The sequence below is a fragment of the Rhinichthys klamathensis genome, unplaced genomic scaffold, assembly GCF_029890125.1.
Source record: "Rhinichthys klamathensis goyatoka isolate OS25496 unplaced genomic scaffold, OSU_Roscu_1.1 h1tg000103l_1, whole genome shotgun sequence".
Taxonomy (NCBI): Eukaryota; Metazoa; Chordata; class Actinopteri; order Cypriniformes; family Leuciscidae; genus Rhinichthys; species Rhinichthys klamathensis.
Genome location: NW_026606642.1, coordinates 4,553,165 through 4,827,380, shown reverse-complemented (window position 1 = coordinate 4,827,380; position 274,216 = coordinate 4,553,165). Strand labels below are relative to the sequence as shown.

At 40.5% G+C, this 274,216-nt stretch overlaps 4 protein-coding genes and 1 long non-coding RNA gene across 6 annotated transcripts; 4 read left to right on the top strand and 1 right to left on the bottom strand.

The window, feature by feature from the left end:
* Window positions 1-43,183: 43,183 nt before the first annotated feature.
* Window positions 43,184-55,295, top strand: LOC130087025 (uncharacterized). The gene is made up of 7 exons (XM_056253226.1): window positions 43,184-43,285; window positions 44,376-44,452; window positions 49,657-49,757; window positions 50,129-50,455; window positions 50,666-51,007; window positions 51,312-51,448; window positions 55,191-55,295. The coding sequence occupies exons 1-7, from the start codon at window positions 43,184-43,186 to the stop codon at window positions 55,293-55,295; spliced, it is 1,191 nt and encodes a 396-aa protein (XP_056109201.1).
* Window positions 55,296-80,173: 24,878 nt separating this feature from the next.
* On the top strand, window positions 80,174-81,171 carry LOC130086933 (ribonuclease-like 3). Its single transcript, XM_056253176.1, has 2 exons — window positions 80,174-80,253; window positions 80,501-81,171. The coding sequence occupies exon 2, from the start codon at window positions 80,504-80,506 to the stop codon at window positions 80,933-80,935; it is 432 nt and encodes a 143-aa protein (XP_056109151.1). The 5' UTR covers window positions 80,174-80,253; window positions 80,501-80,503; the 3' UTR covers window positions 80,936-81,171.
* LOC130086932 (ribonuclease-like 3) lies at window positions 80,174-234,054 on the top strand. 2 transcript variants are annotated; one of them, XM_056253174.1, is made up of 2 exons: window positions 80,174-80,253; window positions 233,554-234,009. In XM_056253174.1, the coding sequence occupies exon 2, from the start codon at window positions 233,560-233,562 to the stop codon at window positions 233,992-233,994; it is 435 nt and encodes a 144-aa protein (XP_056109149.1). In that variant the 5' UTR covers window positions 80,174-80,253; window positions 233,554-233,559; the 3' UTR covers window positions 233,995-234,009. The 2 variants fall into 2 exon arrangements, with proteins under 2 accessions (XP_056109149.1, XP_056109150.1); XM_056253175.1 differs by lacking the exon at window positions 80,174-80,253 and adding an exon at window positions 232,470-232,529 and having other exon boundaries at window positions 233,554-234,054.
* Window positions 81,382-161,618, bottom strand: LOC130086963 (uncharacterized). The gene is made up of 2 exons (XR_008807298.1): window positions 161,580-161,618; window positions 81,382-81,540 (listed from the first exon to the last, which is right to left on the bottom strand). It is a non-coding gene; the product is annotated as an uncharacterized LOC130086963 (long non-coding RNA).
* Window positions 234,055-273,119: 39,065 nt separating the features above from the next.
* Window positions 273,120-274,173, top strand: LOC130087024 (ribonuclease-like 3). The gene is made up of 2 exons (XM_056253225.1): window positions 273,120-273,255; window positions 273,727-274,173. The coding sequence occupies exon 2, from the start codon at window positions 273,730-273,732 to the stop codon at window positions 274,171-274,173; it is 444 nt and encodes a 147-aa protein (XP_056109200.1). The 5' UTR covers window positions 273,120-273,255; window positions 273,727-273,729.
* The last annotated feature ends 43 nt before the right edge of the window (window positions 274,174-274,216 follow it).

The following is a 274,216-nucleotide window of genomic DNA, read 5'->3' as shown; positions in this document are numbered from 1 at the left end:
ACAGAACCGTTTTAAAGATAAATATCAATTAACTTTTTTTCTCTGTATACTTCATGATATTGGTTCACAGATGTTGCTATTTGCACAAGTCTGTTCCATCAAAACTTCCTCTTCCACAACCTCCTTCTTTGCTGACACCACAATATTGTGCAGCATTGCTTTCGTAGTCGTCACTGCAACACTTTTGGGTCCAACGATACCTTAACTGACTTCCATAGGTTCAGAAGTCAGTTAAGTTATCCATACGCCAATACATCATGATGAAACATTTACCCATATAACGTACAAATAAGGGCGATGAAATTCCCGTCAACCAGTTAAATTGGCCAAGGTCATGTTTGTACTGTCCAGTGTTTAAAGGTCACGTGAGTTACTGATACTGATGGACAACAGTGAATGAAGGAACCAAATGTAATGATTACTTGATGACCACTGGATGGCGCTGTGCACTGGGGTGTTTGTGTAGATCACCTGTTCATGTCATGTGATATGTAAATTCCCCGTGGGTTGTATTAGTGAAGGAACAGGCGTCAGGAACATATCGTTCTTACAATAGATCCACATGCTTTTAAATTGTAAGCGTTTAAAATATTTTTCCTTATACAGAAACCTGTTTATAAGTAACAAGCCTTTCCTTATGGTTATTTGTAAATTAAATGTGGGGAGAGACACCCAAGATATGAATACAGAGGAATTCAGGGACATTAAATATTTTTTCTCATATATCTTCATACTTTGCTATTGTTTCGATTCGATTGCGTGTCTTTCTTATCTTATGCAGTTGTTTAAACTCTGACGTTGTTTCAAGTGCAAAACATTATTTATTAAAAAATAATAAAAAATAATTTCTTTTAAGTTTAACAATGTAATGTTAATTGTCACGGTGTGGGTTTTGTGTTTTGTTCCTTGTTCTTGTCTGTCATGTGTTTCCCTGTCTTCATGTTCAGCTGTTCCCCGTTTTGTTGATTAGTCTCCCCATGTGTTTCTGATTAGCCACGCCCCCTTGTTATCTTGTTTAGCTTGTTTGCCTGTGTATTTATACCCATGTTCTTCAGTTGGTGTTTGTCGGTCGTTGTTTGATGTTGTTGCTTATAGCGGTTTCCATGTTCCTGTTTTTGTTCTGAGTTCCTTGTTCTGTCTGGATTTCCTGTTTATTTAATTAATAAAGTGCTTGCAATTGGATTCACTCTCAGCATTCCTGCCTCAACGTAACATTAATGATAGAACAATGTATAATGATATCTTTCAGTGGTGTGCTCTTCTTCGTGCAAGTCTCTGTTAGTGTGCTCACTGCAATTTATGAAACATGTGCTACAAGTATTTGACTTGTAAACTATCAGAATACCTATCAGTTCGCCTGTAATATAGTTGCAGTACAATCAAAAAACGTAGTTGTAAACTAGTTGTGTAATCAAAAATGCCTACCCTTAAAGTAACTGTTAGGTTTTACAATACTTACTACAAAAATATACTTGAACTTTACTTAAGGATACTTAATAAAGTGAATCTTTTTTTGTAAGGGGAGAGTGTGAGGGAGAAATGATTAAACAATTGTTTTTGGCACATAAAATACCAACCCGTTCTCATCTCAGAGTGTCATATAAGGCCGTTTTGTCACGTCGTCCTTCGGCGTTTTCTGCCCACGCATATAGCACCCTTTTACAGATGACTTGCACATGGCTTTCAACCAACTTCAATGTAAAACCATCCGCAATGTTATTATACGCTCAGGGCTTCGCCAGTCATCAATTCACCTCAACATTGACCGACTGCACAGACTAAAGACGTTTTCAGCAACAACAACAACTTATGTTTGCTCTATGATTAGGATTGCCTACACCTAACATAGGAGGTCACTGTTTTCAATTATTTATCTTTCAAGAGGAGTCTATTTGCCATTGTCAACACCAGTGGCGGTTCTAGGATTTTTCTGTAACAGGGGCCATTAAGGGACATTCAAGGGCCAAGTTTTTTTCATCATTTCAAAGCGGTCATAATCTCAGGTCACATAAATGGCTTCAGTTCAAAGTGCCTGCTATCAGAACAGAGGCTGGAAAGCTAAGCCTGTTTTATTATGGCCCTTGGTCTTGGAACGATTTGCAGACCAAACTTAAAGGGATAGTTCACTTTGAAATTAATTTTTGATATGTTTTAGCTTACCTCAAGGGCATCCAAGATGTAGGTGTCTTTGTGTCCACAGTATTTTCAATTTTGATATTTTTAGGTCAAACCGTTCTTGTCTGTCAGTCATATAATGCAGGTATATGGGGTCCTCCTCAAAGAGCATGCACAGAGAAGTCCAAATTAAACATGATTTAATGACTCGTAAATGTAACATTGATGGCCTAAGACACGAAACGAGCGGTTTGTGTGAGAAAACGAACAGTATTTATATCTTTTTTACCTCTTGTAAACACAGCCACGTGCAAGTTATCAGAGGTCGCCGGCGCTTCGGTCTTTTCCGGAAAGCACCGGAAGTGATCTCTCGAGCGTGTACGTCACTCATTGTTTACACAGAACAGAGATTGTAGGTAAGACGGCTAATTAAAGTTCGTTTTCTCACACAAACCGCTCGTTTCGTGTCTTAGGCCATCAATGTGTACTTACATTTACGAGTCATTAAATCATGTTTAATTTGGACTTCTCTGTGCATGCTCTTTGAGGTGGACCCCATAGACCTGCATTATGACTGACAGACAAGAACGGTTTGACCTAAAAATATCAAAATTGAAAATACTGTGGACACAAAGACACCTACATCTTGGATGCCTTTGAGGTAAGCTAAAACATATCAACAATTAATTTCAAAGTGAACTATCCCTTTAAGTGTTTGCTGCCAAAAAGCAATTTTTTTTGTTTCATCTGACCATAGAACGTTTGAAAAGTAACTGACACTACAGGAACTTCAAATGGGACGGGTTCTATGGTCAGATGAAACAAAAAAATTAGCTTTTTTGGCAGCAAACACTTAAGATGGGTTAGGTTCATACAGGTATAAAAAGTACCCCATGTGTAGAATGAAATACTCTGCTGTATCTTTAATGTTGTGGGCCTAATTTTCTGCCAGAGGTCCTGGACTTCTTGTTCAGATACATGGCATCATGGATTCGTTTAAATACCAACAGATAAAAAATCAAAACCTGACAGCCTCTGCTAGAAATCTTATAATGGGCCGTGGTTGGATCTTCCAACAGGACAGTGATCCAAAAACAAGCAACAAAATCAAAACAAAAATGTGTCACTGAGCACAAAACCAAGCATCTGCAATGGCCATCCCAGTCCCTGACCTGAACCCATAGAAAATGAGTGGGGTGAACTGAAGAGAAGAAGCATCAACATGGATCTGGGAATCTGAAGGATCTGGAGAGATTCTGTATGCAGGAATGGTCTCTGATCTCTTGTCAGGTGTTCTCTAAACTCATCAGGCATTATAGGAGAAGACTCAGAGCTGGTATCTTGGAAAAAGGAGGTTGCAAAAAGTATTTAATAAAAGGGGGCAAATAATTGTTCTCAACGTGTTTTGGAGAAAAACATTTATTTCATAATGTGATTTTCCCCCAACTTTCAATTCTTTTACTTCAATGAAAGGTTAGATTTTTTCAAATTTTTTAAATAAAATATCAAAAGGATTAACAATGCAGATTTATTTTTTACAGCCATCTCTGATCATATTTACAAAGGGGGCAAACACTTTTTCACACCACTGTAGTAGGCTACAACTGTTTATTTGTTATTTGTTAACACTGTTTATCAGTTAAAAACACTGATAAACTGTGTTAACAAATAAACATTTGCAATAAATAAATGCATTTAAAAAAAATTACTTTGTATTTGTATGTTTGTTCACTTTTTTTCTGAAGGTTCTAACATAACGGTTTGCCATTCGTGCACGCAGATCACATCCCACATAGCAAATAGACTTGGCCCAAATGTGGCCTCAACATGGCACTGCTGGCGTGTTGCCGGCACTGGCATGCATCATGTCAGCCAATTGTGGGCCAAGTGTGGCAATGATGGCACTGCGTGCATGACGGCAGACAACTTTTGGGCCGATTGTGGATTGGAGGTGTGTGGCCCAGATCATGTCAGCCAGGTGTGGGCCAAATGTGGCAATGATATGGCACTGCATGATGGCACACAACATTTGGGCCGATTGTGCATGGGAGCTGTGTGGCCCAGATCAGTGTAGCGATTATGGGCCATACTCTTTGTACTGGACAATTATAAGCCTGCTATATTTTCAAGGCAAGATTATCACCCCCCCCCCCCCCCCTCCCTTTCTGAAAAAGATGTAAAACATTTTTAATAATTAATAATAATATTATTAATTGACTTATAAATGAGTCAGTAAAAAAAAATGTATGTCCAATTGTTTAAAAAATGATTAATAATGAATAAATATAGTATTTCGTTTTCAGCAATGTTCACAAAATTCAGTAATCATTAAAAAAAATACATTTACTAACATGATAATTTAGTTTTTTTAAGTAGGCTATTATTTATTTGAATTTGTTTTTATAAATTTGTAATAAAAAAAATATTAATCCACATCCAAGTCTAAGTTTTCCATAGTTTTTATTTTAAGTACCACAAAATCATGTTAAAAATGTTTTTTTTTCTGTTCTAATATCTATTATTTATTTTTTTGCTTTTGGCGCGATCTCCACGGTAACAGCAGCTTTTCTGGTTGGTTCACGTGATGCGTCATTTGAAATTTCTCCCGCTGAAGGTTGAAGACATGTCAGACAACCGCTGTACAGGGTAAGTGAAGCGTTCACTCTTTTTTGGCGCTTTTTTAATACCTGATTTCAAACTCAGATGCCATTTGTCTCTTTATTGAAGTGCACTTTTGCCTATATGGTAGCTGATTCAGCTGCCCCTAAACATGAGAATGCCAATACAGACGCGAATGCGTTGGATAGACCGGCCTGCTTCATGTTAGATTACTTTTGTTTTAGCTAAACATTCTTAAAACAATAAGAAAGCCGTTTTATTTATTCTTTTAGCATTTTGCATCAGTCATGTTGAATTAAATCTGGATTAATCGTTGTTTCACATGAAAAGGACATGCTCCATGTTTTTTATTTGTGTTCACAGAGGCCTGCTTATTTCTTTTTGCTAGTCATGTAACGTTATTGCTCGTAGTCATTTCATTCCCATGTGTGCCATATTCGTAGGCGATTGAGAGAAAATTATACTGTACTATTAAAATATCTACATTGAAAGAATGAAATTCATCACATACTTTTTTTGTTGTTGTCTAAAACAATAGTTTCAAACTCAACCTGGGTAATATTTAGAGGTCACATCTAAATGCAATAAACAATTGGTCACTTATGGCAAAACTGAACCAGGAGCTAAACCTAGTACCATTGATGCATGGCAATGTTTTTCTTCCAACATATTGGGCTATATAAAGGAATGACTATATAAAGATATATTTTTTCCCCTCCTTTAATATTGTTTAATTATTGATGATATGTCTGTTGCTCCCCCTTCCCTGTCTGTTTGTTTGAGTTGATGTTATTTTATTTCTAAAGACAATAAGGAGTTGATCACATCACAAAAAAAAAAAAACTGATCTAGGAGAAGTGGCTAGTATTATCCTATGAAATTAAAGGGAATGTAATAATTATGGTTAAAATAATTAAATATAAAATATTTAGATGCGGATATAAATTGATTGATAAAAACAATGACATTAAAATTACTTAGAAAGATGGGAAACTCTGGCCTAAAGGCACTCACTTTCCATGATCTAACAAAATGATTAATACAAATGAGTTTTAGAGCTACATTAGTATCCTATATTGGTAAATCTGGAATAGTTGAGGCATATTCAATGTTAATCTTTGTTTTTTTTTTGTTTTTTTTACAGGACTGTGCTTGGGCAAGAAAACTTGACAGACTGTTGGTATGGCTGGCAATTGGAGTTACAATGAGAGGAGCAATGTGAGAGGAAGGGCTTTTACAGGTTGTAATAAGATGTTACACTTGGAATGTACAAAATAAAATAGCCTTCACATTGTTACAAAATTCTATGTGTAAGATTTAATTTTTGTATTATTGTTAAATAAAATTTAAATTGAATAAAATATAGAATTTTTCTGTGACTTATTTGCTCACATGGTTTGGGTAAGATTGGGCTTTGGGTTATGGCTCAGTTTTGGGGTTTGAAAGGTTGGTGTTGAAATGGTTAACTTAGAATTGGTACCAATAATAAAACCTGTTTTGGCCCAGTTCAGGGCTAGTTAAGGGTGATTAACTGGCTGAGATTCGGGCCAGTTATGGCCCATGTGTGAGCCTTATCTTTAATCCAGTTCTGGGCCACATCAGGGCCGTCATTCTTTGCGGTACTTGGGCCGAGGTCTGGGTTCACATGGTTTGGGTTCGATTAGGCTGGGTTATGGCTCAGTTTTGGGGTTTCTGGTTAAAGGGTGGTGTTGATATGGTTAACTTATGGCTGAGAATTGGTACCAATAATAAAACCTGTTTTGGCCCAGTTCAGGGCCAGTTAAGGGTGATTAACTGGCTGAGATTCGGGCCAGTTATGGCCCATGTGTGACCCGTGTCTTTAATCCAGTTCTGGGCCACTTCAGCGCCGTCATTCTTTGCGATACTTGGGCCGAGGGAAAAGCGATTGTGTGGGCCGGAGCTGGGCCAGAAAAAAATTGCTATGTGGGATGTGGGATGTGGTCCAACATCCAACGAGAACTTTGTGCGCATCCATTTTTATTAATACAACCCGTTTTGTCTTGAGAAGGAGAGCCAAGAATTTCTGCATAAAATCAATGTTTCTAATGTTTTAACATATTGTAATTATTAAAATTTCATTATAAAATATTGCAATGGTTGTATTTAAAATAGCCTATACTGTCTGTTGCTATTCATATCAGTCCAAAATGATTTCTACTGTAAGAAGCTGAAGAGTTCACACATCATCAGAGTGAATTTGGAGTGTGTCACATTCATTATGAGTGAAATAGAGGAGGGTAACAGAATTCGGTGACCTTTAAAATAGCCTTATCATATTTGGTGACCCTACTGTATGTCTGCTTCTGTTCATGTCAGCCCAAAATGATTTCTACTGTAAGAAGCTGAAGAGTTCACACATCATCAGAGTGAATTTGGAGTGTGTCACATTCATTATGAGTGAAATAGAGGAGGGTAACAGAATTCGGTGACCATTAAAATAGCCTTATCATATTTGGTGACCCTACTGTATCTCTGCTTCTGTTCATGTCAGCCCAAAATGATTTCTACAGTAAGAAGCAGAAGAGTTCACACATCATCAGAGTGAATTTGGAGTGTGTCACATTCATTATGAGTGAAATAGAGGAGGGTAACAGAATTCGGTGACCTTTAAAATAGCCTTACCATATTTGGTGACCCTACTGTATGTCTGCTTCTGTTCATGTCAGCCCAAAATGGTTTCTACAGTAAGAAGCAGAAGAGTTCACACATCATCAGAGTGAATTTGGAGTGTGTCACATTCATTATGAGTGAAATAGAGGAGGGTAACAGAATTCGGTGACCTTTAAAATAGCCTTACCATATTTGGTGACCCTACTGTATGTCTGCTTCTGTTCATGTCAGCCCAAAATGGTTTCTACAGTAAGAAGCAGAAGAGTTCACACATCATCAGAGTGAATTTGGAGTGTGTCACATTCATTATGAGTGAAATAGAGGAGGGTAACAGAATTCGGTGACCATTAAAATAGCCTTATCATATTTGGTGACCCTACTGTATGTCTGCGACATACAATTCGGTGACCTTTACAACTTGTTACAGCAATTTTTAGTGATTTTTTTGTATTATTATTCTGTGCATTAATATAATAATTTACACAAAAATAATCTTTTTGTGCCATACATGTCTTTCATTGACTACTGGTTCCACAAATTAAATATATATCCTAATAAATAATATCCAATATAACATATTATTCTGAATAGCAAAACACACTGAGAAAAAAACTTTTCCTAAACGTGCACGGACGTCAGGGCCGTTCTCTTCTCGCGTGAGAACATAAACATTAATGAACACGGAACACTCTGAAAAAAAAACAACAACACATTGAGCTCAATCTGGGCAAGCAAATAATAATTTATTGTGTAAATAACCATCATTTCTAAACAAACGTTTCGTAAATACCTTACCTTTGGCTTATAGTCAGAAGTTACGCTGTTTGCGTAGATCACGCAGCACAGTGATAACCGCGCCCACCACGGTCAAAGACTATGACGGTCACAGATTCTGGTGTAACACCGGCCGTCGCCATCTTGGCAGCGCGTCACCTCTCGTCACTCCCGGATAAAATAAAATGGGCAAAGAGGCGGGACGTGGGTGGAGCTGAGGTGCTAATGCTACTGGCCTTGCGCTAAAGTGACAGCTGATTGAAGAAGTAAAGCCAATAGTTAAAGTTCATGTTTTTGCCCTTCGAAATAGGCCTACTACTTATAGTTAAAAGATGTAACTAAAAGTGAGACTATGTGTATCGATCCGTGATGCATTATTATTCTGCTAGTTAAAAATGTATTATCATGCAGTAACTTACAAAATTGCTCTGAGCTTGTGCGTGTGACAGTGATTCATGCGCATACATGTCAGTCAGCATGGCATCGGACGTCAAGTTCGTAAAGAGCTTTATTCAGTCCATTTTAAAATCTGATTTTGGCCGCCTCTCAATTTCTCAAATGGGTTAAACCAAAGATATTACCTCAGAAGTTCAAGTGAATGCACTAGAAATCCACGCTCATTCAAGGGTGTGCGTCTATTGCATGAACAGAGAGAAAGCACTGTCACTTGCAGGATTTCATCTGACGGTACTTTTTATTTAACACTAAAAAGTTAAATAAGTGTAGTGTTTGGAGTTTCCTAACTGTTCCAGCAAACTTTTATTTGTTCTATAATTATATTGGTTAAATAGAATTCAAAACAATTACTTACATAATCAATATAATCTTTATTTTGTTCTGCAAGACAGGGAAAATATGTATTTTTATTAATAGGCTAATTCATATTTTGAGTTTGTTCTTGAGGTCCTCGGTAATGGACCGGTCGCGCCTGCTCTCTCTCAGAAGCCTGTGACTGGAGAGAGTCTCAGGTATGTCTGTGCAGTGCTCTGCATTTAAGAGCGAAAACATGCTGTATTAAGTGAGGTTTAAAGTTGATATTTATGATAGAAATGTCATAAAACGGGAACAAGTTTATACATGCATTTTTCTGCCTAGAGTTCAATGTATTTTTGTAGTTTTATAAACGCACATGTTTGTTTTATATTGCCGCCTGCACGCCAAATTAGAGTGCAGGTTTTTCCCTGTTAATAATTTTCTCCACATATAATTTTGGTGGATTGAGTCTGTGGAAATGTTGTTTAGTATATTAAATGTGTGTAGCTTTCATTTGGATGTTAAAATGTATGTTTATAGATCTTTCCGCCCCTCCCGGTTTTCGAGATCTCCACCCAGAACCGCTTCTCCCCTCTTCGTGAAACGGAACGCGATGCTGTGATCATCGGTGATTCCACGGTCCGACACGTCCACGCTACGTCAGGTAAAAGTAAGGTGCACAGTCATTGCTTTCCTGGTGCTCGTGTTCTCGATATCACTGCGCGGGTAACTGATATATCTTGAACGGTGACGAGCGCGTCGGAGCTGTTGTGCTGCACGCGGGAGTTAACGACATTAGGCTGCGACAGACGGAGGTTCTGAAGAAAGACTTCAGGAACCTTATCGATACGGTACGCAGCACATCGCCTGAAACATCGATTATTGTGTCTGGACCACTTCCTACGTACCGAAAAGGGCATGAAAAGTTCAGTAGATTATTCGCGCTAAGTGAATGGTTATTGTCATGGTGCAATGAGCAGAAACTGCTCTTTGTAAATAATTGGAATCTGTTTTGGGAGCGACCGAGGCTTTTCCGCGCTGATGGTTTACACCCAAGTAGAATCGGGGCAGATCTTCTGTCGGATAACATCTCCAAGATGTTAAATACCGTTTGACTAGTAACCAAAAATCCAAATCACAGTCTCTACTGCACCAATTTAATTGATATCAAAACTAGTGTAGAACATTGCATAGAAACTGTGTCTATTGCTCGTTTACTGAGATCAAATAATAAATCTACGCGGGATCAAGAAAAAATCTAATTGTTATTAAAACAAAAAATCTCGCTATTAGTGAACAAAAACAATTCCTAAAGCTAGGTCTTCTAAACATTAGATCGCTCACACATAAGGCGGTTATTGTAAATGAAATAGTCACAGATAATAATTTCGATGTTCTGTGCCTTACTGAAACCTGGCTTAAACCAAATGATTATTTCGGTCTAAATGAGTCTACTCCGCCAGGATACTGTTATAAGCATGAGCCCCGTCTGATCGGTCGCGGCGGTGGTGTTGCAACAATCTACAGAGATATCCTTAATGTTACTCAGAAAACTCGTCATAGGTTTAACTCGTTTGAAGTACTTGTGCTAAATGTTACGCTCTTAGATGTAAGAAAAAATGCACTATTATCTCTAGCCTTGGCTACCGTATATAGACCTCCAGGGCCTTACGCCGATTTCCTAAAAGAGTTTGCTGACTTTCTCTCAGATCTATTGGTCAACGTCGATAAAGCATTAATTGTTGGAGATTTTAACATACACGTAGATAATTCAAATGATGCGTTAGGGGCTGCGTTTACAGATTTATTAAACTCCTTCGGGGTCAAGCAAAACGTCACCGGACCAACTCATCGTCTTAATCATACACTCGATTTAATTATATCATATGGAACCGATCCAACCGATATATAGATATCATTCCACAAAGTGATGATGTCACCGACCATTGTATGGTAACTTGCATATTACGTACTGCTGTAATATGTCATGCTGCGCCACATTATCGACCAGGCAGAACATTATCGACCAGGCAGAACATTATCGACCCCCCCCCCCTAATTTAGAGGTCTTTTGCGTGGAAAGACAGTATGTCACGTTATAAAAAGGCCCTTAAAACGGCCAGGGCTGAGCACCTCAGCAAACTAATAGAAAACAACCGAAATAATCCAAGGTTTTTATTTAATACCGTGGCTAGACTAACAAATAAACAGACGTCGCCTGAACAAAATACCTCGTTACAGTTTAGTAGTAATGATTTCATGAACTTCTTCACCGAGAAAATTGAAAGCATCAGAACTACAATCGTAAACGCTCAATCTTTGCTCGCGCCTTGTAATTCAGCCGCAATTTTCACGCCGCAAGAACAATTACAATGCTTTACGACCATAGAACAAAAAGAGTTAAATAAACGTATCACTTCATCTAAAACAACAACATGCTTATTAGATCCTGTACCAACTAAACTATTGAAAGAAGTGTTACCTATAGTGGAAGAACCTCTTCTCAATATTATTAACTCATCTTTATCTTTAGGTCATGTTCCAAGAACGTTCAAGCTGGCGGTTATAAAACCTCTTATTAAGAAACCACAATTAGATCCAAATAACCTAGCAAATTACAGACCCATCCCAAATCTTACATTTATGTAAAAAATATTAGAAAAAATTGTGTCCGCTCAACTGGGCTCTTTCTTGCAAGAAAATGACATCTATGAAAAGTTTCAGTCTGGATTCAGGCCACATCATATCACTGAAACTGCGCTTGTTAGAATTATAAATGATCTACTTTTAGCTTCGGACCAAGGCTGTATTTCAGTACTAGTTTTACTTGATCTTAGTGCTGCGTTTGATACTATAGATCACACAATACTCTTAGATCGACTACAAAATTACATTGGTGTTCAAGGACAAGCATTAAGCTGGTTCAGGTCATATTTATCTGACCGCTACCATTTCGTCTACCTAAATGGAGAAAAATCGATCGTAACTTCGGCAAACTATGGAGTGCCGCAGGGATCTGTGTTAGGCCCGTTATTATTCTCAATATATATGCTGCCACTTGGTAATATTCTAAGGAAACATGGAATTAGTTTCCATTGTTATGCTGATGACACTCAAATATATATTTCATCACGGCCAGATGAATACGCTAAATTATCCAAATTGACAGATTGTGTTAAAGATATAAAAGATTGGATGACGCGTAATTTTCTTTTATTAAATCCAGACAAGACAGAGGTAATACTTATCGGTTCTAAAAACCGTCCACAAAACCTTTTACAGCACGACTTTAACATAGTAGGATGCCCTGTTACTTTATCCGCTACAGTAAAAGACCTGGGTGTTACATTAGACTGCAACCTGTCTTTTGAAAAGCATATTTCATATGTTACAAAAACAGCCTTTTTCCACCTTAGAAACATTGCTAAGCTACGTAATATGCTATCAGTCTCTGATGCAGAAAAGTTAGTTCATGCATTCATGACCTCGAGACTAGATTACTGTAATGCTTTATTAGCTGGTTGTCCTACATCTTCAATAAACAAGCTACAGTTAGTCCAAAATGCAGCCGCTAGAGTTCTTACTAGATCAAGAAAATATGATCATATAACACCGATTTTATCATCACTTCATTGGATACCTATAAAGTTCCGTATTAATTACAAGGTATTGCTTTTGACCTATAAAGCTCTAAATGGTTTAGCTCCAGTCTATTTAACGGATCTTCTATCGCCCTACATTCCATCGCGCTCTTTAAGATCACTAAATTCGAGGCTTCTGGTCATTCCTAGGATATCCAGATCCACCAAAGGAGGGAGAGCATTTTCACATTTAGCTCCGAAGCTCTGGAATAGCCTTCCTGATATTGTTCGTTGCTCAGACTCGCTCTCCCAGTTTAAAACTAGACTAAAGACGCATCTATTTAGCCAGGCATTCATATAAAATTTTATCTTACAGTTACTGTAAATTCGGCCTCTAGTTCATAAATGCCAGAGGAGAACTGGCCCCGACTGAGCCTGGGTTCTCCCAAGGTTTTTTTTTCTCCGTCGGGTCATCTGATAGATTTCTAGGACACCATTAGGTCACTTGACAGAGTTTTTCGGTTCCTTGCCACTGTTGCCTTTGGCTTGCTCAGTTTGGGGATATTCAAATTAAATGACCCATCATACCATTGATCAGCTCTACCAAACTTGGATGTCTTTTGGCGCTTTTCCACTGCATGGTACGGCTCGGTACGGTTCGACTCGGCGCGGAACGGTTCGGCTCGCTTCGCTTTTCCACTGCGTGGTACGACTCGGCTCGGTACGGCACGGCTCGGTTCGCTTTAGCTCGGTTGCTTTTCCACTGCAGTAGTACCGCTTCAAAGTGGGTGGGACTGATCGTTATAGTTGCGCAGCCCCTCGGCAACCAACGAGATGAACGTCGACAGGTCGACTGCACCTCGTCCACTGACCACGATTCAGCCATTTATTTTTTTGAAGTTTTCTTCATCTTTTTTTACTTTAAAAACAGGTGCTACAGCGTTGGCTGTTGTCTACTGGCTATTTAAATCTAGCGGGTTTAGTGTCTCGTGTCGTAAATACAATGACGCTGGTAGTGACGATTCTGTCTGTCTGACCAATCAGTGATCTGCAGTGTTTCACGTCACATTATAGTACCGGTACGGTACGCTTGGAACCTCAACAGACCAGGTACCATTTAAAGCGAGCCGTACCGTACCGTACCATGCAGTGGAAAAGCACCACAAGTGAGCCGTACCGAACCGAACCGTACCGTACCATGCAGTGGAAAAGCGCCAAAGCGTGCCATACCGAACCGAACCGTACCGTACCATGCAGTGGAAAAGCGCCAAAGCGTGCCGTACCGAACCGTACCGTACCGTACCATGCAGTGGAAAAGCGCCATTTTATTCCAGTAACAAACAAGCACTGTTAGGTTGTTTTGATTGATACTGTGAAGCAGCTTTGATACAATTTGTATTGTGAAAAGCGCTATATAAATATATTTGACTTGACTTGAGACGAGTTTAAGGGTATAGAGAGTTTTATTGAGGATTACAGACAAGTGGAAAACACATTGTTGTCTTTCTTCCCTCGTCTGTTTTTGCTCATTCACTACTCACATTAAAAAGTTTTTAATGCTCTACAAGTGTTAACAGAATGATAAAAAAAATCAGTAGACTAGCTGAATCTGCACATGAAAAGCACAATTACACACAGAGACACGCATGAAGAAGTGCAGAATATAACATCAAATTAGAAAAATATTATAAAGATATTTTAACATTGTGCTCATTTAAGGTAAATGATGAGAGACAGTGAAGATATTCTCGTTCATATCAGAGTCTCATAAAGACAGAGGGTACATTTTCTATTTGTATTTTGTATTTATTCATCTATTTTTTTGTTTTTTTGGCTTCATGATTGACTCACTTTTTTCTCCTTTTGCACTTGAAAAACAAAGAAAGATGGGAAAGGAGAAATGAACAAATGAAGAGCAAATAAAGCTCTGTGATGCTCAATTCAGACTGTCACTTTCATAATGTACAGGCCAGCGGTGGTCACACTGCAACTGTATATAACGGGCAGAGAACAACCTCCCTGTATAGACACAGTTTGGGTATTTATTCCTATATAGTAAATTACACTTGACCAAAGGAAAAGGCTGGTCGCTCCAAAACCAGCCAGTTCCTCCGCGACAAACTGGCTTAATATGATCTGCATCTGCTTGTATGAAGGTGTTGACACGTTTGCAGTCATCGTTAGTTCCAGTGATGTGTCTCTCTTCCATTACATGGGTACACATATACTCATGCACATCAGGACCCACATGCTGATTGAGGAACTTCTCATAACCGTCTGGTTGAGCATGAGTGGAGAACGACACACACAAGACCAGCAGCAGAATCACAGCAGACTGATGAATCTCCATGACCTGATGAACAACACACACATCAACACACCTTTACTGACATTTGACTTAAAGGAGAACTCTGGTCAATTTTAACATTGAGCTCATTTTTTAGTAAATTTGGAGTGCTGTCAATACAGAGAACAACGACAAAAATCGGTGTTGCTTACATCGTGTTATCCTCTTTTTAAAATTGGCACCCTGTTGACTTCAATGGGGCAAGATTTAAACTTAACCAGTTCTTAGTCTTAACATCCTTGATGTGTCACTACAAGTGCCCATCCATGTTAGATGATTCCTTCAGAGTGAACACGAGTGAATCTGACTGCATTAGATGTGAAAGATATGAATAAAAATGATGTTATAACAGCCAGCGAACATACCTGTATTTACATCCTGTTTTCGGCCGAAGTCCAAAGTAGTCGATTGTCAAGTTCACGCGCATAGGTTTAGTTACCAATGATCACGCGCGTGAACTCGACAATCGACTACTTTGGACTTCGGCCGAAAACAGGATGTAAATACAGACCTGTTCGCTGGCTGTTATAACATCATTTTTATTCATATCTTTCACATCTAATGCAGTCAGATTCACTCGTGTTCACTCTGAAGGAATCATCTAACATGGCTGGGCACTTGTAGTGACACATCAAGGATGTTAAGACTAAGAACTGGTTAAGTTTAAATCTTGCCCCATTGAAGTCAACAGGGTGCCAATTTTAAAAAGAGGATAACACGGTGTAGGCAACACCGATTTTTGTCGTTGTTCTCTGTATTGACAGCACTCCAAATTTACTAAAAAATGAGCTCAATGTTAAAATTGACCGGAGTTCTCCTTTAATAAAAGCAGTTTAGGTGTGATCAATTAAGAAAATACTGATGAGACCCTTCCTTTATTTTTACTTGCACATATCTTAGTTACTTTAACCCAACTGTGCACTTTTCCGTACACACACGGTTGCAGTCTTGTATTTGTGTATAAGACAAATTTCTTGTATATATTATAGTTGCTGAGTAAAGTTATTAAGCTCTTACCTTGTTGTTGTGGATAAGTGAATATTGTGTTGTCTTCTTTTTTTCCTGAAGGCTTTACGGTAATGAACAGCACGATAATGAACAAACCTTAGCAAATACTGATGAAACTTGCTCCAAACACGAGTTTAGACTCCACTGGTGTCCGTCAGTATCGCTGGAGTTTTTATTGCAAACCTCATGTGACCTTTAAACACTGGACAGTGCAAACATGACCTTGGCCAATTTAACTTGTTGACAGGAATTTCATCACCCTTATTTGTTATTTGCAAATATTCAAAAAGGAAAACATTAATGATGTTTCAAAGTCCAGTTTCTACACTCCAGAGCTACTTTATCTAGATTTGTAAATGATCTAAAATATTGTGTTGATTTGATTGTTTTACTCTAAATCGGTGGTTGTCAGATCAAGTAGCACATTCACGTATCCACTCACCACCAGTGGCGGTTCTACATTGAATTACACCCAGGGCGAGACCCCCTTCAAGTGAAAGTGGCCGAGAGCTACTTATGTAGTAACACAATACTTAAATCTCTTAAATAATGTCTCATAACTCTCATATTAACAACTATCCAAACTGTTTTAGACAAACATTTTGTAGGCCTGTGTCATGCACCCTTAAATGTCAGAGAAAAGAACAGAATCAGAGATTTTTTTTATAGAAAATTGTACTTTGCATATTATAGGCTACTGTAAAAACACATAATTATAGCTGATTTTAGTTAATCATAACTAGAGATGAAATGGTATGAAAATTTCATTTCATGAATATAGTGACCAAAATGATCACGGTTAAACACAGAATCTTGTTCAAAAAGTAGGCCTATACACAATGAAATCAATTCACCAAGTTAATAACATTAAAGATGATGGCCAGATTTTAAAGGAGTGTCTTTTATGTTATCTACTAACATGTACACGTTCAAATAAAGTTTTGACAAAAAAGGTTTTATAAAAAGATAAACCTCACATAGTTCAGCCTTTAAATCATTTTTATAAAAAGAATGATTTAAAAAAAGATAAATTACTGACATTTACAATGCACATTAGCTTATCTTTTATTATTAATACTCAAATTCGGTCCGATTTTCCCATGGCGTCTGTCGTTGCTATGCAACCATGCATGCGCTCTCCACAACGACAAAGAAAGTAGCTAATGGATTTCCACCACAGAAAAACGCTTGCTGTAACGTTAGCTCTGCTACAAGATTTATTTACGGAGAAGAGAAAAACACCAACGTGTTTGGGTGCACCCCCATACTGAAAAGTAAAAAAAAATTAATCTCTCTGCCCCTGGAAAAAATGAGCGCGTCGCTTCAATTATGAGCGCGCTTCCCGTGCGCCTACATTTGAAATAACTCGAGCGCGCAAAAGACGCGATATGTGAACGGCCCCTTGGTGAGTTACCTCCAGTCAGGAGACCCCCTTGACATAGCTTCTGTGCACGGCACCTTCTCAGCAAGCAGGGGCGCCATTGCCAATAATTGAATTGAAATGATAGAAAATAGAAAACCGCTTCGCGGCGCAGAGGATTTTTATTTTTATTTTACTGCTCGTGCCGCCCCCCATGTGACATGAGAAAATGCCGCCCCGGGCGACTGCCCGGTTCGCCCGTGCCTAAAACCGCTACTGCTCACCACACCAGCTCTGTCACCTCTACTGCACTATACTTCCCAGCATTCCCACCTGCACACCATCAGCCATCACCTAATTACATCAGCACCTCATCATCAACACTCCCAAAGAGACACTTCTCCTGCACTCCCTTGTCTGGTCTCGTCTCTATGTACACCTTAAGAACAATTACCTGTACCTTATCTGTGTTGTGGAAACATTACCTGTCTTCTGTGGTCTGCCATCAGTCCTGCGTCTGGAACCGTCATCTGCAAATAGACATTCGTTCACAGCAAGCTAAGTCATCCTTCATCTGTTCTTCATCCATCATACTACCAGTCTGCATTCCTGTTATGTCCAATAAACTCTGTTTGAAATCTTACCTGTCTGCATCCTTCTGTTCTGTGACACACGTGATCACATCGTGTATTCTTGCTGTGGACAGTCAATGTAAGGAAGTGGGCAATGACTTAAAGGAGAACTCCGGTCAATTTTAACATTGAGCTCATTTTTTTGTACATTTGGAGTGCTGTCAGTACAGAGAACAACGACAAAAATCGGTGTTGCCTACACCGTGTTATCCTCTTTTTAAAATTTGCACCCTGTAGACTTCAATGGGGCAAGTTTTAAACCTGCTTTTAGCCTCTTAACATCCTTGATTTGTCATTACAAGTGCACAGCCATGTGATTATATTCAGAGTGAACAAGGTGAATCTGACTGCAGTAGATGTGAAAGATATGTCGAGTTCACGCACGCGATCATTGCTAACTAAGCAAGGTAATGATCGCGTGAACTCGACAATCGACTACTTTGGACTTTGACCGAAACCGGGAAGTAAATACAGTATGTAAGCTGGCTGAAGGGGTGTAACGATACACAAACCTGACGGTTCGGTTCGTCCCACGGTTTTGAGGTCTCGGTTCGGTTCGGTTCATTTCGGTGGGGTGGGGGGGTTTAGAAAGCTAAAATTGCTTTTATTTTTTATTAAACAGTGCTTTAATGAACTAATTGTGTCCTTGTCTTTAAATTAATTCAATTACAAGTAAACGTTTCTCAAGGATAACAAAATTATCTGCTAATGCTTTTAACTATATGAGCCCTTACTTGCACATTACTATAACATTAAAGCTTAACAACAGAGCCTAGACGTTTAGCCTAAATTCAGTTGATATTTATTTTTAGATATAATAATAGCCTAATCAACACTCAAATAACAAATTGTATGAAAACATGTAAACTGCACTTAAGGCAATTTTTGCAGTAACATGTTTTTACTCTAATTTGTTATTGTTATATAATAATTTACACAGTTGCTGTTATTTTCATGACAACTATTTTAAACATACATTAAATAATCAATATATCATAAACAGGTTAAGTAAAATATAATATATAGGCTAATATATTGCATTTATTTAGTGAAAGAGTTAGCAAACCAACAAGCTGTGGACACTGAATGACTTGCCTGAGGTAAATATAAAGCTATGTGAAAAACTAAGCGTTTTATTGACGTATTTCCATTGTTGAAACACTGATTGAGTGTTTACACGAGTTATGATGCCTTTCAGTAAGTATACTGTATCTTTTAACATACCTTCGTGTGTCCATTCATGTTTATTCTGTAACTGAGGAACAGATGATCCCGTTTACTCCCGCTCCGCGCTGCCGCATGCGCCTACAGTTATCTGTCACGCCACATCTAAGAGCGCCAAAATGGCATTTATTGTTTGAATTTCGTGATCAAATAGACATAATTTGAACGATTGCACCTTGCTTATTATCAAAAGTAACAAAACACTGAGCTTATTGCGATTATATGTGGTTAATGGTGGTTAGGCAACAGCGCTGTATTCGTTACAGAAAAACCACATGATTTGCCCATGTTTTCCACATGTGATCACATGTGGTGACATGTGATCACATGTGGTGACATGTGATCACATGTAACAAACATGTTACCACATGTTTGTTACATGTGGAAAATGTTTCCAGATGTTGTAACATGTGAAGCACATGTAGAAAACATGGTACCACATGATATACCATGTCAAACACATGTGGAAAATGTTTCCACACGTTGTAATATGGGATAACATGTGGAGCACACGTGGAAAACATGTTACCACATGTCACAAATACCGGCTCATTTTCAAAGTTTCAGCATTACAATTTCAACAAGTGAACTAACTTGAGTACTGACGACACAAGGGTATGACAATCTTTGATAAATGATAAATACATATGGAATCTGTTTAAAGGCAATACATACGCACACCACAAAGGTGGGTATAGGCTTTTTTTTCTATTAACTTTTTATTGATTTGGTATAGGTTTGTAAAATTCTCTTATTTTGACAGAATGTGAAGCCGGACTAGCAAAGTATGAAGAAATGACACCAGATGCAGTCTTTAAAGCAATGCAGTGTGTATTGAAAAATTATTATTCACAGGATTGCAACACCACATATTATGGCACAAACTAAAATTACCTCAAGAAACGATCACACAATTCCATAAGAAGTTCATACTTTTTACATATACATTGTACACATGCTAGGACAGTAGACTCTCATAATGGCATCTGTGCCATACAGTACTTTTAATTTTTTTATTAGGCTATTTGATCAAACATTGATCAATATGTGGAAATAAAGATGATGAAAATGGGCACCAGGAGGAACCACCCATATATAGAAAATGTGTTAAATTCATTTAAACAAGATGGGCACATGGTCCTGAAGCAGTGGATCGGAAAATAATAATTACCAAATTGCATGGATAAACTTGGACATCACTCAACAACATGTGCACAAAAGTTCATAAAAGCTGGCACAAAAAAAAAAATTATATGTTGGCTTTAATTAACTTTTTTATGTTAACAGGTTCCATAAATTAACTTTTTTATGTCAACAGGTTGCACATAACTGGGTTACGTTAAACAAACATAATTTGTTCATATAACTTCAACATCACTCAAATAAATGATATGTTGGCTTTAATTAACTTTTTTATGTCAACAGGTTGCACATAACTGGGTTACGTTAAGCGACCCAATTAAACTCTGAGCAGAGTGTTAAATGAACACTGAAGCAGTGTTAAAGTTAATGAGATAATTAAGTGAATAATTGAGTGATGATTGAGCATTATTGAAGACACCTGATGTTAACAAGCAGAATCACTGAAGGAGAAAACCGGAATTTTAAGTCACCATTATGGAGATCAGTGTTTGTTAGTTGGGCTCTTGACCATTAAATGTGACCCGCTCTGGCGAAATGAGTCGGAAGTCGCAACGTTACATTTTAAGATATGGGCCGATTATGTGGAAAAACAATGAAATAATAGATTTTTTTTTGTTGCTAATTTCAAAGAACAGACATTCAAAAATAATCTCCCAAAGTTTCGTAGTCCAGATAATTGAGTAAAGGTATTTAAATGACTATTAAAGTTTACAAAATTTGACTAAATTCGCTGGAAATGAACATTGCTTTTCCTCTCGTCACCTCTGAGCATTTCCCGGGTATCCCCTGTTAAACTCAAAGCGTTGAACTCACTGGAGGCTTCTAACCTAAGCTGTGTGAGTGTGTTTATCTGCAAGGAGAATCCATTTAGGGCTGCAATGATACGTGATATAAAACAGAAATCGCGATCAGATCCACAAACCTGTCGCGGTGTGAGAAGGCAGAATCGCGACACCTTCCCAGAGTTATCCTTCCCGTCCAGATCCAATGCTACCACATCTTTAAATTAGTAATAGTATTATTTTAATGTAGCGGGTAGGACGTAGGCAGCGGTAATTGCCCTTGATTGAATCAGGTGGTGGCCCTTTGGCGCTGCACCTTTAAATCCAGCAAGCTGGCGGTTTCTCTGATTAGTGTTTTGCTACAGACTCTTGGTTCCTTGGATTCTTGGTTGGTTGTACGAATTGATCTTGACCTGGTGTTTGTGCGGCTATTCAGTGCCGTGGTTACATCCAGCTCCCTGTCTTCACGAGCCCTCACCGGCTGTGAATTGTGTCTGCCGTGGTTACATCCAGCTTCCTCTCTTCACGAGCCCTCACCGGCTGTGAATTGTGTCTGCCGTGGTTACATCCAGCTTCCTGTCTTCACGAGCCCTCACCGGCTGCGAATTGTGTCTGCGTGTTTCAACGAAGATTTATTGGTTTAGAGTGTGACCACCACAAGTTTGCCGAGTGCTGGTTGTTGTGCTGAGAATTTTGATCTGGGAATGTACGAGTAAAAAAACCAGACGGAGTAAAACGATCGCTACAGTATTACAACTAAACAAGCTTTTGGCTCGACGCTGTAGTCTGCATTCATACAGGAGGACCATTATATGCCATCCTGGGCACTGTTTTTCCTGTGCCCTGTTTTTAAGTATCCAGTTGTGTGTGTGTGTGTGTGTGTGTGTGTGGGAGGGAGGTCCACTGTATTGTCCATCAGTCTCCCCCTTGTGTGTTGTTGTATGTTTCCGGTGGGTGTATGTAATGTTCGTATCTTAGGCCATTGGGTTGGTGCAATATCTTGGGGGGGGTAACAAATTTGTTGTGTGGTCACTAGTTTGCTGAATGTACATTACTTTTTGTGCATGTGATTTGTGATGTGCCCTATTTGTTCTGCGTTTGTTTGAGTCTTGCTGAATTTGAGTGCTATTTATTCAAACACTTTGAGTGTGCACTTTGTTGTCCCCGGCCCTGAATTTGTTACCCGGAGGCCTAATGTTTGCTTCATGTGTGTCTAATTTGAGTGAAAAAAAATAAACTGTTTTCTATTTTTATAATACTCCAGTCCCTCTCTCTCCTTTCATTTCCCTTTATTGGGATAGCCTGCTGGTAAACATCTAAAATTCAGACTGTTGGTTATTAATTTGTGACTGGTGTGAAAAGGCCCCCCTAGGGGTTACATTAAGTTAACATTATAAAATACTTAGACCTAACTATGAGGATAAATTGCCCAATTTTAAATAATTTCAGCGTTATGAACGTGACATTTGCAGTCAAAACTTGAAATATAAATTCTCAGAAAACACATTTTAATACCAATATATTGATACTTTTGTTTATCCATAACCTACTCCCTTAATAAAGGAGTCCAGACATTAGAAAAATAGTCTACACATGCATTTTATATTTAATATGAGGGAAATAGGCCACAAATAGGACACAAAACATCTTTAACTTTTAGGTGGCAAAATATTTTTTTTATATAGGCCTAATGTGAATTAATATTCTGTGAATTACACTGCACAAACCAAAAGTAATACTACCCACCGGATGAAGAAGGGTTGGCTCTCCCCAGAACATAAAATATTTATTTTATTTTCCGTGTTCGCATTTATGGGGACAAAACAATGTTAGGCTACGGACGTGACAGTTCTCTGGAAGCGGCACTAAAACTTTCACAGAGACGTCAAACAGAAAGCAAAGCCTTTCTTTAAAGTGAATTTCGTTTTGTATTAATTGCATCTTAATTTTAATAAATGTTTCATAAATGTTTCATTACCTGGATTTAATAAATAAGAAGTAAATATTGCAGACAATAGATAATCACGACACGGAGGCGCCTGCGCGTGAACTGGAGCTCGTCTCATAAATGAACCGAAACCCAGCGTATAAGGTATAGCCTACTTGCCTCTGCAGACCTGATAAATATATTGAAATGTCTACTTTTAAACAGAACAATTCAAAACGAAAGAAACAGACTGCTTTCTGCTTAGGGCCTATGTAATTCGTATGAAAACGCGTCACCACCGCATCAGCACCGAAAACATGGAGACTTTTTTAGACAATAATCGCACAAACTATTTGATATTCTATAATTAAATACTCAGTGACTCATCCCAACCAACTATTAAAAAAATGTTTACTTGTAAGCGTCTTTTTACATGTTACGTGTCATGTGACTAAATTTCCATGTGACGCGAGCCAAACACGCTGGTGTTCACTACACAGGTTTTTCAAATGTTATTTAATAGAAAAAAAAATTCTCTCAAAATCTCTCTTTTTTCACCCCCAAGGCCTTCCCCCGTGATAGAATCGTGGGTCAAAAATCGTGCTATGAACCGAATCGTGGGTTTGGTGTATCGTTACAGCCCTACAATGTGTTTGATTTATTTTAACCCTAGGCCTATTTAACTGTTGGTATCTCCGTTATGAATTTGTTACACTGTTATTGTCAACTAGTCTACACAAAGATATGATTGCATAGGCTAGCATTATTTGGTCTCTGTTTCCTTGTCTCTGCCTCTCTCACTTTCTCTCACACACACACACACACACACACACACACACACACACACACACACACACACACACACACACACACACACACACACGCACACACACACATTTCTAGCCTAGGCCTTATGGGGCCCTCACACACACACACATTTCTAGTCTAGGCTTTATGGGGCCCTCCCCTCAAATTAATGAATTCACAGTTAGGCTCAAACACACACACATTTCTAGCCTAGGCCTTATGGGGCCCACACACACACACATTTCTAGTCTAGGCTTTATGGGGCCCTCACGTATGGATCTCACTCTTAGTGATTTTACATCATTGGGACAACACCTGTCAATATTTAAACTAGTGTAATTGCAGGTGTAATTCAACACTTCTCAAGCTGCTGCATGTTCAGAATGAGTATTTTGGATGTAATGCATTGCAACATCTTATTTGTGACTGTGACACTTGCTGTTACCTCTAGAAAAGATGAGTGTATGCTCTTATATTTCAGCTGTGCTAGATGAGAAACTGTTTTCACATGAGCTAACTTTTGTTAACTTTGGTTTCTGTTGTTTTTTGTCTGATTTCCAGGAGCCAAAGCAGCAGACTTCTGTTCTAGAGACCAACACATCCCTAACAGATCACTCTTCCCATGATGACTCCAACAAAGATGCTGTCGTCACACAGGTAAAGGAGTAATGTCCACTCTGTCATCACAATCTAGTCTAGTCTCGCCCTCGTGCTGCATGTCAAGCGCTCACACACACACACGTTTCTAGTCTAGGCCTTATGGGGCCCTCACGCACACACATTTCTAGCCTAGGCCTTATGGGGCCCTCACACACACACACACATTTCTATCCTTGGCCTTATGGGTCCCTCACACACACACACATTTCTAGTCTTGCCTTTATGGGGCTCTCCCCTCAAATGCTTGCTCCAATGTCAACCTAGATACACCTAGATGTACCATACCTAGATACGTTTTCTATTATTAGTAGCGTGTCCACATGTTTGTGCTAATATTAACTCTTAATGTGTATTTATTTTGTTTAATTATATTTAGGTATTTACCATCAAAGGGTTTTCCCTAGTGAACTATCCCGACAGTGATGAGACGGATGAGGAGTATATTAAAGACAATCCTCCAACTCCACACTGTGATGTTGTTCGAAAGAAGACAAGGAATGGAAACATTCAGGTATGTACTACTGTACTTTAAAATGCTGCTGTTTCTATAAATGGTTCAAACGTACTTCCCCGTGACTAATTTTTATATAATGTAAGCCAAAATGTATTACATCTTGAAATTGAAACTCCTTTTTTGCAGGGGGTTGGAGTAGCAGCTGATTTTTCTGATCCTCTGATTGACTCAAATGAGAGTATAATAGATGAAACTGATGAGGATTCTAGTCTGCAGTCAGACAATGAAGTTGTTCCAAAAAATATTTTGGTATGTCTCTGACACTCTGGGCACATTTCTACCAAAATATTTCCCCTGTATTAGATTTCCATAGAATGTGAACAAAAATGCATAATCATACATTACATAATTCCCTTTTTGCAGATGGATAGAGTACCAGATTTTTCTGTTCCTCTTAATGAGTCAAGTGATGACAGCATGGATGAGCCTTCCACTTCTATGTCTGAAATGGCTTCACAAAGGTCGAGGAGAAACTGTCACCGCCCTGTAAGCCTAATTTTTTCATACATTATATCACTTAATGGTTAGTGCTAACTAACGCAGTGTGGGCGGCGTCAGATGTTTAACGATATACCGCTGATCATGTACTTCAAAACAATTTTAACCCCAAGCGAAATATAAGAACTTCGCAGTGAGTATATCGGGGCCTTTACTCTCCTCACGTAATAAGTGAAAACTTTGTTCATATTGGAACTCGATCTAACAGCTTTGTGTAACGATAAAGGTAAACATTAATAAAATACATTTTTAAAAGATATATATTTTTATAGCCTGTGATGCGACTAGAGAGGAGTCAAATGCGCATCTCCAGAAACTTGAGCCTTAAGTAGTTTAGTCAAACTATAGTTCTAGTAACTTTAATTATTTCACTCATTAACCTGATGCCAGTCAATTGTTTCTCCAAATAATATTGATAGTGGTGTGCCTTTTTATGCTTTTCTCTATATTCTCTTGTTTTTAGGCTCTTGGTCTAATCGTAATCAACAGTACATTTCTAATTTCATTTACTTGGATTAAACTTACTCTACATTTTACTTAACGCCCCTATAGAATGTATGTCATCCCAATATGCAACGGTCAGTTTATCATACTAAAGCAGGGCAAACTTTTTTTCTCTGGGGGCCACATTATCGTTCCTGACTGTGATGGGGGGCTGGGGCCGGGTCAGCTATATAACATAGAATTGTATGACCCAGACAAAAATGACCACCAGCAGGCCTCATTGTGTAGTAAAGATTACTAGCCTGGCACATATTCTTTGAAAACCGCCACACTTTCTTTACATATAGGCTAATACAAACTGCACGGTCCTTACACTGAACAAAAAAATAATCGTTGGTCCACTGTTCTTTGAAAACTCTGCATTCTCTATCAACTTTTCGTTTAACGCTAGACATTTTGCTGTCCTGAACACTGACAGTACTCTGCGCGTGCGTTGTCTGTCACTGCTTGATCTCGAGCATGTCGGGTGACGAAAATCCGGCAAATATAGTTTATTTAAACTAAACATAATTTTTTAACTGAAAAAATCAACAAAATACCAGATGCAGACATGTTATTATTTTCCAAAAAGCTGTTTAACAAAATAGGCCATGGCGACTTTTGGGGATTGCCTCATAGGGCCGGTTCAAGTAGTGGGGGGCAGAGGGGCTGGTGGGGCCAGTCAAAGGGGGGTGGCAGGCCTGAGTCGGCCCGCGGGCCTTAGTTTGGTGACCCATGTACTAAAGGATTAAAATGTAAGAATTCTCAAATTACTCTATCCCATTCCAGATGTGCATGACTTTTATTGCTCACATGAGTACAGTTTAAGAAAATAAACTTTTAGATATTGAGACATGGAATGGAAGCCGATGGTAACCAACATTTTCAAGACTTGATTAATGATAATCCATGTCGTTACAATTGAAAGAAAACGCTCTGTTTTATAAATCCATGTTAAAGACGTTTCTTACAGTAGTCCATAACTGCTGGTCAAAACGGGTTGTGTATTTATTTCAGTCATGTTATGAAAGGTCACTGAACAATAGTCATGCATATCTGGGATGAAGGTGAGCAAATTTCTTTTTTGTCTTCTTTTTTGGGGGGACTAATCCTTTTTAACTTTTCTTTTTTTAAAGATTCAAAGGAGTCTTGTAGAATCCGATGACTCATGTTGCGATAGTGAAGATGAGTATATTCCAAATCCCAGGGAGGAAAGCAATGACAGTGACTGCAGCTTGGAGTTATCCCTGAAAAATAAAAGGAAGAATGTCAAAATGTCATCCATTAGTCAGTGCAGAAACAAGTCTTCAAGTCAGTGCAGAAACAAGTCTTCAAGTCAGAGCCGATTTAAGTCCAGTCAGAGCAGAAGATTTGAAACAAGTCATGACTCGGTACAAAGATTTCCTGATAGCCTAGAAGGAAGACACAAGGAGACGAGTGTTTCAATGACACCTGAAGAAGAGCCATCGGTCTTTGTTAATCCAGTTTTAAAGAAGGCGGATGGTTCCAGAAGATATAATAAAAAACATCACTGCTTGTATTGTGGACAGGTAGTTCAGAAAATGTCAAGACATTTGTCACGTAGACACAGCGGTGTGGTTGAGGTCGCAAAGGCATTAAGCTTGCCAAAGAATTCAAAAGAAAGGCGACGACAGTTGGATTTTCTCAGAAACAAGGGAAACTTTGAACACAACACTCAAGTTTTGGAGAGTCGCAAAGGCAAACTCATCCCATGGAAGCAGACAAAGAAAATGACAGATGGACAAGAATTCATGCACTGCGTTTATTGCTATGGAATGTTCCGAAAAAGAGTGATGTGGCGTCATTTTCAGGTCTGTAATTTCAAGCCTCAGGGTAAGACATCTAAACGAGGTAAAACAAGAGTTCAAGCTTTGTGTGCATTTGCTGAACCTGCTCCAATTGGATTTAGCGACGCGTACTGGAAGTTCTTAAGTGGTATGAATCAGGATGAGGTTGCAGTTGCTATTAAGGAAGACCGCTGCATTCTTGAGTATGGTTACAGACAGTTCAGAAAGAATGAGTATGTAATAAGCCAGCACCAATATATTCGACAAAAACTGAGAGAGCTTGGCAGACTGGTACTGGAAGCAAAAAAGTTGACACATGTGAAGTCTATCAAAGAACTCATAAAGCCTGAAAAGTACACCCATGTTGTCTCGGCTGCAAGATGCCTAGCTGGATTCAATGGTGAAACTGGCAAATATAAACGTCCGTCTCTTGCTCGCAAAGTTGGACATGACTTGCATGCTTTAGCCATGTTCATCAAATCTGAAGGATTGAAGATGAAAGATCAACAGACTACCAAAGATGCTGAGGAATTTGCACTGCTATACCAAGAAAGTTGGAAATTTGACATTGCAAGCCAAGCGTTAACTCAGCTTAACCAGACAAAGTGGAATTCTCCTCAGATTCTACCATTCACACAAGATGTCCACAGACTTCATTGCTATTTGTCTGAGAAACAGCAGAAGCAATTGAATGCCCTGCAAGAAGAGCCTTCTCCCTTGAACTGGAAGGACCTTGCTAAAGTCACCCTGGCGCAAGTTATCCTCTTCAACCGACGAAGAGCAGGAGAAGTATCCCGAATGTCCTTGTCGGCGTTCCTGTCAAAGGATACATCAGAGACACACGAAGATGTTAACCTAGCCCTTACAGCACTCGAGCAGAAGCTTTGCAAACATTTTGTTCGGATTGCCATAGTAGGAAAGAGAGGGAGGAAAGTCCCTGTTCTCCTTACCCCGGTCATGAGAGAATCGCTCGATACTCTGACTGAAAAGCGAGAAGAATGTGGAGTACTGAGTGAAAACGGATACTTGTTTGCATTGCCGCTCTCTGTCCATTACTTGAGGGGTTCCGATTGCATTAGGCAGTTTGTGAACGAATGTGATGACATCAAACACCCCAAAGCACTAACCTCAACAAAACTAAGGAAACACATTGCTACTCTGTCGACTGTTCTGAATCTCAAGACTACAGAACTTGACCAATTGGCAGATTTCCTTGGGCATAACATCGAGGTCCACAGAAAGCACTACCGCCTTCCAGAGGGCACCCTCCAGCTAGCTAAAATAAGCAAAGTTCTTCTAGCGCTGGAACAGGGACGGCTAGGAGAATACAAGGGGAAGAATCTGGATGAAATTCAGCTTGATGTGACTGGTATTAAGTCTTTTTTTATTATTAAAGGGATACTCCACCGTTTTTTCATATTAAACTGTTATTCACTTAACTAAGACGAGTTGATACATACCTCTCTCATCTCAGTGCGTGCACTTAATTGCTCTGGCGCGCGGTGACACTTTGATAGCGCTTAGCCCAGTATATTCAATGGTATCTAACAGCGATGAATTTAGAAGTGACCAGAAACATCAATGTTTTCCCTATTTAAAAACAGTTACACGAGTAGTTGTACTACTCGTGTAACTGTCGCTAGCACTTATCACTAGCACACCTACGTCGCATCTGAACGCGTTGTTTGTGTTTGTGCTCCCTCGATTTGATTCATAATCTGTGAATTTTCTCTTTAAACTCACTTAAAACGAACATTTTCTACTTTTCCTCACTGAGAAGCACTGCTGCTCAAAACCTCATAGTTACAACGCGGACTGTTGAGCAGACGCGTCTCAAGCCGATTTGTGACCCAACACCGGTTCGTTACACCTGTGGGTTACGGCTGAGCGCGTCTTCTGTACACTCACTTAAAAACTAACATCTTCTCGCCTATCGTGCGTCTACATTACACCCGTACAACTAAAAAGACGGATTATATCCAAGACTTCAGTCATAAATTAGTGTTAATATTGATAGCATTACTGGTAGCGTCGTGGCTAACTTACTGTCCATCTGTTAAAATGGCGAATATATTTTAGATGTATGTTGTTTACCTTTTGGTGCAGGCGAGGACACATTCGAGCTGCACGCGGTGCAGTCTGAGCTGGAAGCTGTAGAGAAGCAGATCCGTGACCTTTTAGAGAGACAAGCCGAGCTGAGAGACCGGTGTTTAGCTCTTGAAACATCACGCGCCGATGCACACAAATCAGTGATTAACGTTAGTAACCCGCTGTCCCCGACCGTCTACTCCAGGGGTCACCAAACTTTTGTTCTCTGGGGGCCACATTATCGTTCCTGACTGTGATGGGGGGGCTGGGGCCGGGTCAGCTATATAACATAGAATTGTATGACCCAGACAAAAATGACCACCAGCAGGCCTCATTGTGTAGTAAAGATTACTAGCCTGGCACATAATCTTTGAAAACCGCCACACTTTCTTTACATATAGGCTAATACAAACTGCACGGTCCTTAAACTGAACAAAAAAATAATCATTGGTCCACTGTTCTTTGAAAACTCTGCATTCTCTATCAACTTTTCGTTTAACGCTAGACATTTTGCTGTCCTGAACACTGACAGTACTCTGCGCGTGCGTTGTCTGTCACTGCTTGATCTCGAGCATGTCGGGTGACAAATCCGACAAATATAGTTAATTTAAACTAAACATAATTTTTTAACTGAAAAAATCAACAAAATACCAGATGCAGACATGTTATTATTTTCCAAAAAGCTATTTAATAAAATAGGCCATGGCGACTTTTGGGGATTGCCTCATAGGGCCGGTTCAAGTAGTGGGGGGCAGAGGGGCTGGTGGGGCCAGTCAAAGGGGGGTGGCAGGCCTGAGTCGGCCCGCGGGCCTTAGTTTGGTGACCCATGGTCTACTCCGTGGTCTACTTTCTCAGCATTGGTCCCGAGTGCCCAGTTCACGATCAGCCATGGTCTTAAAGCTAGGTCTTCTAAATATTAGATCACTCACACCTAAGGCAGTTATTGTAAATGAAATAGTCACAGATAATAACTTCGATGTATTTTGCCTTACTGAAACCTGGCTTAAACCAAATGATTATTTCGGTCTAAATGAGTCTACTCCGCCAGGATACTGTTATAAGCATGAGCCCCGTCTGATCGGTCGTGGCGGCGGTGTTGCAACAATCTACAGAGATATCCTTAATGTTACTCAGAAAACAGGTGACAGATTTAATTCGTTTGAAGTACTTGTATTAAATGTTACGCTCTCAGATATAAGAAGAAAATCCCTATTATCTCTAGCCAGGGCCTTACGCTGATTTCCTAAAAGAGTTGGCAAATTTTCTCAGATCTATTGGTCAACGTCGATAAAGCATTAATTGTTGGAGATTTTAACATACACGTAGATAATTCAAATGATGCGTTAGGGGCTGCGTTTACAGATTTACTAAACTCCTTTGGGGTCAAGCAAGCGTCTTAGTTAAGGGAATAACAGTTTAATATGAAAAAACGGTTAAGTATCCCTTTAAGGAAAGTTAAAAAGCAAAGCATTGTCCATCTATAAATCGTTCTCTTTTAGAATAGCAGATAGTATTTGATAAGTAATAGAATAGAATTGATTATAACAGAGTAGAAGTATTTGACCTCAACATACTGAAGAAGAGGGCAGGTTTTATTGTTATAATTTGACTAACTTGATAATTTTAGTCTATTCAGCTATTTATGTAGTCATTTTGTATACTATTGACAGATTGATTGCAGTTTCAGGTTTACAGCTCATTCATATTCTATTACTTGCTGTTTTAGAGACTGTTGACATGGATGGGTGTTCACAAGAGGAAGGTATGTTTGTATGATTTTAAAAAAAATTGGTTATGAAAGATTTCTCATTTAAATTAGATTTTAAACCTTTTAGTTTTAATTAATAGTTGACATGTTTTAGACATGCTGCCTGTTGCATGTGAGTAATGATTGTGTGGCAAAGTAAGCTACACCACAGGTATAGTTATCCAAAGGTAGTTGATCTCCACAACAATTGTGTCCTTTTAGCAAGAGGATTCATCCCATTGCTCCAGGGCTATTGCCACTGTAATGTGTTCTGTAAGTTGCTTTGGGGAGAAAGTATCTGCCAAGGGCATACATTTAAATTGTGCTCCCAGTGTGAATGCAAGTCTAATTTAAACCGGCTCTCTCTACCACTGTATTGTAGAATTATGGAAACCATGTGTAATTTGTTGTTCAACTCGATTTGTTTATTTGTATAGCGCTTTTCACAATACATATCATCTGCAAGACTCGTGCCATATACTGAATATTTATAAACTTGTACTGTTGATCATTGCTTTTGGTCACCATGACACAAATGTTATGCATAATTGATCCTTAGTTTATATTTTGATTTGTCTTTTTCTTAAACTTTTTTTTTTTTTTTGCACTCAGATGACTTTATTCCAGACGTACAGGAGCCTGAAGGCGAGGACAGTGTGGCATCCACACAAGAACCTACATCCACACAAGAACCTACATCCACACAAGAACCTACATCCACGCTGCATTCCCAATACCAGAGAAAGTCGTCAAAAAAGAGAGGTGAGCTTAGAAATGTGAAGTGGATTGATTTGTCCCGTTCGTCTTGAAGACACAAAGCTTTCTTCTGAATTAAAATATTTTATCAAATCTTTACTTTTGATCACTGCACATTGATAGCTGTCACAATAGATTTCTTTACACGGTCTAATATTCTGATTATAGTTGATTTACAACCTCAAACCTGAATGAGTTTGTTTCTTCTGCTGAACACAGAAGACATTTTAAAGAATGTGGGTAACCAGACAGTTGATGTCACCAATGACTTCTATAGTATTTTTTCCTACTATGAACGTCAATGGTGCCGTCAACTCTCTGGTTACCCACATTCTTTAAAATGTTCAGCAGAAGAAAGAAACTCATACAGGTTTGGAACAACATTATGGTGAGTAAATGATGACAGAATTTTTGGGTTAAACCTTTTCATTATATGATCCAAAGAAAAATTTAACTCTATAACACTTTGCTTGGATTTCATAAAGTGTGGGATGCACAAAGGGAAGATTTTGCGTTTACACAAGTTTTAATATATTCATCTGCATATCATTTCCATATGCATATTCTCATCGATGTGAGACTGCTGTTTAACAGGACAATACATAAAATATGAGATAGAGACTGTAAAAATCGAGTATCTTTGTTGTACGGACATTTTTATTTTAAAAGCAAGGCAAAGTATATTTGCCAAAATTGTATAAAATACTTTAAGTAGACGGTCTACTAATTCTGTAATGAGAGTTAGTTGACATGTACAGTAGGTGCAATATTACTCCGTTAACAGAATGTCTAAAGGGGACCATCAAAATAAAGAGCTACCATGCCTTTTACTGGATTGCACTGATTTATTATTATTAGTCAAATGTTTTATTCAGAAACAAACTAAAAGAGTACTTTTAGCCTCTGAACAAGTCAATATGGCAATGAATGACCTGTGTGATCAATACAATAGTCTTTCAGTTCAGATTAAGGTTTAAAAATCCTAATCTTACGACATTTAACCTAAACTTAATAACATGTTCTTTTTATGTTTACTTAGGTAAAGAAACTGCTGTCAAAAGAAGCTGGACAACAGATGAATGTGCGGCAGTAGAAAGGCACCTAAGGAAATTCATTGTGAGGAGCCAAGTTCCAGGGAAAAAGGACTGTCAGCGCTGTGTTGATGCAGAAGCTCAAGCTTTAGGAAATCGAGACTGGAAGGCTGTCAAATACTTCATCAAAAATCGTATTTCTGCCATAAGAAGGAAAGTACAGTGAAATACAGGTAGCTCAACGTATTGGATGCCTTCCCACTAGCATTCACATCGGGATATACATTCTAAGTGTTTTCAACAGTTTACATTTAGTTTTTTTCATTGTATTATCCTCTTAAAGGGTTAGTTGTCATTTACTCTTCTTTGTTATTTCAAACACATAAGAAATTAGTTCATCTTTGGAACACAAAATATGTTTTGAATGAAACCTGAGAGATTTCTGTTCCCTCCATTGTTTGCATTGCCGCTCTCTGTCCATTACTTGAGGGGTTCCGATTGCATTAGGCAGTTTGTGAATGAATGTGATGACATCAAACACCCCAAAGCGCTAACCTCAACAAAACTAAGGAAACGCATTGCTATCTGTTCATCCTAAACTTTCAAGCTTCAGAGCATTTATAACGTAGAAGTAATCCATGTGGTTTAATCCCTGTTTTATGATGTGAATGCTCTCACTTAATCCACCCACTTAACATTATCCAACAATTGCAATAACTGTGAACTGGACTTTGCATTGATGCAGCACACACAATTATACACATTTTCTGGTTAATAGTGATTCTTTGCCTCGTATGCCCTTTTACTTGTTTGTTATATGTTGCTCTGTCCTGTTTTTGTGCTATTGTTGATCTCACTTAATCAATCTATTATTCATATTCTCCACCAATGCAATAACTGTGAACTGGACTTTGCATCGCTGCAGCGCACACAATTATTCTCATTTTTCCTGGTTACTAATAATTCTTCGCCTCATGCGATTTTTTGTTTGTTTGTTATTTGTCACATTGATAACTTTTTCTTTATGATTGTTTTGAAGTTTGAAAGTTTAGGATTAACGGTTTTTAAATGGAAAGATGGAAATCTCTCAGGTTTCATTCAAATATCTTCAGTTGTGTTCTGAAGATGAACAAGTTTCTTATGGGTTTAGAAGGCCTTGATGCTGGGTGAATGAAGGCAGAATGTTCATTTTTGGGGGAACTAATAACCCTTTAAAGTTCTTTGTTGATACTTTGTTATACTATAACATATAAAAGGGTTAGATCCAGCCAATTGTCTTTTAAGTGTTTTAATTTATAGCAACAAAAAAAGACTGTTGGATTGTAATTCCTTGAGTTGCTTATAGCATGTTTATTGCTGTTACATTTATTTTGGTCAATGTTATTAAAATGTTGTCTAACATCTTTTTGAAAAAAAAAAACATTGTGTAATACCAAATATATGTTCATTGAGGACAAATCATGTTTTAAAGTTGTTGTTGTTTTTTAATCCAGTGTTTTGTGTAAAAACCACAGGGTCTTAAAGTCTTTATTCATCAGATGAATAGGGAGTTTTCATGTGAAGTCCTCAATTTAAAGGAGTATATTATCTTTAAGCTGCAGTGAACATGACTGGCTAGGAACACAACTTCACTAGAAATAGAGGAAAAATAACCATGGGACAAACAAGATCCCCTTCAGCAAAACCACACAGTTTATTCAATGACCAATACAATGCAGACAAAGTACAGTTGGTGTCCTGCAGACTGAAGAAGTTCAGGCTGTGACCAAAATTTGAGGGCTCATTGATTTAGAAAAGTCTCTGGATTGGCTTTTTTATGCCATGTTAATGGCTAAGCTAATATAGACATGTGCAGATTAATTTAGAGGATATACATTATAATCTATAAAAGTTTAAATGGTAATCAAGGGCAAATAATGGAAGTAGTTGATGTTTTACAGATAGTGACTTTGGTCCTTGCTAAGATATAAAGATTAGAAATGTGTGTGTATCTATGAAAGCGGACCCCACAACTCCTAAATGTTTAATCTAGGCCCCACAAGTGACACAAAAACGCATGTGCAAACAATTTTGTTTGAATTTTGTTATATTGAAGTGATATTTCTTATTAGGAATTTTTTGTTATCTTGCTTGATTTTTTACAAGTCTGTAGCACCACTGGAAATGGTGGACCCCACAATTTGGCAAAAAACGGTGGACCCCCTTATGGTAGGAATACGAGTGTGTGTGTGTGTGTGTGTGTGTGTGTGTGTGTGTGTGTGTGTGTGTTAGTGTGTGTGTTAGTGTGTGTGTGTGTGTGTTAGTGTGTGTGTGTGTGTGTGTGTGTTAGTGTGTGTGTGTGTTAGTGTGTGTGTGTGTTAGTGTGTGTGTGTGTGTGTGTGTTAGTGTGTGTGTGTGTTAGTGTGTGTGTGTGTTAGTGTGTGTGTGTGTTAGTGTGTGTGTTAGTGTGTGTGTGTGTTAGTGTGTGTGTGTTAGTGTGTGTGTGTTAGTCTTCTTGGTTACAGGTTAAGGAACCACTGGTATTATTGGAGATTGACTGAGTTGTTCGGGACATGTTGGCGCCCAGAAACCCAAAACTGCGACCTGGAATGTCACGACGTGCCTAACTTCAGGGTCCGAGTGTCAGCTGCATAATCCATGGAGATATGCTTCAGTCTATCTGTATATGTGTGGAAAATTACTATGTTTATCTATTTCTTAGGACGTAGCTTAGACCTTAGTGTAGGGTATAACTGCTGTGATCTTTGTAACTGTAAGCGGGACGGCCTACAAACTCCTGTGTGAATCTTGAAGCTGATGAAACTGCAAACTATCTTCATTAAATTTTTTCTTTAATTTATTATAATTCTGACTCCAGGTCTACTTTCATCATATCTGGTCCTGGGTCTCTGACGGGGCGACTTTTTACCGCTCCCTTTCACTATATAATAAAATGATCACATACATGGGCTTTTTTTATTAATTTGATGTTCACAAGGTGGCAAAAGAAAGTAGGCCTATAAAGTGGCTGACGAGAGATGTCAGCGAAGGTTGGCTGTTTTTATGGTGCACAACTTATAGTAGGTGACAGTCGGATACACGTGGATTATGACAGTGACAAGATACAGTTGGGTTAGATGGGCCTACTTTCTTCCACCATCTCAAAAACATCCAAATGTAGACATAAATACAGTATCCATAAATAAATGTGAAAATAAATAAATAAGTAAATAAGTAAATGAATAAAATAAATATATTAGAAAAAAAAGTTATACATAAATAAGGAAATAAAAGTATAAATGCTCATTTATTTTTGATAGTTTTTTGTATGTTTCTTAACATATTTATTTGCGTATTTATTTATATATTTTATTTATTTATTCGTATATTTATTTATTAGCTTTGGCATTCCAGTTGGGTACACTCCAGACAATGCACTTTACGGTTAGGCCAACGTAACATGAAAATACAATAAGATACACGGTACAAAATAGGCAACAGAATGTAACACAATAATTAAAAATATAAATAAATGATTAATATTTTTAACAAAAAATGTATCCAAAAAATACTGTATTTAGCTATACATAAAACTTTTATTTTTGGGGGGGAATTCTATTCGTGAACCACTAAATTTATGCTAACACAGAAAACAGAATTTCAGACGTTACAATAACAACACATGAGAGTGTAAAAAGCATGAAACTATAGTTAAAACATATTGTCAGAGAATTAATGTGAACTATGAGGTGTGAGTCAGGGCCCGTATGAGCTCTAACATTTATTCCAGTATTCCACGGTATATGGTCATAGTTTTTTAGGGACATTTTCATACACAGCCTCCTTCTTTGATTTCTGCAAGAAAAAATGCAGTCATATTTAAAAAACAAACAAACAAACAAACAAAAGTAACTCTCTCTCTCTCTCTCTCTCTCTCTCTCTCTCTCTCTCTCTCTGGCACCCTTTAGCGTCAATATGAGACGCCGATATATATAGGTCAGAAGGCGCCTCCTAGCGGTCTAACCCTAACCCTACACCATACCTAAACCTACCCATCTCTCTGCGTGTTATATTGACGCTAAAGGGTTCCATGGGCGTTGGATTTAGACTATGGAGCGAATTATGTGCCAAAACCTCACACACACACAAAATGTGTTTTACTCACACCCAATGATTCACAAACAAACTCAGTGTGGTTTGTAAATACAAAACATCACTCACAAACTAATGCATATTGTTCTGCAAATAAAAAACGTACATATCAAACAAATACAGTATGTTTTACATATACATAGAAACGTATTTCTTCAATGACAAAAATATCCTCCAAGTACAAACTAAAATCTTTCAAGTACAAAACAAAATTCTCCAAGTACGAGACAAAAACCTTCAAGTACAAAGCAAAATTCTACAAGTACGAAACAAAAACCTTCAAGTACAAAGCAAAATTCTACAAGCACGAAACAAAAACCTTCAAGTACAAAGCAAAATTCTACAAGCACGAAACAAAAACCTTCAAGTACAAAGCAAAATTCTACAAGTACGGAAAAACTGTCACGTGACTTTTGGCACTATTTTTCCGCGTCCAGGCAGATTTTCTTCATAAATATATCCAGGGCAGGCGGATTTTCTCACAAATGCAGTTGAGCAACTTCCTCTTCTAGTTGAGCAACTTCCTCTTCTCGAACAGTAGATGGCGCTAAGATAGGGGATCAATTTCGCGCTAGTCTCTCGGGAGAAACACTGATGTGAAACGCGTGCTTGCCTTTGCCCATGGGAAAATGAGCGGTGAACAGGTGTGTTTCTGTCTTAGGCCCTGTCCACACGGACACGGGTATTTTTATAACCGTGACTTTTTTTACGCAGTTCGGCCGTTCGTCCACACGGAAACGCACTGAAACCGAACATTTTTGAAAACCCCTGCCAGGGTGAGGATTTTCAGAAACGCCGGTTACATGTTGTCGTGTAGACAGTGAAACCGGGGTTTTTGCCTTGCGACGTCAGAGTGTGCGCCGTTATCCGCTGTGTTTGACGTCAGATTGTGCGCCGCTGACGGCTTCTGATTGGCCAACGTGGCTTTACGGTTAGGGTTATATCGCCGCCTGCTGGTGTGGCATGCTCTTGACGGCGCTTGATAGCGTGTTTTTGCGTTTTCATGTAGACGGAGATTTTTTTAAAAACGCATAAGGAAAAACTCCGGTTATAAAAATACCCGTGTCCGTGTGGACATGGCCTTACTTTATCTATAATTAACCTTATTGAGGTTTTGGTAAATGTTTATTATATAGACAGAAATCCACATTAGCACTTAGTAGCACTCCACTCTAGGATAAGGGAATCTATAAGCTGAAAGCTCTGCCATGTTGCTTTTTAGGCTACATTTTTGTAAAAACGTTTCATTTACTGAATGAGTCTATTTCTTTCGTTCTCCATAAATTAATGAGAACATTTCATTTAATTGAAAGGAGGGTCCCACTTATTCATTAATTTAGTTGGAATTCAGTCATCTTAACTGTTAATGTAATACAATAATGAATGAACAAAACAAACAATATAGGCTACAATTGTTTCTTAACTTCCCTGTGACGTCTTGCCCAAATTATTATTTTGGACAGACAAAAGAAACCCTCCTTAATTTATGGAGAACGAAAGAAATAGATTCGTTCAGTGTAATTACTAATTTAGTCATTTCACACGCGTCTTATGTAGATTATTATTTTTTAATTTTTTTTTATTATTTTATTTTTTGCGGTGGTGACGCGTGTAGGCTAACATGTAGGGTGGCACTGCCAATATAGCACCTTAAAGCTGTCACAAAGAACCGGCAAAAGATTATGAATATGTAAAATATAGCAAGGAGATAGTGTATTTGTCAGTGTGACAATGCTGACTCGCGATCTTCGCAGTGAACGCGCCAGGATTAGCCTACTTAAGCAGAGAGCAGTCTCTTAGTAAGCAGGATTAGATGGCCGCATTCTTACACTTATAAAAGGCAATTCAATGCGGACGTAATCCCTCAGATTGAGTAATGCAACGGAAAACGTTACAAATTACATTTTTGGGCATGTATTCTGTAACGAAATACGTTTTCCCAACACTGCCTACAGCTGAGGAAAATGAGCGGTGAACAGGTGTGTTTCTTTATCTAATTAACCTTATTGAGGCTTTCTTTTGCAAAATGTTTATTACATATAGACAAAAATCCATATTACCGCTAGTAGCACTTCACTCTCTCTAGGATAGGGGAATCTAAGCTGAAAGCTCTATCATATGTTGCTTTAAAAAAAATAAAAAAAATAATAATCTACATAAGACGTGTGTGAAATGACTAAATTAGTGATTACACTGAACGAATCTATTTCTCTCGTTCTCCATAAATTAAGGAGGGTTTCTTTTGTCTGTCCAAAATAATAATTTGGGCAATACGTCACAGGGAAGTTAAGAAACAATTGTAGCCTATATTGTTTGTTTTGTTCATTCATTATTTTATTAGCCTACGTTAACAGTTAAGCTGACTGAATTCCAACTAAATTAATGAATAAGTGGGACCCTCCTTTCAATTAAATGAAATGTTCTCATTAATTTATGGAGAACGAAAGAAATAGACTCATTCAGTAAATGAAACGTTTTTACAAAAATGTAGCCTAAAAAGCAACATGGCAGAGCTTTCAGCTTATAGATTCCCTTATCCTAGAGTGGAGTGCTACTAAGTGCTAATGTGGATTTCTGTCTATATAATAAACATTTACCAAAACCTCAATAAGGTTAATTATAGATAAAGTAAGACAGAAACACACCTGTTCAGCTCTCATTTTCCCATGGGCAAAGGCAAGCACGCGTTTCACACATAGACATTATAAGAAGTGGACAGAGCCATCTCATTGGAACTCAGTTGAGACGGTTGAAGCCCATTTTTAGCGATTTTTTAGCACTTCCGCTCCTGACGCGCAGACTCAAACCGACTCAAACTAAGCTTGATGACGTGAGCACCCCGTCTGACAGATGTAAATATTCTAGTAGCTGTGCGTGAAAACTGCCAACGTTGATCTTGCAGAGACGGCGAGCTTGAGCAAAGAGTTCTTTGGCGTGAGTGAGCAGGAGTAAGTAATTTGTATAGTATCTATTTTAAAATGTAACGCCAGTACGCCATATTAAGTTAATGCATTGATTGCCTGTGAGCTTCTCCTACTGTCTGTACGGTAATTTCTCTAAATGAATGGGAGTCAATGGGAATGCTAACGCAAGTGAAGTTCTGCTACAAGATGGCGGCTCCCGCGAGGCTTCAACTTCCGGTCGATGGATTACCCCCTTGGTTTCACATCAGTGTTTCTCCCGAGAGACTAGCGCGAAATTGATCCCCTATCTTAGCGCCATCTACTGTTCGAGAAGAGGAAGTTGCTCAACTAGAAGAGGAAGTTGCTCAACTGCATTTGTGAGAAAATCCGCCTGCCCTGGATATATTTGTGAAGAAAATCTGCCTGGACGCGGAAAAATAGTGCCAAAAGTCACATGACAGTTTTTCCGTACTTGTAGAATTTTGCTTTGTACTTGAAGGTTTTTGTTTCGTGCTTGTAGAATTTTGCTTTGTACTTGAAGGTTTTTGTTTCGTGCTTGTAGAATTTTGCTTTGTACTTGAAGGTTTTTGTTTCGTACTTGTAGAATTTTGCTTTGTACTTGAAGGTTTTTGTCTCGTACTTGGAGAATTTTGTTTTGTACTTGAAAGATTTTAGTTTGTACTTGGAGGATATTTTTGTCATTGAAGAAATACGTTTCTATGTATATGTAAAACATACTGTATTTGTTTGATATGTACGTTTTTTATTTGCAGAACAATATGCATTAGTTTGTGAGTGATGTTTTGTATTTACAAACCACACTGAGTTTGTTTGTGAATCATTGGGTGTGAGTAAAACACGTTTTGTGTGTGTGTGAGATTTTGGCACATAATTCGCTCCATATTAGACGCTTTGTCAAAGTGTCAGAATATGACGCCTTGGGATGAGGATGCGTTGGGCGAGCAGGAGCAGCACACACACGTTTTGCTTTCACACTGCAGCGTTTTGCACGTGCAGCTGAACCCAGGCTTTTGAGGTTGTGGTCAAACAAGTAGGTTACTTTGACAGATCGTGTAGCCTATAAATTTTAAAATAAATAAATATTGATAGGTAGCTGATTGATACCTGATTATATGCACTATAGCTATTATCTGCATATGTACAATACACATTGTATGTGAGCGCAAAAACTTTTTTTGCGATAAACGATACCAGTTTTTGCGAAATTGACTTGTTTCCATTGTGCGTAGGCTATTTTCAATTCACAGGAGGGTGAAGCTGACTGTGGGCTGCTGCTGCTGCTGCACTCGGGGTCTTCCACGGGCACGGATGAAAGCAGTGGTGTAGTCTAGTTTTTTGTACTGTGATATACCAGCTCATTCACAGAAACACGCAGAACATTCAGAGTTTATTTCAATAGTCTTTTTGAGCTTTAATATTCATAGACACTTAGTAGGCTACATATCGAGATTTAAATCATTGTTTCATTACTTTTGATTTATTCATTCAAAAATGGCCAAATTGCGTTACGTTCCGCTTTACAGTAGGCTAAAGGCTTGTTCGACTTGAACCAGCGCTGCACAGACCGATCGACGGCTGACTTGAAGCAGTGCATGCCGGTTAAAAATGGTCACTACGGGAACCAGTTCGTGTCCGACTTCACGTCTCCGTTTGCAGCTCCTCCTCGCCTGCACGCGGCTAATCTCGCCGATCGCTTACATCCAGCCGCAGCCGATGTCGAACACACCTTAAGTTACATTTGTTGCTGGATTCCGCGATTCGATCCCTGTCGCTGTGCAAACACAGACGGCACGGCGGGCGGGGTGAATTTATGAATGAAAGTTCTTTCACAAAACGATGTTGTTACGAATCCTCCCGCTTTTTAAAGTGGGTATACGGAGATCTTTGACATTTCCTAGTGGGCATACGGAAATCCTTGACATTTAGTGGGTATACGGCGTATAGGCCTACCTGCGTATCACGTAGACTACACCACTGGATGAAAGTGAACCAAATTAGTTTGTTAGTTTAGGAATCTTTTGCATCCCTTTTCTGCCTTTCGAGTTTGTTTTTCCTTTTTTGTGCACCACTATCACTTTTTTTCATCATTTTTGAACTCTTTTTTTATACCCATGTTCTACATGAAAGCATAACGAAAAGAGGCGTTTTCTGCTTCATTTTGTGTAATTTGTTTGATTATCGACCGGAGTGATTCGTTGCTGGCATTCCACAACCACAAACCAACTTATTTATTATGCCTCTTAAGAGTTTTCTGATTTCCCCTATGCGGGGCGTTATAGCGCACAAAAAGTATTCTTGTCGCTTTATAAACTGAAGATTGAGCCATTGTAGTCACTTGGACTATTTTAACAATGTCTTTATTAACTTTTCAGGGCCGGCAGATGCAATTACATAGCAGCCTGGAGGAGTGAGACAGCTCTCAGATTTCATCATATCTTAATTTCTGTTCCGAAGATGAACGAAAGTCTTACAGGGTTGGAACAACATGAGGGAGAGTAATAACTGACAGAACGTTCATGTTTGGGTGAACTATCCCTTTAAGGCATATTATTCACAAAAGCTTGAATCAGACTGATTGCAACAACTTCTTGCAACACAGTCATAATGATCTTACCATTTTTTGTGTTTTTTGTTGACAGGATGCTGAATTATTTCTGTCTTCCTCCCGGGTCTGAGCTGCATTAACAATAATTACAGATACAGTATGTTAAAACAACAATGTTTTTTAATCCTGTGTTAAAATTTGTACCTTTAAAAAAGAGAAATATTTTGCCTTATACATTCATTGGTTACTCCCCTGACCTGTTTTTCTACATTTCCAGCAAAACCAGAAGATCCCAATGACTGCAACAACAATCATCAGAGATCCAGCAGAGGTCAACACTATCAGAGACACTGACACTGGAGGAGGAGAAGGAGAAGGAGAGAGTGTGTCCAGCTCTGTAATAAATAAAGAAGTGAATGCATCAGTCTGATCTACAACAGAAGACAGAGATCAGGGGCCTCATTTATAAAACTGTGCGTAGGATTTGCGTCAGAAGTGGCGTATTGATGAAACATAGGACGTGCGTATGTACAGAAATATTCGGATTTATAAAAACGTATGCACGCAGATCCTACGGTTTTCCCTTAATAAATCACAATCAATTCTAAATGTAGCGCAGCTTTTGCGGCTTCATGTCACACCCATAATTGCCCATAAATAGTCCGTGAAATGCCCAGAAGTTAACATTCATTGATTGCGAAATCATGGCGCAAACAGAGAGGAAAACCAAAAAACGTAACTTCACTCAATGTGAAGTAGAAATTATCGTTGGCAAGGTGGAAAATGGGAGTAAAATGTTATTTGGAGGGCACTGTGTGGATATTAATGCCAAAAAAGCCACTTGAGTGGAAAAAGGTTGCATTACGCATTACGTCATTACGCATTGCGAAGGCATCATGGCATTTTATTACCATCCATTTGATTGCATCTGACAAGCTATGTGTTATGAGGATGAATTGCATTACATGCAATATTATTGCATAACATATTTCACTTTTATTTTTGCAAATATGTGTTAATTTGTATTTCTGTTGTAATCTTCGTTTGATTTTGTTTGTTTTACACTGCAGATCGATCAAACGGGTGTTCGTGTAGGCTGTTAATTGTAAGACTTGCTTTGTGAAGTCTTCATGTTATTTATGAGAGGCAGTAGGCCTATTTCCATTTCTTTTACACAACGGTCTACAGTTTCAAACACTTTCACACACTTTCACGTGTTTCTTCCATCTGCCGACGGTGTCGCCATTTCTCATTTCACCCATTTTTGTGTGTACGCCTGTGTCAGAGCTTGCGTGAAGGACCGCACATTTTCCCGTCAAGTTTGCTTTTTATGAATACCAATTATTGCGTAGAGAGCGGCGTACGCCTTCTTTTGTGCGTACGCAACGTTTATAAATGAGGCCCCTGGTCAGTAAACACACACACACACACATATATCATCAGTGTTGTGTACCTGCACATGTGTGACAGAGTGTGTTGATGTCCAGATGTGTGGTCTGGTTGCTGATGGGATTGTTCAGCACACAGCTGTAGGTGTTTTTATCCTGATATTCCACCTCCAGAGGTAGAGAGAGACTGATGCTGAGATCACACACACTGATGCTGGACAATACACTCATTCCTGCGTACCAGGAGAGAGTCGCATCACACACACTCAACACTGATGAACACACCAGTGAACATGATGATGATGAACAGTGTGAAGAGTTACTGCTGATGACAGGAACAGGCAGACGAGCTAGAAAACAAATATAAAAATAAAAATAAATCTGGATAGATCTAGTCAACAAAATCGTGTTTTTGGATCAATGTGTTGAATGTGTGTTTACTGTAATGACAGTATCTCTATTATCTCAAACTACAAAATTATTAAACATTTAATATCACGTTAAGAATTAGGTTGAGTCATGTTTTTATCAATTACGAAATATTTCCAAGGTGAGCCAGTTTTTAAGTTTTAAAGATATAGAGAAGCTTATCCTTGCCTTTAATTAATCTCGTCTGGATTACTGCAACGCCCGGTTTTCTATTTTAAATCAACACACTTGATCACGGCTTCAATTAATACAAAATGCTGCTGCCAGATTACTGACACAAACTAGATCATATTAATCAAGTTTTAGCTTCACTACATTGGTTACTACCAATTCATTGTAGGATTATTTTCAAAATATTAATATTGACTTATGCTTACAATGAAAAGTCAATGGGGTCCATCTGTAAATGTTCAAAAACTGTTACAAAAATAGAGACAAAATACGTAAGCCAAGAGTGTTAAGTTAACTAGTTTAGAGTAAAAATATAATTGTATCTAATTGTATAACTTTGTAATTTCCATTACAATGTAACTTCTTAAACCCTTAATTAAAAAAAAAAAAATTAAATTAAGCAATTGCATTGACGCAAGCGCTTCACCTTGAGTTTGTCTTAATACAATAAATAATTTTTATGATAATATTTTTGGTATCAACAATGCTGTTGATTGAACATAATTTGAACTGAATATTCCTTTGGAAAACAAGAATAATTGAAGGGCTCGGCAAATGATCTCTACTCACCATTTACAGAAACATTGAATGTTTTTGATGTCATTTTCACTCCATTTATTTTTAGTCTATAATCTCCAGCATGTTCAGTTCTGGTGTTTGTGATGGTCAGAGATCCAGTTTGATTGTCCAGTTTCAGTCTGTCTCTGAATCTCCCATCAGGAACATCATCATATGTGGACAAGATTTGCTTCTTTTTATTAAGTTTAGCTATGACAGCCTTTTTAGCTCCAAATGTCCACATTATGTAGTCGTCTTCACGTATGTGAGAATGAGGGTTTAGAGTGACAGAATCTCCCTCCATCACTGACACTGAATCACCAAACACACCTGATGAACAAACAGATTTACAGATTAACGCTCCTGATGGTCCAGATAACACTCCAGATAACGCTCCTAACTTACTAAAGAAAGGTGAGATATATAAACGTTATTAATGGTGTAATTACAACATGGAAAGTTGAGATTTTCTGGAACTTAAGATCATTTAAAACCGATGAAATGTGGCTTAGCTGTGAAGAATGTCACTGATATTTAGCAAAAAATATAAACATTTATAACTTACCTGTCAGAAGGCACCAGCACAAAAAGAACAAAGCAAGCGTGTGAAACATTCTCGCAATGTGACACTAGCAGCTCATCTTAGTCAAACTGAAACTTCTGTGGTCGGTTTTCTATAGAAACGTGTTTTGATCTGGGCAAACATATCTTACTTAAGAGGGGGGATGTATTTGTGTTTAGTTTGTAGATGAAGTGTTTCTTCTTGTCCTGCTTTTAAATAACTTAAGAGTTGATTCCCTCACAAAACAGCTTTAAAGTTAAAAAAAAAAAAACTGAATCCATAACCACCTCTTTTTGAAACGTCTTGTGGTACAGATGTATATAATACAAACTAAACCTCCAGTTGAGGAGCAGACGCTCTTTCCATTCTGGTGAAATTACAAAACAAAATGCCACAAACTTGTCCCTACTCTTGATAAACAATCACTGATGAACATCTTTGATTTTAAAGGTACACTATGTAACTTAATAATAATAATTATATATATATATATATATTTTTTACATTTTATACAGTGCTTTCCTGGGTACTCAAATACTAAAAACATATATATTTGGCCTAGCATACACATAACACATTATAGAATTCTATAATTTAATGTTAGGCTGCATAGTTTATATCAGCCGGAATCGGGAACACTTCCCGTAAATCCTGATGTACTTGGTACATCATAAGAAGGACGGCGTCTATGCTAATATTAGTCTCTCTGTTTATCCCGAGGTTTACCGCAGTCCGCCTTATCCAGGCCGTATCAGGATCTGATGAAGGACCAGCGCCTGGGCACGACGACAACACAGTCCTGAAGTGTCAATAGTCTCTCCACTGAAGGCCTCCTTCCCTTTACCTCTGTACTGATAAAATTGTCGGGACAATTTGGTTAGCGTGGCTACGTGGACGTGATAAATAATTCTATATTATACATTTTTAAGGCCAGACAAGTAATAAGGTACGCAAACACGTCAGTGTACGTCACACGTAGGCTCACTATTTGCCGACGCTGGTCATGTGTGATGCGTGTGATGTATAACAACAGAAGCTAAAGCAGTTACACTACGTGAACTGACTCGAGGCCCACAGAGAAAGAAATGAATAGGTGAATAAAGGTGAAATTTATGTTTTCGCTATTGCGAATTTGGCCCTTTTCTTTCATTTTTCTACCCATATTTATATATTTGTACTCCATATCCCACAATTCCAAGCAAACTACACTTCTAAATTTAGTGCACTACATTACCCATAAACCCCTTGGTCGAGGTCTATAAGACTCACTTCCTTCCTTTGTTTCTTTTGCATTGGTGAGGTGTGGTTGTTTGAATGGACACCCCACCATGTACTTTGAGTCCTTTGCTTAAGATGCGCTAAGTAAGTTTGTTTTGCCAATTGTGCTGTTTGAATTTGTTTATTCTAATTGTTTGGATTCAGTATGTATATATGTTGTTTATATTTGTATAGATGAATTATATGAGTTTGAGTTCCTTTATAGAATTGTTTAAGACCATCTTGTACATCCTGTTCATCCTGTCCATCTGTCTGAATTACCCAGGGCTTAATCATCCCGAACTTAAAATAAAAGAGAGCAAAGGACTGGTATTTGTCCCATGTTTTAATCAGACACATGTCATCAGGTTTCTGCAACTCCAAAGAAATTTGGATATTTTTAACAGCTGATATCCTACAGCGCATAAAAAGTATTCCCATCGCTTGATAAACTTAAGATTTAGCCACTATAGTCACTTGGACTATTTTAACGATTTCTTTCATAACTTTCCTGGCCCAGCAAGTTTCAATCCCATAGAAGCCTATGGAGGAGTGATCCAGCGCTCAGATTTAATCACAAATATCTTAATTTGTGTTCCGAAGATGAACAAAAGTCTTGAAACAACATGAGGTTGAGTAATTACTGACAGAATTTACATTTTTGGGAAAACTATCCATTTAAGAGTGTTTCTGTTACAACGGTGTCATGTTAGCGACTCCTAAGATAATAACTATGATCTTCACAATGGAAGTGAATCAATCAAAACTAACTTTAGCTGCAATAACTTTATTCTAGAGGTGCTGTAAAACTAAAACAATCTGTTTCTTTAATTTCCAGTTATGACTGTAAAGCTGCTTTGAAACAATACATATTGTTAAAAGCGCTATATAAATGAAGGTGACTTGACTATATGGGGATGATTAGGAGGAGGATGAAGGAGGCCAATGGGCAAATTTGGCAAGGATGCCCGGGTTCCACCCCTACTCTTTTTTTCGAAGGACATCCTGTGATTTTTTTTTAATGACCAGAGAGTCAGGACCTCGGTTTAACATCTCATCCGAAGGACGGTGCTTGTTACAGTATAGTGTCCCCGTCACTAATACTGGGGCATTAGGACCCAAATAGACCACAGGGTGAGCCGTACCCCCTTCTGGCCTCACTAACACCTCTTCCAGCAGCAACCTGGTTTTCCCAGGACGTTTCCCATCCTGGTACTGACCAGGCTCAACCCTGCTTAGCTTCAGTGGGCAACAGGGTGATATGGCTGCTTTTGCCCTTTGTTATAAAAACTCCTAGCCTGGTTAAAACCAGACCATTCTCAGTTGTAACTGAGTTATGGTCTGGCAAAGCGTAATAGACAAATCATTTCCAGAGGGGCGTCACCAACGGACGTCGCGGATAGTCCTAAACCCAATCAGAGCGATGAAGGAGATGAAGTATGCAGAGCGGCGGAGAAACATCTCCGAGTGTTGTTCTTTGCTCGGTTTTTAACAAAAAGGAAACGTTCAAATCGCTTAAAACAGACGCGATAGCTGATTCGAACGAGTGATGTTCGACGGCAGCATCCATCTTTGTAATGTAGGCTACAAAATCTGCTTCAAAATCCCAGCGCTGTCGTCATCGTGTCAAGCCCGCCCGGATTTCGACGGATTGGAAATGGGCTTGAATGAGCTCTTTGCCAGACTAACTTTCAGAGCAAATCTAAATTTGCCGGAAGTTGTCAGGGTTTTCCCAGGCTACAAAACTCCATGCATTTTGCAGAAAAACATTGTTTTGGTTGTGCTTGGGCACTGCGTGACTGTGAAACTGTACAAACATTTAGACCACTTAACTTATTGATTGCTATCAGGATGTGAAGAGAGTTTCGTCCAGCACAAACAAACAAAAAAGTTCTGGAACAAGGGATATAAAGGGCAATGAAATCGGAAAGTTGAGTTTTAATGTATATTCTTTACTTTTTCCCAGTAAATTACATATTTAAAACGTTGTGTTTTTTTTGTGTGTTTTTTTTTTTTTTGCTTCAGTTGCTTATTGAAAAAAAAAACTTTAAAAATATTTCTATTTACTGATGATCATGTTTTCCCTTATTGCTAGATTTGTTGTCTTCACTTGCAATTCCTTATTATTCTTTCATTCTTGCAGCATATTTATCAGCATATCTAATCAGAACTGTTTCTTCTGAGTTCAGTGCAAAAGTATCCAAAGCATGGAATTCATTGTTTCTATTGTTATTGTTATTGTTCTTGTTTGCATATGCTTGAGCACACCTGGTAAAGTTGTCAGTGACAACCAGTATGTGTTACAGTCCTGACTAGCTTCTGTTTCCTCGTTTGTGCTTTCCTGTTGCCCAGAGGCATTCGTCTTGTTTTTGTGTGTGCTCTCTTTGTGTGTTTGCTGGATAGTCAGGCTGTGGTTGATGTGGACGATGAATCGACTGATAAAAAGTTCCTTCTTCCCCAGTGTGGTTGTCGATTGAGGACTTTCCAACAGCAGGAGTTTTTGAGTATTCATTTATTATGTAGTCACATGACTAAACATGTTATTTACGGGGAGAACTAAAAATATTTTGAAGAAAGGCTCTTTATTGTGAGTCTTGATGCTGTGGAAAATAGCATAATTTTCTGAAATTTTTGTAAGGGTACTATTTATCTAATATACATTATGAGTCTATGAAAATGAGTATTGGACGTGTGTATAAGATCATACATGAGACTCGTATGTTTGTCTGATGAGTGAAAGTGTGAATCAATGTTTTTCTGCTGTTTCCATTACATTACAAATCCAGACATATTTCTCTGCTCATAATCTGTATGATACGTTAGAAAATAATAGTTGCATAGTTTTGTTTTTCTTATGTTAACTGTTTTTCTTCAGGAGCTTCTGGTGTTGATACTGACAGAGTGTCAGTGATGGAGGGAGATTCAGTCACTCTAAACACTGGTGTTCAAACAAACCAACAAGTAGATATTAGATGGTATTATAATGACATTTGCATCGCTCAAATCAATGGAGATCTTAATAAGACCTGTACAGATGTTAAGTGTAATGAAGATAATGAGATATTCAGAGACAGACTGAAGCTGGATCATCAGACTGGATCTCTGACCATCACAAACATCACAAACACAGACTCTGGAGAATATACACTACAGATCTTCAGCAGCGGCGACAGTGAAACGATCTTCAATGTTAATGTCCAAGGTGAGTCATTTAATAACGTTTAAATGCAGATTATATATTTTTAAAGCACATTGTTAATGTGTGTTTATAGGCACAGACCAAAATGTTTCTTTTCAGATCGAGATTCAAGAAAGGACTTATGCAAAGTCATGTTCACAGTTCTCTCATGTTGTGCAGTTTTTGTTTGTTTTCAGCAAAAGATCCTCCAGCATCTGTTGGTTTGTGTTTCAGGTGTTTCTGCTGCTGAAATAGATGAAGTGAAGAGAAACGAGGGAGAATCTGTTTCTTTTGATCCTCCTGTAGCAAGAAAACCAAATGATGTGATGCTGTGGTATTTTAATGACACTCACATCACTGAAATCACTGGAAATCTCAGTGATATCTGTACAGATGTTCAGTGTAATGAAGATAATGAGAGATTCAGAGACAGACTGAAGCTGGATCATCAGACTGGATCTCTGACCATCACACACACCAGAAACACAGACTCTGGAGAATATAAACTACTGATGATCTTCATCAACAGCAGCTTCAGCATCACTAGAGTGAAGAGATTCAATCTTACTGTCATTGGTGAGTAGATCACTTAATCGTTCAATGCATTTCCTTTTTGAGTAATACAAAAAACAGTTCAATATTTTTTAAATCAACTGTTGAGTTGATGTTTTTTTTTTTAGTTTTGCCCAAAAACAGTTTGACTAATGTTATTAACTTGATAACTTAAAAAAATGCATATTATTAGTTTTCCAGTGAACGCTGCTGTTTCCTTTTGATACAGCTGATGATCAATATAGAAGGGTCTAAAGTAAAAAAATAAATAAATAAAAAAAAATTCCTGGATGCATTATCATTCACAATAATGTCTGTTTCTCTGTAGATGTTCCAGATTCAGGTCGGTCTTCAGGAGCTGGAGCAGGAATAGTTGCGGTTGTTCTGCTGGTGTTTGTTGTTGTTGTTGCTGCTGGTGTGATTTACTACCGTCGCAGACAGAGACATATAGCAGTACCACAGAGTGTAAGTATTACATACAGCTGATTATTTAACAAGATATATGAGATTTAATGTGCAAAAACAAAGTTTTTTTTTTTCTGGATGTTATCTTTTTTTGCTCTTTACTTTTATTTTTAACAGCATAGAAGCAGATATTCACCAGTGAAACAGTCAAAACAATCAAAAACACTAATAACTCCCAAATAAACAGTTTGTACAGTTTGTGTTTGTGTAACTGAAACACCAGTCCTTCTCATCACTGTAACTGTCACGTTTTGGGTTTTGTTTCTTGTCATTGTCATGTTTTGTGTCTTGCTAACATTATTTCTTGGTTGTCATGTGATCCTGGTCAGTCATGTGTCTTGGTCAGTTCTTATCATTGCACTATTGTGGTTCTTCCGTTCCCGAGTCTTGTTCCTCCTGTAACCGCTAAGCTTAAAGCAGCGGAGGCACGCTTTGTCAGGGTTTGTGAGGCACGCTTTGTCAGGGTCACAAATAATGTAACAGGAGTTTAAGTTCTGATTTATTTTCTGTCGTGAGATATATGATTTATTGTTACACAAGGTCTTCATTATCCATAACGGAACAATATTCCATCTTCATCTACACAATATCAAACATACAGCCACAGCCTCGGTGGTGGTCAAAAACTAGTTGGCCTTTTCCCCTCTGGCAACACCTGTGTCTGATTACACCTGCCCTCCTAAGTAGATGAGCCCTAATAGCTATGCCTTGATGACCCTAGTTCTAGACCCTAGACCCTAGTACCAGTCTTAGTCTGAGTTTGTATTTGTGAAGTTTTGAGTTTCTTTAATAAAAGACTGCTTCAACCAAACATAACAGTAACCTTCTGTGATTCTGTATTCACAGGATACTTAGGAAATGACGGAGAGACAAGGATCCGCTGAAACTCTCATCACTGACAGTAATTGCATCACGATTCCACGATTTCAGGAGGCCCTGATTTGGCCCGTACGCAGAGTATTTCCCCGGTGGCTGTAATAGTTAGAGCTAGAAGTGTAGAGAAGGGGTGGTGGAGGGATTCTGATAATGAACATGTACAGGTATGTATATATACACCTACACCTATCGTTGATTAACTGAATGCTCTCCTCTCGTATAAATTATCTGAACATGCTCCTCCTGAACTTTGTTAAATGTCATTTAAAATATGACATCCAAAACTGTTAGAATATATTAAATTATTTCAATGATAAATTAACACATTTAGCCTTGAACAGCATATGAGTAATAAATTAAGAAACAGAGCAACAGTTTCCAGCAGTAGATGTTTCATATAGAGGTTTATTAAAGCTGTTACTGTGATTCTGTCCTGTCGTGTTATTTAACTTTTTCTCCACCTCGTGTCTTTTTTAGTTCTATTGAGCTGTGATTGTCAAGAAGATTGTTGAAAATTATCACTGTTTGATGGAGACGATTGCCTTCACTACTGTTTTTCCAGTCTAGACTTGCGGTATGCCTTTGTTCTTTGTTAGTAATCTTGATTTTCTATTCTGAAACAAGGAAATGAACGTGAAAAATCTTTGTATGTTTATGTGATAAATGATTAAAAACATATGATTCATTCATAATATCTGGAATCTGTGTGTCTTCAAAATATGTTTGTTTTCAGAAATATCTAAGCTAATATTGAATCATAAGTTATAGGAATTTCATCACTGATGCACTACTTTCACTAGCAACTTTATTATGGTTGTTACGTCTTGTAATGTCATAATCGATGGACTGAGTTTGTTTTTCTCTGTTCTCTCTCTACTGTTCAGTTTTTCTTTGTGCTGCTGCTCTAGATATTGATCACATAAAACCAGTTAAAGAATCTCAGCAAGCAGAGACATGTGGACTCATTGTCTTCTGTCCCAAACAGTTTGCAGACTGTTGCTTTTTATGAACTAAAAGTACAGGAATGTTCAACAAACCAAAATCTGTTTTAGGTATAACTACCATTTGCTGATGGTTTAATTTGTTAACTCTTTTCTGTTTTGATTTGGAAACCTGTAGGGAAGATGGTGCCTTTGTAATCTTCCTTTATCTTCTGTTGTTCTGGGCGAGACCAATAAATTACTGACAAGACTAACTAGGTGTTCGAGCTGGAAGCATTAGCGATTAGCATATAAGTTAACCAGGCTAATTCAATGTAATTCACCGTGACCTAAGCCTAGAACGCCCTCTGCTGACGTTTTTTTTGTAGGCTACACAGACACATGCTTTTCTTACATTCAAAACTACGAAAATGTAGGGTATACCAATAACAAAGGATCCGTGTGTCAGAAACTTTACTATCTTGAGGCCACAAGGTACTTTCTTGAGGCCACGAGTTACTATCTTGAGGCCACAAGTTACTTTCTTGAGGCCACGAGTTATCTTGAAGCCACAAGTTACTATCTTGAGGAGATACTATCTTGAGGCCAAGAGTTACTATCTTGAGGAGATATTATCTTGAGGCCACGAGTCACTATCTTGAGGCGGTGTTTCTTGAGGCCACGAGTTACTATCTTGAGGCCACGAGTTACTATCTTGAGGCTACGAGTTACTATCTTGAGGCCACGCCACGAGTTACTATCTTGAGGCCACGAGTTACTATCTTGAGGCTACGAGTTATCTTGAGGCCACGAGTTACTATCTTGAGGCCACGCCACGAGTTAGTATCTTGAGGCCACGAGATAGTTATAATTTTTTTTTACAAAGTGGGACATGGAGTATATAGTACATAATGACGTTTTGCAAAAAAAAAAAAAATTCGGATAAACACTCTTCTCGTGTGATTTCTAGTATATCATATTATGTTATACAATAAAATGATCACATACTGTAGATGGCTTTTTTTACAGCATTTTGAAATGGGACTTTTTTTTATTCATTTGGATGAAAATAAGGTGACAGAACTGGCGACGTACTATAGGGAAGACATCAGCGAAGCTTGGCTGTTTTTATGGGGCACAACTTGTAGTAAGTGACAGTCGGATACACGTGGATTATGGCAGTGTACAGACAAGAGATACAGTTGGGTTAGATGGGCCTACTTTCTTCCACCACCTCAAAAACATTCAAATGTAGACATAAATACAGTATGCATAAATAAATGTGACAATAAATAAATGTGGAAAAAAATACAATTATACAAATAAGGAAATAAAAGTATAAACACTTTTATTTTTTTACATTTCTTAATAGATTTTTAAAATTTATTTCTTCGTGAATGTATTTCTTTAATATTATGTCAGCTTTGTCATTCCATAGTTGGGCACACTCCAGACAGTGCACTTTAGGCCAACATAAATTAATAAATGAATATACAATATATAACATACACGGTACAAAGCTAGCTACAGAATGTAACACAATAATAAAGAATGTAGTTTCATAAATAATATTATTGACAAAAAAATAATTTGAGTCAAAAGTGAATTTCCATGTGCATTAACTTATAAATAGATATTTTAGATGAGTTTCTGGATGCAATGCTATTCGAAACCACTAAATTAAACTAACACAGAACAACACAATTTCAGACAATAAAAACACATGTGAGTGAAAAAAGCATGAAACTAAAGTTAAAACATCCAGGCAGAGAATTAATGTGAACTATGAGTCAAGGCCGGTCTTCCTCCTGAGTCTGAACTGCATTAACAATAATCACAGATACAGTATGTTAAAACAACAACGTATTTTTAATCCTATATCGAAATATTGTGCCTTATGCATTAATTGGTTACTCTCCTGACCTGTTTTTCTACATTTCCTGCAGATGCAGACGATCCCAATGAGTGCAACAACAATCATCAGAGATCCAGCAGAGATCAACACTATCATAGACACTGAGACTGGAGGAGAAGAGTGTGTGTCTGTGTAATGATGAAGAAAGAAGTGAATGCATCAGTCTGATCTACACCAGAAGACAGAGATCAGGTCAGTAAACACACACATATATCATCAGTGTTGTGTACCTGCACATGTGTGACAGAGTGTGTTGATGTCCAGATGTGTGGTCTGGTTGCTGATGGGATTGTTCAGCACACAGCTGTAGGTGTTTTTATCCTGATATTCCACCTCCAGAGGTAGAGAGAGACTGATGCTGAGATCACACACACTGATGCTGGACAATACACTCATTCCTGCGTACCAGGAGAGAGTCGCATCACACACACTCAACACTGATGAACACACCACTGAACAATTTGATGATGATGATGAACAGTTTAAAGAGTTACTGATGATGACAGGAACAGGCAAGAGCTGGAAAACATGAGAGATTAAAATCTGGATAGATCTAGTCCACAAAATCATATTTTCGGCTCAATGTGTTGATTGAGTGTTTGGTGTGATGATGGTGTTTTTATCATCTCAAACTACAAAATGATTAAACATTTCAATAAGTAAATGGTAAGCAGTAATATTCTGGTTTCAGCACCAGTTAATCTCAATTTACAGCATTTGTGGAATAATGTTGATTACCACAAAAAATATTTCCATTTGCCCTATTCATCAAGTACCTTGGGTGAATGGGGATATTTGTAATTTAAGGAGAGTGCAGGAAGTTAGAAAGTGCATGGAAATCAATAAAACTTAGTTAATTTTAAGCAGTTTGTAACACTTTGTCTAGTATTCAAACCCACACTAATTGCCACAAGGTTTATATTAGGGAGTGATAGTCTAAATACTCAGTAAGATGCAAGAGTGAGTATAATTCGCAAAAGAATGAGGATCCGGAGGACTGCGGGAAACCTCCGGATAAACAGAGAGACTAATATTAGCGTAGACGCCATCCTTCTTATAATGTAACAAGTACATCAGGATTTACGGGACGTGTTCCCGGTTCCGGCTGATCTAAACTATGCAGCCTAATTTTGAATTTAAGAAGTCTATAGTGTGTTATGTGTATGCTAGGTCAAAGAGATGTGTTTTTAGTCTAGCTTTGAACTGACAGAGTGTGTCTGCTTCCCGGACAATGTTAGGAAGATTGTTCCAAAGTTTTGGTGCTAAGTAGGAAAAGGGTCTACCGCCAGCAGTCGATTTTGATATTCTAGGTATTATCAACTGGCCAGAATTTTGAGATTGCAATAGACGTGAAGGACTATAATGCGTTAAGAGCTCGCTCAAGTACCGCGGAGCTAAACCATTTAGTGCTTTGTAAGTAATCAGCAAAATTTTGAAATGTATACGATGTTTAATAGGCAGCCAATGCAGTGTTGACAGAACCGGGCTAATATGGTCATATTTCCTGGTTCTGGTAAGAACTCGAGCTGCTGTGTTTTGGACCAGCTGTAGTTTGTTTATTAAGCGTGCAGGGCAACCACCCATTAGAGCATTACAATAATCTAGCCTTTTGATGTCATGAACCAATTGTTCTGAATTTTTCATTGAGAGAATATGACGCAATTTAGATATATTTTTAAGATAAAAAAAATGCAGTTTTACAGATACTAGACAGACACGCAACTTTCAAATGTAAGATTGGTATCAAAGAGCACACCCAGGTTCCCGACGAGAAGGAGACAAGCACATCAACAACACTATGTACAGAATCTATCTTGTCTGGATAGACAGAAATGACTAAGTCCTTTCTGCTGTTCTCAAGTGCACAAAAGTCTTGTGACGAAGTGGCCTGAATCAGGCCGATCTAATCAGTCAAATCATGCGCGTAACCAGACTTTTCTCCTTGTACATCGACCCAGAGGATAACAATGAGGGTAGAAGGAAGGTGTCCTGGGGTTAAACACTATTGTTGATGATTAATCCTCCTGGATATTATCAGGAAGGACTAAAGAGTCCACAAGCAAACAAAAATCAACATCATACCATACGTGAATCAACACAGGCCACAAATAACCATGAATAAAACATAAAAAAACGCCAACATCTTACATTGACTGAGCATAAAATCCCATAGATTCCCAGTCTGGACTCCAGGCACCATCCATCATGCTGTTAGCCTCAAACAAATCTTCATTACCTTACTAATATCCAAATCTAACATTACCTTACATCCTAGAGCAATAAGCACACTACCTCCCCCTAGTGTCAGGTAGCAGCTTTACATACCAAAGGGGAACTTGTGACAGGTCAAGACTGTTACAAGTTGAAAGGGCTTTTGTTTCATCAGCAAAGGCTAAAATGTGTTGCTAATATCTCAAAATTAATAACAACTAACTGCCATAATGCTTTAATCAAGTCCACTGTTCCACTGTAGGTTTAGCCCCTCTCGTTCAAACTGCCCCGCTCTAGGACTCAAAACTGGGCCTATCCGCACAGGAAGCGGGCGATCTAACAAGTATGCTAAAGTCTGCCGTCTAAAATTTGTGTTGACGCAAGCGCTTAACCTCGAGTCTTGCTTAATAAAAAAAGTAAGGAAATATTTATGTTAATATTTTTGGTAATCAACATTACCCCACAAATGCTGTTGATTGAACATAATTTGTACTGAATATACCTTTTAAAAAAACAAGAATATTTAAAGGGGCTGGACAAATGATCTCTACGCACTATTTACAGAACATTGAATATTTTTGATGTCATTTTCAGTCCATTTATTTTTAGTTGATAAACTCCAGTATGTTCAGTTGTGGTGTTTGTGATGGTCAGTGATCCAGTTTGATCGTCCAGTTTCAGTCTGTCTGTGAATCTCCCATCAGGAACATCATCATATGTGGAGAAGATTTTTTTTTTCTTCATTTTAGCTGAGAGCCTTTTCAGCTCCAAATGTCCACATTATGTAGTCGTCTTCACGTATTTCAGTAACATCAGTGTTTAGAGTAACAGAATCTCCCTCCATGACTGACACTGAATCACCAAACACACCTGATGAACAAACAGATTTTACACAGATTAACGCTCCTGATGGTTTACAAAGCATGAAATCAGCTGTACTTTGTTACTAACTTACTAAAGAAAGGTGAGATATATGAATGTTATATTAATGGTGTAAGTACAACATGGAAAGTTGAGTTTTTCTGGATATTTAACATTTAAAACCCACAAAAATGTGGCTTATTGGAAGATTTGCTTTGAGTCTCCATTGGCTGAAGTCACTGTAGCAAGTAGCAAGACTTTTAGCAATACTTATATCATCTGTGAGTGTAACTGAGGCCAGCTAGTAGTCACTGCATGTGCGAATAAACCTCACTCCTCTAAACTCAATAGGCGCTCTAGCGACATATGCTAGAGGCTGCAGTCTTTAGCCTCCTTGTTAGAGCAGCTGACTTTCACGCTGGAAACCCAGGTGTGAGGCCCGCACGGAGCGGGGCGAGTACGACCCGGGTGGAGGGGTTACATGAAGAATGTCACTGCATATTTAGCAAAAAATATAAACATTTATAACTTACCTGTCAGATGGCACCAGCACAAACAGAACAAAGCAAGCGTGTGAAACATTCTCGCAATGTGACACTAGCAGCTCATCTTAGTCAGACTGAAACCTGCAGAGATGTGGTTTGGTCTGCTTTAATGTGGGCATTCATTCACAGAAGAGTGGAATATGGTGTACATCTTCCTGTAATTCATACCGAATAAGAGCTTTTACATGTGGGATTTAAATGGTTTTTATAATTAAATTGAATTCAAATCAATCAAAATTAAATACATTTTTAATTTTGAAACGTCTTGTGGTACAGATGTATCTAATACAAACTAAACCAGTTGAGGAGCAGATGCTCTTTTCATTCTGGTGAAATTACAAAACAAAATGCCACAAACTTGTCCTTACTCTTGATATACACTGATCACTGATAAACATCTTTGGTTTTAAAGGTACACTATGTAACTTTTAATAATAATATATATTTTTTTACTTTTATATAGAGCTTTCCTGGGTACTCAAATCGCTTTACAAATGTAAGGGGACATCTCCGAAACCGCCACTAATGTGCAGCATCACCAGCCATGCTAGGCCAGAACGCCTACCACACACCAGCTTATTGGTGGACAGGAGACAGAGTGATAGAGCCAATCAGTACATGGGGATGATTAGGAGGAGGATGACCGCGCTAAAGTTTTTTTTTTTTTTTGAAGGACATCCTGTGATTTTTAATGACCAGAGAGTCAGGACCTTAGTTTAACATCTCATCCGAAGGACGGTGCTTGTTACAGTAGTGTCCCTGTCACTAATACTGGGGCGTTAGGACCCAAATAGACCACAGGGTGAGCCGTACCCCCTTCTGGCCTCACTAACACCTCTTCCAGCAGCAACCTGGTTTTCCCAGGACGTTTCCCATCGTGGTACTGACCAGGCTCAACCCTACTTAGCTTCAGTGGGCCACAGGGTGATATGGCTGCTTTTGCCCTTTGTTAAAAAAATCAAAAAAATCATTTTGCAGAAAAACATTGTTTTGGATTTGCTTAGGCTCTGCGCGTTCCGGGGGACACTGTGATATGACCGAAAAGTGTGTTATAGCATAGCATGAAACACGGTGATGATGTGTGATATCTCCGCGAGCAGGTGCACGGAGGTATGGAAATACATACGCTGACAGTTAGGTGGAACCATTCTGTCATTGAAGACAGACCGAATGCAATGATTAGACGAACATTTTATGCTCCTATGCCTTCCACAGATGATACACTCACCGGATTATTAGGAACACCATACTAATACTGTGTTTGACCCCCTTTCGCCTTCAGAACTGCCTTAATTCTACGTGGCATTGATTCAACAAGGTGCTGAAAGCATTCTTTAGAAATGTTGGCCCATATTGATAGGATAGCATCTTGCAGTTGATGGAGATTTGTGGGATGCACATCCAGGGCACGAAGCTCCCGTTCCACCACATCCCAAAGATGCTCTATTGGGTTGAGATCTGGTGACTGTGGGGGCCATTTTAGTATAGTGAACTCATTGTCATGTTCAAGAAACCAATTTGAAATGATTCGAGCTTTGTGAAATGGTGCATTATCCTGCTGGAAGTAGCCATCAGAGGATGGGTACATGGTGGCCATAAAGGGATGGACATGGTCAGAAACAATGCTCAGGTAGGCCGTGGCATTTAAACGATGCCCAATTGGCACTAAGAGGCCTAAAGTGTGCCAAGAAAACATCCCCCACACCATTACACCACCACCACCAGCCTGCACAGTGGTAACAAGGCATGATGGATCCATGTTCTCATTCTGTTTACGCCAAATTCTGACTCTACCATCTGAATGTCTCAACAGAATCTGATGAAGATGAAGGCAGGGGCGCAGCCGACCCCCCTTGGGTATTGGAAGGGACCGTCCTGGTGGTGGTGGGAATGATGGAGGGAAGACCGTCTTGGTGCAAGTATGGATCTTTTATACTTCACGCATTAGAACGCGATTGGATAGATGAGAAGGTAATAAATGACGCAACAATTGAGTCTTCCTGTCAGAAATTACGCTAAGCTTACACATCTCATCAGATCTGTTTCTTCTGAGTTCAGTGCAAAAGTATCCAAAGCATGGAAGGAAATCATTGAATATTGTTTCTATTGTTATTGTTCTTGTTTGCATATGCTTGAGCACACCTGGTAAAGTTGTCAGTGACAACCAGTATGTGTTACAATCCTGACTAGCTTCTGTTTCCTCATTTGTGTTTTCCTGTTGCCCAGAGGCATTCGTCTTGTTTTTGTGTGTTCTCTCTTTGTGTGTTTGCTGGATAGTCAGGCTGTGGTTGATGTGGACGATGAATCGACAGATAAAAAGTTCCTTCTTCCCCAGTGTGGTTGTCGATTGAAGCCTTTCCAACAGCAGGAGTTTTTGAGTATTCATTTGTTATGTAGTCCTTTTTTTCTGTTTTCATGTTGTTTGCTTGATTAATTGCATTACCTTAACACAATCTACTTTTTGGTTAATTTAATTTGCGTGTGGCCTCCCCGTTTGTTATATTCCATGAGTTAGGTGGTTTTGTAAAGGTACTCAATACTCAGTCATCTTTATTCCTCTCCAAGTGAAGACAGAAACGAGTTAGAATAGAAATGTATAGATAGAAAAGCAGTTGTAATGCTTCTCATTGGAGTACTATCATGATACATGCTTTTATCTTTGGTTAACAGGACCATCTGACCATCAACAACCTCTCATTTACATTTTTACGTATTGTTAATTTTATTTAGTTAGTAAATGTGTGGACGAGTGATATTTATGGAAGGTTGTTTCCATCATGGAATAAAAATAATAAAGGCAAGTCACCTCACAAGTCTGATATTTTCTTGCATTGCGAGTTTATTTCACGCAATCATGACTTTATAACTCGCAACTGATATTTCTAAGCTAGCAATTGCGAGAGAAAAAAAAATCTGAATTGTGAGATAAATAGTCACAGTTAACTCTCTTTTTTTTTTCATGGCGGAAACAAACTTCCATAGATACTTCTATAGCCATGACATTAATACAGAAGCATATTGCAGTCAGTTATAATGCTTATTGTGTAGTTTCAAGTTCTACCAGCAGGTGCTTATGGGACAAAAGTCTTTTTATCCGGAATCATATGTATTTTATTTATTAAGTCTCTCGTATTACTCATGTTACATGATTTGCATAATATGCAGATTAGAACGTTCACCGTGTCATCGCTCTACCTTCCATTCAGGCTGTCAGAATCACTAACTAGTTTTACAAGTACGCCGTTAAAGAAGCACACTTTTATGAATAGCCATTCAATTTTTGTGGGCAAAATGTTGCTTCTCTTTAATTTGCTCTCGGTGATCTTCATTTTACTCCTCCACGGTAAGACTAAGATTTGTTATAATCTATTTTCTGGTGTTGCATGGATTTCTGTGACCACAAACCTATATTAGGCGCCAGGGCCTGAAGTTAACTTTTTTGGCCACCAGCCACTGTGGCAGGTGGATATCAAAATTCACCTGCCACAGAGACTTTTTACCAGCCATTTTTTTTTTTTTTGCCTCATTTTCTTGACAGAAGTTATTAACGAAATCAATATAAGTAATAATAACTCTTAGAATATACATTTAAAAAAAATCTTTTTATTCATTGATTTTGACACACACGCACAACAGATCTATAGACCTACCGCAGCTCGTATGTAACGTTAAACAAATCACCCGCGGCTGTGTTGATGGCTGATTTAGTCACGTAGACAGCTAGGTCCTGACAGCTTTTAGTTACAGCGTTCAGGAACCGTTAAGCAGAACTAAATTAATATTATTACTGGTAAAGTTACCGGGTACCGGACATTTTCTCACCGGTTCCCAACTCCCAACATGTACTACAGTTGCACACGCACACATCTGTGCAACTGTCATTGTTCTGGAGCCTACGTCAGCGTTACATTATCTCATCCCATCTCACCAACAGTTCAATACTGGCACATCCAAACGTAGTCAGAAAAGGGCCTCATCTTCTTTCTGATCGCATGAACGTTACGAAACAACAGTCGCTGTCATAAATCAGCCGCTCACGAACCTTGCCGTTGTCGCCAATTGACCACTTTGTATTAAAATGTATTCTTTTACTTTTCTTTGACTCATCCTCATCTTTTTGTTGGTTGCTTGTTTCAGCTGGCCTTTTTACCCCAGTAATGTGCCGCCACATTATAGCTAAGGTCCAACGCAATGAAAATGAAAACGTAAAAAAAAAACCTAATGCATCACTCAATTCTCATTGGCTACCCACCAATGTGGCAGGTAGATTGACAGTGTTACCCGCCAATAGCAAAATTCACCCGCATTTGGCAGGTGGTCGGGTGTTAATTTCAGGCCCTGTTAGGCGCTGTAGTTATAGCAGGATTATTATAGGGTTGAGAATTGAGATTATGTCATAGAATTGCATCATAAAATGCATGTTATTTTTGAAATTAGTAGCCTATACTGTCCTGAATAAGATATTTTACATAAATTATGTATACATATAGTCCACAAGACAAAAAAACAAAAAATGACCCCGTTTACATATGGTTTGTTAATACTGTGCGGTTCAACCTGGATGATCCACGATTGTTTTCTTGTTTTGTGATGGTTGTTCTTGAGTCCCTTGTTTGTTCTGAACAGTTAAACTTCATGTTATTCAGATTTTTTTTTTTCCAGCATCTTTTGCATATTCAAACCCTTTCCATCAGTGACTGTATGATTATGAGATCCATCTTTTCACACTGGGGACAATTGAGGGACTCAAACACAACTACTACAAAAGCTGCAAACCTTCACTGATACTCCAGAAGTAAACAAGATGCATTAAGAACCAGGGGGATAAACATTTGAACAGGATGAAGATATACCAAATTTTTCTCATTTTCTTTGAATGTCATTTTTTTTTTTTTCATTTAGTTCTGTCCTTCGGAAGCAATATAAGATAGATACATGTCTCCCAGAAGACAAATTAAAGTCCCCGTGAACCGGAAGTTGCAAACGACTTTTCTACAGTGTTGTGACGTATTTCCGAGAGAAACGGAATACTAAATGAGGCAAACTAGTGGGCGTGGCTTTTTTTCCAACTAGCACCTGATTGGATCCAGAAAAGTAGGTGTTTTCATTCAGCCTGTCTACTGTCAGTTGGAGGGGCGTGGTTACGGATGTTAAGCAGACACCCAAACCGTTAAACCTACGTCATCAGGGAAGTTTCCTCCAATGCAGAGGGGAGGGGAAATTTCAGATTTTGATTAAAGATTACGAAGCCAAACAATTTTTTTGTGTGGATTGACTTGCATGGATTAATTGTTCACCACAAAACGATCAATTTAGGCAAACAAAGTAAGTATGGTCAATTTTGAATTCATGGGGACTTTAAGGACACAAAATACCTTTATCTGCACATCAAGACGTTTACAGTCCTGGCTCATAATGTATCATGTTTACTTCTGTATCAGTGAATGTTTGCAGCTTTTGTAAAATAGTTGTTCAAATATGTCAGAATCCAGACATATTTTTCGACTTAAAATCTTTATGATCTGCAGAAAAACATTTTCACAGCCCTATTGTATAATTGCATTTAGCTTATGTTTCTTCTTCAGGAGCTTCAGGCATTGATACAGACAGTGTGTCAGTGACGGAGGGAGATTCAGTCACTCTAAACACTGGTGTTCAAACAAACCAACAAGAAGAGATTAAATGGTATTATAATGACACTCTCATTGCTCACATCAGTGGGAATCTCAGCGTTATCTGTACAGATGTTCAGTGTAATGAAGGCACTGAGAGATTCAGAGACAGACTGAAGCTGGATCATCAGACTGGATCTCTCACCATCACACACACCAGAAACACAGACTCTGGAGAATATAAACTACAGATGATCTTCAACAACAGCAACTTCAGCATCACTAGAGTGAAGAGATTCAGTGTTTCTGTCATTGGTGAGAATACAAGTTAATCATTCATTGTATTTTCCATTGAGGAATGAAAAAAAGGTTAATATTTTTAAATCAACTCAATGTTGAGTTGTTGACTTTTTTGAGCTTTGCCCAATAACACTTTGACTAGTGGTATTAACTAAATACTTTAAAAAATGCATAATATTAGTTTTCCAGTGAAAGCTGCTGTTTCCTGTTGATACAGCTGATGGTCAATATAGAAGGGTCTAAAGTTAAAAAAATATTAAGTCCTGGATAGATTATCATTCACAATCATGACTGTTTCTCTGTAGATGTTCCAGGTTCAGGTGTGTCTTCAGAAGCTGGAGCAGGAATAGTGTTTGGTGGTGTTGTTGTTGGTGTTGTGCTGGTTTATGCTGCTGGTGCTGGTGTGATTTACTACCGTCGCAGACAGAGACATATAGCAGTACCACTGAATGTAAGTATTACATACAGCCGATTTAACAAGATATAAGAGATGTACAGTGCATACAAGAACAGTGGTATGATTACATTTGATTTTAATATTTAATAATACATTTAATTATTATTAAATCATCAAAAACACATAACTCCCAAATAATACAAAATAAAAACAAAACGCTAGTGAAAAAAAGGCTAGTGTCTTAATGGTCAGTTCAAGAATGTTAGATGCGATATTGAAATCATAATATACTGTAATATTGTATTACTGTATTACAGAAGGTTTGATTCAATTTATGATAATGGGCCTCATTTATGAAACGTGTGTAGCCACAGATTTGATCTTAGAGTATGTGTACGCTAAATCCACACTGATGTTCATATTTAGAAAAAAAAGTATTTTTGAAGTGGAAATTTACTTTTTCTTCAGGCAGAGAGTCAGAAAACTGCAGGTAATTGGAAATATAATAAATCTTGCTGCTCACCGTTCTCAAGTAAAAGTTTTTGACGTTGACGGTGCTCTTTTATATGTTAATGACATTATTACAAGACAAAAGCCATTCAGCGGTGCACAAATTTAAATTTTTTAATTTCACATCTGGAAGAAAGGCCTACTTATGTTGTTTGTGCGTGCGTGCGTTCATTCTCTGAATCACATTGATAACATTTGATAAACGCTCGTTAGATCAAATGCACAACGGTTTCTACGCAGCATTTTATAAATGAGGGCCATTTAATATTTAGGGAGAGAAAACCTCTGAGGGGGTGGATAAGACACATGCCTTTGGTGGGAGAGACCCGGGTTCGAATCCATTATGAGACATCAATTTGTCCCTGAGCAAGACACTTAACCCCTAGTGTCTCCAGAGGCGTGCGTCCTCTGACATATATAGCAATTGTAAGTCGCTTTGGATAAAAGCGTCAGCTAAATATAGTATCAATTGTATTACTTTAAAGGTGAAATTACGTACACTTTTCACCAGATGTAATATAAATATATGGTGTCCCCAGAATTTGTCTGAGAAATTTCAGCTCAAAATACCCCATAGATCATTTATTATAGCTGGTCAAATTTGCCCCTTTTTGGGTGTGAGCAAAAACGCCCCATTTTTGTGTGTGTCTCTTTAAATGCAAATGAGCTGCTGCTCCCGCCTCTGTGACTCAGGAAGAGGTTGTAACTTTTAGATGAACCTGGATGTTTCTGGATGGTTAGTGGAGACATTTATGTAGTTGTGGTGGAGTTACATTGATTCATCTGCGGGATTTCCGTTCTGGGTTGTCACTTTTCAGTTTCTGGGATGCTCCGGAGACCCGATTATACTTAAAGTCCCTGTAAAGTCAAAATTAAGTATGTGTTTTGAGTTTGTCACACCACAGAAAAATGTGTTATTAGTCACCCAGCCAAATTTGAATGATAAAAAAAGCCAGCAAGTACATAAAATAAGCTATCAAAATCTTGAAAAAATGAGCAGTAATCTCTGCTCTCAAACGCTGGGGGCGTGTCCACTGGCTGCGCTGAAACCACGCCCACTCGCGGGAAAGCTGCCGTCGTCGACTCGCCTCACTCAACTCTACAGCCGGAATGGATGCTCGCACGGTGGGCACGCACTGCCGAATGGCACCAGTTGTCGGCGCGACGGGAGGATGAAGGCTGAGGCGGGAGTCGGTTCGGCCCCATTCACCAGTAACAGCGGATTATCAGTGAATCCCAGACAGTTATCTCCGACGAAAGTTTATAAAACTATCCAGTTTAAAATGATCACTTACAGAGGTGGGTTTTGGCGGTGATCCTCAGCTCTCCATCAAGGTGGCTCTTAACAAAATTAATCCACTTCTTCTTGATGTAATCGTTTTTCGGAAATTTAAACAAGGACACCGATCTGTTTTGTACGTGATCCGGTGATCGCATCCAGGTAGTACGCATTTCCGTGACGAAGGCATAGCTAGTAGCTAGCAATCTGTAGGCTGTGTTACTAATAATAGTACTGACAGTAACTCGCGATTGAGCGGCAAACTGATGTGAATGTGCTCTATAATATTGTTAGGAGCGGCCAGCCTCAGTGGCCTCAGAGCGTCATCAAGTAGGGGCGTGTCCAGGAGCTCAAGGGCTCCAGTGCGTCATCGAGCCCTGTTTTAGCCCCGCCCAGAAAATCCGTAAAATATCAATGGTGAAAAACTGTTTAACGATCTAACTCCACAATTCAGTACTTCACAGTTCACAGTCTTTGTAATATGTTTTAGCAATACATTTCTAACATTTATAATGTGTTTAGAATTTTTTTTTTAAATTGCCTTTACAGGGACTTTAAACACGGAAAAAGTCAGATTTTCATGATATGTTTAACCATCTGTGAATCTTTGTTTTCCTAGGATAATGGCTTGTGATAACTCACCACGTGACCTGACTGACATTACTTTGAAAAGGAGGATTCCTACAATCAGACTCAGACTGAGGCAGCCAATAAAACAATGTAACATCATTTATAATTTTGATACTTTCATTGAAAGAGACACTGAAGATAATTAGGAAATGATGGAGAGAATATCAGCTGAAACTCTCATCGCTCACAGAGTAATTGTGTCTCGATTCCAGGATTTCAATAATCAGTTCCAATACCAGTCAAAGTTCACTTATTACCAATTTAAATATCACATTAAAAACGAATTTGATGTATGTTTATTTTAGTGATTTAAATGATAAATTAAGAGACACATAAATTTCTGTGAAATACTATTGATATTTGAAATCAATACTACAACCAAAACCTGCCTAGATTTTATTGGTGCAGCATTTGCAAAACAATGCCATTTTTATAGCAATTAAATCATAGTATGTCTTCATACGTTTGGTAGATATATCTTTATCTTCATTGTTAAAATGTGCAAAAATGGGTCACAATGAAATTCAGATATTATATGAGGTGCTGATTAGTTCTTTCATATTATTTGTTGTCATGTGAGGAGGAAGATGAAGAGACATGTTATTTGTTATTATGGTTTTTTTTATCTTGTCTCATTCAGTTTTGGTCATGAATTATTATATTCAGTCATGTTTGTCAAGCATCTCGTGTCTCTTTCAGTTCTATTGTGTTCAGCTGGGTTTTTATGAGTGTTATTGTGTTTTAAACTCATGACATTATTGTATTTTGCTGATATGTAGAATATTATCACTGTTTGATGGAAATGATTTGGCTAGTGTAGTCTTCAGCTATAGCTGACTTTGTTCCTTTTTTGGATGGTGTCTTTTGAATGGTGCTCATTTTAAATATGTAAATATGCTCAATAGAGTCTATTTTATTTTAAGTGTCAAACCAAATAAATGCTAAACTCCTCAGGCCTGTACCTCAGATTTAACCATCAATTAATAAGTGGACACAAATGCTTCAGTTTTCTAACACTAAAGGTTTTCAGTACACAGTTTTTTTTTTTAGTAAGAATATATTTATAGACTATTTCTCTTTCTGTTTTCCTTAACTTTACATCAGCCAAGCGGGAAAAGTGCCTTAAAACCCACAATACTTTTTTCATTTCTGAAACAAGGATATGAACTTGAAATATCTTTGTGTGTTTAGCTATTTGATGAATATTATAAAAAATATATGATTCACTCATAACAGCTGGAATTTATGTCTCCCAAATATTTGTGCATGTTGTCAGAAAAAATCGTGGATTAAGATAACATTTAATCATCAGATTATAAATTATTTCACCTTCACCAACAGTTATGCACTGTTTAAAAAAAAGGTGTATACTGTAGGGATGGTAAGATTCACCGATTCGCATCGGTGCATCGGCATAAAAGCTAACGATGCGATGCATCGATTTAAATAAGTGTGCATCGGATACAAGTTGGCATTTGTATCGCGATGCATCGTTTCTAACATCTGCATCGGTAAAAAAACGATTTATTCTAATATAATTATTAGTAGATGCGCTATACTTTTAATATTTTGAAAGTGACCAATATTTTATTATGTAACTGCTGCGTTCACACCGAACGCAAATTGAGCGTCTGTAGTAGCGAGTGATTTATATGTCAAGTCAATGTAAAGACGCGTTGACGCGGGTCTGGAGGTCCTGCGGCGCGAGACGCGTTTAGCGCGGTGCGATGGACGCGATTTCGCCTCATTCGCGCGTCCAGGTCGACTAGATTGATTTCTCCTTTCTGAACTGTTGCTCAAGTGCGTTCTCTCATCATGACTGCTGCAGCTGCTACGTGAATATGACGTATCACAACACTACGGAGTGCGAGGCGTGTCCTGAGAGTCACCTAGGCTACCTACTAGGACATTTAAGTTAATCTGGTTTACAGCAGCCTGTGACTGCCAATAATAGTTTTTCTATATATATATATATATATATATATATATATATATATATATATATATATATATATATTACATTTGAATACAGTTATGAAAGACCTGTTTGTGAAAGGTTTTTATTTTATTTTTTTATTGTTTATGTTAAAACAGCACCTGCTTTTATTTAATCTTTTGGTTTTGTGAAAAAAGATGAAAGAACCATGCGTTAAAAGTCAGATGGCACTTAAGCTATTTTATGATTTGCTGTATGTCTGAATAAAAGAAAGAAAAATGTTGACTATCTATACCATATTGAATTGCATAGCATCATATTTTGCTCCATTGCATCGTATTACATTGAATCGCATCGCGTTGAATCGAATCGAAATCGGATCGCACCGCATCGTAATAGTAGTGAATCGTATTGCATCGCATCGGTAGCTGCTTATATGTATCTTTAATGTATCGTATCGTTGGCTATGCATCGAGATGCGTATCGCATCGGCCTCAGCTATGGAGATGCACATCCCTAGTATACTGGCAGTGTTGATTAATCCATAAAGGTGATGATACACAGGGCAACTTTTTGAGCAATGTTGCTGGGCAATCTTGCCGAGCGATTGTTGCTTGGGCACTTTCCCATTGAAAATGGGCAATACATTTCTATCTGGATAATTTAGATCGGTCGTGGGCCCTGTGTCTCATCTGGTTGCCCGTTGACGGCAACATTGCCCAGCAACATTGCTCAAAAAGTTGCCCTGTGTATCATCACCTTAAGGGAACTAAATTTTCTCTGCTAAAGGTTGAGCCTCATTTTTCAAGGCAGGATCTGTTGACTTTTCTTTTACCTCCAGTAACAGATACCTCTGGTATCTAATGGCTTCTACAATGTCTTCACGGCTCTCTCTCTGGTCTCTTCCCGTGACTGTAGTGTAATAGATATGGCTTTTTAATACAGACCATCAACAACCAAGTTCAAAGTATGTGCTGTACATGACACAAGCAATGGGGTTTATTGCCAGCAATATAAAAACAGACCCACAAGAATATAGGCTACATAATTGAATGTTCTAGTATACGTTAGCCAGCAAGCTTGCTAGTTAGTCTTAGCCTCTTACAGCCTGTTTACACCAAGAACAATATAACTATAATGATATAGTTTTAAAAATAAAAGAATAGCTGAGTCAGCACGACTATAAATAAAGATGAAGATATAGAGGAACAATCTAATTAGGATCACTTTCAGATTTTTTTTCCTGTTGACACACTGAGAGCCAATCAGAATCCATTTCGTATTTTAATGTCTCGCGCATTTAAAATGACGGCGACATTGCGGAAACTTTAAATGGATCCACCACCGTTTGACAAGTCAACCCAAGTATACTTTAAATAAAATATATGGAAAGCAATCTGTCATACCATTGGAATTAATGGTGAGAACTAATAACAGATTAACAGGGTATTATTCGGGCGGTGTATCGACTAACATGTCCTTACTTCCTTTGCATTTGCAGTTGTGTTGTTTTATTCCACTTCACAATTGACAAACTTAAAGGTACAATATGCAGGATTTTTCGCGATTTTCCCACGAATATAAAGGAATAAGGACATTTCATTCTACCGAACTACACGCAAGTGCTGAATTAATACTTACACAGGTCAGTTTATTAGACGAGTTTTAAACTTGAGGTAACACAGCGTTGTTTCACTTGCTCTAACAGTTACACTATCACACTAAACTACATTTGAGTGTGTTGAATGTTTGTTGGCTGTATGAGACTAACTAAGCTAACGTTAGATCAACATTAAATTAACATACAGATCATATTCTAACATTTCATCATGTTGAACTAAAAATCATTGATTAGTTTTATGTACATTTGCTCTGTCAACGTTAGTCGCGGACGTGGAGCTCTCGGCATCTCGAAAGATTTTGTCTCAAAGTCTGCTTGCCATGGTCCATAATGTATGAACAAAACAACAACAGCGTGAGCGTCCTGCTCGGTATAACGGGCATAACCTGGTTGTCCACGTCTGTTGCCATGGTTACTATGGCAGTACGAGGTCAAACCGGCGGAAACCGAGGGTAACGCGGATATGACGTCATTGACTGGCGACTCCTCACCCCGGCTCACACGCCCCGTTTCCTTGGTTGAAATTGCAATTTTCTCACGATTTACAAAAGTTGGAAACATTTGGGATATTGTAAAGTAATCAATTGAACAAAATATATAACATTGGCCTAGTGGTTTTTGGATATTTTACTGCAAAATTCGTACATATCGTACCTTTAATTCACTGTTAGATCAGTTCGATAACACGAGCTAGATTCACTGGAAACAGAATAATGAGAACATATGTTACCGCCGTGTGAATTCAACAAGGACAGCAAAAACATGTCGTGTTTTACACACTTTGAAACCGCAGTTTAGAATAAACAGACGATGTATCATGAGCACGCATGATGATGCAGGCAGTCCAACAATACATCTTCAACTATTACGTTTATTTTTCTTTGATCAACTCTGTTTTCATAAACATATGACTATTTTAATCTAAAGTGCTAAAAGAATGTTAATTGGCATAAATCATTTTACTCAATAGGCTCTAAGTGGAGAGGCGCACATTGGTCACGAGAGGGCGCCCTTGCTATGAAAAAAACGTCTCAGGTTACTACTGTAACCATAGTTCCCTGAGAAAGGGAACGAGACGATGCGTCACTTGACGCCTTGGGAACGCCCCCAGCGTGAATGCGTCTGAGCATCAATGTCAACTAGTCCAATGGAAAGAATGAGCGTCACGGGCGGGTGACGTCATGACCAGGAAGGGATAAAGGCTCACCCGGTGAAACGCGGCATTAGCTTCAAAAAGTCGAAGCAAGCCGATCACAGGGAAGCAGGAAGTATGGCAGGGTGACGCATCGTCTCGTTCCCTTTCTCAGGGAACTATGGTTACAGTAGTAACCTGAGACGTTCCCTTTCGAGGGAACTCGCGATGCGTCACTTGACGCCTTGGGAACGAGAATACCCAAAACGCCAGAATTCCAAGTACCTGAGTGTCAGTCTGTTGAAACTAAGCACTAAGCACCTGAGAACCTGGGGCAGCATCCAGGTCTAAGCTGTAAAACCTAACGAATGTGAGCGGTGAGGACCAGCCTGCCGCATCACAAACGTCTTGAAGAGAAACTCCAAATAATAAGGCTTTAGAGGCCGCCATACCCCTCGTAGAGTGAGCTCTGACCACCAAAGGACACGGCAGGTCAGAGTACTCGTATGCAAGTGAAATAGCCTCAACTATCCACTTACTAACCGTCTGTTTAGAAGCAGGAAGACCCTTCTTAGGTGATCCAAAGCAAATAAATAACTGGTCGGACTTCCTCATTGAAGATGTCCGATGAACATAAGTATCCAGTGCTCGCACTGGACACAAGAGGTTCAGCCTTTCCTGGTCCGCAGATGTAAAAGGAGGACAGAAACCTGCAGCACAATAGGCCTCGGAATAATGGTAGGCACCTTTGGAACATATCCATGTTTCGGGTAAGAATGCCTTGGCCATCCCCGGTGCACTCAAGGCAGGAGGGGACCGAAAGGGCCTGAAGGTCTGACTCTAATAGGGACGAAATAGCTAGCAGAAAATAGTCTTAAAAGAAAGGAACTTCTCTGAGACCAAATCTAAGGGCTCGAAGGGAGCCCCAGATAGGCCTTCTAGAACTATTGCAAGGTCCCAAGCCAGCACCCTAGTGCAAGTTGCAGGCCTCAGCCTCAAAGTGCCACGAAGGAAACGAGTGATCAGGGGGTCTCGACCCAAAAATGTACTACCCACCAGGGCGTGGAAAGCCGCAATGGCCGCCACGTATACCTTAAGCGTGGAAGGACACAGACCTGATACAAAGCGTTCTTGCAGAAACTCGAATACTGTGTTTACTGAACAGTTAACCGGATCCCACTGACGCTGGTAACACCAAGAAGTGAAAAACTCTCGAAATAGTGAATATAGTTTCCTCGTAGCGGGAGCTCTGGAGCTTAGAATGGTCTCAACAACCTCGGTTGAGAGACCACTCTCTATGAGTTGGGCCCCCTCAGAGGCCAAACCCACAGTTTCCAAATCCCCTGCCGGGGGTGCAATATTGCATCCCCTGCCTGAGACGGAAGGTCTCTCCTGATCGGGACCTCCAAGGGAGGTCCGTCGAGGAGAAAAATTAGGTCCGCAAACCAAATTCAGCTCGGCCAGGGTGGTGCTACTAAATAGGCTTATTCCATCCTGGCGGAATCACTCCAGAACTCCTGGGAGCAGAGCAACAGGGGGAAATGCGTACAGACGTAGCCTCAGCCACGTCTGCACCATAGCAACCAGCCCCGAGGGGACTGGTTGAGTGAGGGATAACCAGAGTGGACAGTGCGTCGTACTTTTGCTGAGACGAGAACAAATCCACTTCTGCCTGGCCATAAAACTCCCATATTTGCTCCACCGCCTCGGGGTGGAGTCCCCTGGCCTCAGCCCCTGCCTCGACAGGGTGTCTGCTCCAATATTCTGCCCCCCCTGGAATATACACTGCCCTCAGACAGCGTAATTTCCTGAGGGACCAAAATAATAGGCCACCAACGTGTTGTCTGTGGGTCAAGAACCAGAGTTTCCTCCATATAACCAAGGCGCGGGGATACTGCCGCGTGATCTTGATCGTACGGAGTGGGTTTCCCCTCAGGGAGAACCGTCTGGTCCTGAGCCACCACTGTAAAGGTCTCACGTACAGCAGGTCAAAGGGTATCACATTGAACGCTGCTGCCCTGAGGCCCAACAGTCACTGTTTCAGAACAACACATGATGGCCCCTCAGGTCTGGGAGGAGATGTCTCAACGCATTGAAGACGACCATCATCTCTAGGCAATTCATGTGCCAAGCGAGATGATGACTCCTCCCAAGCCCTGAGCTGAGCGGCCTTCCAATACCGCTCCCCAGCCGGTGAGGGAAGCATCTGTCGAGATAGCAACTCGATGGCAAAGAGCTCCCAACACCGAACCCTGGGTTAAGAACCAGTGTTTCCTCCATATAACCAAGGCACGAAGGCAAGGCCGCGTGATCTTGATCATACGAAGTGGGTTTCCCCTCGGGGAGAACCCTCTGGTCCTGCGCCACCACTGCAAAGGTCTCATGTACAGCAGGCCAAAAGGTATCCCGTTGGACGCTACTGCCACAAGACCCAACAGTCTCTCGAACTGTTTTACAGTGCGTGACTGGCCTAGCTTTAGCTCTATGGTGGCTGTCAGGATAGCAGCTACACGAACGGGCAATAGATTGGCCCGCATCGTCACTGAATCCCATACCACACCAAGGAAAGTGGTTCTCTGTACTGGAGAAAGAACACTCTTCTTGGCATTGAGCCTCAACCCCAACATCTGCATATGAGCGAGAACGACACCTCGGTGCCGAACCGCTAACTGTTCTGATTCCGCTAGAATCAGCCAGTCATCTATGCAATTCAGAATGCGTATACACTGCAGCCTGGCGGGGCCAGAGCTGCGTCTATACACTTCGTGAACGTGCGGGGTGATAGAGCTAGACCGAAAGGAAGTGCCTGATACTGGTGTTCTTTGCCCCAAAGAAAACCTCAGGAACCTCCTGTGCTGAGGGAGGATGGAGATATGGAAGTATACGTCTTTTAGATCTATCGTGACAAACCAGTCCTCGGATCTGATTTGAGTCACGATCTGTTTGAGTGTCAGCATCTTGGACTTGAGTTCCAGCACCAAACACTCCAACAGACGAAGATCTAGTATGTGACGCTGCCCTCCATCCTTTTTTGGAACAATGAGATAACGACTGTAAAGACCCGACGCAATGTCGGGTGAGTACACCTGCTCTATAGCTTTCTTTGCTAACAGGGCCTTTACCCCTTGCTCCATTACCAGAGAGATTACCATTACCCATAGAGATATATTTGGCAGAAGCTTCCACGCTGCCAGAAAATCTACCAAGGGAACCAGCCCCTCGAGGCTGGCCTCTGGTGTAATAAAGACAGCCAGTTCGGGGACCTGAAACATACTGGCAGGAACCACCCGAACTGACTGTTTTCGAACCCCCCTCAGAGGGCGCGAGTCCGACGCAACGTCGAGTTGACGCTGCGCCAGAAGCTCGCTGGAGAACGCTGCGCCCCGAAGCACCAAGGGTGGCGGGGTTGGCAGAACGGTCCCCTGAGGGCACAGAGATGGAAAGGGCACCGTATAATGAGGTGTACACCATTCCACCCCGGTTGGGGCTGCCCTCACCGGTCTGACGCCGTGGCGCCAGACCTTTTCTTTTGAGCCGCAGCCTTCTCAGCATGAAGAACGGTCCTCGGATCCGGCTTCTGCTTTGAAGGCTTTGGCTGCTGTGTTGTGTATGAGAAACTAGCCGGCTGGAGCTGCTCACGCCCAGCAGCCCCAGTGGGTTGGACATAGCGAGGGAGAGATTATCTTGTATCTTTCTCCATGATTCCCATCAAATTGAGCCAGAGGTGTCTCTCAGTGACCACATTTATTTGGCTGCCATCCCTGAGAAATAAATCTGAGGCCCGACGGAGTTCTCAAACCCCATCGGGCCAAACTCCCTCACTTCTGTCCAAATACCACAGCAGGTCAGCCTGATATGCTTGCAGCACTGCTATAGTGTGCAAGCAGGCTCGTGCTAGACCCACTGCCATATATGCTTCTCCCACTAGAAAAAAAAAAATAGTTTTCTTTAATGGTTTAGTGAGAGAAGCCGACGCCTTCAGGGACGATACTGAACCGGGAGACATAGCTCGCAAGTGTCTGTACTACCCGGGGTATTGTCCCATAGCCATACTCTCTTAACCCCCAAATATCTGAATATACGTGAATGTGGGGCTAAAAAATGAGTAAGGCTTTTTCCATGATCTAGACAGCTCGCTGTGCAGATCGGGAAAAATGGAAGGCCCCGTGATGGAGGTGGAAAAATAGAGGGAAGGAAACTCGTTCAATTTATTTTAAGGACGAGTGCCCCCTTATTCCTGCTGGCCATTAAATATTTAATTTATCTACAGCCTTAGTAAACACCTCCACCAGCTTATCATTATATATATATATTTTTTATATACATACTTTATACATATACACTTTATTTCATATATAATATGTAAACTATCATATATATATATATATAGGCTATATATAATTCTCATACGCTGGGGAAGAGATGGCAAATCCACTTCCCCCATGATTGTGTACACTTTCAATGCCCAGCACATCTACCTCCTCGGAGGTAGAGCACTGAAGCAATGATTTCTCTCCCCGGGCGGAAGAGACCGCAGCGCGGGCTTCCGAGACCGGAGAGAGAGCACTGGATCACTCGTGGAAAGGGAGGAGATAAGATCCGCGGACCCGTCTCCAACCCCGTAACGAGATCCTATTCGCGATCCACAGGAATGCATTCTCCGCGCTGCCTCGGCAGACGCGTGTCCTGCACCCCGAGGATCGCGAGCCTGGCCACTTTCCTCGAAAAGTGACAGGCGGGAGTGGAGCATGCGAAGCGAAAGCTTCTCACAATGTTGCAATCAGCCCCCTCGGAGGCTGATACCGCATGCTCCACTCCCAAACAAACTACACAAAGCTCGTGTGTGTCCCCACCCGTTAAATAACGCGGGCAGGGAGAAGCACAGAGTTTGTAAAGTTGTTTCGCCATAACTCTTCCCAATAATATCGTAACAGACAACAATAAATAGACAGAGACAGAGTAACACAGATCGCTTGCTGAGACGCAGAAGCTAATGCCGCGTTTCACCGGGTGAGCCTTTATCCCTTCCTGGTCATGACGTCACCCGCCCGTGACGCTCATTCTTTCCATTGGACTAGTTGACATTGATGCTCAGACGCATTCACGCTGGGGGCGTTCCCAAGGCGTCAAGTGACGCATCGCGAGTTCCCTCGAAAGGGAACTCTCGTTCGGCTGCATCCTAGTGAGGCCTAATTTAATACAGCCTAATTTTTCCTCCCATCTCATATTTTTTTCATCAACATCCGTATACCATAAAAGAAAAAGAAAAAAAAGGAACAAAATATATTCTAAATTCTTATAGGTTCCCAATTGGGTGAATGTCTTTCTACAGGTCAGATGTGGCCAAACCCTTAAAATGTGCATGGTATGCTCTGATATATTTCACATTATTGTGGGAAAATAAAACCATAAATATTAAACAAAAACATGAAATTGTGTTATACGAGTCGTAATCACGCAGAACATGAGAACGACAGAATGATAAATATTGCACACTTCTGATTTCATAAAATTTAAATATATTTTATCGTCTGTGCCTTCAAAACAAATTATAAATACACATTTTATTCTTATTAACTGTAAGCGTCTCGCCCACGTCATTGAGAGGAAAGAGGAAGGACTGAATCTCATCTTGTGCTTCATTCAGTTTGTCTCGAGGATTCTAAATAATGTGTCCCACTGTCACCAGTACAAAATCCCACTGCACTATTGGCTTTCATTCATAATTGTTTTTCGATCAAATCAAGAGAGGTCACTTTTTAACTGACCGACTGAATGCCTTGTGAAATGGAATAAGAACAGGAGATACAGATTGAAGACACATGACTGGCCAGCCCGTTCTCATCCCAGCTTGTGACATTTCGTCGAAATCTTACGCACATGGCATCCTTTAGCGTCAATATGAGACGCAGATCCCAAGGCGTCATAACCGTAACCCGACCCCAGACCTAAACCTACCCATAACAGTGCGTGTTATATTGACGCTAAAGGATGCCATGTGCGTAAGATTTCGACGAAATGTCATATGGCGTCACCTATATGACGCCAAAGGATGAGAATGTGTTGGACTGGCAGATGTAATAATTAATCATCTCTGAGAAATGTGTTCCTTTTTTCTCAAGATAACTCAATTGAGCAGAGCTCCTATCAAACTTTTCAATCTGTAAACATAATACATTTAGTGGGACATCTCACTTACCTTAATTTCTGTCCCTGAAACTGAAAGTGCAGTATTTTTCTCTCTTCTCATCTCTGCTTTGGAAATTTGGAATCTAAAAGTAAGCTGTCAAACTGTGGTTTGCTCCATGTTATTACTATATATACTGTGTGAAGTTTGACATGCAGTTTCTTTCTTACGCATATAACACTTACAACTTCTATTTCTGTGAGCCATGCTTAGATTATTTCCATTAACAGGATCGAAATGAATGTGCACATTCACTGTCTCTGTGTGTTTAACAGGCTAAACGGTTTCTCAAATATTCCCCTTGGCTCCATTCCATTGCAGTCAGACACAAATATAAAGTGAACAGAGGATATGTATAGTAGATATTAAGTTTATTTTTCATGTCCACACATTGAGATCACCAAACCATTGGTGAATGTAAGCGAATGTAAGTCGCTTTGGATAAAAAGTTCAGATAAATGTAAATCACTTTACTGTGGAAAAAAAAAAAAAAAACATTTGAAATGTGCATTTTATTTTACCATGTTCTACATCTAAATTCAGAGCTACACTTTTATTATAGCTTTCCCCTTACGCATATCCCAGGCCTTTAGTGACGCGGGACGTTATTCACTACCCTCCTCCTCATCCATTTTTTAAAAGTCAGACATCAACCTTTTTAGTATTCCTCAATCAATTAATTCTAAATATATATATATAACAAGAAAAATAATAAAATAATAAAAGATTGCTTGGTTTCCCATTCATGTTTTGGTAATAATCGTATAGGGTCGCTAACGACCCGAGGTTTGTATGAGTATATATTTTTCTGCACAACAATAATTTAATCTTTGATTACAAAGTGCAATTCACCTTTATGTCACAAGGTAGCAATGTCTGATACACAATGATGAATTGACGTGTCACACAAGCAGAAAACAAAAGAATAGGAAGTATCATCAGCAAAACTTGAAATGGCTCAGTGATTTATTGCAGAGCAAGTACGGAATGCAATCAAATATTACTGTCACTGTCATTTGATGGTGGATCTGGCGAAGAAGCTGTCAGCGATCCAAATATTAATTTTGAAGATGTTGAAAATGATAGTTTTGAAAATATTTTTGAGATGGCGAATATGAGCCAGATGCTGAATGTACTGGGAAATGAGCTCTAATGAGGACAGTGATGATGGTATAAAACATCTGCTCAAATCAAACATTTCCAAGCTCCAAAAGGCAACAAAATATGCTTTATTTTATTCATCTGTAATTGTTACTTGAATATCTGGAGAGTTGTATGTTATTGCGAATGGTAGAGATCCAGAGATATAGATCCGGGTTGCTAAAGATAATGATTGGCGAAATATTCATGCATTTACAGGTTAAGGCATTGCCCACTTTCTTACATTGACTGTGAACAGGACGAATAGATGATTCACATGTTAGTGACACTTCAGTGTGATCATATGCGCTACTTGATCTGACAACCACCAATCTAGAAAACAATCAAATAAACAGTGTGAATCACAACACAATATTTTAGATTAATAAAAAATCTAGATAAGGAGCTCTGGTGTGTAGAAACTGGACTTTTAAACATCATTATGTGTTCCTTTTCAAATATTTGCTAATAACAAATAAGGGCGATGAAATTCCCGTCAACCAGTTAAATTGGCCAAGGTCATGTTTGTACTGTTCAGTGTTTAAAGGTCACGTGAGGTTTACAATAAAAACTCCAGTGATACTGACGGACAACAGTGAAGTCTAAACTCGTGTTTGGAGCAAGTTTCATTACTATTTTCTAAGGTTTGTTCATTATCGTGCTGTTGATTACCGTAAAGCCTTCAGGCAAAAGAAGACTTTTGACAAAATATTAATTTACCCACAACAACAAGGTAAGAGCTTAAGAACTTTACTCAGCAACTATAAGATATACAAGTAATTGGTCTTTAACAAATACAGGAATGCAACGGTGTCTGTATGAAAATGTGCACAGCTGGGATAAAGTAACTAAGATATGTGTAAGATAAGTAAAAATAAAGGAAGGGTCTCAACAGTATTTTCTTAATTAATCACAGCACATAAACTGCTTTATAAGTCGAATGTCAGTAAAGGTGTGTTGATGTGTGTATTGTTCATCAGGTCATGGAGATTCATCAGTCTGCTGTGATTCTGCTGCTGGTCGTGTGTGTGTCGTTCTCCACTCATGCTGTACCAGACGGTTATAAGCATTTCCTCAAGCAGCATGTGTTTGGTGCCATGACTGTACAGAAATGTGACAGTGAGATCCACACGAGAGGAATCGTACAGTCTGACACCACCAATGGCTGCAAAGATATCAACACTTTCATACTAGCAAATAAAAAAGATGTTAATGCAGTTTGTGGTAAAGCAGGAACTCAAAGGGGCAATAACCGTGTGAGTAACAATCCTTTCCCTGTGGTCATTTGTAAATTACACAGTGGGAATACACACCCACACTGTGAATACAGAGGGACCAGATCCACACGTCAGATTGTGGTGAGGTGTGAAGACGGCTGGCCTGTACATTACGCCGAAGACATAATTAATGGATAGATGACAGACTGAAAACAGCTTTACAATAATTTGCTAATCATTTGTTCACTTCTCCTTTTCTGTCTCCCTTTGTTTTTCAATTAGAAAAAACATCAACAATCAGAATCAATCACAAAGCCAAAAATAAAATAGATAAATAAATAATTGACCTCAGTTAGAGGTTAACACGTCATAGTTTAATGAATTCATTGAAGCACAGGTGTACATGTACGTAATTGTATTTGAGCAAAATGGGATTTTTTTTTTTTAATAATTCATGTCCTTTTGAAGAACAGCACACAAGTTCAACTTAGGGTACAATAAAATGAACCTCTCTTTCTTCATGAGACTCTGATATGAACTAGAATATCTTGGAGATGTTTCTCATCATTTACCTTAAATGAGTATAATGTTAAAATAACGTTGTTACTTCTCTAAGTTGATGTTGTATTTTTCACTTCTTCATGCATGTCTCTGTGTGTAATTCTGCTTATAATGTGCAGATTCAGCGAGTCTACTGAATTTAAGCACTCTGTTAACACTTTTTGAGCATTAAAAAACTTTTTAATGGGAGTAGAGAATGAGCAAAAACAGACGAGGGAAGAAAGACACAGATGTTTTTACACCTGTCTGTTATCCTCAATAAAACTTCTCTATACCCTTAAACTCTGATGGATTGACTTGCATCTCAACGTCACAATATCTTGCAACATTGCTGTCATACTCATCACTGTGCAATACTTTTGGGTCCAACAATACTTTAACTGTCTTTCAAAAGGTTCAACCATTTTACTTGTCTGCCATTTCTATTTATTGCAGTCAAAACTCTTATTTGGTGCAAGTTTGATAATTATTTGTGCGGTTTGTTCATTACCATATTGTTGATTACTGTAAAGCCTTCAAACTAAATAAATGTGTTAGAACAAAATATTAATTTACCCAAAACAACAAGGTAATACATTTAGTGCTTCAATGTCTTTAACACAAATACAGAAAAACAAAGCAACTGGAATGAAAACGTGCACAGCTGGGTGAACAAAGTAACTTTAGACTATAATCGAGACCACGTCAAAGTGACTGACAGATAGAGAACAACTCGGTTACAATTGTAATTTCTGTTCCTTAGACGTGGTGTCTCTAAGGCCTCAATGTTGAACTGTCTGCTGAAATACCCGTAGCAAGCAAATTCCACTCGCCAATTCTCATTGGCCTTTTCTGAGTCTCAGATGTTTAGGGCTTTCAAGCGTGACCCCTGTGTCAGTCATTGATCACGTCTCATTCCCTCCATCAGTGAACGCAGGTTAATAACCGAGACGCTCACCTAGTGTAAACAGAAACAAAATGTTAAGAGAGTGTGTGCTCTTTTCTGTGCAAGTTTACTGTGTACTGTGACCTTGCACAAATTCTTTAAAAAATGATTTACTTGCCTTTAATTAGCTCTTAACTCATATTCCTTCATCTAAATTTCATGAACATCAATTTTCAGATAAATATCCACAAACCAGAAACATGAAGCACAACTATACAATGATTTTTTTCAAAGATATTTTCATGTTAAATTAAACAGAATTGAGGGGGAATAATCTGTGAGAAGATAAAGCAGTCTGCCCAAAAAAATCTGAGCTCCTCCATATCTGATCACCAGCAACTGCATTCCCACGACTTGTTTTTCATTGTGAAAAGTATCCAGATTCAATTAGATTATTTATAAAGAGCGAATGAGAATGGGCTTTCAAGAACCAGCTGACACCATGAGGTGATTCCCTTCATTCCTGTGAAGACCATAATAAAACGTATTCATTTAATCAGGAACATGATGTTTGTTGCCTTAATGGCACAAACTGTATATAGAAGTTTTAGATTCAGTTTTACTCTGAAGCCGTAAGGCTGTGCTGATGTTGAATATCCCTATGATATGTCTATCATAGTTAACACTCATGCAGGTCCAGACATGGCATGGGATCATTTCAATTGTAGTGGCCAAAGTTGAAGACCGCTTTTGCTAATTTAAGAGAAGGTCTGGGTAATTGAAGTCAATTCAGCATTTAAGCTTAAGATAACCTCACAAATGCTACTAGCATCATTTATAGATTGTTGTAACAGTTCTTATTTAAGATTTGCACTAAAGTGGCTGGATTCTGGAATCCACTGCTGCTTCAATGTACTATATCTAATGAGTGATTAAAATCAAGGTATTAATCAATATTTTTCCTTCTAAATATCACATGAGTTGAATAACTTCTCTAGGCTTGTGAGATTTTACTTTGTTATAGAAGTTACCAGTGTGTTTTAGTGTGAAGTTACTAGTTTTCATCTACGTGCGTGACTAGAAACGCAGATCTGCAACCTGGAATGTCACGACGTGCCTAACTTCAGGGTCCGAGTGTCAGCCGCATAATCCATGGAGATATGCTTCAGTCTATCTAAAATGTGTTTATCTAGCCAATGAGATACATTGAACCTGAAGTAAGGACATAGCTTAGACTTTGGAAATGGTATAACTGCTGTGATCTGTGTAACTGTAAGCGGGACGGCCTACGAACTCCTGTGTGAGTTTTGAAGCTGACTTCTGCTGATGAAACTGCAAACTATCTTCAGTAAAACTTATCTTTAATCTATTGTAATTCTGACTCTTGTCTAAAATTGACTGCACTTCTGACTCCTGGTCTTAATTACAGTTTTTCTCAATTGCTAAAACACTAAACCCTATTGTCTGAACCAAATGCTCAGTTGCCTGAACCCACTGATTGAATCAATCACTCTTTTGGCAAAACCATAAGCACTTTTCACCTGTTTAGACACAACTTGCCAACACATTTTCATTGTGATGCACCCGTGCTGCATAATGGTGAGCACAGGTGACAAAAGTCAAACACAATTAAAGCACACGTGTCACCACTTGAACACAACAACTCAAAATTGATCACACTTGTGGCTAATGATGTGAGGGAACATATACAGTAAGCCAGTTCAGAGAGCACTGGTTTGTGAGGCCCTACAATGGATAGAAATCTGAGAGGAAGAGTTTGTGTGAGAGGAGGTCGAGGTGGTCAGCGAAGACAAAAAACAGTAATATCTGATGAAATCAGAGCTACTGTGATTGACCATGTTCTTGTCCATGGTATGAGCATGAGGGAGGCTGGACAAAGGGTACAACCAAACATCAGTAGATTCACTGTGTCCACCATAATCCGAAGATTTAGAGAAGAGAACAGGTAATTACCTTTTTTTTGACATTATAGTACAGTATGTAAATGTTGACAGCAATTACTGTATGACATACTATATACTGTACCACAGTATACTGTAAGTAAATATATGTTTCAGTACATCACTGTACCAATGTACTGTAGTATTGTAATGGAGGGTTGGTCTAACTGTTTGTAGGCCTAGTATTCCATGTATATTTTTGTACTTTATTTTTTACATGGGCTTACTGTACAAGTGGCAAACGCATAAGATTTCTGTTTGTTTTTACAAGTGCTACGTGTAAATGCACAAGATTTCTGTTTTTTCTTTTTGTACAAGTGCTAAATGCACAGTTTTTTGTTTTGTTTTGCAACATGCATTTAGCCTACAGTGAACAATAAACATTTATTTCTCCAGCTTCATGTCCTGAGCATTGTGTTTTCTATTTTTCTACATGTTTGTGACTGTTCAGTAGTGTTTTTAATTTTGATTGACTAGGGGCACGATTTGACAACATAGTTCAGTTTTGAGCACAGATTGAACTGTTTTGAGGTGAAAGTTTGGTTTTGCAAGAAAAGTCTGAGGTTTTGTGAATGTAGCTTGAAAATTGGGTATTGTGTTCACAGTTTAGAGAAAAGGAGAGCAGCTTTCAAGAAATGTGTCTTAGCAATCGAGAAAAAACTGTAATTAAATCTGGTCCTTGGGTCTTAAATTGTAAATTCCCTGATAACACATTTACATGTTTTTTGTTTTTGTTTTTTACTTTTATAAATAGTTGTGTATTGTAATTTAATATTACAGTTAAGTTACAGTCTGGTAAAGATGTTGAACAGACATTTTGGACCGTAGAGAGAGAGAGAGAGAGAGAGAGAGAGAGAGAGAGAGAGAGAGAGAGAGAGAGAGAGAGAGAGAGAGAGAGAGAGAGAGAGAGAGAGAGAGAGAGAGAGAGAGAGAGAGAGAGAGAGAGAGAGAGAGAGAGAGAGAGAGAGAGAGAGAGAGAGAGAGAGAGAGAGAGAGAATTGAATTTCAAAATCCATTTATTACAAAAATTAAACCATTATCCACATGTCCAGTCAATTAACACATTGTTCAAATAAAATCAGAACAGACAAGACAAAATTATCTTAAAAGGGGTGCAAAATGCAGATTGTCATCAATAATCTCACACAAAGCCCCCTTATTGCACCAAATCTGATCAAAAGAAACAAGATCTTTCATGGCTTTAAAATATCGAAAATCAATTAAAATTCGAGATTTCACTGAATTAAAAAACACTGCCTCTAAATTATAGCTTGTGTCTCGTTCAATTTTATGTTTTCTGGTATTATAAATTGCCATTTTAGCTTGGCCTAGCAACAAGTTCAAAAGTTGACACCGAAATCGGTGTCTCCGGACGTATTTAAAACCACGAATAAAAACTCCAACAGAAAATGTTTCACCAAAACAAACAAATAAATTCTGTAGCACAATAAACAAAGACTTCAGTCTAAAACATTGCATAAATGCATGGAACACAGTCTCTCTCTGCAAACAAAAAGGACAACCATGACTAACACCAGGGTTTAAAACTGAAATAAAAGCATTAACTGCAACTGCCCCATGTAATATTCTCCACTGTAAATCACCTAATTTCTTAGTTAATGGTGACTTGTACAGAGCTCTCCATTCTGGGTTTATGCCCTCTTCCATCTGTAGGATGGTACGCCAGGGTGTATCCACTTTATTATCTAAAAAACTTTTATTCAAAGATTTGACACAACTTTTATACAAGACTTTTCCAGATGCCGGCTCTAAACCCAATAGTGACACATTTTCAGAATACAAAAAAACACCTTTGCACTCTTCTAAATTAGGTGATAGCAGCAGATTAGGAAAAGGATCTCTGCAGTTCGGATTAATGAGTCCCTCAGAATATTCTTCCAGCAGTTTACACTCTTCTGTTGTAAGAGCAGACCTCCACTTTTCAAGGAGTTTAGCCACTACTCGTATTGATCGAACGCCCAGATGCTCCGCTACCAGATCAACATTCTTAAAGTAAATAAATTAAATAATAATGAACAGACATGCTTGGAAAACTGGATTATATATGTAAAAACAACAGTTTTTATAGAATAGGGTTATATAGGGAAATATAGCTGCAAGCAGCCATTAGCGGGGCCAAGCGCAAGAAGCGGCAACAGATGCCCTCATGGGTGGGATTGGCAGACCAATTGCAGCAACGAGCAATTAAAGACATTTTAAGAGAATTTTGGGCAAATGGCTAAAAAACCATAAAGTTTAAGATAATTTAATGGATTATCACTTTCGACCAATAGGTGGCGCAGTTGCGAAATCGATGTGATGTGGTCAGAGTGAGGTGACAATGACACATACAAAGTTTGGTGTCAAAATGTCAAGGCATTGCAGAGATAAAGACTTAATAGTCATTTTGGCAGCATGCCTCAACTTTGCTGCTGCGGTATACGAAAACGGTTTCGTCTATCGTCACGAAATCCATAACTTTTAGTCGGCACGGTATGGAGATGACACGATTCGATTTTGGTGAAAATCGGACGAATGGTCTAGGAGAAGTTCGAAAAAGAAGGTTTTGAAAGTAAATAAAGATGGCGGACAGGAAGTTCGTCCAAATACGTCAAACTTGGTATCTATGTTCTCGGCATGACCCAAGGAATCTATTAAGACCAGTGTCATTACAATAAGCACATTTTAAAAAAAGTTATTAGCATTTTTGGAAATGTAATTTTAACTTTTGACCAACAGGTGGCGCTGTCTCGAAATCTTTTGAGTACCTTCAAGGCAAGGTGCTGGTAACAAATTCTGAGTTTCGTAATGTTACAGCAATGTGTTCATTAAGTATAGCATTTCACATCACAAAACTGCATTGAAATCAATGGGATTTTCATGTTTTGTTCTATTATAGCGCCACCAAGAGGCTCAGTCCTACAATTTTTTTCATGTGTCCTCAGAGTGAGCCCCTACATCTTTGTGTCAATTTTGGTGAAGATATCTCGATTAACTTCAGAGTTATAGACATTTATGTGAAAAAACACGTAAAAAATGACCGCTACGTGACTTTGATTGAATTTTACGACCCCTTACTATCAATATTTTGGCATTTGGGCATTGGCGTATAGCTATCGACCTATGTTTTCAATTTTCTGACGGTGGTTTCGTCTCGATCGGACTAGCGGTTTTGAAGATATCGGCAAATGTTTTTTAAGCGCTAAATCACAACGCTAGACAAACCGTAAGTCGAAACCTAGCATGTTTGGTATCTGTGGACTCGGCAAGGATTCAGGACCTCAACGAGATGACTCCCGTGAAAATAAGTCAACCACAGCCAGAGTTATAAGCATTATAAGCTATTGGAGAAAAAAAATTCACCACTAGGTGGCGCTGTTTCGAAACTTCTCAAGCTCCTTCAGGGCTTCGTACTGATGACCCATACCGAGTTTCGTAACAATTCGTTAATGCGTTCAAAAAATACAGCATTTTAGCACATAATTCAAAATGGCCGACAGCCAAAATGGCCGATCTGGGAAAATTGGACATCAGTCGACTCGGCATGACGCCCTGAATCTATCGAGACCACTTTTTTGATATTTGGACAAACCGTTCAGAAGTTATGAGCAAAAATATCCATTTTTCATATCTCCGGACCAGTAGGTGGCGCTGTGCCAAAACGCACCACGGAACCTCAGGTCATGCTTGTGATGACAGGTACCAAGTTTGGTCTGAATACGATTAAGCGTTGCGGAGATACAGCCTTACGTCTGTTTTCGCAAGCGCTACGTAAAATTAGTTTGTGTGTTTATCGAAATTTGTTTAGCGAATCGACTTGAATTCCATAACTTTTTGTCGGCACTGCCTGGAGATGATCTGGTGCAATTTTGGTGAAAATCGGACAAACCGTCTAGGACGAGTTCGCAAAAGTATGTTTTTTAATCAATTCAAAATGGCGGCCATATTTTTATGAAGGAAAATGACGTCATAGATTGAGATCGAATCGTCATGAGCTCAGGAATCAGAGGAAAAAAGAATTTCGTCGATAGGCCTTACGGTTCAAAAGTTATTAGCATAATGATTTTGAAACTTTGGACAGGTGGTGGCGCTAGAGGCAATGAGTTAGAGACACCAAAATTGGTGCAATTACTGTTGGGACTGTCCTCTATCAGAATGTCAAACCGGAACAACTTTCCCGGACACTGTTCTAGGGGCTGCCATAGAAGCCCAGTCGGAAGAAGAAGAATAATAATAATAATAAATATAGCTGCAAGCAGCCATTCCGGGGCCAAGCGCAAACGCAGACGACAAGACATGCCAACATGGCTGGAAGTTTCAGACCGATAGCAGGAAGGAGCAATTAAAGACATTTAAAGATGAATTTAGGCAAATGGCTAAAAAATCATATATACAGTAACTTTTAAGATGATTTAATGGATTATCACTTTCGACCAATAGGTGGCGCAGTTACGAAATCGATGTGATGTGGTCAGAGTGAGGTGACAATGACACATACAAAGTTTGGTGTCAAAATATCAAGGCATTGCAGAGATAAAGACTTAATAGTCATTTTGGCAGCATGTCTCAACTTTGCTGCTGCGGTATACGAAAACGGTTTCGTCTATCGTCACGAAATCCATAACTTTTAGTCGGCACGGTATGGAGATGACACGATTCGATTTTGGTGAAAATCGGACGAATGGTCTAGGAGAAGTTCGAAAAAGAAGGTTTTGAAAGTAAATAAAGATGGCGGACAGGAAGTTCGTCCAAATACGTCAAACTTGGTATCTATGTTCTCGGCATGACCCAAGGAATCTATTAAGACCAGTGTCATTACAATAAGCACATTTTTAAAAAAGTTATTAGCATTTTTGGAAATGTAATTTTAACTTTTGACCAACAGGTGGCGCTGTCTTGAAATCTTTTGAGTACCTTCAAGGCAAGGTGCTGGTAACAAATTCTGAGTTTCGTAATGTTACAGCAATGTGTTCATTAAGTATAGCATTTCACATCACAAAACTGCATTGAAATCAATGGGATTTTCATGTTTTGTTCTATTATAGCGCCACCAAGAGGCAAAATCCCACAAATTTTTTCATGTGTCCTCAGAGTGAGCCCCTACATCTGTGTGTCAATTTTGGTGAAGATATCTCGATTAACTTCAGAGTTATAGGCATTTATGTGAAAAAACACGTAAAAAATGACCGCTACGTGACTTTGATTGAATTTTACGACCCCTTACTATCAATATTTTGGCATTTGGGCATTGGCGTGTAGCTATCGACCTATGTTTCCAATTTTCTGACGGTGGTTTCGTCTCGATCGGACTAACGGTTTCGAAGATATCGGCAAATGTTTTTTAAGCGCTAAATCACAACGCTACACAAACCGTAAGTCGAAACCTAGCATATTTGGTATCTCTGGACTCGGCAACGATTCAGGACCTCAACGAGATGACTCCCGTGAAAATAAGTCAACCACAGCCAGAGTTATAAGCATTTGAAAAATAAATTTTACCACTAGGTGGCGCTGTTTCGAAACTTCTCAGGCTCCTTCAGGGCATCGTACTGATGACCCATACCGAGTTTCGTAACAATTCGTTCATGCGTTCAAAAAATACAGCATTTTAGCACATAATTCAAAATGGCCGACAGCCAAAATGGCCGATCTGGGAAAATTGGATATCAGTCGACTCGGCATGACGCCCTGAATCTAAAGAGACCACTTTTATGATTTTTGGACAAACCGTTCAGAAGTTATGAGCGAAAATAGCCGTTTTTCATATCTCCGGACCAGTAGGTGGCGCTGCGCCGAAACGCAGCACGTAGCCTCAGGTCATGCTTGTGATGACAGGTACCAAGTTTGGTCTGAATACGATTAAGCGTTGCGGAGATACAGCCTTACGTCCGTTTTCGCAAGCGCTACGTAAAATTAGTTTGCGCGTTTATCGAAAACGGTTTGACGAATCAACTTGAATTCCATAACTTTTTGTCGGCACTGCCTGGAGATGATCTGGTGCAATTTTGGTGAGAATCGGACAAACCGTCTAGGACGAGTTCGCAAAAGTAGGTTTTTTTGACAATTCAAAATGGCGGCCATATTTTTATGACGGAAAATGACGTCATAGGGTGCGATCGAATCGTCATGAGCTCCGGAATCAGAGGAAAAAAGAATTTTGTTGATAGGCCTAACGGTTCAAAAGTTATTAGCATAATAAAAGTGAAACTTTGGACAGGTGGTGGCGCTAGAGGCAATGAGTTAGAGACACCAAAATTGGTGCAATTGATGTTGGGACTGTCCTCTATCAGAATGTCAAACCGGAACAACTTTCCCGGATACGGTTCTATGGGCTGCCATAGACGCCCAGTCGGAAGAAGAAGAAGAAGAAGAATAATAATAAGAACCAGAACAGATACAATAGGTGCCTCCGCACCTTCGGTGCTTGGCCCCTAATAATAAGAACCAGAACAGATACAATAGGTGCCTCCGCACCTTCGGTGCTTGGCCCCTAATAATAAGAACCAGAACAGATACAATAGGTGCCTCCGCACCTTCGGTGCTTGGCCCCTAAATATAGCTGCAAGCAGCCATTCCGGGGCCAAGCGCAAACGCAGACGACAAGACATGCCAACATGGCTGGAAGTTTCAGACTGACAGCAGCAAGGAGCAATTAAAGACATTTAAAGATGAATTTAGGCAAATGGCTAAAAAATCATATATACATTAACTTTTAAGATGATTTAATGGATTATCACTTTCGACCAATAGGTGGCGCAGTTACGAAATCGATGTGATGTGGTCAGAGTGAGGTGACAATGACACATACAAAGTTTGGTGTCAAAATATCAAGGCATTGCAGAGATAAAGACTTAATAGTCATTTTGGCAGCATGTCTCAACTTTGCTGCTGCGGTATACGAAAACGGTTTCGTCTATCGTCACGAAATCCATAACTTTTAGTCGGCACGGTATGGAGATGACACGATTCGATTTTGGTGAAAATCGGACGAATGGTCTAGGAGAAGTTCGAAAAAGAAGGTTCTGAAAGTAAATAAAGATGGCGGACAGGAAGTTCGTCCAAATACGTCAAACTTGGTATCTATGTTCTCGGCATGACCCAAGGAATCTATTAAGACCAGTGTCATTACAATAAGCACATTTAAAAAAAAGTTATTAGCATTTTTGGAAATGTAATTTTAACTTTTGACCGACAGGTGGCGCTGTCTTGAAATCTTTTGAGTACCTTCAAGGCAAGGTGCTGGTAACAAATTCTGAGTTTCGTAATGTTACAGCAATGTGTTCATTAAGTATAGCATTTCACATCACAAAACTGCATTGAAATCAATGGGATTTTCATGTTTTGTTCTATTATAGCGCCACCAAGAGGCAAAATCCCACAATTTTTTTCATGTGTCCTCAGAGTGAGCCCCTACATCTGTGTGTCAATTTTGGTGAAGATATCTCGATTAACTTCAGAGTTATAGACATTTATGTGAAAAAACACGTAAAAAATGACCGCTACGTGACTTTGATTGAATTTTACGACCCCTTACCATCAATATTTTGGCATTTGGGCATTGGCATATAGCTATCGACCTATGTTTCCAATTTTCTGACGGTGGTTTCGTCTCGATCGGACTAACGGTTTCGAAGATATCGGCAAATGTTTTTTAAGCGCTAAATCACAACGCTACACAAACCGTAAGTCGAAACCTAGCATGTTTGGTATCTCTGGACTCGGCAACGATTCAGGACCTCAAAGAGATTACTCCCGTGAAAATAAGTCAACCACAGCCAGAGTTATAAGCATTTGAAAAATAAAATTTACCACTAGGTGGCGCTGTTTCGAAACTTCTCAGGCTCTTTCAGGGCATCGTACTGATGACCCATACCGAGTTTCGTAACAATTCGTTCATGCGTTCAAAAAATACAGCATTTTAGCACATAATTCAAAATGGCCGACAGCCAAAATGGCCGATCTGGGAAAATTTGATATCAGTCGACTCGGCATGACGCCCTGAATCTAAAGAGACCACTTTTATGATTTTTGAACAAACCGTTCAGAAGTTATGAGCGAAAATAGCCGTTTTTCATATCTCCGGACCAGTAGGTGGCGCTGCGCCGAAACGCAGCATGTAGCCTCAGGTCATGCTTGTGATGACATGTACCAAGTTTGGTCTGAATACGATTAAGCGTTGCGGAGATACAGCCTTACGTCTGTTTTTGCAAGCGCTACGTAAAATTAATTTGCGCGTTTATCGAAAACCGTTAAGCGAATCAACTTGAATTCCATAACTTTTTGTCGGCACTGCCTGGGGATGATCTGGTGCAATTTTGGTGAGAATCGGACAAACCGTCTAGGACGAGTTCGCAAAAGTAGGTTTTTTGGACAATTCAAAATGGCGGCCATATTTTTATGACGGAAAATGACGTCATAGGGTGCAATCGAATCGTCATGAGCTCAGGAATCAGAGGAAAAAAGAATTTTGTTGATAGGCCTAACGGTTCAAAAGTTATTAGCATAATAAAAGTGAAACTTTGGACAGGTGGTGGTGCTAGAGGCAATAAGTTAGAGACACCAAAATTGGTGCAATTGATGTTGGGACTGTCCTCTATCAGAATGTCAAACCGGAACAACTTTCCCGGACACGGTTCTATGGGCTGCCATAGACGCCCAGTCGGAAGAAGAAGAAGAAGAAGAAATATAGCTGCAAGCAGCCATTACCGGGGCCAAGCGCAAGAAGCGGCAACAGATGCCCTCATGGGTGGGAGTGGCAGACCAATTGCAGCAACGAGCAATTAATGACATTTTAAGAGAATTTTAGGGCAAATGGCTAAAAAATCATATATACAGTAACGTTTAAGATGATTTAATGGATTATCACTTTCGACCAATAGGGGGCGCAGTTACGAAATCGATGTGATGTGGTCAGAGTGAGGTGACAATGACACATACAAAGTTTGGTGTCAAAATGTCAAGGCATTGCAGAGATAAAGACTTAATAGTCATTTTTGCAGCATGCCTCAAATTCGCTGCTGCGGTATACGAAAACGGTTTCGTCTATCGTCACGAAATCCATAACTTTTAGTCGGCATGGTCTGGAGATGATATGATTCGATTTTGGTGAAAATCGGACGAATGGTCTAGGTGAAGTTCGAAAAAGAAGGTTTTGAAAGTAAATAAAGATGGCGGACAGGAAGTTTGTCCAAATACATCAAACTTGGTATCTATGTTCTCGGCATGACCCAAGGAATCTATTAAGACCAGTGTCATTGCAATAAGCATATTTTTTCAAAAGTTATTAGCATTTTTGGAAATTTAATTGTAACTTTTGACCACTAGGTGGCGCTGTTTCGAAACTTCACAGGGTCCTTCAGGGCATCGTACTGATGACCCATACCGAGTTTCGTAACAATTCGTTAATGCGTTCAAAAAATACAGCATTTTTGCACATAATTCAAAATGGCCGACAGCCAAAATGGCTGATCTGGGAAAATTGGATATCAGTCGACTCGGCATGACGCCTTGAATCTAGCAAGACCACTTTTATGATTTTTGGACAAACCGTTCAGAAGTTATAAGCAAAAATAGCCATTTTTCATATCTCCGGACCAGTAGGTGGCGCTGCGCCGAAACGCAGCATGTAGCCTCAGGTCATGCTTGTGATGACATGTACCAAGTTTGGTCTAAATAGGATTAAGCGTTGCGGAGATACAGGCTTACGTCTTTTTTTGCAAGCGCTACGTAAAATTAGTTTGTGCGTTTATCGAAAACGGTTTGACTAATCGACTTGAATTCCATAACTTTTTGTCGGCACTGCCTGGAGATGATCTGGTGCAATTTTGGTGAAAATCGGACAAACCGTCTAGGACGAGTTCGCAAAAGTAGGTTTTTCAGATTATTCAAAATGGCGGGAAATTTTTCATGACGGAAAATGACGTCATAGGGTGCAATCGAATCGTCATGAGCTCAGGAATCAGAGGAAAAAAGAATTTTGTCGATAGGCCTTACGGTTCAAAAGTTATTAGCATAATGATTTTGAAACTTTGGACAGGTGGTGGCGCTAGAGGCAATGAGTTAGAGACACCAAAATTGGTGCAATTACTGTTGGGACTGTCCTCTATCAGAATGTCAAACCGGAACAACTTTCCCGGACACGGTTCTAGGGGCTGCCATAGACGCCCAGTCGGAAGAAGAAGAAGAATAATAATAATAGGAACCGGAACAGATACAATAGGTGCCTCCGCACCTTCGGTGCTTGGCCCCTAATAAGAACCGGAACAGATACAATAGGTGCCTCCGCACCTTCGGTGCTTGGCCCCTAATAATAATAATAATAAGAACCGGAACAGATACAATAGGTGCCTCCGCACCTTCGGTGCTTGGCCCCTAAAAATTACATGATACATTCCATAATTTCCCCACAATTTGATTGGTTCTTCATATGCAAACTTCAAAGTTTTTGTTGATTACTAATAACAAGATTTCAAGTTTAGACATCTGTCGAGGTTCATTTCCCATATTTGTTAAGCACACACACACACACACACACACACACACACACACACACACACACGCACAAAGTCACAAGTTTTCCCTTGGTTTTGAACAGTACATCTGTTCAAATGTTAGATGTTAAATAAGGTTAGATGTTAGAAACATGGTTAGTTTAATATATAGTTAAAAATATCCACAACACACGCACAGTATTTACAGTTGTTCACAAGACGGACCATACAACTAAACAGGGAGGAAGAAGGGACGCAGACGGCGCCAAAGGACAACAAAACAAAACCAAACAATGACTAACTTAGAAATACCCTCTTTTAAATAAATATGATAATGAATCCATGTCTCTCCCTGACACCAGCAGCAGACAGGGCTGGTATTCGTGTTTACGGGTGGGATTCTCAATGGGATTTGTCTGAGATCCTCCGGCCATGCTTCATGCTTCTTCTTGGGGGAAGTTCTCTGTCGAGAACTCCCGGCCGTGATTATTAAAGCATTTAGAGGACATTTGCTGAAGTGTGTTTGTCGATTGTTCCTGCGCAAGAGCAAGTTAGTTTAGAGGAACAAGTTACAGGTTAGACACTAAAGACCATTTTCCCAAGTGATAGTGTCAATAGGGGACGAGACGTTGTTCAACTCTTTGTGAGACTCTTAGGCGGGGTAGGATTACGGTTTAGGCGACAACCCGTGCGTTCAGACGTAACTCAACTGAGAATAATATTTTCAGGTGTCAAGGACACTCAGTTCAACCTAAGTCAAGTTTAGGGAAAAATATACCACAGTGTGTGCATGGTGAGCAGGACGAGGCCGAGGAACATGAGAGATCGGTGCAAGGCCGGTGGCGTGAGTGATAAAAAGCGTCACCTGTGAGACGCACCGGTCTCGTATCTCTCACGGAGGACTGCAAGCATAAAGGAAGAGCGATGACTGTGAATATCGAGAGAAGAACAGGCCTGAGTTTATGTTGTGTTTTGTTTCTGTTTTCTGTGGCCAGCAGTTGTCCGTGAGGGGCTGCTGGCTTTTTGTTTTTGTATTTGTTTTATTTTATTTTATTATTAAAGTGTTGGTTGTTCGCCGGTTCCCGCCTCCTTCTTCCCATAACACCTGTTCCTTGTTACTATATATATACTTTTTTTTTTTTTTTTGCTTCACCATTATTACACTACTTATATTGCATTTGCACTCAGTAAATGTATCCGTTTGTCGCACGACAGTCATCTGGGCGTGTGGTTCTTTGTACAGCACACTTGTATGTATTTCTTTTTAATGTAAATTTTAGACCCCTGTACCCCTAGATTATTTGGGAGGTTATAACACTGAACTGTACTTACTTCATGTTGTATGGGAAAGTCATAATAAATGAGTCATAATAAAAAAATACAGGGCCAATATTAATTCACTTTGGTAATGAAATATTCTGTTTTTTTCTTCTTTCTTCTTTTAAAGCCAGTGTCGTGATATTAATATTAATATATTATTTCTTAGGCCCCACTTTTGATAATTCTTGTGCAAGACTGCCCTTGTGTAACATATTTTCATTATGTCATTTAGACATCATGGACAAACCGCAAAACAAGAACTAGGTCCAGACACACTTATACACTCAAATGGAAACTCAAGTCACGTACTACATTTGAACATTTAACCGCTCGTTATTATATTTCTTAATATGCTATATATGGTAGGGTTGATCTTTGAGTGCTATGATTGGATGGTCTGAACATCATGGATGATTCTGCTTTATCTTGTGTATAAATATGACCCGTCTCTGTGTCTACTTGATCATCTCCTGAGATCTCACAACACTGCTGATACACATCTGATCTGCATATAATCTATCTGAACATTAATATAACCCCAAGATTAAGCCTGACTGCATTCACTTGGACGTTGTGAAGGTGCATCGTATACATGCCAGAGGTTTACTATCCCAGACTATAGACTGCAATCTGTAAGTATCCGTTTACATGAGCATGTATGTAAAAAAAAAACAAATGTGCACAAATGTGGTCTATCAATAATCTTCGAAGCATTGACTAATAAGTATAAAAGCAGCATACTTTGAGAAAATGTTTTCTGGGGTTTGTGATTTACCTTGACTTTAAATATTAAAAAGTTTAGAACTTTAATTAGCAAGTAGGCTACAATATACAAAACATTTGTCTTGACTCAATGGAATGGACTTGATGGAAACAAAGTACAGTCAAAAACACTTTTACACAAATACAGAAAACAAAGGGATTGGAATGAACTATATAGAAAATGTGCACTGCGGGGTCAATTTAAATTAACTAAGATATGTGCAAGTAAAAATAAAGGAAGGGTCTTAACAGTATTTTCTTCACTAATCACAATCAAACTGCTTTATAAGTTGAATACCAATATCACATCATGTTTTGATGTGTGTATTGTTCATCAGGTCATGGAGATTCATCAGTCTGCTGTGATTCTGCTGCTGGTCTTGTGTGTGTCGTTCTCCACTCATGCTCAACCACAACCACCACCGTATATAAGGCCCCTTTATGAACATTTCCTCAATCAGCATGTGGGTCCTCGTGTGAACGTGGAAATGTGTACCACTGTAATCAGAGAAAGAGTCATCACTGGACCTTACGGTGACTGCAAACCTGTCAACACCTTCATACAAGCAAATGCAGATGTTATTAACCCGGTTTGTGGAAGAGGAGGAAGACACCTGCATGGAAACCTGTTTCAGAGCAACCAGCCTTTTCCTGTGGTCACGTGTCGATTACAATCTGGGTTGATATATCCAAACTGTACATATCGTAGAGGGCAGTTGTCCACTCCTTATATAGTGTTGGGGTGTATAGGCGGCTGGCCTGTACATTATGAACCGTAAAGTACAGATGACAGGCTGAATAGAGCATCACAGAGCTTTATTTGCTAATCATTTGTTCACTTCTCCTTCCCATCTTTCTTTGTTTGACAAAAGTGGAAAAATAGAAGAAAGTCAGTCAATCATGAAGCCAAAAATAAAATAGATGAATAAATACAAAATACAAATAGATATATACCCCTCTGTCTTTATGAACTCTGATGAACAAAAATATCTTCACTGTCTCTCATCATTTACCTTAAATTAGCATAATTTAAAAATATCTTTACAATATTTCTCTAAGTTGATGTTATATTCTGCACTTCTTCATGCGTGTCTCTGTGTGTAATTCTGCTTATAATGTGCAGATTCAGCGAGTCTACTGAATTTAAGCACTCTGTTAACACTTTTTGAGCATTAAAAAAAACTTTTTAATGTGAGTAGTGAATGAGAAAAAAACAGACGAGGGAAGAAAGACAACAATGTGTTCCCTTATCGAGTCGGTCTCTCGACATTACGTATGGGGGAAATCCATTTTCCTCGAATCATGAAGTCTGATAGAATAACTCTTTTGCTTGCAAATAGCCAATGGCGGTCCCGCCATCACCTGATTGGCTGACACTGCTCAATATAGGTGACGGCGGGCGCCAAAACCCTCAGAATCTTTTTTCTTCACTCGAGTCTGTTTTCACCGTTGATGTACGCATTCAGAGCGGAGTATATTAAGGAGTTTTAATTCCCCTCTCGCGTTCCGGTGGATTATATTATGTCTCTTGTCGCCCGTGTGGTGGACCCATTGAATCCCCGGACGCACACAACTTGTGTGCTGTGCCTGGGTCGGGACCACGCAGAGGCGGCACTCGAGGGATCGGGATGTCCCGCCTGTGAGGAGCTTCCCATCAGATCCTTCGTGCAAGGCTGGCCGTTACACGTAGCGACGACCTTGTATCTCCTGCCTCTCCCCAGTCTGCCGCCTTCGAGCCGCGGACCGGGAGACGGCAGAGATCTCCATTCGCGGGTTCTGTTGAGGCGCTGACGTCGGCCCAAGGTCCACGCCATCCTCACGTGGCAGAGCCCGTGAGTTACTCTTGAGGCCATTTACCGCCCTCTTGAGGAAGCACGGGAATAATCTCGTTCGGTTACGACGATGACGACGCCAATGGTCCGAGTCTCCGTCTGAAGGCGCCCTCGCCTCTTTGGATGCGGAGCTTATGGCCATTCTCACTGAGGCGGTGGCAGATATGGTGCTGGAGTGGACAGCGCCCAAGGAGCTGCCGTCGGAAAGGTGGCCTCGGCGCGGGCCGTAAAGCTGAAGCGAGAGGCAGTTCAGGAAGTCGCTAAAAAAAAAAAAAAAAAACAACGCTCCTGATGTGCGTGTCAGGGAGGAAAGAGCGCGGGACGTGTTCGTCGGACCGGTGCGAAGAGGGCGTGTTCCCGCCCAGAGTTCGACGAGAATGTGTTGTTTCTGAAACCGCTGTGTTCTGTTTCAATAACAAGGTACATTACTGCTACATGTCTCAGCAAAGAGCTTCTCTCCCCAACATTATTACCCGCCTCATAGACGGGAGACGCATCGCAGAGCGGAAGCTCGGGGAAACCCGAGGAGATGGCTATCTATGTCCCCGTGCATGATGCCGCGGACGAGCTATACCATTTCATATAGCAGTCAATGCTTTCCCGGTGGCTGGCGCCCAGCCCCCGCCGCAGCATTCATTGCCCTGTATGGCGATTCTGATTACTACACAGTGTGTATTCACAGTTGTTGCGCGATGCAACTGACGCTGTGCTACGTACACACCACACTGTTATGTGTAAGGATTTATGCCATTATATATTGCCCTGTGTCCTTCAGTGCAATGGCTATTCTGATTACTGCAAGTACGTGTTCACAGTCGTTGTGCGATGCAACTGACGCTGTGTTACGTACTCACTACACACTGTTATGTGTAAGGATTTATGCCATATATTGCCCTGTGTCCTTCAGTGCAATGGCTATGCTGATTACTGCAAGTACGTGTTCACAGTTGTTGCGCGATGCAACTGACGCTGTGTTACGTACACACCACACTGTTATGTGTAAGGATTTATGCCATTATATATTGCCCTGTGTCCTTCAGTGCAATGGCTATTCTGATTACTGCAAGTATGTGTTCACAGTTGTTGTGCGATGCAACTGACGCTGTGTTATGTACTCACTACACACTGTTATGTGTAAGGATTTATGCCATTATATATTGCCCTGTGTCCTTCAGTGCAATGGCTATTCTGATTACTACACTGTAAGTATTCACAGTTGTTGCGCGATGTAACTGACGCTGCGTTACGTACTCACTACACACTGTTGTGTGTAATGTTTTATGCCATATATTGCCCTGTGTCCTTCAGTGCAATGGCTATTCTGGTTACTACGCAGTACGTATTTACAGTTGTTGCGCGATGCAACTGACACTGTGTTTATGTACACACTGCACACTATATGAATTTGCCGTTGTATATTGCCCTGTATCCTTCAGTGCAATGGCTATTCTGGTTACTACGCAGTACGTATTCACAGTTGTTGCGCGATGCAACTGACACTGTGTTTATGTACACTATGCACACTATATGAATTTGCCGTTGTATATTGCCCTGTATCCTTCAGTGCAATGGCTATTCTGGTTACTACGCAGTACGTATTCACAGTTGTTGCGCGATGCAACTGACACTGTGTTTATGTACACACTGCACACTATATGAATTTGCCGTTGTATATTGCCCTGTATCCTTCAGTGCAATGGCTATTCTAGTTACTACGCAGTACGTATTCACAGTTGTTGCGCGATGCAACTGACACTGTGTTTATGTACACACTGCACACTATATGAATTTGCCGTATATTGCCCTGTATCCTTCAGTGCAATGGCTATTCTGGTTACTACGCAGTACGTATTCACAGTTGTTGCGCGATGCAACTGACACTGTGTTTATGTACACACTGCACACTATATGAATTTGCCGTTGTATATTGCCCTGTATCCTTCAGTGCAATGGCTATTCTGATTACTACGCAGTACGTATTCACAGTTGTCGTGCGATGCAACTGACGCTGTACACACTGCACACTGATATGTGTAATGATTTATGCCTTATATATTGCCCTGTGTCATTCAGTGCAAATGGCTATTCTGATTACTGCGTATTCATAGTTGTCGTGCGATGCAACTGACGCTGTGTTTGTGCACACCGCACTCTGTTATGTGTAATGATTTATGCCATTATATATTGCCCTGTGTCATTCAGTGCAAATGGCTATCCTGATTACTATGCAGTGCGTATTCATAGTTGTCGTGCGATGCAACTAACGCTGTGTTACGTACTCACTACACACTGATATGTGTTATGATCTATGCCGTCATATTTTGCCCTATCCTTCAGTGCAAATGGCTATTCTGATCACTACGTATTCACAATTGTTGTACGATGCAACTGACACTGTGTACACACAACGCACTGATATGTGTAACTATTACGCCGCTATATATTGCCCTGTATCCTTCAGTGCAACTGGCTACTCTTTTACTGTGTAGTCACAGTTGTTGCGCGATGCCATAGACGCTGTGTTATGTACATTGATATGTGTCTATGATTTATGCCGTTATATGTTGCCCTGTATCCTCAGTGCAGCCGGCTATTCCGATTAACTATGTATTTACAGTCGATGTCGCTATGCCTCTGACGCTGTGTTTTTTTGTACACAAATGTAACTATGCTTGTGCATAGTCTCAGTCGTCGCTACGACGACTTGCATTGCATCTGTGTAGATATTGAAGCGTTATGCTGCCCTTCAATGTAATGGACCATTGTGTACGCATATTCATGCAGTTTCGGTAGCTTCAGCAACTTGAGCTGCATTATACACACAGATGTTTAAAATGTGCACACTGATGTGTTATGCTGTTATATTGCCCTCTATCATTCAGTGCAACAACCAGCTATCCTATCTAACTGCATATTCAGTTTGTCGCTACAGCGACTACACTGCACTTATGTACGTATAAGGACGCGTGTTGCTATTTTGTTGCTCTGTTTCTTTCAGTGCAAAACTAGCTATCTTAACCCTCTGGTTATCTTTGGGGTCTTTTTAACCCGCAAATGACTTTTGGTCAAATTAAAAAAAATGTTCTCTTTGTCCAAATGGTATGAAACTTTCTACAGCTCTTAACACTTCATAGATCTACAAAAAAAAAAAAAAAATTGGAATGATATCTGTTATTATGTTGCCGTGAAAAAAATAGTCACACTTGTTGTCTTCGGGGTCCCTGGAGACCCCGCATAGTAAATATATAATATTCATCATCAAAATCAGAAACAACGCAGATCACATGGACAGAAATGAAATGGCACACTTCCAACAATGTAAAAAACATCCACAATGCAAAATTATCATGCTCGCCACCTACACACACACACACACACAACCACACATACACATACACACAGAAATACATTTGTAAGGCTATAAAAAAAAAGTCTTATAATTTGTCAAATAAAATGCAGAACCACCATAAATATAAATTGGTGACACTGACACAACGAAAATACACACACACACACACACACACACACACACAGAATGTGTGTCTGCAGAAGTCATGCAACGTACTACGCATACTGCCTGCAGTGCACTGACTCGTGAACACCTCCAGTGCACCACCAATTGTAGTTCTTATTTGTTCAAAAAACAAAAATTTCCCAATCAGTTTTTTTAACAAAATAATTTTTATATTACAACCATTTTATTTTTTTACTGCTTTATTTGATCATTTGTTATTGCTGTTCAGTTCATTGCACTTTTGTTTTTTTTCTCAATATGTAATATAACTGTTCATTTCTGTTATTTTTTGTTCTGTTACAGTTTGTAACTGAAACGTTGATTAAAAATGATAGAATTATATTAAAAACAGATAATTGAAATAAATGATAAAATCTAAAGACTCCAACATTTCTCTTTGTAACATCTTGTTCAGGTTTGATTCTAATCATAAAGTAACATTATTGAAGAACTTTTTTCAATACAAAATATGCTAAACTTTGACCAAAAGTATATAATTCTTTTTTATAATTTTGATTTTAAAATATTTATATATGAATCCAACTCAATCCAACTGAATCCAACTTGTGAAAAGATGTATTTTGGTTAATCAAACAGCAAATAGCATATAATGGAGCTCTATAGCAATATAGTGGTTAAAGTGAATTTTTTTATTTTAAAACAGCATTTTCCAAAAAAAGGGCAAAAATCTTACATTAAATCATGTACAATTATCCATGTTATCCCCATAAATGAAAGTTAGAAATCTGGGTCCTTTATAAAGTGAATTTTACATAAAATGCTGTTTTTTGTAAAAAAAACTATTTATTTAAATATTTATTTATTTATTTTTAGAAATTTAAAAAATATCAAAAATCCTCCAAAAACTGCACAAATGTTGAGTAAAAACATTAATAAACAGAGTAAAATTACATTTGTAAAAAAAAAAATTATTATACTGTTACAAAATGCAATGTTATTGTCTGGGGTCCCTGGAGACCCCAAAGATAACAAGTGTAGACCCTAAATGAAGATAATCAGAGGGTTAATCTACTGTGCATACTCACAGTTTCTGAATGTATGTACGTACACGGATGTGCAATTTACCATGTGTTATGCTGTAATGCTGCCCCGTTTCCGTGCAGCTAGCCATCCTGATCGAACTGTACATCTCAGTTTCTGTCTCTACACAGTTCTGTCGCTACGGCGACTTATGCTGCGTTATGTACATGCATGGATGCGCTACAGCGACCGATGCTGTTACGTACATGTGCTATGCTGTTATGTTGCCCCGTTTCCTTCAGTACAACTGGCTATTCTGTGCTAACTCGTCTACTCACAGTTGTAGCTACGGCTATGTGTTTGTTGTTTACTGAGGTGCTATGCTATTATGGGGCTATTATCTACTGTGTATATTCATCAGAGCCCAGGTGGTTGCATTTCCAGCATTTTGCCCGGATGAGGTCAGTGTTTCAGAGTCTCAGAAGTACGCTTGTGCCCCATGCGTGCCCTGTGTGCTTATGTGAACAGAACTAGCCAGTTTCGAACTTCAGAGCAGCTCTTCGTCTGCTACGCGGGTGCTAAGAGGCGGCGCGCTGTCGAAACGGAGGCTATCTCACTGGATAGTGGAGGCTGTGCACTGGCTGGCTTATGCTTCCCTATAGGGGTGCACGCCCACTCCACTAGGAGTTTGGCGTCATCATGGGCGTGGGCGAAAGGCATGTCTATTCAAGACATTTGTTTCGCGGCAGGTTGGTCGTCTCGTAATACCTTCGCGAGATTCTATAACTTGAATATCCCTTCATTCGCACCACATGTCTGTCAGTGCAGGGAGAGAAAGCTGAGCTGTCGTTGGACTAGGCTAGACTGCCCCGATGGCGCGCGCTCTAGCCACGGTTCGACTAGTCGTCAGACAGTGCGAGTTATTATTAGCATAGCTATCATGTTCACTATATTGTGCCCTTTGTTATGTCCGCATTCATAGCCGGCAGTATTTTCCTAAGCACCAATCACTTGCTGCAATCTCCCTCCATTCAGTTCAGCGTGCTTAGCTTGATGGGAGGGGCCTTCGTTGGTGCAGATGCCGAGTTGGCTCTGAAAATAGATGTTTCAACCAGGTCCGGTGTCTGTTCCTGAGAGCTGGGCGGGGTTTCTCCCACGCGGCGGGGGTTTTATTGTTCCCCATACGTAATGTCGAGAGACCGACTCGATAAGGGAACGTCTCTGGTTACTCACGTAACCGTAGTTCCCTGAGAGGAGGGAACGAGACATTACATAACCTGCCGCGTGGGAGGGACTCTCAGTCTCCTTACTCTCGTTCAGCTAAGATTCTGAGGGTTTTGGCGCCCGCCGTCACCTATATTGAGCAGTGTCAGCCAATCAGGTGATGGCGGGACCGCCATTGGCTATTTGCAAGCAAAAGAGTTATTCTATCAGACTTCATGATTCGAGGAAAATGGATTTCCCCCATACGTAATGTCTCGTTCCCTCCTCTCAGGGAACTACGGTTACGTGAGTAACCAGAGACGTTTTCCACCTGTCTGTAACCTTCAATAAAACTTCTCTATCCTTAAACTCTTCTGCTGGATTGTCTTGCATCTCAACAACACTTATTGAAGGAAAATATCCATTTACTTAATTTATTTGTCTTTGCTTTTATTCAAAGTGTAAATGACAAGTTACCAACCACTTCATATTTTGTTCATTTTTATATCACACATTAAAATCAATGAATTACAATGAATAATATTTTAACAGAATTGTTTTATGAACTCATTTTTAATATTTGGAGCCAGTGGTTGTCGAGGACAAGCCCCTCCAATAATTAAAAATGGCCAAATTGTTGAGATGGCCAATCAAATCAAACTTATTTTCCACAGAAGCAGAACGTGAATTTCAGAGCGAAGACTCAGTTTAACATTGAAGGAGAGTGAGGTAAGATTTAGCAAAATTATTTATTACAAGTCAACTGTTTTGCGATATGTTAAACGAACATCCAGCGATGCAAGCTGGATTTTTTTCTGAAATATGGCCATTTTGAATTGAAAATATGCATTTATCTGAATCATGTAATTCCTAAGTATGACGAGACAAGAAACGTTTTACATTTTTGACATATTAGGCATACAAATAAAAGTAGCCCTATATGTGTTTATATTTTAATGCAAATAAATGCAATAGTTCAAAATGATTATTTCCCAAATAGAATTAAACTGTGTGTGTTTGGGTTATTTTAAAATAAATAAATAAATTATAATTCATATATCATAGAGTGTTTGTTGTGGTGGTGATTAGACGATCTGTGGTTACATCACAATCGTACTGCATTACGGGACATATAGATGCCTGAAGTGTTCATATGAAGTAGACTCGCTCCCTCGGTCTAAATCCACTTCGGTCCATAAACTTCCCTCGTTCACTTCACGAAGTGGAACGCACTTCAAAATGGCGGCAGGGATTCCCCCGAGGGGAAGTGCTTAGGGAAGTTCGCAAGTGCGTGTCTAAAAGTGGACAGGAACGCAGCCCAGGTGGCAGGGACATGTACTTCTTACCATAGATCCACATGCTTTTAAATTGGGAGTTATTTCCAAGGTGAAAAGAAACTTTTAAATAGTCTTTTTTGGACATACTTAATATATTTAAATTATACTAAGTGCACATTAAATGTATTTGAAACAGATGTAAGTAGCCTACAGTATATTAAGTGTATTTCAAGTGGTGATGGGAAACCAAGGCCTTCTGAAGCATTTGAGGCTTTCATCAAATTGTGCTGAAAAAAAGGTTCATTACTTGAAGCTTTTAACACTATGCGCATTAGTGACATCTGGTGGTCAGACTTGCTTTCTCCACCATTTCCAACAAATCACAGCAGAGCAGAAAAAGCACGTGACCAAATAAAGCTTTGGAAGTCCTTGACATTTTTTTTTTTTTTTTTTTTTTTTTTTTTGTGTACATCGCTTTTTTTATTGCATTTCTAAGAACATACAAAATCAATGCCATGGGGTAAATACAATTGAGAGTACAATTACAGGTTATAAAGTCAGGAGAATATCATGAAAATGACACAGTGAGATAGTTTTAAGAGCTTTGGAGTTGCTGGATGTACTGAGAGTGTCCATGTAGGATTTAAGTTCCTTAAAAAAATTAAAAAGTAGGGTAGAAAATTCGCTAGAAAAATAAATAGGTTTATCAAAAAATATTGGTCCTTTACTTTATCTTTTTCAAAGTTGTGCTGACCAAATAGAACATCTTTGTATAACAAAGAGAAACTCTGTAATGAAAATGTGCGAACAAAGATACAGAAATCCTTCCAGAACAGACTTGTATATGTGCATTCTCAGAAGAGATGGGAAATAGATTTGTGTTCAGCACCACAAAAAGAACATAAAGTGTCAATATCAGGAAACATCTTTTTAACGTAAAGCTTCACAGGAGAAAAAAAGATGAAGTAATTTGTAAGACACATCCTTGACCTTAGTGGTTATTAAATATTTAGAAGACAAAGTCCACACTTTCTTCCATAGAATATTGACAAACCGCCCATTGCAGTACGACACAATGTATGGGAGAGAAACAATCTCATTTTGAAATAGCTGTCTAATTCTTCTGTTCCGACTAGAAGAGCTAGATAAAAAACAAATATTTCCAATCATTGTATCAAAAGGATGAGCTACTGACATAGAAATCTGGAATCAAGCTGAGTCTCCGAGAAGAGTTATTGCTCCATAAGGGATGGCATCCATAACTATAGCAAACTCTCGAGGAGTGACAGGTATATTGTACTTGTTCGAAGACTCTGAATAAGAATACAGGTATCCATCAGTATTGATTAATTGCACTGTAAGAAGTCGTTCAGTGCTATTGTCCATATGACTTAATTTTAAAAACTATATTTATTCCAATAAATTAATTTATTTTTCTTTGTTTGTTTTTTGAGTTATTGATAAGTAAAAAGGGGGAATATTTTCGTAACTTAATATTTTGTATAATAAAATTAATTTCATTGGACTTCACCATAAATTGATTTTACAAAACTCATTTTAAAAGTTTTTATCAGACGTGTTAAAAAGACACGACCCGCCCACCTGCAGCAAAGGAAAAACAAGCCCGGGCAAATCCTTCTCGTCTGTTCCAGGAGTTTTTCGAACAGGGTTTTCCACGGATCCGGATAATTAATACTTCACGTACGACATGTAATTAACTCTTTGTATTGTTAAAAGTTAGATTTTACCCTAATTAACTTGTTTGTGTTGTGCAGTCTGTAAAAGCATCTCTCTGTTTCCTACAAGCTTTTGCGACTGCCAACTTCGAATTTCATTTTCGAATTTTCATCTCAAACAGTTCGTTAACTTCAGTCACATACTGTAGGCCTATACATCTACGTGTGTGTGCGTTGTACGATTAACGTTGTCTTTGTGTGATATTTTAATGTTTCAGAGGTGTTTGTAACTTCTTCAAAAACATTGTCATGGCTTCGACGTAGTTTGGCAGTGGACTCATGGACGCACAGAAACACACGAAGCGACAGTTAGCTCTTTAGTGCCAAGGGAGGAGCATCTTGATGGAACTGATACAGGTGGGTCAAAAGTGGTTACAAAGTTTAAAGTTTCAATTTTAATCAATTGAGTAGTTTGTTTTTCAGTTATCTTGCTTATGTGGGAGGTTTTTTGTTTTGTTAATTTAATATATATTTTTTAAATAGTCTCATGTGTGTTATTACTATTAATCTATTATAATTAGGGGTGTAACAATATATCGCGTCACAATATATCGCAATACAAAAATGCATCAATACGTGGTGGATAGGCCTACTAGTGACAATATGTATCGTGGATAGTCCCCCCAAAATAAAAATTACTGTGTGAGAAAAAAATTCAAGTTTTCAGAGTTTTAGTGTCAGTACTACATTAAACTACTATATATAATGTTAATTATAATGTATAATAATGCAATCTGGGAATATTTGTGGGTCCTGATAATGCCAAATGTCTGATGTTACCAGTAAAAAGTGGCCGACATTATTTTAAATATATCTAGTCAGTGAAAGAGTGCAAGCATATTCATCTAAAATAATTCAGTATTTTCAGCTTCAGAATCTTGAATATTTTTATTCTGGTGTCACCATTGTCCTTGGGTTTCAGCACCAAGTCCAAGCCTATTCATTTAAACCCACAATGTAATATCAAATTTAGCATTTTAATCAACAGTACATTTTTTGTTAACCCTTTATCATATGTCTTGGAGTATCGCAATAATATCGTATCGTGAGTTCAGTATCGTGATATGTATCGAATCGTGACATGAGGGTATCGTTACACCCCTAATTATAATTAATAATAAAGACAAACTAATGCAGACCTACAGTAATGATGGCATTACAGGGTTGAAGTGAATTTACCAACAACAATAATTTATTCATTATTGTTCTATTAACTAGGACCCAAGTGCCACTGCAGTGAAGAAGAGAGATGTTACTCTAAGATGCCTCTTCGAGTATATGGGAGAGAGTGGACAGGAGCTCATCTCTGATTACTGTGTAAGTATTGTCTCAAAGCAGGTTTGGCTCAGTATGGTGTACAGGTTTAAATTGTGCTGACTGTTAATGTGAAGTGACTGAACCAACATTTGGCAGGTAGTTGTGGAGTATTTGTTTTTCATCAATAAATGAAATTGTTTGTCTTAAATACTTTATCTTTTATCTCAAAGGGAGCTGCAGAGACCACAGTTCATGAGGACCTGAAAATGAGCATCTATGTCTGCCGTGAGCCAGATGCAGTAAGAATCATCATTGAGGGAATGCAGTCCTTACCAATCTTGGAAATCTGGCTAAAGCATGCTGCTTACTGCTTGGGTTAACATATGCACTTATCTTGAGTATCCATCCAAGCTTTCCAAAACATATGAGGTGTTTCAAAGACTTTTCCTGGGACTTGACACACTGCACCCAAAACCAAGCCCCAAGTTCTTGACTCTAAAAAAACAATCTCCTTGCCTAGGCACTCAGACATGACTGTCACTCTCCACTTGTGAACAGCTCATTTTGAATATGGCTTGTGAATTGTTACAAAAGTGCCTATTGACTTCATTTTAAAATGTTGTAACATGCAGTGACAAACTGTAACCTGCACTTTATTAGCTGAGGGTATGCTTTCTTTAATGCATGAATACAGATGTTATTGATTGTTTATACTGTCCAGCTCATTGTTACTGTTTGGATATGCCAATGATTTAATAAATGTTGAAAATTGACATAATGGCAACTAATTATTTGAAACTGTTTACACTTCCAAAGCAAAGAAAGGGCAAATTGGTAAAAATTAATAAATCAGAGGACATTAACTAGTATTTTTTAATTTAAATGTTACCTATTTTAATTAAGTCTAATGTGTATAATATGCTGATAATTTTAACATTGATTGTACTCAATTTTTTGGCTTTTTCAGATAATGCTACTTAATAATATGCATTTCAATGTATGCGAAAAGATTAGGTTGTTCATACTCAAAATATCAGTTAGTTCACTAAACTTCTAAAAAGTAGTTGGAAAATGTTGTCTTAATTTTATTGAGTTAGGTCCAAGTAACAGTTTTTACAGTGTGAGAAGCAAAAATAAAATTATATTTTTAACCCAGTTTGGGAAAAACAACGACTTATTTTTATAAATAATATCACGATTATTCCAAATAAAGTACCGGTGAGGACTAAAATCGCTTGTTTATGAAAATTTGACAAGGGGCAATTTGGTGATGTTGTAGTTACATAACAATAGGAAAGGGAGACCTCCCACCTCAGAGAAAACAAGACTAAGAAGAGTATTCCAGGAAGAATCAGGGTTTGTTAAGTACTGTTTTAACCATTTCTTTTTTCAAAGTATTATTTAAAGAAGTAAAATCTAGAAAGTTTAGACCACCACATTCATAATAATTAATAACCACAGACTTTTTAACGTCATGCCTCTTATGTTTCCACAGGGAATCATATAGCATTCTATCAATATCTGCACATGCAGCTTTATCCACATATAAGGAGAGAGCAGGGTAAGTCATTCTGGAGAGTTCATCCTTTCAGAGATAAATCTCTTTGTATCCATTAATTGAATTTCCTTTTAGCTTTCCCAACAACTGGGTCAAAGTTCAGTCTGCATCGGACTTTATCATCCTTACATATGGATATACCCAAATAGGTCACCTGTGACTTAACTGGAATAGTCAGAGAGAGAGAAGGACGGGTTTTAACTGCTAACAGTTCACGTTTATTAAGATTTAAGTTTAAACCGGAAGCTTTAGAGAAAAATGTAATGTGTTGGATTGCAATCGGAATCTGTAATTCATCTTTTAAAAACAGGGTAGAGTCATCAGCTAGCTGACTAATAAGTATATGTTTGTTGGACTCTATTTTTGAGTCTATTATAAATGATCAAATGAAAGAATATCTACATAGTCATAATATTTTGAACTCATTTCAGTCAGGATTTAGAGCGGGTCATAGTACAATAACAGCTACTACATTAGTTACTAATGATTTAATTGCTGCTCTTGATAAGAGACAACATTGTGCGGCCTTATTTGTTGATTTGACAAAAGCGTTTGACTTAGTGGATCATGTCTTACTGTTACAGAGGCTTAAAGGCCTCGATAATTCGGCTGTGAGTTGGTTTAAAAATTATTCATCGGATAGAACTCAATGTGTTGCTGTAGATAATTACACCTCATCCATGGCAATAGTCAGGAAGGGTGTCCCGCAAGGTTCTTTACTGGCACCACTTCTTTTTTCTATTTTTATTAATGAATTGGGACAGGGAATACATTCGGCAAAGCTACATTTTTATGCTGACGATACAATTATTTACTCCACTGCATCCTCTATATCTCAGGCTATTGAAATTCTTAAGGATTCTTTTTTAACTTTTCAGCTTACTTTGTTGAAACTGAAATTAGTTTTAAATGTAAATAAAACGAAGTACATTATTTTTACACGTAGCCGTTCTATGTCTACTGCTGTGCCTATTCTGTCTATTGAGGGTTTACATATAGAAAGAGTACCAACTTATAAATATCTAGGAATATGGCTCGATGAGAAGTTAGTTAAGACTTCAGTAATTTCCAGCACTTGCAGTGCACAGGTAGCGACCATATGTCAACAGGACAAGACAAGACGAGATGCAAACAGGTAAGCTCAGTAACACACGTGAGCATAGTCAATAATCTGGCAAAGGAAAGGGGAAAAATGAGGAATAGAAGTAGGACCGCTAATTAGGAAGAAAGTGATGACAGGTGAAAATAGAGATAGAGTAATGGAAAGACTGATGGCAATCAGCTGGCGGAGAATGAATGAGCGCGATAGTAAGTGGGTGTGTCAAAGTGAGGTGTGTGTATGAAGGGAGCGCGTGAGAATGGTAGGTGTGTCAGCGTGTAGGTGAATGAATCAAGGAAACAAAGGGAACACAAGAGGGAGACAGAAACAGGAGAGAATACCGGGATCATGACAGCTTCTACATATTTATTGAAAAGGCTGGATGGTGTTTATTTTGAAAATAAACTCGTGTTCAAGAGAGTCAAAAGCTTTGTACAAATCTACAAAAAAAATATGACTGTCATCATCAACTAATTCGCTATAGTCTAATAAATCTAGAACATGTCGGATATTGTTTGTTATATGTCTTTTTGGGATAAATCCTGATTGAGTCTCATCTATAACTGAACTGAGAACACACTTAAGTCTTTTGGCCAAAGCCCAAGCTAATATTTTATAATCGTTATTAAGAAGACAAATAGGCCGCCAATTATCTATCAAAGTTGTATCTTTTTTAGGTTTAGATATCAGAGTTACAGTTTTTGCCTGTTGCTTGAACAAATTTTGCAAAACTTCGCTCATTGTTCCAAAACTCTACACACAAGTAAACATGACACAACATTGGGAAATATACCATTCGCATCTGTGTCAAATTGAAACTCTACTATCAAAACCTATAAACTCTGCTATCAAAACCTAACATTCCTTTGTCAAAATGTAACTCTGATGACAAAATGACATATACTTGCATCATATGCATACACTTTCAGATCAGGGGGATCACACTAATCTACTTTATTTAAAACACCGCAGTCTTTGATTTTCACTGTTTATTCAGAAGGCATATTTTCAGGAGGCACATTTTCAAACAACCAAAAAAGCAAATAGGCCTACTCAATATTGTACATTGCAGCACTGTGCATTGCAGTAACATGAATTCAGATAAAGCAAAAAAAAAAAATATATATATATATGATAATAGAAAAAACACTATACTGTAAACACAGAAAATCATGGCAATTGTGCATACATGGGCTCATGGATCCCGCCGTCTGTTGGGGCCTGGCCACAAGACCTCATCGACATCGCAAGCAATGTCTTCTCCCGCATGTGGTCCTGATATGGTACATATTCAGCTGCTACTGGATTTCACCAATACTGTATTGTAAATGTAAAGGACAGTTACACTTACCCGTACATATTCAGCTCGAAGTCCTTTGACCCTGTCACTGTTCCTCTCAAATGGGACCCTGTAGAGCTGCTTCATGGTAATGCTGTGTGCGTCTGATGGTGGTGATGCTCACATGGTTTATGTTGTTGAACACTTGCCTGTCTGCAAGTATTTTCTGTCGTAGCTGGTGGAGACGGATGGCATTGTCTGCCCTCACTAGGTCCACAACAGCAAGGTCCTGCTGTTGTGTGAACAGGCGTTGGCGTCCTCCCCCAGAAGGTCTTCTAGTCATTCTAGAGAAATACAACCACAAACTGTCATCGGTTTGCTTCTTTTTCTTACATTACTTTACTGTATATACTGTATCATCCACTGTACTGAAACATCTCAATATACTGTAAGTAATCATGTCATGGTATGTTTCACAAAAACTACCACTTTGGCTGCAAAAGGAGCATTGGCACCCTGCAATACCCTGTACACATGATGTGATATACTGTAGTACAGTGCTGTAAATAAATACCATCTGAGTAGAGTAGAAGGTAGAGAGGTGAAGACATACCTGTTTTCTAGTCGGAATGTTCTTATTACAGATGCCACTGTGAAGTGGCTTAGATGTGGGTGAACTCTCTGCCCAGCTTCCCTCGTAGTCAGGCATGGTTGATGACATGGTCCACCAAAGTTGCTCTTATATCATTAGAAATAGGGGTCCGTGGATGGCCTCTTCGAGCTTGACCTTGACCTCGACCTTGTCCTCCTCCTCCTCCTCCTCCTCCTTCAAGTTGTGTTACTTTAGCCCAAGCATGGGTCTATAGTGTTCAAGCAATGGGCAAAAACTGTAAAAGCCCTTGTGTTAAACTAGAAACAGTCAAAGTTTCTGACTGAATACTCTCCAAAAACATCTCTAGCAGGAACGGTGCTAATTCTTCAGCAAAGCCGTTAGGCCATCGGTTCCAGGAGATTTGTTATTTCTAAGGCCCACAATCCCCTCAATTACCCCCTCAAATAATCCCCTCAGTTATAGTTATAGTTTTATCACAGGCAAGCTGCTCATCTTTAGATATTGATTTAACCTCCTTTAATGACTGAAAGAAAAGGGAGGCTGAGTCCTTACAGTAATTAGATTTATATAGTTTTGAATAAAAATTACTACAAAAAGAGGCAATTTGCTTAGAATTATCTGTCAAAATGCCATTACTTTGCAGCGAAGTAATGGAAAGATTCCTAGAGTTGTGTTTTTCCATTCTAAACAAATAAGCAGAGCTCTGTTCACCTTGTTCCAGCCATTTCCTCCTTGAACAAACATAGGAGCCTTAGCTTTTAAATATTGTCTAATTTCGATTGGAGCTCTTTAAGTTCTGTTAGAACAGTTCCCGATAAGCTTCCCTGAATTTTACTCTGAAGTGTTATGATCTTTGATATGACCTTCTCCTCTTCATTCCTTCTCTGTTTTGCCAAGTTGCTGCTAAAATGTCTAATACACATTCCTACTTTATGTTTTAACAATTCCCAATTTAGGCAAACATATTTTTTTTTCAGAAGAAGCTTTTACCCAGTAGTATCGAATCAGAAAGGAAATTCTTTTTTGCAATTCATCATGCTTATTGTAACGTACGGGCAGAGACGGTCGGATCCATGCGCAGAACTTTATTAGACAATCAGGCATACAAATAAACAAGGGCAATCCAATAAATCGTGGTACAAACAGGCGTAGGTCGAGGCAGGCAGCACAGGTTCGTAAACAGTCCAGGTTACAGGCTAGGGTCAAGAGTCCAGGGAAACACGGAGAAACAGAACAGGGAATAACGCTCAGAAATGCACGCTTACAGTGTAACAAGACTTCGCAAAGGACAAAGGAGAAACACAGGTTTAAATCAGGAGCTCAATCACCAATAATGAAACACAGCTGAACATAATAAAACATAATGAGTCCATGGGGAAAACATAAAACAATGCGAGAGTGCCCTCCAGAGGCTCTCAAGGGCACTACAACTGCTGATCGTCACATAACCCCCCCTCTAAGGAGCGGCTTCCAGACGCTCCTAAGAGCTCCGGGGGGAGGTCAACGGGGGCTGGGATGGAGGGCCAGGCCCGTGGAGAGGCAGGAGGCCAGGCACATGGAGAGGCCTCGGGCCTGGAGACCACAGCGGGGCAAGAGACCACAGGGAAGCACGCGTCGAAGACAACCAGGGTGGAACACACTTGACAGGAGACCAGGGTTGAACACACTTGGAAGGGTACCAGGACAGAGCAGACTCAGACGGAGACGAGGGCGGAGCAGACTGAGGCGAAGGCCAGGGCGGAGCAGGATTAGGCGAAGGCCAGGATGGTGAAGCCCCTGCAGACGACCATGGCAGCGCAGCCTTCATGGTCTCCTCACCGGACCCTTGGCCCCCCCCCAAAAAATACTTGGGGAAATCCACGGGTTCAGGAAAGCCCTCCCGGAGCTTGAAGGGCGCAGGCAGGACGAGGCGCAGAGGCGGGGCCGGCAGGGCGAGGCGCAGAGGCGGGGCCGGCAGGGCGAGGCGCAGAGGCGGGGCCGGCAGGGCGAGGCGCAGAGGCGGGGCCGGCAGGGCGAGGAGTCTGGGAACGCCCTCCGGAGCCTGGCGGGGCAAACGAGACCTCCTTCTCCTCCCTCTGCGACGACGCTTCACTAGGCTTGACTCGGTAGACTCACTTGACTCGGTGGACTCGGTGGACTCACTTGACTCGGTGGACTCACTTGACTTGGCACTTGATTCACTTGACTTGGCGGTGGACTCACTTGACTCGGTGGACTCACTTGACTCGGTGGATTCACTTGACTCGGTGGACTCACTTGACTCGGTGGACTCACTTGACCCGGGACTCGATTCTTTAGAGTCGGCTGGCACGTGCTCAAACTCCAGTTCGGCCGGCGAAACCTCCGCTGTATCTGGATTAGCAAGTTCAACAAAACCAGTGCGGAATACGGGCTCGAGGGGTCCGATACGATGAGTGGGTTTGGCAGGAACGATAAACTTGAAAGCCCCTCTGACGGTCCTCAAGGGAGGATCAAACAGTTTGGCGAGCTGAGGCTTTAGCGGCGTGCGGAATGAGTGAGAGAAATCCGCCGCATACGAACCTCCCCGACGCAGAGACAAGAGCAGTTCCTCGGGATCCTCCTCTTCTGCGGGGAGTTCAAAAGCCTCTCTGAATAGGGCGATAAATACCTCATAAGAAGGGAACGACATCCGACCTGGTTCCCAGAGCGCGCCTGCCCACTCCAGAGCCTTTCCAGTGAGCAGTGAGCAGATGAGGGAAACGCGGTCGTTATCCGAGGTGTAAAACTGGGGATAATGATTCATGTACAAACTGCACTGCTGAAGAAATCCTTCACACGCCACAGGTGAGCCATCAAACTTTTCAGGAAATGACTGACTGGAATAGTTAGATGCGGTACTCACACTGGGTTGCGGTGGAACAGGTGCAGCGGCAGTTCGGGCTTGATTAGCCGTTGTGCTTGAGCTGTGCGTAGACCATTTTTGCACGGAGCTTGCTAGTTCCTCGAGGAGAGAAGTTAGTCTCGCCAACTGAGAACGATGAGAGGCTAGCATGGAAGCTCGGGTCTTGACCACGGTGGATAGATGCTGAAAGTCTGCTGGATCCATGTTTGGCGAAGTCTTCTGTAACGTACGGGCAGAGACGGTCGGATCCATGCGCAGAACTTTATTAGACAATCAGGCATACAAATAAACAAGGGCAATCCAATAAATCGTGGTACAAACAGGCGTAGGTCGAGGCAGGCAGCACAGGTTCGTAAACAGTCCAGGTTACAGGCTAGGGTCAAGAGTCCAGGGAAACACGGAGAAACAGAACAGGGAATAACGCTCAGAAATGCACGCTTACAGTGTAACAAGACTTCGCAAAGGACAAAGGAGAAACACAGGTTTAAATCAGGAGCTCAATCACCAATAATGAAACACAGCTGAACATAATAAAACATAATGAGTCCATGGGGAAAACATAAAACTATGCGAGAGTGCCCTCCAGAGGCTCTCGAGGGCACTACAACTCGTCCCCTTGGAATTATAAGGTTCTATCTGCGTTCTGAGCAGTTTTGAGATATTGAGCTTCAAAGTTTTTGCATTACATATAGGAAAATTTATATGGGGAACAAGTTTCTTTCAAACATAAAAATAACAGGGACCCTAAATGTATTCTAAATATACAATATCAAAATCCTCTCAAATTTGTAAATGGTTTTTTTTGGAATGGGTCAAACGCAGATAGAACCTTCTAATTCTAAAAAAACACTTTTCGCTTAGAATTATAAGGTTCTATCTACCAAAACATTATTTGAACATTAAATATAAAATTAATGTTGTAACAATGTCTCAACATGTGTTAGAAAGTAAAATTTTATCCTTTCTATGACATTTATTTCATATTTTTTAGCACTTCCATGTATTTAGGACATTTCAGATTAAGCAAGGTATGTCTAAATGTTTTGTCCAGTGCAGAATCTTAATTTTCGTTACCAATTTGGTGGGTAATTAAACACATTATTGCAGAAATTGTTACTTTAATCTTTCTTTTGTTTAGACAGAAAGCAGCTACTGTAATACATCTGAGCAGGACTTTATTCCAGCTAAAGTGGGCCAGGTGAAATGGCTTTCTCTCTAGACATCAGTATGGCTGAAATAACATGCTAACGTTTATTGTTGTAATTAAGACACCATCAATGAAATTGTTAACTATTTGACCTTTAAGGCTTAAAATTGTAAAAATTAAGACATTTTAAGACTTTAAAAACTACAAGAAAATCGACATGCTTCAGCAAATTAATTCATAAAGTTTAATAATCATTGAAAAATGATTCACTGACTATATGATCACAAAAAATGTCAGACTAATTTTTTAATCACACACACACACACACTCTCTCTCACTCACACACACACACACAGTCACACACTTACACACACTCGCACACACACAAACCAACACACTTTCACATACACACACACACACACACACACACACACACACACACACACACACACACACACACACACACACACACACACACACACACACACACACACACACACACACACACACACACACACACACAGTCAGTCACACACACACACACACACACACACACACCACACACACACGAGACACAGACAGTCACACACACACACACACACACACACACACACACACACACACGAGACACAGTCAGTCACACACACACACACACACACACACACACACACACACACACACACCACACACACACGAGACACAGACAGTCACACACACACACACACACACACACACACACACACACACAAACACTTTCACAAACTCGCACACACACACACACATTTTCACACACTCGCGCACACACACACACTTGCATGTTACATGTTTTTTTTAAATATTCAATTTACTGCATATTTGTATAATTCAGATAATAATAACTATAATAATAATAGTTATTAATAATAACCTCTTTGATAATTAATAAGAATAACCAATACACTATAAAGAAAATGGCCAAATTGAAGCCACTTCATAACACTACACAATTTAGTGAATATTTAATTTACTGTAAATGTATAGCATTATGCCTTTATGGGGTTTCTTTTTGTCTTCAAGGAAAAAGCCGGCGACATGACATATAAAGTTGATTCTGATTGGTCCTCTTCTGTGCATTTGAAGTGCTGATTGGCTCACGCAGATAGAACCTTATAGAGCCAAGTTAGAGTTCGATTTTGTAGATAGAACCTTTTTGTTTTTTCAATAAAAAGTCCCACAATGTACACAATTTAAAAAAACACATCACATAATGTAAATAAGTTGTCACAGAATAAGAATATGTGAATAACTCAATTTTGACAAAAATGTCAGATAGAACCTTATAATTCCAAGGGGACGAACTGCTGATCGTCACACTTATAGGGATTAATTCATTTTCAAGTAAGAGGCTCTAGAATTTATATTTGAGTGTCCTGTGGATAGAAGAGTAGAAAGGAGAATAGTGTGATGAACCGTTAAGGGAGAGGGAAGAATACTAACCGAAACATTATAATCTTTGAAAGAGTATGGTACAAGCCAATAATCTAAATAGGTTATAATATAATCTAAATCTGCATAAGATTTAGTATTTGGAAACTTCTCCCTCCAAATATCAACTAAATCCAACTTCTCCATGAACATTTTTAATTTTAAATTAGGAGAAGTGGACTGCCTAGGACGAAATCTATCAAGATTGTAATCAGGAGTGAAATTAAAATCACCACCAATACAAATTACAGCATCAGGATTCACATCTGTTCAAGTTATTGGTTCAAGCGGCCTACAGCCAAGCCAATCTAAAACAGTCCAACATCCCTAGAGCAGGGCCGCTACTGCTAGAGGAACGATCAGGTGCTAAGGTCCATTGCAGAGTCCATCACCAAAGCCATGGCCAACAACAAGCACGGCTGCCACTGGAGGAACATCACCTTTATCAGGGCCCGGGAGCAGCCACATTCACAGCTCAAGTCGGCAGCCGGGTTGTTCACCTCGGCTTCAGACTGGGTTCATCCAGTCGATCTGGGGAGGCAGCTTAAGTTCCCGGTTCACATTATGGCAACTGGGTTGAGGCCAGACATAATGGTAACATCAGCCACTTTGAAGCAGGTGCTCCTGATAGAGCTCACGGTTCCTTGGAGGACTGCATTTAAGAGGCGAATTAACAGAAGAAGTGCAGAAGGGCAGACTGGAAGGCATGCCGTGAGCCCATCGAAGTGGGGTTTAGAGGCTTCTCTGGCCGATCACTGTGTAAGGTCTACATGCTGCTTGGCATAAGGTTGTGAAGAGGAAAGCCATCAAGTCCACCATGGAGGTCCTGCAGAAAGAGCCTCCAGATGGCTTTAGAGGAGCGATCTGTGGGCCGGTGCTGCCGGGACACAAGCCAGGGTCTGACAATGATGTTGAAAGACCCGAAACACCTGATTACAGGAACGTCACTGAACGGGTCCCAGCGCTTATAGATGTAAATACAGTAAAACACAACCTTTATTTTTGGCTCTTGAAAAAGAAATTCAAATATAAATCAAGATCATTTTTTTCATACACATAATACAAAAAAAAAACTAATATAACTGAGGCGTTTGACACATTTACATAGTGGTTAGCCTTATTCCCCCTGGCTGTTTGTTTTTCAATGTTTATATGCACTATTGCAGTTGTGACTGTACATTGTCTTTGTCTGTTTGAAATTTGATTAAAACAATAACAAAATTTCCTTGTTCCTTGCCGTTGTTTTGGATTACCCTCTGTTTAATTAAACCGTATCGTTGCCTCGACTCATTTCCCTTAACAACCCATGACACATATTGTTTTTAGGCCAGGTGGTAAATGCTGCCATTCTTCACGAATAGGCTACTGCTGCTCTTCAAAGATCTGAGTCATCAATAAGGTAACGCACACAGAAAGAATTTTGTTTGAATACAATTCAGTTTCCCAAGTTATCTTGTATTTTATTTAGTTACTGAAACGGCAAGAAAGCACTTTGACTTGCTTTGATTATTTCCATTCTTGTTGCTGTCCAACTAGCAACATTGCTTTGTATTGTTACATTTTTATTATTATATCACTCTAACCTGTGCTTAAACAATGAGTACTGTACGATGTATTAAAAGAAAATGCGTCTTAATTATTTTTTTTATTTTAATCACAGGATCCTTCGATCCCTGCCCCAACCATTCATCTAAAGGACTGCGGCAATGAGACCCTTTGGACCAACAGTGGCAGTTTACCCAGGATGAGATCTCGCTGATGTTAGCCTGCAGTACTGACACATTTTTTGGTTTTCCAGCATATTTTGAAATTTTGAACCCATTCTAAAAGTGACTGTATGATGTTGAGATCTATCTATTGACACCGAGGACAACTGAGGGACACACACAACTATTACAAAGGGTGAAAGATAAGTAGATGACAATATTTACAATAACAGACAATGTCTGTTGTTGTTCATTACACTGTGTTTTTAATTGTTCTGGTCAATTGTTCTGATCTGGTCAATTTCACTTTTCAATTAAAATTTTTAATCAATTGATTTAATTTACTGCAAGTATTGTAATTGTATTTTTTACTGATTAAATGTTAATATACAATGTTCAGTCAGTATGCATTATAGAAGTTAAGATATGTAATGTAAGCCTAATAAAGCTGTTGTGAAAAACAAAACTTGGTTTAATGATTTATAATTTATTTACAGTTTTTTTCAGTCGCTAACAAGCGTTTGTCCAACCAGTAGTCACATTTTCAAAACTCTAAACACAATTAGCACGGCATCGGTCTATTGTGGCCATACCATTCACACATTTCATGTCGTTTTCACACAATATGCAGTCAGTGAACACATTTCCACAATGCTTACATTTTCTTAACAGACAAGTTATACCTCCCAACAAAATTATGGATTGTTTTTGTAGTATTTGCGAATGTTAACACACACCATCCCACAATAGCAAAAACAATATTCCAAACCTTAGATACAGTATAAAAACCTCTGCTCCTGCAATGATATCAGTTCAAAAACAATATATCTCAGCAAAATAATAAACAAACAATTGAATAATTGACCCACAGCTTATTTATGTTGGGTAAATTGGGCCAACCCAAAATTACCCCTTTTTTTTCTATTACATTGACACTTATACAGTAAAATTAGGACTTTGAGGAGTGATGTTTTTGGAAACAGAAACAGAAAAAGACAAACACTGTAATGTCTGGACAAGGAAGAGTAAGAGCAAGGGGCCCAGGGAGAATAGCAGGAGCAGTGAGAGATGCAGTGAGAGGTGCAGTGAGAGATGCAGTGAGAGATGCAGGAGCAGTGAGAGATGCAGTGAGAGATGCAGTGAGAGGTGCAGTGAGAGATGCAGTGAGAGATGCAGTGAGAGATGCAGGAGCAGTGAGAGATGCAGTGAGAGATGCAGTGAGAGATGCAGTGAGAGATGCAGTGAGAGGTGCAGTGAGAGATGCAGTGAGAGGTGCAGTGAGAAGTGCAGTGAGAGATGCAGTGAGAGATGCAGTGAGAGGTGCAGTGAGAGGTGCAGTGAGAGATGCAGTGAGATGTGCAGTGAGAGATGCAGTGAGAGGTGCAGTGAGAGGTGCAGTGAGAGATGCAGTGAGAGATGCAGTGAGAGGTGCAGTGAGAGATGCAGTGAGAGATGCAGTGAGAGGTGCAGTGAGAGATGCAGTGAGAGGTGCAGTGAGATGTGCAGTGAGAGGTGCAGTGAGAGATGCAGTGAGAGATGCAGTGAGAGATGCAGTGAGAGATGCAGTGAGAGATGCAGTGAGAGATGCAGTGAGAGGTACAGTGAGAGGTGCAGTGAGAGGTACAGTGAGAGGTGCAGTGAGAGGTGCAGTGAGAGGTGCAGTGAGAGATGCAGTGAGAGGTGCAGTGAGAGGTGCAGTGAGAGATGCAGTGAGAGATGCAGTGAGAGGTGCAGTGAGAGATGCAGTGAGAGGTGCAGTGAGAGGTGCAGTGAGAGATGCAGTGAGAGATGCAGTGAGAGGTGCAGTGAGAGGTGCAGTGAGAGATGCAGTGAGAGGTGCAGTGAGAGGTGCAGTGAGAGATGCAGTGAGAGGTGCAGTGAGAGGTGCAGAAGTGCAATATTTGATGAGTGGCCTAACCCTGAAGATCGCGAGATTAGATACAGTAATTTTGTGCTTTTTTGTAAGCAATACTGTAAAACTTTTTCTGTTCTATCATACCATGTTTCTACTGTACCTCCTGTTGTAAACAGTAAAGTGAAAAACTGATTTGCTTTTTACTAGAATGCTTTTGAATGTGAACATTACTGTACATGTGGACATACAGTTCCCAACCAAGAAATTTAGTGTAAAAAGGTTGGATTGCATGTTTTGCATGCAAATACCTGTAAAACTGAAACATCAAAGTCTATGTAGTTTTTGTAATGTCAACAATAGCCAGTATTTTGAAACCTGGCGTACTTTGATTGACTGCATGTACCTTGTGAAGTGAAAACAAGTGTTATTCTTTGACAGAATAATTTCATTTTGAGACAGATTTTCAGTGTTTTGGTAAAGTTAGTGTGTGCAGAGAAAGATGTGTTCTATTTTGAAATGAAGAGTTAGTATATATTTAACAAAATGTGTTTTTGAGAAGAAAATTAACCATTTGGCCAATTGTGTTTTGTAGGTGTGAGTCTGTGTTAAGAGTTTAGAAAAAGTATCTGAAGTATGGGTAAGCGCTTGTTAGCGATTGAAAAAAACTGTAAAATGTATTTAATAATAAGTAAACAACAAAATATAACCTGGAAAATTTGAGTTTACTCCATTTGCCTTTTAAGTTATCTTTACTTAAACATTTAAGTTAATTCAATGAGAAGACCACATTAGGTCAACTCAATTAATTAAGTTTGAATTTTCCCATTACTCAAAAAAACTTACGCAACCACTTTCCTCAAATCATTTGAGTAGTCTCAACTTATTAGGGTTTACAGTGTTGGGAGTAGAAAATAAAGAAAACTCTTGGAATATTTAATATCACTTTACTCAGAAAACGTCTCAGGTTACGTATGTAACCCTGGTTCCCTGAGAGGGAACGAGACGCTGCGTTTGAGACGCGGTGGGAACGCTCTGCGTGATTGCGTCATGAAGCACGTGTAAAATCAGTCCAATGGAAGCCCGATACGTCATAGGTGACGTCATAGACCAGGGAACTATAAAGCACCCTTGAAAACAGACCGCGACAGCTTCTGAAAAGTCTGAAGTAAGTCGATCAGGGTATGCAGGAAGTATGGCAGGCAAACGCAGCGTCTCGTTCCCTCTCAGGGAACCAGGGTTACATACGTAACCTGAGACGTTCCCTTTCAAGGGAACTTCGAGCTGCGTTTGAGACGCGGTGGGAACCCCATACCCACTACGCCATAGTGACAAATGCCCGTTCTGTGTGAAGTCCTTGGCGCACACTAAGAAGCAAGCAACCTCGCCCCAGGAGTGGAGAGGTCAAGGTCATAAAACCTGACAAATGTATGCGGAGAGGACCATCCTGCCGCATTACAAATGTCAAGAAGGGAAACACCCGAAATTAAGGCCGTAGAGGCCGCCATACTCCTTGTAGAATGGGCCCGTACAGCCATAGGTGAAGGCTGACCGGCCGCTTCATAAGCCAATGATATAGCCTCAACTATCCATTTGCTCATAACCTGTTTCGATGCAGGGCACCCTCTTCTGAGTGACCCAAAACATACAAATAATTGCTCTGACTTACGCCACAGGGCAGCTCTGTGAACGTAGGCATCCAATGCCCGAACTGGACATAACAGGTTCAGTTGTTCCTGATCTGGGGTATTAAAAGGTGGAGGATAAAAGGCCTGCAACACTATTGGGCCCCCAACATTAACTGGGACCTTAGGCATATAACCCGGTCTAGGGTATAGAAATGCTTTCACCATACCAGGTGCAAATTCCAGGCATGAAGGAGCAACCGACAAGGCATGCAAATCTCCAATTCTCTTGATAGACGAAATAGCAAGGAGAAACAAAGCTTTCAAAGTGAGGAATTTTTCTGAAACCTCTTCAATAGGCTCGAAGGGAGCCAGAGCCAGACCCTCAAGTACAATGGCTAAATCCCAAGCCGGTGCTCTAGAGTGCAGTGCAGGTCTCAACCTCAATGTACCACGGAGAAAACGAATAATCAGAGGATCTCTCCCAATAGAAGTACCCCCCAGAGGGGTATGATAGGCCGATATAGCCGCCACATAAACTTTTAAAGTGGAAGGAGATAACCCAGCAGAGAAACGGTCTTGCAGAAAATCGAGAACTGGACCAACAGGGCAGTTAACAGGATCTAACTGACGCTCACCACACCAGGTGGAGAATAATTTCCATTTCAGCGCATACAATCTTCTCGTGGAAGGGGCTCTGGAATGGAGAATGGTCTCAACGACCTCAGTCGAGAGACCGGATTCTATGAGCCTGCCCCCCTCAGAGGCCAGGCCCACAGTTTCCACAACTCCGGCCGAGGGTGAAAAATCGTGCCCTCTACCTGGGACAACAGGTCCCTCCTGATTGGAATCTCCATGGGAGAGCCGCTCAGAAGAGACACCAAGTCCGAGAACCAAACTCGAGTCGGCCAGTAAGGGGCTATTAGTAGCAGACGGGCCCCTTCCCGGCGAACCCTCTCCAGAACCCCCGGGAGCAATGATATCGGGGGAAACGCATACAGGTGTAGCCTCGGCCAAACCTGCACCATCGCATCCAGTCCAAGAGGAGCTGGGTGCGTGAGAGAGAACCACATGGGACAATGAGTTGTATCTGAGGATGCGAAAAGGTCTATCTGAGCACGACCAAATTCCTTCCACAGGAGCTCCACCACCTCGGGGTGAAGTCTCCACTCCCCGGGCCTCAGCCCCTGCCTCGACAGTATATCTGCTCCCACATTCTGACGCCCCGGAATGTAAACTGCTCTGAGAGATAGCAAATTATTTTCCTGGGCCCACAGGAGAATCTGATGGGCCTGCTTGCAAAGGTGACGTGACCTCAGACCCCCCTGATGGTTGATATATGAAACCACTGACGTGTTGTCCGTACGGACCAACACATGATGGCCTCTCAGGTCTGGCAGGAAATATTTGAGAGCTCGAAATACCGCCATCATCTCCAAACGATTTATGTGCCATGACAGATGATGGTCCTGCCAAAGACCTTGCGCCGAGCGGCCACTCATGACCGCCCCCCATCCTGTGAGGGAAGCATCCGTCGAAAGCGTGACGCGTCGACAAGAAGCCCCCAGCACTGGGCCCTGGGCGAGGAACCAAGGTCTCTTCCACATGACCAAAGCACGAAGGCATAGCCGCGTGACCTTGATCTTGCGGAACGGATTTCCCCTCTGAGAAAACCCCTTGGTTCTGAGCCACCACTGCAGGGGTCTCATGTACAGCAGGCCAAAAGTAATCACGTTGGACGCTGCTGCCATGAGCCCCAACAGTCTCTGAAACTGTTTCACAGTGAGTGACTGGCCTAGTTTCACATTTTTTACGGCTGAGAGAATCGCAGAGATGCGAGCAGGAGATAAACGAGCCTGCATTGTGGTCGAATCCCAAATTACACCTAAAAAAGTGGTCCTCTGAGTAGGGAGGAGAACACTCTTCTTGGTGTTGAGCCGCAACCCCAACTCCTTTATGTGAGACAGAACGACATCTCGATGCCGAACCGCCAACTGCTCTGACTGAGCTAAAATCAACCAATCGTCGATATAATTTAAAACGCGAATGCCCTGGAGTCTCAAGGGAGCCAGAGCTGCATCCACGCATTTTGTAAAGGTGCGGGGTGATAAACCTAGGCCAAACGGCAGAACCTGATACTGGTATGCTTCGCCCCCGAAAGCGAACCTCAGGAACTTCCTGTGATGAGGATGGATAGATACATGGAAGTAAGCGTCTTTCAGGTCTATTGTGACAAACCAGTCCTCGGACTGAATCTGTGAAACAATTTGCTTGAGTGTGAGCATCCTGAACTTGAGTTTCTGAACTCTGCTGTTTAACTGGCGCAGATCTAGAATAGGACGCAACCCTCCATCCTTTTTCGGAACAATGAAATAACGGCTGTAAAACCCTGACTCTCTGTTGGGAGGAGGCACCCTCTCTATTGCTCCTTTTTTTAGAAGTGTCAGAACTTCCTGCTCCATAACCAGAGCCTGCTGTGAGTCCACCACTGTGGGAAGGACCCCTTGAAATCTGGGCGGACGAGAACCGAACTGAATTCTGTAACCCTTTTCTACTATGTGCAGGACCCATAAAGAAATATTTGGCAGAAGTTTCCACGCTGCCAGAAATTCTGATAAGGGAACCAGTCTCTCGAGACTGGCCTCTGGGTTTGATTGAACAATCATTTCGGCGCCCTGAATCGGCGAACCGGCAGGGAACAACCGAACTGACCGTTCTACAACCCTCCTCAGAGGATTGCACGGGGACGCTGACACCTCGGTGCCCTGAAACGGCGAACCGGCAGGGAACAACCGACGTGGCAACGCTGCGACTCTCCTCGGAGAATCGCCCCCCGGAGGGCGCCAAAGAGAAACGGTTCCTCGGAATCGTTCCTCCTTGGAGGGGACCACCCTCAGAAGCCTGGCACACTTGGCGTCAGGACTTCTTCTTAGACCAGGCTCTCTTGGAGATGACATTCCTCAGATCCTGTCTACCCACAACAGGCCTGGCCTGCGAACGCCACTCGGGAACCCCAGACTGTGGAGGAGCCCGAGCAGCGACGCTCTGTTTCTGCTGAAATCGGTGTGCGGAGCTCGTAGACGGACGAGGCTGCTCAATTTTCATATTACGTGCAGCCTCGGGGACACTGGACCGGCGAGGAAGAAACCTCTGAAACGCAGCCGCTTGTTTCTTATTTTCTTGGAACCTATCGACAACACAATTTATAGCATCGCCGAACAGACTCGTAGGTGAAAGCGGTGCGTCCAGAAGAACAGATCTATCTTTATCTTTAATTTCAGAAAGATTCAACCATAAATGACGTTCCGTGGCCACCAGGGCTGCCATAGAACGGCCCACAGATTTAGCCGTCTCCTTGGTGGCCCGGAGAGATAGATCAGTTGTGCGACGTAATTCACGAACAGTATCAGCACTAACTTCCTCACATTGATCCATGTCCTTCAGCAGGTCAGCCTGATAAGCTTGCAATATTGACATAGTATGTAAGCAAGCTGCAGCCTGACCTGCTGCCGAATACGCTTTACCCACCAGTAAAGATGTATTTTTTAATGGTCTGGTGGGTAACGTCGGGGCTTTCAGTGATGACGCTGACTCGGGGGAGAGATAGCTCGCGAGCGTCTCTTCCGCACGAGGCATCGTCAAATAACCATAATTATCAATACCTCTAACTTTGCTGTAATTATTAGTTTGAGGATTATGAACTCTGAAAGACGCCGGTTTATTCCAAGATCTGGACACCTCAGTGTGAAGATCAGGAAAAAACGGGAGTTCCCGACGAGGAGGTCGTGATCTAGATGGTAAAAATCGTTCATCTAAAAGACTCTTTCTTGAATGAACATCAATATCATCAGCTGGCCACTCAATATTTAATTTAGTAACAGCACGAGATAAAACCTCCATAAGCTCCTCATCAGCAGGGGTATGAGCTGGCGAAAACTCAAATTCCCCCATATCCACGACATCCAGTTCCTCAGAACTGGATAGCCGCAACAGTGGTGTCTCAGCCTGGGGAGGAGAAACCGCAGAGCGGGCTCCTTCCTGGGCTGGGACACCGGATCCAGCAGGTAAGGGCTGAGAAAGGGCTGGGCCCGTCTCAAACCCCGCTACTAGATCCATATGTGAACCCCAAGATGAACGCCGCCGCAGTGCCTCGGCAGCTGCGGGACCCGCACCTCGGGGAACACGAACCGAACCATCCTCCTCAAAGAATGCCCGGCGAGAGCGGAGAGTTTTCATGGACAAACTCATGCAATGCTCGCAGTCAGCCCCCTCGAGGACCGACTGGGCATGCTCCACCCCCAAACAAGCAACACACATCTGATGTGTGTCCCCACCCGTAATGAAACGAGGGCAAGGGACAACACAACGTTTGTAATCTTGCTTGCTCGCCATAGTGATATAAATATATATATGCAATGATCGGACAGACAACAATAAATAGACAAGGACAGAGTCACAGAGAGCGCTTACTGAAGACAACAGAAGCTGTCGCGGTCTGTTTTCAAGGGTGCTTTATAGTTTCCTGGTCTATGACGTCACCTATGACGTATCGGGCTTCCATTGGACTGATTTTACACGTGCTTCATGACGCAATCACGCAGAGCGTTCCCACCGCGTCTCAAACGCAGCTCGAAGTTCCCTTGAAAGGGAACCAGTAGAGTATCCCTTTAAGAAGGCGTATGATATGATGTGGAGTGAAGGGTTTGTTGATTAAACTAGATATTTTGGGAGTAGGAGGTAGGGCCTTTAACTGTTTGAGGGATATCCTATATGGGCTCTGTATGTGTGAGAATTGGGTAAGAAATATCTGGTAGCTTGTAGAAAATGGCACCCCTCAGGGTAGTGTTATTAGTCCTTTGCTCTTCACCATAATGATAAATGATGCATTTTCAGATAGAGCTTTCAGATTATTATTATTTTTTTTTTCAGATTTCAGCTGAATAGGTGGTCTCGGTCCGGTTCCAAACAAACTCTGGTACGGTTCGAATTTCTGTCCAATGAATAGATGACCTTAGCACACGTGTGATTTTCACTTGCAAAAAGGGAGGAAGTGAAAGCAGCAAGAAATCAGAAATATGTTGCACTGATTAAATCTGCAGATTATGGTTGTTCTGCATAGAATTGCAGCAAAAACACTGGCCAAGTTGGAAGTTACAAACCCAGGCACTTAGAATATGTAGTAGGGCTTTTTGAACGTCACCTGCAGTGGCGTTGCAGGTAGTCAGAGATGGGGGAGATACCTCTGCAGCTACAGCCAACTATTGGGCAAACTTACAAGGTCTCTCACCCATCAAGGTCTCTCACCCATCAAGGGCAGTTATGCAAGTAAGCTGGGAGCATGAAAGGGTTAAAAGTCAGAGTTTTGGATGGGTGAGTGATGCTATAGGAAAAGAGATGGGGCTGTAGGGAAAGTCATTTTGTCCAACAGTTCTGATGCCAGCCAGACCTTGGAAACTTGTGCAGCCTAATGTGGACCTGCATATTAAAGGGTTAGTTCACCAAAAAAATGAAAATTCTGTCAGTAATTACTCACCCTCATGTCGTTCCAACCCCGTAAGACTTTCGTTCATCTTCGGAACACAAATTAAGATATTTTTGATTAAATCTGAGAGCTGGATCACTCATAGGCTTCTAAGGGATTGAAACTTGACAGCCCCGAAAAGTTATTAAAGAAATCGTTAAAATAGCCCAAGTGACTACAGTGGCTAGATCTTAAGTTTATCAAGCGACAAGAATACGTTTTGAGCGCAAAAAACAAACAAAAATAGCGACTTTATTCAAGTATTCTCTTTGGGCCTGAAGATTTCACGTAGTGTTATTCCGCAACGCTTCTGGTTGAACGTCACACGCATCACACACATGACCAGCGTCGGCCAATAGTGAGCCTACGTGTGACGTAGAACCCACAAGTGCTGCGATGTTACACTACGTCAACAGCTTAGGAGAATGATATGGAAGAGAAGAGATGGTTGAATAAAGTCGTTATTTTTGTTTTTTTTTGCGCGCAAAAAATATTCTCGTCGCTTGATCAACTTAAGATCTAGCCACTGTAGTCACTTGGGCTATTTTAAGAATTTCTTTAATAACTTTTTGGGGCTGTCAAGTTTCAATCCCATAGAAGCCTATGGAGGAGTGATCCAGCTCTCGGATTTAATCACAAATATATTAATTTGTGTTCCGAAGATGAACGAAGGTCTTACGGGGTTGGAACGACATGAGGGTGAGTAAATACTGACAGAATTTTCATTTTTGGGTGAACTATCCCTTTAAGAGCGAGTGGTTTTCAAACTGTAGTAAATCACACCACTGTAGAAAAAACACTTAAAATGTGCATTTTATTTTACCATGTTCTACATCTAATTTCAGAACTACATTTTTTTTATAGCTTTGCGTGTCTAATCATTAGACCTTGAACCCTTTAACACATACCTCGGGCCATTCACAAGTCAGACTTCAACCTTTTTAGTATTCCTTAATCAATTCATTATAAAAAGTATATAATGGGGACTTTTTTTTTTTTATAAAAGAATGCCTGGTTTCCCATTAATTTTTTGTTAAAATCGGATAGGATTGCTAACGCCCCGAGGTGTGTATAAGTATATTTTTATGTACAACAATAATTGAATCTTTGATGATTGAATAAGTGCAATTCACCTTTATGTCCCAAGCAATGTCTGATACACAATGATGAGGACAGTGATGATGGTATAAAACATCTACTCAAATCAAACTATTCCAAGCTCCAAAAGAAAACAAAATATGCCTTATTTTATTCATCTGTAATTTTTACTCGAATATCTGGAGAGTTTTATATTATTGCGACATGTAGAGATCCAGATCTATAGATCTAGGTCGCGAATTACACGAATATGAAATAATGATTGGCAAAACATTCATGTATTTACTGTTTAAGTAACCCTTTCTTACATTGACTGTGCACAGCAAGAATAGATGATTTGCATGTTAGTGACACTTCAATTTAATCATATGTGTTTCTTCATCTGACAACCACCGATCGAGTAAAACAATCCAATCAACAGTGTGAATCACGACAAAATATTTTAGATCATTTAAATCTATATGAAGGATCTCATATAAACTAGACTTTGAAACATCAATGTTTTCCTTTTTGAATATTTGCAAATAGCAAATAAGAGCGACGAAATTCCCGTCAACTGAATAAATTGGCCACGGCATGGACGCGGGAAGTAGGGGTGCTGCAGGTGCTGCAGCACCCCCTGTTGGCAAACTGTGATGACAATAAAACGATAGCTTATAAATATATCTCTGGTTGTTGTTTCTGTTCCACAACATTTTGTATGTCATGTTTGGGGTGTGGGATGAAGAGAGGGATATTTTTAGCAATTATTTAACAAAAAATGATTTAATTTATCTTCAGTGTGTAGTATTAGCTAATCAGGTGTCTTGACGCGAATCACGCGATTACGATTCAGCCTATGCAGCACAAAAAAACAAACAAAAAAACACTGGGGCTGCGTTCCAAACCGCATACTCAATGAGTAGGTACTTAATTTCAATAAGTACTTACTTAACGAGCGCTAAAAGAGTAGGTACTTTACAGCCAAATCTCGTTGAGTATGAATGCGATCCGGACATCATCGCCATGTTGACGTTATCATGCAGTGGCGGAGCCAGAGGGCTAGTTGGGGTGGCAATTGCCACCCCAGACGAAGTCCTTGCCACCCCGCTGAAAACATTACACTGTTTGATTTTTACGAACATTTCCCAAATCTCCCAGCGGACGTGAATGCATCCTTACGCATCACGCACAAGCGTGCAGCGCGTGCTGTTGCTGCTATACTTTTCATTGGTTAAGCTGACACGCAGCTCCTTCGTGCCCAAACGGCTCCAGTCCAAAACAAAACATAACGCGGCAGCACACACAGGATCAATGAAGAGCATTTTGCTGGTATTAAATTAAACGAAGTAAGTTACTGTTTTAACGGGAAGTAAGGGAGACGTTGCACTGTAGTGCTTAGCATTAATACTTGAGCATTACGAGCATTACGTCTCGCAGTTTTTCCGCTAGCTGCTACATTCATTCCGCCGTGGCGGGCCGCCACACCTAAAATCATCCACGGCTGGAGCTTCTCAGTGAGGTCCGATATTGTGCTATTTGTTAAGCCCCACTAAAGGCATAAAAAAACATTGTAAAACACAATAAAGTTTTCGCACTATATTCCAAGACTTCTAAAGTCATTCAATAGCATAATGTGAGGTAAAAATTAATATTTAAGTCGTTAGTTAATGGAAACGTCTCGGTTACGGATGTAACCCTCGTTCCCTGAGTAGGGAACGGAGACGTTACGTCGGATGACGGAGAATGGGGGTTTCGCTAGAAAGCCAGTCCTCTTCGAGTATTAAAAAACGAGCCAATGGCAAAGAAATGCCATGGGTCTGCGGAATTTGCATAATGTATCTCCGCCCCACCGCGTGGTATTTAAGGAGAGACACCTGCAACAGCAGATCATGTCTTCGCTGAGGAGCCGAGACTGAACTCAGGCGTCTACCCAGCGGTACAGCGGAGGTGGCAGGGAGACGTAACGTCTCCGTTCCCTACTCAGGGAACGAGGGTTACATCCGTAACCGAGACGTTCCCTTTCGTAGTCACTCCGAGTTACGTCGGATGACGGAGAATGGGGGTCCCCGTGTAATCACGCCACCTTCACAGCTGTCTTCCAGTGCCCTGCGAAGTCTGACCTCCCTGTCGTGATATAGGCACGGACGAAGGAGTCCAACTTAACAGAGAAATACCAAGGTACACTGGGAAGCATATCTCAGGGGAGATATGCCGCAGCATGCCTACCCGTAGGGAGGACTTAGAATACACATAAGGCCCGAGGGGGCTACATATGGAGGAACACTGGAGTAACCAGCCCGTGGGGTGGCAACTTTCAACTCCAGGAGTGGCAAGGTGGCTTGCGGAGGGAAAGACACATGCTCAAAGAGGCTTACAGTGGAAATACACATGTGGGGGTTACTCAGAGGAGGAACCATGCACACGGAGGCACCTAGCCGACGCACAGGCAATAGACACTGGCGCCAGCGTCAACAGTGCTGGAGGAACTCAGGGCTTCAGAGAGGAAGGCTCACCTGAGGAAATATCGCACGTATCCAGTCCGTGGAGTGGAGTGGCGAGCAAGCGAAGACACCTAACGGTTCCCGTGTTAGCTTGAAAAAGTCAGTACACGGGAGGAGACTGGCTCCACTCGGAGATTGTAAAATCTGGCGAATGTGTTAGGTGTCGCCCAGCCTGCAGCTCTGCAGATGTCTGTTAGCGAGGCGCCACGCGCTAAAGCCCAAGAGGACGCCACACTCCGAGTGGAGTGGGCGGTCACACCAAGGGGGCATGGTCGACCTTGCTGCTGGTATGCCAAAGCAATGGCGTCCACTATCCAGTGAGACAACCTTTGTTTGGAGAGAGCCTTTCCCTTCAGCTTCCCACCATGACAGACAAAGAGCTGGTCTGAGGTCCTGAAACACTGCGTCCTGTCTACGTAAGCACGGAGTGCGCGTACTGGACAGAGCAGTGCCAAGGCTGGGTCTGCCTCCTCCCGGGGCAGCGCTTGCAGGTTCACCACCTGGTCCCGGAAGGGAGTGGTGGGAACCTTGGGCACATATCCAGGCCGGGGTCTCAGGATCACGTGAGAGAGGCCGGGCCCGAACTCCAGGCACGCTTCGTCAACGGAGAATGCGTGCAGGTCCCCTACCCTCTTGATGGAGGCCAACGCAACCAGGAGCGCTGTCTTCATAGACAGGATCTTAAGCTCAACTGATTGCAGAGGCTCAAAGGGAGCCCTCTGCAGGGCACTTAACACCACTGAGAGGTCCCAAGAGGAAACGAGAGGAGGGCAAGGAGGATTCAGTCTCCTCGCTCCTTTCAGGAACCTGATGATCAGGTCGTGCTTTCCAAGAGACTTACCTTCAACTGCTTCGTGATAAGTGGCGATAGCGGCCACATACACCTTCAGGGTGGAGGGAGACAGCCTTCGCTCCAACCCATCTTGCAGGAAGGAAAGGACAACACTGATCGAGCATCTCCTGGGGTCTTCTCGGCGAGAAGAGCACCAGTTGACGAAGAGGTTCCACTTCAACGCATAGACATGTCTCGTGGACGATGCTCTAGCGGAAGTGATGGTAGCCGCCACCGCTGGTGGCAGGGTACTCAAACCTGCCTCGTCCCGTCCAGGAGCCTCACTTGGAGTCTCCAAAGATCGGGACGAGGGTGCCATAGGGTGCCCCGTCTCTGAGAAAGGAGGTCCTTCCTCAGAGGAATTGGCCAAGGAGGTGCTGTCGCGAGGAGTATCAGTTCCGAGAACCAGGTCTTGGTGGGCCAGTATGGGGCGACCAGAATGACCTGCTCCTCGTCCTCCTTGATCTTGCACAGAGTACGTGCGAGAAGGCTCACTGGGGGAAACGCATACTTGCGTAGGCCCTGCGGCCAGCTGTGCGCCAATGCATCCGTGCCGAGCGTGCCCTCGGTCAGGGAGTAATACAGGGCGCAATGGGATGAGTCGTGGGAGGCAAACAGATCTATCTGTGCGTCCCCGAACTGGTCCCAAATCAGCTGGACCGACTGGGGATGGAGTCGCCATTCGCCAGAGGTTGGCCGGAGCCGTGACAGCTCGTCGGCTGCAAGGTTCCTTACTCCAGGAATGTAAATAGCACGAAGGGACCTCAGGTGCTTCTGACTCCATAAGAGGAGGTGGCATGCGAGTTGCGACATACGGCGAGAGCGTAGACCACCCTGACGGTTGATGTACGCTACTGTCGCGGTATTGTCCGAGCGGACAAGTACGTGTTGACCCAGGAGCAGCGCGTGGAAGCGGTGCAGGGCAAGGCGTACTGCCAGCAACTCGAGGCAATTGACATGCATGAGGCGCTGGGGTCCTGTCCAGGAGCCCGCGGCTGCATGACCATTGCACATGGCGCCCCAGCCCGTGGCAGAGGCGTCTGTGGAGACAACAACATGCCTGGAAACTCGTTCTAGGGGAACTCCGGCCCGTAGAAAGCTGAGGTTCCGCCACGGGGTGAAGGTCTGACGGCAGGTCGGAGTTACTGGAACTCTGAGCGTACCGCGATGCCATGCCCACCTCGGGACCCGATCGCGAAGCCACAGCTGAAGCGGTCTCATATGAAGCAATCCGAGTGGCGTTGCCGCGGCTGCGGATGCCATATGCCCCAGGAGCCTCTGAAAAAGTTTCAGTGGGACCGCACTCTTGCCCTCAAACTGTCGAAGACAAGTCAGCAGTGAGTGTGCGCGCTCGCTCGTAAGCTGCGCGGACATGGCGACCGAGTCTATCTCCATACCGAGAAAAGAGATCCTCTGCACGGGGCAAAGTTTGCTCTTCTCCCAGTTGACCCGAAGGCCCAGACGGGCTAGGTGCCGGAGCACTAGGTCTCTGTGTTCGCAAACCTGGACTCGAGAGTGAGCTAATAGATGCTCATTTTGATCATCATTTGTATTATTCTCCCCTAATTTTATGTATATTTGATGTATTTTATGAATATTTTTCCAAATCTGCGTTGCTGCACGTTGCGTGGCTTTGTGTGTGTGTGTGTGTGTGTGTGTGTTTATTTAACACTTAAATAAAGTCGTTATTTTTGTTTGTTTTTTGCGCACAAAAAGTATTCTCGTCGCTTGATAAACTTAAGGTTGAGCCACTGTAGTCACTCGGACTATTATATTTATATTTCAATCCCTTAGAAGCCTATGGAGGAGTGAGACAGCTCTCAGATTTATTAAAAAATATCTTAATTTGTGTTCCGAAGATGAACGAAAGTCTTACAGGGTTGGAACAACATGAGGGAGAGTAATTACTGACAGAGTTTACATTTTGGGGTGAACTATCCCTTTAAGCTCCGGTCGATTTATGTAAACTGCTCCTCAGATCTCTGCAGGGTAAATCCAGACAGCTAGCTAGACTATCTGTCGCACGACTAATACAACTTTTGAACGTGCACGTTCCACCAAAAGAAATTCCTTCCCGAGGCTATTTTGCAGCTGCACCATGGCTTTGCCTCATGCTTAGCGACGCCCAAGACGATTGTGATTAGTTAAGAGAAGTGCCAATAAACCACGTTTTTCTTCAATCCCAGAATGCCGCGCCGAAAACGCGTACATGCTAGAAATAGAACCGACACTTTTCACACGATGACATATTAATGTTTGAAAGTCTCTAGGTTTTGACCTAAATGGAGATATAAATGTAATTGCACCTGTCAATACAGAACAAAATATTCTGTAGCCTATTTTGCCATCAATACTTCCAAAGTTGTCTTCAAATCAAATCAGTATTTGTTTAACATGAAGTGTACTACTGCTTGAGTGCAGTAATTCAATTGGAAAGACAAGTCTAGCAGCAGCAGCGCAGCATCAGACACGTTTCTGGTGTGCAAAGACATAGAAAACGCCACAGCCACACAACAGAAACGCCAGGCTCATGCAACGCAGCCAGTGTGTAGTCAGCCTAAGGCTGACGCTGGCTAATTTATGCAGCCCGATGTCCATCTCAGCCAAGCAAGAGGTCTGATGTATGTAGAGATCTGTATGGTTATATTGTCGTTTTCAGTGGAAGGTAAAAATAGTATGGCTGTGCATAATGCCAATGCTCTCTATCAAAAAATGTTTTTTGTAATTTATTTTGAATTCCTGCAGAAAAAAGTTAAGTGCGTGTGTGTGTAATAATTGCATGTTATTTTTGTCTTGGATTGGATTAGGCTCTTCACCAATAAGCTGATGACCCTATTCAATATGAAGGGGAAGGGCAAAAAAGATGAAATTAGAATTGAAGACAAGAAATTGTTTTCAGCAATAAAAGGTAAGCTTCATATTATGGTAATAAAAAAAAGTGTGTGTGTGTAAATTAGAGGTGGGCATAGATTATTTTTTTTAATCTAGATTAATCTAGATTAATATTGAAATTAATCTAGATTAATCTAGATTAAAATGGCTCATTTGAATTCTCCCGAAGGCATTCAGAATATGTGTGCTACCCAAATAATGACTAAAAGTAAGTCTTTGAGAATAGTTTGCCTCGCGTAGGGATGTGCATTTCTGCCAAAAATGCCATTCGACAATCGAGGAGCAAAAGTCGAATATCGTAAAAAAAAAACTTAAAAAAAAAAAAAAAACGCAATGACAGAAAGGGAGGCCAATTTCATCTTTAGCGATTTGTCATCAAACAAACTGTTTATTAATTGAACAAGTAACATGTTTTCGTCCTTTTTTTTAACATAGTAGGCTTATTGTAAGAAGAAAAAAAACAATACGCACGACAGTCCGTTTTTGCATCGCCAATGCTCGTTAGATCAAAAAATAATGTCGTCATAAGAATTTTATGTAAACCTGCCTTGTTACTGCAATAGCCTCATTTTTAAACAAATTAGTTTCAATCAATGTAAACTATTCGTGTGATTATGCCACTGCGCAATACACACACAATGTATTAACTGAATGAAATGAAATCGAATGTATCGTCCTGTGGAATCATTCATTCACAGACAGCTTACGAAGATGTTCAACTAATAAAGATCTTCCTTGCTGGCAAAAATATGATGCATTTGCAGATTTGCATTCACTAGACTAGACTGTAGATCGGCCACTTCATCCAACGCTCTTGATGCTCTTAAATCTTCCTGTTTCGACTCCGAGTGTGAATTGAAAGCGCTTCAGACGATTCAGTGCGTGAGGAACTGAACAGATCAACTGATTCGCGAACCGATTTAGACAGATCATCTGACAACTTGTTTGATGAAGTCTTTGAACAGAATCGACTCAAAAGAGTGATTCATTTCTAAATGAACATCTTTCATGCCCATACAAGGACACAGCGCGCTTGGAATAAACTCATTTAACAACGTATTGCATTAAAATAAAGTAACGAGAGGACGTCGCCCAACGTAACAAAGTAAAAGTACACCTTGTGTCCCTGACAGGAAAATACCCTACTGCGCGATCTGTGACAGTAGGCGCGGTGTCATACTACACATTAGAATTGCGCGAAAATATAACGATATTCGAAAAAGCTATTTATGATCCCAACCCAACTTTGATTAACGGCGATATTTTTTTTATCGCCTGATAAGAGTCTCACGTTAACGCAGCACGGCCCAGCACTAGTGTAAATATATATATATATTAGGGCTGTCAACTTTAGTCGTTTAGTCGACTAATCGGTCGATGCCGTCTTGGTCGACTGACATTCTCATTGGTCGACCAGTTGCATTTTTTTTTTTTTACCAATAGAAATAAATTTTCATTGATTTACTACTTGATATTTATTCCTTTATAAGCAGTTATATATTACTGTATTAATTAGCCTATGTTTTATCCCCAACTTTAAATGCTGTAATTTAGGCTATTTTGTAACAGCGCGACAGTTTAGCGCACACACGTACACTGTAATGAATTGCTGTAAAAATTACAGCAATATTTTACAGCAGCTGGCTGTTTTCTAATAATACAGCATATTGCTGTAAACTGCAATGCATTCTGGGGTCACGTGACGGTTTGATTCAAAATACAGAATATTGCTGTAAATTTCAAATCTACAGAGGCATTGTGATCTTCAACGGTCGTGTCGTCGACTTACGGGTAGCGGCAAGAGGAGTGATTCTCAACTCTGTAAGTGACTTATTTTATTTCAGTTTCTTATTTTTATGTTGTGTTACTCGTAGACTATGAAGGTAACGTTATATTCGCGGTTCATATTGGTAACGAGGATCACGTATCCTCCGTACGGGGCACGAGGGAGACTTGCGCGGGGCTTCAGCATCACGGACGCGGTAGTATTTCACACATTCCTCGGGATCTATGGGCTCCTATGTTAAGAAGAATTACATGCTTTAATGACAACAGTCGGTATTCACACGAGCTTCGTGTTGATCTGCACACTTCGTCGTGATTATTTTATGGTGTAAATCAAATCAAAATCAAGTCATCTGTAAAAATGGGCGCCGAAATGAATACGCCGTTGCTAAAACCTTGCGTCAGAATCTGAATGTTGCTGTGTCGCATGTTTAATATGCCGGTGTAAAAATCCCTTACATTTCATTACGAATATAGGCTAGCCTATATCCTATATATTTTAGCTATAGCCTACTCTCTGTGTGTAATTTGCTTATTGTTTTCATAATTCCTTTGTTAATTTTATTTAATAGAAAGAGTTCCTGCACTCTGAATAAAATATAGTTTAAATTTAAAAAGCTGAAAAATAAAAATAAACTATTGTCACATGTGGTATTGTTTTAGGAGACACTTTGACAAGTGGACACTGGAAGACCAACTTGTGTGTGAGGAGAGCATTCAGCCCAGCTTCCTGTCTGGCCTTGACATAGGCCTACTGTTCACTGCATATTACAGGAGGAGGCAGCCTGCACCTTGGAGTTCATTTAAAGGTAATGATTGAATTCTTAGCAACCTCAGTACATTTTACACATGTATTCAATATCAGAACTTGCCTTTAGATATATTATCTGTTGACTTAATTAGTTAAATCAGGTGTTTTAATTAGTGGACATAGGGTTAGGGTTGGGGAGGTCTTCCTGAGAGGTCCGCATGACTGGAGTTGAGAAACACTGCTCTAACAGATTTCAAAAACATGATTACAAGCATCAAAACTTAAAACCAATCCTAATTACATATTGTCTGTTTCCTGACCCATTAGGTGCTTTGTAAGAGAGGAACAAAGAAGAAATTGTTTGCCACGACATTGCCACGACAGGGCAAATGGTACAGAAGAAACAGGTTGCTGTGAACCCACATGTTGCCACTCTTCCCTGCAAAGTGGTGTGTTATCAGTGGAATTTCTGAAATGTAAGTAGTATACACACACACAAATATCTTTTTTTCCTTTAATTGTAACCTTTTAATGTTCTTTATCTGACTCTAACTGTATCTGTCATCCCTCTGTCTGTCTCTGACTGTATCATTATGTTTTGTAATATATCTAATGTATTGTCCTTTTCAATATTTCTAGCCACTCTTTGCATCCTGTGATGGAACAGCATCTGGAGCTGAATTATGCTGCATTTTTGATCATAAGTTTTTTGGACTCACTTGGGGCCTTGTTGTTTGGACATGTTTGTCTGGTAATGAAGTGGTGAAAATTAATTTGTGTCTGTCTTTTTCAGAATCATTTTATTATGATCATTTTGGTCAACTTGTGGTTTTAAATGCCAATTGCGTATTTCTTCTTTGTGTGAAGGGCCATGACGGCTAATTTGTTTCAAGTAATTAAAAATTTAATTTTATGTCCATTTAAAAAAAAAGTTTGTTAATAAAAAATAAATCAAAATGATACAAAATACACTGTTTTATGACTTTTTTTCATGCATATTTTAAAGTTATAAATTAAATAAATGTTGACCTGTTTTTCAAGATTAGGATGTTGAATAATTTGTTTGTTTTGTGAAGTAATAGGGGAATTAAGTTGTGCGTTATACAACACTTAATGTATTTAAAAACAATTGTTTAAAGCTTATGCAGTTGATAAATAATTAACATTTAAAATTCAGCTGCCAGTCATTAATATTCAAAAATCAAGAAAATATATTGTATATACTGCATTTTACATACTTCCTCTAGATATAGTGAATACAAAGATTCATGTAATTTACTGTAAAAAAATACAACAATTAAAAAAATACAGTTATTTACTGTAATCAGAGAATACAGTAAAAATCTGTAAATTAAATTACAGAAACGCTACTGTAAAAAATACAGTAACTGGCTGGCAACCCTGCTGCCAGTATTTTACTGTAAAATTTACAGGAAATTTTTAACAGTGTAGAGCACTCGGGAACCGCACCTGTGGCTGGCTGCGCTGCTGCTGCGGCGCGGACGCGCTTGGAAAAAAACGAGCTTCCATTATGAGCGCACATACCATGGGCCTACATTTGAAATAACGAACTTGAGCACACAAAAGGCGCAATATGTGAGCAGGCCCTTTAACGGCTTTATTATGCTGACTCAATAGATTGTGTTTTCTTATGTTTTTATTTGTACACTTGACACGTTTGAAAATAGCCTAAATAATGTAACAAAACGAAAATAAAACTATATGCCTTCCTAATACAGACTATTATTATTAGGATTTGTTTTTTAGGCTATTTGGTTTTTTTGTGTGTTTGTTTTAAAACGCCTAGATCGGCTGGACAAAAGTTAACCCATAGCTTCGAAAGTAAAGAAGAATATACAGCCTGTATAAACGAGAGCTTTTGTTTTGTTAGGATTTTTCATTATTTGGCTGCTAAAAGTTAAATTTTTTGTAGTGTGTGGTGTGGTCAGGTGCGCGATTGTGACTGTCACTATAGACCTAGGACAGTGCTCCTCACTTTGCAGTTAAAAAAAAATCACTTAATTTTCAAAGAATTGTATTATTATTATTATAATTATTATAGTTTTATGTATTATTGATGTTTTTTCGTTGTTGTTTTATAAATGCTCTATGACAATTGTTTAATAAATGTTCAATCAAAATGCAAAACATCGCGTTTTTTAATTTATTTATTTATTTCAGTCGACTGATCGTTGCGCAGGACAGGACTTTGGTCGACTAAGGATTTCTTTGGTTGACTACAGCCCTAATATATATATGTGTGTGTGTGTGTGGAATGCTTAATATCAGGCTCGATGTAATTTGACTTGATTTGTGATTTAATAACGATTTAATTTAATTGATTCGAGTACTCGAATTTTCATCTAGCCTATGTATACTATGCATCTCTGCTGCAAGCTAAACCACAACAGTGGCATTTGTATTTATTTATTTTACATGTGGACTTTTTTGCTTTGATTGTAGCTGCTGTCATGAAATGGGACCCAGCTGCTACAGAGGCCCAAATAAAGTCTGCTGCATCTCATCATCTGAAACATGCATGTTTGGTGGTGGCTATAAATGAACAGCCTTATTGTGCCTATTGTGGACCTTATAGCAGCCACATTTTGTTAATTGTTTATTTTATTTATAACTTTACTAGGGGTGTCACGATTCTCCAAATCCTCGATTCGATTACATTTTCGATTCTAAGGTCACGGTTCGATTCGATTCTTGATTTTTACATTTATTTTTTTTTAAAGCCGAAACCGGCCAATCAGGATGCTCTCTGTCTTACATGCGCTTCATGAGGCACACACGCAAGGTCTCTCGCTCTCTCCCTCTCTGCCGTGGGCGCGCTATATGGTTTGGAGCACAGTTTTTTCTGTCTCTCATGCTCGCTCACTCTAGATTCCGGGAGTTTTAATTAATTTGCAGGCATCAGGGAGCTGCTATCAATATGCGGGAGACTTGGGATGTCTGCAAACTGTGGCTTTTTTGAAGCGCGAACGTTGTCAACATAACTCACTGGAAATCCAAAAAACTTCCAGCACTTCAACACGCGTGTTTTTTCGGCTTGGCACGCCGACCGGACGTGGCAGCATCGACGATTCCATTTTTTAATTCGATGTTCGAGATTGTGAATTAATTTCGAACGATTTCGATTTAAAATCAAAATCGTGACACCCTTAAACTTTACTGTTCTGGCTTTTAAGTTTTATTATGTTATCGTGTTAATTTATACTTTACTGTTCTGGTTTTAAGTTTGTGTAAAATTGGTAATAAAAATATATTTTGAGATTTAAATAATTGATTTCTTGGAGTGATCAGTTTGGTTTACAGGAAAATGGTAAGCAGTTTATTACAATTATATTGATAAGATAAAAATGCAAGACTAGTATATACACTACACAGTTATTCAATTGAATATTCAATATTATCAATATTCTTTAAAATCTAATTTAGGTCTGTGTGTCTGCAATTTCATGACACGACAACCATTAACAATGAGTAATTGGGTTTTTCTCAGTGAAAACTAACTCACTGACACTGTTTTGAAGTAAACATTTTTTAAAGTAGGATCCTTGCAAATATGCACAGATGGGATTACCATGTCAGTATGGGTCTTGAACAGTCTTTGACATTTCTACTACAGAAAATGTGTCTAATACAACTTTTATTCTGGCTGCCTTTAGATGTCTTAACAATTATGTCTGTAGCACGTCTTTAATTGACGTCTAAACGTCTTTAATTGACGTCTAAACAATGTCCTGAAAAGACGTATAAAAACCTTCATTCTGGCTCCTATGAGGACGTCTTCTGGATGTCTAACAATTACGTCTGTAGCACGTCTTTAATTGACGTCTGAACAATCTCCTGAAAAGACGTATAAAAACCTTCATTCTGGCTCCTGTGAGGACGTCTTCTGGATGTCTAACAATTACGTATTTTAGACGTCTTTAATTGACGTCTAAACAATGTCCTGAAAAGACGTATAAAAAACTTTCATTCTGGCTCCTGTGAGGACGTCTTTTGGATGTCTAACAATTACGTCTATAGCACGTCTTTAATTGACGTCTAAACAATGTCCTGAAAAGACGTATAAAAAACTTTCATTCTGGCTCCTGTGAGGACGTCTTCTGGATGTCTAACAATTACGTATTTTAGACGTCTTTAATTGACGTCTAAACAATGTCCTGGAAAGACGTATAAAAAACTTTCATTCTGGCTCCTGTGAGGACGTCTTCTGGATGTCTAACAATTACGTCTTTTAGACGTCTTTAATTGACGTCTAAACAATGTCCTGAAAAGACGTATAAAAAACTTTCATTCTGGCTCCTGTGAAGACGTCTTCTGGATGTCTAATAATTACGTCTATAGCACGTCTTTAATTGACGTCTAAACAATGTCCTGAAAAGATGTATAAAAAACTTTCATTCTGGCTCCTGTGAGGACGTCTTCTGGATGTCTAACAATTACGTCTTTTAGACGTGTTCTAGACGACTTTTTGCTCGCTGGGACAGAGTTTATTGAACAGATAACAGGAATGCAGACTGATGGTATAATGGATGAAGAACAGATAAAGTAAAACTTGGCTTGCTGTGAACGAATCCCTCTTTTTGCAGATGGCGGTTCCAGACACTGATGAAGGGCAGGTTACAGATGGCAGACAACAGAATACGGGTAAGGGTTCCACAGCACAGGTAAGGTACAGGTAATCGGTCTTAAGGTGTATGTATAGACAATACCAGACAAGGGAGTGCAGGAAGTGTCTCTTTATAGGGAGTGCTGCTGATGATGAGGTGCCGGTGCTGATGTAATTAGTGATGGCTGACAATGTGCTACTTGATCTGACTACCACCGATTTAGAGTGAAACAATCAAATCAACAGTGTGCATCACAACGCAATATTTTAGATTATTTATCTAGCTAAAGGAGTTTAGGGGCCTCATTTATAAAACTGTGCGTAGGATCCTTACTAAAAGTGTACGTGTGCCGGAAAGCCAAAAATGGCGTACGCAAAAAAATATTCAGACTTATAAAACCGTGCGTACCTGCACAGAATTCACTTTATAAATCCCAGTCAGTGGAAGATTATGCGCACATGCGTCTCCTCCCCGAAATAACCATATATGGAGCTTACAACGCCTAGTTTTACTATGCATATCCTCATCTGCATATCATTTGCATATGCTTATACATCCACATGATAACATGTTTAACGGTAGGCTACAATACATTAGGAAAATATGAAATACGGATGTGCCCTTACATTTTTTATACATTATTTATACAGAAACTAGTTCACAGAAACAATTTTCTCCGACAATCTGCTATTATCATGATAACCAATTATCTCTGTAGTTAAAACATTAAAACACAGCATGCCACAGGAAACGTGTTCAAAATCATTGCATCCACAACAAGTATTTACATTTATTGAAAAAATTTTTTTTTGTAACTTCTCAGTAATTATTTCATATAGCTAGTTTAAATGTTTAACTCCATTAATGAGAATGGCATATTTAATCGATATGTTTATATCAGTAAAACATAGTTTAAATCATTCTTTCATTTATTTAAACTGTTATTGTAAGATAATTTTTCCATTTCAGATGAGTGTCCGCTATCTCACATAACGCAGTGAATTGCATGAGTGAATAATTGATTCTCGAGCCATCGATATCAGCAGATTCATCAGCATCGCCACAGACAGCTCCTGTAACGGCACACGTAAGAAGGTATATTTGAAGCAACCTAAGGTATAGTTCGGGGAACACGCCTAGAAATGGTATACCTTTAGCGCAGCGCTATAAGAGACAACATTATCGGGAAACGTAGCCTTGGTCTAATGTAAAGAAATAGCATACACTGTAAAAAAAAATATCGTAAAATAATGGTAAAAAGTCTGGCAGCAAAGTTGCCAACCACTTACCGTCAAATTACAGTAAAAAACCTTAAATTATTTCACGGAAAAATGTTGTTTTTTGAAAACGGATATTTACCATAAACATTTTCTGTATTTTTACAGTCAAACTGCTGTAGAAAAAAAAATAAATAAAAAATAAAAAATAAAAAATCATTTTCTTTTAATATATAGTTTTTCTGTGTAAAATAACAATGAAATTATGTATAACAATTCATTAAGTACATAAATTCAAATACCAATGTTTGTAAATTTACTGTTTTTATTTTTATTTTTATTTGTACAGATCCAATTTCACAACTTTGACCAATCTCTAATTAAGTACTAAATAATAGCAAATTTGCAGTCAATTTCTGTTAAACTAAATGTATGAGTACAGAATACCTGCACATTTACAGTATTAGTAATTGAACAAACACTGAACATCAAAATAAGTGATTGATAGGAAATAGAAGCTTAGTATATAATTTAGAACATGTACAAATATCCACATTAAAAAGCAATTGCTGTATACCTTTATACTCTAATATAACTTATTATTTCAAACAATTACAATTACATTTTATCCAAAGTGACTTACCAATTAAGATAACAATAGAAGCAACAAGTGCAGTGACAAGTCCCAGTTAGTCTAGCACAGTACACATAGCAAGTTTATTTTTATTTTATTTTTTTCAACAAAGGTTTAGTATTATTGGGTCAAGTGTTTACGAAAAAGATGGATATTTAACAGTTTCTTGAAAATGTGTTGAGTTACGCCGGTCATTCCACCAGCAGGAAACAGTCCAGGTAAAGGTCAGTGAAAGAAATTTTGTGTCTCTTTGGGATGATGGCACCACAAGGCACCGTTCACTTGCAGAACACAAGCATCTGGAGGACACATTGATTGATTGATTGATTTTATTTGACCACTTAAATATAAAAATATGAAAACAGTATGAAACTGAGTCATACATTAAAATAAAATACATAAGTAGTCAGGGATAACACAATAAAGCCCGAAGACTTATTTCCATTGTGGTCCCTTATAAAGGCAGCGGAAAAGTACAAGTGGCAGCAAATCACACATCAATCATTCATCATACATTAAACAAATTCATACATATTATACTGAAAAAATAATAATAAAAATAGACTATAGTATTATAATAACTACAATTGGCACCTAAACCATGCTTTCAAACCCTGTTTAAAACTTCCTATACTTTTTACTGTCTTAAGTGTACCAGGTAACTGATTCCAAAGGGTAGTTCCAGCATAAAGAAAAGACTGTTTGCCCAGATTAGTATTAAATCTGGGGGGTACAAAATCGGTTGAGCTACCCCTAGTGGAGTACCTGTGAACTTTGTTTACTCTATTAAAATAATTTCTAAAATATTTGGGAACATCTCCATAAACAATTTTATGTACCATACCCAGCTGCATCTGAGACACTCGATCCTCGACTTTCAACCATCCCACCCTTTCAAAGTGGGAAGATTCCAGATGAGTTCTTATGGGGAGGTCTAAAATTAGCCTTATTAATTTATTTTGAGACGTCTGAAGCCTATGTTTCAGGTTCCCTGTAAGACCATTGTACCATGCGCCACACGCATAATCAAAATAAGGCTGAATTAAAGCTCCTGCCAAAACTAACTTTGTTTTTTCATCCAAAAACTTTGATATTCTGGCCAAAAAACGAACTCTCTGATTAACTTTGGTGATTACCTTTTGGGCCTGACCTACACCAGATAAATTACAATCTAACATACATCCAAGATAACTGATTGATTCCTTGGCAGTAATTACAATATCTCCAGCTAGGACCTTAAAACATGAGGCTTTCTTTAACTTTATCTTGGTTCCAAACAATATGGATTCAGTTTTCCCTAAATGAAGTGATAATCTGTTATCAGCCATCCACATCCTAACATTTAGAAGTTCTGCGCTAAGTATGCTTTCAATCATATTCTTATCCTTGTGAGAAACAATCAGCGCAGAATCATCTGCATATAAAAAAAGACTGCATGAACAAGCAGACTTTAGATCATTTATATATAGTAAAAAGAAAAGTGGACCCAAAACGCTTCCTTGAGGTACCCCACAGCCCATGCCTTTTGGTTGAGACATTTTCCCCCCAATGTCCACTACTTGCGTTCTATTTTCCAGATAGGAGCCCACCCATTTTTGTGCTAATTCGCTAAAACCCATGGCTTTCAATTTATACATTAAAACACAATGGTCGACTGTATCAAAGGCTTTTTGTAAGTCTAACATAACCATGCCACAGAAGTTTCCATTATCTACCTCCTTTTTTATATAGTCAGTTAAAAACAGTAAACAGGAATCCGTAGAATGAGATTTACGAAAACCAGACTGAAACTCATAAAGTAGGTTTTGTGATTTTAAGTAATTGTCACCGGGTGAGAAATGGGAACCTTAGAACCGGGATTTGTTGCACGGGGGAGCGACTTCTGGTGTAACACCGGGCCGGTTCCGGTGACCTGTCATGGCCGCCGGCATTGACGAGCGCCAGCTGCGGACACCAATCAGGCTGTTATCAGTGAGCACATGCGGGAGGAGGATATTTAAGGAGAAGTTTGAAGACATAGGGTGTTGGTTCTTGGTGCTTGGTTTTCACTTTGGGTTCCCCTTGGCGTTCTTGTCAGCAGACAACAGACAGCAGCAACCGCAGCGAATATAAATTGTGGGGATGTTTGTGCATTGAAGACGGGTGAGTGATTGACACATGGGACGGAGAGGACAGAGTGATTAAGGGCCGTGCTGAGGATCTATGCTGTTATCAAGGAGAGAAGTTAAGTACACTTTTCATCAACGTACGAAAGGGTGATGTTATGAATACCTACCAAGAACATTTTTTCGAATACTGACTCGCGCTGGCAGTGTGTGGTGTTTCTCTCATTGTGAGTCTCAGAGATCCAAAGAAGGAACTGGGCTTTATAAGATCGTTCTTGAAACCTGCTACCCCCATGCGAAAAGCCATCTGTGGATTGTCTGACCCAGAAAGATGGAGTGAAGGCCTGTTGTTCACGAGAGGTGATGTGGCATTGCAGTGTCTGAAAGTGTGAAGTGAGCACGTGTAAAGAGTTATAGTATTGATGCATGCACGAGTGTGGGAGACCAAATCATTACCCTCACTCTATCATCTTTGTTCGGGGAAGCCTAACCAGTGGGACATCAAGAGTTAAACCTGATCTGTCGATTGTGAAGTTGTGCCCAGGTTCCCAATCATCCTTCTAAGTGAGTCTGCTGACTGCTGTGTTCGATCTGCTGTGTTCCATCTGCTGTCATTCTGTGAACTGAGAGATCCGGTGGATCATCCTTCTGAAGTGAGTCTGCTGACTACTGTGTTCCATCTGCTGTCATTCTGTGAACGGAGAGATCCTGTGAATCATCCTTCTGAAGTGAGTCTGCTGACTACTGTGTTCAATCTGCTGTCATTCTGTGAACTGAGAGATCCTGTGAATCATCCTTCTGAAGTGAGTCTGCTGACTACTGTGTTCCATCTGCTGTCATTCTGTGAACGGAGAGATCCTGTGAATCATCCTTCTGAAGTGAGTCTGCTGACTACTGTGTTCAATCTGCTGTCATTCTGTGAACTGAGAGATCCTGTGAATCATCCTTCTGAAGTGAGTCTGCTGACTGCTGTGTTCAATCTGCTGTCGTTCTGTGAACTGAGAGATCCTGTGAATCATCCTTCTGAAGTGAGTCTGCTGACTGCTTTGTTCAATCTGCTGTCATTCTGTGAACGGAGAGATCCTGTGAATCATCCTTCTGAAGTGAGTCTGCTGACTACTGTGTTCAATCTGCTGTCGTTCTGTGAACGGAGAGATCCGGTGAATCATCCTTCTGAAGTGAGTCTGCTGACTACTGTGTTCCATCTGCTGTCATTCTGTGAACGGAGAGATCCTGTGAATCATCCTTCTGAAGTGAGTCTGCTGACTACTGTGTTCAATCTGCTGTCATTCTGTGAACTGAGAGATCCTGTGAATCATCCTTCTGAAGGGAGTCTGCTGACTGCTGTGTTCAATCTGCTGTCGTTCTGTGAACTGAGAGATCCTGTGAATCATCCTTCTGAAGTGAGTCTGCTGACTGCTTTGTTCAATCTGCTGTCATTCTGTGAACGGAGAGATCCTGTGAATCGTCCTTCTGAAGTGAGTCTGCTGACTACTGTGTTCAATCTGCTGTCGTTCTGTGAACGAAGAGATCCTGTGAATCACCTTTCTGAAGTGAGTCTGCTGACTGCTGTGTTCAATCTGTTGTCGTTCTGTGAACTGAGAGATCCTGTGAATCATACTTCTGAAGGAGAAGCTACTGACTGTTGCGCTCGATCCGCAGCTATTCTACGAGCTGGGACATCCGGGAGTGAAGAAAAGGAACCCAAAGTCATTCCGTTGCTGTTTTAAGTGTTATTAATTAATAAATTAAAAGAAGAGTTTTTACATTACTTGCTGTCTTGCCTGATTGGTGCCTTTGGTGTCGGCTCCTCCGGAGTGTGGTTATTAACCCTTGGTTTTGGGAAACGGTCACATCAAATTGGCGTAGTCGGCAGGATTACCACTCGGAGTTGAGCGGCCAAGGAGCCATGATGGCGGATGAAGAGTTGCCAGCCGTCCGGCATCCGACGGTACCAATGTTTATGGGAGCCCCGTGGGCCCAGAAGTATGGTGGGCTTGGATCTGAATTGAACTTGATTGACTGGAGAGCACAAGTGGAGTATTTGGCTGGACTACAGGGGTTAAGTGAGGCCCAGAAGGTACAGTTCGTTCTGAATTCCCTAGAGGGGGAGGCAAAGAGAGAGGTCCGAGCTGCACCTGAGGCTGTCCGAGCCACCACACGAGCCATCTTCGAATTCTTGACTGGACAGTACGGCGATTCCACTCCGGTGGCGGTGCTACGGGCACAATTCTTCAACTGCAAGCAGGGGCCTAGACAAACTCTGCGGGCGTTCGCCCTGCGTCTACGAGAGCAGTATTCTAGATTAAAGAACCGAGAAGACCATGGTCTGGGAGAGGAAGAGACCCTGTTGAGAGATCAATTCTTGTTGGGGTTACGAGAAGGCCCTATACGGCGGAGTTTACGATTACAGCTTCGGCGAGATGCGGCTTTGACCTTCGAGGAGCTTCGCCAAGAGGCCTTAGCTCTGGAGCGGGATCATGCCGAAGCAGTGGACCCCCCTGTGTGCATGGCTGCGAGCGGAGTTGGCATTCCTGTACCTCCTGAACCGTCGGATTGGAAACAAGCCTTGCGTACTGAGTTGATGAAGGATGTCCGCGAAGAGATGGCAGAGTTGTCTAAGACCCTTCTGGGGGAGCTTCGCCGTGGACGGCCAGAGCCTCCGACCGTGCCTCGAGAACGCTCCTATTCTGATGGGGGAAGGGATCCGGGAAGACGTGCCGGTCGACCAACTGGCCCCAAGTTCCAGTGGGATGGGCAGGGGCGCCCGCTCTGTAATAACTGTGGAGAACCTGGACACTATAGCCGTCAGTGCGGCTCTCGTCGCAGCTCGCAAGGGGGTTTTTAGGACGACCGGCCACTGTGGGTCAAGTGGTCGGGACCCCCTGGATTGACCCCTCTGTAAATTCCGCCCCAAGAGACGGTCTGGTGGGCCATTGTCCGCTTGTAGAGATAAAGGTAAATGGCGTAAACGTCCGGTGCCTGGTGGACACCGGATCCCAGGTCACCCTATTCGCTGAAAGTCTGTCCAAAGAACTGTTTAATGCCCATCACTTACCAGAAACCGAGGTCCCCTGGCTGACACTACGGGGAGCAAATGGTCTGAACATCCCGTATATCGGGTACCAAGTGACCGACTTTGAGATCCATGGGACTGTGATACCACAGAAGGGAGTAGTAGTTGTCCGAGACTCCTGCCTGGGGGCGCATCGAGCCTTGCTGGGGATGAACGTGCTGATGGAGTGTTGGGAGAAATTGTTTCAAGCCGGGCCCCTTCGTACCACTTCTTTGGCCGAGAAGCAAGACTGGGAGCGTGTTGTTACGGATTGTCGGCGAGTACAGGCCGCAAGTTTCCAACAAGATCGAGAGGACGCTGGCCGAGTTGCATGTCGGTATGCTATCTCTGTTCCGGCCCGAAGCGAGGCGGTAGTCTGGGTTCGTCTCCCCGCTCGGACTTATGGTCCAGAAGATTGGGTTCTTGTGGAGCCCCATTGGGAGTGCCAGAGTGTGGAGGTGGCTCGAGGGTTAGCGGTGGCACGTCAAGGCCGAGTCTCAGTACGGGTGAGGAATGTGAGCACGTATCCAGTACATCTGTTCCGTCACCAACGGTTGGCTCGTATTACGCCGGTGAGTCCTCACCAGGTGAGAGAGGGGCAGGAGGTCCGTTTCTGTCAAGTGAGTGCCACGGTGGTCGAAGTAGCCTTGACGTCGGAAGAACTTCGGTCCGATCCTGTTGGGAGGAGCGTGCCGGCTTATCTTCAGGGTGGATCACTGCAGGGCGAAGGCTTAGTAGAAGAACAAACATACCAGCTTCAACACTTTCTGGCCAAGTGGCAGCACGTCTTTTCCACGCATGACGAGGATTGCAGGATGCACGGATGTGGTGAAGCACTCGATACCTACTGGGGATGCCATACCTAGTCGAGAGCGGTACCGTCCGGTCCCTCCAACCTTGTACTCCGAGATCCGTACCTTGTTGCGGGGGATGCTAGAACGAGGAATCATTCGGGAGAGCTGCAGCCCATGGGCAGCCCCGATTGTGCTGGTGCGCAAGAAAACTGGCTCTTGGAGATTCTGTGTAGACTATCGTAAGCTGAATCAGGTCACCAAAAAGGACGCTTTTCCCCTGCCGAGAATTGAAGACTCCCTCACTAGCCTAACCCACGCCGCCTGGTACTCTACCCTTGATCTTGCGAGCGGATACTGGCAGGTGCAGGTGGAAGGAAGAGACCAAGAGAAGACCGCCTTTACTACGCCCTTTGGGTTATTTGAGTGGGACCGGATGCCCTTCGGACTCTGCAACGCCCCCGCCACGTTCCAACGGTTGATGCAGCGATGCCTGGGAGGGCAGTTGGTGGACTCCACTCTGGTCTATCTAGACGACGTGATCGTCTACTCACCTGACTTTGGCTCCCACCTGTTACATCTGGAGCAAGTATTCCAAGCCATGGAAAAGTATGGGTTGAAGCTCCAGCCTGGGAAATGTCAGCTCCTTCGGAAGGAGGTCAAGTTCTTGGGCCATCGTGTGAGTGCTGCGGGAGTGGCCGTAGACCCGGATAAGGTGTCTGCTGTGCAAGGCTGGGATCCCCCTAAAACGGTGAAGCACGTGAGGTCCTTTTTGGGATTTGTGGGATACTATCGGCGATTCATCAAGGATTTCTCCCGGATTGCGAAGCCCTTAAATCAACTGCTCGCTGGTTCAAGTCGTCCACGTGGCCGAGGTTCCCCGTTGATAGTCTGGAGCCCAGAGTGTGAAATAGCCTTTCAGAGGCTGAAACAGGAGCTGTTGCAGGCCCCTATTCTTGCCTATGCCGATTTCACTCAGCCATTCGTCCTGTACACGGATGCCAGTAACACAGGGCTAGGGGCGGTACTGGCCCAGCGGCAGAACGGAGTGGAGAAGGTTATTGCCTATGCCAGCCGGAGCCTCCACCCAGCGGAGCGGAACGATGCAAACTATAGCTCCTTTAAGATCGAACTTTTGGCCCTGAAGTGGGCCTTATGTGAGAAATTCAAGGACTACCTATGGGGAGCTGAAGTATTGGTGGTCACTGACAACAGCCCGCTGGTTCACCTCCAGACGGCTAAACTGGGAGCGGTAGAGCAGAGGTGGGCGGCCCAACTCGCCAACTTCAACTACCAGCTGCAGTATCGGCCAGGCCGTGAGCACGTCAATGCCGATGTCTTGTCCCGATTACCTGTGGCCAGAGCTGGAGAACATCTAGAGGAGGAACTGGATGAGGGGCTGATGGTGGGAGTGATAGAGGCGCCTGGAGCGCGGTCGGAAGAAGTTCCGGCTAGTTGGGGATGGGACCCGCAACGTTGGAGGGAACGACAGGGGGAGGACGAAGGGCTGTCCACCTTGCGAACTTACCTGGAGCAGGGTACATTACCTGGAGCGGCGGAGCGACAGGGCCAAGTGTTGACGGTGAGGAAACTTCTGGGGCACTGGAGACGGCTGTGTTTGCGAGATGGAGTGGTCTGTCGATCTATCCAGGACCCAAGGACTCGTGAGGCTGTACATCAGGTGGTGGTGCCAGAGGCCCAAGTTCAATCCCTGCTCCAGGCATACCATGACCTGCTGGGGCATCAAGGGAGGGAGAGAACAGTGTCCTTGTTGCGTAGGCACTTCTATTGGGGCAAAATGGAAGAGTCCGTGGGGAGGTATGTGCAGGGATGCCCCCGCTGCACGTTGTTTAAAGCTAGGAGAGAAGTGAAGGCCCCCTTAGTTCCGGTACGGCCCCGGGCCCCGTTGCATATGGTGGCTATGGACTTTCTGACCTTGAGTCGCCCGATGGATCGGTATCAAAATATCCTGGTGGTGACGGATCTGTTTACGAAGTATGCCTGGGCTATTCCGACTCTGGATCAGACGGCCACCACGACAGCGAATGCCCTTTGGAGAACTGTGTTCCAGCCCTTTGGGTGCCCCGAAACTCTCCATTCAGATCAGGGGCCGAATTTCGAGTCCCGTGTGATCAAGGAGCTGTGTCAACTGTACGGGTGTAGGAAGACCCACACTACTCCATACCACCCGCAGGGAAATGGTGGCTGCGAGCGCTTTAACCAGACGCTGTTGAGTTTGTTGGGGACATTGGATACGGACCATCAGAGCCAGTGGACGGATAGTCTCCCTGCCTTGGTACAGGCTTACAATAATAGCGTCCACAGCACCACGGGATACGCCCCTACTTACCTGATGTTTGGAAGACACGTACGCTTGCCTACGGATCTGATACTGGGAACTGCTGCAACCGGAGAGCCCGCCACCACTACGGAGTGGGTACACCGACACCATCGACAGCTTCACGCTGCCTACGAGAGGGTCTCTGAACATCTTGATACAGCTGCTAAGAAGAACAAACGCCTGTACGATCGAACCGCTCGAGAGGCCCCCTTGCTGCCTGGTGAGCGTGTGCTGGTGCGCGATAATCGGCGCCAAGGGAAGGGGAAGCTTAGCGACCGGTGGGAGACCGTACCATATGTGGTGGAGCGACGACAGAACCCTGACCAGCCCGTTTATGCCATTCGTCCGGAGGGAAGAGCCGGGCCTGTGAGGGTCTTGCACCGTAACTTGCTTCGCCCATGTCCCAACTACCCGAGGCAAGTGGTCGAGGCCCCGCCCGCCCCAGTGGACCCTGGACCACCTTGGATGGGCTGGGCTATGGTTCCTAGAGTCCCCGTTGCTGAGCCAAGGAGAGAGGAACCGGTTGTGCCGTTGAGGCACTCGCAACGAGAGACCCAGGGAGTGCCTCCTGCGAGGTACGGGGAATGGGAGTCGGGCCCCCGTTCTCGGGACTAGAACGGATTGGTGAGGGAGGGTGTCACCGGGTGAGAAATGGGAACCTTAGAACCGGGATTTGTTGCACGGGGGAGCGACTTCCGGTGTAACACCGGGCCGGTTCCGGTGACCTGTCATGGCCGCCGGCATTGACGAGCGCCAGCTGCGGACACCAATCAGGCTGTTATCAGTGAGCACATGCGGGAGGAGGATATTTAAGGAGAAGTTTGAAGACATAGGGTGTTGGTTCTTGGTGCTTGGTTTTCACTTTGGGTTCCCCTTGGCGTTCTTGTCAGCAGACAACAGACAGCAGCAACCGCAGCGAATATAAATTGTGGGGATGTTTGTGCATTGAAGACGGGTGAGTGATTGACACATGGGACGGAGAGGACAGAGTGATTAAGGGCCGTGCTGAGGATCTATGCTGTTATCAAGGAGAGAAGTTAAGTACACTTTTCATCAACGTACGAAAGGGTGATGTTATGAATACCTACCAAGAACATTTTTTCGAATACTGACTCGCGCTGGCAGTGTGTGGTGTTTCTCTCATTGTGAGTCTCAGAGATCCAAAGAAGGAACTGGGCTTTATAAGATCGTTCTTGAAACCTGCTACCCCCATGCGAAAAGCCATCTGTGGATTGTCTGACCCAGAAAGATGGAGTGAAGGCCTGTTGTTCACGAGAGGTGATGTGGCATTGCAGTGTCTGAAAGTGTGAAGTGAGCACGTGTAAAGAGTTATAGTATTGATGCATGCACGAGTGTGGGAGACCAAATCATTACCCTCACTCTATCATCTTTGTTCGGGGAAGCCTAACCAGTGGGACATCAAGAGTTAAACCTGATCTGTCGATTGTGAAGTTGTGCCCAGGTTCCCAATCATCCTTCTAAGTGAGTCTGCTGACTGCTGTGTTCGATCTGCTGTGTTCCATCTGCTGTCATTCTGTGAACTGAGAGATCCGGTGGATCATCCTTCTGAAGTGAGTCTGCTGACTACTGTGTTCCATCTGCTGTCATTCTGTGAACGGAGAGATCCTGTGAATCATCCTTCTGAAGTGAGTCTGCTGACTACTGTGTTCAATCTGCTGTCATTCTGTGAACTGAGAGATCCTGTGAATCATCCTTCTGAAGTGAGTCTGCTGACTACTGTGTTCCATCTGCTGTCATTCTGTGAACGGAGAGATCCTGTGAATCATCCTTCTGAAGTGAGTCTGCTGACTACTGTGTTCAATCTGCTGTCATTCTGTGAACTGAGAGATCCTGTGAATCATCCTTCTGAAGTGAGTCTGCTGACTGCTGTGTTCAATCTGCTGTCGTTCTGTGAACTGAGAGATCCTGTGAATCATCCTTCTGAAGTGAGTCTGCTGACTGCTTTGTTCAATCTGCTGTCATTCTGTGAACGGAGAGATCCTGTGAATCATCCTTCTGAAGTGAGTCTGCTGACTACTGTGTTCAATCTGCTGTCGTTCTGTGAACGGAGAGATCCGGTGAATCATCCTTCTGAAGTGAGTCTGCTGACTACTGTGTTCCATCTGCTGTCATTCTGTGAACGGAGAGATCCTGTGAATCATCCTTCTGAAGTGAGTCTGCTGACTACTGTGTTCAATCTGCTGTCATTCTGTGAACTGAGAGATCCTGTGAATCATCCTTCTGAAGGGAGTCTGCTGACTGCTGTGTTCAATCTGCTGTCGTTCTGTGAACTGAGAGATCCTGTGAATCATCCTTCTGAAGTGAGTCTGCTGACTGCTTTGTTCAATCTGCTGTCATTCTGTGAACGGAGAGATCCTGTGAATCGTCCTTCTGAAGTGAGTCTGCTGACTACTGTGTTCAATCTGCTGTCGTTCTGTGAACGGAGAGATCCTGTGAATCACCTTTCTGAAGTGAGTCTGCTGACTGCTGTGTTCAATCTGTTGTCGTTCTGTGAACTGAGAGATCCTGTGAATCATACTTCTGAAGGAGAAGCTACTGACTGTTGCGCTCGATCCGCAGCTATTCTACGAGCTGGGACATCCGGGAGTGAAGAAAAGGAACCCAAAGTCATTCCGTTGCTGTTTTAAGTGTTATTAATTAATAAATTAAAAGAAGAGTTTTTACATTACTTGCTGTCTTGCCTGATTGGTGCCTTTGGTGTCGGCTCCTCCGGAGTGTGGTTATTAACCCTTGGTTTTGGGAAACGGTCACATAATTATCAATCTGTTCAAAAATGATCCTTTCAATTATCTTTGACAGACAACCAAGAATTGAAACAGGTCTATAATTACCAGGGTCTAGTTTACTCCCTTTCTTATATATTGGAATCACTCTGGCAATCTTAAGGTCATTGGGAAAGTATCCTTGTTCTATCGACCTGTTTATAATATGAGTAATGCTCGGAGTAATGATCTCAGCGGCATCCCTCACGAATCTAGATGGAATAGAATCTAATCCTGTGGCTTTAGAGCCATCAAGCCTCTTCAGCTTCTCAAGAACAAGTGCCTCCCACACCTTATCAAAAGAGAAACTCCCCACCTGAACACCTAACTGAGAATAAAAGTCCTGCACATGACTTTCCCCATATTGACCAGTCTGGTCAGGTAACTTTTCCACAAGCTTCCTGGCAACTGATGAGAAATACTTATTAAAGCTATCTGCCACTATCTCCTTCTCTGATGTAATATTGTTGCCAAGATCCAGAGTAATATTAGTATTTTTTGTTTTTAGCCTTTTACTGTAGCCAAGGTGTTTAAGGGATTTCCATAGCTTTCCTGAGTCATTTCTATATTCAGCAATTTTTTCATTGAAATATGCCTTTTTAGTATTGACAACTAATTTGTTAACTTCATTTCTTGCCTTTTTATAATCAGCCCAACTCTGCTCATCCTTTTTTTCTCTGAATTTCCCATGCTTCCTGTTTCTTAGCCTAATTGCCTCAAGGATGTCATCATTTACCCAGGGTTCTGTTCTCTGCTTTATTCTGATTTCCTTATATGGGGCTATTTTATCTATAGCTTCTAAAAACATACTTTTAAATAAGCACCATGCTTTGTCCACATCACTACATAGCAAAACCTTAGACCAATTCATTTTAATTAAGCAGCCATTCAGCGCTTCTTTGCTATACTTTTTCAGTGACCGGATCTTAATAGACGTATGACAGTTAAGCACTGCTTGCTTGATCTTTCTAGTACAGAAGATAATAGAATGGTCACTCAACCCATATTTTATAACCCCGCTTTCAGTTATCCTAGATTTATCTGACACTAGGACAAGGTCAATCGTGGTTTGGGTGGTAGAGCACACACGTGTAGGTTCATCAATCAGCTGATGTAAACTATAGGAGCGACAGAAATGCATCAATGCTTTATACCCAGAAACATCACTTTTCTGAAAATCAGTGTTGAAATCCCCCAACATGATAACTTCTGATTTAACCAAGTCCATGCAATTTGAACAAACATCCTCTAAAAGTTCATAAAACTGTGTTTGATCAGGCGGTCTATAACATGCGCAAATTAGTATGGGCTTACTCTTCGGTAGCAAAATATCTAACCAGACTGCTTCAACCTGCTCACTATTTAAATCCATTCTATGATTAAAACCAATGTCCGCTCTTACATATATACACACCCCTCCACCTTTGCGGTTTCGATCTCTCCTAATTACGAAATAGTTCTCCAGTTCAATTTCAGCGTCCGTAATGGAGTCATCCAGCCATGTCTCGGTGAAACAAAAAATTCCCACCTTTCTGCTTTTACTGAGGTGTCGGATCTCTGTGATTTTCGGGAGAAGGCTTCTGACGTTGAGATGAAGCAGGTGTAATCCTCTCGTCGACAAGAAAGAATCCACATTCGATATCGTGTCTCCCAGTTCCAGATCTCCGCCACTTCTCCCGGCGCTTCCGCGCACGCTTCCACTCCCTTCAGCGACACTCATGGATAGGAGTTTGTCCCCGGCGTTTGGATGTCTAGAGCAAGCCATTGCACATGTAGAGGGCCTACTTGACATTGTTTTCGTTGATCCGAATTTCCGCATCGGGCCCGGGTATTGATGTATATCTCCAGATAATAATAGGCAGATACAAATTATAAATTGGTCGCCATTCACTTGCCTTTTGACGCCACCTTTATCTCCTTTATCATTGCGCTTGGCTGGATACAAGCATGGATAGAGAAATGTGTCCATAAAGATTTTCTTCCCATAACCAAATTGTTTTTTAAATAAAAGTTTGTTTGAGTGAGCATAACAACTATGTAAATGCCCCTCAAAACAGGTTTTAGGGCCGTTTTCTAAAAAATTTATAATAAATATGTATGCTAAAAGCACCACAAGCACCCCACATTTGCCAGCTGCCATCTTGACCCATCATACCACTGATAGATCTAAAGATCTAAAGTAGTGAGTTTACGTATAGGGCTACCTTTAAAGACCACTTTTGCTGCAGCATCTGGATCAGTTGCAGAGGTTTGACTGATGCTGGAAGGCCTGCCAAGAGAGCATTACAATAGTCCAGTCTGGATAGAACAAGAGCTTAGACCAGGAGTTGTGTAGCTCCGTTATGAAGGGCCTGATCCTCCTAATGATGTATAAAACAAATCAACAGGATCACAGCAAGTATGGTTTGGCTGAAACCATAAGCAGTTCTGTCTTGGCAAGGTTGAGTTGAAGGTCCTTCGGATGAGACGTTAAACCGAGGTCCTGACTCTCTGTGGTCATTAAAAATCCCAGAATGTCTTTCGAAAGAGTAGGGGTGTTACCCCGGCATCCTGGCCAAATTTGCCCAGTGGCCTCTGTCCATCATGGCCTCCTAATAATCCCCATATACTGATTGGCTTCATCACTGTCTCCTCTCCACCAGTAAGCTGGTGTGTGGTGGGCGTTCTGGCGCACTATGGCTGCCGTCGCATCATCCAGGTGGATGCTGCACTTTGGTGGTGGTTGAGGAGATTCCCCCTTCTATGTAAAGCGCTTTGAGTGCCGAGAAAAGCGCTATATAAATGTAATGAATTATTATTATTATTATTATTATTATTCATCCAGCAAGAATTTTCCATCAGCTATGTAGCCTGTATACTATTATTTAACCTTAAAAGTCACGTTAACACCCACACGCTTAATGATCTTCAAGGAAAACATGTTAAATGACTGCTGATTTCTGCAGTTATACCTTCTTTTCTTTGTTTTCTAATTTCACAGAAATAATCTGTAAAGTATTACTTAATATTTTATGTAAAATTACAAATAACCCTGTAAAATTGATGTAAACCCAAATACAAGCAATTACCTGTAAATTTAATAGTGGACCTTTAAATTACAACAAATATATGTAAAATAACAGGCATTCACTGTAATGACAAAATGGCAAAATTCTGTAAAAAATTACAAACCGTTACCTGTAAATTTACTTCTTTTTTTTTTACAGTGTAGGTTTAAAAAAAATCTATAAAATTGCTGTTGTTGATGTGTAATAAATTATGACATTTTAATTTATTTCATATGTACATAGTTTTAAACACAGCCAATTGGTTGTGTTAAAAACTAACCTTTTACCAAATATGTCCTGTGGGACTGGAAATTCAGGTTTCTTCGAAAGTTTCCCCATTGGCGTAATACTATTCTCTTGTGTTTGAGAATGATTACAGCTTTCACCAACTGACATATGTTATGATTTTCACTATAACATGTAGAAAACACTTGGGGTTAACCACGTTCAAATAACACAGCCAACATTCAGCAATACTCAATTTCTTCTGTATTTATTTTAAAGAACACAATAACTAATAATTACAACAATGGCGGAATAGCAGTATTACATTCATAACAACATATAGTTGAATATTTGCAGAATACTCTAACTGATGACAAATAAAAGTGATGTTGTTTCAACCAGAGAACATATCGATCTGAAAAATTGGACAAAGTCAAATATGCACTGTCAAATATCTGAATATCATGTTAGGTTTTATCACAAAAAAACAAAAAACAAACAAAAAAAACAGTTTACTGGATAAGGTTTTGACAACATTAGTCTATTGAAGCCAGTTAGTTTCATTCCAGCACATGAGTGTGTGGAGCAAGTGTCACTAGTATAAGTTGAGTTTTTGATCATTCATTTGCTTTTCATTGTTTTACAGCCTTGGGAGAAGAAAAGAAAGAAAACTCTTAGAACATTTAATATCACTTTACTCAGAAAACAAGGTATTATCGTTTATTTGTTTAATTTATCTTAATATTTTCTCAACTAATCACAATCAACTGCTTTATTAAGTCAAATGTCAGTAAAGGTATTGTGATGTGTGTATTGTTCATCAGGTCATGGAGATTCATCAGTCTGCTGTGATTCTGCTGCTGGTCTTGTGTGTGTCGTTCTCCACTCAACTAACCCCTTATGGAAATTTCGTCAATCAGCATGTGGGTCCTGATGTGAATGAGAGGATGTGTACCGATGTGATCAGAGACAGACGCATCACTGCAGCTGGCGGTGTCTGCAAACCTGTCAACACCTTCATACAAGCAGATGAAGATCATATTAACCCAGTTTGTGGCGGAGGAACATGGCCAGTTTTGGAGCGGCCAGCCTTTTCCTTTGGTCAAGTGTTATAATATATCTGGGGAGTGGGAGAGATACCCAGACTGTGTCTATACAGGGAAGAGATTCCCTGCCCGTTATATACAGTTGCAGTGTGACCGAGGCTTGCCTGTACATTATGTAAGTGACAGGCTGAATTGAGCATCACAGAGCTTTATTTGCTAATCATTTGTTCACTTCTCCTTTCCCACCTTTCTTTGTTTTTCAAGTGCAAAAGGAGAAAAAAGTGAGTCAATCATGAAGCCAAAAATAAAATAGATGAATAAATATTCAAAATACAAATAAAAAATGGACACCTCTCTGTCTTTATGAGACTCTGATATGAACGAGAATATCTCCACTGTCTCTCATTATTTACCTTAAATGAGCATAATGTTACAAATATCTTTACAATATTTCTCTAAGTTGATGGTATATTCGTCACTTCTTCATGCGTGTCTCTGTGTGTAATTGTGCTTTTCATGTGCAGATTCAGCTAGTCTACTGAATTTAATCATTCTGTTAACACTCTTTGAGCATTACAAAACTTTAATGTGAGTAGAGAATGAGCAAAAACAGACGAGTGAAGAAAGACACAGATGTTTTTTCCACCTGTCTGTAATCCTCAATAAAACTCTCTATACTCTTAAACTCGTCTGCTGGATTCTCTTGCATCTCAACAACACTAATTGAAGGAAAAATATCCAATTACTTAATTTCTGTGTCTTTGCTCTTTTTTTTTCAAGGTGTAAATGACAAGTTATCAACCACTTCACATTTTGTTTATTTTTTATATCCACACATTAAAATCAATGAATTATAATGAATCATTTACGAACAGAATTTATGACCACATTTTTAATATTTGGAGCCAGTGGTTCTCGAGGACAAGTCTCCCCAAATTTAAAAATGGCCGATCAAATCAAACTTTTACTTTTCACAGAAGCAGAGCATGGATTTCAGCGTGAAGACTCAGTTTAACATTGAAAGAGAGTAGGTATGATTTATCGAAATATTTATTACATGTTAACTGTTTTGCGATATAAATGTTCAACGACCAACGGTAACATCCAGTGATGCAAACAACTTTTTTTCTCACATATGTCCCTTTTGAATTTAAAATATGCATTTACCTGATTCATGTATAGCCTAATCCTAACTGAGTGTGACGAGACAAGAAATGTTTTACATTTTCGACATATTAGGCATGGAAAAGTAGGGACATGTGTGCATATTTTAATGCAAAATGTTCTAAATGATTACCGGTATTTCCTAACTAGAATTAGACCTAGAAAACCCAGCCCCCACGTTCTTACATTGACTTCATTCACATGTTGACATGTTATCTTATGTGCTTGATCTGACAATCACCTATTTACAGTAATATCGATCAAATCAACAGTGTGAATCACAACACGATATTTGAGATTGTTTAAAAATCTAGATAAATGTGCTCTGGTGTGGTATCTGAACATTAAAACTTCATTAATGTTTTTCTGTTTGAATGTTTGCAAATCTACCTATATTACAATATATAATAACAAATAAGGTAAATTCCCATCAATGAGATAATTGGCCAAGGTCATGTTTGCACTGTCCAGTGTTTAAAGGTCACGTGAGGTTTGTAATAAAAACTCCAGTGATACTGATGGTTGTATTAGTGAAGGAACAGGTGGCAGGAACATATGGTTCTTACAATAGATCCACATGCTTTTAAATTTTAAGCGTTATATTTTATTTTACAGAAACCTGACTATAAGTAACAAACCATTCCCTATGGTCATTTGTAAATTAAAAAGTGGGGAGAGATACCAAAGATGGACAGAGGAATCATGGACACTAAATATGGTCTCTCTTATACTAATGCTATTGTTTCGACTAGATTTTTGTCTTTTCTATCTCAGTTGTTTAAACTCAGATGTCATTTCAAGTGCAAAACATCAGCTATTTATTAAAAAATAAATGTAAAAAAATCTTAAAGTGTAACAATGTAATGTTAATGATATAACAATGTATAATGATATCTTTCAGTGGTGTGCTCTTCTTCGTGCAAGTCTCTGTTAGTGTGCTCACTGCAATTTATGAAAGTCGTGCTTCAGTGCCTTAAACCTTCAGCAGATTCAGCCAGACTGGCAAACATGTGCTACAAGTTTTTGTCTTGTAAACTATCAGGATAGCTATAAGTTCACTTGTAGTATAGTTGCAGTACAATCGAAAAACGTAGTTGTAAACTAGTTGTGTAATCAAAATTGCCTAGACTTAAAAGTAACTGTTAGGTTTTACAGTGTAGTACACTGATATTAAAATACTTACTAGAATACTTAAAATACTTGGACTTAACTTAAGGATACTTAATAAAGTGAATACTTTTTTGTAAGGGGAGAGTGTGAGGGAGAAATTATTATTGGAAATTTGAATGTTATCTCTTAAGGACTGTAGGATAAGCAACACTCGCCCTGGATAGGCCTATCAGAACCCAGGAACTCAGTCAACCACAGTTGTTTCCTTTGATGTCTTTACTGGAGCATATGTTTGTGTGTGGTCTGTACAAAGATAAATAACAATTACAATAAGTAAATAATACAGACTCCAATATAGTAAACAATGATACAATCTGTGTGGAATATTACTTGCAATAAGAGTGAAATACAATTGTGCCATGATTAGCAATATTAGCATCAGAATAGGCCATTTAACTATAATCGCCATCAACTCACACTTATACTTGGTATTTACTACAGACATCTTGAACATGAAAAACGATCTCTTTCAAGATAAAATATGACAGCAGTATAATCAAAACGATCGCATAATTCGACGGCAGATGTGATATGATCGTGCATGTTCTTACGTTCATTCGCCTCTTCAATTGGTTAATTTTTAAATAGTCAGATGTTAGATAATTATATACATTTTAAATATTGTTTATCCTTATTATTTATGGGCCTAACACAGTAAATTAACAATAATCAACACCTGCAAGTGTACACTTTGAAGAGTAAAAATTACATAGAAGGTTAGACAATTAAACTTTATTAAAATTGTATATTAGTAGTTCCTTTAGAATGATGTAGTAACACTTGATTCATTACTGATGGGTTACCATTTATTATAAATTATGCATTATTCATGTTAATTATGAACCTGTATATCGTAGTTCCCTTTCGAGGGAACTCTACACTGCGTCGAGAATCGACACTTTGGGGACGCTCCCTAAGCGTGCGCCTCTGAAGTATGAATGAAACTAATCCAATCCTGATTGGTGTTGCGTCGTGACGTAACATGTGACGGCATACCCGGAAGTATAAAAGTGACACTGTCACAACACACACTAGCTTTCGCTCTTCAGCAAGCGCTCTGTGTTGAAACTGTCTGTCTTATTTGGTGTTGTTTGTCAATCAGTTGATCAGAATGGCCAGCGAACAATTTAAAAGATGTGTGCATCCTTGCCCTCGTTTTATTACGGGTGGGGACACACATGCTTTGTGTGTGAATTGTTTGGGAGCACAGCATGCACAAGCAGCTCTTAAGGGAGCTGTTTGTGCAGACTGTGAAGCACTTCCTATTAGAGTGCTGCGCTCCCGGCTGGCGTGCTTTGATGAGCACGGTCAGGCTCGCGTTCCCCACGGTTCTGGTCCCGCGTCCGTTGAGGCGGCGCGACGATTGAGATCGCGGGGATCGCAGTGGGATCTTACGGATGAGAATGAGACTGCTGCGGCACTTTCTCATTCTTCGTCTGAGGATCCCGTAGCCCCTGAGAGTGGTACAGGAGCCCGCATCGCGGCTTCTCCTGCCCACGATCAGGTCCCAATGCTTGAGCTCTCTGCTTCCGAGGAAGTGGATGTGCTCAGTATTGATGCGGATGACCGTGATTTGGGCGCGCCAGTTCACGGCCAAAGCTATGAGGAGCTGGTAGAGGTTGTGACTAGTGAAAGCAAGCTTGATGAGCGTTTCCTGCAGCACAGGTCACAACCTCAGCGCCGGGCTAACTGTTTTTCCCTAATCTTACAAATACAGAGATAAGAACTCTCCTGGGAAAAAAACCCAGTCTTTTTCACCTGTACTCTAAGACGATTTTACAGGCGTATAATGGCACTAAACGTACCATAGCTTATTGTAGCAGTTATGATGGTTGAGAGACATCAGTGGCTTAATTTGTCTGGTATAAAAAAGGGAAGACAAATATTTTCTGCTGAACGCTCCGCTATCACCTTCTGGCCTGTTCTCCGACGCTGTAACTTCTATCGTCGACAGGTTTATGAATAAATAAATAAAATAAATATATATATATATATATATACAAATAAATGTAATATATATATATATAAAACTATATATGTTGTCCCGCCGTTTTTGAACGTTTCGGGCTACATCGATTTCCAGCGAACGCACACAGTGGCGTTCACCCCAACAGCTTGCAACCGGGCACCGACTATGATCACAAAATTTTTCTAGACTTTTTCCTGCCGGTCATCTGCTTCAGGAAGTCGAGAATAGTGCTCGAGAAACACCCGAGGCCGGTCCCAAGGGGCTGGTTCCCTTAGTAGATTTTGTAGAATGGCAACGCCTTCCAATTATCTCTATGGGTCCTGAATATTTTTAAATATGGGTACGGACTGCAGTTCGGTTACCGACCTCCCAGCTTTGTTGGGGTCGTACCGACCGCAGGGGTTCCAGAACAGGCTCGGGTTATGGAACAAGAGGTACAGACTCTACTGGAGTTAAGGGGCCATAGAGAGTGTTCCCCTACCAGATAGAAAGTCCAGGTGTTACAGCCGGTACTTTTTAGTTCCAAAGGAGGATGTTGGACTGAGGCCAATTTTAGATCTAAGGCTATTGACTTGTTCTTTGAGGAGATCCAGGTTCAAAAGGCTTACAATTTCCATTATCGGAAACCAAATCAAATCCGAGGACTGGTTTGGCATGGTAGATCTAAATGTTGGGGCTGTCCACTCAGTTGCAGGGCAACCGATGTTGTTCTTGCAGCGGGGCCCGGAAACGATGTGTATTGCCCGCCGTCTATGACGCTTGGGCCGCATCATTTTCCAGGGAACGCACTCTGCGTCGTCTGTCCTCGAAAAATAAAAGACGAGCATCAGTTCTGGTCACGAAAACCGTATCGACTACAGCCTGCCGGTCTTCCGCTTCAGGCAGTCTAGAAGGGTGCTCGGAAACCACCAGAGACCAGTCTCGAGAGGCTGGATCGGATGTGGTTCTTGCAGCGGGGCCCGGAAACGATGTGTATTGCCCGCCGTCTATGACGCTTCGGGCCGCATCATTTTCCAGCGAACGCACTATGCGTCGTTTTTCCTCGAAAAATAAAAAAACGAGCATCAGTTATGGTTACGAAAACCGTATCGACTACAGCCTGCCGGTATTCCGCTTCAGGCAGTCGAGAAGGGTGCTCGGAAACCACCAGAGGCCAGTCTCGAGAGGCTGGTTCTCTTAGATCGGGTTCTTCCGTTCGGCCTAGCACTCTCTCCCCGCATGTTCATGTGTAGGTTTATGGATGCGACTCTGGCTCCACTGAGGCTTCAGGGCATCTGTACACTGAATTACTTCGACGACTGGCTCTTATTGGCCCAGTCTCGAGGAATGGCAGTTCGGCATTGAGATATCGTCCTTGGTCAAGATTAGAATCGGGGGTTGAGATTCAACACTATGTGTTGGAACCAGCTCAGAAGACTGCTGGGCATAAAATGGAATTCGGTTACAATGCAGGCACGTATGTCTCCCGCTCGTATCGAATCCATCCTGGCCATGGTGTCCGGGATAAAGCTAGGCCAGGCCATCACTGTAAAGCAGTTTCAAAACTGCTGTGCCTCATGATAACGGCATCCAACATTATACATTTGGGCCTTCTACACATGAGGCCCCCTTCAGTGGTGGCTGAGAGCCAAGGGTTTTTTCCCTCAAGGAGAATCTGTTCCATATAGTCAGAATTACGCGCAGATGCCTTCGTTCTCTGGTAATTTGGAAGAAACCTTGGTTCCTATCCCACAGGCCAGTGCTGGGAGCTTCATGTCGCCGGGAAACCGTTTCGACAGTCGCCTCCCTCACTGGTTGGGGCGCGGTCATGGACGGCCGCTTTGCCAGGGGTCTGTGGCAGGACCATCATCATTCTTGGCACATAAACTGTCTAGAGATGATGGCTGTGTTCAGGGCTTTGAGGAGCTTCCTCCCAGACATTAATGGTTACCATGTCTTAGTACGATCAGACAATACGTCTGTGGTAGCTTATTTGAACCAACAAGGGGGACTCAGATCGCGCCCTCTGTGTAGACTGGCGCATCAGATCATTCTTTGGTCCCAGGGGAAAATACTCTCTATCAGAGCAATGTATATTCTGGGGGTTCAGAATCAGGGAGCAGACATCCTGTCGAGGCAGGGGCTGAGGCCCAGGGAATTTAGACTTCATCCAGATGTGGTGAAGTCAGTATAGGAGAGGTTTGGACCATTGGAAGTGGATCTGTTTGCGTCTCGAGAGACGTCCCACTGTCCACTTTGGTTCTCCCTCACACATCCAACCCCACTGGGGTTGGATGCCATGGTACAGGCCTGGCCGAGGTTTCGCCTGTACGCATTTCCCCTGATCGCTCTGCTCCCGGGAGTCCTGGAGAGGGTCCGTCAAGAGGGCATCAGTCTACATTCTGGTTGCCCCGAGGTGGCCGACCCGAGTATGGTTTTCAGACATAATATCACTCCTGATAGCTCCGCCATGGCAGATTCCTCTGAGGAGGGATCTGTTGTCTCAGGCAGAGGGCACAGTCTTCCACCCTCACCCAGAGCTGTGGAAGCTGTGGGTCTGGCCTCTGAGGGGGTTCAGTACCTAAATGCTGGTCTATCAGCTGGAGTAGTTGAAACCATACTTAGCTCTAGGGCTCCATCTACTAGGAGATTATATGGCTTCAAGTGGAATGTGTTTTCACTTGGTGTAGAGAACATGAGTTGGACCCAGTTAACTGCCCGGTGGCTTCAGTTCTGGAGTTTCTTCAAGATCGTTTCTCTGCGGGTCTCTCCCCTTCCACGCTTAAGGTGTACGTGGCTGCCATTGCGGCTTTCCACTCACCTTTAAGTGATGGGCCTCTGGGGAGGCACCAGTTGGTCATTTGTTTTCTCCGTGGTACTTGGAGGATGAGACTGGCAACCAGGTCCAGGGTTCCTGCCTGGGACCTGGCAATAGTTCTGGAAGGGTTGTCCCTGGCCCCCTTCGAACCTCTACAGTCGGCTTCGCCTAAGGACTTAACGCTGAAAATGGTTTTTCTCTTAGCTATTACCTCACTTAAGAGGGTGGGAGATCTCCAAGCCCTGGTACACCAGCTTGCTTGGAGTTTGCCCCTGGCAGAGTAAAGCTTTTTTGCACCCGAGTCCGGGCTACGTGCCTAAAGTATCGAATACGGCTCGGTCTACAGTTCTTCAGGCGTTCCATCCTCCACCTCATGTGTCGGCAGAAGAAGAGAAGCTTAATTTGCTCTGCCCCGTCAGAGCTTTGAGCGTGTACCTTGAGAGGTCCTCTTCTTGGAGAAGGTCGGACCAATTATTAGTATGTTTTGGGTCACCTAAGAAGGGGCTCCCGGCATCCAAGCGAACTATTAGTTTTTGGATTGTTCAGGCTATTACTGAGGCTTCAAGGTGCGCGATTTGCCTTCACCTTTAGCCGTGAGGGCTCACTCAACTAGAAGCATGGCTTCTTCTAGGGCCCTTCTTTCCGGAGTTCCTCTACAGGAGATCTGTGAGGCAGCCGGTTGGGCTACTCCACATACTTTTATTAGGTTCCACAGTCTCCACCTTCCTAGTACGCCTGGCACACACGTGCTCAGTCCTTGCTGAGTGCCTAAACAGTTTCACTCCGGGACAGGCCTATTCGGTGCGTGGCCTAGTGGGCACTCGTTCCCCAAAGTGTCGATTCTCGACGCAGTGTAGAGTTCCCTCGAAAGGGAACGTCTCGGGTTATGACTATAACCCTTGTTCCCTGAGAAGGGAACGAGACACTGCGTCGTTCTGCCACGCCCCTTGAGGCCTTGGAGTGTCTTGCTTCATCGCGAGGCTAGTGTGTGTTGTGACAGTGTCACTTTTATACTTCTGGGTATTCCGTCACATATTACGTCACGACGCAACACCAATCAGGATTGGATTAGTTTCATTCATACTTCAGAGGCGCACGCTTAGGGAGCGTCCCCAAAGTGTAGATTCTCGACGCAGTGTCTCGTTCCCTTCTCAGGGAACAAGGGTTATAGTCATAACCCGAGACGTTCTCTGGGAGGTATGAACTAAATAGTAGTTACTGATTAGAATAGTGAACTATACCACATTCAACTGAGTGTATACTTACTAATTTGTTAATCAGAGTTTCTTGTTAGTTAGAATGTGCGTTACTCATTTGTTCTTGTGTTATTCATTAATGAAGGAACAGTATTATAAAGTGTTACCAGAAACACAATGCATTCTTAGTTCACCACAAGAAACACTCACACAGTTGTGAGATTAATGGAGCCTTTTTGAAGGGGAAAATCTAAGAAGGAAACAAAGTAATTGTGTTTCAGAGAAAGCAGTTCAACATGTCATTGTATTGTCTAGAAGTTGCTCTCTAATAGGAAACCCAATGGAGTTCTCGGTTATGATCCATGCTGATGATTTGCAGGGTGAGGGTTAATGGATATATTGAGCGTCAGCGTCAGTTCTGGCAGGCCAGGTTGTCAAGACGCTGCTAATGCTTTTACTAATAACACTGTCCCGTCAACTGATCTGCTTCAGCTGGTTAACTCCCCTCGCTGCTCAATGGCCAAGCTCAACAAGGCGCCCTATTTAAAGCTCATTCAGCTTGCTCATATATGCTTGCTGCTCGCTTCTGCTGCCCGCCACCTCCCCAGCTCCTCCTTATGCATAACGTGGCATTTGTTTTGTCATGTTGCCTGCTCTGTTCACGGGGGGGATATTTTAGCTCTCACAGTCCTAAACTGTGTGAGCGTTCCCTAATGCTGCTGCTGCTGTCCTCTGACTCTCTGCTATTTTATGGTGCTCATGAAAGGTCAGAGGACTCCCTGAACAGAGCTATACCGCCAAAATTCAATTTAGAAAAATCAATTTTAGACGGTGGGCCGAACGCGTTTTTCGTGTTGTTGATCGATCTCCATCGATAGAGTATACGCTTTTTTCATGTGCGATATTAAGTCATTATATGTAGTCAAATAAAATTTGTTGGCAATTCTGGTTTGATCATATATTTTCACAAACGTATGTTTTGATTGTCAATCTTCTTAGGCAAATCGCGGGACAGCTCTAGTAGCTGCGCCAATCGGATTGTCGTTTTTAACGTCATTAAAAATACTAACCAATCGCAGACGGCCAGACTAGGACCCCGAAATGGGCGGGCGTGACATAGCGGCAATGTTATATTGTAGTAGGCCTATATTTATATATCTAACACAAATAAGACACTTTATCTTGGATATGGAGTGTTATGTGCATGTTACTATCTGTACATCAACACTAACACCTTTTCACTAACAAGTTGGATCAAGTTTGTACAATGTTCTTTAGAGTGGGTGAATTTAAATACAAAAGAAAGCCAAATCTCCCAAAAAGCTGTGGAAAAATAAGAAATCACAGAAGGCCACATTCCAGATGTGCCAATTCATGTTGGCTACCATAGAAAATTATACATGCAGTATGCTAACAAAAGAAATATTGAGAGAGCCAGCAAGAGGAAAGAAAAGACAGTACAGGAAGTTGAAGGGTTGTAAGGCAGCTTTATTGTGGTTAAGTGTAGTTGTTTGACCTCATACGTTTGGATAAATCATGGTATAAATGCTTAGGATCCTTTTTAACCCCAAACATAAATTATTGATATTTACATCTCAGAAATAGTGAAAAAACAAACAGATATAATTATATAATGTAATAACATATATATTAAGTTAATTATTATATATTTAGTCTTATAAAAGTTAAATATCTATTATCTTAGCATGACTACCTTTATAACTAAATGACAATTCAACTATTTGGTCAAGCAGGTTTTAGTAGTATATGGCAGTAATATATACAATGGTAGAACATTTAACATATTAACAACAATAAATAGATCTCTCCGAAACTATGCGCACAAAAAATAAACCCTGCCCATGTAAACCCTGCCAGGCCAGACTATGGATCTATTAAGAGAAAGGCTTCTATAGACACAGCGACATATTGTCCATACTAGACATCTAGTGGACACATTTTTCAACATATAGCGACTGAAATGTGCTCCATCAATCAGATGAGCAAAACAGTAAAAGGGGTTTTATGATGAACCCTGAAAAACAAAGGGCATTTTCATTGTTTCAGCAGAATAGATGTGTCAGGGCTTGGTCCGATCAGGTCAAGAAGATGTCTCGCAGGGTTGAGGATCTGGGATTACCTGGGGAAACAGATTAGCAGAGTTGTAAACGGTGTAGTAAAATTATTGGTTCACGGTCTAATAAACGAGGATTTACATTTATGAGGCACTTTAAAAAATGAATAAAAAAAAAAGTGTAAGATGAGCCCAGATTAAAATGCATACAGTAATCACACCTTGGGCCCTATTTTAACGATCTGAAACGCAAGAGTCAAAGCGCAAAGCGCAAGCAACTTTGTGGGCGGGTCTTGGGCGCTGTTGCTATTTTCCCGGCGGGATAAATGACTCTTGCGCCTGGCGCAAATCTAAAAGGGGTTGGTCTGAAGTAGCTTCATTATTCATAGGTGTGGTTTGGGCGTAACGGGAGCAAACCAATAAGAGCGTCATATCACATTCCCTTTAAGAGCATGATGAACGAGGTGCGCTTGTTCCATGGCGCAAAACTATTATAACGGCGCATTTACCAGGCGCGCTTCAGAATCGGTTCACAGCCGAGGAGATCGATGTTCTCGTCAGGGCCGTAAAAGAAAGAGAAGTGACATTGGGGACGGGACAAACCCACCCAAATTAGCTTCGGTTAAACATGCATATAATAATCGGGGTAAATGTGTAAGCTTATATGCCTATTTTTCAAATTGTCATGGACACAACAATGATTTTCCTCGTGTTTTAATATTTTTCCTTATAATAATATATCATTTGCAAAAAGTAAAATGCATCTGTGTAGATGAGAGAATCATCTACAGTGTATGCGTGTTGTTCAGACTCTGTATTATGGTCAAGCATGCGCGCTTAAAATAGCATCTGAATGTACGCGCAACGCGCCACCGACTTTAGACTAGGTTTTTTCTGGTCAGTGGCGCAATTGTTTTCTGGAACTGCAAAATAGCACTAGGGAAAGTTTGCGCCGGAACACGCCTCCTCTTTGCGCTGAACCGCCCCGGGGAGCGCAAGTGTATTTCTTGGTTAACCGACGTGTGTCTGTGGAGGGAAAAGTCTGCTTTGCGCGTGTGCAAAATAGGAATGATACATGTGTCAGTGTACAAAGTCATTTGCGCCGGGTGCAAGATAGAGCCCCTTGTGTCAATTTGAATAATAAAAGCATACCATTAGGGCTCGGCAGTAAATTGAAGTGGTTATCCAACTTGGTATCAGCTTGTAGTTGCTGAAACTGAAAATAAGGTTGACATTTTTAGAAAATGTATGTCATGACTCATGAGTAATTAAAACACTAAACAAAAGGGGGAAAAAGCTTTATTTATAGCAAACAATTATATGTCGTTTGTTTTATTTGACAATTAAAAGAATTTGAATCTCAAGTGTTATCTGCTAACAAGTTGGAAGCATTACTACTACAGTCCCTGCAGTCATCACATTTTTCTGTTTTTCCCTTATCTTTTCTAGACAGAGATTAAAGTGGAAAAGATAACATTTATCATATAAGTTTACATCTACTAGCTACATCACCTAATAGCTAGTCATGGAAGAGATAACATGTAACGTTATTAGCTAGCTACATACGATTACATTAACTACACACAACCTAACGTTACTATAGATAGACCTTCTACGGGACAAGCCGGATTCCACCATATCTTTATGTACACAATAATAATCTTTTACATTGTAATCCTTTTATTTTAAATATTTGGCATGTTTGTGCATGTCCCTGTGTGTGTAATAAGCAGAGTGTGTGTGTAATAAGCAGTGTGTGTGTAATAAGCATAGTGTAATAAGCAAGAGTGTGTGTGTAATAAGCATAGTGTGTGTGTAATAAGCAGAGTGTGTGTGTAATAAGCAGAGTGTGTGTGTAATAAGCAGAGTGTGTGTGTAATTAGCATAGTGTAATAAGCAGAGTGTGTGTGTAATAAGCAGAGTGTGTGTGTAATTAGCATAGTGTAATAAGCAGCAGAGTGTGTGTGTAATAAGCAGAGTGTGTGTGTGTAATTAGCAGAGTGTAATAAGCAGAGTGTGTGTGTGTAATAAGCAGAGTCTTTGATTAGAGAGATTACTCTGTCTAGTAATCCTCGTCTTTCATATCCTAATTTATGGCGCTACTGTACAGCCTGATAGAATAACTCTGTTTACGTTTTCTTCTCTGTGATCTGTATGTCATTTCTAACTAGTGTAACGTTAACGTTACCTGTAAATACAAACATAATCCGGAATAACCTATTATGTTAACGGTTTACAGAGTTCATGCACTAAGCTAACGTTATAAGACAGGTATAAACAGCAGTACTATTTACCTGAGCCATTACACCTGGAATCTTGGATGCCGCTGTTAATATTTTTCGTCTTCGGATAGGATTCCTGCTGGAAAATGTTTGATTGTGTAGATTTCATTAGAGAAGATTTTATGGTGTGAACTCATGGATCTAGCTAGCTAGAGAACGCATGTGCTACGCTACAGTCGTGGTAATGGTACTATATTTTGAACGAATACTATTGGCAGACGTTAGTCACGTGACGATAGAATTCGTTTTTGATTGGTTAGATGTATAGTACTCCCTCGCGTGTGCCTCATCCGTTTATTAAACGTAAATTTAGTTTACAAAAAAATATGATCGACTTGACACTGCCAACAAACGGATACGTGTTCATAAAAAAATGATTTAGTTTATGTGAAAAAAGCAGCTACTCTATCCTCGAGGATCTATCATTTCAAAAACTAAAGCAGATAGCAGCGTTCGGCCCACCGTCTACTTGTTTGCAATCTATTCATAAAAATTCTTAAATTATTTTTGTCTGTGTGTTCTTCACTTAATGGACCTGACAGAACTATCTTAAAATCTATATTGTTTTTTAGGTGCAATAAAATCAAGGAATGTGAATTAATGGGGGGTCACGTGTGTCTAGAAGGTCCAACACATTGATAGTTTCTGGGATACTCAACTACACTGAACAAAATTTTAAACGCAACACTTTTGTTTTTGCCCCCATTTTTCATGAGCTGAATTCAAAGATCTAAGATCTAAGACTTTTTCTATGTACACAAAAGGCCTATTTATCTCAAATATTGTTCACAAATCTGTCTAAATCTGTGTTAGTGAGCACTTCTCCTTTGCCGAGATAATCCACCCACCTCACAGGTGTGGCATACGTTCATTATAGGATTAACAGCCAAAACCTGTGTTTTCAATTGAATCACTGTGTTACACTACCGGTCACAATTGTGACCGTTAACAAATTTACACGTCTTACGAGCAAAATATATATGCAGGAGTATAATTCTCAAAATATATCAGTAGTAGACCCTTTAAAGAATATATGTACAAAATATGATGGTTCTATCTGTTAATTAAGACGTTTTACATACTACTTTTTGTAGTATTCTGAGGACGACATCTTCTTCCAGATGTGCAAGCAAGAAGTATACTGATCTGGTCATGAGACCTTTCACACTAGTCACATGACATTAATAGATTTTAATCAAGACAATCTATTTTTTCCATTTAAAAGTTGAATTTCTTGACCAAAGCCAATAACAACATTTTTAGAGCTTCCGGAAATAAGAAAAAAGATGCGGTCACAATCCACCTTATTCCTGACGACATTACTGCGTTTTGAATTATGGGTGGCACTTCCGGTTTGGGGAACTTCCATACAAAAAGGCTGAAACGAATCATTTCAAATCATAAGCTTGCCCTACAAATAAAGCTGATCCGTCAGTTTGACTGGATGATCTGTCAATTTTCCTTCATGATTTATTTTCAGACATCATGAGAATAACGTTATACTTGGTATTTTAATGTGACATGTTATAACAAGAATATCTATGGCAAGAGCTCTTTTCAGTCGCTGCTTTCTTTTCCTCATGATGATTTTTATTTTTTCCTTTGCAATCCGCTGTAAAAGTATGAAAAAAAGTACAACATATACGGCACATTTGTGGTCTGTTCTCCCGAATTTAATTTACGATAATAATTCACTGGAATGCACGAAGAATCTCTCGTTATTCTCCTCAAATCCTCACATTTCTTTCCAGGTTTGTTTTCACAGGTAAATGCAATTTATAATCTGTCAAAATGACGGAAATCACTTTGATATAGTGTCAAGTAATGCTGAAGTTAATGAACATTTTTGATTAAGGCTTGTTATACAATAAATTTGCCTACTACAGTGATATTTATCCAAAGACTCGCGCGTTTGGGCCTATTTTTGGTCTGTTGAAAGTACCTTGTTGATTCTTTTAAACTTTTAAATTTCATTTAAATGTTCGATGGTTGAAGGGTGAGTCGATTAATGTCATCTCATTGTGACACTTTTTTAACGTATTGCGTTCATAAAGCAAGCCTTTCACTGATTGTTTACAGCTTATCGGAAGTTACACCCATAATTCGCGCAAAGCATCATGGGGCGTAGGAATAAGGTGGATTGTGACCGGTGGGATTAAACGGGTCAATTTAAGGATTTAGCAGATCATTATGTATTTTATGTGCCAAAAACAATTGTTTAATTGTACAAACGGCTTTGCGTGTGTGGCCCCTTTAAGACTTGTTGCCCTTTTAATTGATGACGCAAAGTGTTCTGAGGAAGAAATGCGAGCCGATCCAAGTTGGAGTGTTATATGTGTGCGTGCATCCTATAAAGTGAGTTCATTCTTGTTAATATACACTTAGGAGAAAGGTCATGTTGTAATCTTGTATATAATTGTTGATTGTTGAAGTTATTGTAACTAAATTCGAGTGTTTTATGGTGCCTAACTAACGATCGTTACATCGGAGTGCAGAAGGGCAGACTGGAGGGCACGCTGCAAACCCATTGAAGTGTGTGTAGAGGCTTTACTGTGTAAAGTCTACATGCTGCTTGACATTACTAGGGTTGCGAAGAGGAAAGCCATCAAGTCCACCATGGAGGTCCTGCAGAAAGAGCCTCCAGATGGCTGTGGCTTTAGAGGAGCGATCTGTGGGCCGGTGCTGCTGGGACACAAGTCAGGGTCTGACAATGATGTTGAAAGGCCCGAAACACCTGATTACAGGAACGTCACTGAACGTGTCCCAGCGCTTGTATTTATAGATGCAAATACAGTAAAACACAACCTTTATTTTTGGCTCTTGAAAAAAAAATTCAAATATGTATCAAGATTAACATAAAAAAAAAACATTATAAATGAAGGCTTTGACATATATAGTGGTGTAGCGATTATACGCACGTATAAATATAATTAACTATTATTCATAACGGATTATGATCAATAATTAATAATTGAATTATTTTCAGAATTTACTGTAGCAAAATCAATAGTATGATCAGTTTGTCAGTTCATCCAATGAACGGAAAGCATAAACAATTATTAATTCTAGGAAATATAATATCTTCTTGGCCAAGAAAGACTAATTCCCAGCTAACAGCTAAATTAAGAAATAAATCAAGGGTCAAAGCATAGGTAACTTAGATCGAAGTTCAAGACAATAAATCTGTAAGCACATAACACAAGTAATGCTTCTCTTTTCAAATACAAACAATACTTTATTGATTATAAGCCTATGACTAACACACATAAATCTAATATAACACAAACACACGCACACGCATTCATACAAGTTGAAGAAAGACAGAGAGTGAGGAAGAATGAGTTTTAGGAGTTAGATGGTGAGATCCCAAGTTTCTATATGCACTTAAAAGACATGACCTGAACGAACCATCAATAATTAATTCGTGCCTCGGCGCTTCTTCGGCTCGGGCAGAGAGGACACTGAATCTCGTGAGTTCGTCGCCTCCAAGTGTTCCTCCCGCGATGATAAAAGGAGAACTGCTCGGGGCGATCGTTCGTGCAGTGGCCAGACTACACTGATCACAGCAAAAAGTATAATGATATTGTGCCGAGGCTTCGAAACAATCTGACCCCCATCTTCACGGTGACCCCTAGTGGTCAGAACAGTGTAAATGCAATACAAACCCAGGCCAAACATGCATAAAAACACCTTTTAAAAATTTATTGCAAATTTTACAGTGTAGTAAACTGGTAGGGTTAGAATAAGTTGACATGAAGTAGCAAAGTTACTTATAGTCGAATGTCTGTTGGAGAAGCATCACAATAAAGAGTTTGCAGATATTAAGCAGACCGTCTACTAATACTCTAATGAGAGTTCCCTTTCAAGGGAACTTCGAGCTGCGTCAAACGCTGTGGGAACGCCCCTGCGTTGTGCGTCATGAAGCACGTATGGAATCAGCCCAATGGAGAGACGGAACGTCATAGGCGGGTGACGTCATCGACCAGGAAACTATAAAGCACCCCAAAAACACAAGCGCATCAGCTTCTGTGCCTTCAGTCGCGCTATATGTGAATCTGTCTGAGATGTAAACACTGTCTGTCTTAGTATTTGCTAGGCAGGAGTTATCACATTTACACCACACAAACAATTTTGTATGAGAGACTATGGCGAGCGAACGGCATTTAAGAAGTGTGTTCCTCCCTGCTCGCACTATCTAACGGGCGGGGATACACACGTTCTTTGTGTTGTTTGTTCGGGAGTGCAGCATGCCCAGTCAGCTCTCGAGGGGGCTGGCTGCGAGCATTGCGAGCGTCTGCCTTTATGGACGCTCCGCTCCCGCCGGGCGCTCTTTGAGGAGAGTGCTCGGTGCGCGCTCCCCGCGGTTCGAGTCCCGCTTCTGCCGAGGCTGAGCGGCGACGCTTATCGTGGGGATCGCAAATGGATCTTTCAGCGGGGTTAGAGACGGGCTCTGCCTTATCTCTGCCTTTACCTGTTAGATCCAGTATCTCAGCCCGGTTTGGAAGCACGCTCTGCGGTTTCTTCCGCCCGGGCTGAGGCACCAGTACTGCAACTGTCTAACGTTAGTTATAAAAACTAGGAGATAAAAATAGCAGTATTGACGAGGGAGATGTGGAGGACTCGCCACCTAACACTCCCGAAAGCGAAGAGCTCATGGAGGTTCTCACTCGAGCTGTATCAAAACTAAGCATTGAGTGGCCAGTGGCTAGGCAGGAGTCTGTTATTAAATCTAAGTTAGATGAAAGATTTCTCCCTTCCCGTGTGCAACCTCCATGCCGGTGCTTGCCGGTTTTTTTTATGATCTCCATACTGAGGTGTCGAGATTATGGAAGAAGCAGGCTTGTGATATAATTTTAGCCCCCAATCATTCACATATTCAGATTTAGCAGGGGCTAGGTTTTTGAAAAGAAAAGACGGCGCTTTGCCGCGGGTAGAAGAGACGCTTGCGAGCTATCTCTCTTCCGAGGCTGCATTGTCATTTAAAGCACCGGCATTACTTTCCAAGCCATTATGAAATATTTCGGCTTTGTAAAGTGTATTTCGCGGCAGGTCAGGCTGCGTCGTGTCTGCATACAATGTCTATATTGCAGGCATACCAGGCTGATTTGCTAAAGGATGTGAGCGTGAGTGGTACTCACAGTGGTACCCTAGGCAGTACTGACGTGGTTCGAGAACTGCGTCAGGCTGCCGATTTGTGGTAAAATGATTTTTTCCAACATGAAACAGAAAGAGAAGCTTTCTTTTAGATGATCCTCTCTCCCCTGCGGGGTTATTCAGTGACTTAGTTAATACTGTCATTGATAATTTCAGGAAGAAAAGAAGCAGGCAGCAGCTTTTAAAAGGTTTCTTCAATTAAAAGTTCACGTCCACGGGGCTGCTGGGCGGGAGCAGCCCCGGCCGTCCACGAGCTCATCGCATAGGCGCAGCAAACCAGAGTATCGCGTCTCGCGCTCCCCCTGCTGGACAGTGGGACCAAACGCGGCACTCTCAGCCAAAGCTTTTTGAAAAATAAATATAATATAATATATATATATATATGTGACCCGATCTGGCGAAATGAGTCGGAAGTCGCAACGTTCTATTTTAACCCTCTGGAGTTCTTCGTTTTCCAGTCACACTCAAGACCTTCGCGGTCAAAAGTGACCGGACCCCTGAAATCAATTTTTATTTTTTTTCAGTAAAATCAATTAAATTTATTTTTGTTCAATAATATTTTTTCTTTTTCTTTTTTTGTGTTTTGAGAGAATTTTATGAAAATAATTAATATTTATGCAATAATTATGATCAATTTTTTCCCATTGAATATAATAGAAAATTTATATATATATATTATTTTTATTATTTTTTAATTAATGCTGTATTTCAGGTTAAAGTGGATCCTTGGCCTATAGAAAACATTTTTTTAAATCACATTGGAGCCATCTGTTGGATGTAGTGAGCATAATTATCATGCAATATCATATTTTAACCACTAGATGGATTTACAGCCTCTGTAGAAAGGCTTGTGAATTCTAGTTGTTTTTGCACATATTTGCCTATTTTTTTTCAGGTTGTGGATTTTAATTTATAATAAGTGATTCTCAAAGACTATTTTTGTCAAGTTTTTTGTTTGTTTGGTTGTTTTATTTTATTTTTAAAAAATAAAATAAAAATTATATTCTTTTCGCATAGACATGAAAATCACTATCCAAACTTAAATGGTTGTAATTCAAGAATGCTTTGGAATATAGACCTATGGTTGGTCTTGTTTTAAAGAAGACATTTGCCAGATTATTGTAGAAGTGAAAGAAATTATGAAAGTGAAACAGAAAAAAAGTTATGAAAGTTTGAGTTAATAAAAATGAACAATGTAAAATTTTTATTATTTATATTTTATATAAAATATATATATATTATAAAATATATTTTACTCTAAAACTGCAAGAAAATGAAAGCCAAAAATCTTAAGAAGTTGTATTCCAAATTTTAGGTTGATATCTCAAAAAATAAGCTTTCAGTCAAGATTTTATTTTGGCGCATACCAAACTTTTTCACTAGATGCATGGAACGCCAAGCTTCCTTACTGACCATATAAGGGCGCCTCCATTTTCATATATGTTTTGAGTGATCTGAACCATGTATTTCCATAATTTTCATACAATTTATGAAGTAGACATCCTATTCAGAAGTAGTATGGGTGGTTTGACAGTATTTGATTTGAATTCAACCTCTAATAAACACATCAAAAGAGCACATATGTGCTGCAATAGGCCTGGAGGTTACTAGGGAAGAATTCCATCGTTTGATCTTACACTGTGTGTGTGTGTGTGTGTGTGTGTGCGTGTGTTCAAGAGAGAGAGACATAGTGTGTGACCTTTGCATTTTGGACCCAATGTGTCTCCCCTTTATTTGATTAATTTATTTGATTTCACATATTCTCACATTTCTCTGTTACAGTTTCACCAGTCTCATATTTCCCTATGTGTGTGTGTCTGTGTGTATGTGTGTGTGAGCATGTCTATTTTGCAACCTTGATGGCTTACAGTCTCATGCTTTCATATCTGTGTGCTTTTTATTCCTTACATTGATGAATAATTGCTTTTATTTCACACATTTCCCAAAATAAGCTTTTGCAATGACACACGTTCTTTTGTGTGCGTGTGTTTTTGTGTGTATAAGTGTGTGTGTGTGTGTGTGTGAGTGTATTTGTCTGTTTTGCACTCTTGATGTTTTAGAGATTCACCCCTTCACTGTGTTATGCTTTTTTTCTGCATCGTGGCTGATTTGTAGATTGTACGCACAAAAAACCTCTGTATTTTCATATTTTTGCCATTTTCCCATTCATATCCTATGGCCGGTCATTTTTGACCGAAGGCCATGAGTGTGACTATTTTTTTTACGACCACTTAGACTTTTCAAATCATGTCCCCAATTTTTTTGTGTGTTCATATACTAAGTACCATAAAAGTCACCAAGTTTCGTACCATTCCGATGAAGCTACGATTTTTTAAAAAAAATTATTAAAAAAATTCCGGTCGGAAACGACCGTAGAACACCAGAGGGTTAAGATATGGGCCGATTATGTGGAAAAACAATGAAATAATAGTTGTTGTTTTTTTGTGCTAATTTCAAAGAACAGACATTCAAAAATAATCTCCCAAAGTTTCGTAGTCCAGATAATTGGGTAAAGGTATTTAAATTACTATTAAAGTGTACAAAGTTTTACTAAATTCGCTGGAAATGAACATTGCTTTTCACAACTCCTCTCGTCACCTCTGAGGATTTCCCGGGTATCCCCTGAAACGTCACTATCTCTGCTCTTTATGTGTTACACGTTGTATAGAACCAATCAAAAAGCTTAGAAATGTACACAAATGCTGATCATTTGTCGATGGGAAGCCGTTTCGACTGACCGGCACGCGATTGGTCCAGCCACCCTCCTGTCAGACTCGCAGCGAGCGCTCTGTGTATAAGCAAGCTAGCAGATCTCCTCAGAAACATTAAATATTATTAATTTGCGAAATGTCGCTGTCAAAAGTGAGCAAAGTTGCCAAAGCGTCATCAAGCCCCCTGGCCATTGCACACTGGGTCCGCGTTTTTTTTCGTATGCGTTTTTTCGTATTGATTCGGTGGCTCCGAACTGTCAAAACACCATTCAAACTGCTTGCTACGGATGCGAAAAACTTACGATTGTTTTTATATAACGGATGAAAGTTTCGTAGTGTGCACGCGTGATTGACTTAACGTGATTGACAAATGTGAATGAGTGTAGCTATTTATCTGCAAGCAGAATCCATTACAATGTGTTTGATTAACCCAATATTTAACTGTCTGTTGGTATCTCCGTTATGAATTTGTTACGCTGTTATTGTCAACTAGCCTACACTAAGATATGATTGCATAGACTAGCATTATTTGATCTCTGTTTCCTTGTCTCTCTGCCTCTCACTTTCTCTTACACACACACACACACACACACAGACACACACACCCTCTCCCTCAAGCAAAAATGTAGCACCTCTGTTCAATCTTTCTGATTTTAGTACATTTTTGTAAAAGGTAGGCCTACTGTTAAATTATTTATTAAAATAAAAACTTTTAAAATAATTTGAGCTTCAGCCTGGTTTAATAGCATTTATATATTAATGTCTTTGGTCAAATTAAGCTGTAAAATATAGTTTATCCCTTTAAATGTAATGGATTTTGAAAGATATCTACAAAAAACGGGCAAAAAACTTTAAAAGCGATTTTCTCAGGTTTTCAATTGGAAAAAGAGGGCAGACGACCATAATTCAAATGTGTATATCTTTACAACCATTCAAGGTATGACTTTGACAAGGATATCAATTGAAAGCTTATGGTCTCCTCTTTCCATTAATACCAAAATCTTAATTTTTTAATTTGGGTCACTGTGACTCATTTTGCTGGATCAGGTCACATATATAGTAAAAAAAAAAAAAGCAATAGAACTGTTTTGAGGACAGTTATATTGGCTATGCTGAGGGCGGTCCCCACCGAGGGAGAAAGGTGTTCACCTCTTTTTACGGTGCCCATTCTTCCTCGGTGCCCTCAGGGGCCCGTTCTGCCAACCCCGCCTTCATGCCGGGGCGCAGACGGTCCCGGCGAGCGCTTTCCCGAGGGACGCTCGCCGCCTCTGACACTGAGGGTGGTCCCCATCGAGGGAGAAAGGTGTTCACCTTTTTTTACGGTGCCCATTCTTCCTCGGTGTCCTCAGGGGCCCGTTCTGCCAACCCCGCCTTCATGCCGGGGCGTAGACGGTCCCAGCGAGTGCTTTCCCGAGGGACGCTCGCTCCCTCTGAGGGGGGTCTCAGAGCGGTCAAACCAGTTGTTCCCTGCCGGTGCGCCGTTAAAGGGCACTGTGTTTGCTGCTCAAATTACACCGGAGACCAGTCTCGAGAGACTGGTACCCTTAGTAGAATTTGTTTGGGAGAGTGGAAAAGCCTTCCAAGAATATCTCAGTGGGTCCTGCAGACAGTAGTAAGAGGTTATGCGATCCAATTTAGGTGTCGTCCACCGAAACTCAGAGGGGCTCTGCCCATAGTGTGGGCCCCGAGCAGGCTCTGGTAATGGAACAAGAGGTGAAAACGCTCCTTCAAAAGGGGGCTATAGAACGGGTTCCTCCTCCCAGTTTGGAGCTAGGTTATTACAGCCGATATGTCATCGTTCCAAAGAAGGATGGGGGGTTGCGTCCAATTTTAGATTTGCACCTATAAAATCGCTCGGTAGGGAAGCTCAATTCAAGATGCTCACTATCAAGCAGGTCGTGTCACAAATCAGGTCCGAGGGCTGGTTTGTCACGATAGATCTAAAGGACGCTTACTTCCACATTTCCATACTTCCACAACACAGGAAGTTCCTGAGGTTTGCCTTCGGGGGCGAGGCATTCCAATATAGGGTTCTTCCGTTCGGTCTAGCTATCTCCCCGTACTTTACGGAGCAGATGGTGGTTCGACATCGAGATGTCGTCCTCGCGCATATCAGGAAGTTGGGGTTGAGGCTGAACGCGAAGAAAAGTGTTTATCTCCTTCCCTGGAGACCACTTTTCTGGGCGTTGTTTGGGATTAGGTCACCCGCATCGCTTCGGTTCTTCAGCCTTGAAACAGTAAAGCTAGGCCAGCTACTAACTGTAAAGCAGTTTCAGAAACTGTTGGGTTTGATGGCAGCAGTGTCCAACGTTATACCTTGGCCTGTTGTACATGAGACCGCTGCGGTGGTGGCTCAGGACCAAGGGATTCTCCCCGAGGGGAAATCCACTCCGCACGATCAAAGTCACGCGGCGCTGCCTTCGTGCTCTGGTCTTGTGGAAAGAAACTTGGTTCCTATCCAAAGATCCTGTGCTAGGGGCTCTTTGTCGTCGCGTAAAGCTAACGACGGATGCTTCCCTCACAGGGTGGGGGACGGTCATGAGTGGTCGTCCAGCCCAAGGTCTGTGGCAGGACCATCATCTATCATGGCATATAAATTGTCTAGAGATGTTGGCAGTGTTTCAGGCTCTGAAACACTTCCTAGCAGACCTGAGAGGTCATCGTGCTAGTTCAGTCAGACAACACGTCGGTGGTCTCTTATATAAATCGTCAGGGGGGCCTGCGGTCTCGACGGCTTTACAAGTTGGCCCGTCAGGTCCCTCTGTGGTCCCTAGGGAAGTTACTATCACTAAGAGCAATGTATCTTCCTGGGTATTTGAATGTGGTAGCGGACTCCCTGTCGAGGCAGGGGCCGAGGCCGGGGGAATGGAGACTCCACCCCCGAGGTGGTGGAGCTCCTTTGGTTGAGTTTTGGTCGCGCCGAGGCGGACCTATTCACTTCCAAGGAGATATCGCACTGTCGTCTGTGGTTCTCCATCAGTCATCCAGCCCCTTTGGGGTTGGATGCTATGGTGCAGCCGTGGCCGATGTCACGTCTGTACGCTTTTCCCCCGATTGCTCTGCTACCAGGAGTTCTGGAGAGGGTTCGGCAGGACGGGGTCAGCCTACTATTAGTAGCCCCGTTCTGGCCGGCCCGAGTATGGTTTGCGGACCTGGTTTCTCTCCTGGATGGCTCTCCTTTGGAGCTCCCGGTCAGGAGGGATCTACTCTCTCAGGCGGGCGGCATGATATTTCACCCCCGCCCAGAGTTATGGAAACTGTGGGCTTGGCCTCTGAGGGGGCCCAGCTCATAGACTCCGGTCTCTCAACCGAGGTTGTTGAGACCGTCCTTCACTCCAGAGCTCCATCCACGAGTAAGCTTTATGCCTTGAAGTGGAAACTTTTCACTTCTTGGTGTGGAGAACACCTGCAGGACCCAGTTAACTGCCCAGTGGGTGCAGTGCTGGAATTCCTGCAGGAGCGCTTCTCCACAGGGTTATCCCCCTCCACACTAAAGGTGTATGTGGCGGCACTAGCTGCTTACCACGTCCCTTTCAGTGGAGTTTCTCTTGGGAGACACCCGCTTATAACTCGTTTCCTCCGTGGCATTTTGAGGCCGAGGCCAGCGGTTCGTACGAGGGTGCCGACCTGGGATCTGGCCATTGTATTGGAAGTTCTTTCCCTAGCTCCTTTTGAACCTATCGAAGAAGTTCCTGAGAAGTTTCTCACTTTTAAAATCATCTTTTTACTTGCTATCTCCTCATTAAAAAGAATTGGAGATTTGCAGGCTCTGTCGGTGTCACCCTCGTGCCTGGAATTTTCGCCTGGCATGGTTAAGGCTTTTCTGCATCCTAGACCAGGGTACGTTCCCAAGGTCCCTACTAATGTTGTTAGACCTACGGTTCTGCAGGCTTTCTGTCCTCCTCCATTTATGTCATCGGACCAGGAGAAACTTAATTTACTCTGCCCTGTTAGGGCGTTAGACGCTATGTCCACAGAGCTGCCCTGTGGAGGAAATCAGAACAACTATTTGTATGTTTCGGGCCACCCAGGAAAGGGTGTCTTGCGTCTAAACAGAGAATGAGCAAGTTGCTGGTCGAGGCTATCTCACTTGCTTATGAGGCGGCTGGTCAGCCTTCACCTTTGGCTGTTCGAGCCCACTCTACTAGGAGTATGGCTGCTTCCAAAGCTTTATTGTCGGGGGTTTCCTTGAGAGATGTTTGTGATGCGGCTGGATGGTCTTCACTGCATACTTTTGTTAGGTTCTATGACCTAGACTTAAGTTCTACCCCTGGGGCACAGGTGCTCTCGTCCTCTGTGCGCTAGTTCTCACATGACGGTCACTTGGTCCTATGGCGACGTGGGTATTCGCGTTCCCACAGCGTTTGACGCAGCTCGAAGTTCCCTTGAAAGGGAACGTCTCGGTTACGTATGTAACCCTAGTTCCCTGATAGGGAACGAGACGCTGCGTCGTTCTGCCATACTCCCGGCATTCCCGTTAAGCGCTCCTTCAGGCCTATCAGAAGCTGATGCGCTTGTGTTTTTGGGGTGCTTTATAGTTTCCTGGTCGATGACGTCACCCGCCTATGACGTTCCGTCTCTCCATTGGGCTGATTCCATACGTGCTTCATGACGCACAACGCAGGGGCGTTCCCACAGCGTTTGACGCAGCGTCTCGTTCCCTATCAGGGAACTAGGGTTACATACGTAACCGAGACGTTAGTTGAAGATAGTTGAAAAGTTTCGTATCGTCAACAATGATCAAAAGTTTTACCTAAAATGTATGTCTTCGGGACATACAGTAATTAAATATTGTACAGAGATTAAATAAAGTAGGCTATAAGGAATACATTTTGTAGTCACATTTTTGTAATAGTGAGAACTGGACCTAATTTAGTGTTGGATATAAAGACACACTTCACACAACAGGTAACCAGTAATATGTCAATATTTGTCATGGGTTGCTCATGGAAACGAGTTGAGGCAAGGGTACGGTTTAATTAAACAGAGGGTAATGCAAAACAATGGCAATTGGAACAAGGAATATTTTTTATTTTTTTAATCAAATTTCAAACAGACAAAGTCGATGTACAGTCACAACTGCAATAGTACATATTTGGAAAACAAACAGCCAGGGGGTATAGGCTAACCACTGTAGCGACAACGAGAATGAAACCCACACAAGTGAAGCTGTCGTACATAATCAAACACAAGGGGCTGCATATTCCAGATTATCCCCAGGCTATGAAGCAAGAAGACCTTTTGTTGTTTAACTAAAGGAAGGACGTTGTCAATGTTTTATAATTTGGCAAGAACAGATCTGTTCAGAAATGGTGAAACAAGAGGCCCTAACAAGAAGTCACCTGACCCCTGCGACTAAACAGACTGAACCATTCAGGGTCTCGAGCTAACTTTTTCCCCCCTCATAAATTATTGAGCCTTAAGGCTGAAAAAGTGGACTTGCATACAAAATACCCTTTGTCTTGAAGACAACCATTTGTGAACTAAACCCTCACGTGGTAAACACCACGGATGCGACAAATGCTGACCATAAGGATACACACACACACACACACACATAAGGACTTTCCTCCAATTCTCCAATTAAGCCTTAAAGGCACACTGCGGAACTTTTGGCCACTAGTGGCGCTCGACCTGTAACTTTCACGTCTAGCGTCCCTAGAGGCCACAAGCTCCGCAGCACTGTCGCAAAAGTCAACAAACAGTCAACCGGTCAGCCCATAGACAGTGGGTCAGCTTCCCGTGTCTTTAGATTGTGTGTGCTTGCAGTGTTTGAGGCGGGCAGCCTTGCCGCGCTCGATTCCCTTATAGCAGTCTGCTGAGAGAGAGCGAGCGGCTTAGTGCTAACATGTCTGTGAGTGAATGTGGGCGCGGGACGGCGGGCACATTTACTGCACTAAAAACACCGTCGGCCTGATCTCATGAAATGGCGTATGTATGACACGCCAATTCGTATTTCCATTTTTGGCGTGCTATCAACACGCATAATCGCTTTTCAGCGTGTTTATCAACGCCTTTGACTTAACGTTATATTACTGTATTATGCATATATAAATATATGACCTACCCCAACCCCGTCCCTAAACCTACCCGTCACTGGGGTTAATACCATTTATGAGTCTTCTCCTACCATCCTAGGAAAAGAAATATCGCTCCACAGATGTATATATAGATTTTGCTTCGTTTCGCTCGGACATTTAACGGCGCACACATACACGCGGAATCACTCGGACATTTAATGGCGTAGACATACACGCAAAAGATTTCGGCGTGGACATACACGCGGATATTTCAAAATGCGTATAGATAACACGCCACTTGAATTGAAAGTGGCGTGTATGTTTACGCAAAGTCATGATGTCATGTTGGCTGACTGTAACTTATGTGTGTTGGTTTCGTTTTACAGAAACCGTAGGACATGTTGTGTGTAGCAGCTAGTGTTTGTGGGCACTGAGTCGTGGGCACGTTCACTACATTTAATGTACATTTGACATGAGTCGATTTTATTTGTTCGAGCCCTGCACTGTGGCGGGCTGTGTTTGTGTGTAGAAATGAACAATGGGCTGTGGGCATTTTATTACACTCATAACACCATCGGCTGTGGCCGGAATACCAGAAAATACTACACTACTTATATGATTTATCTGGGTCACCTTGGAAACGGCATTTGTGTGCAGGCAAGCGTCAGCATCGGTCGGGCACCCCTCCTCCTCCTGTAGCTCACGCCAGCGAGCGAACGCTGGACCAATGGTGATCCTCGTCCTGGCTTTGCATTTGTCACTATGCCTTTTTCTTTCTTTTTTTAGCGTCCTCTGACAAAACCTTTGCCTTCTTCCTTGTAGCTGTTGGTTCGGCCATGACGAAAACATACAGACGGCAATCAAACGCGAGTTGAGCACTCACGTCAGAATCTGAGGAAGTTGTGGGTGGTGGGGGAAGTGACGTATGCCGTAAAGCGGTTGAATTTTGTAGTTCTTTTTGTGCACGGGTTCCTACCCGAAACCCGAAGTTACATAGTGCTAGGAAAAGCGATACAGACACCTTCAGGCTACGGCAGACGTGTCATTCAACCTATTGTAAGTCGATGTACCATCTCAATGGGTTTTGGTAATATATTATAAAGGTTGAAAAGTTCCACAGTGTGCCTTTAAAGGCCATCTTTCAATTTAATTGTATAACTTAATTTATACAGAATCTTGTATGAAAATGTCAATTTAAAAAGACATACATAAGAATACATATGTTTTACAACACCCACAGGCAGAAATTCAGGAAAAAGTGTACCTATTCTAAGCTAGGCTCAAAAAACCGCCCTTTTCCAGAGAACGCGTCATATGACGCAACGACAGGCAAACAAATAGGCGTTGCTGCCCTGGTTCTCAGTGTGGGTTTACGTAGTCTGAGAGGTGGTACAGAAAATAGAGCTTGTAGTTATCGTTATAATGTTAGTTGAGTTGGTTTGAATTGTCACAATGGTGAATTCTTGTGTTTGTTTTGGATGCAACCACTCCAACTTGTCTGGTCATCGGGTCCACCGATTTCCAAACAAGAAACACAAAGATTTCTGTGCTTGGATACGTTTCGTCCAGGCAAAGAGAAGCAATTTCTCTGCCTCCTCGGTGACAAGACACACGGTGGTATGTGAAAAACACTTCACACCGGATGGGAACGGGCGGTAATGGTCAGAAATTCGGCGGGCGCGGGCGGGAACGGGTGGTAATGGTCAGAAATTCGGCGGGCGCGGGCGGGAACGGGTGGTAATGGTCAGAAATTCGGCGGGCGGGAACGGGTGGTAATGGCATTTATCTGCATGCCTTACACCCAGTCCACATGACAATAAAAGATCATTGTAACAATGACTATATTTACTGCTTTCATACACATACTCCGCAGTACATGCGAGCTCATTTACATAATGTCCGTCGGAAATACTATTGGAGTAGCATAACAGCCGGCTAAGTTCGGAAAATCTGGGATCTAAATTAAACATTTTAAGACGCATGTTGCTAGCATAGATGGTGACAATATACATGGATGCTTGAAAAACAACAAATTAGACAGCAATATTGCTAAATATGATTTATTAAAGATACTGCAATGTGATAAACATGGAGACAACGTTAGCCACAATTAGCTAGCTATAGCCTGTGGTCACTCACCAAGACACCTGCCTAATTCTCCACCGATTCTCCTCACACCACAACTCTATCTCTCTCCTCTGTCCATTTACCCTTCCCCTTAACTCTGCCTGACCCCTCTCTCGCCTAGGTGGCTCATAATTATACGGCAATGGCCCATCGGAAGAGTTGACATGAACTACTGCAACCTCTTCAATGTCTGACTCCATTACGAAGAGATGAGATTTACCGGCCGTTGCGTCACGTCCGATCAGAGCGTTTTTGACAGCGGAAGTAATTTTACTCACAATTTCTTTTAAAAAACTTTTTTAATGCACATTTATGATTAATTTCTTCACGCAAATCGAGTTCCTACACCATTTATCTACACATCTATTCACAGGGATCTTCAACTTGAAAGATGGGCTTTAAGGCTGAAAAAGTGGACTTGCATACAAAATACCCTTTGTCTTGAAGACAACCATTTGCGAACTAAACCCTCACGTGGTAAGGAGTCCATGGTTTGGCAGGAGTCCAGGGTCCGGCTCCTGAAGGAGGGGGTTCTGTATTCGAGTTCTCCTGTTGTTCTCTCTGTTCAATTATGAACATGGCGGAGGGGGTGAACATGGCGGAGGTGGCGGAGTCTCATGGGAAGGCAGTTGGTAGTAGTGGAATAAAAACGAGATATCTGCACGGTTTGTTGGGCTCCATGCTGGGTATACTGCTCTACTACTGTAACATCTTTAATGCTGCAAAAACGTGCGACATATGGAATAACAAGCAGCCACCTAAGCGCAAAGAAAGATTCTGGAGTCGCCGCTGTCAAGACAAACAAAGGCGGCACACATCAAAGGATCACGCGGAGCCTTTAGAATCACTGGCTCTTTATGCGTTTTGTTCTGGACTCCTGATTCTCCCACTGTTTTACACTGACATTGTACGAATATATGTGCTTGTGCGCCCACTGGGTATGATCTCATGCAAGTTTTTAAAGACTGAATATGGGCATTATGTGATATCGGCAATCCTACACAATGGTTTGGTTAAAACACAAGGAACAACAAAAGTTAACATTAAGGCCCACACAGAAGGACTCAAATACATATGGTCAAAAATCAGACTTTACCTGATGCTTTTGCTTCTGGCGGGGGATATACATCTAAACCCCGGGCCTGTTACGCACAATCCAGGCCCACTGGCGGCGGGGCTGGAACCTGCCATTACAACGGAGGCGCTGGGAGTGACACCGTTGGGGAATGGTATGGCTCCCCAGTTTACCATCGTAAGCCTTGTTGTGGCACCGGAATCGCTCTCGGCACTGTTGTCAGTGGACTCGGCGAGGACTGGAGCGGGTATGGCAGGTGGGGGTGCGACGACGGCTGAGATGGGGGGCTCACTATTGATGTCAACGGATCTGGCGCAGAGGACCGGTGAATGTATGGCAGGCGGGGATCCGCCTGGTAAGACGGGGGGATCGCCGACGGAGAGCATCGGGCGTGGTGTAACATCGAGCAACCCGAATGTGGAGCCGATCATGTCGGATGAAGTGGACCATGTGTTGACCACACAGAATAGGACAACGGAGTGGACTATCGCGGACAAATCCTCGTTGGACTTGCAATCCATCTTCACGAGGGATGAACGCGGAGATCTAATCCAACAAGAAAGGGGATCCTTCACAAGACCACATGGTTGGAAAACTACAGGGCAAAATAAAACCGCAAAAGGAACTAATACTACGGATGCAACCGAATATTTAACCCGACATAAATCCACATTGAACAAACAAATTGTGAGTAATCAATCATATTCATTGCAACATATTGTTTCTACAGTTAGTGGTGCGAAAATTGTATGGGACAGGGATCAAAAGCCTAAGGGAATCTTGGGTGCGCAGTTAAATATACGCAGTTTATTACCAAAACTTGATGAGATAAAGACATTGCTAACAGACTCAAATTTACATTTTCTGGGCCTTACTGAAACCTGGCTTAAAGGTAAAATTAATACTAGTTTTTTGGAGGTTCCTGGTTATAGCTGTTTTCGAAAAGATAGAAAGACGAAGAAAGGTGGAGGGGTGCTAATCTATGTACACAACTCTTTGAAATGTTTCGAAGTAACAATCGATTGTGATGTCCAAATAGAATACCTATGTGTTGACATCTCTCTATCTCCTAGAATGCATTTTTTTATTTTGTTGTTGTATAATCCACCATCTACTAATGAGGAGCAATTTTGTAATGAATTAGAGAAACTGTTGAAGGTAATATCACATAAATCCGAAATTATTGTCATGGGCGATTTTAACATTGACTGGTTTAACAAAAGTAAAAAGAGAAAATTAAAAATGTTAATGACCAAATTTGATTTTACACAGCATGTGAAAGGGGCTACGAGAATTACAAAATCGAGTAAGACGCAAATTGATTTAATTTTTTCAAACAGAGAAGAACGTATTCTGAAATCTTATAATTTTTTGACTGGAATGTCAGATCATAATATGACTCTGATGGTGAGAAAATTATCTAATAAACGCTTTTTAAAACCCAAAAAGCCTAACTACAACTCACTAATAATTCCTAAAAATGATGTTCCTAAATTGGACAATGAGTTAAAAGAAATAAATTGGTATAACATGGTGTGGGATGAGGTAGACAGTAGCTGTAGGAAGTTTATGAATAAAATAGATGCAACTGTGTCTAAATACTTAAAAGAGAGGAAAAGTGGTAAACAGAGATCTCTACCCTGGATAAATGAATCTATTAAAAAACTTATGAAGCAGCGAGACCAAATTTTAAAACAAGCAATTAAAAGCAAGCTTAACAGTGATATGGTTCTATATAAAAGCCTAAGAAATCGCGTGACAAAGGATATGAGACTTGCAAAAAGCAATTACTATATCACAGCGATTACTGAGGCAAGAGGAAATCCATCAGTAATGTGGAAAACAATTAACAACATTATTAAACCCAAAGGAAAGCAACCCCACTTGTGTGAACTTAAAATTGGGGATAAGTTTATAAATGACAGTAAGCGTATTGCCCAGGAATTTAATGAGTACTTTATTTCGTCGGTTCAGGAAGTGTCGGATTGCTATGATTTGAGCAACAGGGTAGAGCATTGTAGCAACAACGAGAATGCAACCCACACGAGTGAAGCGTTCGTACATAATCAAACACAAGAAACTGCATATTCCAGATTAGCCCCAGGCTATGAGGCAAAAGACCCTTCTGTTGTTTAACTAAAGGAAGGACGTTGTCAATGTTTTATAATTTGGCAAGAACAGATCTGTTCAGAAATGGTGAAACAAGAGGCCCTAACAAGGAGTCACCTGACCCCTGCGACTAAACAGACTGAACCATTCAGGATCCCGAGCTAGTTTTCCCCTAATCAATTATTATAACTCCTTAAGGCTGAAAAAGTGGACTTGCATACAAAATACCCTTTGTCTTGAAGACAATTATTGCGAACTAAAACCCTCACGTGGTACACACCACGCACGGATGTGAACAAAACAGGCTTCAGCAGACTCTCCAGACCGGAAGGGCTTAAACACCATAAACTTAACACATACACACTTTACGTATCAAAATCCATAAAACTCTTCCCAGGACAATTCTCGATGGACTTTGATTATATGTTGTTTCTACAATATATGTGTGTGTCTCTCATATGCTTAAATGCCATACAAGTCATGTAATGGTTTTGAATATTAGAGATACTGGAATGAAAGTGTCGTGTTTCCTGTCATTATGCTCGTATGTTTTTAATTCAAAAGATGGCTTGATTGAAATCTGTGTAAAAAATTTTATGTTCTTATAATTGTAATAATGTCTAAACTGTCGCCTCTTGTTCTCTCTGCTAAGGCCTGCAGAACAATGAGACCACAGATGACACATGATTCCCGTTGAGGGGAAGGGGGGGGGGATAGAATAGACCCCCTCTCAAATAACCATATAGTATCTTATTGTCCGAATTCCAAATTCCTCCAGGAGGCGGGACAAACATTTTGAGTTTAAAATCTTAGACCCGAACACAGAATCTCTCTCTGAACGCTCTCTGGTCTTGCTCTTGTCTTGTCTCTTGGGATGCGCTCTTGCCCTCTGCTCTTGCCCTCTCTCTCTTGTGATGCCCGACGCCGGGTGGAGCCGACGATGGTTATAGTAACCATGTAGACGAAGAGACAAATGACCCAAATCAAGATATGGGTTAAAACAGATTCAGCCAAGCCATCTCGTCTCGTCACACCTTTCTTTCTTTTCTTAGTTGTTTCTTTTCCGTTAAAAGTCTCGGTTCTAAGTTAAGTTTTGCTGCAAAGTTTCGTTTTAACGTTTCAACTGCAAAACCAGCTTTCAACTTCAAAGACTTTCATTCATCCGCGCCAACACACCACGTGACTGGCCGCCCCAAGACATCTATCCAGGCACGAGACAGCCAGCCAACCAACGGACCGGGAAACCCCCTTTACGACAAAAAGGAGAATCCCCAAAGCAACGCAAAGGACAAGCAAGTAACGCCTCCAGACTCTTAACTGGTGTTTAATATAAAATTGAATCACCCGCCTAAGAAACGATAAAAGGGTGAAATTAATTATTGATGCTTCGTTCAGGTTGTGTCTTATAAGTGCATAGAATCTTGGGAATCTCATCATCTGACTCCTAAAACTCACTCTTCCTCACTCTCTTTCTTTCTGCAACTTGTATGAATGCGTGTGCGTGTGTTTGTGTTAGATATTAGTTTTATGTGTTAGTCATAGGCTTATAATCAATAAAGTATTGTTTGTATTTGAAAAGAGAAGCATTACTTGTGTTATGTGCTTACCGATTTATTGTCTTGAACTTCGATCTAAGTTACCTATGCTTTGACCCTTGATTTATTTCTTAATTTGGCTGTTAGCTGGGAATTAGTCTTTCTTGGCCAAGAAGATATTATATTTCCAGGAATTAATAATTGTTTATGCTTTCTGTTCATTGGATGAACTGATAAACTGATCATACTATTGATTTTGCTACAGTAAATTATGAAAATAATTCAATTATTAATTATTGATCATAATCCGTTATGAATAATAATTAATTATATTTATACGTGCGTATAATCGCTACAGCATTACCAACCAAATAAATCAATTGACGCATTTTCACTTGAACAAACAACTGAGCAAGAGGTGCTAGCTGTCATTGAAAAAGTAAAAAATAGTCATGCCAAAGATCTTTTTAATATCGACACTTACTTTCTAAAAAGAAATAAAGACATATTGGTAAAACCTTTAACTAAATTGGTAAACCTCTCGTTTAAAAATGGAGAGTTTCCAAATGTTTGGAAACAATCTAGGGTTATACCTATATATAAATCTGGGAAGGTTGATCTAGTATGCAATTATAGACCAGTTAGCATCTTACCAATTTTTTCTAAGGTGCTGGAAAAGATTGTAGCCAATCAGCTAATGTCTTTCTTACAGTTCAATGACATACTGCATCCTCTGCAATTTGGATTCCGGCCACAATACTCGACAGAAACGGCCAATTGCTATTTTATTGAACAACTTAAACTAGCAATTGACAAAGGCCAAATAGTTGGAGGGGTTTTTATGGATATAAAAAAAGCCTTTGATGCACTCAATTATGATGTACTTATACAGAAATTATCCCAGCTGAACTTTGATAAAACAACTTTACAGTGGTTTAAGACATATTTGGAACATAGACAACAATGTGTAATAATTAATAATGAAAAATCATCCTTTGCAACGCTGAGAACGGGGGTTCCCCAGGGATCGATTCTTGGGCCTCTGCTTTTCACATTGTACATTAATAATTTACCAAACATATGTCCGGGCGCAGGTTTCCAAATGTATGCAGATAATGCAGTTGTTTTTGTGAGTGGCAAAAGTGTTGAGGCAATTACTGAGCAGTTGCAGCAACATATTAATTCTGTGTCAGAATGGTTTCAAAACTCAGGACTAACTCTAAATCTGAGTAAGACAGTGTCAGTTTGTTTTGCTTCCAGATCACACTCCATGGAAGAACTGCATCTGACAATTAATGGTCAAAGAATTGCCCAGGTTAAAGAAGTAAAATATCTGGGATTAATCCTGGACTCCCATTTATCATTTGAAAGTCATGTAAAAAAAAATCACTAGAACAGCCAGGGCAAATTTGTATAGTTTTAGAGTCATTCGGGAGTGTTTAACATTTCGTGCGGCAAATACATTTATGCACGCAATGATTTTTTCTCACCTCAGTTATTGTATAACCTCCTGGTCACAGGCAACAGACACAACAGTTAGGCCTTTAAGATTGATTTACAACAGAGCTTTAAAAATATTGGATAAAACATCTGTTAGAACACACCATTGTGGAGTATTGCAGAGGTTGAACTTTTTTAATTTTGAAAATTTTATTAAATTTAGTAACTTGAAATTAATGTATAAATGTTTGCACAATCAAGCCCCTGATGTTCTTAGACGTCACATAGTCCCACTTAGATCAGTGGGCTCCATCACACGAGGAGCTGCTAATGGAAATGTGAAAGTGCCCGTTAGAAAAAAGACCTTTGGACAATCGGCTTTTACTGTCCAGGGTGCTAAGCTCTGGAACTCCTTGCCGATCGAGTTGAAACAGGACTTAGATCTGGGAGCTTTTAAAAATGAATTAAAGCGTATTTTAAAAAGAGACCAAGTATGTAATCATTGATAGTTTGCGCTCAAATGCACATTTCTTTATGTAATGTCAGAATTAAGTAGTGTCCTGTATATGTAAATGTATTTTTTTGTACGTTTTGTATGTACTTGTGTGAAAAGCTCATCTAGGGACGGACATCGCAAATTAGCCTTGGCTATAAATGTTGTAGTGTGGTGCATGTTGATTGTTCCCACTTGTCCCTATCAAATAAATAAAAAAATAAAAATAAAAAAAAGTAAACACCACGGATGCGACAAATACTGACCATAAGGATACACACACACACACACACACATAAGGACTTTCCTCCAATTCTCCAATACCAATAAAACTCATCCCAGAACAATTCTTGACTGACCCATAATCAAAATCATGTAACATAACATAATTATATATTGTGTTTACAACCCCTGTATGTGTCTATTCTGCTTAGATCACATCTAAGTCATGTAATTGTTTTGAATATTAGAGATACTGGAATGAAAGTGTCGTGTTTCCTATCATTATGCTCGTATGTTTTTAATTCAAAAGATGGCTCGATTGAAATCTGTGTAAAAATGTTTATGTTCTTAAAATGGAAATTATGTCTAAACTGAATCCTCTGGTGGTAGAAAAGACCCCCTTCTCAAATAACCATATAGTATCTTATTGTCCGAATTCCAAATTCCTCCAGGAGGCGGGACAAACATTTTGAGTTTAAAATCTTAGACCCGAACACAGAATCTCTGCTCTTGTGATGCGCTCTTGTGTTCTCTTGCTCTTGTGCTCTCTCTGGTTCTCTGGGGCTCTTGCCCTCTGCTCTCTGGTGCTCTTGCTCCCTCCCTCGGAAAAGGTCTCGGCAGAACAAGCCGGGTGGAGCAGACGATGGTTATAGTAACCATGTAGACGAAGAGACAAATGACCCAAATCAAGATATGGGTTAAAACAGATTTATTTCAAGCCATCTCGTCTCACCTTCCTTTCTTCTCCTTTGTTTCTTTTCCGTTAAAAGTCTCGGTTCTAAGTTAAGTTTTGCTGCAAAGTTTCGTTTAAAACGTTTCGACTGCAACACGCTTCCAACTTCAAAGACTTTCATCCATCCGCCAACACACCACGTGACTGGCTGCCCAGATCTAGCAAGCACGAGGAGACCGCCAGCCAAGCAACGGACACGGGAACCCCCTTCACGACAAAAGGGAACCCCAAAGCAAGGACAAGCAAGTACCTCCAGACTTTTAGCTGAAACTGGTGTATTTTAATATCAAATTGAATTACCCGCCTAAGAAACGATAAAAGGGTGAAATTAATTATTGATGGTTCGTTCAGGTCATGTCTTTTAAGTGCATATAGAAACTTGGGATCTCACCATCTGACTCCTAAAACTCATTCTTCCTCACTCTCTGTCTTTCTTCAACTTGTATGAATGCGTGTGCGTGTGTTTGTGTTAGATAGTTTTATGTGTTAGCCATAGGCTTATAATCAATAAAGTATTGTTTGTATTTGAAAAGAGAAGCATTACTTGTGATATGTGCTTACAGATTTATTGTCTTGAACTTCGATCTAAGTTACCTATGCTTTGACCCTTGATTTATTTCTTAATTTAGTTGTTAGCTGGGGATTAGTTTTTCTTGGCCAAGAAGATATCATATCTCCTAGAATTAATAATTGTTTATGCTTTCCGTTCATTGGATGAACTGATAAAATGATCATACTATTGATTTTGCTACAGTAAATTCTGAAAATAATTAAATTATTAATTATTGATCATAATCCATTATGAATAATAATTAATTATATTTATACGTGCGTATAATCGCTACATATATATATATATATATGTTGTTGATATGTGTATTGATGAATTATATGAGTTTGATTTCCTTTATTGTATTGTTTGTAGTGATTTAAGACTATATTGTGCATCCTGTTCATCCTGCCCATCTGTCTGAATTACCCAGGGCTTAATCATGAACTTAAAATAAAAGAGAGCTAAGGACTGGTATTTGTCCCATGTTTTAATCAGACATGCCATCAGGTTTCTACAACTCCAAAGAAATTTGGATATTTTTAACAGCTGATATCCTACAGCGCACAAAAAGTATTCTCGTCGCTTGATAAACTTAAGATTGAGACCATTTTAACGATTTCTTTAATAACTTTCCTGGGCCGGCAAGTTTCAATCCCTTAGAAGCCTATGGAGGAGTGATCCAGCTCTCAGATTTAATCACAAATATCTTAATTTGTGTTTCGAAGATGAACAAAAGTCTTGAAACAACATGAGGGTGAGTAATTGCTGACAGAATTTTCATTTTTGGGAAAACTATCCATTTAAGAGTGTTTCTGTTACAACGGTGTCATGTTAACGACCCATAAGTTAATAACCAATGATCTTCACAATGGAAGTGAAGCAATCAATCAAAACTAACTTTAGCTGCAATAACTTTATTCTAGAGCTGCTGTAAATCTAAAACGATCTCCTTTTTCTTTAATTTCCAATTATGACTGTAAAGCTGCTTTGAAACAATCCATATTGTTAAAAGCGTTATATAAATGAAGGTGACTTGACTATATGTGGATGATTAGGAGGGGGATGAAGGAGGCCAATGGGCAAATTTGGCAAGGATGCCCGGGTTACACCCCTACTCTTTGTTTCGAAGGACATCCTGGGATTTTCAATGACCACAAAGAGCCAGGACCTCGGTTTAACGTCTCATCTGAAGGGCGGTGCTTGTTACAGTATAGTGTCCCCATCACTAATACTGGGGCATTAGGACCCAAATAGACCACAGGGTGAGCGCCCCCTTCTGACCTCACTAACACCTCTTCCAGCAGCAACCTGGTTTTCCCAGGAGGTTTCCCATCCTGGTACTGACCAGGCTCAACCCTGCTTAGCTTCAGTGGGCAACAGGGTGATATGGCTGCTTTGGACCCTTTATTAAATAGCAAAACTCCATGCATTTTGTAGAAAAACATTTTTTTGGTTGTGCTTGGGCTCTGTGTGACTGTGAAACTGTACAAACATTTAGACCACGTAACTTAATTGATTGCTATCAGGATGTGAAGAGAGTTTTGTCCAGCATAACAAACAAACAAAAAAGTTCTGGAACAAGGGATATAAAGGGCAATGAAATCGAAAAGTTGAGTTTTATTGTATATTCTTTGCTTTTTTTCCAGTAAATTAGAGATTTAAAAAGTTTTTTTTTGTTGCTTAAAGTTGCTTATTGAAAAAAAAAAAACCTTTAAAAATATTTTTTATTCACTGATGATTATGTTTTCCCTTATTGCTAGACTATTTGTTGCCTTCACTTGCAATTCCTTATTCTTCTTTCATTCTTGCAGCACATTTATCAACATATCTCATCAGATATGTTTCTTCAGTGCAAAAGTATCCAAAGCATGGAAGTCAATCATTGAATATTGTTTCTATTGTTATTGTTCTTATTTGCATATGCTTGAGCACACCTGCACTCAAAAAAATGATATGTTGGCTTTAATTAATTTTATTTCGTCAACAGGTTCCACATAACTAGGTTATGTTAAACAAACACAATTTGTTATGTAACTTCAACATAATTTGTTCATTTAACTTTAACATAATTTGTTCATGTAACTTCAACATCATGGAATTAAGTCATTTTAAGCAACCCTATTAACCCTCTGGTTATCTTTGGGGTCTTTTTAACCCGCAAATGACTTTTGGTCAAATTAAAAAAAAATGTTCTCTTTGTCCAAACGGTATGAAACTTTCTACAGCTCTTAACACTTCATAGATCTAAAAAAAAAGAAAAAAGAAATTGGAATGATATCTGTTATTATGTTGCCGTGAAAAAAATAGTCACACTTGTTGTCTTCGGGGTCCCTGGAGACCCCGCATAGTAAATATATAATATTCATCATCAAAATCAGAAACAACGCAGATCACATGGACAGAAATGAAATGGCACACTTCCAACAATGTAAAAAACATCCACAATGCAAAATTATCATGCTCGCCACACACACACACACACACACACATACACACAGAAATACATTTGTAAGGCTATAAAAAAAAAAGTCTTATAATTTGTCAAATAAAATGCAGAACCACCACAAATATAAATTGGTGACACTGACACAACGAAAATACACACACACACACACACAGAATGTGTGTCTGCAGAAGTCATGCAACGTACTACGCATACTGCCTGCAGTGCACTGACTCGTGAACACCTCCAGTGCACCACCAATTGTTGTTCTTATTTGTTCAAAAAACAAAAATTTCCCAATCAGTTTTTTTTAACAAAATAATTTTTATATTACAACCATTTTATTTTTTTACTGCTTTATTTGATCATTTGTTATTGCTGTTCAGTTCATTGCACTTTTTTTTTTCTCAATATGTAATATAACTGTTCATTTCTGTTATTTTTTTTTCTGTTACAGTTTGTAACTGAAACGTTGATTAAAAATGATAGAATTATATTAAAAACAGATAATTGAAATAAATGATAAAATCTAAAGACTCCAAGATTTTTTGTAACATCTTGTTCAGGTTTGATTCTAATCATAAAGTAACATTATTGAAGAACTTTTTTCAATACAAAATACGCTAAACTTTGACCAAAAGTATATAATTCTTTTTTATAATTTTGATTTTAAAATATTTATATATGAATCCAACTCAATCCAACTGAATCCAACTTGTGAAAAGATGTATTTTGGTTAATCAAACAGCAAATAGCATATAATGGAGCTCTATAGCAATATAGTGGTTAAAGTGAATTTTTTTATTTTAAAACTGCATTTTCCAAAAAAAGGGCAAAAATCTTACATTAAATCATGTACAATTATCCATGTTATCCCCATAAATGAAAGTTAGAAATCTGGGTCTTTATAAAGTGAATTTTACATAAAATGCTGTTTTTTGTAAAAAAAAACTATTTATTTAAATATTTATTTATTTATTTTTAGAAATTTAAAAAATATCAAAAATCCTCCAAAAACTGCACAAATGTTGAGTAAAAACATTAATAAACAGAGTAAAATTACATTTGTAAAAAAAAAAATTATTATACTGTTACAAAATGCAATGTTATTGTCTGGGGTCCCTGGAGACCCCAAAGATAACAAGTGTAGACCCTAAATGAAGATAATCAGAGGGTTAAAGTAGTCTCAAAGTGATTTTTTAAAGGCTTCCTGACATGATTCGGGTATTTTTTATATTCATTCATTCATTAATATTTAATTTATTTTGTAACACATAAATAAATTGTTAGACTATAGCTAGCTATTTGCTAGCAGTAGCACATATTAGCATCTTAAATGCTAAGATTAACATGCTCAGTCAACCAAACAGTTGAAATAATTAAATCAGTCCACAGCCAAACAAAATGCTCCACTCTTCTCCACAATGGTAACCCACTGTAATTTAAATGGTGCTAATAATTCAAATGTAATTGAACATTAAACACAATTACACACTATCAAGTCCTCCCCTTTTGTCATTTTTTTTTCAAAAAAACATAAAATAACACTTCATTTTAACATTTATTCTCTCTTAATTCAACCATATGCAAAGCATGCTGGGCACTAACAAGCACCGCCCAGTTTTAGTTAATGCAACACAAATCAATCATGTAATCCAACACAAGTGGATTAAGTAAACTTAAATGTTACATACATTTAAGCAGATTGAACACAATCAAATTAAGTTCGGGCAAAATGGCAGTTGGCTCGCACTATACTGCCACCCTCTGGATGTAAGAATTTTTCACTTAACATAAATGGTTTGTACGGAGCCCGGGAAGTCACCTGTGGGGGAAAAAAAAACAATCCGAGGCGACGGTTTTGCAATCCGTCCCCTCAGTTTATAAACTGTACTCACGAATTCTTAAACTGTTCCCTCGGTTTAACAATTCGTGCCCACGGATTAATAAACCGTACCCACGAGTTCCCAATCCGTGCTCTCAGATTTGTAAACCGTGCCTTCAGTTTTTGCAATCTGTACCCACAAATTCATAAACCGTGCCCACGCTTTCGCAATCCGTACTCACGGGTTTGTAATCCGTATGGGTTTGTGGCTCGTCCCCCAGAGTGTGCCGCGTGATTCAACCAGGCCTCCTGTTTAGATGCGGGATGCATTGTTTTTAAAAGGACTTCACATACAAAAAAAAAAAAAAAAATATATATATATATATATATATATATAACACAAACACAAAGTTATAGGCCTATAAAAATAAAACATTCATAAATTGTTTTATGATTAACATATTCCTGTCTTAAGTGAACTCATTTAAAGTTATAAACGCAAATAATAGGCCTAATAATAATAATTAGGCTATTATTATTACATTTAGGCTACATATTTAGATATAAGACGCTTTTATCAAAAAAAGAAACAAAGCAATTCGTCAAATGTCAGTCATAATACAGGTTAGACAATAATACAGGGCTGAGATTAATAAACACAAGATTTTGACGCATATCCAAGTGTTTGTGCACAAAAAATAAATACCTTTTTTTTTTGCCTTTATTAAACATTTAAAATTTTCGCAAATTAATATGGAAAAAAAAAATAGATTTTACTTTCTAAAAACTATATTTTGCCCGCAGTGCTAAATGAGAAGAGCATGTCTCTGGAACCATAAAGAGAGATGATTTATAGGTGATTTATAGGCTAATCATAATAAATGTTTCTGAAAAATAACGATGGATTTTTATTGTTTAAATTAACAGTTTTCTAGTGACGGGCTAAACATATCTCCATCTCCGCTGTACCTTTAGAGAAATGCAGCTTTCGGATTGTATAATCAGACGGTATTTGCTTTCGATTCGAATTTGTTCGTTTAAAAGTGGAGATTTCCACCCAAATAACCCAGATACATACATTCATGCGGTTTGGCATTGCACCCCAATCAACCACTTCTGGGTGAGTGTCACAAAATCTCTCTCTTCCATCTTTGGCTGTCACATCCCAACATCCCCTTCCCTTTGCATACTTGGTGATACATCCACAGTCAATTTAAGCAACTCCTGCAATAAAACACTGCTGGTAGCGCTGACTATCGCCAAGAAAACAATCCTCTTGAACTGGAAATCTAAGAACAAAGTGCACAGCACTCACTGGAAAAACTTGTTATCAGACTATATATCATTAGAAAACCTATCAACTACAAATTTAATCAATACTCAGGATACAACCTCTCCCTGGTACCCTTTTATCACATACCTACAGTCCTGACCCTCTTTGCCTGAGTTCCATCTCCACACCATCATAAAACACTTCATCAACAGACACACATATCATCGAACACTGGACAGGGGAGGGTAGCTGGAACTATTATTGCTATTATTATTATTTTTATTATTTTTATTATAAATAACATCCCCTTCGTTCCCTCCCCCTTCTATTTTTATCTTTGATAACTTCATTGATTTTACACTCTCTCTCTGCCTCTCCCATCGTTATTCTGACCGGGCCCCATTGGATGGCTTGGGTGACTCGGTCCTGGCAGGTCGCTGTGTGGTTTTGGCATTGGGGGGGTTCGGTGGGGTATCTGTTGGCCCTGGGCCCCCGGTGTGCGCCCTCCTCATACGCTCATGCACACGCCTTGTCCTGAAGCACACAGCACGCTTCACTCTCTTTTATTTGTACTACATGTTAGCACTACATGCACTAAATTAATTGCACCTCAAACATAAACAAAAACTACAAAACAGACTAGGGTTAAAAGTGGAGTGCGGGTAGATGCCTCAACATGTATCTATCTGCATGCCTTACTTATTTTAATACACACATTACAGAGGAGGCATACATCTTACAAGGGGTAAGTGTGGTGTGCATGGGGAAATCCTGACAGATACTCACCATGCATGCCCACTTCTTTTAATGCTACACACTACATAGATCCCTTAACCTAGCCATTCACATACATACCTAGGTCAAGAGTGGCGTGTTGGGAGGAGGTCTGGTTGTGGTCGTGGTAGTGGGGGACGTGTGCGCGCGCTGGGGGCCTGGGGGTGATGGGTGGCCCGCGGGTCCTCCCCTCTGTCGGCTCGTCGCAGTTTTACTGCGGGGGCTGGGTGGAACGGTGACCATCAATGGGTGCCCAGGTTGGCAATTAGTCAGGCAATCAGCTATTCCTATTATTACACTTATCTTTAATAGAATAATTACAACTCCTCTCCTCTGAATCACTCCCTCTCAGTGTTCCAGCTTCTCTCCGCCCGGCCCAACAGCAAACCAGCTTTACTCATATGCACACACATACATCCTCACATACTCACCACCCCTCACCCCTCACCCCCACCCCCATCCCAACACCACCTCATTCAAATCATCCTTAGCCTTTCTGAGAGCTATGTTGTGTTATGTGTGTCGAAGCCACGTCATTGTGATATCCTGTTAAGTTACAGTATGTGTTTGTGTAATGTACATCTGTCTGTTATATGTAGTATTCTTGTGCATGCCGTAGGGTTGCATTTTCTGTAATGTCAATAGTGTTTAATAAAAAAAAAAAAAAATAAATAAAAAAAAATAAAAGTGGAGATTTCGAGCTTTATATAGGCTTTTGTTTCAGTTCATTTATGAGACGCGCTCCGGAGATCATGAAAGCGCGCCTGATTGTTTTATTTTATTTTACAAATACACAACGTTTTCTTGTTATTGTGAGTTTACACAAATAAAAGTAGTTGCAAATAATGTATTATGTATAATGTATTTTTTCTGTATGACCAGAAATGCTAGATTATTTTAAATTGTTCCACTGTTGATAGGAACATGCAAGCGTTTGCGGCCGCGGCTCAGTGACATGCAGTGCGCGCTCCACACAAACACTTGGATATGCGTTAAAAACCTGTGTTTGTTTGTTATAATCTTAGCCCATTATTATTGTCTAAGACTGACATTTGACGAATTGCTTTGTTGTTGTTTTTTTTTTTTTTTTTTTTTTGTGGATAAAAGCGTCTTCTAAATAGGCCTATGTAGCCTAAATGGATTTTGATAGCTAATTATTATTTGCGTTCATTACTATGAATGAGTTCACCGAAGACAGTAATATGTTTAGCCTAACATAAAATAATTTATAACTTATAACCAAATCTTTTACAGTTTTTGAACTGTGTTATTATTATCATTATTATTATTTTCGCTTACTATAGGCCTACTGAGCTTTTTCCTCTAAAAAATTGACTTTAAAGATAAAAGTAGCCTAAATGTAGTTTTTTTTAGAAAATGCAAGAAATTATCCATTTAAAAAAAAGGGGTTTAAAAACAATGCAATGCATCCCGCATCTAAACAGGAGGCCTGGTTGAATCACGCGGCACACTCTGGGGGACGAGCCACAAACCCGTGAGTACGGATTACAAACCCGTGAGTACGGATTGCGAAAGCGTGGGCACGGTTTATGAATTTGTGGGTACAGATTGCAAAAGCTGAGGGCACGGTTTACAAATCTGAGAGCACGGATTGGGAACTCGTGGGTACGGTTTATTAATCCGTGGGCACGAATTGTTAAACCGAGGGAACAGTTTAAGAATTCGTGAGTACAGTTTATAAACTGAGGGGACGGATTGCAAAACCGTCGCCTCGGATTGTTTTTTTTTCCCCCCACAGGTGACTTCCCGGGCTCCGTAGGTTTGTGTTTAGGCAACGCATTAGGATTTTGTACTGTTAAGTTGAGACATAATTAAGTGGACCTTACTAGAAAAAAAACATTTCAAGTCAAAAAACACAATTATTATAAGTAAACTAAATATAAATATATTATGTAAAGTGCACAACCTTCCTAGTTCATTTTTTTGAGTGTAAAGTTGTCAGTGACAACCAGTATGTGTTGTTACAATCCTGACTAGCTTCTGTTTCCTCATTTGTGTTGTCCTGTTGCCCAGGGGCATTTGTCTTGTTTTTGTGTGTTCTCTCTTTGTGTGTTTGCAGGATAGTCAGGCTGTGGTTGATGTGGGCGATGAATCGACAGATAAAAAGTTCCTTCTTCCCCAGTGGTTGTCCATTGAAGCCTTTCCAACAGCAGGAGTTTTTGAGTATTCATTTGTTATGTTGTCCTTTTTGTTCTGTTTTGATGTTGTTTGCTTGATTTAATTTATTCATATACCTTAATAAATTTACTTTTTGATTAATTTAATTTGCGTGTTGCCTCCCCCGTGTGTTATATTCTATGAGTTAGGTGGTTTTGTAAAGGTACTCAATACTCAGTCATCTTTATTCCTCTCCAAGTGAAGACAGAAATGAGTTAGAATAGAAATGCATAGATAGAAAAGTAGTTTTAATGCTTCTCATTGAAGTATCATGGGATGCATGCTTTTATCTTTGGTTAACAGGACCATTTGACCATCAACAACCTCAGTCTAATTTACATTTACATTTTTATTAATTTGAAATTTTATGTAGGTAGTGTGTTTTCATCATGGAGTAAAAATAATAAAGGTAAGTCACCTCACAACTCTTATACATATTTATATATGCATTTTATTTCACACAATTCTGACTTTATACCTCGCAATTGATATGTTTAAGCAAGCAATTGTGAGAAAAAAAAACTGAATTGTAAGATATAGAGTAAAAAAAAAAAAAAGATTCATAGTGGAAACAAGCTTCCATTGATATTTCTATAGCCATGACATTCAAGCAATTGCAGTCAGGTATTATGGTTATTGTGTAGTTTCATGTTCTACCAGCAGGTGCTTATGGGACTGTAAGGGGTATACAGTCAAAGACCCAGAACCAGATATGAAGAATGAAGACCCGGAGTCAGAATTATAAAAAATTAAAGAAAAGTTTTACTGAAGATAGTATGCAGTTTCATCAGCAGAAGTCAGCTTCATGACTCACACAGGAGTTCGTAGGCCGCCCCCCTTACAGTTACAAAGATCACAGCAGTTATACCATTTCCAAGGTCTAAGCTACGTCATTGCTTGCAGATTGAATGATTCTCATTGGCTAAGAAACATGAAAGCCTAAACAATTTAACACATGTGAGGAGATAGGGGTGCCTATCGCCATTAGTAAAGATAGTTGTCGTCCACTCATTAGATTTAGGTCTGTGGTGGCCTCGCAGGTCAGAGAAGGGCGCCGGGGTGTCTGGTCCGAACGTCCAGAACCTACATAGAATGTCATACGCACACACACACAAATAACAGACACTAGCAAATAACAGCTCCCATCAAGGCTGAAGAGAGTTTGAGCTCCTTATTATCAGTTAAGTATACCAAAACATAATGCTAAAACATTCACTCGTTTGGGAGAAAAACAGATAACTGGCATTTACTCCCAAGGAAGGAAATATACTGGAAAGAATACATTTTAATACAACAATTAAAGTTTGATAGTAACGCTCAATATAGCTTGACCCTCTGTCCAGCGAAGGATCATATGTGCCCACGCTGCCTTTATGACCCTCTAACCTTTCTACTGATCCCAGAGAAAGAGAAAGAGACAAACGGCCTTGTGGGTTACTTGGCCTTCGTGTCCTGCGTGTACTACGTGCAATCTCAAAGTAAGATTGGAATGCACCTAAAAGAAACTGGTTACTTACATCACATGAATTTAAGAAAATATAATTTCACAAGCACAAAGAATATAAAAATTATTATGTGATAATGAATATATTTGATTATTGATTTTATAAAGGAAGTATATAAGCATTCAAAAAGGATATATGATTATAGATGTATTTGAAGAGGCAAGGGATTTTGACCAACCCTTCAGGACAAAAGTATTTTTTTGTCCGAACTCATGTGTATTTTATTTATTAAGTCTCTCACATTAGGCTGCTCGTGTTACATGACAGCCTTGTTTTGTACATAAAAAAAAAACAAAAACAAAAAAAACTAAAATAATAAAATATCATTTAAACTTGACATGGTCTTTAAATTATTTTTACATTAGTAATTGGCTATACTAATGCCTTAAAAGTAGACTACATTTAGTCTATACAATATTTTACAAACTGTTGACTGAAAAGCCGTTTTGCATTTGCAAATTTGAACGTTCGTCGCAGGGAATATTTCTAGTAGTTTTACAAGTAGACCACGCCCTTAAAAGCAGCACACTTTTATGAATCAGGATAGTAGTCATTCAATTTCTGTGGGGAAAATGTCGCTTCTAGTTAATTTGCTCTTGGTGATCTTCAACTTGATTTCAGCCGAGCACGGTAAGACAATATTTGTTACAATCTCTGTTACAATCTCTTTTCCGATTTATTTGAACGAATATGTATCGTAGTGATGTATTGATAGGATTATTAGTCTATCGCAGGGCTGGACTGGGACAAAAAATCGGCCCGGGCATTTTGGCCCAGACTGGCCCACTATATAACACAACCGAACTTTGCACGCCCTTGAATATGTATACCAACTCCTATTACAACCACTAATGCCATAAGTGAATAGGAGTGAGTAAGAGTTAACCGATGAAATAACTACTAAGTTAAACTATACTCCAGTGATGAATCCTAAAGAAAGCTATAAGCTGGGATAGCAATACGGGTTTTTCCCAAAGGTTTTTGTGAAATCTGTGGTGAGTGCACCTCTGTTCCTCTAGGGGGGTTCAGGGGTATGCTCCCCCATAAGAAAATTTTGTGCTTTTTAATGTTAAATTCATCAATCTGGTGCACTTTGAGAGTTAAAAATAAAGAGCTCCAACCCATATTAAGTGTGCAAATTGAACAAAGAAAAACTCAAAACTCTTTTAGTTGTGATATAGTGTCTGTCTACATTATACAATAGTTATAATATTAATTCCATGGCAGTAATAGCCATATGTTGTAAAACAAATGCACTGAAAAATAAAAGCAACTTTCATAATTAGTTTCGTACTAATTTCTATACAGAGATAAGCACGATCTTTTATTTTGACGGAAACGGCATCGAAATTTTATTTTGAAGAAAAATATGGTTTACAAACTCATTACTCATTATTGTCTCATTACAATTCTAATAAAATGCGTAATCGTCAAATATGCAGATGTGTAAATAATGCGTAACTGGGTAGTGGGTTCCTACATAGCCTAATGGTGTGTTCACACCGAACGCAAATTTAATTATTTGGGCGAGTAGATTACATACAAAGTCAATGCAAAGACGCGAATAGACGCATCATTCGCGCCGGGCGTTTGCTTTGCCGCGAATGTCCTCCGCGCAAGTTGAAAAATTTGAACTCGAGCGAATGTTCAAGCGTCTAACTAAACGCGATAGACGCGTATTTGACGCTCTATTCGCGTTCGGTGTGAACACACCAAGTGTTGTGACAGTAGCCTAGTTCTGCTTACCAGTTCTCTGCACTCACTCATCTCTCTCCTTATCCTCCTCACTATCCTCCTCATCAGACACTTGAAGGGCCTGTGAAGTTTCTTTTTTCACGCTATTTCTCTGCACATTCCTTGAGTTTCTTCTCCATCGCTCTGACTATTTTGACAGATACACACGGACACTGCTCGCACACTCAGAGCTCAAAGGGGGAGGAGTTTAAAGATGTGATTGGACCAGCCCAGTGTCAATCAAGAAAATAACCAATGGGCTGCTGATTTACGCGTTTCATCATGCGCCGGTCTGTGAGAAAAAGAAAAACCTACGCTGACTTTTTTGTCCAATACATTACACCGGCACAAAGATCCCAGAGCCGCCAATTAAACAAAACTAAATGCAATGGGCCGCCGATGTACGAGTTTTATGGGCCGTTCAGACAAAAAAAAAAAAAAAAATTAAGTATGAGATGTATCGGCCCACAAAGCACGTCGGCCCACCGGGCAAATGCCCGGTATGCCCGATGGCCAGTCCAGCCCTGGTCTATCGGGTGACAATAATTCATACAATCAGCCCAAATCAGTTACAGTGGCGTTAAAATGGGAACTTTGTAAATGACTTCGTATAAAAACCAGGCAAACAGACATAAGATAAGAAAATACAGGAGTATCAGAGGGCTCTGTCACAACCAACAAACAAGACCGAAGTGACAGGACAGTGACAAACATGGTATAATACTGTTAAGTATTATTTTACATCAGTGCATTAACTGATCAAATGTAGCTTGAATGTAATGTGAGTGGGCTTCTGCCAAATTAATAAAATGTACCCTAAACATGTTATTTACGGGGAGAACTAAAAATATTTTGAAGAAAGGGTCTGTATTGTGAGTCTTGATGCTGTGGAAAATGGCATAATTTTCAGAAATGTTTGTAAGGGTACCATTTATATAATATACATTATGAGTCTATGAAAATGTGAATTGGGTGTATATAAGATCATACACGAGACTCGTATGTTTGTCTGATGAGTGAAAGTGTGAATCGATGTTTTTCTGCTGTTTGTTTCCATGTGTTACATTACAAATCCAGGCATTTCTCTGCTCATAATCTGTATGATACGTTAAAAAATAATTGTTGCATAGTTTTGTTTTTCTCATGTTAACTGTTTTTTCTTCAGGTGCGTCTGGTGCTGATACAGTCAGTGTGTCAGTGATGGAGGGAGATTCAGTAACTCTAAACACTGGTGTTCAAACAAACCAACAAGACAGAATTGGATGGTATTTTAACAACAAATCAATGGAGATCTTAATAAGACCTGTACAGATGTTCAGTGTAATAATGACACTGAGAGATTCAGAAACAGACTGAAGCTGGATCATCAGACTGGATCTCTGACCATCATGAACATCACAAACACACACTCTGGAGAATATACACTGGAGATCTTCAGCAACAGCAGCAGTGAAAAGACCTTCAATGTTAATGTCCAAGGTGAGTCATTTAATAACGTTTAAATGCAGATTATATATTTTTAAAGCACATTGTTAATGTGTGTTCATAGGCACAGACCAAAATGTTTCTTTTCAGATCGAGAGTCAAGAAAGGGCTTATGCAAAGTCATGTTCACAGTTCTCTCATGTTGTGCAGTTTTTGTTTGTTTTCAGCAAAAGATCCTCCAGCATCTGTTGGTTTGTGTTTCAGGTGTTTCTGCTGCTGAAATAGATGAAGTGAAGAGAAACGAGGGAGAATCGGTTACTTTTGATCCTGCTGAACCAAGAAAACCAAATGATGTGATGATGTGGTATTTTAATGACACACTCATCGCTGAAATCACTGGAAATCTCATTGATATCTGTACAGATGTTCAGTGTAATAAAGATAATGAGAGATTCAGAGACAGACTGAAGCTGGATCATCAGACTGGATCTCTGATCATCACACACACCAGAAACACAGACTCTGGAGAATATAAACTACAGATCAACATCATCAACAGCAGCTTCAGCATCACTAGAGTGAAGAGATTCAATCTTACTGTCATTGGTGAGTAGATCACTTAATCATTCAATGCATTTTCCTTTTTGAGTAATACAAAACACAGTTCAATATTTTTAAAATCAACTCAATGTTGAGTAGATTTTTTGGGGGGTTTTGCCCAAAAACACTTTTACTAATGTTATTAACTTGATAACTTGAATAATGCATAATATTAGTGAATGCTGCTGTTTCCTGTTTATACAGCTGATGATCAATAGAAGGGTCTAAAGTAATTTTTTTTTTTTTTTTTAAAGTAAATACTGGATGCATTCATTCACAATCATGTCTGTTTCTCTGTAGATGTTGCAGGTTCAGGATTATCTTCAGGAGCTATAGCAGTTGTGAGTTGTTGCTGTTCTGCTGGTTTCTGCTGGTGTAACTGCTGCTGTGATTTACTATCGTCGTCACCGCAGGAGCCATACACCAGTACCAAAGAGTGTAAGTATTACATACAGCCGATTTAAAGCCACACCATGCAGAAATTGTGTTTTTGTCAAACAGCGACCCCTATAGTTGCTGTGGAATACTTGCACTGTCGTAAATAGCTAGCTAGACATATGTGGAAATTACTGGACTGGTCTAATTATCAACAATGGATGAATGAACAGCATCGTAAAAAAATGACATACTACAAGCAAGCGCAACAACATAGAACGCAAACAAGTTTAGAAATAAGAGATTTATTTACTAGTCTATCAACAAGATAGCCAGGTCAGCATCGCTGTTGCATCCAGTGCTGCTTTTTAGCTCGCGCCAACTAGTGAAAGCCCGACCGAGTGGGACTGTCACAACTCTGAAGGAAATAGTCAAAGGATTCAGTTGCGAGTAAACAGTAATTTATTGAGCACAATAGTAGATAGCCGTGTGGGTCAAAATGGAAGCAGGCAGAAGAAGACTCAGGCTCGGAAAAACAGGGACGCAGTGGGCAGACACATATGCAGGAACAGGTAGAAATTCCTCCGGGAAAATCTCAGTAAACCACTGCATGAGTACAGGAGTGGAATGCAGGAGAACACGGTGAGTAGAACCCTGGTAGCCTCAACTACCATCTGACATAGGACGAGGTAAAAAAAAACAATATGACATCCTCATTCAAAACAGCTGGCGCTGATCAGCTCATCAGCCGCGCTCACTAACACAACACGCACACACATAGCGGGGGCGAATCAGGGACTCTTTTCCAGTTCCTCACGCGGTCAGATTCTCTTTTCCTTTTCCTAATCTCTTCCGACCGTGTTTTCTTTGCTTTTTCCATCGTCGAGTATCACGTCTGAAATGCACGCAAGTGTCTTCGTGCTTCATATATTGTTGTTGATGTGTGTGACGTCGTTGCCGTAAAGCAAGTCGTGATTCTCGCGAGATTTGTCGGGGGCGCTCCTCTCAAACTTGCATTGCTGGTTTTTCCAGCGGCGTCCCCCCCAAGCTTTACTACCAGGATGATTCGCCCTACTATGAGTTTGTTTACCACCGAAATGACTTTGAAGCTGTTATATTAAGGTACTATTCTTGCATAGTGTGCCTTTAACAAGATATGAGATTTAATGTGCAAAAACCAAGTTTTTTTTTTGTTTTGTTTTTTGGATTTTATCTTTTTTGCTCTTTTATTTTTATTATTAACACTACAGAAGCAGATATTCACCGGTGAAACAGTCAAAACAATCAAAAACACTAATAACTCCCAAATAAACATTTTGTACAGTTTGTGTTTGTGTAACTGGAACATCGGTCATTCTCATCTCTGTAACTGTCAGGTTTTGGGTTTTGTTTTGCTGTCATTGTCATCTTTATGTGTCTTGTTAATGTGATTTCTTGTTTGTCATGTGATCCTATCATGTGTCTCGGTCAGTTCTTATCGTTGCACTATTGTGGTTCTTCCGTTCCCGAGTCTTGTTCCTGTTGTAACCGCTAAGCTTAAAGCAGCTGAGGGCTACGCAGAGGGTTGAAGTAGGCTTGTTGACACTCTTTGTCCGGGTCAGAAATAATGTAACAGGACTTTAAGTTCTGATTTATTTTCTGTTGTGAGATATATGATTTATTGTTACACAAGGTCTAAATTATCCATAACGGAACAATATTCCATCTTCACCGACACTGTCACTGTCACAATATCAAACATACAGCCACAGCCTCGGTGGTGGTCAAAAACTAGTTGGCCTTTTCCCTCTGGCAACACCTGTCTGATTACACCTGCCCTAAGTAGATGAGCCCCAATAGCGATGCCATGACCCTAGTACTTCCTACTGGCCAAACATGGACACAAACATTGAAATGGCTCCTACACCTGTTCTTGAGTATTAGTCTGAGTTTGTATTTGTGAAGTTTGGAGTTTATTTAATAAAAGACTTCTGCACGTTGATCTTGCCCTCTCTGCTTCAACCAAACATGACAGTAACCTTCTGTGATTCTGTATTTTCTTACAGGAGGATGATGATGATGCTGACAATAACCCACCAGCTGTTCCCAATGACATTCCTTTGGAGGACATATAACATCCAGGTGATGCTGCTGATAACTCACCACCTGATTGTTCAGTAACCTTCTGTGATTCTGTATTCACAGGAGAATTAGGAAATTATGGAGAGACAAGGATCAGCTGAAACTTTCCAGAGTAATTGCATCACAATCCAAAGATTTCAGGACGCTCTGATTTGGTCCATACCCAGAGTATCCCCCGGTGGCAGTAATAGTTAGAGCTAGAAGTGTAGAGAAGGGGTGGTGGAGGGATTCTGATAAACAATGAACATGTATGTATATATACACATACACCTATCGTTGATTAACTGAATGCTCTCCTCTCGTGTTTGTTACGTTAATTATCTGAACATGCTCCTCCTGAACTTTGTTAAATGTTATTTAAATATGACATCCAAAACTGTTAGAATATATTCAATTATGTCAATGATAAATGAACACATTTAGCCTTAAACAGTATATGAGCAATAAAGTAAGAAACAGAGCAACAGTTTCCAGAGAGCTTGATGTTTCATATAGAGGTTTATTAAAGCTGTTACTGTGATTCTGACAGAAACATTGAGTGATTATCTCGGTTTCTTAACATTTGCACATAATGCTGATCTGGTTTGACATCTCAGTTATTTTGTCCCATCTATTTACATCTTCTTATAACTGATAGAACTGTTTTTTTATAATTACCTCAAGATGGGCATTATGATTAAGAGTTTCCTCCTCAACACAAAGACCGTCTGCACTTTGATACTGCCAGTGGTTTTACAGGTATTGTTGCTGTTACTGGAAATGTCTGGTATTCTTATGCTGCTAATATTAATGGTTTAAACAGTTACATTAACCCTTACTTATCTACCTTTATCAGAAAACACTTTCCAGCAGCGACTGAAACCAAAACCAGCTTTAATAAGCTTGGAATATTATTTATTTATTTTAAAGTTGGTGAAACATTCAGGTATTTATTGTTCAATGCCTGTAACTGGACTTATATATGATACAGTCTGTATTAAATGTTGCTGCGTTAAACTTGATAAATACTTATGGAGGAGTGTTACAGCCATAATAACACACACGTGTGTATTCTTGATAAAACAATGCAATTAAACTTGTAAATCTTCATACATTAGGTTTTTAGATCTTAATGTTCATGGTTGAAATGTGTAAAAATGAAGTTTACATGAAGTTGTGAACAAATATCTGTGACATTTTATGAGGTGCTGATTCATTCTTTCATTGTATTTGTTGGCATGCGGAGATGAAGACCTGTCGTGTTATTTAACTTTTTCTCCATCTCGTGTCTTTTTTAGTTCTATAGAGCTGTGATTGTCAAGAAGATTGTTGAAAATTATCAGTGTTTGATGGAGTGTCAGTGTTTGACGATTGCCTTCACTACTGTTTTTCCAGTCTAGCCTTCAGCTTTAGACTTGCGGTATCCCTTTGTTCTTTGGCAGTAATCTTGATTTTCTATTCTGAAACAAGGAAATGAACTAGAAAAATATCTGTATGTTTATGTGATAAATGATTAAAATCATATAATTCATTCATAACATCTGGAATCTGTGAGTCTCTAAAATATGTTTGTTTTCAGAAATATCTAAGCTAATATTGAATCACAAGTTATAGGAATTTCATCACTGAGCACTACTTTCACTAGCAACTTTATTATGGTATAGTTACGTCTTGTAATGTCATAACCGATGGACTGAGTTTGTTTTTCTCTGTTCTCTCTCTACTGTTCATTTTTTCTTTGTGCTGCTGCTCTAGATATTGATCACATAAACCCAGCCAAAGAAGCTCAGCAACCAGAGACATGTGGGCTCATTCTCTTCTGTCCCAGACAGTTTGCAGACTGTTGATGTGATGTTCATCAGTTGATCTTTAGTGTTTCATGAACTGAAAGTACAGGAATGTTAAACAAACCAAAAATCTGTTTAGGGATAACTACCATTTGCTGACGGTTTAATTTGTTAACTCTTTTCTGTTATTTGAATTGTTTGGAAACCTCTAGGGAAGTTGGTGCCTTAGTAATCTTCCTTTATCTTCTGTTATTCTGGGCGAGACCAATACATTATTGACAAGACTAGCTAGGTGTTCGAGATGGAAGCATTAGCGATTAGCATATAAGTTAAGCAGGCTAATTCAACGTTAACGGCTATCATTAGGCTAACGGTTATTTAGCCTCGGTAAAGTCCGGTAAAATTTGTAACGTTATGACAGGGACAAAGCCCAGCAGTAATCAGCAGTAATTTAGTTAATCAGCTCGAACACATAGTCTTGCAGTTATCTTAACTCAGTAATTTGCAATAGGAATTTTAAAATTTTGAACTTTAAAGCCGTCACCAGACACATGTTTTTCTTACATTCAAAACTACCAAAACGTAGGGTATACCAATAACAAAGGGTCCGTGTGTCAGGCACTTTACTATCTTGAGGCCACGAGTTACTGTCTTGAGGCACAAGTTACTATCTTGAGGTTGCGAGATACTATCTTGAGGCCACGGGTTACTATCTTGAGGCCAGGAGTTACTATCTTGAGTCACAAGTTACTATCTTGAGGCCACGAGATACTATCTTGAGGGGCCACAAGTTACTATCTTGAGGGGCCACAAGTTACTATCTTGAGTCACGAGATACTATCTTGAGGCCACAAGATACTATCTTGAGGGGCCACAAGTTACTATCTTGAGGGGCCACAAGTTACTATCTTGAGGCCACGAGTTACTATCTTGAGGCCACGAGTTACTATCTTGAGGCCACGAGTTCTTATCTTGAGGCCACGAGTTCTTATCTTGAGGCCACGAGTTACTATCTTGAGGCCACGAGTTACTATCTTGAGGCCACGAGTTACTATCTTGAGGCCACGAGTTACTATCTTGAGGCCACGGGTTACTATCTTGAGGCCACGAGTTACTATCTTGAGGCCACGAGTTACTATCTTGAGGCCACGAGTTACTATCTTGAGGCCACGAGTTACTATCTTGAGGCCAGGAGTTACTATCTTGAGGCCAGGAGTTACTATCTTGAGGCCAGGAGTTACTATCTTGAGGCCACGAGTTACTATCTTGAGGCCACGGGTTACTATCTTGATGCCAGGAGTTACTATCTTGAGTCACGAGTTACTATCTTGAGGCCACGCGATACTATCTTGAGGCCACGAGATACTATCTTGAGGGGCCACGAGTTACTATCTTGAGGCCACGAGTTACTATCTTGAGGCCACGAGTTACTATCTTGAGGCCACGAGTTACTATCTTGAGGCCACGAGTTACTATCTTGAGGCACGAGTTACTATCTTGAGGCACGAGTTACTATCTTGAGGAACGAGTTACTATCTTGAGGCCACGAGTCACTATCTTGAGGCCACGAGATACTATCTTGAGGGGCCACGAGTTATTATCTTGAGGCCACGAGTTACTATCTTGAGGGGCCACGAGTTATTATCTTGAGGCCACGAGTTACTATCTTGAGGCCACGAGTTACTATCTTGAGGCCACGAGTTACTATCTTGAGGCACGAGTTACTATCTTGAGGCACGAGTTACTATCTTGAGGCACGAGCTCCGTACATAATGACGTTTTGCAAAAAAAAAAAGTTAAAGAAATTCGGATAAACACTCTTCTCATGTGATATCTAGTATATCATATTATGTTATACAATAAAATGATCACATACTGTACATGGCTTCTCTTTTACAGCATTTTGAAATCAGAATTTTTTTTAAATTAATTTTGATGAATATAAGGTGACAGAACTGGCGACGTACTATAGGGAAGACGTCAGCGAAGCTTGGCTGTTTTTATGGTGCACAACTTGTAGTAAATTGCAGTCGGATACACGTGGATTATGGCAGTGTACAGACAAGATACAGTTGGGTTAGATGGGCCTACTTTCTTCCACCACCTCAAAAACATCCAAATGTAGACATAAATAAATGCATAAATAAGTATCAAAAATGCATATTAAGTACAGTTAATCTCAATTTAATGCATTTGTGGAATAATGTTGATTACCACAAAAATATTTTCCATTTGCCCCTATTCATCAAGTACCTTGGGTGAATGAGGATATTTGTAATTTAAGGAGTCCAGGAAGTTAGAAAGTGCATGGAAATCAATAAAACTTAGTTAATTTTAAGCAGTTTGTAACAATTTGTCTAGTATTCAAACCCAGACTAATTGCCACAAGATTTAAATTAGGGAGGGAACCACCGGCTACGGTCTGTGATAGTCTAAATACTTAGTAAGATGCAAGAGTGAGTATAATTCGCAAAGGAATGATGTGAAGAATACATACAACCGGCAATACATGATAGGAAGCCACACACAAAAAACCCCAGAGACGAAGCATTTCAAAAATAGAAGTCAAGTCACCTTCATTTATATAGCCCTTTTAACAACATGGACTGTTTTAAAGCAGCTTTACAGTGATAATTGGAAATTAAAGTAACAGAGATTGTTTTGGCTTTACAGCAGCTCTAGGGTAAAGTTATTGTCTAGCTAAAGTAAGTTTGGATTGATTCACTTCCGTCGCAACGATCATTAGTTTTTAACTTAGGGGCCGCTAACACAACACCGTTCTAACAGAAAACCTTTAATGCGATCCGGACGCTCATTTGCATACAATTTGCAAAATAATTTGTATCGCTTCCACGTAGCCACGTGAATCGAAACTATCACGACAACGTTTTATCAGTACAGAGGTAAAGGGAAGGAAGCCTTCAGTGGAAAGAGTAGTTGACAGTTCAGGGCTGCGTTGTCGTCGTGTCGAGGCGCTGGTCCTTCATCAGATCCGGATATGGCCTGGATCCGGCGGACTGCGGTAAACCTCGGGATAAACAGAGAGACTAATATTAGCGTTGATGCCATCCTTCTTATGATGTACCAAGTACATCAGAATTTATGGGAAGTGTTCCCGATTCCGGCTGATCTAAACTATGCAGCCTAACATTGAAATATAGAAGTCTATAATGTGATATGCTACGCCAAAGAGATGTGTTTTTAGTCTATATTTGACAGACTGTGTCTGCTTCCCGGACAATGTTAGGAAGATTGTTCCAAAGTTTTGGTGCTAAATAGGAAAAGGATTATAAAAGGACTATAATGCGTTAAGAGCTCGCTCAAGTACTGGGGAGCTAAACCATTTAGTGCTTTGTAAGTAATCAGCAATATTTTAAAATTGATACGATGTTTAATAGGGAGCCAATGCAGTGTTGACAGAACCGGACTAATATGGTCATACCTCCTGGTTCTGGTAAGAACTCGAGCTGCTGAGTTTTGGACCAGCTGTAGTTCATGTATTAAACGTGCAGGGCAACCACCCAGTAGAGCATTACAATAATATATCCTTGATGTCATGAACGCATAAACCAATTGTTCTGCATTTTTCATTGAGATAATATGACTTGGATATACTTTTAAGATGAAAAAATGCAGTTTTACAGATACTAGACAGACACGTGACTTTCAAATGTAAGATTGGTATCCAAGAGCACACCCAGGTTCCTGACGGCGACGAGACGGAAACAATCATATCAACAACACTATGTACAGAATCTATCTTGTCTGGATAGACAGAAATGACTAAGTCCTTTCTGCTGTTCTCAAGTGCACGAAAGTCTTGTGATGAAGTGGCCTGAATCAGGCCGATCTAATCTGTCAAATCATGCGCGTAACCAGACTTTTCTCCTTGTACATCGACCCAGAGGATAACAAGGAGGGTAGAAGTAAGGTGTCCTGGGGTTAAACACTGTTGTTGATGATTAATCCTCCTGTATATTATCAGGAAGGACTAAAGAGTCCACAAGCAAACAAAAATCAACATCATAACATACGTGAATCAACACAGGCCACGAATAAAACATAAAAAAACACCAGCATCTTACATTGACTGAGCAGAAAATCCCATAGATTCCCAGTCTGGACTCCAGGCACCATCCACCATGCTGTTAGCCTCAAACAAATCTTCATTACCTTACTAATATCCAAATAGAACATTACCTTACATCCTAGAGCAATAAGCACACTACCTCCCCCTAGTGTCAGGTAGTAGCTTTACATACCAAAGGGGAACTTGTGACAGGTCAAGACTGTTACAAGTTGAAAGGGCTTTTGTTTCATCAGGAAAGGATAAAATGTTTTGCTAATATCTCAAAATTAATAACTACTAACTGCCATAATGCTTTAATCAAGTTTTTAATCAAAACCATGAATAGGCACTGTTCCACTGTCAGGCCAGTGCAGGTTTAGCCCCTGTCGTTCAAACTGCCCGGCTCTAAGCAGGACTCAAAACTGGGCCTGTCCGCTCGGGATCTAACAAGTAGGCTAAAGTCTGCAGTCTAAAATTTGTGTTGACACAAGCGCTTAACCTCGAGTCTTGCTTAATAAAAAAAGTAAGGAAATATTTTATATGTCAATATTTTTGGTAATCAACATTACCCCACAAATGCTGTTGATTGAACATAATTTGTACTGAATATTCCTTTTAAAAAACAAGAATATTTAAAGGGGCTGGACAAATGATCTCTACGCACTATTTACAGAAACATTGAATATCATTGAATATTTTTGATGTAATTTGCAGTCCATTTACCTGGTTGATAAACTCCAGTATGTTCAGTTCTGGTGTTTGTGATGGTCAGAGATCCAGTTTGATCATCCAGTTTCAGCCTGTCTCTGAATCTCCCATCAGGAACATCATCATATGTGGAGATTTTTTATTTTTTTCCTTCATTTTAGCTATGGGAGACTTTTCAGCTCCAAATGTCCACATTATGTAGTCATCTTCACGGATTTGAGTATGATAGTTTAGAGTAACAGAATCTCCCTCCATCACTGACACTGAATCACCAAACACACCTGATGAACACACAGATTTTAAGGCCACAGTTTAAGGCTCCTGATGGTTTACAAAGCATGAAATCAGCTGTACTTTGTTATATTAATGGTGTAAGTACAACATGGAAAGTTGAGTTTTTCTGGATATTAACATAATTTAAAACCCACAAAAATGTGGCTTATTGGAAGATTTGCTTTGAGTCTCCATTGGCTGAAGTCGCTGTAGCAATCTACCTGTAGCAAGTAGCAAGATTTTTAGCAAGACTTTTAGCAAGACTTTTATCATCTGTGAGTGTAACGTGGCCAGCCTCCTTGTTAGAGCAGGTGCATGGAGGTATGGAAATACATATACGCTGACAGGTAGGTGGAACCATTCTGTCATTGAAGTCGGACCGAATGCAATGATTAGATGAACATTTTATGCTCCTACGTCTTCCACAGATGATATATATACACTCACCTAAAGGATCATTAAGAACACAGTGGTAACAAGGCATGATGGATCCATGTTCTCATTCTGTTTACGCCAAATTCTGACTCTACCATCTGAATGTCTCAACAGAAATCGAGACTCATCAGCCCAGCAACATTTTTCCAGTCTTCATCTGTCCAATTTTGGTGAGCTCTTGCTAATTGTAGCCTCTTTTTCCTATTTGTAGTGGAGATGAGTGGTACCCGGTGGGGTCTCCTGCTGTTGTAGCCCATCCGCCTCAAGGTTGTGCGTGTCGTGGTTTCACAAATGCTTTGCTGCATACCTCGGTTGTAACGAGTGGTTATTTCAGTCAAAGTTGCTCTTCTATCAGCTTGAATCAGTCGGCCCATTCTCCTCTGACCTCTAGCATCAACAAGGCATTTTCGCCCACAGGACTCCCGCATACTGGATGTTTTTCCCTTTTCACACTATTCGTTGTAAACCCTAGAAATGGTTGTGCGTGAAAATCCCAGTAACTGAGCAGATTGTGAAATACTCAGACCGGCCCGTCTGGCACCAACAACCATGCCACGCTCAAAATTGCTTAAATCACCTTTCTTTCCCATTCTGACATTCAGTTTGGAGTTCAGGAGATTGTCTTGACCAGGACCACTCCCCTAAATGCATTGAAGCAACTGCCATGTGATTGGTTGATTAGATAATTTGATTAATGAGAAATTCAACAGGTGTTCCTAATAATCCTTTAGGTATATACACAGCTCTGGAAAAAATTAAGAGACCACTGCAAAAATATCAGCCAGGTCAATCAAGGTGTTAATGGAGCACCACTAGATCAAGACCCTGTCATGGTCAGGGCAATCTCCAGACCTGAACCACATTGAAAACCTCTGTAACGTGATCAAGAGGAAGATAGATGGTCACAAGCCATCAAACAAAGCCAAACTGCTTGAATGTTTGCACCAGGAGTGGCATAAAGTCACCCAACATCAATGTGAAAGACTGGTGGAGAGCATGCCAAGACGCATGGAAGTTAAAACATTTTGTTGTTTAAAAATGAACATGAAGTTATTTTCTTTCTATTATTCGAGATCTGACAGCGATCTTTTTTGTTATTTTGACCAGTAGTTGTTTTCTTAAAATAAATGATCTAAATGACAATATTTTTATTTGGAATTTGGGATAAATGTTGTCAGTAGTTTATAGAATAAAACAAAAATATTAATTTTAACAAAACACTCAATAAATATTAAAACTTGGAGAAACTGATAATTTTTGCAATTGTCTCTTAATTTTTTCCAGAGCTGTATACATACATTACATATAACAACATTTAGATCACCAAACTTAGGTTACTATGAAGAGAGTTTCAACCAGCATAAAAAAAAAAAAAAAAAAAAACAACAACAAAGGGACATATATGCATGCCGTTTATTGACTATATTCCTCTTTTTCATGCTGTTTTGATTTAGGGAGAGGAAAGTTGAGTTTTATTGTATTTTCTTTACTTTTTTTCCAGTAAATTAGAGATTAAAATGTTTTTTTTTTTAGTTGTTTTGCTTAAGTTGCTTATTGAAAAATAACCTTAACCTTAATAAACCTTAAAAAAAGATTTCTATTGATGATTACATTTGTTTTCCCGTTGCCAGACTTTTTTGTTGCCTTAACTTGCAATTCTTTATGCTTCTTTCATTTTTGCAGCACATTTATCAGCATTTCTACCAGAAAGACTCGGTAGAGAAGATACTGTACAATTATGCATTTTATTAACAGTCCAGCAAGCAATATATGCAATAAAGTTCTTTGGCGTGGCCCCGTCCGTAACTCACAATCCGAGGGTACAGGTTCTGCATGAAGATGAAGGCAGGGGTGCAGCCGACCCCCCTTGGGGTATTGGGAGGGACCATCCTGATGGTGGTAGGAAGGATGGAGGGAAGACCGTCTTGGTGGAGGTGGGGAGGATGGTGGTAAGTGTCAGGATCTGCAAACTCAGACGAGTGTAAGTATGCATCTTTTATGCTTCACGCATTAGAACGTGATTGGATTGATGAGAAGGTAATAAATGATGTAGCAATTGAGTCTTCCTGTCAGAACTTACACTAAGCTTACACATCTCATCAGATCTGTTTCTTCAGTGCAAAAGTGTCCAAAGCATGGAATTAAATAATTGAATATTGTTTCTATTGTTATTGTTCTTGTTTGCATATGCTTGAGCACACCTGATAAAGTTGTCAGTGACAACCAGTATGTGTTGTTACAATCCTGACTAGCTTCTGATTCCTCATTTGTGTTTTCCTGTTGCCCAGGGGCATTTGTCTTGTTTTTGTGTGTGCTCTCTTTGTGTGTTTGCAGGGTAAAGTCAAGCTGTGGTTGATGTTGGCGATGAATCGACTGATAAAAAGTTCCTTCTTCCCAGTGTGGTTGTCCATTGAGGCCTTTCCAACAGCAGGAGTTTTTGAGTATTTGTTATGTAGTATTTTTTTTTCTGTTTTGATGTTGTTTGCTTGATTAATTTATTCATTACCTTAATAAATTTACTTTTTGATTAATTTAATTTGCGTGTGACCTCCCCGTTTGTTATTTTCCATGAGTCAGGTGGTTTTGTAAAGGTACTCACTCAGTCATCTTTATTCCTCTCCAAGTGAAGACAGAAACGAGTTAGAATAGAAATGTATAGATAGAAAAGTAGTTTTAATGCTTCTCATTGGAGCACTATCATGGGATACATGCTTTTATCTTTTGTTAACAGGACCATCTGACCATCAACAACCTGTCTCATTTACATTTTTACATATTGTTAATTTTATTTAGTTAGTAAATGTGTGGACTCATGTGATATTTATTATTTATCGAAGCTTGTTTACATCATGGAATAAAAATTATAATAAAGGTGAGTCACCTCACAAGTCTGATATTTTCTTGCATTGCGAGTTTATTTCGCGCAATCATGACTTTGCAAATTATATTTTTAAGCTAGCAATTGCGAGAAAAAAATTCTGAATTGTGAGATAAATAGTCACAGTTAACTCTCTTTTTTTTCGTGGCAGAAAAACAAGCTTCCATAATAGCCATGACATTAATACAGAAGCATATTGCAGTTAGTTATAATGCTTAGGCTATTGTGTAGTTCTACCAGCAGGTGCAGGTCCACCAGGTTTTATGTATTAAGTCTCTCGTATTATTCATGTTACATGATTTGCATATATGCAGATTAGAACGTTCACTGCGTCAACGCTCTACCTTCCATTCAGGCTGTCAGGATTCACTAACTGGTTTTACAAGTAGGCCTACGCCGTTAAAGCAACACACTTTTATGAATAGCCATTAATTTTTTTTGTGGGCAAAATGTTGCTTCTCTTTAATTTGCTCTCGGTGATCTTCATTTCACTCCTCCATGGTAAGACTAAGATTTGTTATAATCTATTTTCTGGTGTTGCATTGATTTCTGTGACCACAAATATTAGGCGCTGTAGTTATAGCAGGATTATTATAGGGTTGAGAATTGAGATTATGTCATGGTAACAAATTGTATGACATAATTACTAACAACAGGCTAACACTGTCACAGAATTCACAAAGGAATCATCCGAAATCATATTTAGTGCCGTAAAAAAGGGGTCCTTGTAAACTTGTTTATAACTTGGTATACATACGTAACATGGCATCAAACCGTCAGTAAATATTGGTATTCTTATGCAACAGTTGCTAGAATGTGATGTAGCCTAAATTGTTTTGGACAAAAGGTTCTGCCTAATTAATTAAATATAATGTAGCCTAAACACGTCTACGTCGGAGATTCAAACAGCAAGAAAACAATAATTTAGTAGATCATCACGGCACTGTAGGCCTATTATCCGTTTTTAAATTAGTAGCCCACTGTCCTGAATAAGATATTTTACATAAATTATGTATACATATTGTCCACAAGACAAGAAAAAGTGGTTCGACCTGGATGATCCACAACTGTTTTCTTGTTTTATGATGGTTGTTCTGGAGTCCCTTGTTTGTTCTGAACGGCTAAACTGCCTAATGTTATTCAGATTTTTTTTTTCCAGCATCTTTTGCATATTTAAACCGTTTCCAGCAGTGACTGTATGATTATGAGATCCATCTTTTCACACTGAGGACACCCGAGGGACTCAAACACAACTATTACAAAAGCTGCAAACCTTCACTGATACTCCAGAAGGAAACATGATGCATTAAGAACCAGGCGGATAAACCTTTCAACAGGATGAAGATGTACAGAATTTTTCTCATTTTGTTTGAATATCATTTTTTTTCTTTTTTTTTTCTGCCCAACAGAAGATGGATGTCTCCCAGAATACAAATTAAGTACAAAATACCTTTATCTGCACATCAAGACGTTTACAGCCCTGTCTCCTAATGTATGTTTACTTCTGTATCAGTGAAAGTTTGCAGCTTTTGTAATAGTTGTTCAAATATCTCAGAATCCAAAAATATTTGTCGACTTAAAATCTTAATGATCTGTAGAAAAACATTTCCACAGCCCTATTGTATAATTGCATTAAGCTTATGTTTCTTCTTCAGATTCATCTGGTGCTGATACAGTCAGAGTGTCAGTGATGGAAGGAGATTCAGTCACTCTAAACACTGGGTTTCAAACAAACCAACAAGAAGAGATTAAATGGTATTATAATGACACTCTAATTGCTCACATCACTGGGAATCTCAGCATTATCTGTACAGATGTTCAGTGTAATGAGAGATTCAGAGACAGACTGAAGCTGGATCATCAGACTGGATCTCTGACCATCACAAACATCAGAAACACAGACTCTGGGGAATATAAACTACAGATCTTTGGCAGCAGTGGCAGTGAAACAATCTTCAATGTTACTGTTCAAGGTGAGTCATTTAATAACGTTTAAATGCAGATTATATATTTTTAGAGCATATTGTTAATGTGTGTTTATAGGCACAGACCAAAATGTTTCTTTTCAGATCGAGAGTCGAGAAAGGGCTTATGCAAAGTCATGTTTACAGTTCTCTCATGTTGTGCAGTTTTTGTTTGTTTTCAGCAAAAGATCCTCCAGCATCTGTTGGTTTGTTTTTCAGGTGTTTCTGCTGCGGAAATAGAAGTGAAGAGAAACGAGGGAGAATCGGTTACTTTTGATCCTCCTGTACCAAGAAAACCAAATGATGTGATGATGTGGTATTTTAATGATATTCTCATAGCTGAAATCACTGGAAATCCAAATAAAACCTGTACAGATGATCAATGTAAAGATGGTGATGAGAGATTCGGAGACAGACTGAAGCTGGATCATCAGACTGGATCTCTGACCATCATGAACACCAGAAACACAGACTCTGGAGAATATAAACTACAGATCAACATCATCAACAACAGCAGCTTCAACATCACTAGATTGAAGAGATTCAATCTTGCCGTCATTGGTGAGAATACAAGTTAATCATTCATTGCATTTTCCTTTGAGGAATGAAAAAAAAAAGGTTAATATTTCTAAATCACCTCAATGTTGAGTTGTTGTCTTTTTTTTAGCTTTGTCCAATAACACTTTGACTAATGGTATTAACTAAATACTTTGAAAAATGCATATTAGTTTTCCAGTTAACGCTGCTGTTTCCTGCTGATGGTCAATATAGAAGGGTCTAAAGTTAAAAAAAAATGAAGTCCTGGAGAGATTATCATTCACAATCATGACTGTTTCTCTGTATATGTTCCAGGTTCAGGTCTGTCTTCAGAAGCTGCAGCAGGAATTGTTTTTGGTGGTGTTGTTGTTGCTGTTCTGCTGGTTTATGCTGCTGGTGCGGCTGCGATTTACTACCGTCGCAGACAGAGACATATAGCAGTACCACTGAATGTAAGTATTACATACAGCTGATTTAACAAGATATAAGAGATGTACTGTGCATAAAAGAACAGTGGTATGATTACATTTGATTTTAATATTTATCATTTTAATTATTATTACATCATCAAAAACACAAATAACTCTTAATGGTCAGTTCAAGAATTTTAGATGCGATGTTGAAATCATAATATAATTTTGTATTAATGTATTACAGAAGGTTTGATTCAATTTAAGATAATGGGCCTCATTTATAAAACGTGTGTAGCCACAGATTTGATCTTAGAGTAATACACTAAAATCCACACCGACGTTCATATTTAGAAAAAAAAGTCTTTCTGAAGTGGAAATGTACTTTTTCTTCTGGCAGAGAGTCAGAAAACTGCAGGTATTTGGAAATATAATAAATCTTGCTGCTCACCGTTCTCAAGTAAAAGCTTTTGACGTTGACTGGTGCTCTTTTATATGTTAATGACATTATTACAAGACATTGTTAAAACAAGACAAAAGTCATTCAGCAGTGCACAAATGTTTAATTTTTAATTTCACATTCGGAAGAAAGGCCTACTTATGTTGTTTGTGCATGCGTGCGTTCATTCTCTGAATCACATATTCATATTTGATAAACGCTCGTTAGATCAAATGCACAATGGTTTCTACGCAGCATTTTACAAATGAGGCCCATTTAATATTTAGGGAAAGAAAACCTCTGTACATTCCACAAACAACAAAAGACAATTCAAGTCTATAGTATGATGACCTGACATATATAGCAATTGTAAGTCGCTTTGGATCAAAGTGTCAGCTATATCTAAATGTAGCTACAATTGTATTACTTTAAAGGTGAAATTACGTACACTTTTTACCAGATGTAATATAAATATATATGGTGTCCCCAGAATGTGTCTGAGAAATTTCAGCTCAAAATACCCCACAGATCATTTATTATAGCTGGTCAAATTTGCCCCTTTTTGGGTGTGAGCAAAAACGCCCCATTTTTGTGTGTGTTTCTTTAAATGCAAATGAGCTGCTGCTCCCCGCCTCCGTGACTCAGGAAGAAGTTGCAACTTTTAGATGAACCTGGATGTTTCTGGATTAGTGGAGACATTTATGTAGTTGTGGTGGAGTTACATTTATTCATTTAGCTGACGCTTTTATCCAAAGCGACTTACAATTGCTACATATGTGAGAGGTCGCACGCCTCTGGAGCAACTAGGGGTTAAGTGTCTTGCTCAGGGACAGTGGATTCGAACCCGGGTCTCTCACACCAAAGGCATGTGTCTTATCCAGTGCACCATCACCACCCGGATTTCCATTCTGGGTTGTCGGAAAAACACGGAAAAAGTCCGATTTTCATGATATGTTTAACCATCTGTGAATCTTTGTTTTCCTAGGATGATGGCTTGTGATAACGCACCACGTGACCTGACTGACATTACTTTGAAAAGGAGGATTCCTACAATCAGACTCAGACTGAGGCAGCCAATAAAACAATGTAACATCATTTATGATTTTGATACTTTCATTGAAAGAGATACTGAAGAGAATCAGGAAATGATGGAGAGAAGATCAGCTGAAACTCTCATCGCTCACAGAGTAATTGTGTCTCGATTCCAGGATTTCAATAGTCAGTACCAATACCAGTCAAATTTCACTTATTACCAATTTAAATATGACATTAAAAACGAATTTGATGCATGTTTATTTTAGTGATTTAAATGATAAATTAAGAGACACATACATTTCTGTGAAATACTATTGATATTTGAAATCAATACTAGAACCACAACCTGCCTTGATTATCTTGGTGTAGCTTATTCATATTCATTTATTTTATTTTAAAGTTGGTGCATTAGAGTATGAAAATACTTGGTGTGATAATGTCAGGAGGAATGTTACAGTACAAACTTAACACAAATGTGTGTTTAAAACAATGACATTTTTATAGCAATTAAATCATAGTATGTCTTCATACGTTTGGTCGATATATCTTTATCTTCATTGTTAAAATGTGCAAAAATGAGTAATTGAAATGGTCAAAATCAGATATTTTTATGAGGTGCTGATTAGTTCTTTCATGTTATTTGTTGTCACGTGACTAGGAGGATGAAGAGCCATGTAATTTTTTATTATGTTTTTTTTTATCAGTTTTGGTCATGAATTATATTGTGTTTGTCAATTATCTCGTGTCTCTTTCAGTTCTATTGTGTTCAGCTGGGGTTTTATGAGTGTGATTGTTTTTTAAACTCATGGCATTATTGTATTTTGCTTTTTTGATATGTTTAATATTATCACTGTTTGATGGAAATGATTTGGCCAGTGTAGCCTTCAGCAAGCTGACTTTGGTTCTTTCTTTTGGCAATACTCTTGTTAATTTGTTCGTTTTTTGGATGGTGGATGGTGTCTTTTGTATGGTGCTCATTTTAAATATGTAAATAGGCTCAATAGAGACTAATTTATTTTAAGTGTCAATCCAAATAAATGCTAAACTCCTTAAGCCTGTACCTCAGATTTAACCATTGTTGCCAGTGCCTTAGGTTGCCGACCCCTGTTCTAGATGTTAGTCAGCAAACTTGCTAGTTAGTCTTTAGTCCAACATAAAATCTTCAACTATTACATTTATTTTTCGTTGATGAACTTTGTGCTCGTAAAAATAGGGCTATTTTAATCTAAAGTGCTAAAAGAATGTTAATTTGGATAAATAATTTAGCTCAGTAGGCTCTAAGTGGAGAGGAGCACACTGGTCACCAGAGGGCGCACTTGCTATGAAAAACCCTCTCGTTCGGCTGGATCAGTGAGGCTGTCATAAAGCATAATTTTTCCTCCCATCTCATATTTTTTTCCATCAACATCCGTATACCATAAAAGAAAAATACAGGAACAAAATATCTTCTAAGTTTGTATAGGTTTCCACTGGGTGAATGACTTTCTACAGGTCAGATGTGGCCAAAACCTTTAAAATGTGCATGAGTATGTCTGATATGCAGATATATTTCACATTATTGTGGGAAAATCAAACCATAAATATTAAATAAAAACATGAAATTGTGTTATTTGAGTCGTAATCACGCAGTACACAGAATACTAGAATGACAGAATTACAAATATTGCACACTTCTGATTTCATAAAATTTAAATATAATTTTTCATCTGTGAAAGGAGCCTTCAAAACAAATTATAAAAACACTTATTTTATTCTTATTAACTGTAAACTGTAAGCGTTTCGCCCCCGCCACTGAGAGGAAAGAGGAAGGACTGAATCTCATCTTGTGCTTCATTCAGTTTGTCTCAGAGGATTCTAAATAATGTGTGCACTGTGTCACCAGACCAAAATCATAATTCATAATTGCTTTTAAGCAGCCGATCAAAGCAAGCGAGAGGTCACATTTTAACTGAGCGTCTGAATGCCTTAAGTTGTGAAATGGAAAAAAAAAAACAGGCCTTGCTTGATCGTGCAGATTGAAGATACAGTACTGGGAGAAATATTATATTATTGTAATTAATCATCTCTGACTTCTCTGATCTCTCCATCTTCACGTGAGAGGGAGAAATGTGTTCCTTTTCCCAAGATAACTCCATTGAGCAGAGCTCCTATCAAACTTTTCAATCTGTAAATATAATACATTTAGTGGGACATCTCATTTACCTTCATTTCTGTCCCTGAAACTTCTCCAGTAACTAAAACTTCCGATGAAAAGCTTAAGTGTGTGATTTAAGGAGGTGATCTCTATGATTCACCCCAACATGAGTGAATCTGGACTGGTACACACATGACATCACATTAACAGATCCAATTTCCTTGGTTGACATTCCTTGGTGGGAATCACGTGAGTCAGATATTGAAACAGGGTATATTTTTCTCTCTTTTCATCCCTGCTTTGGACATTTGAAATCTATAAGTAAGCTGTCATACAAAGGTAGGTTACTGTAGTTTGTCATTACTGTATAATGTATGAGGTTTGACATGTTTCTTTCTTACGCATATAACACATGCAACTACTATTTCTGCATGCCAAGCTTAGATTATTTCCATTAAAGTAGGATCAGAATGAATGTGCACATTCCCTGTCTCTGCGTGTTTAACAGATAAGGTAAACTAATACCAACAACAAACAAGCAACTCACTGCTCAGACTAAACTGTTTCTCAAATATTCCCTTTGGCTCCATTCCACTGCAGTCTGACGCAAAGATAAAGTGAACAGAGGTAAGCAGGACATTCACACTGAACATTGCCTTCTGTAGGTTTCAGTTTCCACATACTGAGATGAATAAATCATTGATAAACCAACATTCATGAACAGAAATGTTTTAAGACTGAGTCACATTTCTGTGTATTTAGAGCGTATGGTTCTCAAAAGGTGGTAAATCACACCACTGTGGAAAAAATATTTGAAATGTGCTTTTTATTTGGCTATATTCTACTGTACATCTCATTTGTGATCTGCAATTTTATTATAGCTATGTGTGTCTAATCATTAGATGCCGAAGGCATTGCCCACGCTCTTACATCACTGTGAACGGCAAGAATAGATGATTCACATGTTTGTGACACTTCAATTTGATCACAAGTTTTACTTCATCTGACCATCAATTTAGAGTAAAACATTAAAATCAATAGTGTGAATCACAACAGGATATTTTAGATATTTAATTTAGCTCTGGTTTGTTAGAAACTGGAGTTTGAAACACCATTAATGTTTACCCTTGAATATTTGCAATTAACAAATAAGGTTGATGGAATTGTCATGTGGTTGAAGAAACGAACCCAAACGATATGCAGACTAACAGGGATTTATTGAGGCACAAAACAGAAAACAAAAACCCACGAGGGGGCAAAACAGGACAGATGGGGCAGTACAACTAGACTAAGACAGGAAATAAACTAGGACTAGATACTGACTGATAAAGACAAGATGAAGAAAACAAACAGCTACATAAACTCACAATTCTTAATACAATATTCAGACAAAGTACTCACAGGACTCTCACAAAGAGTAACACGCACAGGTTGACAATGTACCGACACAGGACAGCAAACACAAGGGGATTAAATAGGGAGACACTAATGACAAAGACAGGTGAAGCTGACTAGACAAGAACAGGTGAAACTGACTAGACAATAATGACGAGACGAGGATAACAAGGGGGCGGGGTAACGTAACGAGACAACACAAGCACACAAGCACACAACACATGGCTCAAAACACAAGACCATGTGCTTGCACACAAAACATGATTCTGTCATGATCCTGCCTCAAGACTAGAGAAAATCAAGGACACGAGGGCAGAATCATGACAGGAATTCCCATCAACTGAATAAATTGGCAAGGTCATGTTTGCACTGTCTAAAGGTCACGTTAGGTTTGCAATAAAAACTCCAGTGATACTGACAGACAACAGTGCAGTCTAGACTGGTGTTTGGAGCAAGTTTCATCAGTATTTTCTAAGGTTTTTTTCATTACCTTACGTGCTGTTGATTTCCATACAGCCTTCAGGCAAAAGAAGAAGACACAATATTAATTTACCCACTTCAACAAGGTAAGTGCTTGATATATAATAGGCCTATAGACAAACAAAGGGACTGCATGAAACTGTGTATGTACGAAAAAATGCACAGCTAGGTTAAAGTAACTGAGGGTGTATTCACACCTGCCTTGTTTGGTTCAATTGAATCGAACTCTAGTTTGTTTCCCCCCTTGGTGCGGACCTTTTGGGCAGGTGTGAATACAGCAATCCAACTCGGGTGCGGACCAAACAACCGAACCGAGACCCAGCTGAAGAGGTGGTCTCGGTACAGTTCCAAATGAACTCTGGTACGGTTCGTTTACGGTGTGAACATGAACCGACCCAATTGCAAGAAAGCACTGCGACTTTGAGTTAACAGGCTTCCATAGTCGGAGTTGCGTTATGGGAAAGTGATCTGTTGTAGCCTACTACATTACATCTGTTGCGCGTCTTTCTGCGCGTCATGTGCATCATTGGAATGGAATGAATGAATGAGTGTGTGCATCAGGACATTCACATACAGAGCGTTCTCTTTAGTCTAATCGCACATAGATGCAAAAAAAAAAAAGCATTTGCAGTTCATATAATGTAACGATAGTTACAATACAAGGATGATGCTGCGTTAATTTACATTAAGCCTTTTTTGCACTTCCTGATTTCCCTACTTGAGAATCCTTGTCCAATGAATGGACGACCTTAGCACACGTGTGGTTTTGTTTACAAATTTTGGTTCACTTGCAAAAAGAGCAGTGTGAAAGCGAACCGTACCAAAAAAAAAAAAAAAAAAAAAAAAGTATTTGGTCCGGACCAAAGCAAGTGAACTATCGGACTTTCCTGGTGTGAATACACCCTTAGATATGTGCAAGTAAAAACAAAGCAAGGGTCTCAACAGTATTTTCTTAATCACAACTAAACTGCTTTATAAGTCAAATGTCAGTAAAGGTGTTCTGATGTGTGTGTTGTTCAGCAGGTCATGGAGATTCATCAGTCTGCTGTGATTCTGCTGCTGGTCGTGTGTGTGTCGTTCTCCACTCATGCTCAACCAGACGGTTATGAGAAGTTCCTCAAGCAACATGTGTTTGGTGCCATGACTGTACAGAAATGTGACAGTGAGATCCGCATAAGAGGAATCGTACGCCCCCAAACCACCAACGGCTGCAAAGAAACCAACACCTTCATACTAGCAAATAAAAAATATGTTAGAGCAGTTTGTGGTAAAGCAGGAACTGCACTGGGCGATGACAAGTTTATGAGTAACAATCCTTTCCCTGTGGTCATTTGTAAAAAAAACAGTGGGGATACACACCCACACTGTAAATATAGAGGGGTCAGGTCCACTCGTAAAATTGTGGTGAGTTGTGAAGACGGCTGGCCTACACATTATGCCGAAGACGTAATTAATGTGTAGATGACAGACTGAAAAGAGCTTTACAATATTGTGCTAATCGTTTGTTCACTTCTCCTTTTCTGTCTCCCTTTGTTTTTCAATAAAAAAAAATAAAAAAAAGACATCAACAATCAGAATCAACAAAGCCAAAAATAAAACCGAAAAATAAATACTTGACCTCAGTTAACGTGTCATAGTTCAATGAACTCATTGAAGCACAGCTGTACATGTAGCCTACGTAATTATATTTTAGCAAATTGGAAAAAAAAAATCATGTCCTTTTGAAAAACAGCACACAAGTTCAGCTTAAGGTAAACGAAAATGTGCCTCTCTTTCTTTATGAGACTGATATGAACAAGAATATCTCATCACTTACCTTAAATGAGCATAATGTTAAAATAACTTTTTGATGTTATATTCTGCACTTCTTCATGCATGTCTCTGTGTGTAGTTGTGCTTTTCATGTGCAGATTCAGCGAGTCTACTGAATTTAAGCACTCTGTTAACACTTTTTGAGCATTACAAAACTTTTTAATCCTCAATAAAACTTCTCTAACGTTAAACTCGTCTGCTGGATTGTCTTGCATCTCAACAACAGTAACTGAAGGAAAAATATCCAATTACTTAATTTATTTGTCTTTGCTTTTTTTTTTTTTTTTTAAGTATAAATGACAAGTTATCAATCAACCACTTTATATTTTGTTTCTTTTTTATATCCAAAAATCAGTTAATTAAAATGAATCATTACCACATTTTTAGTATTTGGAGCCAGTGGTTCTTGAGGAAAAGTCTCCCCAAATGTAAAAATGGCCAAATTGTTGAGATAGTTAATAGTTAAGAGTAAAGCCTAATTTTTCCTCCCATCTCATATTTTTTTCCATCAACATCCGTATACCATAAAAGAAAAATACAGGAACAAAATATCTTCTAAGTTTGTATAGGTTTCCACTGGGTGAATGACTTTCTACAGATGTCAGATGTGCATTATTGCAGACTGCACACAGCATCCCGGGAAGGCGGCGCTTCATTTGGAAAAATGCTGCGCGTCAAAAAGCTGGCCGATGCCCAGCTTTATGCAAATGAATTCCGTTGAACGCCTCCCCACATTTGTACTTTGATGGGCGTTCCTCAAGTTTACCGCTATGGGTGTGGTTTTGAGCCAGCGGGCCAGTCTAGAACAGAGGACCTGCGAGAGACTTCCCCCCGTCTCCATATGCTCTGCTTCTATTGGATAGTCGCGTCGCGTTCAACGGAATTCATTTGCATAAAGATGGGCATCGGCCAGCTTTTTGACGCGCAGCATTTTTCCAAATGAAGCGCCGCCTTCCCGGGATGCTTTGCGGGCGCGTTAAAGTCGCGTGACGTCACCCATAGGAATAAAGTGGAGCGCAGCGCAACAGAAGTGTCGCACGGACAAGTGGATCTGCACCGTTACGGTACTGATCCACTTGTCCGTGCGGCACTTCAGTCGCGTCGCACTCCACTTTATTCCTATGGGTGACGTCACGCGACTTTAACGCGCCCGCAAAGCATCCCGGGAAGGCGGCGCTTCATTTGGAAAAATGCTGCGAGTCAAAAAGCTGGCCGATGCCCAGCTTTATGCAAATGAATCCGCCAAACGCGACGCGTCTATCCAATAGAAGTAGTCTCTCGAGGGGCCTTTGTTCTAGACTGGCCGCTGGGTCAAAACCACGCCCATAGCGGTAAACTTGAGGAACGCCCATCAACTTACAAATGTGGAGAGGCGTGCGACACCACGCTTCAGTCGTGTCGCAAAAGTGGATCAGTACCGTTATACGATGGTGACCCGCGCCGCGCTAAACGCCTCCGACACACAGCTCTACTGCCCATTCTCGCAAGTGTTGATAGGCTATTACTCGTGAGGAGTAACCAATCAGATAGCGCCGTGGGCGGGACATTGCGCAAGTCTGCAGAGAGGTGATTACAGAGAGGCTGCGGCCGCTATACCAGAGCCATGCCGAAGGAGCGCATTTTTAAAATAAAATTGACTTTAATCAAACCACGGACCCGTGATAAGTTTTGTGATCCGTCTCGCCACTATTGTAGTAGCACTGATCACTTTGAGGGGGGTATAAATTTATCCCCACCGGGGATAAAAATAATTAAGCAGAGGCAGGGATACTTTGACCAGAAAGGGGGAAATCCCACGCATCCCCCCCGGCAAATCGCACCCTGATTAAAAGTATATTAATTTAGCTAAAGTATTTGTATCAATACTATATGTCTTTTGTGCTGGTTTTACCCCGTGTGTAGGCTATACCCCCTTGCCACCTCATACATTAATACGATTTTTAAACTAACAAACCACCTTTATGATTTATTTTCACACAAAATCTGTTGCTCCATCAATTTTCAAACATATATTTTTCTGCAATCATATGTGAAAAGCAAATGTTAGGGTGTGCCTTTAGCCCCATTGTAACCTAGCTAATATGGTACTATTCATTTAGATCAGTGTTAATTTTGACAGCAAATTTTGATTTAGTCTTAGTCTTTTGACTAAAATGCCATTTATAGTTTTAGTCATATTTTAGTCATCTGAATTGTTTTAGTTTTAATCGACGAAATACAATAAGGTTTTAGTCGACTAAATCTACAGTAGATTTAGTCGACTAAAATTTAATGGGTTTATTGTTAAATTGTAATGCATTAATTTAGAATTTCTCTAAAATGTCCAAACCCATTATATATTCCTGTAGAAAACATCTATTAACCTGATAATATTAATAATTTTTAAAGTTTGAACATGCAATACAGACACATATTTAGCACTGTGACATAAAATAATATCTTAAAATTAAAGTCTTACATACATCATTCTTTATTCTTTCAAGCAGACATATTTATTTGTATGAATTAAATATAATTAATCCTTATTAAAGCTATTAAAGAGCAGTGAATGCTTTTCTCTTTTTATTTTGTTGTTTGATTAATATTAAAGGTGCAATGTGTAACATTTTTGAGTATCTATTAACAGAAATGCAATATGACATCCATAACTATGTGTTCAGTGGTGTATAAAGAACTTACTTAATAAACCGTAATGTTTTTATTACCTTAGAATGAGGCATTTATATCTACATCCCCTTCTATGAAGGTCGCCATATTGTGACGTCATGTTTCTACCCTAGCCGACAGTGAACAAACAGCGATACAGAGCGCGTTTCGTCACTTGAAAAAGAAGCCGCAGGAAGCTAGAAGAAGCTAGTCATAAACACCGTGAGTAGTGACTTTTCCCTTGTCAGTGGTGTAAATATGCAGTTGGATTTGTAAGACTGGAAAACTGGAAACTGGGTGAAAAGATAGACCACTGGTCTATGAGACAAAGGACCTTGGCAAATTAACATTTGAACTCACACACACACACACACACACACACACACACACACACACACACACACACACACACACACACACACACACACACACACACACACACTTCTTCCCCGCATCCCCCACTCTCGCAGTGACACATAAAAACTCACATAAGAATATCTATGGGTTGATGTGAATGATTATCATTGAGTATTATGTTTGGTATCATTTGAAATGTCTCAGGAATGAGTGGTACAAATGTCTCATCCCCAAAGTATAAAACAAAAGGTAATAAGGTTTTTTAAGAGTTTAGGGATATCTGGCACACAAATGAATGTGGTCTCCTACTCCCAAGGTGTGAACTCAATGCTAATTTCCACTGTTAGCAAATGGTACCATGTAAATTTACTTCTGCCCCCAGTAAGTCTGGGGGGATGAACACAGTACATTTCCACTGTGAATCCAGGTTTACATATGAAATGAGGTCTGGCTATTTAATGGAAGGCAGCAAGGGATCGTGGCTTTTTTCTGTATTTCAGATAGCCCGTGAGGTTTAGCTCATGTAGTTCATGTTGGGTTTGCATCTATTTCTCTAATCCTAAAACATTTGATGATTTGCATTGATTATCTTTCAATTGATTATGGAATTGTTAAAATACATTTACCTGACATAATAAATTGTTATATTTGATTATTCTAACAGACTTTGACTTTATTTTCATTGGAGTTAAAAGGAATAGTCAAACATTAACGTATATTTAATGATGCACAGATTAAAACACTTTCATTCTATGGAGTCAGATGAAACGAGTTAATACATAAGACCAAATATATTATATTTAATTAAAAAATCCTTTTGCCATTGGAAGAGACGGTACGCGCGTTGAGACCTTCACCGCTAATTTGAATGCCGCCCTTGGATCGAATTAGACAGGCTTACAAATTGGCGACCCCCGAGACGTGATCGCAACAGATGAATTCGCGAGCAACGTCTTTTCCAGCAAAGTATGGGGATTTTAAAATCAGCATGTGGTTTGAACATCTTCACTTTCTTCTGCCGCTGTGGTAAGTCATTTTTTTCTTCCCTCTTGAGAAGTGTTGAGAACATGTTGTTTGCATTGTTATGGGTAGCTATAGGAAAGCCCTTTGTTTAGTCCAGAACTGAAATACGTGAGGACGTGATAGCGACAGCGCAGATGAAGAATGAAAACCCTTGTTAATAGATTAAAGATATCCTTGTTTGCCTAAGCAACAAAAAACGAAACCTAAAATCGGAATAACATCTTCCAAATGTTTTTCGTGTAACGTTACTTGATGAGGAGCTGTAAAACAGCCTAAAAGTCTTCAAATCAGCCGCATGTTTGTCGCCATTGTGGTATTGGCTTTGTTGAAACGAACTAGCAACACATGAAGAGAATCGGCAAACAACAGAAAGGAAAATCTAAGTTTGTAAACGGAGAAATCGGAGAACACGTGATTTTACAAATACAAAGGCAGATCGATGCATTGTTTATAAAAAGCTAAATTTGGGAAAACAGGATGATATGATTTACAGGCTAAAAGCGGATCTCATGGCTAAGCTAAATGCTATTTTCCATGCTGCCTCCAAAAGGAGACTAAGCTAAATGCTAGTACGGTATTGCCCATGCTACTTAAACAAAGCTAATGCTAAATGCTAAATGCCATGCTGCATTCAGAAATGCTTAACCCTTTGCGAGACCGGCCCACCGGTGGGCACAAAAGCCACATTGAATAATACTCTAAACTAATCTTGACAAACTCTATATTGCATTTGAAAGCTTCCACTTTAACACAGATGGGATTAAAAAGCAATAATGCAATAATTTGTATTTTCAAATTTGGAGTTGTGCTTTAAACATTGTAATGCACTCATGGAACACACTTTATAGTTGTTTGTGCAATATGTGCACATAGTCTAATTGTGTAAGTTTATTCTTTAAACACAGGATTGCTTTACTGTTTGTGTATTTGGAACACTTAGGTAAAGGCTGTTGATGTTGTATTCTAGGCTATGTATCCTGTGTGAACTGAATTAAACGCGTGTGTCTCTATGCTGAATGTGGTTATAATGTGATTCACAATGAATTTGAAAGTCAGAAACCACGAACGCGCATCTCATTAATCCTGAAACAAAAAAAACTTTTCATATTCAAAGCTTTAGAGAACGTAGACTTTACATCTCCACTCTATGGGAGCTGTTTCGCATACCAAATTTGTAAATGGTTACGTTTGAATTAATTCTGAATGACTCTGAAAGACTGTTTTTTCCATAGATTATTGGATTCGTATATTTCCACATCTTTCGCGTCAGATTAGCGACGGCTAATATCCGATACCATTTTAAGTGTACTTGAATGAGGAGACGGGTAGTTTCCGTCTAGAATCAGCTAATGCTGCAACCTAGATTTGGGTACGTCTAAATACCTCTGTCCTAATTTAATGTTACTTTAGATAAGTGCTAAAGTAAATTATTGAATTAAGTTCCTGAGGTGGCATTCAAGGGGGCTATGTATATGTCTTCGATTTTGCACGTGTGAATTACGGCAGATCCCAGATATTTAGCCAAATTACCTCTGAATTGGTTATTGGAACTGACGGGAGTGTGCCGTGCGGCCTTGGGAGAAGGAACGCTGAGCGATTTAGATTCCCTGATCTAAACAGATAAAACTAAAATTAAGAGTTCAAAAGAATAATCAAACGTTAAAATGGCCATTTAAAAAGACTAAATGAGAAGAAAAGGTATTTGAAACCTAGCAAATAGAAAAGATAAACAGCGAATGTACACCTTATCAGCCCTGAGCCAGAAAGCCTTTTCATATTCAAAGCTTCAGGGAACGAAATTTCCCCAAATATAAATTGGAACATGTATAATGATCCTGCCCTGTTTACATTGTGGGCCGAAAAGGTCGAGCCCACACTGTACAAACTCAGTAAAAAGGGTCTTAACGTGGACGCTGTCATGAGGATGGAGGAACGAACCCATGCGCAGACAGCAAACAACTCAAAAGGGGTTTAATGATGACAAAACAGAAAACAAAACCCACGATGGGGCAAAACAGGACTGGAGGTAGACTAAGACACGATGACAAACGAAGACTCTGACTTGACAGGAAACAAACTCACAATTCTCAATAAACAGGTTTCAGACAAAATACTCAGAGAATAACTCACAATGTTTGACAATGTACCGACACAGGACAGCAAACACAAGGGGATTAAATAGGGAGACACTAATGACAAAGACAGGTGAAGCTGACTAGACAAGGACAGGTGAAACTGACTAGACAATAATGACGAGACAAGGATAACAAGGGGGCGGGGTAACGTAACGAGACAACACAAGCACATGGCTCGAAACACAAGACCATGTGCTTGCACACAAAACATGATTCTGTCATGATCCTGCCTCAAGACTAGAGAAAATCAAGGACACGAGGGCAGAATCATGACAGAACCCCCACCTTAATGAGCGGCTACCAGACGCTCCTCAAGGGGACATCAAACACGGGACAAGACAGACTGAGACATCGACACAAACCTACAAAACATGACAAATAACAGTAGTGGCAAACACGAAAACACAACAGCAGGGTTCGGATGAAACAATAAAAATAACAAACAAGGAAGAGGTGGCGGAGGAAACAAAGAGTTCATGGGGGGTGGTCCAGGGTGGATGGGTGTGCTGGGGGTCTTAGGTCCACGGGATGAGGGCTTGGGACGAGGATTTCGGGCAGGTTTGGATCGGGACACATGAGTCTTGGAGGAAACAGTCCGGGGTTGATTAGGGACAGGAGGAACAGTGGACGACGGAGAGGGAATCACGACAGGGGAAGCTGAGGGTGGCGAGACAAGACTTCTGACTGGGGAAACAGCGGGAAAAGGAACAGGACACAGAACAGGGGACGTAGCAGACGGCTGTGGAGCGGGAACTGAACTCACTGAATCAGACTCGGTACACATGAACACAGACTCGGATGAAGCGCTCAAATCTGACTCGGAAGAAGCGCTGTCTGCAGCGGGCTCTGTGACTGCAGCGGGCTCTGTGTCTGCAGCGGGCTCTGTGTCTGCAGCGGGCTCTGTGTCTGCAGCGGGCTCTGTGTCTGCAGCGGGCTCTGTGTCTGCAGCGGGCTCTGTGTCTGCAGCGGGCTCTGTGTCTGCAGCGGGCTCTGTGTCTGCAGCGGGCTCTGTGTCTGCAGCGGGCTCTGTGTCTGCAGCGGGCTCTGTGTCTGCAGCGGGCTCTGTGTCTGCAGCGGGCTCTGTGTCTGCAGCGGGCTCTGTGTCTGCAGCGGGCTCTGTGACTGCAGCGGGCTCTGTGACTGCAGCGGGCGAAGAACGGGAGGCTCCCCTCTTCCTCTTTCTCCTGGGACGGGAAGCAGAGACCACGAGTGGATCAGTGCTCGGTTGGGGCACCATTGTCGGGTCCGAGACAGGCGGCAGAGGAACGGTCCTCTCAGGCTGGGTTGATTCCGTAGAGGACGTCTCTGACGGGGATTCCTATGAGATCCGCCTCCCTCGTTTTCCACGGTGATCAAAAGGGGTGGACGGAGCTCTAGGAGTCATGGAAGAGTCAACCGGGCTTCCAAACATCGCGACCCCTATCCGGAGACCCTCAGGGATAACCGGCAGTCGAGCAGAAGGTGAAGACGATGACTCCTCACGACCACCGCCTCTACTGCGGCCTCCACGGGTCCCACGAAATCTGACCAGACGGGTTCCCTCAAACGAACGTCCTGACATTCTCTTGGCCCGTTCTTCTGTTATCTAGTTATGGTCGGTACATTCTGTCATGAGGATGGAGGAACGAACCCATGCGCAGACAGCAAATAACTCAAAAGGGGTTTAATGATGACAAAACAGAAAACAAAACCCACGATGGGGCAAAACAGGACTGGAGGTAGACTAAGACACGATGACAAACGAAGACTCTGACTTGACAGGAAACAAACTCACAATTCTCAATAAACAAGTTTTTTAGACAAAATACTCACAGAGAATAACTCACAATGTTTGACAATGTACCGACACAGGACAGCAAACACAAGGGGATTAAATAGGGAGACACTAATGACAAAGACAGGTGAAGCTGACTAGACAAGGACAGGTGAAACTGACTAGACAATAATGACTAGACAAGGATAACAAGGGGGCGGGGTAACGTAACGAGACAACACAAGCACATGGCTCAAGTGAATTAGATAAGTTGTGAATTCCGGCTCGCGTACCCCGAAGTGATAAAATAAAACAAATTCTGTATCAAAATTTATAGGCAAGAAAAGTAGTTTGTTTAGGCTGGGTTGTATGAATTACAAACCTGCGCACATATTTTAAAAAGCACATAACTATAGAATTCTGAATGAGCATGTGAACGCCGTCTGCGTTAATCACAGGTTCGCGTTTAAAGTCTGATCATTTCGACGGAGGTGAATCAATCAAAGTTAACTTTAGCTGGAAGTAACATTATTCAAGAACGCTATAACGCCAAAACAATCTGTTACCTTAAATTATATGTTTATCTCTGTAAAGCTGCTTTGAAACAATTCATTGTTAAAAGCGCTATATAAATGAAGATGACTTGACTTGACTTGACTTGACTCAAAACACAAGACCATGTGCTTGCACACAAAACATGATTCTGTCATGATCCTGCCTCAAGACTAGAGAAAATCAAGGACACGAGGGCAGAATCATGACAGGACGCTATTGACAATGAAATTGTCACTTGGTGGAAAACCGTGGGTAGTAAACAGAAGAAATCAAACATGGTGAAATAATTGAGGCTTTAAACTTCATAAGTTATAAACGGCTAGATAAGTCAACAACATTTCTATCTTCGCTTATGGATGTTAAATGTGAAGAAGTGCATTCTAAAAATGCAGAGGCAAAAATGTCTGAGGCAAAGATTCAAGATCTTCAAACACAGCTAGATAAATTACTAGCTGAGCAGTTAGCCCTGACTGAAAAGTGTAAAAATCACAAATACACCATCGCAGATGTTAAGGCTCAACTAAATGCTAAAAAGTCCATGTCTCCCAAAAAGCTCAACAGCGATGGGACTAAAAATGTGCACTTCTTAAATGAGCCCGCCTGCCCTAACAATCCTGTATCTTTTCAGACAGGTGAAGCATGTGATAGAGTTTTGAACAGAGTGCCTGTTTCAGCCTTTAAGGTGATACGGCACCCAAATGGCACAGAGTCAACCATTCGGCGTCCTCTAACGGTAACTGAATGTAGCTTGTTTAAAGCAGAGATCGGACCATTGCCCTTGAAAGAGCCATTCGAACCATGGTGGAGACGCATTGTTAGTCTAAAACATGCATTTCAGCTTGAACCAAAAGATATTTGGCAAATTGTTATCAGCTCAATTCCAGAGGTTCTGAACTATAAGATACCACAGGCGTTGATGACAGGCAACATTGTGCAGTCAGTGTATCAAGATGAGCCTGAGGGTGAAATCTTTAATAGACTAAAACGATGTCTTCGCGATCTGCGCGGTTGTAGTCCTGTTGGATGGGAATTGATTTTCAATCGGAAACAGAATACTGAAGAATCGTTCGAGACATATGCAGAAAAAATGTTTGAACTGTTTGAGGAGTATTCTGGAATTGAAGGTGTTAACCACAACAATGTAACTCTCCTTGACTTACTACTTACAAATGCAGGACCGCGTGTACAACAATCGCTCATGTATGGTGCTTCTCCAGCAAAAAATACATTCGAAGGTATTGTTAGCTGGGCAACAAGAATTGAGTCACGAAAACAGATGCATGGTGAGGTAGCTGTGTTAGAATGTCATGAAAATCCTCCATTTGCAGGATAATTCAGAAAGCCACACGGTGAAAAACTGAGCAGACTCTGTAATTCCTGTCACAAAACAGGCCATACAGAGGAGAAGTGCTGGTCATTGGGCAGAGGCAGACCTCCACCCTATTTCAAAAAACGTAGACAGCCACACTCTGATGACACAAACCAGCGCTCTGCAAGTGACCAAAGCTCAAATGCATCTAAAACCCTCACTGAGCTATCAACTTTGGTCACTCAAGGCCTTCAGCTATTAGCGTCATTTGCTAGTCGGGTAACAGCCCAATAGCAAATGGCTGAATAGTTTTACATCTAAATTCATTGAATCTGTCACATTTTTCCCTCAAAGGTACTGACACGAGAACGAGCAGAGACTCGTCAGAGACCAGAAACAATATAATTTCATTTATATTCTTAAATTCTGATATACATTATATTGTAATCGCCAAGCAGGCATTAATTTGAGAAGTATGACATTGTCATTAATCCTTACAGTTCGATTTCGTTGACCTGCTACCCAGTGCCAAAAGGGCGGAGGTGTGTTTTATTAATTTTTGCCTTTAAAAAACACTCCCAGAAGTGTGGCACAGGTAATAGCCAACTGATCAAGGAAGCAAATTTAGAAGGAGGGTGTGAACTAAACATCAGACAGACCACAGCCTTTTGCAGGTAACTAGAGATCTGCACTAACCAAATGTGTGAACGACACCATGAAATAATTCATGCCCACAGATCTGGCTGTAATGAAAGCAACTTGACGTAAAACCCGAAAACTGGGATCTCTAATGCTGTGACACAGCAGACTGTGAAGGCTCGACTACAAGAGCAGCTTTAAGGTGTCACACACTGCACTGAAACAACAGCAATAATTCAGACCTGGTCAATGAAACTCGGTTTCATGTGACAGCTGGAATTAAAATTGCAATGGACATGATAATGGAGCAAGCAAAAGAATCCCACGTCTGAATTTGAAACTGTTGAAAACATCAGAATTAACTGTGGTTCTCTCTGCATTTGTTTCTGTCAGGTTTACTTCTGCAATTCCTCAGGGGACGGATGCCAGGACGGGCCGGACCTCACGATTGTTAGAACATAATCTGAGATTCGGGAGATGGGTGAAAAGACACTTCAAGAGGCCATTTACATCTTACAATAGCACATCACTACATTAGCATGGCCTCCCAGTTTAGAACTGGAACTAAAATTTGCAACACAATTGTTATCCAGTAGATTCCACCCATCTCCTAGACATGAACATTGAACACACTCCTCCATCACTACACCCTCACAGCATCATCACCTGGAATAGATCAAGTCTATTCAGACTGAACACTACACATCATGAGAAGATAAAGATGACATAGAGTCCAAAAGTGTCACTTCACTAAAGATCTATTGTGCATCTTCACACTAACAGATCCAGATAGCTTCACACACATAGGATGGTAAAGCTGATCCCATGATGACCGAGGCACACATAGCATACGCTATTCACAACACTCTGCCAACTCATGGGAAAACACTAATATACATATGAATGGCTACAGTCACAAACCAATGATGCAAAAACAAAATTAAAGCAGAGGCAGACCTGCTATTAAATTTAAGAATGTTTAAACTTTCTGATTGTTATTAGGGTGGTTGGAAGGTCAGAGGGCCCCTGATTTCTCAACAACCACTAATAACAGAAACATCATAACAAATAGATCTGAAGTGTGAGCGCTTCAAACAATTACAGAATTTACAATTCAACCCTGTCATTGACTGTGACTTAGCCAACAACAACACACACACACACACACTCTCTCTCTCTCTCCCTCTCTTTCTCTCACACAAACTCTCACACTCACACACAGACGCACACACACACACACACACACACACACACACACACACACACACACACACACACACACACACACCTCACACAAACACACAATCTCACACCTGTTACAAGGAATGAACAATCTCCATTCATGTTCCAAGTCACTTCTTAGATTGCATAAGTGGCTTACATTGGAAGATTCCTGAACAAACAGTGATTCTTCATATTTTTTTTATTTTTGAATATTATTATTGTTATTACAAGACGTATTGATGCATACCATTTATTTGATTGCTGTGATTACACTGACCTCTTGCTGCATTTCCTTTGTATAATTCAGACCAAAAAATATATATATATTTAAGAATTGGATATTTAATATGAGACAAACTTACCATTCGGGGACCATGAGAAACATATGAGACAGATGTACCATTCACACCAGCTGACAAGAACATGGTATTTTACATTGAACATGACATGATTTTGTTTTGTTGTATTATGCGTTTCTATGGATTTCTTCGCGAGTTCAAGTTCATATTTGTTCAATCGTGAAGCGGACATATAAGATGCTTTTCAGGTGTCTCACACAAGGCAGTGTGAAGCCAAGGAGAACACCTTCACCCACTGAGGTCTGTCCAGACAACCGCACCGCTGGAGGTGACAGGATTGGTCAAGAAGGGACAGATTATCGTTATGGGGAAGGTGCCAGGGAAGCGGAAGTTTCTCCATGAAGGAATGACACATCAACTGAACAAGTCAAAAGGTCCAGATTGACTATATGAACTTAGCTCACATCACAGGATCACCGGAAGAAAGCCTGAACGCCTCATCCACCTGCTGGACTCATGCTACATACACCTGGTGAGAACAGGTGTTCTGCAGGGGAACACAGCCCTCTGAGCTTCTACAGATGCTGACATTGCAAAGACAATTGTTGAGTTACATCTCAATCACGACAAACGTCTTACTATGACCCCTTAAGTTTCTGAATGTGACCCACGGGGTCAAGGAGGGACTGTAAGACTGGAAAACTGGAAACTGGGTGAAAAGATAGACCACTGGTCTATGAGACAAAGGACCTTGGCAAATTAACATTTGAACTCACACACACACACACACACACACACACACTTCTTCCCCGCATCCCCCACTCTCGCAGTGACACATAAAAACTCACATAAGAATATCTATGGGTTGATATGAATGATTATCATTGAGTATTATGTTTGGTATCATTTGAAATGTCTCAGGAATGAGTGGTACAAATGTCTCATTCCCAAAGTATAAAACAAAAGGTAATAAGGTTTTTTAAGAGTTTAGGGATATCTGGCACACAAATGAATGTGGTCTCCTACTCCCAAGGTGTGAACTCAATGCTAATTTCCACTGTTAGCAAATGGTACCATGTAAATTTACTTCTGCCCCCAGTAAGTCTGGGGGGATGAACACAGTACATTTCCACTGTGAATCCAGGTTTACATATGAAATGAGGTCTGGCTATTTAATGGAAGGCAGCAAGGGATCGTGGCTTTTTTCTGTATTTCAGATAGCCCGTGAGGTTTAGCTCATGTAGTTCATGTTGGGTTTGCATCTATTTCTCTAATCCTAAAACATTTGATGATTTGCATTGATTATCTTTCAATTGATTATGGAATTGTTAAAATACATTTACCTGACATAATAAATTGTTATATTTGATTATTCTAACAGACTTTGACTTTATTTTCATTGGAGTTAAAAGGAATAGTCAAACATTAACGTATATTTAATGATGCACAGATATCATTAAAACACTTTCATTCTATGGAGTCAGATGAAACGAGTTAATACATAAGACAAAATATATTATATTTAATTAAAAAATCCTTTTGCCATTGGAAGAGACGGAACGCGCGTTGAGACCTTCACCGCTAATTTGAATGCCGCCCTTGGATCGAATTAGACAGGCTTACAGATTGTTTCATGTAACTTAAATTCTTCTCCCTCGCTGTGTTATGGCTTTGCTATGTGGGGATATATGTGCTGGTTAAGTTCGTGAGACAGCTGATTAGTAGGCTACTCTTGTCATTGACCGTAAAACAGTTACAGGAATCACCAACCCGTCGATCTTGGAAGCATTTTAAGTCGACAGAGTTTCCAAAATCAGAGAAAAAAGCCTTTGTGTGTAGTAAGTGGTGTCTAGGGGATGCGGAGGCGCGCGCGCTGTCACAATCACGTCATTTTTGCCGCACGCACCTTTGGGCTCATGCGGACGCGTCGAGTTTAAACAAGGCTCAGCCACAGTAACAGCTCATATTAGCCAGCTAAACTTTTACTACCCTGTTAGAAAAAATATATTGTTGCATAGTTTCATGTGGTTCTTCTCCCTCGCTGTATTATGGGTTTGCTGTGTGGGGAGAATGTGCTGGTTATGTTCGTGAGACAATCAGCTGATTACTATTATTATATTATGTAAGGTGCATTGTGTAATATTTCTGAGGATCTATTGACAGAAATGCAATATAAAATCCATAACTATGTTTTCAGTGGTGTATAAAGACCTTACTTAATGAACCGTTATGTTTTTATTACCTTAGAATGAGACATTTATATCTACATAGACGCGGGAATCCCCCTCTATGAAGGTCTGAAGGTATGTTTTCTACCGTAGCCGAAAGCGAACAAACAGCGCTAAAGAAACCTCATTGGTTGACTTACTACTCTCTGCTGCTGACTCAGACTCAGACGACGACATATTTTGTCTTACGTCGGCCACCGTAGCTTCTCATTCGAGTTTGAAAACCGAGGGATAGGCCGCGAGTGACTTGCTGTTTGCATTTTGCAATTCTCACCACTAGATGCCGCTAAAAATCCCACACTGCACCTTTAAGTGCACAGACGGCATTAGCTTTATTACGCACTGTCACTTTAAGACCGAGTGTGCAGATCCAAATACACTGATGCACATTCGATATTCTCACAACTGTACGTTCTGTAAAGACATAACTGACAGTGTTTAAGTGAATACTCTCCAAAACGGACATTTAGACATAATGTTATTTGTCCATTCAGACGCGAAAGAGAGCTCAGTTCAGTCCTTGCGCGCTGCTCTGTCTATGTGCAGGGCTGCACGCGTCGGGTTGTGTGTGTTTGTGTGTGTGTGTGCACGCACAGAAAAAAATACAGAATAAAGGCCATTGCACACTGCGTTTTTTCGTATTCGTGATTCGTTGGCTCTGAATTGTCAAACCACCATTCAAATTCCATTCAAACTGCTGGCTACGGTTCGATTAGATTTTTACCCGATTCGATTTTTTTTATGACGGACGAAAGTTTCGGAGGCAGTGTGCAAGTGTGATTGACATAACGTGAGGTCGTATTTATTTTTTAACGTGCAAAAATTCTGGAGCGATAACATAACGTTTTTATGGAAATCCTCTGGAGGGTTAGGGGGGCGAGAGGGGCACCTCAGATGAGGGCAGAAGGGCAGTGGCTCTAGCCACCGGGCCACCCCCCTGTGCACGGCCCTGTGTACTGGTGTAGTGGGTCTCAAAAACAACACACAGAAACACGGGTAACATTTCAGATGAGTGTCCTCTTTGTAATGGATTTACACAGAGGTTGATGACTAATTAAATTACAGTGTTGTATAAAATAAGTGTTGTCTAAACTCAAGGAAGATATTTGGAAGAATGTTGGTAAGCAGATCTCGGGCCCCATTGACTACCATAGTAGGAGAAAACATAGTATAGTCGATGGGGCCTGAAATCTGCTTACCAACATTCTTCCAAATATTTCCCTTTGTGTAAGAGAGAAGAAAGAAATTCATATAGGTTTGGAACAATTTGAGAGTGAGTAAACAATGACAGAATGTACATTTTTTGGGTGAGCTATCACTGTCAGTCTGTGTTGAACCAGTTAGTTTCATTTCAGCAAATAAGTGTGTGGAGCAAGTTTCAGTATTAGTCGATCTATTGATCATTCATTTGCTTTTTTTAATTTTACAGCCTTGGGAGAATAAAATAACGAAAACTTTTGAAATATTTGATATAACTTTACTCAGATAACAACCAAACTCCTTTATACGTCAAATGTCAGTAAGTTCTCTTACGAGAGTATCTCTCGTACTGCGTAATAGCTTACGCTAGGGGAAAAACTCTTTTCCGCGAGATATTGAAGCCAAAAATTATCCTTAATTTTTTATTAATGTAAAACGCTTTGCAGCAGCAAGCAGACCTAGGCGAAACAGCTCGCGCGCCTATTGGTTGCTCTGCAGCAAATGCAGCAGCCTATCGAGAGAGACTCTGCGTGACGTAATGACCAATGGGGGCAATTCGCGCCCATATCGTCACGTCCCGCCAGAAGGGGCGTGGTCTCACCCTATAAATATGCTTGTTAGGCTGATACAAGCTGATTTTTACCTCTTCAGCGAAGCACACGCATCGCTGGATCCGGAGTGAGAAGCCGCGCCGTCGAAGCAAGCCTTTCAGCGGGACGAGCTCTGGAGTCGCTGGCCTCGCCGCCTTCAACTGCCGTACCTGCTGCGCTTTCCGGCGTTCTATATCCTTTTCATACTCTGTGTGTATTTACTCTGTTGAGAGTGTGCGCTCGCTTACTTGACGCGACTCACACTTCTCTCACAAAAAGAGCTGCGTCTTTTTAAAGATGCCTTCCTGTGGCTCGTGCCGCGCCCCGCTCAGCGATGGAGACCGGCACGTCATCTGTGTTTCCTGGCTGGGTGAGGATCACGCGGCTCTCGCGCTCGCTGACGGCGGATGCCCTCATTGCGAGCTGTTGCCCATGGTGACTCTGAGGACTCGCCTGGCATCATTCTCCGAGCCTTCACCACAGCCCGCCGTGGTGCCGCGCCGCAAGAAGCGCCGCGCCCAGCGCGCTCCCGAGCTTTCTCCAGCCCGCCAAAGCTCGCCGGTTCGCCCGCCAGCTTCGCCGGTTTCGCTCGAGTCGCTCACTGACGGACAACGGCCGCCGCCTGCCGCCGCGTCCATCCACGAGTCTGACGAACCCACCGAGGCGTGTTCTCTTCTGGCATCCGATAGTGAGGATTGGGCGAGCTCCGTGGATCTCCCCTCCGCTAGCGTTTCCCGCCAGCCCACTGGTAAGAGAGCCGGCATTGAGACTGAGCTGATGCGTCTGCTCTCTCAGGCCGTGGAAAGCATCGGCCTCGATTGGGAGGCGCCCGCGCAGCCGCCGCGCAACAGAATGGACGGACGCTTTCTCGGAAATGACGAGGCTCCGACGAAATCCCGGCCCGCGCCCTTCCTCCCGGAACTTCACGAGGAAGTGACTAAATCGTGGAACGCCCCCTTCTCCGCCAGGCTGCGTACCTCTGCCTCTGCTGCTTTCTCCTCGGTGGATGGCGCGAAGGACAGAGGATACCTTTCTGTTCCTCCTGTGGAACCAGCTCTAGCGTCTCATCTCTGCCCGCCCTCCGCTGGACGGCACGCTCACACGACGCTACCCTCTAAAGCCTGCCGAGTGACGTCAACCTTGCACGGTCGCGCTTACACCGCCGCCGGGCAAGCAGTTTCAGCGCTGCACACTATGGCTATCCTGCAGATCTACCAAGCCGACCTTCTCCTTAAATTGGACGAGGAAGGACCCGGAGCGATCTGCGTGGCGGACCTGAGAAGCGCTACAGACCTCGCTCTTCGCGCTACTAAAGCCGCTGCACAGGCCATAGGACGGAACATGGCCTCTCTCACCGTGGCTGAGAGACATTTATGGCTGACGCTGTCCGAGATGACGGAAGCCGAGCGCTCTGTGTTCCTCGACGCGCCCATTTCACAAGCGGGCCTTTTCGGATCTGCCGTCAAAGATTTCGCGGACAGATTCATGGAGGTGCAAAAGACTTCGCAGGCCATGAAGCACTTCCTTCCGAAGCGCTCGAGCTCCGCTGCAGGTCGCTCAAAACAGCCGTCTGCTCGCAGTTCTCAGCCGCAGCCTGCACCGCCCGCCGCCGCCGCTTCACAGCGCCGCCACGCCCGAGACCAAAGACCGCGCTCTCGCTCTGCTGGACGCCGCCCCCCTCAGCGCGGGCCCCGGCCGAGGATTGAGATCAAGCCCGAGGCCTCAAAATCTTCCTAGCCATTCTAGGAAAGCGACGGTGTTCAGATCCCGCTGCGGCCGGATTTCCACCAAAACTTCTCGCTCGGTCAGGTCCAAACATCGCGACTGTCCCAGTGTATTTCGCAGTGAGCCAGCCGGTGTCTCAGCCCGTTTGCCTGCGCACAAAAGCCGTTTTTACGGCTACCCAGATAAATCCAATAAAGAGTGCATTTTCTGGTGTTCCGGCCACGGCCGATGGTGTTATAAGTGTTGTAAGAATGCCCACCCAGTGCCCATTCACACACACAGACACAGCCCGCCGCGGTGCAGGGCTAGCACAAATAAAATCGACTCCGGTCGATTGTGCAAACAATGTAGTAAACGCGCCCATGTCACCATACCCGCTCACACTACATGCTGCGTGTCCCTTGGTTTCTGTAAAAACGAAACCAACACACATTCAGTCGGCCATGAACGACAGTGTTTTCAGTGTAATAAATGTGCCCGCAGCCCCGCGCCCACATTTTGTCACAGACACGCCGATTCCTACGGGATCTCCCCCGCTCGCTTTTTCTGCACAATCTGCCATAAAAAAGCTGAGCGCGGTCAGGCCGCCCGCTGTGATCAGCGCGCCCCCCGCCTCGAACGCTGTAAACACGGTGTTGTGTTCCCAGTATGCCCGGGCTCTCGAGCTGCCGTTTTGCCGCGACCAGAGCCCGGATTTCATTCTGCCCCTAGCTATTCATGCAGAGGCGTGGTCAAAGCTTCCCGGGGTATCAGAATGGGTGTTGAACACTATAAAGAGAGGCTATTCGCTACAATTCGCTCGACGCCCGCGCCGTTATACGGCGCGCGTCGAAACTACGGTGAAAAACGAAGTGTCTCATCTACTTCGTGCCGAGATAGCGAAACTACTGAGCAAAGGGGCTATAGAACCTTTATCTCAGGCTCAGAGCGAAGGGGGCCTATACAGCAGATATTTTCTGGTACTGAAAAAGGATGGGGGTCTCAGACCCATTTTAGATCTACGACAGCTGAACAGAGTGCTTGTCAAACGCCAGTTCAGAATGCTTACGACCAGGAAAATCCTCGCGCAAGTGCGCCACGGGGACTGGTTTATGTCGATAGATCTGAAAGACGCCTATTTCCAAATACAAATAGCGTCCCATCACAGGCGATTTTTGAGATTCGCCTTCGAGGGCCAGGCATATCAATACACAGTCCTGCCGTTCGGCCTGTCCCTAGCACCTCGTACATTTACGAAGTGCATGGACGCGGCGCTCGCACCCCTGAGACTTCAGGACATGCGAGTCCTGAACTACTTGGACGATTGGCTGATTCTAGCTCGATCACGATCGGAGCTCATAGAACACAGGGCCGCATTACTCGAGCACCTCGAGGAGCTGGGCCTCACAGTCAATTGGACAAAGAGCTCACTGTCTCCCAGTCAGAAAATTTCCTTTCTGGGAACCGTGTTGGACTCGCTGTCCATGACAGCACGCCTGTCACCAGAGCGCGCGCTAAATATTCAGCGCGGTGTGAAATCCTTCCGCCATGTCGCGATAGTTCCGCTCAAAAGGTTTCAGAAAATGCTGGGGCTGATGGCCTCAGCAGCCTCTGTACTCCAGTTGGGCTTGCTCCGCATGCGCCCACTGCAGATGTGGCTGAAAGCGCGGGTTCCACTCAGGGCATGGACAGCGGGTCTGTTTCGCCTCAGGGTCGACCTTCAGTGTGTTTCAGCTCTGGAACCTTGGAAAATAACCGACTGGTATCAGTCAGGTGTGAGTCTGGGGACCGCTTCGAGTGTGAAGGTGGTGTCTACGGATGCCTCCACCTCGGGGTGGGGAGCGCTGCTCGAGGGCAGACCGCTAGCTGGCCTGTGGTCAGAACGGGAAAAGCTCCTTCACATAAACTGCTTGGAGATGATAGCAGTCGACAAAGCGCTACGGCGTTTTTGTCCCCAGGTAACAGGCCACCACGTCTTGGTCCGGTCGGACAACATGTCAGTGGTGGCATACATAAATCGCCAGGGCGGCGTCAGGTCACGAAACCTTCACAGGCTGACGGAACGCCTTCTGGTCTGGGCTCAGCACAACCTGCTCTCACTGAGAGCGGCGCACGTGCCTGGTCACCTGAATGTGGGACCAGACAGACTGTCCAGGAACAATGTTCCAGCAGGGGAATGGTCGCTGCACCCGCAGACGGTCCAGCTGCTGTGGAAAACGTTCGGCAGAGCACAGGTGGACCTATTCGCGTCCCACGAAAACGCTCATTGCCCGGAGTTTTTCTCGAAAAGCAAGGACGCGCTGGCTCATGTTTGGCCCCGCTGCCCCCTATATGCTTTTCCTCCTGTCTCGCTCCTGCCTCAGGTGTTGGAACGAATCAGGAAGAACGGATGCCCAGTGCTGCTCGTAGCTCCGCTCTGGACAAACCAGACGTGGTTCCCTGCCCTGATGCAGCTGACCAGCACTGCCCCATGGCCTGTACCATTGAGGAGAGACCTCCTCTCTCAGGCGGAGGGCTCGATTTGGCACCCTCGCCCGGAGTTGTGGTCCCTGCACGCATGGGCCATCAACGGGTACCCGCTAGCCTCCCAGAAGGAGTGTTAAACACGATCGCGCAGGCTAGAGCTCCGTCTACCAGGCGGCTCTACTCCTCGAAATGGTCTGTTTTCTCTGCATGGTGTCAAGCCCAGAGCTTTTCACCTGTGGAATGCGGGGTTTCGGAAGTGCTTTCCTTCCTTCAAGAGCTACTGGATAAGGGCAGGACCCCATCCACGCTCAAAGTATATGTGGCGGCCATAGCAACGTTTGCAAAACCGGTGTCTGGCCAGTCGCTGGGGAAAAACGACTTAGTCGTGCGTTTCCTTAGGGGAGCTCGGAGGCTGAACCCTCCCAGGCCCCCTTCAGTCCCGACGTGGGACCTTTCCACGGTCCTGGAGGCCATGAAAGGCGCCCCGTTCGAGCCAATCCAGCTGGTGGACATGAAACACCTGTCGTTCAAAACAGTGTTTCTCATGGCTCTCGCCTCAGTGAAGCGCATAGGGGACTTACAGGCGCTTTCAGTAAGCACGTCGTGTATGGAGTTTGGGCCTAATGACTCGAAGGTCATTCTCAAACCGAAGCACGGGTATGTCCCGAAATCCCTCAATACACCGTTCAGGGCCCAGGTAATTTCCCTGTCCGCCCTTCCGGTTCTCAGTGAGGAGGAGGATGCGAGTCTCCTTTGCCCCGTCAGGGCATTGAGAGCTTATGTGTCACGCTCGTCTGTTTTCAGACAGACGGAGCAGCTTTTTGTTTTGTTTGGCGGGCGTTCCAAGGGACTCGCCGCCTCAAAACAGAGCCTATCCAGATGGATAGTGGATGCCATTGCGCTCGCTTACTCTGCGAAGGGCCTACAGTGCCCCTTGGGTGTCAGGGCGCACTCCACGAGAGGCGTGGCCTCTTCGTGGGCATGGTCAAGCGGGGTTTCCCTGCAAGATATCTGTACGGCCGCGGGCTGGGCCTCGCCGTCTACATTTATAAAATACTATAACCTGGAGGTACCCGCCTTACAAGCTAAGCTTTTGGCGGTCTAAATTCAGTGCTATCTGCCCCGCTGTGCGGCCCAGATGCTGAGTTTACTGCAGCCCCATGAGTGTTGACACACGTATGGCCACCCAGATCAGGCTGAAAGCTTTCACCCTGGCTGCGCGTTTTATTGTCATATAATAGCCCCGCTGGGTGCTTTTTTATAGGGAATGACGCTTCCAGCCTCTCTTCCCCCACTCTATGTGAGTTTATGGTGATTATGCATTACATGAGCCCTGGGCTTCGGCCCCCGGGACTTTGGTGTTGGATCCCTGTACGCACGGCGTGTTGCATTGTGTTCCCCTAGCGTAAGCTATTACGCAGTACGAGAGATACTCTCGTAAGAGAACGTACTCGGTTACTGACGTAACCTCGGTTCTCTCTAGAGAGGGAACGAGTACTGCGTATCTTGCCGTGCTTGGAATACGCTCTGGTTCGCTTCAGTGATAAAAACCAGCTTGTATCAGCCTAACGAGCATATTTATAGGGTGAGACCACGCCCCTTCTGGCGGGACGTGATGATATGGGCGCGAATTGCCCCCATTGGTCATTACGTCACGCAGAGTCTCTCTCGATAGGCTGCTGCATTTGCTGCAGAGCAACCAATAGGCGCGCGAGCTGTTTCGCCTAGGTCTGCTTGCTGCTGCAAAGCGTTTTACATTAATAAAAAATTAAGGATAATTTTTGGCTTCAATATCTCGCGGAAAAGAGTTTTTCCCCTAGCGTAAGCTATTACGCAGTACTCGTTCCCTCTCTAGAGAGAACCGAGGTTACGTTAGTAACCGAGTACGTTTTGATGTGTGTGTTGTTCAGCAGGTCATGGAGATTCATCAGTCTGCTGTGATTCTGCTGCTGGTCTTGTGTGTGTCGTTCTCCACTCATGCTCAACCAGACCATATAAAGCCACGCTATCAAAAATTTCTCATTCAGCATTTGGGTCCTGATATGAATGTGCAGAAGTGTACCAGTGAAATGAGAAAGAGAAACATCACTGGAACTGACGGAGTCTGCAAACCTGTCAACACCTTCATACAAGCAAATGAAAACCAGCTTAAAGCAGTTTGTGATAAAAATAATCAACTAAACAAAGACAGAAACCTGTTTAAGAGCGGCCAGCCTTTTCCTGTGGCCACATGTAGATTTCAAACTGGGAAGAGACTCCCAAACTGTGAATATTGTAGAGGGAGGTTGTCCAGTCGATATATAGTGTTGGGGTGTGTAGGCGGCTGGCAGAATCAATCGCGAAGCAAATAAAAAAGATGAATAAATACTTGACCTCCGTTAGAGGTTATTGTTGTAGTTTTTAACCAGTTCTTGTGCTGTAAATATGACACTGTTTGAGAGCAAAGTCTATAATGAAGTACAGCTCAACATGTGAGGTTTGCAATACAAACTCCAGCAATACTGACAGACAACAGTGAATGAAGGAGCCAAATGTAATGATTACTCAACCACTGGATGGCGTGTGCACTAGGGTGTAGTTGTACTGTAGGTCACCTTCATGTCACATTGATATTTAAACATACAAATATGAAGCAGAACATCTGTTTTCAACATTGATAATAATAAGAAATGTTTTTTTTATAGCAACAAATCAGCATATTGAATGATTTCTGAAGGTTAATGTGACACTGAAGACTGGAATGATGCTGAAAATTAATCTTCGATCCAGGAATAAGTAACATTTTACAATATATTCACAAAGAAAACAGCTATTAATCCTTACAAGTTATTCTGCATTCCTTGGACGGCTTGTTTTTCATTGTGAAAAGTGTCCACAACCTGATGCAACTATACCAGGGAACGACACCCTGAGGAAAATGACATTATTTATAAAGAGCTAACGGGAATGGGCTTTCATGAACCAGCTGAGACCATGAGGAGATTCCCGTAATTCCTGTGGAGACCATAATAAAACACATTAATATAATCAGGAACATGACGTTTGTTGCCTTAATGGCACAGAAGGTATACGTAGAAGTTTTGGATTCAGTTTTACTCTGAAGCCGTGAGGCTGTGCTGATGTTGAACTAATATATGTCCATCATAGTTTTCACTCATGCAGGTCCTTAGACATGGCAAAGGCTCATTTCAGTGGTGTTGTGCTGGATTGAGAAAGTGTTTGATATCATCTTGTTCTGTTAGCAATGCAACGTTGTCCTTATCAAACTATGTCATGTCATCATAATGTATGATGACATGATCTATGTCATCATACATTATGAACGATGTGCAACTGTGATGAGTTCAGGCTGACTCATGCTAATCACACAAATCCTCAAATGATGGAATAATGATATATGATTAGTTACCAGTTGTGTGTGTATTTATCTGTAAGGGAATGTACACAGTTTAGTGCTTCCTGCTTTTCTACTGAGACATGTATACTTTTAAAGTAGACTACAAACATAAATATTGTCAATGTTACAGAGTGTTTGGCTTGTTTTTTGCACTACCTAAACAGAATTGAAGAAGACTACATTTCTTCCTTATACTTTATTTCAACTATTTCAATATTTAATTGCTGTATGTCCTGAAGAAAAATCTGTATCTTTTTTTTCTTTTGCTAAAAAACATAGCCATAATCTTAAATTAGTGACAATATGAATACACAATGTATCGGGATTAAGTCGGGCTTCACTAAACTTTATTCAGAGCTAATAGCCAAAATAGTATTGTGCCGGCTTCTGCTTTTGATTTATTTGATACTGCAATTTGGAAACTTGTAGTTTTGCCCCTTGAGTTAATAAAACTAAGCTCCAGAAAACACCTGACAATAATTTTGTAATGGGTAAGATCTGATGTGCATGAGGTGATTTCTCAATGATGGGTAAGAAGACTAAGGCAGGAGTCACTATATGTAAGATGGGTATGAGAGTTGAGCAGATGCTTGTGGGCCAACAGTATCATTGAGGGGGGACATTTTTCATCAAAAAATGTGAGCTTCTCCATATCTGATCACCAGCAACTGCATTCCTTGGACGGCTTGTTTTTCATTGTAAAAAGTGTCCACAACCTGATGCAACTATACCAGGGTACGACACCCTGAGGAAAATGACATTATTTATAAAGAGCTAACGGGAATGGGCTTTCATGAACCAGCTGAGACCATGAGGAGATTCCCGTAATTCCTGTGGAGACCATAATAAAACGTATTAATATAATCAGGAACATGACGTTTGTTGCCTTAATGGCACAAACTGTATAGAAATTTTGGATTCAGTTTTACTCTGAAGCCGTGAGGCTGTGCTGATGTTGAATATGTCTATCATCCTTTACACTCATGCAGATCCAGACGTGGCATGAGATCATTTCAATGGTGGTGGCTAAAGTTGAAGACCGCTTTTGCAAATTTAAGAGAAGGGAAATTCATAAATTGAATTTAATTGAAGTCAATTCGGGATTTAAACTTAAGATAACCTCACAAATGCTATAAGCATCATTTATAGATTGTTTTAAAGTTCTTATTTAAGATTTACACTTGTAATGGACAAATTTGATTTTCATTGGTCTTCAACAGATATTACAAAGGAATGTGAGTCACATGTTTATATTGTTTGTAGTGTGGTATGTGAACGGGAAATGTATGTTTGTAGAACTGTATCCATGCAGAGTGAGACAGGATGGGGAGAGCTGAAGAGGGACCTTTCTGACCTCAGAGGTCAGGATACATCTAAATTAGTTGGTCCCAGTGTCAGAAGTATGAATAGGAGCATGTGCAAAAGTGTGCCCAAGTTAGTGGAAAACTACTAAGAAAAGCAACAGCTGAAGGAGACCTTGATAAAGAATATAAAAGGTGTCCTACAGCTCCTCGTCCTGGTCTTACGCTCTGCAGACACGCAGCCTCTGAATGTCTGTATGACTGTCTGGCCTTCTCTTGCAAGAGAATAAATACAATTTGACTCAGTGTCTCTTACGCAGTAATGATGTTCAAGAAGTGTTTGCCACGACACACTGAAGTGGGTGGATTCTGGAATCCACTGCTGCTTCAATGTACTATATATCTAATGAGTGATTATAATCAAGGTAATCAATATGTTTCCTTCTAAATGTCACATTTGTTGAATAACTTCTCTAGGCTTGTGAGATTTTACTTTGTTGTAAGTTTGTGATCGAAATTTTACATTTAGAGGTGTTTTTCTTTTACATTAGATGTGTTCTTCTATTTTCTTTACTTCTTTATTAACATTTAGATTAACTTAGTTTAACCTTTTATTAAACTAAGTAGACTTACTTAATCAATAAGTATAAGGAAGAGATGTTCGTATAAGTTAGAGAACATTATTAAAGAATATAACCAAGCTGATAGAAATGCATAAGTTAAGATGTGCTTCTGGAACAACATGTTCTGTCACATAGTCTGAGTGTTCTGTTATATCTCAAGTGTGAATTATGTGTGGGTAGTTTTCGGACAGAAATAAATATAGGCAAAGAGTGTGACGTCAAACTGACAGGAAACTTTAAACTTAGATGGTGTGTCTGAATAAATTTATGTGTGACCAAGAGCTTGAGCAAATTTCTGTGAGACAAAGACCTTGAGTACATTTCTGAGAGACCAGAAACTTGGAAACAACATTTCCTTTTAAGGTTTTTTCTAAAACAGATGCAAGCCTACACAGGATGTGTAAGAGTATATAACCTGAGGTGAAAGCGACCAGACCTTCACCTTCACATTTAGACTCTGTCTGTATGTGAATGTCAATTTTACTTCTTTGCAAAGAATTAAAAACGTTTGATACTTTGAATTTTGAAAGGTTTCCACTGTTGTCTTTCTTCCTAACTTTTCGAATAGAATTATTTCCACAACAGTTACCAGTGTGATTACTGAAATGTTCTTTTCATGTATTCTCTATCTGTATTTGATATCTGAGAGGTGACTGAGGGTCTGGCCAATGCCAGGAATACAGTAACAGTGTTTGCTCATTTAGCCCGGCTTCAGAGATGAGATATGGACTCATTTTGTTTTAGAAAGCTTTTCAACAAGTGTTAAAACGTATATCTGTTCTTCTAGCTCACCATGATGACTATAGGGGTGATTGGAACCAATAGTTTAAAGCAGCGCTCAGTAAGACGGCAATTTTTTTGCTGTTTTCTCGCAGGTTTCTCTCTCGAGCTCCCCCTACAGTTTCAGAGTATATATACACTCACCGGCCACTTTATTAGGTACCCCATGCTAGTAACGGGTTGGACCCCCTTTTGCCTTCAGAACTGCCTCAATTCTTCGTGGCATAGATTCAACAAGGTGCTGGAAGCATTCCTCAGGGAGTTTGGTCCATATTGACATGATGGCATCACACAGTTGCCGCAGATTTGTCGGCTGCACATCCATGATGCGAATCTCCCGTTCCACCACATCCCAAAGATGCTCTATTGGATTGAGATCTGGTGACTGTGGAGGCCATTTTAGTACAGTGAACTCATTGTCATGTTCAAGAAAACCAATTTGAAATGATTCGAGCTTTGTGCCATGGTGCATTATCCTGCTGGAAGTAGCCATCAGAGGATGGGTACATGGTGGCCATAAAGGGATGGACATGGTCAGAAACAATGCTCAGGTAGGCCGTGGCATTTAAACGATGCCCAATTGGCACTAAGGGGCCTAAAGTGTGCCAAGAAAACATCCCCCACACCATTACACCACCACCAGCAGCCTGCTCAGTGGTAACAAGGCATGATGGATCCATGTTCTCATTCTGTTTACGCCAAATTCTGACTCTACCATCTGAATGTCTCAACAGAAATCGAGACTCATCAGACCAGGCAACATTTTTCCAGTCTTCAACTGTCCAATTTTGGTGAGCTCTTGCAAATTGTAGCCTCTTTTTCCTATTTGTAGTGGAGATGAGTGGTACCCGGTGGGGTCTTCTGCTGTTGTAGCCCATCTGCCTCAAAGTTCGACGTACTGTGCGTTCAGAGATGCTCTTCTGCCCACCTTGGTTGTAACGGGTGGTTATTTGAGTCACTGTTGCCCTTCTATCAGCTCGAACCAGTCTGGCCATTCTCCTCTGACCTCTGGCATCAACAAGGCATTTCCGCCCACAGAACTGCTGCTCACTGGATGTTTTTTCTTTTTCGGACCATTCTCTGTAAACCCTAGAGATGGTTGTGCGTGAAAATCCCAGTAGATTAGCAGTTTCTGAAATACTCAGACCAGCCCTTCTGGCACCAACAATCATGCCACGTTCAAAGTCACTCAAATCACCTTTCTTCCCCATACTGATGCTCGGTTTGAACTGCAGGAGATTGTCTTGACCATGTCTACATGCCTAAATGCACTGAGTTGCCGCCATGTGATTGGCTGCTTAGAAATTAAGTGTTAACGAGCAGTTGGACAGGTGTACCTAATAAAGTGGCCGGTGAGTGTATATATATATATATATATATATATATATATATGAGAAAACTGACGTAAAGTCATTGTCAACTCTCCCCCCTCCCATCTCGCTCAGGCCATGTGCATTTGTTTGATACTGGATGGATGGGAGCCTGTACGCGTGCAGTGCCGTAAAGCAATTCGTTACCTCGTGAGACCTGATATCACACGATATCCCGCCGGCCCAAAGTTGCAAGGGTGGTTTTACGACTCACAGGCACCAGGGGGGTGCGAGACGACCACCATTCAACACGAAATCAGTAATATAAACATTACAATGACTCCAAAGCTGTTTGGTTAAGGTAAAAAAGTTACTTAGTTCACCTTTAAGTGACCATTTCTTAGCTAAAGTATTTCATTTACTGTTAAAGTGTCCTCTTACATTTAATGTAATTTCACTGTAAAATACTGTTAAATTTACAGTTTTTGAAAGTGAAAAAGAACAACTCATTTTATAATTTACAGTGAAAAACCGTAAATTGACATTCCCACAATTCCCTGCGTGACACTTCACATTTGATGTATTTTTGTTGAAATAACTATGTTTCTTCTTAGTTTGCCTAGTTATTTTCTTATCAGTTATGTACATTAGAGTTTTATGTTACATTTAATGTTGTTAAATTAATGTTTATTGCATTTTTTAAATTTCACGTGTTACCATGATGGTGTTTAGTGTTTGTGCGAATGACACTTTGCAGCTTCCATATATTAGTACTAACTTTCTCGTGGAAGAGCTGCTTGTGATAAGCCTTGATTTATCATGTGACTATCATCACCACTGTGATAATTGTTGGTTGTCAGTGTATTACAATGGTACAACAACAGATATTAATACATAAATAGATTGGTAAATGAACATTATATCAAATAATGAAATACGGTGTATTACTGTAAATTTTAAGTTAAGTCTGTAAAACCAATAATGTCTGTACCATATTTTTGACAGTAAAGTTCTGGCAACCACAGCTGCCGGTATTTTACCGTAAAAATGGCATTTTATTTTTTACAGTGTGGGACTTGGAAGGTCACAATGTGCCTAACTTCAGGGTCCGAGTGTCAGCTGCATAATACGATGGAAATATGCTACTGCCGATCTGTCCATGTGTGGAAAATGTGTGTTTATCTATTTTTTAGCCAATGAGAATCATTCAACCTGAAGCAAGGACATAGCTTAGACCTTAGTTAATGGTAAAACTGCTGTGATCTTTGTAACTGTAAGCGGGGCGGCCTATGAACTCATGTGTGAGTCTTGAAGATGACTTCTGCTGATTCTGTTAAAATGTTCTTTAATTTATTATAATTCTGACTCTTGTCTTAAATTGCCTGCACTTCGAATTCCTGATCTTAATTAATCATATCTGGTCTTTGGGTCTTAACCGTAAATTCTCTAATAACACATTTGCATATATATTTTACTTTTATGAAGGGTTGTGTATTGTAATGAATGTAATATTACAGTTAAGTTACAGTCTGGTAAAGAGGTTGAACAGACATTTTGCATGGAAGAGAGAGAGAGATTGGGAGGAGGCAGGGAAACTCAGCCACTCTTATTAGCCTTCTAAGCAAACTTAAACAAAACCTAAACAATCCAGCTGACTTTTAAACAAATCAATAAAATAATAATTAAAATAATAACGACCAGACATGCTTGGAAAACTGGATTATACCAGGTAAAAGAAGGTAAAAACCAGCCCTGTCTGCTACTGGTGTCAGAGAGAGACACATAATCATATCATAATCATATTTAGTTAAAAGAGGGTATTTCAAAGTTAGATTTGGTTTAGTTTTGTTTTGTTTTTCGTCTTTGGCACCATTGCGTCCCTTCTTCCTCCGTTTAGTTGTGTGGTTCGCTTTGTGAAAAACTGAATGTGTGTGTATATAGTCACTCACAGAAGGGAACAGACAGATGGTAATGTGAAATGGTTTATTTAAGTAAAAGCAGAGTGATGGGACAACAGCGGGAACCAGACGATGGTGTGAGGATGGTGACTTGACGGATGGTGATGGAGACTTAGCTGGCGATGACTGAAGTGGATTCTCTGTGCAGGTGAAGGATGAACACGATGACCGGAGATCTGGATCTACATCTGTAGATGTTTCTGGGATGACAGGAGACTTGACAGGTCGATCTCAGATGAGTGCTCTGTTCAGGTAAGGAGTCTGACTGTTTACGTGGCAGTAACGCTGACGACCCAGTCCCTGACGTGAGGAGATTCAGGCGGATAGAGACCCAGACCCTGACGTGAGGGGATTCAGGCTGATAAGAGGCTGTGTTCATGAGGGAGTGCAGGAGCAGGGAATCAGGATCTGGTGATGATCAGCTGCAGGTGTGCTGATGGCTGACTGAGTGCAGGTGGGGACCAGGAGGGATGCTGGGAAGTGTAGTGCTGACAGGTTACTGAGTTGGTGACTGTGACATATTATCTATAATATTGTTTTTGCTTCACCATTATTACACATTACTTATATTGCCTTTGCATTCAATAAATGCATCCGTTTGTCGCACGACAGTCATCTGGATGTGTGGTTCTTTGTACAGCACACTTGTATGTATTTCTTTTTGATCTCTTAGTTAGCATCGTAGCACGTGGGGGCGTGTCTATAATTTTATTAACTTTGTTTTATAACAAATATTCAATCAACTATCATAAACTATGCATCATTTGAAAGCTAAAACACTCAAGAATCACGTTCTGAACTCGTTTTTGCAATCAATACACCAGAGAGGAAAGGGTTAAATTAAATGCTGACTGACAGACCCTGTAAATATGAACAAAATGAACGACAATACTTATCTTTCATCTCCTATGGTTCAGATCAGTTCGGACGAATCCAAGAAACACCAGCATACATTTCAATGTAAGGGTCTACTCTTCAAAATGCATCCCACTTTTTAATCCAAAACAACGAAAAAATAGGGGAAAAAAAGAAATATCCTCCTTTGTTTTCATGAGCGCTCCCAGTTAGAGTAATCCGTCATGTTCAATTTCAATGAAATATCGATTCTAATTTGTATTCCAATGTTCAAAAACGATCTCTCCCCCGGTAGTTTGAACTGTTCTTGATAAAATGAGTCATTCCATATTTCTCTCCTTCAATCACAGGCTTTGTAAATGACCAAAATATCAAGGGAGCGCAGCGACTGGCTATGTATATTTTACATAAAGTCATAATATGTATATCACACACACATTATGTTTATGATGCATTGAATATAACAATAATGAAAGGAAAGGATTACAAGATGTCAAGTGAAGATATGTGGAAAAATATATAATTATTACAAAGCATTTAGCTATAATGCTGAGCATTATAAGCATAAGGTATTTGACAAATATGCATTTGTTATTGTAATATGAGTAATATTGATGCTCCTAATAGTAGTATGTCTCTAATATTTGACTCAAACTGAAATTCCTCGTGTGTGTGTGTGTGTGTGTGTGTGTGTGTGTGTGTGTGTGTGTGTGTGTGTGTGTGTGTGTGTGTGTGTGTGTGTGTGTGTGTGTGTGTGTTTTCCTGTGCTGTAAAATAGGCCTTCAACTGAAACAGATGAGGACTGGAATCCGGAGTCCAGTCCTGAGCAAAGAAAGAGACCACGGCAGTCTTCTTCATCTTCTGCATCTCCAACTGAATCTGCTTCAGCTACCAGAGGTACAGGTAAAGGTACAGGTAAAGGGAGGGGAAGGGGGAGAGGAAGGGGGAGAGGAAGGGGGAGAGGAAGGGGGAGCATTCGATTCTAATAGTTGTTCCAGAAATGTTTCCAAGTTTAGGTGGATTTTCAGTTCTGAAGAGAGAGATGAAGCAAGAGAAGCCATCGCTGGTGTGAGACATAAGTGGTCAGGGGTACACACACACTTACATTTGTACACTTAAATACACACTTTTTCTCTTTGGACTTTGTTTGTTCTGCTTGTTTTTGTTCTGCTAGTTTTCTCTCTCTTTCTCTCTCTTGCAGCAGGTGTCTTCTGATTCGGCGCAATTGGAGCAAACGTGACATATAGTTCTAGGTAATACTCACACATGCATTCACAGTGTTGCAATTTTGTTACAAAACAAATATTCTGCTTACACACTTTATCTTTCCTGTCTTTCAGTGGCTTTGGTTTCCAGTTGGTTAGAGAACAAACCTTGGTACTAGTGACTTCCTTGATCAGCATGTCTTCCTAGACTGTGTAAATACTGTAATTGCTTCTTTTTTTTTTTGACTAATTGGATATTCATTATAATTATCAGTTTATTGTAATTTATTTGAGTAAAAAACACTGTTGCAATTGCAAATGTTCTTTTTTTCTTTTTATATAATTTATTAATTAGTAGTAAAACAATCACTTTTGTAATGTATTTTGGTTTCACTGTTTTTGATATTAGAATTAGTCAAAATAGTTTAAATGTTGTGCTGAAATCATTTTTTCTTGTGTGGTTTGATGGGCAGAACAGTTCTGAATTGATATACATGTATGTAGTATGTAGTGTTTACTCCTTATAGCATTTGATTACCAGGTGTCCATTTGGAGTCTCCAAATGGCCTTTTAGAAAGGACGCCTAGACTTTTCTTAAATAAAAGCTTACAGAAACTACATTTTTGGGAGTATCATCTTCAAATTTGGATCAAAACATGAATTTGGTCAGACATTCAGTTTTATCTTTATGGTGTTTTCAGGCCTTTAACATAAAAGTCTGATCAATTTTTCCCTAAATGAATTTCATTCAAAGAAATCATTAGTCAATTTACTGTAAATTCTACCTTGTTTTACTCTGTTCCTGTGCAACTTTGAGTTATTATGACTCTTGGGTAACAAAGTTTCAAGTGTCTAGTTTAAAAAAATATCAGTTATGAATGTGGACCATATGGTTTAGGAGCTACAGACATTTGTATTTGGGTATGTCATTTTCAGAAAATTCTCAAAAATAGGGGCGCTGGTTAAGAGGTTAATGTCAATTTTAGACCCTTGTACCCCTAGATTATTTGGGAGGTCATAACACTGAACTGTACTTACTTCATGTTATGCGGAAGTCATAATAAATGAGAAAATACAGGGCCAATATTAATTCACTTTGGTAATGGCACATTCTGTTGTTTTCTTCTGACAGTTCTCTTAAGCTTTCACTGCAGCAATAGTGTTGTTGCTGATATAATGTGTTCAAATTATTTCTGCCATTTGATTATTATCTTAATTCTTATGTAAGAATGCTCTTGTGTAATCTTTCGTTATGTTATGTGTACATCATGGACACACCTAGACAAAACAAGAAGGTCTAGACACACTTATACATTCACACGCAAACGGAAACTCAAGACACGCACATTCATTTAAACATTTAACCTCAACCTGTGTGAGTATCAGTTACCATGAGCTCATTCAACATTTTTGTAGCATGTAGCCTATGTAAAACAATTTGGAAAAAGGTGGTCTATCAATAATCTTCAAAGCATTGATTAATAAGTATATCAAAAAGCAACATACTTTGAGAAAATGTTTTCTGGGTTCAGATTATTTTCTGGGGTTTGTGATTTAAGTATTTTGTATTCTCATCCAAATTTTCTACACTAATCACAATATTACTGCTTTATTAAGTCAAATGTCAGTAAAGGTGTTGTGATGTGTGTGTTGTTCAGCAGGTCATGGAGATTCATCAGTCTGCTGTGATTCTGCTGCTGGTCGTGTGTGTGTCGTTCTCCACTCATGCTCAACCAGACCATATAAAGCCCCAGTATATAACTTTCCTCAGGCAGCATGTGTTTGGCAAAATGACTGTGCAGAAATGTGACAGTGAGATCCCCATAAGAGGAATCGTACGCCCCCAAACCACCAATGGCTGCAAAAACACCAACACTTTCATACTAGCAAATAAAAAAGAAGTTAATGAAGTTTGTCGTAAAGCAGGAACTCCATACGGCATTTACCGTGTGAGTAACAAACCTTTCCCTGTGGTCATTTGTAAAAGAAACAGTGGAGTTACACACCCACACTGTGAATACAGAGGGATCAGTTCCACACGTAAGATTGTGGTGAGGTGTGAAGGAGACTGGCCTGTACATTACGACGAAGACATAATTATTGTATAGATGACAGACTGAAAAGAGCTTTACAATATTTTGCTAATCATTTGTTCACTTCTTCTTTTCTGTCTCCATTTGTTTTTCAATTGGAAAAAAAACATCAACAATCAGAATCAATCACAAAGCCAAAAATAAAATAGATAAATAAATACTTGACCTCAGTTAGAGGTTAACACGTCATAGTTTAATGAATTCATTGAAGTACAGCTGTACATGTACATAAGTATATTTGAGCAAAATAGAAAAACAAGTTTTTTTCATGTCCTTTTGAAGAACAGCACACAAGTTCAACTTATGGTAAAATAAAATGTACTTCTCTGTCTTTGTGAGACTCTAATATGAACGAGAATATCTTCAAGGTCTCTCATCATTTACCTTAAATGAGCATAATGTTAAAATTACTTTGTTACTTATCTAAGTTGATGTTATATTCCTCACTTCTTCATGCATGTGTCTGTGTGTAATTGTGCTTTTCATGTGCAGATTCAGCGAGTCTTCTGAATTTAAGCACTCTGTTAACACTTTTTGAGCATTACAAAACTTTTTAATGTGAGTAGTGAATGAGCAAAAACAGACGAGGGAAGAAAGACACAGATGTTTTTACACCTGTCTGTAATCCTCAATAAAACTCTCTACCTTTAAACTCGTCTGCTGGATTGTCTTGCATCTCAACGTCACAATATCTTGCAGCATTGCTGTCATATTCGTCACTGTGCAACACTTCTGGGTCCAACGATACCTTAACTGTCTTTCAAAAGGTTCAGCCATTTTACTTGTCTGCCATTTCTTATTTTATTGCAGTCTAAACTCTTGTTTGGCGCAAGTTTGATAATTACTTCTGGGTTTTGTTCATTACCATAGTGTTGATTACTGTAAAGCCTTCAGACAAAATAAATCTGAGAACAACATATTAACTAACCCAAAACAACAAGGTAAGACCTTTAATTTAATGTCTTTAACACAAATACAGAAAAACAAAGGAACTGGAACAAAAACATGCACAGCTGGGTAAACAAAGTAACTTTCGATTATAATCGAGACCACGTCAAGTGACTGACAGATAGGGAACATCTCGATTACAATTCTAACCTCTGTTCCCTGATGGAGGGATTGAGACGTGTTGTCCCTCCGTCTACAATGTTCAATGTTGCTGAAATATCCATAGCGCGCAAATTCCACTCGCCAATTCTCATTGGCCTTTTCTGAAGTCTCAAGTGTTTAGGACTCCAAAGTGTGACCCATCACGTCTCGTTCCCTCCATCAGTTAACAGAGGTTACAATAGTAACCGAGACGCTCACCTAGTGTAAACAGAGACAAAATGTTAAGAAAGAATATTTATTTTTCTCTGTTGTAACCGAGTATTACTTTGTTTGTTAATTGTAATTTTACGTTTTTCGTAAAAATAATATCTCCCAGTGCTGTGCTCTTTTCTGTGCAAGTCTACTGTATTTTCATGCAAGTTGTGCTTTAGTGTCGTAAATTCTTTAAAAAAATGCTTTTTAGCATATTCCTTCATCTTAAATTTCATGAACATACATTAAAATAAATGTCCACAAACCAGCAACATGAAGCGTAACTGAGAACTTCACCAGGTGTCCTATATCTACTATTAGAGAGAAATTAAGTATCATTCAACAAAGTTCAAGTTGTATGTGTCAGCCTGATCAACTCACAGTCTCCATCTCAGATTTTTCTCCTGAGGAAAAGACTGGAATCTCACAACTGTGCGAATGTTTCCTGTGTGCTGGACTGAGAAAGTGTTTGATATCATCTTGTTTGAGTATCTTTGTTTGATATCATCTTGTTTGAGTATCTTCTGTTAGCAATGCAACATTGTCTTTATCAAACTGTGTGATCTATGTCATCATACACCATGAACGATGTGTTCAGCTCATGCTAATCACACAAAACCTCAAATGATGAAATTATGGTACTGATATATGATTAGTTACCCGTTGTGTGAAGTGTGTCTTTATCTGTAAGGGAATGTACACAGTTTAGTGCCTCCTGCTTTTCTACTGAGACATTTCTACTAAACTATACATTTATATATATATATATATATATATATATATATATATATATACAGGTCCTTCTCAAAAAATTAGCATATTGTGATAAAGTTCATTATTTTCCATAATGTAATGATAAAAATTAAACTTTCATATATTTTAGATTCATTGCACACCAACTGAAATATTTCAGGTCTTTTATTGTTTTAATCCTGATGATTTTGGCATACAGCTCATGAAAACCCCAAATTCCTGTCTCAAAAAATTAGCATATTTCATCCGACCAATAAAATAAGTGTTTAAAAAAAAAAAAAAAAAAAAAAGTCAACCTTCAAATAATTATGTTCAGTTATGCACTCAATAGTTAATACTTGGTCGGGAATCCTTTTGCAGAAATGACTGCTTCAATGCGGCGTGGCATGGAGACAATCAGCCTGTGGCACTGCTGAGGTGTTATGGAGGCCCAGGATGCTTCGATAGCGGCCTTAAGTATATGTAATGATATTACATATTTCAACATGTAATTGCTGTATGTCCTGAAGAAAAATCTGTATCTTTGTTTTGTTTTTTGTGCTAAAAAACAGAGCCATAATCTTAGATTAGTGACGATATGTAAAGAATACACTATCGGGACTAAGTTGCGCTTCACTAAACTTTATTCAGAGCTAATAGCCAAAATAGTATTGTGCCGGCTTCTGCTTTTGATTTATTTGACACTGCAATTTGGAAACTTTTAGTTTTGCCCCTTGAGTTAATAAAACTAAGCTCCAGAAAATACCTGACTCTGTTGAAGAAAACTGTCAAAGATTTTGTAATGAGAAAGATCTGATATTAGGTGATTTCTCAATGATGGGTAAGAGGACAACCCTAAGGCAGGGGGTCACTATATGTGAGATGGGTACATTTACATTGTACAATTAGCTGACGCTTTTATCAAAAGCGACTTACAATTGCTATATATGTCAGAGGCCGCATGCCTCTGGAGCAACTAGGAGTTAAGTGTCTTGCTCAAGGTGTCTTGCTCACAATGGATCCGAACCTGGGTCTCTCACACCGGGTCTCTTTTAATGTCAATTTTAGACCCTTGTACCCCTAAATTATTTGGGGGGTCATAACATTAAACTGTACTTTCTTCATGTTGTATGGGGAAAGTCAAAATAAATGAGAAAATACAGGGCCAATATTAAATCACTTTGATAATGACACATTGTTATTTTCTAGCTTTTTTTGCAGTTCTCTTAAGCTGTAGCAAAAGTGTTGTTGCTGATATGTATTTAAATTATTTCTACCATGGTTATTATCTCGTAATCTTCATCAGAGAAGTATTATCACTATGAAACTCTTCATGTGTCACACGATTGGCTGCTCACGGCAAACTTTGCAAGCGCTCTAGAGTTTATAGCTTGAGGATCAAAGCCTGTGTGGACCGGAACATTTTAAAGCCAGTGTCGTGATTAGGGCTGGGTACCGAGTTCGGTACTTTTTAGGTACCGACCGAATTGCCTCGATACTTCCGAGTATCGAAACATGTCTTGTTTTTCGGTACCACATTTCGGTACCTAAGTGGTTAATCTCGTCAACGTCAGTGAAACAATAAGCATGCAGCATGATTGGCTGTGGCGGAAAAACACTAGATTACGCTGCTGCCCAGAGACGCGGCTCGTCGCACGTGAGGCTGCAGTGTGTGTGCGTGTGTGTGTGTGTGTGTAAGCGTGCGTCCCAACCCAGATAGATAGAAAATATGTGGAAATGATCCAAAGTGTACCTATGTCATGTGCCAGACTCGATGCCAGATGCACGCGATGCAATATTTTCGACAAGATCATTGCTGCCAAGACCGGCAACACGGTAAATCTAGGCACTGAAGCGCACAAAACACACTTGAGAGTAATGGTGTTCACATCGAACGCGAATAGAGCGTCAAATACGCGTCTATCGCGTCTAGTTCGACGCTTGAATCTTCAGCTCGAGTTCAAATTTTTCAACTTGCGCGGAAGACGTTCGCGGCAAACGCGTCGTCCAATTCGCGTCATTCGCGACGCCCGGCGCGAATGATGCGTCTATTCGCGTCTTTGCATTGACTATGTATGTAATCTACTCGCACAAATAATTAAATTCGCGTTCGGTGTGAACACACCATTAGTAAACACTTGTTCATTAATAAACAATTAAAATATCTCCTTGCTATTGTTTCCACATCCATAATCATTAGGCTACTTTTGCCAGTGCTTTGCGGCAAGCTTCACGTGCAGGTATATATCCCGCCCCCCAGTTGCCTATATTTAATTTAATTCACATTTATTTGTATAGCATTTTTCACAATACATATTGTTTTAAAGCAGCTTTACAGAAAATGCATGTCTAAATTACAATTTAGAGTGATCTGTTATCAGAGGTGACAGTGTAATGCATTTCAATTAATTTTCATTCAGTTTCATCGTTAATTAATGCATTAAGTTAAAGCAGAAACAATGAGCTCATTGAAGTAAAGAATACATGTTGTTAAATGATTAGGAAACATAGAAAACTTTAGCATTGGTGCTTTTTTACATACTCAAAATATGAGTGTAAAAAAGTCAACAAACTGAAAAAAAAATTAGGTAATGTTATATTGTAAAACCTGGTTACATAAAATTGGTATCGAAAAAAGTATCGTTCAGGAACCGGTATCGAAGTCAAGGTATCGGTATCGGTATCGGTACCGAACAATTTGTTACGATACCCAGCCCTAGTCGTGATATCAAGTGTTAGTATTGTATTATTTCTTAGGCTCCACTTTTGATAATTCTTGTGTAAGACTGCCCTTCTTTTCGTTATGTTATGTTATGTGTACATCATGGACACACCTAGACAAAACGAGAACTATGTCTAGACACACTTATACATTCACACGCAAACGGAAACTCAAGTCACGCACATACATTTGACTGCTCGTTATTATATGTCTTAATATGCTATATATGGTAGGGTTGATCTATAAGTGCTATGATTGGATGGTCTGGACATCATGGATGATTCTGCTTTATCTTGTGTATAAATATGGCCCCTCTCTGCGTCTGCTTGATAATCTCCCGAGATCTGATAAACATCACATTTGTTGAGGAGCCTGTTTCCAACTGATGACTGACAGCTTTGAGATCTGCAGATAATCCTGAAGATTCATCTAACATCAAGATTAAGCCTGACTGCATTACCTTGGCCACAGGCTAACTACCCCAGACTATAGAGTGCAACCTTCGTGAGTATCAGTTCAAACAAGCTCATTTAATATTTTTGTAACATGTAAATATATATATATATATATATATATATATATATTGGAAAAAGGTGGTCTATCAATAATCTGCAAAGCATTGTAATAAGTAGCTATAAAAAGCAACATACTTTGAGAAAATGTTTTTCTGGGGTAAGATTATTATTATTATGGGGTTTGTGATTTACCTTGACTTTAAATGTTAAGAACTTTAGAACTGGCAACTATCAGATAAAATACATTTTTCTTGACTCAATAGAATGGAATGAAATTGACTTTTACACAGATACAGACAAAACAAAGGGGATTGGAATCATCTACGTAGAAACATGTGCACAGCAAAATATGTGCAAGTAAAAACTAAAGAAGGGTATCATAGTATTTTCTTAATCACCAAACTGCTTTATAAGTGAAATGTCAGTAAAGGTGTGTTGATGTGTGTGTGTTGTTCAGCAGGTCATGGAGATTCATCAGTCTGCTGTGATTCTGCTGCTGGTCTTGTGTGTGTCGTTCTTCACTCATGCTCAACCACCACAGATAAAGCCCCGGTATCAAAAATTCCTCAATCAGCATTTGGGTCCTGATATGAATAAGCAGAAGTGTACCAGTGAAATCAAAAAGAGAGACATCACTGCAATTACTGGTGGCTGCAAAGATGTCAATACCTTCATACAAGCAAATAAAAATCAGATTAACACAGTTTGTGGCAAAGGAGGAACTCCACAGGGCGGTAACCTGTTTAAGAGCAACCAGCCTTTTCCTGTGATCACCTGCAAACTACAAAGTGGGGAGAGACCCCCAAAATGTGAATATCGTAAAGGGAAGAAGTCCACTCGTTACATTGTGTTGGGATGTGAGCAAGGCTGGCCTGTACATTATGAAGGCGGCACAATTAATCCATAGAACAACTGAAAAGTGCCTCTCAGAGCTTTACAAAATTTTCACA

What these genes read in the sequence shown, in the direction of transcription:
- LOC130087025 (XM_056253226.1), top strand. Translation starts at nt 43,184, where the DNA reads ATGACTGCAACAACAATCATCAGAGATCCAGCAGAGGTCAACACTATC. An exon ending in GAGAGAGTGTGTCCAGCTCT is followed by an intron (nt 43,286 to 44,375) that starts GTAATAAATAAA and finishes GTTGATGTCCAG; the next exon opens with ATGTGTGGTCTGGTTGCTGA. An exon ending in CTTCAATGTTAATGTCCAAG is followed by an intron (nt 50,456 to 50,665) that starts GTGAGTCATTTA and finishes TTTGTGTTTCAG; the next exon opens with GTGTTTCTGCTGCTGAAATA.
- LOC130086933 (XM_056253176.1), top strand. Translation starts at nt 80,504, where the DNA reads ATGGAGATTCATCAGTCTGCTGTGATTCTGCTGCTGGTCGTGTGTGTG.
- LOC130086932 (XM_056253175.1), top strand. Translation starts at nt 233,560, where the DNA reads ATGGAGATTCATCAGTCTGCTGTGATTCTGCTGCTGGTCGTGTGTGTG.
- LOC130087024 (XM_056253225.1), top strand. Translation starts at nt 273,730, where the DNA reads ATGGAGATTCATCAGTCTGCTGTGATTCTGCTGCTGGTCTTGTGTGTG.